Here is a 287,810-nt window from a genome sequence, read left to right as displayed (position 1 = left end):
GTCAACATCTCAATTTTTGAATGTCAAAACGAAAACCAATCCCTTCAGCCGAAGTTGTCATGAAAATAAAGGAATCTATTAAAAATATAAGAAAAACTGTTATTTAACCATTAATTCACAAGATGCCAGTTATATTGTGTTTTTGGTTAAAGGGTGTTATTATAGGCGCAACATGCATCAAAAATAGCAATCAGAAGCCAGGACCGGGATTATCCATTTTATGAATTTTGATTTAAAATTTGGATGCCTGTAATGAACAATGATGCCAGGCATGGAAAGAGTGTGAGTGGGGTTAGTTGGCATATAGATATAAAATTAGAATAATTAACAATTAATTCATGTTGGGTTTGGTTGGCAAAGAAGTGCAACATAAATTTAGTTACATTTAAAAAATACATTCTATAAAGAATGTTTTTACCTGAGCACTTGAAGCAAATTAAAGGAGATATTCATCAAATTATGAAAAGTGTGGTAACCAACAGTTTTCACTTTGCTACTGGAAAAACAATAACAGATTCTTCATAAAATTATGTAATCAATTGTGCATAACATTTTAAATATAGCAAAGGTGTTGAAATGTTGCTTTAAATGGAATGATATATATTTAGATGGGTCCGCCAGTATATGCGTCCACGTTTCAGCAGAATTCATGACGCAGTTTACACTCATTATTCATTTTCACTTGAGGAAACTGTTATTTAACTTCCATCAGACATGAGACAGAACTTTCCCCATACAGGTTCTACACCACTCACTCCTCAAAACCGGTTGTTCTGCGCAATGATTCACATGTCAGACAGTTCAGATCCTCCCTTATACTTCAGGTGCTCCACACCGACATGAGGGCTGCTGTATGTAACTCCTATTGTCATGATCAGACGATGGAGTTCCTGTTGACAGCTGTATCGGTGGTTCATGAAAACTGCAGCAAAGACAGGAAGAGTTCAGTTTAGAATAAACCAATGATCTACTCAAGAGAATCTAAACTGAGAAACTGGTGTTTCAAAAAACAAAAAGTATCATTTTATGACTGACCTTCGAATTTCTTCCTGTAAGGTTCAAAGGAATGGTTGGTTCCAGTGCAGTGAACAAGCAGAGGACGAACACCATTAAAATGAGGGATTCATTCACTGAAGGAACAGGAAGAGGAGTTTGATGCCCCAGATTGCAAAAACATTACGACAGAAAATGACACTTCCTGCTCTCCTCGTCCTACCTGCATGTTTGGGTGTGACAAACTGGACGTGTAAACTGTGTTTACTCATTTGTGCCATAAACATCTTTCTGGTTCTGCATTTTGAGGCATGATTTGATTGGAATTGCAGACGTACCTGCTGCTTTGTTGAGTTTATCTGTGTTGAAGCAAACACCTACTGAAACGTTTTAGCTATAAGGAGAAATGCTTTATTTTTGTCACATGACCAAACATTTATAAAGGGCCCATGATGCACACCTGCCTGATTGGGATGCACAAGTCTATTTTATATCAAAGCAAACTTACACTGTAAAAAATCCAACTCGAAAAAGGTTCAAATTACTGTTTTTGTTTTGTTGGCTCAGCAAATTTCTATGGAAAAGTCAGTAAAACGATGTTTAATACATTTATTCAACCTAAACCAAGTTTCTTTCCATAAACTTAAAAAGTTTAGTTTTGTGAACAAGGTTTTGCAAGTTCATCCAAAAACATTTGGCCAACTTATTAAGTTAAGTTAGGAACTGCCCTCCCACTAGCAAATACTAATGCCATTTGTTTATGGGACATTGAAGAAAAATGGTTGTTTGGTTATTTTTTTTAATAACTTCATTGTGCCAAATGTAATAGTGTTAATAATAGCAATATATATATATATATATATATATATATATATATATATATATATATATATATATATATATAATATATTTTTTTTATTGAGTCTGGCAATAAAGTATTAGTGAATAATATTATTACTAAATTAAATCATGCCCACTGTATAAATTATAATATATTGTATAGTATATTGTGCACAGCAGTATATTGTGAACTCAGGAAATTATGCTGCCTTCACGTGCTATTGTAATTTAAGTGAGGCAGCATTAAATTGGCGGAGGAAGACTTTTACTGTGAAGTTCGTTAGAGGGCGCCGCATAATACCCTCAAAGACAGAACAGAACACAATTAGCCTAATTAGGAGTTTTTTTTTTATTGAAATGTTACATTTGAATAATACATACATTTAAAAATAATTAGCAGCATGTTTTACGATAAAAATGATCTTTTCCAATCGGGCCAAACCACGCCCCTCAGTACGTGACCTTTGCACAACCTTGATGTGAGTCAACGTCAACGTTCACTTTTTAATGCGGGAGAAATAACTTGAGAAGACAAGGCGTGTTCATCAAGCGGGCGGAGAAAAATCTTTATTAAAGACAAGGCAGCACGTGGCGATAATAATCCAGAGGAATATATATGGTGAGTGATTTTATTTTGTTTTTGTTGTACTTTACTTCTGAATTAGTTGATATTAGTTCGTTAGAAAAATAGAAACACCACTAGCAGCTAACTTTACTTTGTAAGTTATAAACATTACTGAATTAAGTTCTATTTTTGTAATATTTTGTAATATTAAGTTCTATTTTTGTAATATTTTTGAAGTCGTGCACATTCTGTTGACTTCAGCTATATTAGGCTAGTTACATGGTTCTCCATCTGCTAATAATGTTACAGTACTGAAGGGCAGCTAAGAATTCTGATTAATTGCTACAACAGTAGTAAGTTAGATTAATTAATAACGTTCTGAAGAGATAATGATTTTAAAAAATCTCTGTGCAGCAGTTGTCACACTAAAAAATTAAAAGCATAAGTATAAATTCATTGTCTATTTCATTGTTCATTCATTTATTTGCGTTTTATGAAACTGATCATTCACTTTGTGTTCTTTTTTTCTCAGATCTACCCTTGAGAGCAAACTTCATGCAGTGTAGATATTGTAAATACAATAGTGCCAGTCAAAATCTGCTGCTGAGACACTACAGGCTAAAGCACTGGCGACAAGGCCGATGTGAACCATTGTTGTGCCTGTACCCTGAGTGTGTCTGCTCTTTCAAAACACCAGGTGGGTTGAAAACTCATTTATATAGGGTCCACACAAATTCTGATAAAACAACAGTACAAGCTACATTTAAATGTGACCTATGCGATCATCACAATGTTTGTACTGAAAAAAACTTGCATCTGGGTACACATCTGAATAGGAATGAGACAGTGCAATGCCCATTTTTGCACTGTAATTTTAAAACTAATGTCTATGTAACGTTTCATAGCCACAAGTGCAAACATCACCAAAAATGCAAAATAAGTGATTATAGTTCATCAGTTGTAACTGTCGATCGCACAGACTCTGATAATTGGTTAGATTCTGCTTCAGAATGCTTTGAGGATACATTGCATGATATACATGTAGAAGCTGCTGATGTTGAAGATATTGACAAAATTCTTGAAGTTAGCTTCTTTGTTCCTTTGTATGCAGACAGAACTATGTGTATCTAGAAGTGCTACACAGCACATTTTTTCAAAGTCTGAATGAAATACTATACCTGTCTAAACCATCCACAGAAATGTTGTTTCAAACCTGTATGAATTTCTTTCTTCTGCTGAACAGAAAGGGAGATATTTAGAAGAATGTCAGTAACCAGACAGTTTTTGGTACCATTGACTTCCATAGTATATATTTTTTTCCTACTATGGAAGTCAATGGTATCAAAAACTGTCTAGTTACTGACATTCTTTTAAATATCTTCCTTTCTGTTCAGCAGAAGAAAGAAATTCATACAGGTTTGAAACATGAGGGTGAGTATAATGACAGAATTTTCATTTTAAAGTGGAGTATCCCAAGTCTAAGTTAAAGTCTCTTTAAACGATCTTTAAGGATTCATGCAGAAGTAAATCATAATTAAAATTATTTATCTCCCTCTAGACAACAGACATCCTATCACACAGACACGCTACAGCTTTACGGGGTCTCCCCTTGTACCTCAGGGAGCACGATGCAATATCAAAGACTTGTCTGGTAAGTTTTTAGCTTTTGTTCATGTCATATTTTCATTGATCACTGTTATTTTATGAAATGTGTGGTTATATTTAATAAAGGTGCTGACAGTTTCCATGTGGCTTGTTTTCACCAAGTATTTACATCAGGTTAACACGTACTGTGCCTGTGGCAAGCAGTACGAGGCTGAGAGCCGTGAGAATGGTGCAAGGCCGGTGGCGTGATTGATAAGGCAATTCACCTGCGTGCAGCACCGGTTTCGATTGTCTCACAGAAGAGCTTTGGATTGATAAAAGGAGGAGCGACGACAGTGAAGGATAAAGGCTTGGACTATTTACATTATGTTTTGATTATGTTTGAGCGACAGTCCTCTGTGGGGAGCTGCCGCTTTTACTTTAGTTTTGTGTTTATTTATTATTAAAGTTGTGAACATTTGCCGGGTTCCTGCCTCCTCCTTCCTGGGGTTCAGCTCCAACACAGTTAAAGGATCAGGGAAGGAGAAGTCAGAAACCAGCGATCGTTCAAACGGAACTTTGATCATATAAAATAAATACAAAATAAAATTGAAACAGCAGCCCCTCACGGACGACAGCAACACACATAAATAAAACATACCAAAAATAGTCCAGGCCTGGTCTTCACTCGTCTTGCATTGTTGTCGCTGATCCTTTTAGTCATCCGGGCCTCTTTTGTGAGTCACGAGGCAGGGTGCGTTTTTTCCCATGGTTCTTATCCTTGTCCTGCTTGTCACAGTGCCATGTTTTTTTTTTGCTAGAGTTTGAGCTTTGATTTATTTTTTTATTTATACATATGCACAACAATTTTTCATGAAATTTATATAATTCTTAGGACAGTGATTTGGAGGAGACCTACACAAGAGGAGTGAAACTGTGCATCTTTGAAGTCATGGAGGACGATATCTCACAGACAACAAAGACATGTCTAAACTTCGGCATCATTCTGGAGGAAACTGTGGTCATGCAGGACCTACCTGACTTTCCTTCTGCTTTCATGGTACTCTTTGGACTTCTCTATGCACTGAACATTGAGTATTCAAAAGGACTAAAATACACATTTGAGGCAGTGCAGAACATCTTTGTGGGATTGGGTGAAAAGTGCACCAACAGAGTTCAGTCCCTGAAGAATAAGCTACTTACTGTATAATTTGAAAAGTATTTGTAAAGTTTGTTTCTCATGTGCATTGGCAGTGTTTTGTAAAACAGTTTTACTGTATTGCAGTATTTCAATTTGCAGTGTTGCAAATTACACTTACCAACCAACTTTTGCCTCCAACAAAAATAAATGTTTTGTTAACATTGACTCACTGTTTTCAGTTTTTGACTTGGGCAATGTTATTGTAGTTTCCAGTCGTAACGTATTATTACTTAGTACCAATTTCCAATAGTATTTTTTTGTTCACTCAACTTCAGACATTGAGTTCTACAGACCAAAAATTTTAAATAGGCGCAACTTAAAAAGGTTTGTTAAAAAATAGTTGCACCTCTCCACAAAACTAACAATCTTAAGTTGACCCAATTAAATATTTTTTGTATGACTGACAAATTAATTTTAGTCAGTATAACTGTTATTTACAAAAGTTGAGTGAACAAAAAAAAGCAGAAGGAAATTGGTACTAAGATTTTTTTTGTTGTACTGGCTTAAAATTTTTTACAGTGTATGCATAAATATATGTATGTATTTTTTTAATGTTTTTGAAAGAGCAATATTGTGATATATTACAATTTAAAATAACTTTTCTATTTGAATATATTTTAAAATGTAATTTATTCTTGTGATGGTAAAGCTTAATTTTCGGCATCATTCTTTTTTAATTATGTTAATATACTATGATTCTTTTTTTTTTTTAGCAATGAATCATTAAATGAAGCATTCTCTTAAAATGGAAGTCATGTGGTAAAGTGTGTCAGATACTTCAGGGTAAGAACTATTTCCTGATAAATTTATAAACGATGCACAAAAAAAGTGAATTTTTAGCTTAATAAGGGTTAATATTTTCTGCTGTCAGTTTAAGGTAAATACTTCAGTGGATTCAATTAATTGAAATATTCTCAGCTATGGCTGTTACCTATAAATTTAAATTGAGATCAAATAGAATATTATCTGTAAATAACAAGGACAAGATCACACATATCATAACATAAATGCAGCAAACATTTGAAAATAAATGAGCCATGCATTTTAACAGTCTATTCTGATGTATTTACCATTTCAAGATTTGGAGTTGATATTCTTCACATTTTTGTCCCATCTAAAATACAAGATACATTCGAAAACACTATTAATTCATACAAAACTCCTAAATTAGTTAATAGAATAAAATATTATGAAATATAATAAATGTCAGATGAATTCATAAATCGGCAGGTCTGACCTCTGTTGAAATATCAGGGGTATTTCTGACCGTGCCTATTATGTGGGGCAAGTTATGTTACTGGACCACTTTGTTTTAATGTAAGGCTATTTTAATATATTTTAAATCTCATTTTTTTCATCCCTAGAGGACAACATAAGCAAAATGTGACACATCTTCCCCCGCTCCCCACCGATTTAAGGCTCTGACAAAATAATCTGCCCTTTAATTTTTTCTTCTCTAAGAAACGATTAAAACCATCTCCATCTTCTCATCCCACCCCTTTTGACAAGCACCTCAAAAGGGATTCTGGACATGGACCGTGGGAATAGGTAGGATGTAGCTCCATTATTTAATCATCAAAAACGGGTTTACCGATGCTTTTAGATTTACCTCAGAAGCAGATGCCATTTATAGCGGCAGTCATGACATATAAACAAACTAAGCCGTTGCTGTGTGGCAGATTCAACAATTATTGTTCTGAGTAACATAAGCTGTCCGTTTCCTTTTCCCTCTTTTTGCTCCATACGCCCACTTAGACTCCAAACAAGACGATCTTGTTGGGGTTTCTGCTCTCCTCTCAAAATGTCGTATTCTTGAAAATGTTCCTCTCTTTAATAAACTCACGACAAAGTTGAACAAAGTGCACGAGAACGTCAGTTCCATTGGATTTGATTAATCTAGTTAAACAGGACATCCTTTGGTATTGCAGATTTCAAGAGGATCAATATTGACCGTGTGACAAGGTCATTAGGATTTTAAACAAGCATCGTATTTGCTGCCAGTTACTCTGCACCAGCTCGAGACTTCAGTCATATATACTTAACATACATTGGATATCATTATGAAAAGACCTCAAAGCCACACATTAGCATGACAAAGAAAAGCATGGGTCATGCCGAGCAGTGTTCTATTAATCAAGCGCTTAAAAAAAGCAAAAATGTGTTTGTTTAGCGTCATAATTAAGGATAATTAAATTGAAGTCCCATGATCCATGTCCCAAAACCGTCTATTTGTATAAATCATACTGACAGTAAACACTGCTGACATGTTGGGCTGGTCAATTTATTTCTGAGAAGACAAAGACAAATCTGGCCAAAGGGCAGTTACTGAAATAGGCTACTGAACACAAAATAGTTTTTATCCTATAAACTAATTATGCAAATGAATATTTCATCACTTAAGTCACTCTTCAGTCATCATTTGTTGTATATTTTAAAGGGAACAATATGAGTGACCGGGCAGACACCTTTACACAATTTGTAGCCTGCAATATTCACAGAGCTGGTTTGTCAACATTGCAAGTAAAGATTGTGATAAATGATGTTTTAGTGCAATGAAGAATGAAGTGACTGTCACAAATTTCACAATACACGTCGGACACAATAACAGAGTTATTTTAAACGCAGTACCATGACTGGAAAAGTTTTACAAGGATGTGGCAAAATAATGAGACGAGACCTTTGTTTTGAATATTAGTCATTTCCAATCATTTCAGTCAACAAGGGTTTGAAAGAGTGCATGTGAGCACAGTTTAATAATCAATGCCATACTCCGTACTGTAAAAATAATCAAACCAAAAAAGAAAATTAGCTATTTGCTGTAGATGAGTTTATTTCTTCATCAGACCAGATTTGGAGAAATGTAGCATTACATCACTTGCTCACCAATGGATCCTCTGCAGTGACTGGGTGCCGTCAGATTAAGAGTCCAAACAGCTGATAAAAACATCAAGATATTCCACAACAGAACTCCGGCCCATCAATTACTATTTTGTGAAGTGAAAAGCTCGGTTTATAATAAATCCATCATTAAGATGTTTTAACTTCAAACCATTATTTCTGCCTAAAATACATAGGCCCGGTTTCACAGACAGGGTTTAGACTAAACCAGGATTAGGCCATTGTTCAATTAGGACATTTAATTTTTATAAATGTGCCTTAGAAAAAAACATTACTGTACTGGTGTGCATCTAAAGACAAAACAATGGCACTGATATGTTTTAAGAGGAGTCAGTGCAAGTTTATTTCAGTTGAAACAGCTCAGACTTACATTTTAGACTAGGACTAGGCTTAAGCCTTGTTTGTGAAACCGGGGCATTAACACAGATTTAACCAAGCATTCTTCCACCTTGGACTATATAAAAACACTTTAAATATAATATTAAATATTATTATATTATATTAAATATTAAAAATAAATATATATTAAATAACTTCTATAGCATTTGGAACATTAACAAATCTGCTTCTGATTTATGGTATTTCATTGCTCATTATGAAAAATTAAAATTATATCCTTTTCGCAACACTCAGGACAACACTATTTTCTCTCTATATTTTAGATATATTGTATAAATTCTGTATACACGCATGCTAACAGACATAACTATGGCATTTTACTTCCTGGAAACCTGACAACAAAGAACACCACATCAACCACACATACAATTTAGATGTTTTTAATGTCTTTTTCATAGTTTAAATATGGAGATACAAACCAATTCTAAATGTAAATTCTCAATATTAAAATCACGATGGTATCAAAAAGACAAGAGTTGAGAGAAGTCAATTGTTAAAAAAAAAAAAATAATCACTTTTTCTGTTTTTTCGTGTTCTTTTTGGACACCACTTCCTCAGTCACTCCTTCCTCTTCATCATGTTCTCTCTTTTTCTTTTTCTTTTTCTTTTTATCTGAAACTTTACAGTCCATAATCTCAATTTCTATTGTTTTAGGTTCATCTGAACAAACCTCTAGAGATGTTTTTTTGTCCTTCTTCCTCTTTCCTGTGGTGGGAGCGTCTTCTTCAGTGATGCCATCCGTTACTGCAGGGGCACTGCACACTTCAGTCCCATCCTCATCCCGCTCCTCTCGTTTCCTCTTGTTCTTTTTCTTCTTTTTCTGTGAGTGATTTGGCTCTTCAACACTCTCTCCTGTTACTGAGGTCAGTGCATTTTCCTCTACGCCATCTCGATCACTCTCCCTGTCTTTTTTCTTCTTTTTCTTCTTTTTGGACTGTTCCATATCACTGGTGTTTGGGGAGTCCTCCATGGAGGCAGATGTAGCCAATGGAGAAGGTGCATTGCTGCTGACCTCAGATGAAGATGCGGCTGGGTCTCGTCCTGCCTGAGTCTTCTTCATCTGGGCCATCCGCTGGGCGAAGTACTCTTGCATGGTCAGTGTGCTGGTCACTGTGTTTGATTGTGTCTCTGGGTTGGGATTAGTAACTGTGTCTTTGTCCTCTTCGCTCTCTTCCTGAGAGTCAGGTCCACTGCTTCCCTAAATGAAAGATATAGATAAATTTAACAACAATATAAAAAGTCAAATGGCATGAAAGAAAAACTCAATACAAAATTTATTGGTTAGTTATTTGATGATGATGATGATGATGATGATGATGGAAAGCTTAATTATACAATTTATACATTTTATTTTTAATAAAACAAAAACAAATATTATTCTTGTTATTGTGATTACAGTATATTTTCTAGTAATTTACTAAAATATAAAATATGCAATCAAATAAAATATAAAAACTGTATACAGTATAACAATAACCATACCAAACGTACAATTAATAATAATAATAAAATGTATTATACAGTGCACTATAAAATTCAAAATCAATTAATTTATTGGTTTATTTGATGATAATTTTAATTATCATTCTATATCTATATTACTTTTTATAAAAACAAAAATTACACACGTGGTCAGAATTGTTGGTACCCTTGGTAAATATGATCAAGGCGGCTGTGAAAATAAATCTGCATCGTTAATTCTTTTGATCTTTTATTTAAAAATAAATAAAAATCACAAAAAAACTAAAGCTTTCATTGGAGAATAAGAATTTAAAATGGGGGGAAATCTCATTATGAAATGTTTTTTCTCAAATAAATGTTGGACAATTACTGGTGCCCCTAGAAATTCTTATGAGTAAAATATATCTGAAATATATTCCCATTCATCTTCACAATTTTGAGCACACCAGCGTGATTACAAATGTGAAATTATCCACCCATGGCTTCCTGTTTCACAGAAATATAAATAGGAGGGAAAACAAAAAGGCCAAATTCCAAATTAATCATCCATCACAATGAGAAAAACCAAAGAATATATTTCTGATGTGCAGCAAAAGATAACTTATCTACACAAATTAGGAAGTGGCTTTAAGAAAAGAGCTAGAGCAGTGAAAATTCTTATTTTCCTCCATCAGGGCAATAATTAAGAATTTCCAATCAACATAAAATGTTATGAATCTGCCTGGAAGAGGACGTGTGTCTATATCGTCCTAATGCATGGTGAGGAAGAGAGTTTGAGTGGCTAAAGACTCTCCAAGGACCACAGCTGGAGAATTGCAGAAAAAGGTTGAGTTTCGGGGTCAGAAAACATTGAATAAAATAAAAACAGCACCTACATCACATGTTGATTGGGAGGGCTTCAAGGAAGGAAAAAAAGATAAATAAATAGAAAATAAAATTAAAAAAAACAAACTCCAGCATATTCAGTTATCAGACACGACTGGAACTTCAAATGGGACTGGCTTCTATGGTCATATGTAACTAAAAATTTAGCTTTTTAGCAGCAAACACTCAAGATGGGTTTGGTGAACACAGGGATAAAAAGTACCCCATGTGTACAATGAAACATACTGCTGTACTTTTGATGTTGTGGGCCTATATTTCTGCTGGAGTTCCTGGACAAAAAATGAATAAGTGACTGATTCTGTTAGAAATCTTATAATGGCCATGTTTGGATCTTCCAACCGTACAATAATCCAAACACAAACCTCAAAAACAACACAAAAATGGGTCACTGAGCACAAAACTAAGCTTCTGCTGGCCATTCCAGTCCTCTGACCTGAACCCTGTAGAAAATGAGTGAGGTGAACTGAAGAGAAGCACCAACATGGAGCTGGGAATCTAAAGGGTCTGGAGTGATTCTGGATGAAGGAATGCTCTCTGATCTCTTGTCAGGTGTTCTCTAACCTCATCAGGCATTATAGGAGAAAATTTAGAGCTGTTAAACTGACAAATGGAGGTTTCAAAAAGTATTGAATAAAAGGGCGCCGTTAATTGTGTCCAATGTGTATTAGAGAAAAACATTTTTCATAATTATATTTCACCCCATTTTAAATTCTTATTATCCAATGAAAGGCTAGATTTTTGTGAATTTTTTAAATAAAAGATCAAAAGGATCAACAATGCTGATTTATTTCCACAGCCTTCTTTGATCACATTTACCAAGGATACCAACAATTCTGACCACGTGTGTATATTACTAAACAAATTATACACTATCTTTAATTTTTTAAAGGGATAGTTCACCCAAAAATTAAAATTCTGTCATTAATTACTCACCCTCATGTCGTTCAAAACCCGTAAGACCTTTGTTCATCTTCAGAACACAAATTAAGATATTTTCCATTAAATCCGAGAGCTCTCTGACCCTCCCATAGACAGCAAGAATCCTTGATGAACGGAGGTCTTACGAGTTTGGACGACATGAGGGTAAAATAATAATAATGACATAATAATGAGTAAATAATGACAATTTGCATTTTTGGGTGAACTAACCCTTTAATACAAAATTACTAAAGGGTTAAATATATAATAAAATCTAAAAACTTAAAATAATTATAATAATTAATTTACAATAATAATAATAGTTCATTATTATAAATATTAAAAAAATGTATAATAAAATAATATAATTTATACACACATTATCTTCATTATCAAGTGATAATACAGTATAATACTTTATAATACAAACCATTAACAAATTGTATAACACAACAATATTAGTATTACATCACATTATTATTATTATTATTATAATAATAATGTACTTTTGTTGCAGTTATATTATTGTTATTATAATAATTATCATCATCTTATCATCACAAAGACTACAGTAGACAAAGAACTCAACGTGCAAGTGGAACAAACTGATCAAATAATCACTTCCAGCAGTGAAACAGAGTCCTGTCTGTTAGGAATGACAGGACAACCCCTCAATTCATTTAAAGAAGCTTGATGCACACACCCCTACGTATGCGTGTCATTAAATGCTTAAACTGGTGTCAATCAACTTCCAGTCATGCTGAGACTTGTCCCAAGTATCTAGTGACATCACTGAACTTCATCTGAACTATCTGCTAAGAGACATATACAAAACACTCTTAGTTTAAATTTAAAAAAAATGTCTGAAGAGAAAACATTTATTGTTCTCTATCTGTCAAGAATCTGATTCTGTTCATGTCTTAATATATTTTTACGCTGTGTTGTATAATATTCCCTACCATGTATATATAAAGAGGAAACGGATTCAAAAGGGGGTGTTATCTACAAGTCACTGTGTAAATGACTGGATTAAACAACTGATTCCTGAAAAACTTGCCTGATGAGTGAGAGTCAGTGCCTGCATTGGCCAAACTAAGACAGTGATTATAAGCATTAAGAGAAAGAACAAACTTTCTTGTATAGCATACAGCTTAATCATAACAGGCCAAACTGTAGCACGACACAGTGACTATGTTGAAAGACCACAGAGGAACACTTTAGATTAAACTGTCGTCCTCCAACACTTTGTCACGGTGACTCTCTCTCCCATTCGTCTTCATTTTGCTAATGGCCTCCTCAATGCATAATGATTTGCAGTGAAGAATACCCGCTCTGAAGCCAGCGCTAAACCAAGCCGGTGCTCTACATTACGCCAGAGACGCCGGTGAAAACGGCATTTTTCAAAAGATGTATGGAGGGACTGGACAAAAAAAAAAAAAAACAGATTGCAAAGGTTTTGTACAGCCAAGAAACAACAAAATACATGTGACTACTTACAATGCTGAAGAGCATAAAGCATTCTGTATATAAACTGTGACAAACAGCTGAACTTAAACATTATGATAAAATATTTTGACAAAACATTTTTGTTAGTAGTATTAGCACTATTGTTATATTGTGATATATATTATTATAATAATAGTAAAGTAGCGATGTAACCGTAGTAGTGATCAGTCTTATTCTGTATTGTGATGTATCTGAGTAAAACAGAATATTGAAAAAAATAATAATAATAATACAGTGGTGTGAAAAAGTGTTGGCCCCCTTCCTGTTTTTTTATTTTTTTTCATGTTTGTCACACTTTAATGTTTCAGATCAAACAAATTTAAATATTAATCAAAGATAACACAAGTAAACACAACATGCAGTTTTTAAATGAAGGGTTTTTTATGAAGGGAAAACAAAATCCAAACCCACATGGCCCTGTGTGAAAAAGTGTTTGACTCCACCATAAGAAAGAGACGGGGCAAAAATGGCCTGCGTGGCAGAGTTCCACGACGAAAACCGCTGCTGAGCAAAAAGAACATAAAGGCTCGTCTCAGTTTTGCCAGAAAACATCTTTATGATCCCCAAGACTTTTTGGAAAATACTCTGTGGGCTGACGAGACAAAAGTTGAACTGGGGCTGTTTTGCTGCTTCAGGACCTGGAAGACTTGCTGTGATAAATGGAACCATGAATTCAGCTGTCTACCAAAAAATCCTGAAGGACAATGTCCGGCCATCTGTTCATGACCTCAAGCTGAAGCGAACTTGGGTTCTGCAGCAGGACAATGATCCAAAACACACCAGCAAATCCACCTCTGAATGGCTGAAGAAAAACAAAATGAAGACTTTGGAGTGGCCTAGTCAAAGTCCTGACCTGAATCCTATTGAGATGCTGTGGCATGACCTTAAAAAGGCGGCTTATGCTCGAAAGCCCTCCAATGTGGCTGAATTACAACAATTCTGCCAAGATGAGTGGGCCAAAATTCCTTCACAGCGCTGTAACAGACTCATTGCAAGTTATCGCAAACGCTTGATTGCAGTTGGTGCTGCTAAGGGTGGGCCAACCTGTTATTAGGTTTAGGGGGCAAGCACTTTTTCACACAGGGCCACGTGGGTTTGGATTTTGTTTTCCCTTCATAATAAAAACACTTCATTCAAAAACTGCATGTTGTGTTTACTTGTGTTATCTTTGATTAATATTTAAATTTGTTTGATGATCTGAAACATTAAAGTGTGACAAACATGCAAAAAAAATTAAAATCAGGAAGGGGGCCAACAATTTTTCACACCACTGTAGTAGGGTGGGGCTTGGATATATTCACCAGTTGTTGATTGGATAGAGGAAAATGCAAGATTGTGGTCAATTGTTAGAAATGGGCGGGTTTAAGTGAGCTAAATGATTGGAGAAGTTCTGCATACATCACCAAAGAGAAGCAATAAAAAAAAATTCAACATGCAAGGATGAACCATTCTATGATTTTTCATTTTTTCATGCAGACTTTAAAAATGATTTGTTATTTTCCTCCACATTTTTAAATGATTAGAGATAATAGAGGGAAGAAAGGAAATCAATGGGCGAGAGAGGGAACAACAACTAAATGATTGGCAACGAATGGGAAAGAAAATGCCAAAAGCAATTAAAAAAAACGAATTGTTCACATTTTAATTAAAAGTTTGTAATATTGTATTATTACTAGTGCTGTCAAATTATTAATCTTATCCAAAATAAAAGTTTTTGTTCATATAATACATGTGTGTACTGTGTAGATTTAATATGTATATATAAATACACACATATACATCTATTTATATTAAAATATTTACATGGATATATTTATATCCATATATCATTTATATTTTACACAAATAAATATAACAATTTTCTTAAATATGTACATGCATGTGTGTGTGTATCAGGGCTCTGAACCGGTTCAAGGAACGAAAACGAAAACAAATTCAATTTTGACTGGAACAGAACCGGAAACAGAAACAAAATCTAATTTTATAGTTCCGAACAGAATCGAAAATTTTAAATGGCCAATAACCGGTTAATAACGTTATTTTATCGTTCCATTTCATGTTTGAAATTTGCTGTCAACCAATCGGGAATTCAAGTAGTACAGACTATGCAAATGTGATGCTGACACATCCAGCGAGTGAAATGCCCGCCCGTGCTCAGCTGTGAACTCTAGTCGCAATGGCAATGAATTCTGCTACCATCTGTTTTAATGGGAGGTAGCAAAATCTGACAGGGTAGCACAAATCGTCAGAACACCGGCGTTAGAGTTTATCCAACGACAGTGTAAGATGGATTCAACAGATCTTATGCACCTGCGGCGCTTCTGTGAACGGAGAAAACACAAAACTATAGGCTTACATAAAGGAGTATATGCCTATACACTAACTATATTTCACGTAAATCATTGACAGATTAACAAAACGAAAGAAAAAAAAATATGCTGAGTTAGGCCTACGGTTCATTATGACGCATTCCAACGTTCTCGGAAAGGAAAACGAGACGCAGAAAGTGGTTCTCTTTATTTTGCAAAAGCTTTACAGTTTTATTTTACAGTTTTATTTGTTTTGCAATAGCTTGACAGTTTTGAATGATGTCTTGCATATGCAAACATGAGGCACATATGCAAACTGTTGTAATTCCTACACCGTTCACCTGATTTGGATGTAAATCAAATTAAAGCTGATAGTCTGCAGTTAAAGCACATCTTGTTTGTTTAATTTGAAATCCATTGTGGTGGTGTATAGAGCCAAAAATGTTAGAATTGTGTCGATGTCCCAATATTTATGGACCTGACTGTATATACACTAGGGATGCAACAATACAGTTAGCCTACGGTTCAATACATACCTCGGTTTTTTTAACACGGTTTTCGGTTCGGTTCGGTTCTGATGGCTTGACACATAAGTGTTTTTTTTGTTATTCTATGCTTAGGCAATAGGAACAGTAAGAGGTTAAGGAGAAAAAAATAAAAACGATTTATTGCAATACTCCTTTATTTTACTTAAAAGCCAAGAAAAGTACACTAGTTCCTAGTGTATTGTATAATAAAAAAAAAAATAACACTGAAATCTTAGAGCTGCTGGTAGCCCATGTACAAACTGGGGAACACATAAATTCCTACATTTTGAAAATAAACATACATGAAGTTAATAAACATAAATTGACCATTTCAAATAAACATTTGTACTTCAGTAAACATAAATAAACCATCTTAATTAAACTTAACAGTTGGAAGTATTTCCGTTTGAGTAGGCTATACGTGTAAAACAATGCTTGCACACAATCATTTTTTTGTTCACCGTTTTTTCTTCCTCCGCATTATACTCAACGGCAAAACCGACATGTCTCGACATCGCGGATTTGAAAGACGCCGGCGCTTCCTCGTACTGTTGCCTCACTTCACCGCTGCTCGCCATGTTAAAGTGTGGAATGATGGTTAAGCGCCCCCTAACTTTAGAGAATAGTGATTGAATATTTACTCGCGGGAAGGAGTTTCCTCATCTCAGCTCGTAGACTTACAGGCACACACAAACAGTCAATTCGGAGAGAAATAAAACGCACATAAATTATTTAAACGTAAAACCGAAAAAACCGCAATTCACAAGCGCGTATTGAACCGTGGATGTCGTACCGAACGGTTCAATATTATATTGAGAATTGTGGCATCCCTAATATACACGTAATAAATATATACAGCACACACACATATATTATGTAAACAAACTTTTATTTTGGATGTGATTAATCACGATTAATTGTTTGACCGCACTAATTGTTACTTTATTTTATTAGAAATCTTAATACCATGTTGAACTAAAAAAAACTGATTTTACCTTGAGGGGTACAGTAGCTTGTCACTGGGGCAATACCCTCAAAGGGACATCTTAACCCTAAAAGATTTGCAGTAGTGAAAAGGAAACCCTTAAAAGGAACCCTGGGTATTAATACTTGTATGGCTTAATATAATATAAATGATGTCTCGTTTTATACATATTTTGGACTATGGGTGGCACCATTATAGTGCATTCTGCATCTATGATGTCAAATGGTTGCAGTGAGTGAGCTACTGCTGCTACCTGTAGCTATTTTTACCGCAACACAACTCAGAATACACAATTCGGAAAATAAAATACTGACATAATGCTACATTGCATAGCTTTTGTTTGTAATTCAGTCGAAGGGCATCAAGAGAAGCGATGCAAGTCTTCACAGCTTTCGTAGCCAAAGGTTGCAGTTTCGAGTCTCAGTAGTGGCAGGAATTGCAGGTGTGGGGAGTGAATGTACAGTGCTCTCTTCCATCTTCCCCCAATTGCTCCCTGGGCACCACAGCAAAAATGGCTGCCCACTGCTCCGGGTGCATGCGTGTTCACTACTCACTGCTGTGTGTGAACTTGGATGGGTTAAATGCAGAGCATCAAGTCCAAATATGGGTTACCACGTCACCTTGAATATTTTTATTTCTGACTGTGGTCACCATGACTCGAAAGCTAAATTTGCTCACTCTCATGTTGTTCCAAAACTATACGACTGACTTTCTTTCATGTAACACAAATGAGAGTAATTTAAACAATGTTGGAAACTAAATGGGTTCAGGTCCTATTGATTTTGACAGTATGGACAAACAACACTATGGTAAGTCAATGGCACCCAAAACAGTTTGGTCAACATTTGGTCCAACATTCTTCAAAACACTTTTTGCGTCCAGCAGAAAAATTAAATGGAATGACATGAGCATGTGTAAATGATATGAACATGAGTAACTGATGACAGATTTTTCAGTTTTGGATCTCTTTGAGAACCACTGTTCTAGATCAGCGGTTCCCAACCCTGGTCCAGTGGACAGTTTTATCTGAAACTCCCATTTCAGGACAAGCCTATTGGTTCATTCTTTAATGAGTTGATGGTAGACCAGGACCAGAGTTGGTAACTACTGTTCTAGATGGTCATGGTGACTACAAGTTGCTGCCACAGGTCCCTCAAAAGTTGGACGTCGCCCAGAGGAAGAGTGAAGAACAGCAGATGTAGGCTCATTAAAACAGAAGTCTCACTTTTCCCTCCAAATACAAGGAAATCTATATTTCTGGTTTGGAGGGGGACCGAAAGAGGTCTTCAGAGGAGATGTGGCTGACAGCATGTAGCAGGGACTTAGAGAAACGACTGGGGGGCATTTTGGAGCACACTGTGAAATTACTCTCTGGAGAGAAATAACGAGGAGAAGAGGAAGAGAAAATGGAGCGAGTGGGGAAATCCTCTTCATTGGAGAGGTGGTGATAGTGTGTGTGTGTGTGGTGCGACGTCTCACTGCCTGGGGACCTCCATTAGGCTTATCTCTCTAATGTGCCGAGAGAAGTGCTGCTGGTAGCATTCCCTCAACAGTGCTGAGCACGGATTGGGTTATACCACACACGTACAAGCACATACGTGCACACACACACAAACAAACAAGCGAGCAGGAAGGCTGACACGGAGATAACGCAAGTCCAGGTTTCATGACTGTGCTTAGACATCCTAATGAGGGTGTAAACAACAAAAATGGCCCCCGAATGTTCTCAGACGCTCTCTGGCTTCTTCTGCCTCCACATTCCCCTCGTTCTTTCTCTGCTCCTGGTAGATGGGAGGCCCCAGGAAGAGGATGCGTTCCCTGAACTGTGTGCAGTGTTCAGATAAGGCCCTTGCAGCAGGAGCTATGGGCTCTTTCCTGCTCCGCTCTCCCCAGGCATGGGTGGCTGGAGGGTGGGGGCGGCTCAGCAGCGGGGCTGGACTTGGAGGGGGGTGTCAGGACATTCAAAAGGCAGTGATGAGGAAACCGAAGAACAAGACATCGCCGCTGACGCCAACACATTGCAGCACAGTCCGAAGCAGCCAGGGACGGTGGAAAAAATAAAACGTTGTTGAAATGTGTTCACGAACCAAAAAAAAAATAAAAATCGTGACAACACTCTTGAATTTGCTGCTGAAAACTGCAACTAATTTGTCCCACTCTGTGCTATGTCAGAGAGTCCCTAATTTATAATACAAAAGAAATATTCCTTCCTGCATAGAGACACGGCGCTCTGACTACGCTAGTTTAGCACTGCACATGCTGCGTCAGCAATGAGAACTTCTAGTGTCCAGGGATTAAAGACTGCAATATGGTACAATAACACTGTGCTATATATAAAGTTATGATTATTTCGAGTACCGATATTTCGCAATACTTTTACAATAATCCCAGCTGTGGATGTTAAACAGTCAAAAATAAATGTATAGATACATTAATACAGTGGGCATGCAGAACAAGCAAGGTAAAGGTAAGTTCAAAATTTGTTAGTAGTGTGCTACAATCTTAATAAATAAATAATATCGATTTGTTTTTTTTATATTTATTTAAAAAAAAAGTCATTTTGTATTAAAGTGTGCTTTGGTGTCTCTTGCTATGATTGTACCTTGCAAACCAGACTTTCTATTTACTATTTCTCCAATTATGATCCCTGTTTTGCTAATTTGTATATTTAATTTAAATTAAAAAGAAAAAAAATTACTTTTAAAAACTAAAAATTATGGCTGATTGAATGAATAACTTATTTAGCTCTCAGTGCATCATCAACTGTAGAACATTTCCAGAGATTAAAGAGTGCAATTTGGTGCAATTATACTGTGCCATATATAAAAGTTATGATTATTTCAAATTATATATATTTTATACTTAATACTACTAAACACTTTATACAGTGGCCACACAGTACAAAAAAATGTTAATCGTGTGTTATCATCATAAAAAATATATAAAATATTAAATACATATAAAAAATGAAAAAAATATTTAAGAAAAAGACGTTTGTATTGTCGTTTAATGTTTGTATTGCTTTGCTTTGATTGTATCTTGCAAACTAAACTCGACTTTATGAAAAAAAATGTTTAGCTAACCAATTTTTAAAAGGATTTAAAAAAAAAATAATAAAATGTACATAATGGTTCCTGACTAAATAAAATAGGAGATTTAAATCTTGGTGGGGCATCAATTACAGATAAGGGCATCGTAAGAGCTGATCAATCAATCTTCATTCGAGGAAAAAAAAAAAAATTCAAGACATCAACACTGTGTTTTTCTCTTCTTATCCAATTTTTGAGGATGGAAGCATTTGAAGATAATTTACTCCTTTGAGGGTTCCAAGTTAAACTATATTCTAAACAAAATAGATCCCAGCCCATTATGCTCACAGACCGATGGATAATATCGAGACAATATTGGGAAGAGGGCTGATTGTGCGAGTGTGTTCTCATTGTCCTGCCACTATTATAAATTTGGTGGTGGCCTGGGCTTATGGATCGGTACCCAGATTACCCAGCTGTCCCTCCCTGATGAGGAGAAAGGACCCGCCACGCCATCCTTCATACCGTTCATGTGGGCGGACAGCAAAACAGGTGGCACCCACGCAATACAGTGCTTTGCATGCTTTAATGAGCATTTTAACATGCATCATGATATAATACATTACACAAATGTAATGTAACAAAATAGAACAAAGCAAATAGTCTAATTACAAGCCATCCTTTGATTCATGTTTCTCAGGTACTTTAAATGTATGCTAAGCATAATGCTCTAAGCAATGAAGAAACAATGAAAATCATGTACTCAAAACTTGACAACTTCCTAGAACACATGCAAACAAACAAAAATAAAGGATGCATTCTAACATAGCAAAACATGGCTTTATTGCAATAGATCAAAAGTTATACAGATATGGAAACAAACAAGCACAGCTGCATATTATTTTTGTTGTTATTGTTATTAATAATAATTGACACCAAAATACATTTTTGTATGCACAGTGTATGTTAAAATGGTATAACTAAATAATTTACATTTTCTTCAATTATTATTATTATTATTATAATATATATATTTATTTATTTATTTTTTTTATTGTCTTGTATTAGTGATTTTTATTATTAATTATTATTACTATAAACCAATATTTAATAATAATAATAATAATAATAATAAACCGACAAAAAACAACAACATTCTTTTAGCTTGCATGGTTTGTTAAATTGGTAAAAAAAAAAAAAAATTAAGCTATTTTACTATTTTTATATAATTTATAACAATAATAATAGTAATTATTAACATTTTTATACCAATTTAACATACACCATGTAACCTTAAATAATGTCTTTAGTGTATATTTGTATTATTAGTAGTAGTAAATAAATAATTATCTATAATAATTACATGATCAATATTAATAATTAAACAATGAAACTAAATGAAAAAGAAAGAATAAAACAGGTCAAATGAAGGTGTAAGTGATGAAGAGGTATTTGAATAACAAGACCTAATGCAAACAGTAAGCCAGCGTGATGCAGACCTCTCCACCAACCCCAGACTTCATTACTTATCATAAGTAACAAATGGCGACAATGCGCTGCATAGGGCATCATCACTAAACTCGCTTGCTTTACATTGTAAAGTGCTTGCCTTTCAGTGCCCTCCAAGGAGCTGATGTGTCAGCCCCAAGATGGAGGACACACCATTTATTCTCTGCCCTGCGGTGATTTATTAGATTAAACTGACGGTGATTAAATGCAAGCCGAGGCCCACGAAAACAGCAGCGGTGGTGGCTCTCAGGAGCGTTAGGCTAAGCTTCCTCTGTTCGTACTGTAATCATCATGCCAGGGCAGCCCTGCCTGGGCCAACGACTGCAGAAGTTGGCCATTTCAGTTACCCTTTTTAGTTAAAGACGTTTTTATTTTCACACTAATTTGTACGTGTCAGTGCGTTGGCATAGGCGTAAAGCCAGTTGCCGGAGGGTATGTAGCAAGCAGTCATTTTGGTCCATTTCTTCATTATTCTGTAGCCCTGTCAACAGCGTAAGAGAGGCTGCGCTTTTGTTTGAGGCAATTACATGTTATCTGAGAATATATTAGAGCTCTCCCGCTCGAAAACAAACATGCCTTTGAACACTGGCGCACAGGCGTCGGTTACTGCATTAGTTGAGAAGTTAAACATGCTGGAGCGCATGGTTACAACGTGCCAGTGCGCACTGCTGTCTGCTCCTAAATGAGCACTTATCCTCTAATCATAATATGGCATTGGCTGATACAGGTTCTGTTTTTATACTAAAAGTAACTTCTCATTTTTATTATTAAGGTTTTGTAACCTTTTAATGAGAGGAGAAGAGAGTACAGGAAATTAAAGGGATAGAAAAATGAAATCTGGAGATTGAGAGCCAGATTTGAACTTGAAACAATGCTTATCACTAAGCCATGGCTCCAACATTCACTACCATTTCTGAAATACATTGATACTTTTATTTAGCAAGCATGCATTAAACTGATCAAAAGTGACAGCAAAGACACGAAAGACTTTATTTTCAAGTAAGTGCTGTTCATTTTTATATTCACGATAAGAAATGTTTCTTGAGCAGCAAATCAGCATATTAGAATGATTTCTGAAGGATCATGTGACACTGAAGACTGGAGTAATGATGCTGAAAATTCAGCTTTATAATTACATAATAAAATATATTACAATAGAAAATGTAAATAGAATTAAAAATATTTTTTTTATTACAATAATATTTTACAATAGTATTATATTTTTTCTCTATATTCTATTCAAATAGCCTTGGTGAGCATAAGAGACTTAAGAAAAAAAAAAAAAAGCTTACTAACCTCAAAATTGTAAATAGTTGTATAAGTTTAAAAAGCTTAATTTAATAAAATAAAATAAAAATGTTAAATGGAGAGTTTTATTTCTAAATTTGTGTAATATGTTAAATGTGGATTAAGCTCCACATCAGCCTGCTGGCATATTTGGAGCTCAACTTTTGCATCCTCAGCAGCATTTCAAGATTCAACTCCGCCCACCAGCCGACTCCCATGCGGCCAATGACATCACTGCCTCTCGCCACTTCAACGCTTCATCTGCCAAATGGCGCAGCCTCTTTTCCTCATTTGGTGAGGTGGCGGCATCAGGGGAACGGGTGAGTCAACTGGCCGCCGATCCTTCATGAGGACGGGCGTGGGCTGATTCAGAACAGCTACAGGTACCACCCTCCAGTCTGAGGGCTTTGTGTTGGAGCTGGCGTGGGAGTGGGAGAGGCCACAGGGGGTCACGCCAACCCCTGGAAACACAGCGAGAGGAGATGCCTGACTGCCTGACTGGAGCCATGGAGACAACCCCAGACACAAACTGTCTCAGCGCTTACTTTAATAAAAGAAAACCCAATTGATACAATTTGTAATATATATGCGACCCTGGACCACAAAACCAGTCATTAGTGTCAATTTTTCGAAATTGAGATTTCTACATCATCTGAAAGCTGAATAAATAAGCTTTCCATTGATGTATGGTTTGTTAAGATAGGGTAATATTTGGCTGAAATACAACTATTTGAAAATCTGTAATCTGAGGGTACAAAAAAAAAATTATCTAAATTCTGAGAAAATCGCCTTTAAAGTTGTCCAAATGAAGTTCTCAGCAATGCATACTACTGATCAAAAATTAAGTTTTGAAATATTTACGGTAGGAAATTCACTAAATATCTTCATGGAACATGATCTTTACTTAATATCCTAATGATTTGGCATGAAAGAAAAATGGATCATTTTGACCCATGCAAATGTATTTTTGGCTATTGCTACAAATATACCCCAGCGACCAGAGGTGGAAAGTAACGAATTACATTTACTCGCGTTACTGTAATTGAGTAGCTTTTTTGTGAACTCCTACTTTTTAAAGTAAATTTTAAAATCTGTAATTTTACTTTTACTTAAGTATATTTTGTTTGAAGTATTGTACTTAGCTACATTTTAAAACGCATTAATTACGGAGTAAAAAATAAATAAAATCGCACCCTGGAAACTGCTGCAGTAAATAATGGGCAGGAGAACAAACTGGTGCTAAAATCACTAAAAAGATGCAGACAGACAAGACAGGCGTTATGGTGCAGACCCAGCTGAAAACCAAACCCTGTCGTATTCTGCTGAAGTTGAACTCGAAGGAAATTAAGTGAACCCCTGGCCATGTTTATGCTCTATTATGCAATGTAAGTAGGGATGCAACGATACCATTTTTTCAGAACCGATCCGATCCTGAAAATTCTGAGTATCTGCCGATACCGATCCAATCCGATTCCAACGCAGTTTTTTTTAAATCGATGTAGAATTTCTATACTTCTGTGTGTCGGTGTGTGTTACTCTTTTTTGTGTTAAACACAATCTACTACATATAGATAACGTAATGTTAATGAAAAATATATATAATCATAATCTATGACAAAAATACTATTATAAACTTGGTTTAAAATACAGCAAAAGATACTCTAGAAAAGTCATGGGTGCACAATTTCATAAAACCTAGTGAAACATTTTTATTTACAAATAAAAGTGAATGAGTGTAGGACTAAATCTGGTGAAATTATACACATTGCTCTTTGAATTGTTGTAAAATACATTCATGAAAAAACAAGCAAATACATTTATATATAAATATATAGGCTACTATAAAATTCAAATATATTTCTTTTAAATCTATAGCACAGTAATGAAGGCAGTAGCATATGATAGATAGGACAGAACAAGAAAGACTGTTAATAATCATTCATTACGCAAAAGTATTATAGTATGTAATGCTCCAATATAGAGCAGCAGAAAGCGCTTATGCGCATCCCGTGCGCAGAATGATGCGCTTGAAGCGACACGGAGTCACAGCGCGCAGCCCTCTGAGTCCGCATAGAAACGTTCAAAGTACAAAGGGAAGAGATATTGATGCGTAGTGTATTAAATCTGTGCGTACGCTTATTAATCCTTTTCTTTTAACAGTTTTAAACCTCAGTAACTGTGCGCTCTTGAAGAGACTTTGACTGTAGTAACCGAACGCGACACTCAGTTTGATTGCTGAATGGAGGATGACAGACAGCCGCGGCGGAGAGAAGAGTTTACCTGAACTTGAATTTAAAGACTTAAATACTCATCTGTACCTCAGATTAAACTATGGAACCGCTTCAGAACACTTGAAATATAGTGCACGAAAACTTTATGGTGCTTTCTAATGTTTTTGTGCCTTTCGTGGGGCTTAACAATAACACAGAATAATATACGCACAATATCGGATTTGGATCGGTCTCGTCTGACCGATACCCGATCCGCAGAAAATGACCGTATCGGAGCCGATACCGATACTGAGTATCGGATCGGTGCATCCCTAAATGGAAGCTGTGTTTGCTTAGGAAGACCAAACTAGCAGCTTATAAAATCTCGACATCACCCCTTCGCAAGAATGTAGAAGGTAAATACTTGCATTGTTGCACTGGTGGTTAAAATGAAGCTTTGACAGTTTAGCAAAAGGTTCTGCACAAATTAGCCAAAAAGACAGTGGCGTAGGGCGTGCGATATATATCATCTGTGATAACACCGTAATTGTTGTTTTAACGATGTGCGCTTTGACATTATCAGTATGTAGCCAAAAACCAAACAAAACACTCCTACAGAGTGCAGTGAAGTCTAGTAGATTAGACGAGTGCGTCCGCATTTAGAGTGTGTTCTTTCACTGCGTGATTCAGTTTGTTAAAATGCATTTAGAATGATCACAAAATTGAAGATATAGGGGCAGAAAATGTATATAATTTCACATAGTAAATCAATATCACACGAAGAGTGCCGTTTTTCTCCAAATTACATATAGATTTTTATTTTATTTTTTTACAACATTTCAATAAACAAGAAGTTAATTAAGAGACTTGCGTTTTAGCCATATTGCCTGTTTTTGCTCTATTTTGACAACAGAAATAATCCCAAACACAGCCACAGCACTGTTTTGCGTCTCTGAGCAACATGACTGTTTCATTCCTGAATTAATCAACTGTTTAAATGATTCAGTTCAATCGCAATAACTCACTTATTAACAGTGACTTGGTGACACCTACTGGTGGTTTTAATTTTACATTTAAAGTATCTTTTAATTTATTTATTTTTTTAATTTCAAATGAGTATTCAACATTTTATGTCTTCTATATCAAACATTATTTCTGCATTTGTATCGGCAGGTTAAATGCATTCATGTCCTGTATTAAACGGTGTGTAAATGCATCTAAATGCCACTTCAGATGAAGCTTCTGTGTTTCCTCTGCATTGCAAAGATTAATTTTATTGATACTAATTTAAATTGCCTGGTAACAGCCCAAATGTCTTATTCTAAATAACTGATTCCTTTAATTAAAAACAACTAGTTTGAGATTTATAGGCCTATCCCAGGGGTGTCAAACTCAGTTCCTGGAGGGCCGCAGCCCTGCAGACATACCATGTAGTTTTCAAATAAGCCTAAATGATTAGACTAGCTGGATCAGATCTGTTTAATTGGGGTTATATCTATACGGTGTAGGGCTGGGGCACCCTTGGCCTATCCCATTTATGCGTCCCTTCCACTGTTAAAAAGTAACTAAGTAATTTTTAAATGAGCTACTTGGTACTTTTACTTGAGTAGATTTTTAGACTTGTACTTTTACTTGTACTTCAGTAAAATTTCATTAATGTAACGGTACTTTTACTTGAGTAAAATATTTTCGTACTCTTTCCACCTCTGCCAGCGACTTAAGACTGGTTTTGTGGTTCAGGGTCACATACATACATACATATATATATATAATAAAATATACAAGATAAAAGTTTGTTTACATAATATATGTGTGTGTGTGTATATTTATTATGTATATATAAATACACACACATGCATGTATATTTAAGAAAAATGTTGCGTTTATATATATTAAATATATTTATATATGATATAATTTATATGAATATAAATATATACACTTAAATAAGTAAATATTTTCAAAATATATGCTGTGTGCTGTGTGTGTGTCTTTATATATACATAATAGATATACACACATATGTTGTTAGACAGCACTAATATGTGTGTGTGTGTGTGTGTGTGTGTATGTATCTGCTTCATAAATTAAAATTTTCAGGTACAATAAAACAAATGCAATATTTTACAAACTAATTTATTCCTGTGATTGCAAAGCTGAATTTTCAGCATCATTACTCCTTCAGTGTCACATGATCCTTCAGAAATAACTAATATGCTGATTTGGTGCTTAAGAAACGTTAATTATTATTACTATTATTATTAATGTTGATAACAGTTGCTGATTGCTTTTGTTATATTACATTTGTATGTTATATAAACCTCATAAATGTCCTTACCGTTTCTTTAGATAAGACAGATTTTGTTTTTAATTTATCTTTATATTTATACATTTTTATCTTATTGACTCCATACTTGAACAGTAGTGTATATTGTAAAATTAGTTTTTAAGCAAGGGATTTCCAGCAACAGGTAGCAATGGATCTATTTTAGCCAAAATAAATGGCAAAGGCACAAATACGCATAAACATCAACAAATATCAATTTATCAATGCAATTTTCAAACTCTCCTCTATTGTTTGCAGCTTCAAACTGAAAATCTGGGACACAACAATATCGAAACAAAAACTTTGATGTGCAGATTATGCCGAATAGACTATATTTATTGAGCAATTTAAAGCACACCGACTCAATCAGACGATTGTCTGAAACGCATTCCACACACACAGATGGAGTTTCACGCGAAATATATAAGTGTAGGCCTTAGCAATCCACCATTGACGCAAAGAGCAGTGGTAAAAAATGACTAAGTTTCACTGATGTATGAAGCAGGAGGGAGTCCATTTATCAGCGGGCCCTCAGCGGTCGCCTGCTCGGGTTCCTCAAGTCACAGGCCGCGACGCTCCCCTTTTGACTGATTAATTAGCCAATCACAAGACATTTTTCACCAGCAGCAGGAGGGTTTATTTCAGCTAATGCTGGGGCCTCGCAAACCGAGCCACGTTCAAGCAAACTCGGCTCTTTCCTTTGGGCCTGCTGGAGTGGAGGGGGCTACGGAGGGGCCGAGGGAGATAAATCACACCCACTCCTCATGACTCTGTACACACTAGCCTACAGCCTAACTAAGGCCCCCGAGAAGAGAACGAGCCAACGAGACAGAAAGAGATGGGGAGGGAACGCAATAATGAGAAAGACATCAGGAATAAATACTGAAAGCTAAAAATACGAAAAAAGTGATCGAGTAAAGAAGACAGGTGTGAGAAAGGCACAAAAAAAAAACATAGAAATGCCAAAAGCGCTAGTCGTGAACCACTACCCATGCCTTTGAGATTTTCCCACATCGTTCAGAGCAGAAGGCAGTGATGGATAGCAGCACGGCCTCCAGACAGCGGTCAATGCCGTCTTTCCAACATGCTGGTTAGCAGTGGTTCTCAAACAGAGGGCCAGGGCCCACTAGGGGGCCTCAGCATCTTCCTGCTGCAGGATGGGCTAAAACAATTTAAAATAAGACAAAAGTTTGAAAATAAGCTAAAACAGCCAAAAATGAAGATGTAAGCTGGCACCGTATTTCTTATTTTAATTTGTTTCCTCAACTTTATGCATGAACTAGGATTCAAACTGTCTTTAAAAACCTAGACATATGAGGGAATTTTAAAGGTGTGAATAAGTCAAGGAAATTAATAAAATACTTAAATTATATAATTAATATAAAAAATTCTAGATATGTCAAGCTCTAAAATAATTTTACTAGGTAGAAATTGCTGTGAAATTGTTATGTGCGAGTTTAAAAAACTATAAAGTAGTGCTGTCAAATGATTAATTGCATCCAAAATAAAAGTTTTTGTTTATATTATATATGTGTGTGTGTGTACTGGTTATATTATGTATATATAAATACACACACATACAGTAACCTATATATTTTACACATTTATATTCATATATTATATATAAATAAATTTTATATATAAACATAATGTTTCTTAAATATATACATGCTTGTGTTTTTAATTATACATAATAAATATACACACATTATGTAAACAACTTTTATTTTGGATGCGATTAATCACGATTAATTGTTTGATAGCACTACTATAAAGTCATTCAAATCCATTAGTAATAGAGTAAGCATAAAGAATATTCAGTTATTGGAACTGGAATTTATATTGGACTTTATTTTAATTATCTTATTCATTATTTTAATATTATTCCTCCTTTCTGTAAAAAAAAAAAAAAAAAAAAAAGTATGAGTTGCTTTACAACAGAAGCACCAGAAATATCTTGTCTTTGAGAACAGAGGGCCTTAAATCAAATGGGTTGACAACCACCGTGTTTCACTATTGTTCATCCCAATATTTCAAACTCAGCGTGTGTTTTATGCAAGTAAAAAGGCAACAACTGGATTTTGACAAAGATGGAGAAGAAATTTAGTCACTTTCCATTTTTGTTGAACTTCCTCAGAAATGTGACTTTTACATCATCATGAGTTATGAAACAACTTAAGAATTCAAATCAGGACCATAGGGAACAAAAATCAATTTGTAACTTGAAAAAAAATAAAATACTACTACGACAACAAAATATAAACACCGCTCCATAACAGCTTCTTAAATCAAGGTAATGATACCAGCGGTGACTTGGAAAGGCCTCCCATGTGCATGCATGTGTGTGTCAGAAAACACTGTGACAAGAGATAAGGGACTGGCAGGAAGCTCTGAGGGAAAGGAGGAAAACCCCTGGTGCAAGAGGTGGGAGTGAGGGCAGCCAAGACACAGCAGCAGTGAGATCGGCACTTTGCATGAACACTAACTGAGCAATGAACTTAAAATCCAAAAGTGACACACTGATGACACAAAACTGGTCACAAAAACCTCTATGGAACAAATATATAATTGCCCTCCTTGCTCAGACTAAAGCATTTAAAGCATCAGCTCTTCTTGTTGCCCCGTCGTGAACCCAGGATGCATCTACAGTATGCACCTAGGTAAAAATCTTCCACTGGCCATATCGCCACACAAGCACACAATGCACACACAAACAACGCCCCCTCATTGGCTTCCTATGCAGGCTTAACTGCCCCTCGTTTACAGGGCTCGCCACCAGCCCTTCGCCACACGGCCTCCTGGGATACCATTGTGAGCCTGTTCAGATTGGTTTTCAATCCGGTCAATGAAGTCCCTCCAGAGCAAGACAATAACAAACTGCAACAAAACCATTAGCTGAAGAAAAAAAAAAAAAAAAAATATATATATATATATATATATAATACAGCACACTTCCAAATTCAGGCAAAGCATGAGCCGCTGCTATTGTGTTGCTTTCTCAGTAAGGAAGCAGTTTAGGGGGCTTCAGACCATATACATAAAATGTACTGCTACGTCACAAAGCACTGTCAACCAAGAGGAAAATGTAAAGAAAATTAAACTAGGATCTACGTGACAAACTTCATAATATGTAGACACGCATACAGCGACTGTCGAAATATAAATACAATGTTAATTAATAATAGGTTTTAAAGGCTGATGTGGATGTCTAGAAAAGAGGGTGGACAATAAGCAATACGTAAAAATAGCCAATATAACCAAAATGTAAAATCAGCGTATTTAATAACTTATGTATAAACAAAATATTTACATTTGAAAACAGAATTTTTTTTATGTTTTTGAAAGAAGTCTATTTTGCTCACCGAGGCTGCATGTAAAACAGTAATATTGTGAAACATTACAATTTAAAATATTTGTTTGAATATATTTTAAAATAATTTATTCCTGTGTTGCAAAGCTGAATTTTCAGCATCAATTCTCCAGTCTTCAGTGTCACATAATCCTTCAGAAATCATTCTAATATGCTGATTTGGTGCTCGAGAAACATTTGATTTATCATCATCATCAATGCTGAAAACAATTGTGTTAATATTTTTGTAGAAACATGTATTTTCAGGATTCTTTTTAATTAATAGAAAAGTTAATAAGATTAACAATTTATTTATGTTTTCCTATAAACAATAAATTACTGGGGAAACAAAAAAGCCTTTCATCTATTCAGTTTATTAAACATCCCATAAGCATGTTGCAAAAATGCTCAGCTCATTGTTGAGAAATTCCATATAGACTGGCACTTAGAAACTAGATCACTAAAAACCAAACAAACATTAATAATGAGGGCAATTTCCTGTTTTATGAGTTATACACCGAAGAATTAATTGATTTAAATTTCCTGTAAGGAATAACTATTTTTTTTACCAGCTTTTTTTTTATGTATTTTTAAATTAAAGACATTTTACATTCAATTCTGACTCATAATCCCCAATTGATATTGTTATAATATTTGACATTGAAAATGGACACATCAACTGGCCTTCTTTCATTTATTCACTCACTCGATTTAAGAAAATACCAAAATAACCAGCCATTTTTATGCTGCATGCGAATCAACATATAACACAACACCGTCTTTTCACAGCAGCCAAAAAACGAGGCACGCACCGAGTGTCATGACAACAGCAAAGCAGCTCTGATGCGGCATTTCATTTACGAGCCAAAGCTTAAAACCTAAGCTTACCTAAAACTATTCTTCTGCTGCCACGCAAGCACCGGTATTTCCTTATGGAAATACAAATCTCACTAAGAACAAAACCCCAAAACTGCAGTATAGTATTTACATCTCATCAAAAAAAAAAAAAGATGGGTCTGCTCACAAAATAATAGGTGTAGAAATAAATTACAATGCCAAATACAGACGCAACATGGGCTGGCAGAGCCGCCATCAAACTGAATCCAAACTAGCCATGTAAACCAAAAACTCCACTAAATAATCCCCTCAAACCAACTTCTCCAAACCAAGTTTCCAGGGTTTGAAGGGATCATCAGTAATTCTGTTTTTTACTTCCATCACAGCCTCCTGTAACTGGGAGATGATGGGGAAATGCGGTTTGATCGTGCCCACTAGCACATCATCAGAAATACACTACCTGATTTGACCACAGAGGTGGCTGACAGGACTAGGGGTGAAAGAGGAGAGAGAGGGTGCAAATCCGTTAAGGGGATTTAAGCAGGATCCCCGCCTACAGTGACTCGTGTGTGGATTCAGACGGCACGCTATGACACGGCTCATTATCAGCCTGAAACTTGCTGCGAGCGGGTCACTTGAAAGCAGAGGTCAGCAGTGCTTACAGGTGGGCTGGACCGTAAGGTGCCACGCAATCTGCTGCAATAGCTTTGCTACATCTCAATATCAGCTCAACATTGAGGAAAGGCTCAATTCAGATCTTAAAGTAACATAAGGGTTCAAGGGTTAGTTCACCCAAAAATGAAAATTCGGTCATTAATTACTCACCATGTCGTTCCAAAGCTGTAGGACCTTCGTTCATAAAACTGAAACGTTTAATGAATGAAGGTCCTACGGCTTTGGAATGTCTATGCAGGGTCCGAAAACTCGCAGGTTTCATCAAAAATATCTTAATTTGTGTTCAGAAGATGAACAAAAGTCTTACAGGTTTGGAACGACATGAGGGTGAGTAATTAATGACCGAATTTTCATTTTTGGGTGAACTAACCCTTTAATAGCATTTGTGTTATGTTACAGTAACTCATCCATAGTTTTCAAAATTTTGGCAAGAGATCACACAGAAGTCACTTTCAAACTAAGGTGGTTTAACAAGGTTGGTTAACGCGGAAAATCAGTGAAAACTGCAAAATCTACAAGGGGAAATATTTCACCTTCATGAAAAAAATTCAGTAGACTGTGTGGATTCCTATTAAAATTGCAGAATTTACAAAAGCAACAGTTAAAGGTCTTTGTACACAGAGTCCGAAATTCTCATGCGAAATCTTCGCACGGTAAAAAATAAATACGCGTTGTGTCAATCACGTTAACACACTGCCTCTGAAGCTTTTGTCCATCATAAAACATTTGGACCAGGATCGATTTTCTGCGAATTCGCATCCGTAGCAAGCATTTTGATAGGAAAGGATGACGAAAAAAAAAAATAAGAAAGTTTCCGACTCAGTGTGCAAGCACCATAAATGTGACCACATCTTAGCCAAGTATTTCACTTTGTTTAAACAAAAAAAAGGAGGGACAAATGGAAATGTTTTGGTAATTAACATTATTACACTATCAACCTGGAATATTATTGTAGCAAATAAAAAAAAAAAAAAAAAAAAAAAAAAAAAAAAATCGATGTGTTGTCAACTTGCAACGCTTACCTCATCTTGGTCTCTTGTCTCTCGTTTTGATCGTTTCCCAAAAATACAAGCTAGGTCTGTTTTGCTGCGACTGGACAGGTCCTTTCCTGTGAGAAAAGGTTAAAAACAAGGAGACTTTTTATAGATCTTTGACATTATTCCACACAATAGGACATTTGTGTAAACATTGAGTTCTGCTTCAATATGAGGGCAACAGGGTTCTATTCAACCTGCAGATGCTTCTGCCAAACCTGTCAAACTAACGTGCGCTACCAAATACATATTTAAAAGACGTTACTGACAGTGCCTTCTCGATTTAAAAAGAGAACCATGTTTATTATGCATTTCACAAACGTCTGAAGAGATGAAAAGGAAATGTTTCCGGTCGCAACCTGTTGACAAATGGATATTTTTCTAGTGGCGTTCAACTGTGTAAACTATTGATTTAAATGGATAAGGGTCACTGGACGGTTTTGAACTCCTGCCGAGAGGAAAGGTTTAGAGGTAAATGTGGGCACGTTGCGTGGTCGCAGGGGATGAAACGGCAGAGGAAAAACAAACGGTGCAGGGGTGGCCCCACCTCACACCTCCCGTTTTCCAGCAGCTCAAAGGCTCCAGGAGTGCCTGGGCGCCCGTCTCAGCCGCGAGTCCTGTTCGTACAGCTGCATCCTCTTCCTCCAAGCAGCTCCTGATAACACTCGCTTATTTATTGCTCTAGGGCCTTTTCAGCGTGGCTTTCAAAGGGGAGACCTTGCCTTCAAGTAACCAAGGTATCCTGTAAGCAGCCTAAACAAAAGGCCAGGCCGAACAAGCTTTCCACTGATCACAGTGGACAACAAGTGGAGCCCAAAAATGACCTTTTTACTTTTGTAAAAGAGATCTATCAAATAACAAAGGGTTAGATTTGGGTGTAACTACAAATGCCACTGGAAACCTTCAGAGGTGTAACGCAACTAAAATTGAACATTTTGAGTCATATACTGATCGCTTTTGGTTTTTCCATATAACTGCAAGGAATGGGGACTGGAGGTTTAAAGCTTCAAAAATGCAAAAGTACCATCATGAAAACCTGTCCGTAGCACTCATGTGTTCTAGATTCTAGATATTCAAAAGTGAAATGACAGCTTTGTGTGAAATCACACTGAAATTTAAAGGGGTCATGAGAAATCAAATTTGTCTTGATCTTTGGCATATAAGAGGTCTTTGTACCATTAAAACACCCTGCAAGTTTCATAGCTTTAAAAGTCCTCCTCATTATAAACAAAGCATTTATTTAATCAAGCTTCAATAACGGCTTATTTTGGATCTGAGGCGCACAGTGACGTCACCGTGCACAAACATTTGCACTCTAGAGCTGCCTCTACAGCCAGACATCGTTGAATAGTCTAACAGCTTGATCACGCTGAATGCGAGTGTCGCGTCAAAAGCAAATGAAGAGTTCATCACTCTGTTTTTAACAATTTTCAGAAATCATGTTTTTTCATTGTGCATTCCAATTAATCTCAATCAAACTGCAGCTAAGTTATTTTGATTACTTTAAAAACCTAAACAGTTAACTCACACAATAAAACTAAATAAAAACATGATAGCATAATAAAATATATGATTTTTGAAAATAAAAAATAAAAATAAAAAAAACGCGGTTATCTGTTTTTGCAAATAAACTCTTCAAATACACTAAAAACAAATTTTTTTCAGCCTGTTGGGTAATTGTATTGGGTTATTTTTAATATTTTTAGGTAGGGGCTGGGTTATTGTTTTTTAACCCAAACACTGGGTTCAGCTTGTCGGGTCATTTTATTGGGTTATTTTTTTCTACCTAACCGCTGGGATGAGCTCGTCTCCATGGAAACTTCTCAACAACCCAGCTGCTAAGAGCACAGGCTTTTTAAGTTCACAGGAGAGAGCGGTTCTCAGCGCCGCCGCCGATTTGGTGCACTCTTTCAGAAAAATAAAGGTTAGTATACATTTTATTTGTAAAGTCTTTCATGTGGCGTAAATTATATTATTTTACGCAACACAAGAACGAGATGTCAGTCAGCTGCAGTCGTTTTGCCCTGGAAAAGCCTTTGCCTTGCAAAACAAAATTATTTTATTCGTTATAATACTGAGTGTAATTTAATTTGATGTTAAAATATGTTCTCTAATTTCAGTACTGTTTGTTTTTGGGCAGGTTTTGGAGTCCGTCACACCATCTCTCAGCTACGAGTGAAACGCGAGGCCGCGGTCTGAACGCAGTTCCCAAGCAAACAGCAGCCCTTCACCAGCTCAGATTTCAGCGACACACCTGCACTAGAATTAGCACTATTAAAGCAATTACAGAGAACAGTTGAATACACCTAAATTAAAATGCTACTTCTATATGCCTTTTTTATTTCTAAAATGCTTGTTAAACGAGATTAAATGTATGTAATATCCTATGGAAGTCACTGAGGACCAGCAACTGTTTGGTTTTCCACCTTCTTCAAAATAGCATTTATGTTCAGCAGAAGAAAGAAACTCATTCAGGTTTAAAACAACTTTTGAGTAAATGATGGTATAAAAATAAAACATTGACAGAATTGACAGACAGATGACAGAATATTTCTTTTTGGGGGAACTATTCATTTAACGTTAACAAAAAACGCAAAGAGAAAAATCACTCACTATTCTTGACTGAAAAACTTTAATACAGTTGCTTTAGGAATCAGTCTATCTAGTGTTTTATTTTTATATTTGTTCATTCAATTTCATTGAATGCTCTTGCTAAATGCATCTATTGTACCTGAAAATAAAGCACTGTGTAAGAAAGATAAAATAATGACAAAGATTTTTTATCTTCGCCCACTTTGGCCTAAATATCTGCCATGTCTTTTTTTTTGTTACCTTGAAAGGCTTTGTCTTTCTATATTTGGATGTAATGCTCAGACAACTTGTAAAACCAAAATAGTAAAACCAACATGACAAAGAATCGTGATAAAATCGTGATAGTTCTAAAAAAAAAAAAAAAATATCCATATCGCCCACCCCTACTTCAAAGCAAAATAATTTTTGTGGTAAACTATTCCTTTCACCACAAACAACTCTTTAAAGTGTCTGAAAAGCACAGATGAGTGGCAGTTTAGTCTGCTGGTGCACACAAGGTTATGAAATCCTGCTGGAAGAAAGGTCACCGTTGAGATGGCAACGAATGTGACAGAACTCTGGCCAAACCAGATTAGCAATCACTGAGGCTTTTTCGGATCGACTTGCTAATCTGACAAGCAAAACGCTAATTGACTGCCTCATAAAACACCGTTCTAAACTGTTCAGTTGCAATTAAATGAACAAGGAAAAAGGATTTTCTGGAACAAGACATGAAGGTGACAAAAAAAAGATGAGGGGGTGTTCTTCTAACTGGCTGAGCAGGAAATAGTAATGATGAAAATATTATTAGCACTTGTTTGTTTCTGAAAAGAAATCAGGTCAATAATTAATGAAGGGGGTCCAAAATTGTTCCGTTCATCTGTGTAACAGCTTGACCCACTCAGCCACTCAGATGATGAAGTGCTTGGAGTTCAACTCGCATCAAGAAATACTGGATCAGTTGATAAATGGGCAGCCAATTAAATCTGGGTTACTGGTTTACACTGTTCATGTCTGAGATGGGCGCTGGAGACGCTGGTGCCTTTCTCCTGTTCTGAAAGCCATCAATCTTTGAAACAAGCAACCTTGCGGCTACCTCCAGTCCAAAACATCCTAATGACATTGAGAGAAATATATGAAGTTGCACCATCTTTATACCTTCCACTTGATTTTACTGACAAAAGATAATCAACAATGAGGATATTCAACACCAAGAGGGTCTTTATACACTACATTTAGAGTGGTTAACAGTCAAACGTTTTGACAACTACTAACTTTATTGCTGTTTTCAGAATAAAAATCATCCAAATCATGAAATAAAACTTTTTTGGTGTATAAAAAACAAACAAAAAACAAAAACAATACTTTTTATTTTAATTTTCTACAAAATAACAGATAAAGGGCAAATATAATTTTAATATAACAAATAATGTTAATATAATGCAAATTTTATAATTTTATAAATAATAATAATATATGAAAAACACAGTAAAATTAGAATTTAAATGATCGTTTTTTTGTTCTGAAAATATATTCTTACAAATGTGGGGACAGTATTTTTTTATTTGAAAAACAAAAACCCACCTATTTAGCAAGGATGCATTAATGTGTTCAAAAGTGACAAAATGCATAAATATTACAAAAATAAATGTTGTTCTTTTGAACTTAAAGCATCCTAAAAAAAAAAAAGTGTCACCATTTCGACAAAATCATTAAGCAGCACAACCATTTACAACATTAATAATTAGAATAATAAAAATAAGAAATGCTTCTTAAGCACCAAAACACCATATTAAAATGATTTCATGTGACACAGAAACCTGTAATGACTGTTGAAAACTCAGCTTTTTAAATCTCATGAATAAATTACACTTTAAATTATACTCAAAAATAAATATTGTTTTACATTATATTTGAAAAAATTATTGGTTTTTACTGTATTTTGAACTAATAAATGCAGCCTCGGTAAGCATAAGAGGCTTCTTTTAAAATCGTATAAATACCGAGCCCCAAATCTTTAAAACGTAGTATAGTCATAATTTAGTATTTCAAACATTTAAGCATCCAAACACTTTATGATGATGGTACACTGGTATATAAGAGAGTTTAATGGTCTCCATACTAATTGAAGTATTTACATTTCACTTTTACTTTAAAATGTGTAGCATGTTATTAAGCATTAGATATAACTAGTTTATCTGTTAAATCAATTAAAGGCCTTAACCTGGCAACAGCTTTTGTGACTCAGGAAATGTACAAAGGGTGAGGCCTTCTATGGGTTACAGAGCAACCAATATCAGCAAAAGGTGATCCAATCAACAAAGCCTCCACAGGGGAGATGGGTGGAACCCTGACGCTATGACACAACAGGCCAACTGCCATGACAACAAACTACAAATCCGTTAGCAATGGTAACAACAACCAGTGTCACGTTTTCAAAGACATCCTAGGTCCACTTTCAGACACAACAACATAAACCTTGAACAGACTGTTATAGATCAAATTATGAGAACACATTCTACTTCCAATAATTAATTTGTCATAACATAAACCATAATCAAAGAGGATTTTTTTCAGCAGAATTGCATGGCAAAAAGTATGAATACCTTTTATGTTAACCTCTAAATGGTTAAGGTTTTACAATGTGATGTCAATTATAACAAGAGTAGGAAAAAACCTTTTTCTAATGAGCTTGAGTGATGCTTTTTCACCCCAGGATGTCACAATATGTGACTTATGGAGGCAAAGGGCAGCCATAACCAATCGGACTTGAGCTGAGGTCATGGACATGAGGTTAGTGAGGTGGCCCAATTACTACAGGGGGTCGTGATGAGGTTGTGTGCTATCCAGTCCGTCTCATGAGACATCCACTAAGATTAAGGTCTTCTTTCTTATATTTAAACAAAGGCTATAAAAACAGAGACAACGACGAAAACAACAACATTAACATTGTTTTGGATGCTGTGTTATCTGTGGGACTCATCAGGTGCTGATTGAGGCCATTTTGAGAAGTAAGTGCGCTGGCCCTTGCTCCTCACAGGAAACAGGAAGTCAAGCTTTGGAGCGGTATGCTACGGTGTCCTCTCAGGTGATAAGAGATGACGAGTTTTTCCCCAACATTCCTGACATTTTCTATAAACATCCATCATGGAAAATGAGACAATGTCTAAAAATACCACCCTTAAAAATGTCAAAGCATCAAGAATGCAAAACCTGAGGGCAAATAAATTTCCCACTCATACAGACCACCAACAAACATCAGGCCGCTGTGCTTTCCATGCTGGGAAGGATGTAAGCCTCTCAGCAGAGGTCAACAGTACGTGACAAAACATGCAGGAAGATCATTTAACTGCCAGATCAAACTCAGGTTAACATCATAGTCAGAAAACTTGGAGCTTCATGAAGTGACATTCTGTACGAGGGGCAGCACGGCCTTCTGGTTATCCTGACCGCACAATTTGATCATGCTGATCTAGTGCAGCGATGACCCGTGAGCTTTTACTACATAAGCCAAAGCATATAAAGTTCAGCTACTGAACACAGGAAGTGATGGATAGGGGGGCTTAATTTATAAAGGAAATTGAAAAATAATAAAAAAAAAAAAACTGGCTTGGCTTCATGAATGTTTTTCAAATTAACACATCATGTAGGTTATTTAAAAAGAAAAGAAACAACCTTTTACCACCAGACTGAAATAGACAAATCTGACTAAACAGAGCAACTCAAGTGATTTCTTTGTGAAAAGGTCAATCACAGAATATAGGTGCACAAATAATAAATAAAATAAAATACATTCATTTTTGTTTATTTTCAATACACTTGTATGGAGAAAACTATTAACTTTACAGCAGTCGTTCTCAACCAGAGAGCCGGAGCCCACTAGCGAGCCTTGGCAAACTCCCAAGGTGCCTCAAGATGACAAATCAAGCATTAAAATAAGACAAAACAACTAAAATTCAAGATACTTTAACTTTTCACCCACTCAAAAACAGTTTTTTGTATTTCTTTGAAAAACCAGGATTCCCATTGCCATGAAAATCCTAAATATATTGGGAAGTCTAAATTTAAATGTATTATCAGTTACAAATTGTGAGAAAAAACAAAAAAAAATAAAAATAAAAAGTCATGGGGCCTATTGTATAAATATTGTTGTGGACAATGAGGCGCCTTGGAGTCAAAAAGAGAGCCACTGTTTTACAGCAAAGTTTCTTCAAAATAAAGTCATGCAGTATAATAGCTCATTTGCAAGATGTTCTGACATTGAATGACTCACCCTTAGTGAATTTCATGTAATGGACCCTTTTCTTGGATGTCTTTGACTTCTCCTCCAAACTAAAACCCTGTTCCTGTGTGGGGGCTAAAAGTATACAAAAACAAAAGAAATTAAAATAATACTAATTATTACCACAAAAAATGTCTAATCACACACAACTCTACACACACAAAATATAAGAGAAAGGAAAACCAGATTTTTCTTCTCAACATGACAATGACTATAGCACGTTTCATGTCATTTTAACATCACAATAGCACCACCTAGTGAACACTAGATAGAAATCAAACGTTTCAAAGCTCCAATGATAAACATCCCAAGGTTCAATTAGGCTGCTCTCACTTGTAATCAAAGTGACCCTTTTTTTGTGGTGGTGCTTTGCACTTCATGTTTAAAAATCAGCTTACTGTCAGTGTTGTTCTGTCCATGGCAACTGTTAAGCTCAGCAAGGAGCTGATTAAAATCATCCTGGTGGGCAATCCAGTTATCCTTATAACACAAAAAACACCATCAAGAATGACAGATTGTGACTGAAAAAGCAGAAAACAGAACAAAGAATCTCAAAGCCAAGAAAACAGGAGTGGTTCCTCACCTCGTTGTTTACTGCAGTGCCCAGACCCAGGCTGTTGTTCTTGACTTTAACCTTGATGTGTTCTGTAGCCCCCTGTTCACTCTTCCCAAGACCCTGCCACACAAACAAACCAGGAAAAACACATGGATATATTAGAACCATAACTTTTCCAGTTAAATATATCTGTATACATGATTTAACAAAGAGTATACATATTAAAATATTTCAGTTCTCAATAAACAAAGTTTTTATTTGCCAGACAACACTTTCACTGGCCCTATCACAAGGTTCTTATGTATGCATTTATTTATTTATTCATTCATTCTGATTTGCTTGGTACTTTCAAGAAGATTATCACAAATACTTTGCATTTTAAACAAATCCTCATCTATGCCAGCCAGTTATATAACGTTACGTTGGCGACATATTTATATGGGCAGAAGTTAAAATATCGGTGCTCAAGAATGTTATTTTAAAATCATAACCTATGCACGTGATGTGCCATGACAGCTGTCAAATGGGCCAAATGCTCCCCTTAATACGAACACCTTAAATTGAGATTTTTTGTGTTATAATGTATATTTGACATATTTTGTTGTTATGATGTGTTAAGCCTGCTACCTTTCCTTTGGACCAGCCCATGCGTTCCAGCATTTTCTGTCCAATTTTGGACTCATCGTTGCTCCATGCGCTGTTTCTAGGGTCCACAGACCACTTCTGCTTACGACGAGCTTATGAAATATCAAAACAATACGTTATGTTACAAACTCTCAATATTAAACCACTGCATTAACAAAACATCCACTTTCATGTTACTTTTGTTTCAGAAAACATTATCACAAAGTGCGTCTATGAGATACAGTATAAATCAGAATATATGTACAACTCATATGATTCGCCCTCATATTAATATTAATAATAACACAAATAATAATAATAATATTAAAGAGTCACGACGGCTAGCCTGCTAGCAAACATGTTAAACAACGTGGAGGAACGCAAGAATGACTTTAATATATCATATTCAACCAAATAAAATATACATTCCTTATACAATCTTACAAAAAAAATGGCAAATAATGTTTTCAAACTTATAAAACTAGCCTAAAATAAAACATTTCAAATTGTAAACTCACGTTCGGCAAGCATGGACATCTTGAGGGGTCCTTGAACACATGAAGGAGCGACTAGTCAGGCAGGTTGTCCAATTTGTGCCTGATTAAAATGAATGTATTGTATAAAAATAATCATGTCTGTCGTCTAAAACTTTACAGTATTATTATATAATATGCTATCATTTAAAACCCACAACAAACACGAATTTAGATTATTTACGCCATCAAATAACCTATATATGCACTGGTAGTCTATATTTTGTAACAGTAGATGGCGTAAGTGGGTTAACTATTTACAATTATGTGCCATTTAATTAAATAACTAATTATTGGCCGCTTAAGGATCTCATTTTAGCTTTTAGAGATTTGTTTTGATTTATTTAATGTAACTTAATTGAATTAGCTGTGTCTTAATTGAATCAGTAGTGGCTATCAAGCTTTAAAACAAACTGGTTTTCATGACACATCCTAATTTTGTAAGGCCTTGCTTAATTGACATATCGTTTTTAAAGCAATTAAAATGGCATTAATACCAAAGAGTAAGATTAAGTAAATACCTAAATTAAACTCCCCATACCTGCCCAGTGTTAATGTGGTCCATATGTACAGTTTCCAGATAAAATGGGTTTATTCTGAATCATGTGGAAAGTGTTTTTACTGAGCACTGTTACTCTCTCAGGTCTCTTAGCATTTTGCTGACTCTGAAGCGATTACCACAGCAACCCAGATATTGAGGACACTGTCTGAACAAATGGATCAGATGTCATCCCTTACTAAATTACACTGTGGACAGTCAGTCCCAAAGATCAGATTTGAAATCAGGTTTGTGTGCAAGATACCCTTATGAAAAATAAAACTGCAAATTAATAAAAGACCAAGAAATAAAAGGCCTAGAATACACTTTTAACAGTTCACCCAAAAATGACAATTCTGTCATCATTTCCTCACCCAATCCTGTATGAGTTTCTTTCTTCTGTTGAACACAAAAGAAGATATTTTAAAGACTGTTGGTAACCAAACAGTTGACAGTAGCCATTGAATTCTATAGTATGGGAAAAAATCCAATGGAAGTCAGTGGAGACCACATTCTTCAAAATGACTTATTTTGTGTTCTTTGTAATAATGCCAATTAAAAGCATTAAAGTACACTTTAAATCATTATGTTATAACTTATAATAATCTTTTACACATCAAAATATACTATTTTGATGTGTCTAACATACCAAAGCATGTAAAAACGCTAAATTTTTAACTTTGGTGTATCATTTCAATGCATGTAAAGTTCACATACTGTTTGATAAAATGTAATAAATTCTTCATCGAAACAAATGTGTAATTACAAATATATTTAAACACTTTATATAACTTTCAAAGAAGAAAATGCTTGTCACTACATTACACTTTAATTTAAATAGAAGTAATTATTAAATTACATATAAACATACTTAAAGGTACTTGTGTCCTAACTAAGTGTGTCAAAAAATAACTCTTTAAGTTCAAATAATTGCATTTGATATCAATTATAATACAATTTCATTTAATTGTAAATAACATGCAGTTAAGTATCTGAAAACATTACATTCAGTTCACTCTTATGTGTATTATTGTGATCATATCTTCATTTGTACACGTTTCTTGTTGTTGCATGAAAATCATAGTCAAAATACTGTTTCATAGGCAAGACTACAATTATTTGTGCTTTGCACAGCTGTATTTTCAATACATTTGTCTAAATTGCAGAGAAAAAATATATAATCAGCTATAAAAATCATCATGCGACTATAATTACTTCCAAATTTCTTGTCCTCTAATTATTGGGTGTATTTAAGTTTTAGAAACAAACTAACTACAATAATTACCTGAGAATCCTTTTACTGTGAACACAGTGAGGTGTGAGGAAAAGAAATAATAGTGGCAACTTATACAAGAATGACTGCAGACTCTGGGCTTCGTTTCTGACAATGAGCTGAATATATAAACTATGGATGATTTATTTCATAGTTGCTATCAGAGTTATTGCTACCGGTTAGCCGTACAAATATTTTGAATTAAATGGAAAATTTACATTTTTATCGACAGACAATATAGTTGGATTTAGTATGGAAATCTATCATATCCTGTCAAAACTCTTTACATGTGAATTTAGAAATCCATTCTCACAAGACTGAAATTTTATGATCCCAACTTGGACATAACGCATAATTTCTCTGCAATGGGAAGCATGTCATTACGGAGGTGAAGGCTGATCTTTAGCTCGAGGTTGAAGAGTTCATCTGCTGTCTGTGGTGATACACAGTGAAAGAAGAAGAGTCTGAGTGAGGAATGCTGCTGACGTCTTATTGAATTGCCATCTCACTGGTCATTGATACTACTGTACGTGGCACAACTGCCGAGGTGCAAATGTCACAGATTGCATTGCCTTTAGTAATCACTCAATTGACAAGAAAGGGATGTGCTGGAGCATGTATTTATCTGTTAATACCAGAGGCACTTAATACAGTACACTTCGGTGTCCCATGAATTTTTTAAAAAGCATTAGAGACACAAATCCCATGTGTGTTCATTTTGTTTGTTTGTTTTTTCTGTGACAACTACACAGTCATTTTTTCATGTAAAACAACTCTCTAGTAACTCTGAAAATAAAACTCCTGAAAAAATTTGCAGTTTATTAGATATGTTAAATAAAATATTATCTAGCATTCAACCAACCATGAAAAGTAACTTATTTTAAACACGTCAAATGGTTGTTTTTTAGCAAAAATGTATGATGAAATAATCAATAAGCTCTTCACTTTTTTACATTTGTACACAAATTGTAGTTATTGTACGTTTAAAAATAACAAATTTGAAATTACATTTAATTATTTTTTTATGTGAAATATTTTTCTTTAATCTACAGAAAATATATACCAATATTTTTTCCTAAACTATAGCCCCTTTATTTTATTTTATTTTTATTTAATGTGTATTGATGTAAAAATCACTCAAATCAGGTTTTTAAACTTTTGTATTAGACCAAGTTTAGCAACACTTTATTTCACCTTTTATTTTTTTATTTTTTTGTTTGTTTATTCATTCACTTGTTTGTTTGTTTTGTTCCCCAAGGAAGTTTTCAGTGAATAGTTCCAGTGAACAGAGGACCACTTTCTAAGTGTAAAGAAGATTTTAATAATATTAAATAACCTTTTGTGCAATAGAAAGGTTCCATGGATTTTAGAGGTTGTCCATGGAACCATAAATGCCAATATCTTCATTTTTAAGAGTGTATTCATGTGTTTGAGTTTTTAATTCAAAAAGACCATCAGTATGTAAGTCCTTATGGTTGTTGATGATGATTGCTATATGTAGCAACAGGCAACCATGAGACAGCTGCAACACAGCGTTTTTTGGCACTTCTCTCTTCAAGGAACTGACTGAACTTGTTTGTTTATATACCGACCTTCACTCAGACGGACAGACTGCCAGCTCTGATTTTCAATATTCACACAGCATGTTGACTCACTCCTGCTTCTGGTATTGGTGGAGAGGTGTGTTCACACAATGAATGCTTATACAACGTGACAAGCCTTAACAGGAAGTGCAGAAGAAAGAAGGCACTACATTAGAAATGTATTGCTCAGTTCTGGGAAACTCAACAGGAGTTTCGTGAATTGGGATAAGAGTATCACCTGAGAAGAACAAGTGGGAGGAGGTTATGCTGTCATATGAGTAGGCAAGCAAATGTGTTAGGTAATGTTTGCATTACATTTATATAGATTGTGCTAGGGGTAGATGTTTTTACAGTACAAAACCATCCCAACAAATTGTTTTCAGGTTTTTAAGAGCTAATTACTTGTTTTAATTGGTCATATTTCTCTATATTACTTGAATAAAACAGAAAAAAACGTATGTATATGTAATTGTACACAATTTAATAACTTTGTAAGCTTTTAACACAAATTAGTCAGTCTTAGCCATTAAAACTTGATGTAAGTTATTGTAAGAAATGAAGAAAATTTATTGAAGAAAAAAAGATCAAACTTTTTGAAACCCTGTTAAACCTTCTGCCATATATTTTGATATACAATATCAATATGATATTAGATATATATCTAAAAAAAATATTGTGAAAAAGTTAAGTTTTTGAGCTGCACCTATATGTGTGTGTTGCTGTCAAAACCACTCAAATGGTCATATTTTTTGTTTTACTTTTAATTATTTAATAATTATAATAATAAATAGATTTTATTTAATTCAGATTATCTGACTATAAGGTAACACCTAAACAGTAACTTTATCAGTTGTTAATGTCTAAACTAATGTTAAGTCTAATTTTGCTAACTGCATAGGCTATGTACAACTGCACATATTTCCATAGACTGGGCGTATCATTTCTTCACAGTTTGGTGTCATCTTTGGTGGTCAAGTAAAGGTCAATGTTTGTTTAAATGCATGCCTCATACCCAGGGGCATCATGCACTCATTATATATGAGGAGGCACGAGTGTGTGTGTGTGTGTTTTCCTTTTTATTCAAAACATTCCCAAATGCATTAACTATATTATGAAATATCTCAATTCTCACCTTTATAGATTATGTTAGTTGATCTATAGTGGGCGATGGTCAAAGTAGCATGATAATGTAGTCTATTAACTAGGCCTATGCATAAAAACCTGTCTGATAACTTAAGTAACAGATATGGGTGTCGTGCCATAACATTTTTAATACGACTGACTTTATATTTAATGTGAATATAACACTGAAATTTAATGTGAATAAAAACATTGTAAGTTAGGCTACTAATCATAACACTTACATCGTACAGAAAGAGAGCAAAGAACATTTACATAATCAAAGAACATTTTCACTGACAGTAGAGTTCGAGCACTCTCAAAGCACGCTCTTATTAAAATCACTGAAGCTGTTTACACTGTGAAATGAAATACTTACAGATTTGTACTGTTGGGGAATTACAGTTAAAACCCAAGGACCAGGTATGATGAACAAAGACCAGGAGTCAGAGATGCGATTAATTAAAGAAACATTTACTGAAGAAAATAGTTTGCAGTTTCATCAGCAGAAGTCAGCTTCAACAGTTCGTAGGCCGCTCTGCGTACATGTTCTAGACACCAATAGTTATACTCTAACCAAGGTCACTAATTACGTCAATACATAGGTAAGCAAGATTCTGGTTGGTAGATAAACTTAGAAAATCTCCACACATGGACGTAAAACTCAAAGCATATCTTCTAGTGATTATTTTGAAGACAATTGATCAGAGGTCAGATGCAAAGGTCTCTCCAGAGACGTATATCTGTTACCCTGGACATCAGGGTGATGGCAAATGATGATTTCCTCCTAGAGCTCTCTCTCTGCATCTAGCTGCAAAGATAGACATTCTCACACATACACAGACAACACTTATCTTTAATTGGTTGCCGAGCTCTGCCCTGAATGTTATCATGGTTAACTACACACACACACAATGAGATCAGCTTCTTAGAGAGTAACAAATCAGACTAAAGCCATATTCAACTTATTTTCTAGCATGAATAAATGTAACTGTGATAAATAATTATTAAATAAATATTATAATTAACATTATTATGAGGGTCATTGTAGATCTGCAATCCACTCCTTCAGTACACACATCTACACTTTGTTGTTTCTAACAAGAGAATTCGCCAGAAAGAGGTATTCAGTCAGTGAGCAAGTGAAGAAAACACCGGCGTTTCAGCTATAACTCATCTGAACACCTCTGATTGGGCATTGCATTCATAAACTCAACAGCATCGTGTGTGATTGGTTATAATGCGCAGTACTATAAAAACCGAACAGATTTGAATTTAGCAGCTGATGATATGACGCACGTTCTACTGTATCAAATATAGAAAATATAAATATATATAGTCTTTTGAAAGCTGCATTCAAAATCCACTTGGCTCAAAAAATCTGATGGGGCACGTGCCCCCCTCACTTTGAATGGGCATGACGCCTCTGCTCATACCAGTGAGGCTTCCAGACAATGTGATGTGCGACAGCCTCTACATTCTTCAAACACGTTATGCAATTAACTTATGAAATGATAGAGTGTTATGAAACGATGGAAATACAAACATCAGTGATTTTGCAACAGCGTTATTAAACAAGCTTCATGACAAGTATAACACAAAGACAGAAGAAGGAAAATAAACATGTTGCAACCACTTAAAATAATGCATTTAAATACTTTTATTAGGCTACGTGATTTATTTTTCTTTTTTTTAAGAAAATGAATCACTTCAACTGTAAACCTTGTCCTGGGACATTTTTGTGTCACACCACTAAACTACTTTAAGTCACACTTATCGCTCACATCGAGCAACAGTGCAGACGAACAACGCTATTTGTGTTCACAGATCACATCATCATACTTTACCTGGGCCTGGGGTACAATTTAATTTGGAAGAAGTGCTGACAGATAAAACTGTCCTCAACTGAAACTCGTCTGACTCTCATATTACAGGTGGCAAAAAGGCCAAGAGCCCCGCCACAAAACCCACTTTCTAATCTCTTTTTTCGGTTTTTGCAGTGTTCGAGCTAGAGACAAAAATAAAACGTCAAATAATCTTATGACAATGACCACAAAACTTTAAGAAGGCACATTATTCAAGGAAACCTGGTGAGTGTATCTCGTGGCGTAACACAACCTTTGCCAAGTCCTACTTACATAACCAATTTATCAGATAACTGCCGCCCATATTATTGCCCTACTTTATGAAAAAAATGACACATCTTTTGTTACTGGATATACTGTACAAACAGGTGTTATATAACCTGCTTTCAAAGTGTACATTTGTAATCTAAATAAAAGGGAAACTTGGTCGAATGCCACTGAAATGTCTGTGGCACGGCTCCAATAAAAACATGCCAAGACATTGCTGCGGATAAGGAAAACGACTCAGTCAGAAATGGTTCTGCGATAACTTAGGGAGATTATAGTCTTAAATCAATGCATTATGCACTAATCGCCTTGATCAAAAGTGACAAGACGGTGCAGTGTGAACGTGCATTAATGCACAGCTCTTGTACAGTCATTATGGCCGCGAGAGAGACTGCCTTCAAAACGATTATATTTCCCACAAGTTATAAATAAAAGTTTCAATGACTGGTACTGTAATCAAGTGGGTAACATTTAACAAGTGCATATAAACACCAATGAAAAAATGACAGCTCCATCCTACTTTACTTACAAATGTAAAGGTATTTTTTTAAATCTTGCTCTATTGCACTCAAATAACTAAATAATTATATTTCAAATGAAAGACCATGCAAAATTGTGAAGATAAAAAAAAAGCTTTATTGACAAGTTTTGTGATCAAAAGATGTGGAAGCAAAGCTTAACTAAAAATAATTTAATTTTGTTTCCCATTCTCCCCTTCATACCGGATAATATATTCCCAGAGGGAAAATGTTTATGGGCAAATGCAATATATGACAGAAGCTGCATTTAAAAAAGTGACCTTGTTAAAGTATACAGCAAACATGTGAAGCAAGACCAAATCTTGCATTTCATTTGTGAGCAGTCTGAATAAATAGATAGTGAACAAGAGAGGAAAAGCAACCAAAAGGGATATGATAACGTCATTCATCATGACCACCCTCACTCTCCCTGAGGACCTACATCTGAGTCCCACCCTGTTTAAACCAGAATCTTTGTCTCTTTATATTAGAATGGGTTGAAGCTGCTGTAACAATTCCTAGCTTTCATTTCTATTAAGTCTGAACTCGTTCATCAGTCTTTTCCTCATTTATTATGTTCTTCTGCAAAGGTACAGTAAAATTATTTCTCTTAAATAAAAAATAAAAAAACCTGAAGGATAGTATAATTTGGGAAGCTGCATTTTAGGATCTGCCATGTTAATTTTTGGACTTTCATGTTTGTTTGGTTTATTTTTCCTGGAGACAAAATGATCCTTTTTCACTAAATGCGAAGCACAAGAGGATCACGTCAGGTTTAAACCCATTCCTTTCATTTAGCTTCCAAAATACCTGTGCAACTCTGACTTGAAAAGAGACCTGACCTCTTTGTATAATTTGCAATTATACATATAGTATTTGATAGTCAAAAGGAATATACAGATGACACAAAAGAGAAAAGGAATATGACTATTTACAGACCACGGATCTCTCTTCTGCGTCACTATAAATCTTTATGAAATATACAAATTATTAGTGTTCATGAGCGGACTCAGTTGGCCTGGGCAATGCGGGAGTCATTGAAGTTGAGCATCGTCTGGACCAACTCTGGCAGATCATAGTCGTGCTTCCAGCCCCAGTCATTGCGTGCGTTGCTGTCATCAAAGTTCATGGGCCAACTGTCAGCTATACGGATGAAAAAACAAGCATTTTTGCACCATTTGCACTATTTATTTGTACCAAAATGTTTGATGAAAGTTTTTGGATCATACCTATAGCCTGTCGTACAGAGTCAATCTCATATGTGACCTGAACATCAGGCAGCTGTTTTTGAACCTCGTTTGCAAGTTCCTCTGGAGTGAAGCTCATGGCATTGATGTTGTAGGTGCGCATACTAAGCGATTCCGCCGGTGCCTCCATCACCTCCAGCGTGGCCCGCAAACAGTCATCAATGTACATCATGGGCAGCCGTGTGTCTGGTTTTAAGTTGCACTCAAACTTGCCGGTCTTGACGGCGTCATGGAAAATCTGCACGGCGTAGTCTGGATAAGTCAATAAAGACAGACTTCCATGAGTCATTGCTGTTTTTTTTGGTCAGCAGTCTCCTCTACCACATGCAACAGTATGACAGTAACAGGTTTTTACATGTGACTTCTGGCAGCTGGAGGTGTGGTTCATATGGCTGGTCGGCACTGGTGCTGGCTATCTCTTTATCTAAAAATACTCATAGCGAACAACACCCGCATTTCTGAGCAAGTGCCAGTTGCATAACCTCACTTACGTATTTGAGCAAGGTCATGTGCCAAAAAAACACAGATGTAGCAGAGTGCACCGTACCTGTCGTGCCACCGCCAGGCTGTGAGTCTGCAGAGATGATGCCAGGGTACCGTAGACAGCGGAAGTCAAGGCCATATCGGTGGTGGTAGTACTGCAGAAGAGGATCATGGGTAAAGAATAATATTCCATACGGCACAGAAAATATGTGCAATACTTCATATTTAATAAAATAAGGGTGACTGGTGTCCTACCTCCCCCATGAGCTCTGCGTGGACTTTAGAGACACCATATATAGTGCGTGGTCTCTGCACACAAAGGTCAGGAGTGGGGTTTCGAGGTGAAGTTGGTCCGAAGGCACCAATTGTACTGGGCACAAAAAGCCGAAGCCCGTGTTCTGCTGCAATGTCTAGGATGTTGTGTAGTCCTACAGAAAAAATTTCATAAAAATTGATTTAGAATTAATTTATATTTAGTGCCATATCAGAATCAAAAGCTAATTTTATCAAAGGCTATTTTTAAGGAAAGATATAACCAAATCAATGTTTTACAACATTACAGTTAGGGATGCAACGATACCATTTTTTCAGAACCGATCCGATCCTTAAAATTCTGAGTATCTGCCGATACCGATCCAATCCGATACCAGCGCAGTTTTTTTTTAATCGATGTAGAATTTCTATACTTCTGTGTGTCAGTGTGTTACTCTTTTGTGTGTTAAACACAATCTACTACATATAGATAACGTAATTTTAATGAAAAATAACAAATGAAAAAATATATAATCTATGACAAAAATACTATTATAAACTTGGTTTAAAATACAGCAAAAAATACTCTAGAAAAGTCATGGGTGCACAATAATTTTATAAAACCTAATGAAACATTTTTATTTACAATTAAAAGTGAATAAGTGTAGGACTAAATCTGGTGAAATTATACACATTGCTCTTTGAATTGTTGTAAAATACATTCATGAAAAAACGTTTGACCGATACCCGATCCGCAGAAAATGACCGTATCGGAGCCGATACCGATACTGAGTATCGGATCGGTGCATCCCTAATTACAGTAAACACTATATACAATCTTTCTACTTGATATTTAATCGAACTACTACATATTTTTCCTGGTAAAACTTTAGATGGAATTTATTTGAAAAAAATAAATTAACACAGAAGCAGATTATTATGATAAGTATAAAAATGTTACATTTAATGTACTGTCTAAATGCAATGCATTACATTAAAGTCTTACCTGTGATGTTGACTGCTCGTGCCAGTGACACATTAGCTTCCCCAACAGCACTTAGAAGAGCACTGTAATGCACTAACCAGGTGATCCTGTTATTTACTACAATCTCTCGCAAGTTCTTGTAGTCCAGAATGTCAGAGTAGATAAAGGGGCCTGTGTGAAAAAATGTAATCAAAACGTCAAGAATTTGTGGAATCAGTCTAGCTCTAAACATATTTCTCAATATTAAAAATGTTGAAATGAAGATAAAAATCCTTCATCTTTTAACATTAAGCTATATAAATAAATGCTATGATTGTGCATGTTCACCTGTTATAGACATGCAAACAAATGTTAAATCAATTATCCAAGCTAGTTATAATTTTACAAAACAGGTCATTAGCAACTATAATAAACATAATTAGCACTTCTTTACTCACCCAAGTTACCTCAACATGTATAAATTAACTTCCCAAACTACATCTGACAAACATCTGGTTTAAATGGATATATAATTATAATATAACAGATCCATTAATAGAGTGCTACTACCCCAATTATTTATCTCGTGAAATTATAGTAAGAATTTGTTTGAGATTAACAGAAGACATACCACTGTGAAAGACATTGCTTGGTGGTTTCCTGATATCTGAGAGGATCACATTGTTTTTTCCAAATCGCTTCCTATGAGACAGCAGGTATAATTTTATTATGTAACATGCGTTTTTATGTAAAACATTACATTTGCAAATGCATCTACTATGCAAAAATGGAACACATTTATATATGTACTATAATATGCATACCTTAACAGTTTAGCAAGCCCAACCCCTAGTTGCCCGAGGCCACCTGACAAGAGAGAGAAAGATGAAAAAACACCGTAGGGGAGTCAGGATCCACCCTTCTGAAAAATGTGCTAAAACCATTGTGATCAACTTGACAAATTACAGAAGTCCCAACTCTTAAATAAAAAAAAATGCCAAAGTACCAAGAACCTGACGTTTCCCATACCTGTGATGAGAACTTTGGGGTGGTCGGTTTCAGAAAAGGACACAGAATGAAAGCTGGCATCAGATCCAGAGGTGACCTGACGCGGGGAGAAGCTGATGTTGCGTATCGCCACCGTCAGAGGCTGGCATCCACATGCAGGGGCCAGCAGGGCCTGCTTTGCCACCTTACTGAGGGCTCTGACGACTGGCATATTCAATTACCTGCAAAAACAAGAGGCGTTGAGGTATCACACATTATCAGATCCTACAATTAAAGGAGTAGTTCACCTAATACGTGCACTGTCATATAAATCACCGTTTTGCCCTTCCAAACCTGTATGACTTTCTTCTGTGGAACAAAAGAAATGTCAGGCATAATGACAGCCTCAGTCACAATTCGCTTCCACAGCATATTTTTTTTCTATACATTGAAAGTGAAAGGTAGTTAACTAGCATTCTGTTTGTAATTCTGCCTAACATTTCTTGTTCCTCAGAAGCAAGTCATACAGTTTGGAAGATGCTGTACATCTAAATATAAAAGCTTGTGCTGTTTTCGGATTAACATTGAGTCAAACATTGAACATATGCTTCTTACATCAGTGCTATTTCAAACGTAGTCACATGAAGCTCAGTGCAGTAAATTACAATGGCAGGTTAACAAACTTTAATGAACTAAACCTGATGTAAGGCGCCTAAAAGTTCATCCTTCTGTTAAATTCGTACAGTAAACCGAAAAAAAAGTTATTTTCCAGGTTGTCATCGCCGAGCTTTCTTACCTTGCAAATGTAAAGGCACGAAAGGAACGAAGAATGTTAAGTAAGAGTATTTATACTGCCCTGCCTTCGCCGGCAGCCAATCAGCACGCGAGCACCGTGGCAAGATGCCGAACACATCCTTCAATACGACCTCCAAAGGCTTCATTGTGCCAAGTCTGTGCTGACTGTTCTGTTCGTGTCCCCTTTCTTTTTTTTTGCTTCACAATACCCTAACACACAATCCAATCCTGTTTGATCTCGAACGGAAAGGTCAGTCAGACTTCTGGGAATTTAGATCAGTTTAGACTAGTTTTCAAAGGCTTTTTTCGCAGTGCAAAGCCTGGGACGCAATGCTGGGTTGTCTTGTTCCACGTTCACACTTTTCATACGTTATCCCGGGTTAGTAAATAATTTTTGGTAGACGTGTTTCGAGATTTCACACTGCATATTTGTAAGCCCCGTATTAACCTTCTAACTTGTTGGATAATACGGTAACTTACATGCCCCGTTTTAAAAGTGGCCACGTAGACCCGCTCTGGTCTATTGAAATATTCACATAACATAAGGCAAATACAATATGGTCTCTTTATAACCCAGTTAACCCTTCTACATTTTTTATCCGTTTTCTACATGCTTGTAGACTTCGCGTCAAAGCTCATGAATATTTAATGAGATAACACCGAGGGAGCTCATGATTGGTTGTCTGTTGCTAAACAACTCGCTGTAACATTCTTGCACCTTTAGCATTGCAATTTCGGCTAAGTAGTTTCCAAGCCATTCAGAAGAAGTGATAACCGCGTTTTAAAATGACAAGTTGTCTAACCCAGGGTTAAAACTAGCGGTACGACTGAAGCGATGTGTAAGACTTCTGCTGGCTGACTAACATTAGCGGCTCTAGAAGGACGTGAGCAAACGTGCTCTCGACGACTACACCCTAAAAATACGAACACCTTAAAATAACGGTAACGTTATCAGGATTTTGACACGAACTACCGTCTTTTATGAAACACTAAAGGCAAGTAATGTTTTTTCTGGAAAGTGACAAAATGAGGAAGAGGTATATAAGATAACCACGTCTTGAGCTCCATTATAGGCCTAAAATCACATAACGTTAGATATTTAACGAAATGCTTTAGGACAAAGCAATTGGATTGAGAAGTAAAATGCGATAAGGTTGTGAAAGTGATAAATAAACTATCATGCATTTTTATCTTTCCAGTCAAGGCCATCAGAAGCCGGCGTTCAGATAAGGTTCTAATTGTAATCAATCTTAAAAGCAAAATGCAATCGATTTCAGTAAATGAATTCACTCACCTGTTGACTAGAATAAGATTCAGAGATTAGGCAGAAAACGTGTTTTTCTGGGCGACGTGAGCAGCTTTCTTTATCTGGTTTTCCGTCACTGAGGCTTTATTCAGTGTCTTCCAGTATTGCATCAGCCCGCCGCGGAGGTTATATATCCGCTGCCCAAGAGGCTTTCAAGAGAAGCCCGCTGCGCTCTGATTGGCCAACGCTGGAGGTGAGGCCCTGGCCACGCCTTCCTGAACTGAAACATGACGACTGAGGGGGTCTTTTCAGGCTTGCACATGTTCAACCCCCCTCTCACAACGAATGCAGTCAACGGGACGTTTGGGGTTAAAAGTGAGAGACAGAAAGTTCATAGTAAATGGTTTGAGAGAATATGTCTTGTTTCTATAAAATACCAAACCTACAAAAAAAAAAAAAAAAAAAAATACTTGAGGAAAATGTGCTTTTCGCCCCACTAAATTTAGTACCAAATTTATTTTTAAACATATAAATCCTATTTGAACTATTTTAAAAAGCACTGAATTACTTGTATCATTAAGAATACTGCTAATACTAATACTGCTTAGTAGTAGCATGATATTGAGATTTTTTTTTTCAATCATGTAGACATATTGAGAGAGAATACAAATTAAAACGTATTTTATTACGTTTAAATTATCCAGTGAAAGCACAAATGTGGTTAAAATGGTGAAACCCGAAGTTGTAGTTTCCCTTGTACAGTTGTAGTTACAATTTAACCTAAAATCTTCATTTTGATGGGAAAAATGTTAATGGACACATCACTTGTTGACTTTAATTTTTTCTTACTTTTAATTCTATATATTGTTTTAATGTATTAATTTCCTTTTTTTCTTGATGTTAAAAATATTTTTCATATTTTATATGGGTTTAAAAGCACATATATTTAAGAAACAGCTAAATCCACATCTCTTCCATCTTCATTTGACCCTCATTTGACTCTAGCACTCTCTTTCTAAATCTAATTCTATTTTATCTATTTTTTGACTTAATCCTCTAACACTTATTCGTTTTCTAACTGCTTGCTTTCTTAAAAAAGCCTTCTAACACTAGCCTTCTCTGTTCTTTATATATATATATATATATATAAACCTTGCTACGTGTACTGCGTTAGGCTAAATCGAGACATAGCACTTGTATTGCTCTTTTGTTGGTTTTGATTGCTCCTATTGTCATCATTTGAAAGTCGCTTTGGATAAAATCATATGTGGTTTTGCCTAATATGATTAAGCCTTCCTGTGATGCTCAATTGATCTTTACCCTGAAAATCTCTCAAAACCTCAGTCCCAACACTCCAGGTGTATTTATGAGGCTTTTCAATCTAATAGAACAATAGGACGGATACTGATGTGTGCAGGTCACAGAGGAAGGACAAATCTCCGACATATCAAAAGAGTTAATGAATAACTGAAAGTGACACACTTTTAAGGCTTGGGTGAAGTGTTTGCCCGGAGGTTACTTCAGGTCTGCTACCGTCTCTGTGAGCCTAACAAGTTGTTTTTGTGTCTATTAGACATTTTCCATGATTAAAAGCAGAAAACAGAGAATGTCAGCACACACATTATTTCCAGACATAGCAAAGAAATCAGTATCTGCACAGCACAAGAGGACCTGTATAGGGTGCATTTGAAACTTGAGCGCACATATACAGTGTACTGTATACGTGTGGCTGTATCAGGCCCATCCCCCAGGAAACACTGCATGTTCCTGATAATGAGCAGGGAACGCAACCATATGTTTATGCGACGAGAGATAAGGTGCTTTACACAGCCAGTGGTAGTATTTGCAAGCTTGTACAATATGAAACAGTGTTGCTGGTAACTAATTATTTGACAGTTCAGCAATAGGTTTTTAAAAAATAAATTATTCTGGCAATCCTTAATATATATATTATAATGAAAAATGGCATTCTATAATTTACATGAGCTTTACTGTATAATCAGTTAGAAGTTTACATACCATTGTTTCCTTTTTCTCAATGGTAATATCGGTCATTATTGTGATGCGCTGATAAGATTGACTACTGGTAATCCATATTTTATTACCATTTATTGCTTTGGAACTGAGATACTTACAGGTGGTCAAAAAAATAACAAATGCACACAGATGTACATTAAACAAATTTAATGCCCACAGAACATAACACACTTCAGTTATATATTTGATCAATATTTTGTAAAGCAAGTCATGACACTGTACAATTTTACAGTGAATCTTAATAATGCTTGTCAGTTGATGCTACTGAAGTGCCATAATGAAATAAAAAAAAATTGTGCATAAAAAAACAAAAACTGACTGTTTATCTATCCCCAGTATCAAAACCTACCTTAAACTAAAACACATTCATAAATGCAGCAGAGTCTAATTGATGGCAAGAACCCAGTGGAATATAAAAATTGCCTATATAGGCTACAGGAGTCACTGCACAATAGATTTAAATATTCAGATATTTATGAAACAAAATGGACCAAAAAAACATGTAACGGCACATTGAGCATATATATCTTGATTTATTTGCATAAATGATATGTGTAATGATTTGCATGAGATTTTGCTTCTGTCTACAGACCATGCTCATGTAGCTCGTGGAGAACTGGAGGGAATGAAATGCTTTTGTGCAGAACGGAAACCGTAATAATCCCAGTGGGCTTTATTTTTAGTTCCTAAACAACTGCTGTGCGTGTCCTAATAAAGATATTCATTAAAAAAAAAAACTTTTGTAACAAAGAATTTTAAGGGTTGTGGGTGGAAATTTATGACACATTATTCTCTATATCTCTAACAGAAATCTGGATTTTTAAACTATATACTAAACATCTTTATACAAATATGATTACCTGTCCACCAACAATCTTACATTTGTAAAGCAAAAAGTGCCGCTTTTGGCAATATCTTAAAGAAACAGTTCACCCAAAAATCCAAATCTGCTGAAAATGTACTCGCTTTCAGACCATCCAAAATGTAGTTTTTGTTCCTTCACACTTGCAAAACTTGCTCACAATACATCCTCTGTAGTGAATGGGTGCCATGAGATTGAGAGTTCAAAAAGCTGATAAAAAAAAAAAAATTGTGATGTTTTTATCGGCTGTTTGGACTCTCATTCTGTCAGCACCCATTCACTGAAGAGGATGTATTGGCGAGCAAGTGTTGTAATGTTAAATTTTTCCAAATCTGTTCTGATGAAGCAACCAATTCATCTACATCTTGGACAGCATTTTTGGGTGAACTATCTCTTTAATCATGTGGTCAGTGTCTCTTTGGAAGGAGTTAGGGAACACATTAGACTATGTAAACCAGCTGTGTTAGACTCAAATGATATTTCCAGCATCTAATAGTCAGTCCAATATTTTCCCTTTTATTTTATTTTAGAATTGTGTTTTCTATTGCACTTCATGGCACACGACTTAAAAAAAAAATTAAAATGGCACATCAGCAGTCCCTTTTCTTTGAGAACATGTAAACCAAAGCACCAATGTACAATCTCTAGTGAAATGACATCCATATCATAACCTGCTAATCAGTTTAAAATGTTTTACATGAACCACGTCCATAGTAAGGACAAGTGAGGCATAGTGTTTAAGTAAGAAAACTACAATGATATATTAATAGAGTAGCAGATCTAGTGGCCAGAGAGTAGAATCCATTGGAGTCCAATGGAGTCAGAAAGAAAGTATGATCAGAGGAGTGTAGATACATGTGCGTGAAGTTTAATTCAGTAAGACAGATATGGCAAATCAGAAGGATACCATTCTGTTGATGCCCTATGGTGTCTGCAGTGGGCTGTCCTCCGTCTCGAGCTGGGCCAGCTGTCTGCGCAGGCTGTTCACTTTGTTCTGCAGCTCCTTATTGTACTCTATAATATGGACCATCTCCTGATGGGCCTCGTCCAAACACTTTGTGGAGCGATTCCAGCGAAGGAATACCCCTACAGAGAAAAGAACAAGGTAGATAAGCAATATGTGATGATATCATTCTGTGTTGCTGATAAATGATCTTTTCTGGGATACACACACACACAAGAAAAAAAATGAGTTGTGAGATGGCCACATTGATCGCTCTGCTGTACCTTAAGGTTATACATAAGGAAAGCTTAAATATTCCCACACAAACACCAATCCCATGTTTCTTAACACACGCAAAGCTGACATTTTGTAATGGTGTTAAAGTGCACTACTCAATACTAACATTTGATTAGCTATTTCTCAAAGGACCTTGACACTTAAAGGAATAGTTAACCCAAAAATTAAAATGTACTCACCCCCAGGCCACCATAGATGTAGATGCGTTTGTTTCTGCAACACTGCATTGCATTGAATTTTATTTATTGCATTGCATCACTTGCTCCTCTGCAGTGAATGGGTGCCATCAGAATGAGAGTTAAAAAAAACATCACAATAATTACATAAGTAATCCACATGACTCCAGTACATTAGTTAATATCTTCTAAAGTGAAAAGCTGCGTGTTTGTAAGAAACAAATCCTTTTTTCTATAATAATACTGCTGTTTCCAGTGAAAGGTTTGTCTCATCTGAATCAGGAGAGAAATATGCACAGATAATCTAAGTGGAAAAAGTCCAAAATAGTTCTAAACAAATATATTAGTGAAATTTAATGTGAGAGGACAACAGGGGAAGGACATTTTCACTGGAGGAAGCCCTAAGAATTACAGACTCTTTTAGCCATGAGTGATGGTTTTAAAGTTCAAATGCTTTTTACAAATGCGCAGCTTTTCATGTCAAATCGTTAATTGATGGACTAGAGTTGTGAGGATTACTTGTTGATTATTGTGATGTTTTTATCAGATGTTTGGACTCTTATTCTGATAGCACCCATTCACTGCGGAGCAAGTAATGTAATGCTAATTTCCTCCAAATCTGTTCCGTTAAAGAAAAAAAGTCCTATATCTTGGACAGCCTGATACCATGTTAATATAGCCAACCAGTACTATAATAGCAATACATCTGCTTGCCAAAAATAAACTGGACACAGTTCTTTCACATATGGTTCTTTACAAAAGTGGAAGAAAGTGTGGGATTACGAATTTAAGAATCTGTTTAAAATATGCTGAACCTATGTTCTGACAAGGGATCACATGAAAAACAAAGGTGAAGTACATTGTATTTAGCATTTATAGTAAATATGACGACATCAGATGAACGATTCTGTTAAACAAATTTTGTAGCAAGAGGTTCCTGCTAGTTCCTGTTCTTATTGTAAATCAAATGAGCCAGATTACGGAGACTCTCACCTTTTGTTTGTAATGACTCTTGGTGCCCCTGCCCCAGTCTTTGAGTAGTTATGCTGATTGGATTAGGACTGGTTAAATGGGGCAGGTTGCTATACCTGAATACTTCATATGCATGATTTCTTTAAGGTCATCACCCAGGTGCTTTGTCTCCATTCCCAAGCACTGCCCCCTATATGTATATAAACTACAATGTATCACTGCCTTAGTTAGGCTTTTGATAGTCTCGCGTAGCTGAAGGTCTGGGAATTTTGGCCGCTTTCATTGGCCAAGGCCTGCCCAAGAGGCCATATGACTGACAGGTAAAGCAACCAATCATGTTTAGGGGCGTGGAAATCTAGCGTTTAGTTGATCCTGACAAGCGCTCATCATCAGTTGTAAAAACGACAGCTTTCTTCTTTCGTGAGGGAGTTTCGTGGCGTCACAGCATCTTTGTTTCCAGACGGAACGTTAAAGAACACGACACACACATCTCTTGGAAATCCTGTATAATCTAACCAATCTTCCATTCATCCCTGCATGCAGAATGCCTTTGTACACACAACCCTGACATTCACTGTGCAATGTACAAAAAATTGACACACTTAACTGATTTCTGTTACTTAACTGTGAAATGCTGAAACATTTAACGGTGTTTCTCATGATTTACCAATTAAATCCTTATTATTACACCCTTTAAATAACAAATTATTCTATAGTTAAATGAAATTTAGATTATTTCTAATTGCAATTATTATTATTATTGCATTTATCTTTACAGGGTTGGACAAGATAGTGAAGGAAAAGCAGCAAAAAATACCCAACAGACATGGGATTTTTTTATAAATATAGGTGAATGAACTATAATCTAGGCAAAGGCTTATATCTATACTATAAGACTGTTCAGTGTAGCTCTTTTGGTGAGTACACTAATATTCACACGTTTGACTGGTAATGTGTATGAAAGGTCTAAACATATCTGTGAGTTGTTTGAGAACTGCTCATGTGACTGAAAGTGAACCCCCATGGCATTAAACTCCATGTCTGCTTGGCTGCCTTTCCTGAAAGAGTCTCTTTCACTGCACCTCTAAAATAGAGGCATGACAGGCTCCAGAGATGAGGACTAAAAAATGAATGACACAGAGGTCATCAGGGTTAAATCATTGTCACACTTGTGAATTCCATGTGATGTTAATCTGTATCTGGTGCAAGGCTTAAAACAAATGAGCCTCAGAGTTGCTTCTTTAATGCTTAATAATATCTTAAACATGACAAGGAAGGTGAGTTTTCTTGATTAAAAATTCAACAGAGCTAAATGGATTATTATATTTTGAGTGATAGTAACTTTATTTTTTACATTTAGCCTGTTTCATCTTTGTTTAATATATGTCCAGAAAACCACACTCTGTCATATATACAAACTACAATAACTTTGCAGCGGACTATAGGAGTGTTCTTTATAAATGTAAATAATTCATTTACAGAATATTGTATTCTAATATTAAAATACGTCTTATATGTAATTAATATAAATATCATTTTAGATTTTAATATAAAGAAAATTGTAAAGAATATATGGTCCAGAAGGCTTTCATTTTCATTACACTAGGAGAATTGTAATTATTCAGATGGAAATCTGTCTCAGAATTTGTTAAACATGATGTTGACTGACGTGACTAATGCACAAGATACAGTATCTATAGGTGCATCTATAGTATGTCATGGAGGAATGGTGACATACCATTAATTTCAAAACACATACTGATTTATGATCCACACGTTCTTTAAGCATCTCACACATCCGAAGGTTCACTGCTAAAATATAGTTAAAGCACCAAACAACACATGACTGCCCCCTATAGTTTAACTGGGTAAACATGCTTTTCATGATCATCTTCATGATGATGTCACATTCACAGCCGGTGCTGGAAGAAATCAAAAAATGAGAGGAATGTGTGAGATTTGATGGTGCTCACCCTCCCACGGAAGCAGGCTCTGAGGAGCCACAGACGGCCAGATGACCAGGTTGTTGGGCTCATACAGTGGGTTGAGAAATCGCTCCAGCTCCTGAGGTCTGTTCACCCATGACCACAAAGAAACAGTTTTCTGAGACAGCTGCAGCTTCCCCCTGAAACATTACACAGTGCAAAGTACAAAGTTTACATTTAAACCTAACTTTACAGTAAAGTTTATGTTATGAAGAGTGAGACACATCCAGCCGTTGCCATCCATTATGTTACAATAGGCAACTATTCTGCACTTCAATCTGAACACTAACATTCATAAATATTCTAATCTTACAATTCTTCTGAGTTACAAGCTACACTCTTTAATATAAAGGTTGCAAAGAGGTTTTGCAGAAGAACCATTTTACATTCCCTAAAGAACCTTTCAGTGAACAGTTCTTAAAGTAACCAAATAAAGAATCTTTTACCACTATAAACCACCTTTTATACAAGGGAAAGTTTCTATAGATGTTAAAGGTTCTTCATGGAAACACGATGCCCATAAGGAACCTTTATTTTTTGAGTTCATTTAAAGAAAACGTATGTTACAATGTTAAACCAGAATGAAACCTCTCCTCCTGGGTCTAAAGATCAGATTTATGACGTCACAAACTACACACCATTCATTGTCGGTAAATGACTGTACCAAAACTGGACATTTTGAAATGTGGAAACTCATTTCACAACACATTTACCAAAACATCCTGTTCAGAATATGAAACAAACACAAAAGGGTCACGGCAAGTTGACCTTTACTGATGCAGGAGTGTTGACGGAATGGGTCGTGACTTGTGACCTTATGCTCTTGAACATATCTTTCCATATGGATAGAATTACAACATGCCATGTGTTTATGTACAAGTGTAAACTATGGCCCAATCTCAAATACCCTTGCGGTTTTCTTTCATACCCACCTTTGGTGACGTAACTGTCACACAGACACACAAGTTACCTTCAGAGTGAGAGAATAACTGTGGTGTTTGCGACAGGGCCTGTGTTGGCTACTTAGAGATTTATCTGATATGGTTAAAACAAACTGTTTTTACAAAGTTGTATGTGAGGAAATACAGGAAATGGCATGGCATGTGAGAATCTGTAAATGGACGTCATGACAGGAATGTGATGAAGGGGGACACTAACCTCTCAACCACGCAGTTTCCAAGGAAAGTGCCAAACTGTGAGGCATAGGCGTGCTCGAAGAGCATGATCAGGAAGCTCTCGTTGAACTGGAAGGAGCAAGGGAACTGCCGCAGGATCTGCCACACACAGTCCAGGAAAAGCAGGAACACGGGCGCTTCATTCCGGGGCTTCCAGTTTGAGTATGCAGACTGTGCACAGCGCTGCTGGAATGGGTGGCCGGCCTGGAGGTAAAGATTACAGGATAATAGGTTACCCCAGACTTCACAGAGAAACATCATTTTAAAACCAAGGCTGAGTCTCATTCCACTTCCTAGTTTCCTATGTTGTTAATCAGTGTATTATCAAATTGGACATTAGCAAGGGTCTTGATTTTCTACACATTACTTGTGACACATTTTATAGTCATTACAACTATGTAGTAGTATTTAATCAAAAATATGTCATTATATATACAGTAATGGCCAAAAATATCGGCACCCTTGGTAAATATGATCAAAGAAGGCTGTGAAAATTAATCTGCATTGTTAATTTTGATCTTTTATTTAAAAAATTGACAAAAATGTAACCTTTCATTGGAAAATAAGAATTTAAAATTGGGGGAAATATCATTATGAAATAAATGTTTTTCTCAAATACACGTTGGACACAATTATTGGCACCCCTAGAAATTCTTATGAGCAAAATATCTCTGAAGTATATTCCCATTCATATTCACAATTTTGAGCACTCCAGGGTGATTATGAACATGAAATTATCCAGCCATGGCTTCCTGTTTCACAGAAATATAAATAGGAGGAAAAAAACAAAGCCCAAATTCCCTTAATCATCCATCACAATGAGAAAAACCAAAGAATATATTTCTGATGTGCAGTAAAAGATAATTGACCTTTACAAATTAGTGAAGTGGCTTTAAGAAAAGAGCTAGAGCAGTGAAAATCCCCATTTCCACCATCAGGGCAATAATTAAGAATTTCCAATCAACAGAAAATGTTACGAAACTGCCTGGAAGAGGACGTGTGTCTATATCGTCCTAATGCACGGTGAGAAGGAGAGTTTGAGTGGCTAAAGACTCTTCAAGGATCACAGCTGGAGAATTGCAGAAAATAGTTGAGTCTCGGGGTCAGAAAACCTAAAAATAATGTCAAACAGCAACTACATCACAACATGTTGTTTGGGAGGGTTTCAAGAAAAATTCTCCTCACTCATCCAAAAACAAACTCCAGCATATTCAGTTATCAGACACGACTGGCACTTCAAATGGGACTGGCTTCAATGGTCAGATGAAACTAAAAAATTAGCTTTTAAGCAGCAAACACTCAAGATGGGTCTGGTGAACACAGGGATAAAAAGTACCCCATGTGTACAATGAAACATACTTTGATGTTGTGGGCCTATATTTCTGCTGGAGGTCCTGGACATCTTGTTTAGACACATGGCATCATGGATTCTATCACATACCAACAGATAAAAAATCAATAAGTGACTGCCTAAAAATCTTATAATGGGCCATGTTTGGATCTTCCAACCGTACAATAATCCAAACACAAACCTCAAAAACAACACAAAAATGGGTCACTGAGCACAAAACCAAGCTTCTGCTATGGCCATTCCAGTCCTCTGACCTGAACCCTGTAGAAAATGAGTGGGGTGAACTGAAGAGAAGCACCACCAACATGGAGCTGGGAATCTAAAGGGTCTGGACTCTGGAGTGATTCTGGATGAAGGAATGGTCTCTGATCTCTTGTCAGGTGTTCTCTAACCTCAACAGGCATTATAGGAGAAAATTTAGAGCTGTTAAACTGGCAAATGGAGGTTTCAAAAAGTATTGAATAAAAGGGTGCCGTTAATTGTGGCCAATGTGTATTAGAGAAAAACATTTATTTCATAATGATACCCCCCCCTCCCCCCCCCCATTTTAAATTCTTATTATCCAATGAAAGGTTAGATTTTTGTGAATTTTTTAAATAAAAGATCAAAAGGATTAACAATACAGATTAATTTTCACAGCCTTCTTTGGTCATATTTACCAAGGGTGCCGATATTTTTGGCCATGACTGTATATATTGATATGTTAAGTAGATACATAAAGGCATTTAGAAATAAAAAAAATATGATAAAAAGAAAAATACTGACCATACAACACTACTCCGACGTTTTACTGTTGAAAATATATTTTTTAATGTTTCTGAAGTGTCCTATGCTCACCACAGTGCTACATTTATTTGATAGAAAATACAGTAAAATCAGTAATATTATTACAATTTAAAATAATTTTCCAATTTAATACATCTATAACTCCAGTCCTCAATGTCACATTATTCTTCAGAAATCATTCTAATATGCTGATTTGGTACTCCAGAAACAATTATTATTTTTATCAATGTTGGAAATGTGTGTGTTGCTTAATATTTTTTTGTGGAAACGGGATTTTTTTTTTTTAGGAATATCTGACAAATAGAAAGCTCAAAAGAACAGCATTTGTTTGAAATAGAAAACTTTTGTAACATTATCAATGTCTTTACTGTCACTTTTGATTAATGTAATGCATCACTGCTAAATTAACCCAAACTTCTGCACACTGTACAAGTACATAAATAAATTAATAAAATAATAAAACAAGCTGTTTTTACATCTAACAACAACAATCACAATTAACTCCAGTAGAATATTGTCTATTTTTTGTGTGATGGAAAAAGTGTATTTTAAAATACTTTGTCTTTATACAGTAACACTTTTGCTCTTCTCTGATGCCCTATGATGATATTTCCGGTGTGCAAATATAGTGAGCAGCCAACTTTTTTACAGTACATTCAGAGAATTTCTAGGGAGGGTAACAGAATGATTTTGGCAATGGGACAGAAAGCAGAAATCAGACACAACCGTCAAGGTTTCTCACCTGTAACCACTCTCGCTCAATCAGCGTCTCAAAGCCACGGATGGTTCTGCATGCCGGATCGAGGATGATCTGGGCGAGAGACGTGACCTGCAGTGTTGAATCAGTGCCCTCTGTGCCATGAACCAGCACTGACGCCCCTTCCCTAGAGTACAACACAAATTAAAGTGGCCCCTCCAAGTTTGAAACTGCACTCTGTTTGAGATTATTTAGCACACACATAGTGCTACAAACCTGATAATGAACTGCATGCCAAAAGCAGCTTTTAATGCAGCAGTACCAGTGTGGTATGAACATAATGATGATTACCAAATAAACACACGCCACCCGATCTAAATATTCCCTCACATTTTAATAGTAATGACTTTATGAATTTCTTTACTGATAAAATAGATAACATCAGAAATACAATATCAAATGTATATTCTACGGCGTCTAGTATTTCAGCTTCATTCATCGCACCCAAAGAAAAACTGCAGTGCTTTACAACTATAGGACAGGAAGAGCTAAATAAACTTATCAGTGGATCTAAACCAACAATGTGTTTATTAGATCCTGTACCCACTAAACTACTGAAAGAGTTGTTACCTGTAGCAGAAGAACCGCTTCTCAATATTATTAACTCATCGTTATCTTTAGGTCACGTCCCAAAACCATTCAAGCTGGCGGTTATTAAGCCTCTTATTAAGAAACCACAACTAGATTCTAATGAACTGGCAAATTACAGACCCATTTCAAATCTTCCGTTTATGTCTAAAATTTTTGAAAATGTTGCGTCTGCTCAATTGTGTTCCTACTTGCAAAAAAATGATCTCTATGAAGAATTTCAGTCAGGTTTCAGGCCTCACCATAGCACAGAAACTGCACTTGTTAAAATTACAAATGACTTGCTTCTTGCTTCAGACCAAGGCTGCATCTCATTGCTAGTATTACTTGATCTTAGTGCTGCGTTCGACACTATAGACACACTCATAGATCGATTACAAAACTATACTGGTATTCAAGGGCAGGCTTTAAGATGGTTTAGATCCTACCTGTCCGATCGCTACCACTTTGTTCATTTAAATGGAGAGTCATCTCAATTATCACCAGTAAAGTATGGAGTACCACAAGGATCTGTCCTAGGCCCCTTGGTAATATTATTAGAAAATACGGGATTAGTTTTCATTGTTATGCTGATGATATTCAACTATATATCTCAGCAAGACCAGATTAAATTTATCAACTAAGCTAATAGATTGTGTAAAAAATGTAAAAGATTGGATGACCAATAATTTCCTCCTATTAAATTCAGATAAGACAAGAGATATTACTTACTGGACCAAAAAAAACAGTACACATAATCTCATGGATTATAATTTGCAACTAGACGGATGTACTGTTACGTCCTCTAAAGTCAAAAATCTGGGTGTTATATTAGACAGCAACTTGTCCTTTGAAAATCATATTTCCCATGTTACAAAAACAGCATTCTTCCATCTTAGAAACATTGCCAAGCTTCGAAACATGCTACCTGTTTCTGATGCAGAAAAGCTAGTTCATGCATTCATGACCTCTAGACTGGACTATTGTAATGCACTGCTAGGTGGTTGTCCTGCATCTTCAATAAACAAGCTACAGATAGTCCAAAATGCAGCAGCTAGAGTTCTTACCAGGTCAAGAAAATATGATCATATTACCCCAATTTTACAGTCTCTGCACTGGCTACCTATTAAGTTCCGTATCATTTACAAAATATTATTACTTGCCTATAAGGCCCTAAATGGTTTAGCTCCTGCGTACCTAGCTCGTTTTCTACCACGCTACAATCCAACCCGCTCCCTAAGGTCGCAGAACTCTGGACTTTTGGTAGTAGTAGCAAAGTCCACTAAAGGAGGTAGAGCTTTCTCACATTTGGCTCCCAAACTCTGGAATAGCCTTCCTGATAATGTTCGGGGTTCAGACACACTCTCTCTGTTTAAATCTAGATTAAAGACACATCTCTTTAGCCAAGCATTCACATAATGCATTTTATAATCTTGTACTGCAGTTATATCTGATCAAATGTACATTATTATTATTCTTTAGCTTGGGTTGAACAAATCATTTTTGCTTAGATGGAACAGCAGCTACGCTAATTATGTCTCTATTTGTTTCTCTGTTTCTGTCACTGGATTAACATCCCATGGTAACTAGGAATTACAGAAGCTTCAGTCTGGATCCAACCCTTAAATGATCTGAGATGACCGAACACCTGAGAAAAGATAATGCCAACCCCTCAGAGGACCTCAGAGGATGCCAATGCTCAGACAACATACAGAATTACCAATTTTTGCCATAAGTTAAATATATTAAGGTTCTGCAATATATAAATATACTGTGGAAACTTAATTTCCTGTAGAGCTTCTTTGCAACGATTTGTATCGTAAAAAGCACTATACAAATAAACTTGAATTTACAGCATGACAACAGCACTAATTATCACCACAACAAGCTTTGCAACAAATGTGGCGAGAAACAGGGCGACATCAGCTTTTGTAATTAACTTAGAATAGAGCTAAAACAGTAATTAACACAGCTGCACAATATGGCATGTACAGATCTGTCTGCAGTGTAATGGCTCTGTGTGTGTGTGTGGGACAGGAACAGATAGATATATCAACAGATGTACCTGTCAATGCACTGTGCAGCCAGGCAGGCCGTTGTGAGGATTTCCTTAACATTACTCTGCCAGTTGGAGGCTTCAAGTTTACTAAGCCAGCGGTCCATGCTGTGCGACTGATCGTTGCATGCCTCCACCAGCTTTATCAGACTCTCCTGCAGAACATTAGACCTGTGGGAGAACAGCTGTCAGATTATAGTCTCAGTTACAGGACTCATTTATGCAGCTGTGTTTGTTTGCTTGCATATGGTATGCTTCAGTTCCAAATGAGCATTTTAGCTGCAATTGACGTGCTTTCCAGTCTTGAACGAGTTTAAGCCCCCTAATAAAAGTACAGTGGGTACTAGTCTCAGTCTCAGATGGTACAAATCGCTCACAGTCCATTCACTGACCGACTGATGTATATTGATCACAAAATTGAAAAGAAAGTGATTTGATTCACTGACTTAAGCAACATTATCAGTTTGCCTGTAAACCAGGCTGAACACTTAAGAAATAGTCACTGGATTTGCCAAAGTTACAACTAAATGATATCACAGGAATAAATTACATTTTAAAATATTTAAATAGAAAACAGTTATTTTAAATTGTAATACTGTATTTTTACTATACTGTATACTGTACTGTGTTTTTACTGTATTCTTAATCAAATTAATGCAGCATTACAATGATGTAATGTTTAAATTGTAATTTTTATGTTTACTTAAAATTGTATCAAATTCTATGTTTGTTTGTTTTTTTTGTTATGTCTGGCCATAACATGAAAATGATTATCAGTCAGAATATTAATATTATCCATCTCTACTGTGTGAGAATAATTGGATACACACCTCTCAATGGCTTTATGGATCCTCCTCCACTGAGGGTAGTTGGCTTCCTGTTCAAATCCTCCTCCGCGAGCTTTAGCCTGCTGCGCCACAGCTATAGTCCGCGTGTCAATGATGTAACCTCGCTTCCCGGCGCAAAGCGTGGCATTGATCAGTTTCTCGTCCTCTTTGCAGCGGCGTCCATTGGTTCCTGTTAGTGGCTGTGCTGCTCGCATCATCACCTGTGGACAGTGTGATCAGAGTCTGTATTAAACAGGTCAACATTTGGAAACAAAATTTCCAAAGTGCACTTCTTCTAACCATGCCGTTTTTCTTGTGGTAGTAACTGAGCACAGGGAAACGGCCTCCGTGGCGGAAGCAAGCAGCTTTGCACAGACTTTCATCATCGATGTCTTTGGGCACAGTCAGTAGGGATGGGTACGAGGGGCACACGCTGAAGTCTTTATTTACCTCACTTAGTCTCCATTCATCTGTCTGAGAGAGGACAACAGAACTCAGTGTCACCTTTATTTAATTAGACACTTTATTTTTAATTGAAAATCAAAAGCAGAAAAAGCATTCATTAATGTTTAATTACTACAAAACTAATCCAAAAGAGGTTTAAAATAAACAGATATACACTACCACTCAAAAGCTGGAGTCAGTAATTTTTTTAAGAAATTAATTTTATTTAGCAAGGATGGATTCAATTGATCAACCGTGACAGTAAAGACATTTATAATGTTAGAAAAATAATCATTCATTCAAATAAATGCTGTTTAGAGCACTTAAGGTTTCCACAAAATATTACTATTATATTAACTGTTTTCAACATTGATAATGATAATAAACGCTCCTTGAGCTCCAAAACAGCATATTAGAATGATTTCTGAAAGATCACGTGATATTGAAGACTGGAGTAATGATGCTGAAATTTTAGCTTTGCCATCACAGGACTAAATGACATTTTTAAATAAATTATAATAGAGAACAGTTATTTTAAATTGTAATTGTATTTCAGAATATTATTAATGTGCTATTATATTTTAATCTAATAAACACAGCTTTGGTGTATAAATAACATTTTAAAAAACTTACTGACCCCAAGCTTTTGAACGGTGGTGTATGAAATGCTAACAGTATTTGGATTAAATTGAGTATCAGAGCATGCAGTCACGAATGTGTGCTCTTTGGCTTCCCATAGAGAATCATCTGAAAAAATGAGCAATGATACACTGAGAAACTGTATTGCAACTTTTTCTGATGACCTCAGTGTCAAGGCTTCCAGGGATAAAACAATACCATAGACTCCAGATCTTTGAAAGCCTCCTCTGGTACGAACAACTGCCATCCATCCTCAATGACCTCAAACAAAGGACGGTAGAAGAACGGATACTTCAGGGACACAGAGTCCAGCGTGGAGAGAGCCTGAGAAATGAACAATCAGAATCTGAATACTAACTACAAAAAACTGATTAGTAGAAATTAGGGTTATTATTTCATTATTATTGTGCTTTATGAGAGTGAGTACTAATGCAGTTTTACTTCAATTGAGCTGGCAATATTAAGACACTCCTCCATGCCAGGTATGTCCAGCTGAATCACCCGCAGGTCCTTACACTTTACAATAATAGCTCCCAGTGATCCGACAAACCTGTGCACATTAGGTCAGTACAATGTTTTTGATGCTGTTCTCACCAAGGCTGCATTTATTTGATCAAAAATGTATTAAAACCACTAATATTGTGAAATAGTATTACATTTTAAAATAACTGTTTTCTATACAGTTTTAAAATGTAATTTATTACATGTCAAAGCTGAATTTTCAGCAGACATTACTCCAGTCTTTAGTGCTATGATTCCTCAGAAATCCTTCTAATATGAGAATTCTTATTATTATCAGTGTTGAAAACAGTTGTGCTGCTTAATTTTTTAATTGTTTTGAAAACAGTGATACATTTTTCAGGATTCTTTGATGAATATGAAGTTCAAAAGAACATAATTTATTTGAATCATATCTTTTGTAACATTATAAATGTCTTTACTGTCGTGTTTGATCAATTACATGCATCCTTGATTAATAAAAATACATATGTGACCACAAAACCTTAAGTAGCACGGGGATATTTGTAGCAATAGTCAACAATACATACACAATATGGGTCAAAAAATTATTAGGATATTACGTATAGATCATGTTCTATGAACATTTTTTTATTTTATTTTTTTTGCACCCTCAGTTTACAGATTTTCAAATAGTTGTATCTTTCCCAAATATTGTCCTATCCTAACAAACCATACATCAATGGAAAGCTTATATATATATTCAGCTTTCAGATGATGTAGAAATCTAACTTTCAAAAAAATGACCCTTATGACTGGTTTTGTGGTTCAGGGTCACATATATTTTTATTTTATTGACCCTAAACTTATGAACAGTCGTAAAAATTACAAAAATTGTATTTAAAAATAATACGCCCTTTTTACTAGTTGTCTCAGACTTCCCTCTCTGTATATCAGCAGTACCTTTTCTCAATAGAGTCAATGTTAGCATGAAGCAGCCAGAGCTCCTCAGTGTTGTCCTGGCGAGAAGACAAGATGAGGTGATGTCCTGTCAGACACAGAGTTCCCTCCACAGTGGGCATGAAGGGTCGGTGGAGGACCACCCCATCCACACGAGGGGTTTTGATCAGCTCAGCAAACTCCATGATGTTTTGAGTGGTACAAGAAACCTGCGAGAGTCAATGGGAGAGGAAACACTGATGAATGCTGTAATACAAACCACGTCTTAGTCTCATTATATTAGGTTTCTTATTATTCTGTTATTTGCATTCATCTGACAACTAAACCGATATAATAGTATGATGATAACTGAGATACACTGTGGATTTCTCGTCTGGTGCAGGTTGCAAAAAACAAGAGACAACACTAAGAAAAATACCACATTCGTCTATTTTACTCGAAGGAGCATAACTAAACCAGACACGTGTATTTACAAACAGTTATTTTAGCGTATTCAAGGTATCTCGGCTCGCTGTGTCATCAGACTGAAATATGACAACAAACGGGATTTGCAGCTTTGTGTCTCATCAACGTGAAGACGCTCGGACTAAAACTAATCAAATTAATTCGACAAAGAACCGCAGGTGAAAATATGCATTTTAAACATGTAAGTTAGCCTACGTAGAGGAGACAACAACATTTCTCTCACCTGACAACTCCACTTCCCTGTTTCCACTCCTTTGTTGGATTTGCCAAGCTAATTTGAATCAATATCGCTACCTACTGGTTTGGGAGAGTGAGGAGTCCTGAGGACATAAAAGCAGAGTGTTGAATATTCTCACTCATCCTCTTCTCAATAAACATTCAAATAAAAAACATGGAAATATTAAAAATAAATATTATATATTCCAATATTCCAATTTATATATTCCATAAATTGGAATATTATTTAGTAATCAGGGTAATTAATTATTATTTAATGTAAGTAGTTTATTTTAAGGTGTCCTTGTTACAGTGTAATCATACATTTAAGATTCAAGATTTTTTCAAGATTTTTATTTGTCACATACACAATTATACAGGGTATAACCAGCAGTGAAACGTAGTACTGAGTAATATAAATTAACTACATGTATTTACTATACGGTTAGTTTTAAGGTTTGGCTTCAGGTTACTTGAATGTAATTATGCATATTTTATTGTTATTATAATAGTAACGTGTAAAGACACCTTAAAATAAAGTGTTAGCAAATATAATATAATCAGTGTTGGGGAGTAACTAGTTACATGTAACGGAATCACGTAATTTAATTACAAAATAAAATTCATTGTAATCAGTTACAGTTACGAAGAAAAAATGTGTAATTAAATTACAGTAACTTATGAAAATGTTAAGGATCACAAAGGGAGTTGCATCTGATTTTTTCACACACACAGATTTAATTGATTTATTTCATAAATTGCAGTGACTGCTCTTAAATATGAAACACCAATGTTTCAGAAGTTTATAACATGCTTGTCTGATAACTCTTATATTTCCTATATGGGTTTATGTATATGCTTGATTTTTTTAAGATTAACTATTTTTTTCTAAAGCATTGTTAGATTCCAATGTTTCCTGTTATAGTTATGCAAAGATTTGATTCCAAAAACAGTATCATAGCTATTAAACTATTTTTGGTTATGATTTTAAATCTGTATTTAACCTCAGAATGATTTTAAAGTAAGTCTGATTTTGTGGTGGCTGTGCTTCAAAGGGGACATCGGATGCTCATTTTCCATAAGTTGGTATGATTCTTTAGGGTATTTTTGAAATGGTCTGAGTGGTCGTGTAAAACAACACCCTTGTATACCTTGTCAAAAACAGCTCTATCACAGCGACTCGTTTCGGTGCATATCTCTTTACATGCTAATGAGCTCTGCTCACCCCGCTCCTCTCTAATGTGAAAGAGCAAATAATCATAAAAAATGCAAAGTGTGAGACTTACTTCTTCTGGAGGTGCAGCTGGATCATGAACACTGGGTACTGATCCATCCTTGAGTTTGAACTTTTTAACAAAACCTGCCTTGAATTGTCCCTCATTCAGAAAGCAGTCTGGAGTAAAATGATTTGCGCAGCCAGACATAAACAACAACAACAAATTAAAATTTAAACAAATTTAGTGAAAGTGAAGTGACGTGTGGTCAAGTATAGTGACCCATACTTGCAATTTGTGCTCTGCATTTAACCTATCCAATTGCACACACACAGCAGTGAATACACACACTGTGAACACACACTCGGAGCAGTGGGCAGCCCTATTGCTGCGGCGCCCGGGGAACAGTTGGGGGTTTGGTGCCTCGCTAAAGTGGTACTGAAGGTGGAAGAGAGCGCTGGTATTCACTCCAAAATCAAAATGGCTTGATAATTGAGACTGTTCAGGTTTTGGGGGGATTAAAAAAAAGGGAGTGAATTGGTGGTTGTGTCCACACACTGATAAGACACATCTATATGCAAATTAAGATATTTTGCATCCAATGTCTCCTTTAAAATTCAAATATTATAATTTTAATTCAAGTGATGAAGGATTTCGAAAGTCTGTAATCAGTAATCAGTGTTGAGTTCTACTGTAGGCTTAACCCTGCCTGGTTTATATGTTTGAAAATGATTAACAGTTGAAATTTAGAAAAGTAATCAAAAAGTAATCAAATGTAATCAGTTACATTACTTTAATAAAGTAATTGAAAAGTTACACTACTTATTACATTTTAAGTAGGGTAACTTGTAATCTGTAACTTATTACATTTCCAAAGGAACCTTCCCAACACTGAATATAATTACATAAACATAATTTAGTGTTCTCTACAGGTTTATAAAGTATATGATCATAAACCTTTCGTGAGGAACAGCATGGCTATATTAGCCAACTAGACCCACTTGCAATTGCTGTGGAAGTAGGATTGAGGGGTTAACAACACCAAATACAAAACAAAAAGATAAACAATGTTATACTCAAGAGATGTAGAACATGTTTGTAATGTCATGTAGTGTCAAAAATGGATTTACTGGATTGAATGGAACTCTTTTCTTGCAAATATATTAGTTGCACAACTGAAAAAAAAAACATCAATCTAAAAATATTTTTACTTCGCACATTTTTAGCTTGTTAGACCTATAGTAGGATTTATATCTGTGGAATATTTGGTCAATTTAAAATGATTGATAATGAAAAATGTATGTAATTTACACAATCAGGAATTATTTTCACTAGTTGAACTGTGGACTGTGCACTTGTGGAACTGAACAAACAGTTCTGGAACGTATTCCAGGGAATAGACAACGTTTGCTTCTTAATGTTATCCATTAAACCTGACTTAAGAACACTGCTGACATGACAATTTTTGCCAATTAGTATAAAAAAAGACTAATTTCATGGCAAAGCAATTTAATGGATCTGAGTCTTGCATCCTGAAATGATCTAATGGAGTAAAGCCAAAAAAAAATGTGGCTTAATGTTTTCAAGCTGTACTATTATGTCACAATAGTTTTATGTGGGAAATAAATTAAAAAAAGAATTCATTAATTTTTTTTTTTCTCATTATACTATTTATATTGTTTTTATTTCTGTGATAATCTTGGTTCCATTATTGTACTGCATTATAACATTTCAAGAACTTTATATTAAGATATTATATATAAGATGTTATATATTGAATATAATGCAAAGATTAAATTGTATGTGAAAGATTTTTGCAGTGTTTAATTTATATATCAGATATAGAATGCCGTATTTAGTGTAGACTTATATAAAGATCATTTTTCAGTGAAATGTGTGTGTGCGTACACGCGCATATGTGTACACCTGCATGAATTCACAAAACGGCTCCTGCTGTAGTCTTAGCAGAATCCTGCTGGGAGCAGAGTGGCCTCCTGTTGAGAAGGAAGATAAGTGTCTGGCGTCTCTTGAGCGCTGTGAGCGATTACAGTCACTGCATTATTTAGCTTGAGTTACATGTGTGCCATGAACCCCACACTCCCCAAAAAAATATGCGGCTCCATTTGCTCTTATTAAAAATGTATGCCATTTGTGGGAAAAAACACACTCCCCTGACTGAGAGCTGATTTTTTGCATATGTAACTTGAGCAGCGTGTATGAAGCCAGGCACTCATAAGCATACATTTTCATCTCATGTTATTGCATATCAGTCCTCAACATAGCTACATGGCAGAGCATTGGTTTAAAAAAAAATCTGTGAAGATCTGCTTTTGTCATATGGCATATGAACTATCTGTTTGTTAATATCACAGTGTAACACCAATTAAGATGACTAAGGACTTAAAGTAATATATCACCCAAAAATGAAAATGTGCTGAATCTGTATGGTCCCTCAGGCTATCCAAGATGTAGATGAGTTTGTTTCTTCATCTGAACAGATCTGGAGAAATTTACATCATTCACCCATGAATCATCTGCAGTGAAGGGTGCTGTTAGAATAAGAGTCCAAACAGCTGATAAAAACACATAATCCACAAGTAATCCACACCACTCTAGTCCAGTCCATCAATTAATGTCTTGTGAAGGGAAACACTGTAAGAAAGTAATTCATCATAAAGGCATATTAACACCGTTGCTTCAAGCCCTGAAGCCCTGTTTACAGTTCCAAAACAGTTCTAAACAAATGTGTATTTTGATGTGAGAGGGCAACAGGAGATGGACAAGGAAGCAGTATTATAGATTATGAAATGATTTGTTTCTTACCAACAAGCAGCTTTTCATTTCCCAAGACATGAACTGATGAACTGGAGTCATGAGGATTACTTGTGGATTAATGTGATGTTTTCCTCCGCTGTTTGAACTCTCATTCTGACGGCACCCATTCGCTGCAGAGGATTCATTGGTGAGCAAGTGATGTAATGCAAAATTTCTCCAAATCTGTTCTTTTGGCAGTTGTGGGGCAGTCGTGGCCTAATGGATAGAGAGGTGGACTTGTAATCTGAAGGTCGCAGGTTTGAGTCTCAGGTCCAACAGGGATTGTAGATGGGTGGAGTGAATAAACCTCTGTGTGTGTACACACACACACTTGAATGGGTTAAATGCAGAGTACAAATACTTGGCCACACTCACCTTCACTTCACTTTGACAGAACAAACTCATGTACATCTAGGATGACCTGAGGGTCAATTCAGCAAATTAAAAATGTTTTTTTGACGTGAAATAAAATAAAATGGCATTTTATTTAAAAAAACTTCTCATAATCCTGATGATATGGGATGTTTTTCTTTCTGTGATATCTTGGTTCCAATATTAATATACTGAATTGCAAGCATAGAATATCAATCCTTAACATGGATGCACAAAAGGTTTTAAAATGATCTGTGAAGACCTGTTTTTTTTTTGCATATGGCATTATATGCAATTACACACGCACGACACTGAATCTCAGACTGTCTCTCTTTGCTTCAGGCCACTTTGATAGTAGTTTTTTTTTTTTTACATTATTAGCTGAGAAGCGCTAGTTATTCCAGCTTATGTTGCTCATCAAACATTTCTGTGAAGTTTCCTCGGCTCTGAACCCCAGAAGAGACTCTGAGACTGTGTGGTAATTTGAAGAACTTCATAGCAGACCTGCAGCACTGTGCAAATTCAAAGTCACTGCATTTATGAATGATTTCCAAATATTTCCTTAGGTACGGGAACCATTTATGAATGCCAGATGAGGCACCAGTGCAAACATTCTCTGAACATCTTACTTTCATGTAATTCACATCAAATGAACGTTGCAATTGAAACCAAATGGGAAGGGTTGGCAGAGAAATGTCATTCTCTCATACATATTTTCATTAATTAACAAGGACTGCTGTAATAAAAATGATGATTATTGTAATGCCTGTGCCTTATGTTACGATCTAAGCCTGTTGGCAACCAGTGGGACTGTAGTGTGAGATCATCTTATTAATGTAACAGTGGCACTGTCTTAATGCTTCCCTGGCACTTCCACAGGTGTTGAGGATTTACGATGGCTTGTGGGAGGGTGAGACAGAGTCCTATAGAGGTGGCATTGGACGCCAGTACTGCATTGTGCACTGCTTTGCTGGCAGACAAAGCACACTTTGTTTTGTAATCAGAGCTCAAGTGTTATGTGGTAAGTTTTTTCTTAGGATAACAGCAATGATTTTCTTTCTCTATTGCTTGCAATTTTTTTTTTTTTTTAAGTTTTACTGATACCTGGAGGAAACCTGAGTCAAGAAACTGAGGAATAGATCAGAGTGCAGATTGAACACTAATGCCATGGATTTTCAAAGAATAAAAGCTGAATTTAGGAGTCCAACAAATATTATGTATCCCATGTGGATGTGGGCTATTGTGGAATACAGTTTGAGCCAGTAGGGAGATCAATGTACAGAAAAAAAAAGATGCAATTGAGAGAGAATTTATTGTAAATAATGAAATTCCATCCACAAAGAAAAAAAAATAAATAAATCTAATTCCTGCTGAAAAATAAGAAAAAAACATCTATAGCTTAAACTACTTTTCTGGTCTTATAGTTGGTCTTAACGTGGTCAGTAGTGTGGAGAGGTTTTGGGGACCAGTTTAAGATCAGCTTAAACTAGCAAACCATTGACTTTTTTTTTAAATAGCAGACTTGACCTAATTTAAATTAAATTATTTAAACAATTTAAAACACTGAAATGTTCTCAGCAGGTGCAAAATCAAAATAATAGTAAACTGCAGAGAATGAACATGAAAAAAATGTATGTCATTAATCAGAAATATTTCAATGCTGAAGATAGATTCAAGTATTTTTAACAGCAGAATAACCGACAAACAAAATCAATAAATCAATCCACCCACCCCTTTACAACACATGCACTCACAAAGGAATAAGGAAGAGTCAGTTGGGTACAAACAGTCCTGGGCTGCGCGCTTCATGGACAGCACACGCGCGTTCCCATAAGGGCAGTTTTCTTGTCACAACAATATTTTCCGCTCCTCATTTTACAGATGTACTCTACCTTTATTGCTACTTCAATCCAGGGTCCAGGGAGAGGCTGTTATGTTTACAAATGTGCGTAGCTTTCACAGTAGGGAGTTGTTTGTCACAAACAGGACAGCACAGATGCGCACCTGACCGCAAACACGTCGAGCTTGACGCTTCCATCTGTTACTTCGTGAGTGGATCTTGTTGAAATCTCATTTAAATGTGTTTATTGCATTATACTGGTCATCTTGATGACACAGTGGAGAGGAGGAGAACGTGAATGGCATCCTGCGTTTGTTGGCTATGTACGCGAAAGTGTTATTCCACCAGCAAATTTCCACGTGAGCAGCATATCTTCTGCTGTCCGAAAGGGTTAAAAGCGCGAGCGGCGTGCTCACTACAGCATTACATCACTCAGCGGTCCTGAGGTGCGAACCGAGCACTAGGTGGCATCCTAGATGAGTACGGATTCGCGTCTCTCTTCAGTCGAGACATCCAGTCAGCGGCGGCGGGTGTCTCAGGGAACAGTCCCAAACACAATGCGCAGGTGACAAGAACCGGCTTCCAGGAGTTCGTCTCTGATCCGTGCCGGCTCGAGGACTAAATCAGCACTGACTTCGCCGTCCGGAGCGCCGCAGGAGGATGCTCTGCCTCTCTGGCGTCACCGTCACCCCACAACTCCATGGCTACCTCATTAGGGGTACTCTGGAGAAACAGGTGTCGGGGAAGTGACGTCACGAGTCTCGGAAACCGGAGGTGTGCGCTTCGGAGAGCAAGATGGCAGCGAAATCCGACGGTCGGGGGGTCGTCACCGGTTTCGCCCAGCTGCACAACCTGGACGAGACGGTGGGGAGCTGCGAGGACGACCCGCGGGAGGGCAGCTCCTTCCACATCTGCCACTGCTGCAACACCTCGTCGTGCTACTGGGGCTGCCGGAGCGCCTGTCTGCGTTACCTCCTGGGCAAGGGGAGAGACGTCAGGCGGCCACCTCACGAGGAGCGCCTATGGTTGGACTGCCTGTGGATCGTCCTCGCGCTCCTCGTCTTCTTCTGGGACGTGGGCACCGACTTGTGGCTCGCGCTCGACTACTACGTCAAGCAGGACTACCTCTGGTTCGGACTCACACTGTTCTTCGTGCTGGTGCCGTCGGTGCTGGTCCAGATCCTGAGCTTCAGGTGGTTCGTGCAGGATTACACGGGGGGCGGCTTGGGCTCCGTGGAGGGTCTCCGCTGCAGCCGGGGCCCAGGGGTGCATGGCAGGGCCAGATGTTGTCGCGTGTCGGTGTGGATCTGGCAGACGCTCATACACATCCTGCAGATGGGTCAAGTGTGGAGGTAAGCGTAACCCGTGCAGACCAGGGCAGAGCGGATGCGAGTCTCGCTCTGTGGCATCGGTGTGCGCTGAAAGAACAGTGTGTTACTGAGGTGAGTCTCACAGTGCATCTGAGGATTCATTCTGCTCAACTCTCTGAAACCGCTGGCGAGACGGGCATCGGGTTTCTCGGGCTCCCCGTGCGTCCCTCAGGAACAACATCCCTCCTTCCTACGCTCGATATCATCGACACAATTTGCGTTCTTTGATCCTTCGCTCTTTATCATCATAGGTGCAGTGCGTTTTAACGCCAGTCAGTACAGTGTGTGCTCTCTCAAGTGAGGAATAGTTCTGACGCGTGCGGGGAATATCGTCCGTGACATATTGTACTTAATGTCTGATTCACTAGAAATGATGCGACAGTTGTTGTTTTTTTTGTTGTTTTTTTCCTGCAGCAGACAGACGCAGTGGCCGCATTCACGTTTGTGTGGAGGCGTTCTGTTTAGCCGGACGATTTAGCTTGATTTCGATGCCATGTATTATTCATGTCTGCTTGTTTTCGTGTTTTCTCCTCTTTACACGATGTGATTATTTCTTAAAGATGAGGCTCTCTGTCATCAGTGGCTCACAGTTGTCATGATGTCATCGCTTTAAAGGTGCTACAGCATCTCACGCGAGCGCGCGCTCTCTCTCTCTTTTACATGTGTGTACAAAATAAATTCCTTCTCATCTTTCATACAGCCTAGTCACTATACGACCGTCTGGATGTATTTTCCAAGATAAATGTAGTTAAGTCTTTCTTAAAAGCCAAATGAAACGCTCATTTATATTACGATAAGTTAAATAATGCTCTGCATCGACTGTAAGATTTTAAGTGGATTTATAGTTGAGATATATATTGTAATATTTATTGCACAGTAGGCTACCGAGGTCTAGAACTGAACCCGTAGAATTCTGACACTTATTTTCTGCCGTTGCTATGCAACCAGATACTAGTTAAAAGCTTTTCTCCTCACGGGTCCATTTAGAATATTCAGAATATTAAGGCGAACAAATTCCTGAGTGACTGACTTTGCTTGAAGTGTGCAAAGACAGAGATTTGAGCTGTGTAGTTCTTTCTATCTCTCTCTCTCTCTCTTTTTTGAGTGTTAACAGTACCAAGACATCGTTCATTGCGATTAATTGCGATTAACGTGTACTTTTTTGGTTTATCATAGGTCAAAGTAGGAAGTATGGAAGCTATTACACTCTTTCACATGTCAAGAATTAAGATCTTCATTAAATTCAGTACAAATATTTGTATACAGCCAGGTTTTTGCTGTAAAAAGGATTACAGTATTGCTGTATTTTGGCTTTTTAAATATCTTTAGGCTCTTTAAAGATGTGACTCAAGCACTCCTGGTAACACAAAACAGTTCGGCCTACTGCTTCACTGTGCAATGAATGCAAAACCCAAATATAATGAAAAGGCAGTATTGAGGTAGAATGCTCAGCGGTGTATCATCTTAAAAAAAGAGCAGCCTAACTTAAAAGTGCTGGTGGAAATGGGTTAGAAGTTAACATCAAAGAAGTCTCTTTTAGCTCCTTTTATGACTGTGAATAAGATAGTCGTATTTAGATTTATACTTAGACATAAATTGAAGTACATGTGTGCATTTTCATATTTTAATGGCTCATATTATTGCATCCGCCAGTTCTTATTGCTTTCTACCCAGGAACTTCTGAGGCCACACTGACTTCACCTCTCAAACTGAAAGTCACTCCAAACATTAGCAAACAACTTAAACTAATTTCTACATAAAAGCAAAAAATCGATAGTGGAATTACACAAATATGTCTTTGCAGCAGCTCCTGACTGCTGGACCGAACCTTTTGCTTAAGACTTTAGAAACTGTGCATTTTAAGAAAGTGCATGAGACATTTCTCAATTAGATGTTTATTTATTCATGCTTGGCACGAGAGCCCGATGGTGTCTTTGTTGGCTTCGGTAAATAGTCTGATGTGGCAGCTCCACTGCCAAGACCTCGAGCCTTTCCCAATCGTCTTGACTTGAGAGTCAGTCAGTGCAAGCGTCTTGAAAGATAAATGGGAAATAATGGTCAATTAAGCAGCCTAGGGCACTGGTTGTGTACTTTGTTTAGCTCTTGGCATAAAAATTGCTGTTTAGTTAGGGCAACTTTGTGAAAACGAGTACAGCTCAGAATTCTTACTCCCAGCCATGTATCTAATTTGTAAAATTAAAAATTACTATAATTTTTTTTGAAGGTTCTTGGAATAAATATATCACAGTGTCCATAAAAGCTGATAATAATTATTATATAGAAGTATATAGAAATATATAGACATTTTTCAGCTTTGCCATCACAGGAATACATTACATTTGAAAATATATTAAAATATAAAAGAGTTTTTTAAAATGTTATAATATTTCATAGTATTACTGCATTTTTTTTTTAATCAAACAAATGCAGCCTTGGTGAGCATTAGAGACTTGTTTTAAAAACATACAAAAATCTTACTGACCCAAAACATTTAAACCGTGGTATAGGGTTTTTTATTTGATTTTGCAGCATGTTTGTAGGGTTTAATGATAGATTAAATTAATAAAATAAATGCAGAATGATTTTGATCATGTGAGATAAAAAATAATTACGATTTAGTGTTGATGACGATCTACTTGAGCTTTACAAAAATGCCTGGGAAATACTGTAATCCAATCCTTCCCTTCTGTTTTAAGGCACTTCCTCTGTCCCATTTCTTTATTGTGATGTCTGTGTAAAATCATTGCTTTGCTGCTCTGTCCTCCCCATCCACTAGTTAAAGTCATAATATGCACTTTCCTTTTTCTCTCCCTCGCTGCCTGTTTTCCCTTTTACATAAATCTCCACTTGACCTCCATTTCTGTCAAGGAAACTGGAGCATCTGTTGGCCTTCCCATTATTGGAGACTTCTCCCCCCTATGTGTGAGGTTTAGAGCAGCCCTCCCTCCATACTCCATCACCTCTAGGACACTCACCATCCCCATTCTCTCCTGTTTGCCCTCTCAGTGTCACACCTCTTACCGGGGCTCAGGTAGGATATATAGTTAGATATATATAGATATATACAGCTGCTATATATAGTGGATGTTTGAGAGTGTTACGTAGCGTTTGTGTGAGACTGAGTGCTTGGAATGGCAGTTTAAAGTGCGCCGACAACTTGTCTCTTAAGGAAATATCACGCAGTAAATGACTAGTTTCACTGAACGGAAAGCTATTCATTAAAACACAAGGGTCAAAGACATGACACAAATTTTTGTGTCTGCTTTTTAAATGAATAAAAAATACATTTAAAATGCAATCCATGGATAGTCTGACTTGAATACACCTCTTCTATAATGAGCGAGGTTTTATTTTCTGAATTAAAATTCATTTGAATACTTTTTAAGGTCCATAAACTCAAAAATGCCAGGGTATTACCACTCTCCTGATATCATAGCCAAAAAAAAGCCTAATTAAAAAAAAAAAAAAATCACTGAAAAGTCATATGGTCTCTAATGAAAATAATATTTAATGATAATCATAGAAAATACTTTTTATCTTAAACTATATTAAACGTTGTTCAAATGTCAAATGGTTAAACCATGACAGTTTTTATTCATTTTATTATAACTATTTTTGAAAATGCTCTAAAAGTTTTTTTTTTATTTTATTTTAGTTTTTTTATGACCATATGAAAAGAACACAAATCCAAGGAGTAGATTTCTAATACTTGAATTAAACTGGATTTCAAAGGGTTTTTTCCTCCTCTTTATCGTGGACAAGCACTCTGTCATTGACCCACAAACACTCAAACAGATACAAATAACCTGGTTTCTAGTGCTGGGTAGTAATAAGAGGTGCCTAGTCTTTTTAAGCACCTCTTAAGATGCCACTTTATTGTCCAACTGCCTCCTCAAGAGCTTTGTACGAGTAAACAGCCTTACAGTTTAGCGAGTACTGAAGACCCAGCAGCGAGTGGGCTAATCAATGAGTTACACTGCTGACATGTCCTCAGATGTGCTTACAGTAAACACTACTCGGCTGTTATTCACATCGACCTTGCAAGCATTGTAGAATGCTCACAGTGAGAGTCTGGGCCTCCTCAAAGACCATCCACACTCCATGAATTCATTTACACACACAAACACAGGCTCGCCAGAATATACGATCGTATCATAGAGATCTGCTGTGAAGTTTGCATGCGTATGTGTGTATAATATAAGTAAGCCAGTGAGTGTGATAAATTGTCACAGCTTGTGCGTTAAGGACATTGGGGTGGAGAGACTGACATGATGCAGTCATGCTGGAATCAGTGCAACTGACAAAAGCCAAATGCACAATGTAATGTTATGACTAATTGGTGAGTGTTTTCGCTTGTAGCGTGTTGGTGTGAAGACCATACTGGGTAATATATGTGTATTTCTGTCGTCTTGGCAGTAAATTGTAATGACTAATTTGTGAGTGTGTTTACAGATTGGACCACAGAACGCTATGAATAATCTGAATGTGTTTGATCACACCAGCTGGCTTTACGATCATGATTATGACCTACAGTATGTAGAATGGAGTATTTATTTATTTGTGTGTTTTTAAATGTATACTACTGCTCCTCATGTTTATTAACCAGTGCTTTCTGTCGTCTAGTGTTCTAGTGTGTTTAGTTTCTATAGGGATGTGCTCGATATATATCGATACGACAATGTATCGTCATATACAACTTCGTGCTACTAGTACAGATTCTAGGGCTGTGTATTGGCAAGAATCTGGCGATACGATACGTATCACGATACAGGGGTTGCGATACGATATATTGCGATACATTGCAATACTGTAAGCAAGGCGATATATTGGGATATTTCTTATTTTAGGAATAGGATATATATTTTTTAGGAAAGCGGTCATTAAGAACACACCACCATATGCAAGCCTTAGCAAAAAATAAATAAATAAAAATAGTTTAACCAGAACACACTGCAGAACACTCTGGGATCTGCATTTGCAATAATCAGTCCCTGTAACATTCAACATTACTGAACCACTTTTTGTGCAGTACGAGTAAAGGGGGACCGTGCTTAATTTAAATACAAGAACAGTGTTTAAACAGAGTAGAAAAGTGCAAGGTTTCTAAAAATAATGAATAGAGTTTAATATAGGCAACAACAAGGTTTAATCTGACTCTCAGAAGAACATAACTGGGGTTGCCTGATCCCCGTAATCCCCGAATCAGAGCTTCACATTTGCGCAATACGGAAGTATCTGCACTTGGCAACAATATGTATGCGTTCTCTCTCACAGAGGATAAAAGTGCTGGCTTTCTGAAAACACCGGTAAGCTTAAAGTTTAGCAATATACACTTCGATATTCTATTTTCAGAAAAGTGTAATTCATCAAGCATGTGTTCATTTATGGGCCTGAGAAGAATCGAGAAAGAAAGAGAGCTTGTGTATGTATGAACTACCTCAGTTTTTGCCGTGTTTCTCTATTAACTTTAATTGCTTCAAAACAGTGATGTTACCAACTCCTTGCTGATGAAGATAATGTAGCACTTTAGCGGTGAAGCGTTTTTATTGATAAAATTGCAGGCAGCGCTGGGAAGTTTCTGTTGCTGAACCTCTGTGTGTGCGCAGTGCAGCCTGTGTGACTGTCTGAATATGTGCGCGAACTACAGTGAAGACAGCACACTAGTTTAGATTAATACTTTAACCTAGAGAGTGCGTTGCAATGATAACCTACCAGCAATGTTAATATGATTTTTATTAAAGGTCATCGGATGCAAAATTCATTTTACATGTTGTTTGAACATAAATGTGTGTTGGAAGTGTGTGTGTACACCCATCCTGTAATGATAAAAATCACAGGTTGTTAAGACTGCACCAGACAGCCAGCTCCTTAACCTCCTGTCTGTAAGCAGACTCGTCACCGTCCTGAATGAGACCAATCAGTGTGGTGTCGTCTGCAAACTTCAGGAGCTTGACAGAGGGGTCTTTAGATGTGCAGTCATTGGTGTAGAGGGAGAAGAGCAGTGGGGAAAGTACGCAGCCCTGAGGAGTTCCAGTGCTGATGGTGCGGGTGTTGGATGTGAATTTTCCCAGCCTCACTGTTGATCCACTGACAGACGGAGGTGGGCACGGAAAGCTGAGTTAGTTTGGGCAGGAGGTCTGGAATGATAGTGTTAAAGGCCGACCTGAAGTCCCAGGATGAACAGGATTCTCACAAAAGTCCCTGGTCTGTCTAGGTGTTGCAGTGTGTAATGCAGTCCCATGTTGACTGCATCATCCACAGAGGGAGAGAGGGGGGTTGCAGGAGGTGTGAATGGTGTTTTTTCAAACCTACAATAGAGCTCATTAAGATCGTCTGCCAGTTGTTGATTCTCCACAGTGCTGGGGGATGGTGTCTTGTAATTGGTGATGTCTTTCAGACCTTTCCACACTGAAGCCGTGTCACTGGAAGAGAATTGGATCCTTAACTTATCGGAATAATTCCTCTTTGCCACTGATCTCCTTTTCCAGTGTGTATTTGGCTTGTTTATACAAGACTCTGTCCCCATTCCTGTAAGCATCTTCTTTGGCCTGATGGAGCTGTCTGAGTTTAGCAGTGAACCACGGTTTGATGAGTCCTGATAGGAATGCATATATCCTCACAGAAACTGATATATGATGTTTCAGTCTCTGTGAGCTCGTCCAGATCATCAGCAGCTTCAAAAACACTCCAATCAGTAAGGTCGAGACAGGCTTGTAAAACCCGCTCTGTCTCATTAGTCCATCTCTTTACAGTCCTTAATACAGGTTTAACTGATTTAAGTTTCTGCCTGTAGGTCGGAATAAGATGAACCAAACAGTGATCAGAGAGTCCTAAAGCTGCCCGTGGGACAGAGTGATATGCGTCCTTTATAGCTGTGTAACAGTGATCCAGTATATTACTGTTTCTGGTGGGACATGTAACATGCTGTCTGTATTTTGGCAGTTCGTGGGAGAGATTTTCTTTTTTAAAGTCCCCGAGAATGATTAAAACAGAGTCCGGGTGTTGTTGTTCTGTGTCTGTGATCTGATCAGCGAGTTTCTGTAAAGCTGTGCTAAAGGGCGCTTGCGGTGGAATGTAGACACTCACGAGAATGAACGAACAAATCTCCCGCGGCGAACCGAAAGGTTTACAGTTGATGAAAAGCTGAACAGCACATCTTCTTTTACACTATTACATCTGTACACCACCTCTCATTGATGTAGAAGCATGTCCCACCGCCGTGCGATTTTCCCCGTTGATTCTGCGTCACGATCTGCTCTGATCAGCGTGAAATTAGGCAGATGTAAGGCGCTGTCTGGAATGGTGTCGTCCAGCAAGGTTTCCATGAAACACAGAGCAGCAGAGTTTGAAAAGTCCTTGTTAAACCGGGAAAGCAGAAGGAGTTCGTCCGTTTTGTTGGGTAGAGAGCGGAGATTAGCCAGATGGATGCTAGGCAACAGCATTCGAAATCCACGCTGTCTTGAGCTTCATGAGCGCGCCGGCTCGCTTTCCCCGTCTGCGCGTCCTAAAGCATCTAAACAGCACTGCAGCTCCGCCAACAACTATGTTCAGCAAAACATCCGAATAATCGAAAACCGGTTGGAGATTTTATGGAGTGTTCTGTCGAATGTTGAGCAGTTCTTCCCTGGTGAAACTGATCGTGTTAGACAAACAAAAAAACTAACAAAAACACTAAAACAACTGGAGAGCCAAGCACAATGGCTGCCATGCGCGGCACCATCTTGTTTTTGACGTTATCTATATTGTGATACTGTAGTATAGTGCAGATGTAAACTGTATGCAGTGTTTAATAAACAGCTGTTATACTAAATTCTACTGAGGTGAAATTTAGTGCAGTCCCATTTCACATCGTGGCCTCTGTATGTATCGTATCGCCAATTTGAGTTGGTAAAGAGCTTTTGAAGTACATGAGCAAAATTTTCACATATCAAGATGAAAAGTTTAGCTTGACTCTTGTTAATTAAGTTGCACGATTAAACACTAGCGGAATTTTAAATGGACTCTTCACAGATCATGTGCTTGAAAGTTAAAATTCTGTCTTCATCTTGCTACTCTCATATCGCCTGAAATTTGTATGACTTTTTGAAAACAAAAATAGCTGTTTAAACTTTTTTTTTTTTTTTTTTTAAATAAAATGTACTGTATTTTAAATCAATGCAATATATATATATATATATATATATATATATATATATTTTTTTTTTTTTTTTTTTTTTTTTTAATATATATATAGGCTATAATGTTTTATATAAATGAACTTTCTTTCAAATAGTTTGTTACAGAAAGCCTTAAATGTTTTTTTTATTCTCTTTGTAACCAGCAGTCAGTTGTAGCATCTATGTCTGATCTTATCACTCAATGTGTATGTGATGACAGACTGATGAGTCCCCTGAGGCCTGAGAAAGAGAGAGACAACCATCAGCTTGTGCGCCCACAAGTCAGCCATTAACCATTAGCCATCACACGCTGACCCACACACAAACACACACACAGGTGTACATATACAGGTATGTAGACACAGTTTTGTTCACTGTACCACATTTTTGGGAATCCATGATCCAGAAATAAACCTTGAGGTTCCAATAGCCGAAAGATCATCAGAAATTCTGTTTCTTCAACACAGCTTTCATCCGCTTACATAACTATTTGTACTATGCTTAGAAGAGTCAGTGGGACAGAGGATGGTTTAGGACTGGTCACAGTCCTCCATCTCTATCCTCAGCTTATAAACAAATCTGCTCATTCGCTATGAGATTGTTAAAATTAGAACATGCAAAGCAAGATTGAACTGTGAGCAGCTTACAGAGTATTAAATCGTATATAGATGGCTGAGAGTGAGCAGTTTTACATGTTCTACAAGCATCTGGCATTAAATCAGAAAGGAAATCATATTGAATATTTTCATGGCAATCCTTTTATTTAGAGAATCATATCTATGACTGCTGGTATTTCCTCATTATGCAAAAAAACAAAGAAAGACCTCACTCTCTTTGTGACCTGACTGAGACGAGTGACTGTAAAATGCACTTGATGTAGTGTTAAGTACTGATTTATTTAGCCATGATGAAAGTGTGCTATTTATACAGCCAGGAAGAAAAAATCTCTGATTATAATTCAGATGATAAGGAGTTTGCTGCAGGCTGTCAGGATAAAATGAACAGCTGCATTGCTGTTGTGTTATTGCAGGATTTGTAACCGTTTTCTGTCTACATCTGAGCTTGATACCTGCTGTGGAGAGTGTGGAGATGTCTCAGGGCTGTGTGGATATGGACTGGTTGTGGTTGCATGTATCATGCAAAAAGTACAAAAATATCCACAGGCTGATGTGCTTTTTCATGTTTATCAAATCACTGAGTGTTTATTACAGTAATGACTTATAAAAAAAAAACAGACCCATACCATTATGCTTTCGCCACCAAACTTTACAGTTGGTGCAATAGTCACGCAACAGAACAGGTTTCCACTGCTCCAGAGTCCAGTGGTGGCATGTTTTACACCACTCCATACGGCATTTGGCTTTGTAATTGGTGATATGCGGACTGCATGCATCTGCTCATCCATGAAAACCGTTCCATATATAAATATAATTTTCATATAATTAATTTAATAATATTTAGTGATACTCAATATATTTAGCAAAAATGCTGCTGATCAGCAGGTGATCTGTAGGCACAACCCATCAAGACAGCGTGATTGTTATATTGCTTTTATTTAAAAGTTCAAACAATAAACAGTTAATATTGAGTAACTCATATTTTAAGCTCAGTACTGATGGCTGTTTTGTCTTTTTTTGCTCTACCAATGAATAATTTGTTATGCCGATAGGTGGTGACAAGTAATTGAGTCATTGAATTGTTCACTTAAACAATTTGTTTGACCTTGCAGAAAGATAATAGAAAGATACCACCAATAATGCACAGGCAATAATGATCACTGTATTATTACACTGTGTTATTCTACTTACTTACATTTATGTGCATGCGAATGCGGGAGACTGGAAACCCAAGCTCATGTGAACTTTGCTGTGTTCAAGTTCAGTTTGAATTTGTGCCACGTGAAAACAATATTGTAGAAGAACGATACGTCATGAACTCGTAGCTAAATTTAAAAGAACACAAACTTTAAATCTAGAGAAGACTGCATAATTTAACATTTTGGATATATTATATGATTAACTGTTTCTAAAAAAGACACTGCAGAGTGTGACGTCATATTACGCCATTGCAGTGACTATTTCACTTACTCAAAGTCTACTGTGACTGTGGCTTAAACAGTTTCTACAGTAGACACTGTTGAGACTAACATTATGACTACAAAAAAGGTGCCATCTTCCACTGGATCTTCCAGTGAATGTATCATGGTTCAACAACTGATGGACAGAACTTAGTTCCACCCTACATTTTTATTTTTTGTTAATCTGATAATCTGTACACCACTATATGGAAAAAAAAAAAGATCTCTAGCTGCTTCACTGCTCCAACTTAAAATTTTAAGGCAACCAGCTTCAGCAGATTTTTGAGTTTTCTCAGCTTGTTGTTTTAAGTTTATACAACAAAAAATTGAGAATCTCCTACAAAAATAAGTTGAGAGAACTCAAAAATCTGCTGAAGCTGGTTGCCTTAAAATTTTAAGTTGGCTTAACTTTTTTTTTTTTTTTTTGTTACAGTGTTCCTTACATTGCTACTTTAAGAGCTTGGATTTCTGAGTGGCCTCATCTCACTGAAAGCTACTGAATCAAGAGATTTGTGTTTGAAACGCTCTCCTTCCCCCTGAAGTGGGGTGGACTTACCCTTTTTTGAGTGCATTAAATCTGGACAGTTCCGAAGCAATGCCCCCCTGCTAAAACTGACCTAGTTTAAATGGAGAGTATTGCAGTGACCATTCAAGCATTGCTTAAATGCAATGCCCTATTACAACCATACTCACTGCTCTCCACTCATGTGTATTAACTCATGCCAGAAGCGTCCACTTCCTTTATTTCTTTTCTTACCCAGATCTCACTGGATCACACTATTTTTTTTTTCTAGTGCATCTCTTTTTTTTCCCACACTGTGCATGCGTGGGGGAGACATTTTGTTGTTGAATATAATCCCACATATTCCCAGATGTTGACATAATGCAGCAGCCAAGGCTGTCAGAGGAAGTCCTCACGCACCAATGTGTCAAGGCTGTCGAGCTTTAAAAATGGATAAATAAATAAATAAATCAAATAAAAGCATATTCTTAGTCGCATGAAGCCTTATGATGTATTTGTAGGGGAAACAGACTTAAAAATTAAGGAGATATTAATTTTATTGACCGATGACAGTCACTATTCACATGCAGCTTTAAAGTATTTTCTTTTTGTTCCAGTGAAGAAATAAAATTATACAGGTTCAGTGTGGATATTGTTAATTAAAACTAAAACTTAAAAAAATCACCTCATTCATTTAAAGGTGAAATAAAAAAATAAAGAAAATTAGAAAAGTTTAAGTAAAGGTGAAATAAAATTAAATTGAAGCTAAATATAAAGAATTTTAAAATATACACTAATAAAGATGAAAAAGCTCATAAGAAAAACTTAAAACTTTGAATGAAACTGAAATAATACTAAAATAACTCTGTACAGGTTTTGGACACAATACCAAATGAAAATCACCCATGAGTGTGAAGAGTACCGTCAGGAGACTATACTTAACCTTAATACTTGCTGCTATGACACCTCCATTCCCTCCAACTCCTCTTTGTTTCTCCTTTTTTGCTTTCCTGTCAAACGAGCATGCAGACGCTTACACCTACAAACTCTCATCCCGTGTTTTATTCTTCACTGCCTTCACTCTCCCCCTCCCTGTGCTTGTTTCTAGCGGGTGCTGTGAGGCGATGACAGTTGTATTAGCAGTCGATTGCGAGGTCACTCTCGCTCAGCTCCACTGAGACACAGCAGTACAGCAGAGGAGCAAAGCAGAAACAAGTGCAACGAACAGAGAGAAAGAGATATCCAACAACAGACAAAGTTTTCTTATTGCTAGTATTGTTTTTCATTACTTCTTGTTGACCAATTTTAGCACGCAGATCATTTAATTTGATAATTAGGTCAGTGAAAGTATAATTTTTTTTCCTACTGATAAATTTATTTAAAAATTCTATGACAAGCAGATTTTAAACTTTTGAAATAAAATTAATTTTGATATATTTTGGGGTCAAAAATGTCAGGACCCTGTTATCTTTATTCATTACCTGATACCCCATTAAAAGCATGAAATTTGTAAAATTAAATGTTAAAATATAGCCTAATATTTTATATATATACATAAAATATTATATTTCATTTTAAAAATGTAATTTACCTGAAAACTGTTGTGTAACAAACACAATTGCGCTTGTTTAAAAAAAACAAAAACAAAAAAAAAACGTATATGCTGTTTTTAAAAAATTAAGTACAGTAAGTGTGTGTATAATACAGAATATACCTCAATTATATATTAGTATTATTCAGGTTGTATTGTGATTTTATTTAGCTGTAAAATATAATAATAAAATAAAACACAAAAAAATTATTCAGCATATTATCAGTATTTATATATATATATATATATATATATATATATATACATATACATACATACACACACACACACACACACACACGCATGTTGGGTTTCCATGTTTTATGGGGACATCCCATAGGCATAATGGTTTTTATACTGTACAATCTGTATGTGCTATTGCCCTACACCAACCCTACACCTAAACTTAGCCCTCACAGGGAACATGCTGCATTTTTAGATTTTCAAAAAACTTTATGCTGTATGATTTATAAGCTTGTTTCCTCATGGGGACCAAAAAATGTCCCCACAAGATTAAGATTTACTGGTATTACTATCCTTGTGGGGACATTTGGTCCCCAGGACGTGATGAATACCAGGTGCACACACACACACACACACACACACACATATATATATATATATATTGTTATCTAGTACTGCTTTAATCCTCCTGGGCATGGAATTCACCAGAGCTGCACAGGTTGTTGCTGGAATCCTCTTCCACTCAGAGCTGCTGCATGTTAGACACATGGTGCTTCTCCACCTTCCGCTTGAGGATGGCCCACATGTGCTCAATAGGGTTCAGGTCTGGAGACATACTTGGCCACTCCATCACCTTCAGCTTCATCAGCAAGGCAGTTGTCGTCTTGGCGGTGTGTTTGGGGTCATTATTATGTTGGAAAACTGACGTTCGGCCAAGTTTCTGAAGGGAGGGCATCATGTTCTGCTTCAGAATGTCACAGTACATGTTGGAATCCATGTTTACGTCAATGAACCACAGTTCCCCAGTACCAGCAGCACTCATGCAGCCCCAGACCAAAATGCTACCACCACTATGCTTGACTGTAGGCAAGACACAGTTTTCTTGGTACTCCTCACCAGGGTGTCACAACACATGCTGGACACCATCTGAGCCAAACAAGTTTATCTTAGTCTCATCAGACCACAGGACATGGTTCCAGTAATTCATGCTCTTGGACAGGTTGTCTTCGCCAAACTGTTTGCAGGCTTTTTTGTGAGCCAGCTTCAGAAGAGGCTTCCCTCTGAGACTTCGGCCATGCAAATCAACTTGTTGCAGTGTGCGGTTTTGAAGCTAGCTTCTGCACCTGACGCACAGCATGAGGACTCAACTTCTTTGATCAACGCTTGCGAGGCCTGTTCCGAGTGGACCCCGTCTTGGAAAACCTCTGTATGACACTGGCCACTGTACTGTAACTCAGTTTCACGGTGTATCGGACACCTCGCAGATACAAACGGGGAGCAGTTAGGGGTTCGGTGCCTTGCTCAAGGGCACCTCAGTCGTGGTATTGAGGGTGGAGACAGCGCTGGACATTCACTCCCCCCACCTACAATCCCTGCCAGCCGGGGACTCGAACCCGCAACCTTTCGATTACGAGTCCGACTCTCTAACCATTAGGCCACGACTTCCCTGCACTAAATGCCCCGAAGGCACATGAACGTGTCTGTGCGGCTCTGAATGAACTCTTGTGGACGCGTTCTTCACACAACAACGTGCAGAAACACAGCAACTAAACTCTAAAAATTCACAGTGTTTCATTATAATAGTGTTCTCATTATAATTATGTATATGACAGTCCCAGTCATAGTTATTAATATTCTGCATTTTTGTTTGTCCTGCTGGCGCTGTGGGCTGAGAGAGAGGCTAATCACCGTAGTACTAAAATGAAGCGTTTTACTGCAGCGTAACTCAACCAAATGCATCTTACGAGATAAATAATATGTAGGCTACACGATATATATATGAACTGGCTGAAATGTTTTGAAATCACTTGTACCCTACCTGATCGTAAAAATCCAGTCTTTCACTCTGCCTGTGTCAGTTTGAGTCGTGTTAAAGATTTAAATGACACCAAAATCCTCTATCGGAAAATTTTATGGAAAGTGAAACTTGCATAGGGGTGGTTGGATGTATTCAAGCATGTTGAAATATTTATTTGAAGCTTCTTTCTTTTCAGATTGTTATTTATAGCATTATTTTAATAGGCTGTATATGAACTTATTGGGAGAAAACTGGTAGTTTTATATGAAATCAAACATTTGAGCACCCACATTTATCCAAAAAGACATGATCATAACAACCCGCGAATATGCGATTTGAGACTTCGAGATTGGGAGTCGAATCCTCCTATCGAAGCATCGAATCGTTGACTATTTGGAGGCACCCCTATTTGTATGGTCCTGTCAAGCAGACAAAAACACGAACATGATGAACAGGACATGTGACTTTGCATGGTCAAACAATGTATTGCTGTTATCACTTAAGGTGTACTCACTTTTGTTGCCAGCTTTTTTTTCCATAATGGCTGTAAATCTTTACTGCTATACAAGTTGCACATTGACTACTCTACATATATCCAAGTTTCATTTCTAAAGGACTGTCCCTTAAGAAGATATACTAAAATAGTTGCAGAAATGTGAGGGGTGTACTCACTTTTGTGAGAGGTGTGTGTGTGTGTGTGTATGTATGTGTGTATATATATATATATATATATACATACACGCACTCACAGTTGTGCTCATAACTTTACATAACCCTTGCAGAATGTGCAAAATGTCAATAATTGAAACAAAATAAGAGGGATCATGAAAATTGCATGTTATTTTTTATGTAGTACTGTCCTGAATAAGCATTTTCACATAGTTTAGCATAGCCAGACCTTCAGACTGATGGCTGAATGTCTGGAATGTATGGTAGCTTTCATTGGCCAATGCCCGCCCATGAGGCCATTTGAGCGAAAATATCGCCACAACAACAACTCTCGGACGTATTTTAAAGATACTATGCCGCGAACTTTAAATATTTCACATACTTTTGAAAATCCAGCGTTGAGTTGATCTTGATAAGCGCTCGTCGTCACAGTTGTAAACACGACGGCTTCGGTAAACACGAAGATCGCGACACACAGAAATCTTGTATAATCTAACCAATCCGACGACGACTTAGAAACTCCTGAAGTGTTTCCAGGCAAGTTTTTTTTTTTTTTTTTTATGTTTCCAGATAAGTGTGCCATATGCATCAGACATTTAGCCAACGGTCCGTGAGTTTCATATTGAATCTAGGGGGTAATCCATTAGACTGTGGCTGTCAAATGCGGCTTTAGTTCAGTGGCTCTGGCCCAAGTGGATATAAACAAAACGCTATTGGCTATTTTAAAAGGGGGCGGGTTGCTCGATATGTCCCGCCCTGTCTTCCTGTTTCAGTTGAAATTACGTCACCACATAGAATAACGCTGCTTGTTTCAAAGCACTTCAGGGAAAAATAAAGGTGCTTAAAAGGTTCTTCACAGCGATGCCATAGAAGAACCATTTTTGGTTCCACAAAGAAACCATTCAGTCAAAGGTTCTTTAAAGAACCATCTCTTTCTTACCTTTTTCTAATCAGAAGAACCTTCTTTCGCCACAAAGAACCTTTTGTGAAACAGAAAGGTTCTTCAGATGTTAAAGGTTCTTTTTGGAACATTTAGACAAAAAGGTTCTTCTATGGCATCGTGAAGCTGAAACTCCTTTATTTTTAAAAGTGTCAGTGAATAAAATCGTGGAGAAATACTATATAATATTTGTCAGTCCAATGTTGAGATTTTTAATTCAAGTACGAAAGGGATCCAGCTTCCGTCTGACCTGACCTGTCTGTGCTGCCCCGAGGAAAGCTATGTTAGGGATTCCCCTCATCACTAATGCAGGCCTCTGCTCAATGTGACTCACATCGAGGTGCCAATCAAGGCATCAGAGACAGCGAGGCACCCAGAGCTGGCTGTGCGTCTCCCGACAGAGGAGGACACAGTCTGTTATTCCTACACTATGAATAGACTGATGAGAAGCCTCCTTTGGGAAAACTGGATCCTTTGGGGAAAAAATTTGAGCCTGAGTTTATGGGCTGTTGAATGTTTGCAATACATATTGGACAGATGGTGCAGTTGGGTTGACAGTAGGGCACCTCGTCCTAGTTGAGAATTTAAATTCCCACAAGATCAGTAAAAACTGCTGTTCCAATTCACAATGCCTCTTTTACGGGTGCATTCACATCCATATAACCTTTATATGTATAGCTAACGTGATGTTTTCCTCCTTGACAGGTAGGACATCATCTTGCACACACGTGTTATACCAGAGGCATCGTGCACCGTTTTACTGAGGCAATTTTGGATCACTCGGTGCTCTAGTTCAGATAAGACATAAAGAAAAAAATACTTTTTTCAACACTAAAATAATATATACATTTTTGTTTAAATATTCATTCAACATAATATTGTATAATTAATATAATATTACAATATTTTAAATCCGATTTTATTTTTATATCTTTTCACATTTACTGTTTGTTTTTTTAGTGTGTGTATGTATATATATATATATATATATATATATATATATATATATATATATATATATATATATATATATTATATATAATATACACACACACACACGTTGGTTTTTGTGGTTTATGGGGACTCTCCATAGGCGTAATGGTTTTTATACTGAACAAACTGTGTGCTATTGCCCTACACCAACCCTACACCTAAACTTAGCCCTCACAGGAGACTTTGTGCATTTTTAGATTTTCAAAAAAACACCATTTAGTATGTTTTTTAAGCCTTTTGAATTACGGGGACATAGGCAGTGTCCTCATAAACCACCTTAATATTGTAATACCTCTGTCATACCCATGTCATTATACAAATTTGTGTCCTCATAAACCACATAAACATGCACACACACACACATACATGCATACATACATGCATACATACATATATGCAGTAGTCAACATTTGAAGTGGAAGAAAGTTCATCAAAGTTGTCCCAAGAACACATTTCGTATTTAGGTTTTAGGACAACTTTGAAAGGTTTTGTTCCACTTCAAATGTTGACTTGTGTGTGTGTTTATATATATATATATATATATATATATATATGTATGTGTATATATGTATGTATATTAATCAAGTGATTAAGTCAAGTGATTAATCGTATTCCAAATAAGTTTTTTTACAGAATATATATGCGTGTACTGTGCATATTTAGTGTGTATATATAAATACACACAGATGCATGTATATATTTAAGAAAAATGTTATGTTTATATATTAAATATATTTATAAATTATATGAATATACATATATGCACAGTACGCACACATATATTATGTAAACAAAGTAAACTAACTAACAGTAAACTAATAAAATTAGTATTTTTTTTTTTCATGGTTTTAGTTTCACCTACTATGCAAAATTCACTTTTACATGTTGTTTGAACATAATTGTGTGTTGGCAGTGTGTGTACACAGTCACCCTACAATGATAAAAATCCACAAATTCCTGCTTTTTAATCCCCATGAGCAGTGTATCAGAACAAGCCGTTCGCATAATCGGCCCCACCCACAACTGTTGACGGACACTGCCGTATTAGCAGAGACCACACTCTGAGTAAGCCGCACACAATCAACCATGTCTATCTTCACGCTAGAGCATTTAAAAGCAGCATTCAAGCAATAAGTGTCTTCTTTGTTAGAGTTACAGAAATTATTCATTCAAGAGCAGTGAGTGATTTTTTTTTATTTTATTTTATTGTTTGGGTCATATTAACAGCGTAGACAGCAGTAAAGGTACTGTATATTACGCTGCTGTCCCTTAACACAAATATCTAATATATTATATGTATATTATAATATACAGTCAGGTCCATATATTTCCACCAGAACAGGATTAAAAATAAAATTATCAAGATGAAACTGAATTGCAGACTTTAAGCTTTAATTCAAGGGGTTGAATAAAAATATAAAAAGCTTAGGAATTACAACCATTTTTATACACAGTCCCCTCATTTTCTGGGGCTCAAATGTAATTTGACAAATAAATATAATCATAAATAAAATGTTCATTTTTAATATCTTGTTTAGAAACCTTTGAAGGCAATGACTGCCTTAAGTCTGGAACTCATGGACATCATCAGAGCCTGGATTTCCTCCTTTGTGATGCTTTGCCAGGACTTTACTGCAGCTGACTTCAGTTGTTGTTTGTTTGTGGGTCTTTCTGCCTTTAGTTTTGTCTTCAGCAAGTGAAATGAATGCTCAATCGGGTTGAGATTAGGAGATTGACTTGACCAGAATATTCCACTTTTTTACCTTCAAAAACTCCTGGGTTACTTTTGCTGTATGTTTTGGGTCATCGTCCATTTGTACTATGAAGCGCTCTCCATTCAACTTTGCTCCATTCGACTGGATCGGGGCAGAGAGTATATCCCTATACACTTCAGAATTCAACCGGCTGTTTCTGTCCTCTGTCACATCATCACTAAACACCAGTAACCCAGTGCCACTGGAAGCCATGCACGCTCATGCCATCACACTGCTCCACCATGTTTCACAGATGGTAAAGATGTGCATTGGATCATGAGCTGTTCCAAGCCTTCACCATACTTTTTTCTTACCGTCATTCTGGTACAGGTTGATCTTAATTTCAGTCGTCCAAGGAATGCTCTTCCAGAAGTGGTCTGGATTTTGTAGATGTTTTTTTGGCAAAGTCTAATCTGGCCTTGTTTGGTGAATCTTCTGTATTTGCTCTCGTGAAATCTTCTCTTGATTGTAGACTTTGACAGTGACAGGCCTATTTCCTGGAGAGTGTTCTTCTCTTTTTTTCATTTTTTTTTTTACCATAGAGAGGATCCTCTGATCATCCACCACTGTTGTCCTCCATGGATGTCCATGCCTTTTTATGTTTCTGAGCTCACCAGTGCATTCTTTTTTTTTTCTCAGAATGTACCAAACTGTTGATTTGGCCACTCCGGATATTCCTGCTATCTCTCTGATGGATTTGTTTTGTTTTTGAAGCCTCACTTGTTTCACTTGTATGGAGAGCTCCTTTGACTGCATGATGTGGGTTCACAGCAACAGCTTCCAAATGCAAATGGCACACTTAGAATCAACTCCAGACCTTTTACCTGCTTAATTGATGTACAAATAATGAAAGAATTGCACACGCCCGTCCATAAAACCGCTTTTGAGTCAGTTGTGCAATTACTTGTGGTCTCTTGAAAAAGGGATCTTGTAAAAAGGAGCATAATAGGTGCCCTTTAACACTATCAATAGTAACATATCACCTATCAGACACTTACACATACAGTACAAATATTCACATAAAGGTTGGACCTGATTGGACTGATAAAATTCAGACATGTAAATGGATGGATTCTATCATACTTTATAAAGCATTTTTAACCTCAAATAATTGTGATATGTAAATTACTTAAACTCTCAGGAGACGCGTGCCCCCTCGGTCTGAATGGGCATGAGGTGTACTGTACGTGCTCCACCTCTGCACTGAGAAGAGAGAGAGAAAAAGGCATGAAATCACCATCTCCCACTGGGAATACTCTGGAACTGTGCTCATCACGGTTACTATACTTTGACACGAGGCCCCTGTGAGGATGTGGCAGGCTGTTTGTATGGCCCCAGGCTGTGTGGGGAGCTACTATATCTCTGAAAACATCACACTCTGCACTCTAATGGAGACATTCAGCGAGATTGAGAAGGAGAGGGAGAGAAAAAATGGGGAGAGGAGAGAAACAGGGAGTTGACTGTAATGGAACTGAATTAAATTGAGGGCAATACAAAATTAAGCTGAGTTACAGTAAACTGAATCAAGACAAATATGCACAAGCAACAAAGAGAAAATGAAGAAACTGTTTATTTTACTCTCTTATTCATCTTTTGTTGGATCCTCTCTCCACTGTTCCTCTGTCATCAAATGTTTGTTCAAAAGTTACTCACTAGAGTGGATTACAAAGCAACATCACGAAATGGCATAACTAACTGGCTACTAAAGCCAGCGTTGGCATTTGTTTACGTCCTTGATAAAACTAAAATATTACGTCTGAAATTATACATGCAAATACATTTAAAATTATTAAATCTTACTTACAGGTTGTGGACCAGCAACTGCTGCCTCTGGTTTTAAAGTTGGAACTGCTCCATGTTTTAGTAATAGTTTCTGGTTGAATCCGGCATTGAACTCGTGTAGATTCTGGAAGCTGTCTTCCGTAAAATGCTCAACACAGAGAGCTAAGTTATGATTGTAATTGTCAGGAACATAATCAAACATAAATTTTAACCATTGTTGACGAACTACAGCGTCCGTAGGAAGCCCGAACACAGAAGACCTGACAGCTGGGTGAAAATAACACCCTTTCGACGGCATGGCTACAGCTCTCCACTATAACTCTTCCTCTTCGACAAAGCCGCAGAACATGGCCTTGCCCCCTTTTTTGCATGTTCCGGAGGGAGGGTTGATGTAAATTTATGGGTTTGTTACGTATGAAACCCGGGAAGTATCTCGTTGTAGTCCCATTTGAGTCGTTTTTGTAGGCATTAAACTTCCTGATTTTTAAAAGACGATATCTCCGCTTACATTGAACTTTCAGCGCAGCAACTTTGCAGATACTGTTCATGCACCAACAGCAACATTACACACTATTTAAAATGAAAAAAAGTGAAATCGCAATCAACCACCCCTTTAAAAAAATTCTAAGTTCAATTCAAAAACATCACAATGATCCACAAGTAATCCACATGATCCAGCCAGTCCATCAATTAACATCAATGTGAAGAGAGTTCTGCATGTGTTTTTAAGAAACAAATCCATCAAGGCGTTTTAACTTTAAACTGTCTCTTCTGACCAAAATACCACTCCATAATCCATAATAACACTTCCTCTAATGATCCCCTGCTGCCCTCTCACATCAAAATCCACCAACATATTTGTTTAAAACAGTTTACGTTTGTAAACGGTGCTTGATATGTTCATATTTCTCTCCTGAGTCAGACCAGACAACTTTTTTTCACTGAAGAAAGCAATAATATGGATAGAAGACTCTGGTTTGAAGTTGAAAATATCTTAATGATGGATCTTTTTCTTACAAACACACAGTTTTCACTTCACAAGACATTAATTGATTTACTTTAGTTGTGTGTATTACTTGTGGATTATTGTGATGTTTTTATCAGCTGTTTTTACAACGGCACCCATTCACTACATTTGGATCCATTGTTGAGTAAGTGATGTAATGCTAAATTTCTCCAAATCTGTGCTAATGAAGAAACCAACTCATCTACATCTTGGATGGCCTGAGGTCTGATTCATTTTTGGGTGAACTATTTCTTTAAATGTAATCTTTAGCAAATCTCAGAATGAATATCCATCCAATATCATTGTTTCCTTTTCTAATCTAGACATGCTTCTGTACTTACAACTTGAGCAAGCAAGCGCCTCACACAAATGCACATAATTTGGGAATGGGTGCCGACAGATGTGCATGCAAATTTACTGATATACACATCAAATACAGACCAGGGACCAAAAAACAGACTACTGAGACTATGGCTACATCTACATTAAAGAGATAGTTCACTAAGAAAAAAGATAATTCTGTTATTAATTACTCACCCTCATGTCGTTCCAAACCTGTAAGACCTTCCTTCATCTTTGGAACACAAATTTTCGATTAATCATCCAGCCCTACTTCTGGGGCAGTCTCTGCCGCCATTCACGAGAGACTTTACAAAACAAAATTATTAATGGCTGCGCCTTGTTTACATGCGTCATGGTACTCTTGTGAATGGCGGCGGAGACTGACCCGGATGAAATTGTTGAATAAAGCTGTTATTTTTGTTTTATTTGCATATAAAAAGTATTCTTGTATCTTCATAAAATTAAGGTTGAACCACTGATGTCACATGAACTGTTTGTTACAATGTCCTTTACTACCTTTCTGGGCCTTGAATGTGGTAGTTGTGTTGCTGTCTATGGAGGGTCAAAAAGCTCTTGGATTTCATCAAAAATATCGTAATTTGTATTCCAAAGATGAACGGGTCTTACGGGTTTGGAACGACATGAGGGTGAGTATTAAATGACAATTTTCATTTTTGGGTGAACTATCCCTTTAATCTGAATCTGAGAGGTATATGAAAATGATGATGCATGCTTTTGTACACTCTATTATTACATTCCTGAAAAGATGTAGAATATTTACTTGAAATTATAGATATAAATAATAATAATAATATAAAATATTATTATTATAAAAGCTTGAAATAGATTTTTTAATTCAAAGATGTTCTTTTTACTTGCAACATTTGAATTAGAATTTTTAAGTTGGTTCTTAAACCCCACTGAATATTTGTATTCTTACACATTTTTGAGGATTTCATGATTTGTGAATGTGACTTACTATGTCCTTGTGCGTTATAAACAGTGAAATGAAAGCAGCTATAATCTGTTTACAAATAGACCATGTTTTTGATCATTTACAATTAGCACACTTATTAAAGCAGCTGTTCTGTACTGTTTTGTTCTGCATTCAAGAATCTGCTTCCATCAACGTTCTGTGTTCTGTTTCATTCACCCACCCACCCACCCACAATACATCCATCACCCCGCCAGCTGCCTGTGGTGGAGGTGACACCAAAACTTTGATCAGGGAAAAAAAATATTTTCTGTTTCTCACATGCACTGCATGCTCTGGAGCTCTGAGTTTCCCCCCTCTCCCCTGCTCCAGAAAGGTCTGCATCCAGGTGTCCAGCAGAGATACCCCTCAGCAAGTGATTGAGGGTGACTGTCAGGGATAAGTGCTTTAGCCTGTGTGGAGGAGGAGTACGTGGACTGTGTTTTCTGCCCACTGTTGGCGTCAGCGACTTATTCCTGCTCAAAGCAGAGGCGCTGGTTTTCCAGGACTTGTCTTCTTCAATTTGTTCTCAATGTGTCACTCTGACGTTTTTGTTTTTTTTCTGAAGTAGAATGCTTCAGGAACTCGCCTGTTCGCCGGAATGTGCAATGCTTCAAGCAAGTTAGAAACGATAGCAGTCTAACGTTTCCATCGAGGATCTCTTTATTTGAAGAAAGTGAGGAAAACCTCCCAGTCAAGGCTGTGACTCACTCAGTGTCTCTGGAGTGATAACACATCCCGATTTAATAATAATAAAAAAGAAAAACTTGGATAATTGTATTTTCTGATCAATCCAGGCTCACTGAGGGTGTGTGTGTGTGTGTGTGTGTGTGTATGAGGGGCAGTGTGCCTGCATAGACGCCTGATTTGATTGACATTTGAGGTTTTAGTTAATAATGTTCTTTCCCACACACATCTGCCCTAGTTTCTCTCTTTGTTCATCCATTCCTTCATTCTCTTCTCCACTCCACTGTTGTCTCTATAAAAAAAATAGGGCTGTCAATCGATTGAAGATTGTAATCAAATTAATTGTGATATTTCAGTTAATTATTCAAATTAACCACTCATAGGAATATTTGCTGAGAAAAGACCTCACACAAAGATCAAAATGTTCCATTATTCCGGCAGATCAGTAAAGCATTTAATAGAAAAAAAGTTGCTTTGTTTTATTTCCATTTCATTGAAAATTTATCACTTGCCTACAGCATACAGTATATAAATCCATTCATTGTGTTTAAGGTTGACTGAGAGGCCATTCACATGCATTCTTGGACATTTTTTCAGTCTAATGTTTCTCAGTGTCTCATGGTATGAGCACTGTGTTTTTATGAATACTGCTTGCCAAGTGAGTCAGTCTACTTCGGTTGCACTCTGTCTAGCTGTTTCTGAACATAAGAACACAGCACAAGTCCTGTTTATTGGCCAGGCGCATTGCCTGCAATAGCAGCTAGGGCTGCAAAAATCATGAAGGTGGCACTTCAAGCTAGAATTTATCCAATGGTAGAAAAATTCCTTATAAACAGAGAGCATATTTAATTTGATATAATGTTTTAATCATGTTACTTTTTAAAGAACAAGTCACAGAAAATGAATGCAGATTTGAAACAACCAAAAATTATTGCCAAGAGACTGCAAGAGTTAACACTATTATTAAAACATCTGCAATAATGAATAAAATACACAAAAAAGACATAGGCATATTTGATTTGGAGCCAGGAAGGATAATTAATTTATTCTTTTTTCTTTTACTTTGGAAAAGTGGATTTCTTTTTGCTGTTGCATTAATCCTTTCAGTAACAATGCAGAAAGTTCTTTCAAAATGACTCAAAATTCATTTTCTCCATAAATTAGCCTTGTTTGTACACTTCAGGCAAATGCAATTCAGTGTATTTATTACTACTTCTATTTATATACAGTCAGTAAATATAACTATCTATTTTAAGTTCAAAGCTACAGTTTGGGTTTGCTTGTGGATTTATTACAATTTGTATGTAAATCAGAATCAGAATGAGCTTTATTGGCCAAGTATGTTTACACATACAAGGAATTTGTTGTAGTGAGAGAAGCTCCACAGTGCAACAGAAAGACAGCAACAGGACAGGACACAGATAATAAAAGAATAACAACAAATAACCAAATAGGCAATGTACAAAGCAGCAAAAACACAATATATAATATAGACAACTATGTATGTACAGGTCAAGTATGTGCAAATTAGAAATGAGAAAATAAAAATAAAATTAGTGAGTGTAGTGAATGGATAATTTATTATAGTTGTGTGTTCCACGTTTATTGTTGAGTGTTCATAAGATGGATTGCCTGAGGGAAGAAACTGTTCCTGTGTCTGGTCGTTCTGGTGCTCAGAGCTCTGTAACGTCGACCAGACGGTAACAGTTCAAAGAGGGAGTGTGCTGGATGTGAGGGGTCCAGGGGACCAGCCCTTTTGCTCACTCTGGATAAGTACAGTTCTTGGAGAGTGGGGAGGGTTGTACCAATGATTCACTCAGCAGTCCGGACTACCCTCCGTAGTCTTCTGAGGTCAGATTTTCCTGACAATGGAGTCTATGTAAATATCCCACTTCAGGTCCTGGGAGATGATGGTGCCCAGGAATCTGAATGACTCCACTGCAGTCGCAGTGCTGTTCATGATGGTGAGTGGGGGGAGAGCAGGTGGGGTTTCTCCTGAAGTCCACGATCATCTCCACAGTTTTGAGCGTGTTAAGCTCCAGGTTGTTAAGACTGCATCAGACTGCCAGCTCCTTAACCTCCTGTCTGTAAGCAGACTCGTCACCGTCCTGGATGAGGCCGATCAGTGTGGTGTCATCTGCAAACTTCAGGAGCTTGACAGAGGGGTCTTTAGAGGTGCAGTCGTTGGTGTAGTGGGAGAAGAGCAGAGGGGAGAGAACGCAGCCCTGAGGAGCTCAGTGCTGATGGTACGAGTGCTGGATGCGAATTTGCCAAGCTTTACTAGCTGCTGTCTGTCTGTCAGGAAGCTGTTGATCCACTGGCAGACGGAGGTGGGGACGGAGAGCTGGGTTAGTTTATTTTGAAGGGTTTCCGTGATGATGGTGTTAAAAGCGGAGCTGAAGTCCACAAACAGGATCCTCACATAAGTCCCTGGTCTGTCCAGATGCTGCAGGGTGAAGTGCAGTCCCATGTTGACTGCATCATCCACAGACCTGTTTGCTCTGCATGAGGTGAAATGTGATTCACCTCATGTAAATTAGATTTTATAATGAGCAAGTTTGCAATAATTCAGTCACATACTCTCCCAGTAATCACTTTTATAATATATGGCTATGATTAAAAGAAATACTCAATGTATTAACTTCAAAACACTTTTTCTATAGAGCCACAGCCGTTACGCAGCAGAAATGCTGTCAGTGTCAAAGCACAAAGGGAACCTGCTACACTGCTGTTTTGCTGCAATGTGGGCTTATTGTGCAGTTAGTGCATTGTGTAACAGAAGGAAAGAAATCAATTGTGTTTTTAGAATGGAACATGGGCCAATATATATATATATATATATATATATATATATATATATATATATATTAATAGCCACCCACTTGAGTCTGTTTGACCCCAGCATGACCCAACTTATTTCCAAGCCAGACACACAATGGCGTAAACACCAGGCTGGTAAACAGACAAACTGTGCTAAACGGACCCAGACAGATATGTATTTGTTTGTGTAGTGAGGTGAAATTGGCTGTCAATGCACATTCGGATAGGCACACGCACACACCGACGCAAAGCTGCCGATGTGACTCATGGTGAATCATAGGCCACCATGTAGGTGGACAAGTCAGCAGGAAATTATAATGTAATCCACCTCAAAATAGTGGGAGGCGGCCTACTACCTGCAGTATATATACGATGTGATGGCCTGTTAAAGACCTTTTCCTGCTGCCGCTGGGATCCTTTCCCCGGGGAGCATGAGAAAATCCTCTGCGTATCTTTGTATGAACACCTGACCCGTAACGTCTGTGTTCCAGTATTAGTAAGTGTTGCTGATATAATACATCTGTCTGTGTGACTCACACAGCGAACACTAAGATGGTCAGTCTGTGTGAGTGGAATCATAATGTTTTGACAGGGAGCATGTTTGGCGCACGCTCGATTCTTTTATGCTGGAAGAGAACACGGTTGACTAACGGAATTGGGCGTGGGTGATTGATGATCCAGAAGGCTTTGTCACCGCTGTTTACTTGACCTTTTCCTCCTTCTCTCTTTACTTCATTTTCTGTTTCTCTCTTTCCTCCTATCTGTATTGATGTTCATTAAACTGTGTTTTCTAGTCACTATAGCCCTTCAGCCTGTAACCCCTATTTCTTCTTATTTTATGTCTTTTTCCTCTCTCTCATTGTTTGTTCCTTTCTACCTGTCTCACTTGCTTTATCTTTGTAACTCCAGGCTTTTTTTTTTACACCGGTATTAAATACCCCATTAAATCAATTTTTATGCCTTTCAAGTGTTTTAGCTTTAAGCTGATCTGTGTGCTAATGTACCTAACTATATTTACCAACATACTAATTAAAAATGTTCAAAAAATTACAGACTAACATTATTAATGGCTTATCCTGCACTACACAAATGACCAGTACCTGCACAACTGAGTAGCAGCTAGCAGGTAACAAATCATGTTCATGAATGTGCTAAAGGCATCTGAACGTCCTGTTTCAGTTGGGGAAAAAGTCACCACAGGAAAGAAAATTGCACTGGTATTGTCTTATAGGTGATGAAATATCTTGTTTTTTTTCTATTTTGGGTGATGCAATCACAAGTGGTCAGCGCTAAATAGACCTACAGGAGTAAAAGGGATCCAAATAGTTTTGTGATCTGATCATTCAAACTACATTTTAGGTAGATGAAAACAATGATTACACCGCATTTCACGAGCAAAGACCACACCACAACCAAATATGTAAATGAATAGTTTATTGTTCAGAAAGTTAGGGATGAGCTGGAAGAGGATGAAAAGGTAATTGTGATAGTATGATGGTCAGGTTGATCTGGGCATCTGGAATTAATGGCCTGGAGAGACTCAGAATGGGGGTATCATCTCGTTTGTATATTTAGGCCAGACGATTAGGACCCCCCCCCCCCCCCCCCCCCCCCCCCCCGATGCAACCTGAAAAGAATAGGATAGCTGATTTGATTAAATGGGAGGGAAGTGTGGGTTCGAGAGAAAGAGACAAACAGTGCGGTATGAGGCGGCCTGATATATGAAGGATTCGGGAAGTGAAGTGATTGGTAGAGGTGTGGCCTCGCTCCCGAACCTCAGTTAACCAGTTAACTCCCTTTATAGTCTCCAATTCATCCTCATGCGTCAACAACCATGACAAGGGACTGCCTACTCCCTTATCAATCATCCATTCACTAAAACAAAGTTTTTAAGCAAGCCAGACTCGTTGGACTCATTGAAAAAAATACAGTTGGGAAACTAAATGTCCGGTGAGTGGTGCTAAAAGGTTAATGATCTATCACATTTGAAAATAATGTATCACTTGCACTAACCTAATGATAGTTGTCAAACATGAGATAAAAACATATTTGCTAAAGCGACCATTTTAGCTGGCTTCTACAAGTCTTTGAGCTCTTCTTTCATGACGTGTGTTTTACAGGACTCATACACGAGTGCTCCACATCGCAAGTGCAGTGCTGTACCGGGTGAGCTTCTGAGCAAGTTTACCTCGTCAGAAAAGCCATAGATATGGAGCTGGTTATGTGATGCAAATACCTAAATGTGTCAGTTTATAAAACATGCACTATGGTAAAAGTCTCTTGAGGTCATTACAGATAGTGTGCAAGGAACCATGTAAAAAGAAGTCCTAAGAACAACAAAGGATCCTGCTAGTGCTCATAGATGTAGAGTAAAAGGGAATCCACGGTGTTCATGTCTCTTTCTGTCGGTATCCATCTCTGTCTCTGTGAGTGTCTATAAATATCTATTATAAGTATCTGTCTGTATGAGTGTTGAACACTGAAGGATCTTTTTGGGAATGAAATGAAAACTCCACAGTCCTTGAATCTCAGTAATTCAGAGGTGTGTGTGTGTGTGTGAGAGAGAGAGAGAGAGAGAGAGAGAGTCCGAGCACTTGTATGTGTGAATGTGTCACATTAGCAGCGAGATATTGTCAGAATATTAGTGAACCACAGGATACAACATTGCAAATTGCTCCAAATGGCTCAAAACACTAGGTTGCCCCACTCACTGTGAAATGTTCAGTTTTTTTTTAAACTTTATGAGTTTAGCTAGAAAATTATTTTAGTTAGACGTTATAACCCTTACATGTAAACGCAAACATAAGCACAATACAGGTGGCTTTTACCATTAACATTTTGAAAATTTGTTAGCAAATTTTGGCTCTTTATTTAAAATCTACAGAGTAGTTTGCAAGAGCGTGATAATAAAAACACTCAGGCTGTAAAAAGCGTACTAGTGAGTTGATGAGTTTTCCTGTTTGGTGAGATGAGGTTTAATGTTCCTGACAACCTCTATAGTTCAATTTAGCAACCGCCTTTTTCAAGATATGTAAAAGCTAAAAAAAGAAAGAAAATCACAAGTGGGGTATTACTAATGTATTTCATATCATATAATTAAACATGAAAACATCTTGAGCTTGTGTTACAGACTTTATTTAAAGAACTTGACCAAAAAAAACTTTGCCTTCAAAATACAAAAGTACAAAAAGGCGTATTTCTTGGGATTAGGGCTCTCTTATTTTCACACACTCTTTTCAAAATACTACATGATTTGGGATCCTAGTCTTTGATATATAAATTGTGAAGCAACCTTTAAGCACAGCTCTGAAAATGGCGTGACACAAGGTCCCAGTATCCAGCAGCACTGCAAGCTGATGACTTGTCTGTCACCGTCTGTCGTCATGGTCAGACTGACTCATAGCACATACGCTCTGTGTCAGGAGACGCCCTGCGGTTGGCGTGCCTCTCCTCAGCCACCTCTGAGCTCATGGTGTGACAGTACAAGTCCAGCAAAGTTAGAGCATCTGCCCCAGGCCAAACAACAGGGTCAGGAAGGTGTATTTTGATGGATGATTTGAGACACGGCGATGGCGGGAAACCCCTCTCAAAGGCATAAGAAATCAAACATCCACATGAAGAACTGCAGCGTCTTCATTTGTAAGCAATATTTTCGAGAGGCGTACATAGCTGATTCATGCTTTCCCAGGCTCACTCCCCATGGGAAGCAGTTCAAAACTGCACGTTTGTTCCCCTTATTATCTCCCAGCTAAGCATGTCGGAAATGGGACACGAGGCATTTCCATACTGATTTGTGTGTTTTTGACAGAATAAACCTTTGAACGTTTGCATGAAAGCACCGTGTAGATGTTCTTGACGCAATCATCTATCATCATCATAAAGGCAGCGCTAAGCTGCGAGGTGTCGAGGGAGAAGGGAACACGATCAACGCGCCCTCAAACGCTACAGATGCACTATCAAACACTCTTTAAGACACTCCTAAGAGACCGGAGTAGAGCAAAGCAGCTGCCATTCTTTTGCACAGCGTCTTTTTTTGCTGCTTAAATACAGCCTACAATTATCCCCAGAGCGCACAAATCTCCTCGCGTTCCTCGCAGCATCCTGTTCCCTTTCTGATTTACCTCTCCCATTTCTCCACTCCCAAACTCCCCTACGTGGGCAGGCGGAGTGGATGTGTCCGGTAGGGTTTGTCTGGGGGAGGGGGTGCTTGTGAAATGGTATAGTCTGATAGATGGAGTGGGCATGAGACCATATGTGTGAGCGGAATAGTAAAGGAGCCCTGGAGACGGAGAGGATGGAGGCACAGAGCCAGAAAATTGCATTGCATATTTGGTGATTAATTTACCTCATGGGTCTCTTTCCTCCCATCTCTCTCTTTAGTCTTCCTCTTCTTCTTTATCCTCATCTTCATCCTGGTCATTCCTCTATGGCGCATATCATCCTTGTTTCTCACATTGCCTGTATAACAAGTTGTTTCTGTATAGCCCATATAACCTTTTTCTGTTTCCTTTACTGGACATTGAGATTCTATGACTTTTGCAATAATTTTTTGGGGGCTTTTTGTTTATTTGACATTTAAGAAATTATTCACGTTCAAAGTTTAAATGATCTGAAATTCAGGCTGATTTGATAATGATTCTTTGGACACATTTGTGAACTAGTTTAATCAATTCATTAAAACTGATTCGTCATTTGCTCTCTAGTCTGACATCAATATGGCTTGAAAGTTTTATTATACACAAAATCAAAATTGATCAGATTAACTTATAGAACATAACTAGAAAATGTATGTAATTTAATATTCACTATAGAAATTACCATCCCTGGAGCACAAATCCAGAGATTATTTAATACAAAATTAATATGATTACATATTTCAAATTGTTGCCATCAGTGGATACAAAATTTCTTAAAGGGATAGTTCATCCAAAAATGAACATTCTGTCATCATTTACTCACTCACCCTCATGTTGTTCCAAACCTGTATGAGTTTCTTTCTTCTGTTTAACACAAAATAAGTTATTTTGAAGAATAAAGTTTTGATTCCTTTTGAATCCATACAATGGAGTTTTTATTTGTTATTTTATCCATACAATGGAGCTCAACAGGAGATAGAACTGTTTAGTTACCAACATTCTTAAATATCTTCTTTTGTGTTCCATAGAAGAAAGTCATACAGGTTTGAAACAACATGACAAAAACAAGTTTCTTACGATTTTTGAAGGCATCAATAATTTAATCTGCAGGTCTGCAGGGGTCCTCTCTATGATATAATTTCCTGTTTTGTTTACAGATTAATTGCATCACATGACTTTGTTGGTCGCACCACATGACCACATGACGTTTTCGAATATTAACCAGTCGGTTTTGTTCAAAGGTTTTAGAAATAATAATAAAGTAATCTTTTTCAGTTATCTTAAACTTTTCAAGAGTGATCACCCTGACATTTTTTACTTTTCATTGTTTTGCACCTGTCATTTTTATTATTTTGTCTTGTGGATGACATATAAATGTCTGTTATGTGAAATAGCTTACTCAGGGCAGTACTAAATAAAAACATCATGCAATTTTTATGAAGTCTATGAAAACTTATAACCACAACTATATATATATATTTTTAGGAAACACCTTGTTCAGTGTTCTTTTCACAAACACATGATTCTCAAAGCTCTGCTCAAGGTATAGGCAAATTTCAGTATCCTCACTGCTGAGTACAATCTTCAGAACTGCTCCCAAGTCAGCGGTTCTGTGAGGAAAAAATTTCCTTTTTGAGACTTTTTCGCTCAGCCTTTGTGCAAAGCAACACATTGAAACCATACTGTTTAGAATGACAAATTGCCTGCTTATAAATGCAGACACTAGCAAATGCATGTAAGTTAGCCTGCTCAGCTAGTGTGTGCTGCCACAGACTGCAAACTAGCAGGCTGAAATCTAAGACCTCCGGGAGATAGTATTGATAATTGATTTCAATTGCCATGCTGTCACGACGGTTCTCTGAAACTGTAAGCCACCTGCCGTAATTACAGTCTCAAATAGGATAAACCTGCACAACGTGCTTTCAATGACTGAAAGGGAAAGACAGGCAACCGCAGCATTCTCCTGAAAAGCAAGTAGGTCAAGCGCTTTCTTTTAATCCTGGCTTAGTCTGCGCCCATGTCTAGTTGATGGGAGTCTCCAAACGCGGCAGAGAAAATCCCTCTCTCATCCATACTGCCAAAAATTGTCCATATTCTCTTTGTTTGGAATCAAAGGACACTCGGCTGTCATTACATCACTCAACTTATGCATTCTCTTTGGACTCGGGTCTCTTTGAAACTCAGGCATTGTTTTCGTTGTATTTGAAGAATGATGTTTGTTTAGTTATGAAACTCCACGGAAAGCATCAGAGATGAAATCGATGAAAGTCTCAGCATGAAATAATTTACTGTTTACATAAAGCCTAATGATCATCCAATAAGCCAGCCAACAAAAATTTACTAAAAACCGCTTTGATTAGCTCACTGTTATTGCTTTTTCTCAGCGATGGAGATGCATCACCGTGGGCACGAATATACATTTATATCCGAGTGAAGAATCAGAACATCCCAGGCAAAGTCACGGTGGCCTCTGATTGGCTGGTGCGCTGACTCAAAAGGCCACACTTTCTACACAATTAGCTGCTCTCTGGGTCCCCAGGGCAGAAACAAGAAATGCTCTCTGACCGAGATGATGGACTTGTATGTAAGGCACTTTTGTAACAGAGGATTTCGGCTGTGGAAGTGGGACACAGTGGCACAGTGTACAAGGACAACAGGTATGAGATGTGTCAAACAGTAGTAGTGGATAAACGTTTGGAGTTTGCTGCTGCAGTGAATGTTATCTTGCACATTATCTTTCTGGAATATAATCAAATGATTTAAAACTTTGTGCTCTCATACTGTCAGAACGCCTCTTTTGGAGGGAATCAGATCTCATTGCTGGAAGGATCTTCTTTGTGTGCATTCATATCTATGCTTGATTCTGCTTGTTGGTTTACCATTATTTTCTCATTTGTCTTGTTTTCCAGTAAAAAATCTAAACAAATAAATAGACAAATAAATTTACTTGAGAAGCGAATAAAAAATATACATTTACACAAAATATACACAGATAAAATACACATTTTTTAAAAGAAATTAATACTTTCATTTAGCAGTGAAGCAATATTTTTTTTAAAGTGACAGTGAAGACATTTATGTTACAAAAGATCTCAAATTTTTGACCATTCTTATACATAAAAGAATGCTGAAAAATGTTTTCACAAAACAGTTTCCACAAACATATTAAGCAGCACAACTTTTTTCAGCATTGATAATAATAAGAAATGTTTTTTGAGCACCAAATCAGCATATTAGAATGATTTCTGAAGGACCATGTGACACTGAAGACTGGAGCAATGGCTGCTGAAAATTCAGCATTGCATCACAATGCTTACATGTACAACGACATAACATTTCGTTGTACATGTAAGCACACTCATTGACTTCTGCCCTCTTCAGATTTCATCAGACTCCCAGACATTGCAAGTAAATCTGACAAATTGACTGTTTTTACCACAGACAGAAGATGATTATTTCATCAGCTCCTGGTTTTTACAGACTGAGGTTCGAAGCTCTTTTTGCATTGACCACATCCTCTTTTTTTCCCTCCCTCTCCTCAACATGAACTCATATGATTCAGACTCTAGCTGTGATATGAGCGGCGGTTGCTAATAGTGACAAAAGACCGTGAAGAGAATCAGAGCGTGAGGGACTCACAGCTCCATTGACTATGAGCCGTGAGGCAGTGGGAGACATACATACACATATACACACTAAAACAAATGGACGAATGCTCTTTTTTGCTCTCTCTAAAAGGTAGTTTCTATTCATGAATGCTACTTAAGTTTTAATTTAGTGCCTAATGATTAGCATTGACTGCCAAATCATCATATTAGAATGATTTCTGAAGAATCATGTGACACTGAAGTCTGAAGTAATAATGCTGAAAATTCAGCTATATGCCACCACAGGAATTAATTTAATTTCAATATATAGCAAAAGACAAAACAGTTATTTGAAATTGTATAAAAGTAATATTTCACAATATTTCTATTTTACGGTATTTTTGATCAAATAAATGGAGCATTGGTGAGTGTAAAAGACTTTCAAAAACAAAACAAAAATCTTACTGACCTGAAATTTTAGATGTGTATATATAAATGAGTGTAGTAGTGTAGTTGTGCATGTCTTTTTTACTATTAAAGGTACAATTAGACATTTTTTGTTTATGTTGCGGTGACTGGCTATAATACAGAGCTAATTTTTTAAAGGGGTCATGACAAATGGATTTTTAAAATTATTTTAATATGTTCCTTGAGGTTTACTTAAATGTTAATAAAGTTTTTTGCACACACAAAAAACAAATAAATATGTGGAAAAATTATTATTTTCAACTCTCATTCTGAACCTCTCTCTAAAATGACCTGTTTTAAGGGGCGTGTCCTTTAAGGCTTCTCAGTAATCGGCTACTGTTATGATTGGCTAACATCATTGTATAGGAAACAGTATCAATGCCCCCTCGCTACTGCATGCGAGTGTTTTTACAAAACCATAATCAAAAAATAAAACGGTAATTTCTAGACAAAGCATTATGAAATCATTTACATTTACAGTCAGATCTAGTACCGCTACATCTTTCAACAAATGTTTCTTTGTGAACTCTCCATGACACTGTGCCTCATTTACAAAACAAAATGCTCCGAACAATCCTCAGACACGATCCAGAATGCCATTAAAAATAAACTATCCACTTGTTTGTTATGCTGGGATCCTTCTGACATCTGTACGAAAACGCGAACATGCTGTTTAAACCAAACACGTCAAAGCGAACATTCTTTGACTCCATTTGTCCTGACGACAGACTCGAATGCATGGACTGTCTCAAAAAGCAATTACACATCTGCATACTGTATTCAGTGAAAGATAGCGGCAGTGATTGTAATTACTATTTGCTTTTGACGCGACACTCGCATTCAGCGTGATCAAGTGTCAGCCGTTAGCGGCTGAACGCCTGTGGGCGGGGCCTATGTCGATGTCTTGCTCTGGAGGCAGTGTTTATGCAAACGACTGGGGCTAGCTGACATCAACTTGTCCCTTGGATCCAAAACGAGCCGTTTTCTGAGGGTTATTACATAAATGTTTTTTTATTGATGATGAGGACATTTTAGGTGTCAAACTCAGTTCCTGGAGGGCCGCAGCCCTGCAGAGTTTAGTTTCAACCCTGCTCCAACTCACATACCATGTAGTTTTAAAATAAGCCTTAATGACTTGATTAGCTGGATCAGGTGTGCTTAATTAGGGTTGCATTTATGGGCCTGTTTACACCTGGTCACTTCATGCATTTTCTCTGATCGGATATCCATCTGATTTATTCAAACGTTTCCATTTACACTTGGCCACATAATGTGTTTTTGCAAAACGGATATAAATCCGTTCTTCAATTCCCGCACTATATGCAAATTTAATGGAGTTCACGTCAATGAAAACAATATATGCGTCCAGCTTTTTATTCATTATCGGCTAATTTCAATATCAGAGGCCGCAACAGAAGAGAGCGTGGCATCAGCACTGGAAAGATAGGTTAGTCTCACTACTTTTAATGAAGATGATTGTGTGTTGAGTGTCTGCGACTTACTTTCGTTTAATTCGCGGCAGTTTACGTGTCGGCTTGCTGAAGAGATACTCAGCTGCTCATCCGCGGTGATGCTTTTCGCATTAGCGCTGTTATATCTGACTATAACATGCCATATAGCAGTGGTCGGCAACAGGCAGTCCGCGCGTCCGTAGCCAGATTATTTTGATAGCGGCTGGTTCTGAAATAGATCTGTCATGACAGCAACAGTTACTCACAATCAGAGTATGTGAGCGGAGTGGAACAGTGTGACCTTCCAGTTAGGCTCATCTACCATAACTCCTTCAAAAACAGCCAGAAACCTTGGAGTTGTAATTGATGATAAGCTGAATTTCTCAGACCACATTGCTAAAATTGCCCGGTCCTGCAGATTTGCATTATACAATATTAAGAAGATCAGGCCCTTTCTCTCGGAACATGCAACACAACTCCTTGTTCAGGCTCTTGTTCTGTCCAGACTTGACTATTGAAATGCTCTCTTGGCAGGTCTTCCAGCCAATTCTATTAAACCTCTACAATTAATCCAAAATGCTGCTGCAAGATTAATCTTTAATGAGCCGAAAAGAACGCACGTCACGTCTCTGTTCATCAATTTGCACAGGCTACCAATAGCTGCTCGCATTAAATTCAAGGCATTAATGTTTGCCTACAGGACCACCACTGGCTCTGCACCCCTTTACCTAAATTCATTACTTCAGATTTATATGCCCTCTAGAAGCTTGCGTTCTTCAAGTGAATGACGCATTATTGTACCATCCCAAAGACACACAAAAACACTTTCATTGACTTTTTCATTAACTGTTCCCATCTGGTGGAATGACCTGCCCAACTCAATCCGAGTAGCCGAATCCTTACCCATCTTCAAGAAACGGCTAAAACCTCATCTGTTCCTAACTCTAGCACTCTCTATTCTAATTTTATTTTATCTATATGTCTTTTTATAAAATATATATTTTTTTATAATAATAATAATTATCTGTACTGCGTTAGGCTAACCAAGACTTGTAATAGCACTTGCACGTTGTTGCTATTTTGTTGGTTTGATTGCTTCTTATGTCCTCATTTGTAAGTCACTTTGGATAAAAGCGTCTGCTAAATGACTAAATAAATAAATAATAAATATATATATATATCACATTAGTAAAATTAGTAGCCAAACGAATAACGATAGCCAAAGACTTGGTTTGGTTACCAGCATTCTTCAAAATATCTTCTTTTGTGTTCAGTAGAAGAAAGAAACTCATACAGGTTTGATGACGTAGTTTTAATTTTTGAGTGAACTCCCTTTAAGTACACTTAAGTTAACTTGTATTTCATTAACATTGTTATCTGCAAGTACAGTTTTTTGAAAATATACTTTGAAGGTTTGATGTACACTACAAGCGCACACTCGGTCCAGTTAAGCACTCTTCTTTTTATATTAGTGTGGGGAGTTTTATATTAGTGTTGTTACGTTATCGGGACAGATCCAACATGCTAAGCTAACTTCTCTCTCCATTGTTGTTTCTTAGGTCTTAGACACATGTACACTTGCACATTGATTTTTTTTTTTTTATGATCTCTATCAATTTTTGCTCTCAGGCTAATTCTGTTTTAAGCCTTTTAAGCTTTGCTTAGCATCAGCTTTAACACTTTGTTACATTAGTTCACTGTGTGCAGCCAACACAACGCTCTATTTTGTATACTAGCAGTGATTAAGTGTGGCTGTCCGTCATAAAGGCTTTACTATTGGTCCAGACGCATACTTTATAATCATGTGTATATTTGATTGTGTAATGCTGTAAACATATCTGTAAGTACTAGCAATTTAAGGCCTTCTCAGGGTTTGTGATTCATTGTATCGTCCATCATAAAAGACTTGTAGGCTACTGCTCTGATACATGGAAACTTTCTGTACCCCACTGGGAAGCATTTACTGTTGCCATCATAGTGATGTAATGGGAGGCACTTTCTGGCTTTCTCCAGAGACGAACGGTCGGCTCTAAATCTGGCCCTGTCACACTTTCATAAAAGCTCAAATTTAATTTGCAGCCATTTGTGTGTTTCTCCCTCACAGTGAATATTACTGTGGCTATAAATACCTGAAATGCACAGGGACAGAGACGCTGCGCATAATCAAAGAGAACCTCAGCAGAGACAAATAATCTGAAGAGAGGGAAAGAGCCAACAGAGAGCGGTAAATAATGATTAGAACCAGGAATAGAAGGAAAATGGAATCATAAATCAATAGGGAACAGATAGTAAAGGAAAGAAAGGGATGCTGAGAAACTGGAGGAGCGTTCAGCAGGTGGTGTGGAGGACCTGAAGAAAGTGTCCCCCTCACCTCTGCTCAATGACTCATTTAGTGACTCATCGGTGTCCTGTCATACACACACACACACACACACACACACACACACACACAGCTCACACATCTCTCCAACCAATTAGCTGTATGTACTTCAAAAATATGCAAAACACCCAACATGGAGGCCATTTTAGCATACAGTAATATTCAAAAGTGCCAACAGTGCTTTTGTTAATACATGAAAGGCATGAAATGTGTCATTTCCAAGAGGCCTATAATACCTTTAGTGAGTGTTTTGTGATGTGAAAGAGAAAAATGTAAGCCTATTTTATGCTTTTATTAAGAGCCTTCTAAAAATTGGTCACTGGTAAAACTACTACAATGAAATATTTGCTACTATTATAAAATTTTGGGTACTTTAGGCCAGTGGTTTTTAGTCTTTTTGACCCCAAGACAATAATCGAAGGCCATACTTGTGCTGTAATAAAAATAAACAAAATATATGATGTCAGTTTAATGCTGTACATTTTTATTTTAGTGTTTTTAAGCATTTTTATTAGGATGAGTTATGTTAATAACTAAATTTAAATAATTTTAAGACTTCCTCCTAGACGTTTGGTTAAGCACTACTGTTCTAGAGATTAATTTTTATTGAAACTATTGAAACTTCTTTTCTTTTTGTTATATGGACACATTAAAATATGGTTATGTGTGGGAAACTTTTTGCCATGCCTTTTATACGTATATGAATTTAATAGTTTTTTACTCTTGCCCCAGACTCAGACATGTGTGATAAAAATCAATGTAAATAACACTTAAATATTAGAGAAATCAATATGAATATCACTTATGTAAATATCAGAGAAATAAATGAAAATATCACTTTTTTCATATCTGAATATTTTATTATGCATCATTTCCAGCTAATTTGTAATTTTTTTAGATTATAAAGTGTGTGTGTTTATATATATATATATATATATATATATATATATATATATATATATATATATATACGTGTGTGTGTGTGGGTGTGTGTGTGTGTGTGTATATATATATATATATATGTGCGTGTGTGTGTGTGTGTGTGTGTGTGTGTGTGTATATTTGTGTGTATATGAGTGTGTATGTACATACGTATATACACACACACACACAGATAATCGCATCCAAAATAGAAGTTTTTGTTTGCATAATACATGTGTGGGTTCTGTGTATAGTTATTATGTATATATAAATGCACACACATGCAGTACATATTTTGAAAATATTTACATGTATTTACATGTCTATATTTATATTCATACAATTTATATTATAAATAAATATTTAAATAAAAATAAAAAAAATTCTGAAATATATACATGCATGCATATATACACACACATGATATATACACACACATTCTAGCATGGAACTCTAGATGAAACTCCGATAGGTCTAACTCACTCTTATCTAATGACATCATCATCACATTGCACAGCTAATTGGTTCTCTCATATATCGGTAGCCAATGAGCTCGCTGCTCAACATTCAAATATATGACTAGCACTTACTGTAGCAGTTTGCAGTGTGCTTCAGAAACCCTCCACCTTCCCCAGCTCCACCTGTATAGATCTGCTACGAGGTGATTCATGTATGCTATATGGGGGTTATTTCATGTATGTTATATTTACAGCAGCAGTATTTCTTACATGCTCACAGCAGCATGTTGTGGATGCATTGGCAGTAGCAAGTCTCGGTACTTGCTCTGCCACCGCAGCAGCAGCAGCTTAGCAGATCTATTCCACCAAGACCAAATACATTAACATTGTCATGTACATTACCATGCCAATCCCTCCGAGAGTATATTTATATATATATTTATATATGTTTCTGGGTGACTGTGTATGAACAAGGCATTTGGAATGTGGTGGTGGAAATAACACTGGTGGAAACATTCATGGCAACAAAACAAAAAAAAATTATATGTCCACTTTTGGATATTGTTAGTAGACTAAGTGTAGTTGTCTCTGCACATCAAACTGGGACATTTGAACTAGATGGGTAGAGTATAGACTGTTTAGCTGAAGGGTAGCTCATCAAACTTGCTTGGTGGGAACAACCCTGCATCTCTTGAAAACGCTTTCTTTCTCAAAACAATGTGTGTTCTTCAAGCACTAGTTAATTAAGTGTGACCTGATGCACCACATGCCCCACTGAACCATTAGTCGTTAGCACCTGCGCGTGCGCATCAGGAAATGGTCTGTATCTGTGGTGCAGATGGGCAGACCCGCAGAGCACTCGGACGTGACCTGGAACGGTTCAGGCCAAGTACAGTCTAGCTAACGAGGCGTGAGCGAACGCTATGATCTCAGGCCTGATAATTCAAGGGGAGCCAGGTTTCAGACAAAAGGTCGAAAATATCTCAACGTGAGGGTCTTCAAGTGTAGCACATGCTGAGATTGTGGAAATTGTGAGGAAAAGACTGTAATCGAATTAGGTTTTCTGTGTGAGTGAAAGTTAAGGTTTAGGTGCTCAAATATACCACTTGACAAGTGCAGCTTTCTTTCCTGAGTTTAAGTATTTCTTATAGAAACAGAAAGTTGGGGTGGGACATATCAAAGGGCCCCTTTTATCATTTAAAAAAAAAAACAGACATTTTGTTCACATCACAGTTGTGAATGATGTTCTACTTGAATCAGAATCAGAATTAGCTTTATTGCCAGGTATGTTTGCACATACGAGGAATTTGTTTTAGTGACAGTAGCTCCACAGTGCGACAGAATGACAGTGACAGGACAGGACAGGACACAGATAATAAAAAAATAATGGACAAATATGCAAAAATGGACAATATGCAAAATAGCACAAACACAATATACAAAATAGACAATTTAGTATGTACAGGTATGTTAGGTGCAAATTTGAAATGTAATAAGTATGTGTGTTAAATAATAAATAAAAAGTACGATAGTATTGTGTGTTTCATGTTTATTGTTAAGAGTTCAAATGTTCATGATATGGATTGCCTGAGGGAAGAAACTGTTCCTATGTCTGGCTGTTCTGGTGCTCAGAGCTCTGTAGCGTCGACCAGACGGTAACAGTTCAAAGAGGGAGTGTGCTGGGTGTGAGGGGTCCAGAGTGATTTTGCCAGCCCTTTTGCTCACTCTGGATGAGTACAGTTCTTGGAGAGCGGGGAGGGTTGTACCAGTGATTCGCTCAGCAGTCCGGACTAACTTCTGTAGTTTTCTAAGGTCAGATTTGGTAGCTGAGCTGAACCAGACAGTTATAGAAGTGCAGAGGATGGATTCAATGATGGCAGAGTAGAACTGTTTCAGCAGCTCCTGTGGCAGGTTGAACTTCCTCAGCTGGCGAAAGAAGTACAACCTCTGCTGGGCCTTTTTGACAATAGAGTCGATGTGATTGTCCCACTTCAGGTCTTGAGAAATTGTGGTGCCCAGAAATCTGAATGACTCCACTCCAGTCACAGTGCTGTTCATGGTGGTGAGTGGGGGGAGTGCAGAGGGGTTTCTCCTGAAGTCCACGATCATCTCCACTGTTTCGAGCATGTTGAGCTCCAGGTTGTTAAGACTGCACCAGACAGCGAGCTCCTTAACCTCCTGTCTGTAAGCAGACTCGTCACCGTCCTGGATGAGGCCGATCAGTGTGGTGTCGTCTGCAAACTTCAGGAGCTTGACAGAGGGGTCTTTAGATGTGCAGTCGTTGGTGTAGAGGGAGAAGAGCAGTGGGGATAACACAGCCCTGAGGAGCTCCTGTGCTGATCATACGGGTGCTGGATGTGTATTTTCCCAGTCTCACTAGCTGCTGCCTGTCTGACAGGAAGCTGTTGATCCACTGACAGATGGAGGTGGGCACGGAAAGCTGAGTTAGTTTGGGCAGGAGGTCTGGAATGATAGTGTTAAAAGCCAAGCTGATGTCCACAAACAGGATCCTCACATAAGAACCTGGTCTGTCCAGGTGTTGCAGTATGTAATGCAGTTCCATGTTGACTGCATCATCCACAGACCTGTTTACTATGTAGGCAAATTGCAGGGGGTCCATTAAGGGTCCAGAGATGTTCTTCAGATAAGCCAAAACCAGTTTTTCAAATGACTTCATGACCACAGATGTTAGAGCCACAGGTCTGTAGTCGTTAAGTCCTGTTATCTTGAGTTTCTTTGGGATGGGGATGATGGCGGAGCGTTTGAAGCATGAGGGGACTTCACACAGCTCCTGTGATCTGTTTAAGATCTGTGTGAAGATGGGGGGAGCTGTCTGAGTTTAGCAGTGAACCATGGTTTGTTGTTGTTATAAGTTAGATGAGTCCTGGTAGGAATGCACATATCCTCACAGAAACTGATATAAGATGTTACAGTCTCTGTGTGCTCGTCCAGATCGTTTGCAGCAGCTTCAAAAACACTCCAATCAGTAAGGTCGAGACAGGCTTGTAAAACCTAATCTGTCTCATTAGTCCATCTCTTTACAGTCCTTAATACAGGCTTAACTGATTTCAGTTTCTGCCTGTAGGTCGGAATAAGATGAACCAAACAGTGATCAGAGAGTCCTAAAGCTGCCCGTGGGACAGAGTGATATGCGTCCTTTATAGTTGTGTAACAGTGATCCAGTATATTACTGTCTCTGGTGGGACATGTAACATGCTGTCTGTATTTTGGCAGTTCACGGGAGAGATTTGCTTTATTAAAGTCCCCTAGAATGATTAAAACAGAGTCTGGAATGTAGAAGCTCATGAGAATGAACGAGCAGAACTCCCGCGGCGAGTAGAAAGGTTTACAGTTGATAAAGTGTTTCTAGATCTGAACAGCACATCTTCTTTAACACTGTTACATCTGTACACCATCTCTCATTGATGTAGAAGCATGTCCCCCCGCCGCACGATTTCCCCGTTGATTCTGCACCGCGATCTGCTCTGATCAGCATGAAGTTAGGCAGATGAAGTGCGCTGTCCGGGATGGGTCCTTTCAGCCAGGTTTCCATGAAACATAGAGCAGCAGAGTTTGAAAAGTCCTTGTTAAACCGGGAAAGAGTTCGTCCGTTTTGTTGGGTAGAGAGCGGAGATTAGCCAGATGGATGCTAGGCAACGGCATTCGAAATCCACGCTGTCTGAGCTTCACGAGCACGCCGGCTCGCTTTCCCCGTCTGCGCTTCCTAAAGCGTCTAAACAGCGCCGCAGCTCTGCCGACTGCTATGTTCAGGAAACATCCGAATAATCGAAAACCGGTTGGAGATTTTGTGGTGTGTTCTGTCGAATATTCAGCAGTTCTTCCCTGGTGAAACTGATCATGTTTCACAAACAAAAAACAGGAAAAACTAACAAAAACACTAAAACAACTGGAGAGCCAAGCACAATGGCTGCCATGCGCAGCGCCATCTTGTCAGCATATCTTGTCTTGCTATTGCTTGTCAAAAGTAGATGATATTTGAATGAGGGGATATTCTCATTCCAGAGAGCATTTTATTGCACAAGAGTGCAAGAAATATTAAGACATATACCGGTAAATATTTGGTTTATTCCCCCAGAAGAGAAGGATTTTACTTTTTAAAGGTGCTGTATGTAATTTTTTGACTGTATACTGCTAAATCATTAAAATACTATAATATATTTGTAGATATTTAGGAAACATGCAAGCTCACCTATTTGTTTCTCTGAAAAACAATGCTACAGTCAGTTATTCAACTTTGAAATGTGTGTTCCATATCAGAATGTCTGTTTTTGTTTTGGTCTGTGTGATTCCGCCCACTGTCAATTTACCCAGTAATATTCAACACCCCTGGTTGCCAGTTGGTGGAAAAGACAGCATACTGCAGCCATGGAAGCGAGCAAGTGAACTGGGTCAGATGTCACTGATTCTACCTGACCTAAAGAGCTCCGGCATCCATCTAAAAAGCTCAGTGACCAGAGGCATATTAAAACATGGATAAATCAGTAAAATACAGTATAAGACTCATTGCCTTCCATTATCACTTGCGCTCGTTCCAGTTGTGTGTCCTCAATCTGGGATTGCGAGTGTTGAATCTGAGGAGGAGGCGGGAGAAACAATATTTTGAATTTGGACTGCAGTATCCATTTCAACCACTAACTGCTACGTTTCCATTGCAGATTTGTGTAAAACTTTTGCGATATTTTATAAATGTTGCTAAAAACTATTGCAAAATTAACCAAAGTTATGCGTCTAAAATGTATTTTTATCCTTTTGCGATAAGTCATGGTAGTGGATATTGGTAGGGTTGCGTATATCACAGCCACCACACTAGCCATTATTTTTAACTGAAGGAGACACTGCTTCGTTAGCGAAGCAGTGTGGAGAGACGCTTCTGGGACGCTTCTGAAATATGTCGCAGCCACTGAACTTCGTGTTGCAGCGCAGCTGGTATGAACACAAGCATTGCATTGATTAGAGTGGTTGTGATAATCTCCAGTGGGCGTTTTGTATGCCAAGTGACATGTAAATGCAAAACAAACGGTCTCCTTGGAGTTTTGCAAAATATTCTTTTTTTGAATTGCCTGAAAAACCACCTAATTTGAGCGTAAAAATGGTTTTGTGATATATGGGAGTTTTTGCAAAATTTATGCGTTTGCATTGGGCGAATTTTCAATTCGCAATTTCAATTTGCACAATTTGAAGGGTAATGGAAACTAAGCTATTATTACAGCACCTTTAAATGTGTGTATTTGCTAAAAGGTAAATTCGTCAAATTTGGGAATTCACTCAGTGTCAAAATTAATTATTATCCTTTAAAATTAAGATTAATTATCCTTAAAAAATAGTGCAGTTTTAATTTTGTGTTATCTCTGAACGTGTGTACTGTATCCACCTTATTTTAATGAATTGGTGCTACTATTTGTAACTTGAATGTGTGAGGCTTACAGTGTCAGATAATTTAGATGTACAAAAACAGTGTTTTGCTGCTTGGTATCACAAACTGTTACTTGTTATCATATTATTTTAATTCATTATCATAATCATAAACAGTGGATTGTATTTACTGCACTTTATTTTTATACTGTAGTTATTTATCTACAGTGGCTAATGAATTGGAAGTCTTGCACATTCATAGAACATAGCTTACTTGCAAAATATTAGCATATAAATGAGCTCAAAGCTAATACACATGAACTAAAAGCCCCAAAATTCTCATGCTGTCATTAGAAGTGCTAAATTGCAGAGAAGGATGCTTACATGGCTGCCAGTGAACTGAACTCTTTATTTGCTCTTCCCATTCAAGCCATTCAAGGAATCAGGATACAGAGAGCAGGCCAACAGCACACAAGTGGGCTTTCATGGGTTCACACTGCTGCAACATTTGAGGGGCATGTAAGTGTGGGGTGCAAGGAGCATACTGGTGGGTTTGTTTGTTAGCACCCCTGACATTTACCAGGCTAACAGAAAATGTCAGTGAATGCCAGATGTTAGCTCTGGTTATGATGCAGCTCTTGAAAAGCTTGAGCTATTGATCCATAGCCTCCCTCCCCTCACCCAATTCACGTCTCCTCTCACCCTGCCCCTTCACTTGCCTTTTCTCTCTCTCCTCCTCCTCTCCCTCTCTTCTCCTGCCCTGTGCGGAACAACCGACACCTGTCAAAGATCAGAAGTCATAGGTCTGAATAATGGATCTTAAGCACATTCAGGCTGAAACAGTCAACATTTGCTCTCATTCCTGGGTTCTGCTGGTATCGCTCAAGCTGTGTTCGGGCATGAGAAGAGCAGCCCTGTCTTACATGAGTGGGCTACATATCATACAGTAATGCAAGATAAATTATGTATGTTAAGGGCAAATGCTTTGAGCCCCACCTGAATCAGACAAGCCTCTGATGGAAAATCGGAGTTGACCTTCCCAGCTTTGACACACCATCTCACATTTTTTCTCCCCCAGAGAGTTGCTCTTTTATAAGTTTAGGGGGCTTAATGGAGTTATGGAGTTTTGTGTTTTTATTGAAATCTGACGTGATTGCAAGCTTTTGTGTGTCAATGATGTGACACTGCTTTTTTGTGTTAATTTAAAGGAATAAATCACCCAAAATGAAACCTCAGGCCATCCAAGATGTAGAAAAGTTTATTTCTTCATCGGAACAGATTCAGATCAATTTAGTATTACATCACTTACTCACTAATGGATCCTCTACAGTGAATGGGTGCCGTCAGAATGAGAGTTCAAACAGCTGATAAAAAATCACAATAATCCACAAGTAATCCACATGACTCCAGTCCATCAATTAATGTCCTGTCGATCACCTGTTGTCTTTTCACATCAAAATTCACCAACATTTTTGTTCAGAACAGTTTTGGACTGTTTTCACTTGTAAATGGTGCTTGACCTGTGCATATTTCTCTCCTGATTCAGACGAGACAAAATTTTCACTGGAGAAAGCAATTTTATGGATAGACTCGTATTTACAAAACATTAATTGGTGGACGATTTCTTGTGGATTGTGATATTTTTATCAGCTGTTTGGACGCTCATTCTGACGGCACCCATTCACTGCAGAGGATCCATTAATGAACAGTTGATGTAATGCTAAATTTATCCAAATCTGTTCCTAAGAAGAAACAAACTGAACAACATCTTGGATGGCCTGAGGTGGAGTACGTTTCAGCAAGTTTTGATTTTTCATTTAAACTGTTATTTTAAGTACATTAAAAATGATGTTCATACAGTGACTTGAATACGCCTCCTTACACCACATATTTATGAATTAATAATAATAATAATAATTTGTTAAGATTTTTTAAATAATGTTCATTAATATGTGAGGAAAATTATATATATATGTGTATATATATAGTTTTATTATTATATTTGATATAATATTTTATTATTATATTTGATATATATATATATATTTTATATATTATAAAAAAATTATCTAATACAAACACACACACACACAAAACCAACATATATATATTTTTTTTAAAAAGGACTGCCCAAGATTTATGATAGATGGTGTAACACTTTATGATAAGGTACTTTTTGTTGCATTAACTAAGAATGAACAATACATGTTACATTATATTAATCTAGTTAATAAAAAACTATTTATTTTAGTTAGTGTTAGCTCAGATCCATTAAATAATATTAAACTTGATTTTAATATATTAGTAAATGTTAAAATTAACACTAAGATTAATAAATGCTTTACAGGTATTTTTTATTGTTTGCTATTGACAATGTTAACTAATGTAACCTTATTGTAAAGTGTTACTTTTATTTACACTCCTTTATGTCATATATTATGGTTTCTAAAGGGGACACATGAGAAGTCTTTTTATCAGTAGATCTGAGAATCAGGAGAAAAGTCTCCATTTGCTCAAGATGTGATCTAATAAGTGTGGAAACAATGGAGATCTCATTTGTGATTTTCTTTCCTGCAGACAGGCTCCTTCCCTGGAACATTTTGCGTCACCTTCAGTCAGCTGATTGAATGATTGAGCGGTGAAATGGAGCTGAAACACTAGCTGTACAGTTTGAGATCCTCTCCTTGTTGAGGAAAATCTCGGCAAGTTACACCGTTCATCCTGTTGGCATTGTGACAGGTGAAACTCTGGTGAAACATCCTGTTCACTTTGCATTTTTCAGATGCATGTGCAGTTTTGCCACTTGTCCCCAGAAATCTGATTCATGCAGTGAAGTGGTAAATGGCCTCTGTGCATGATACATTCAGACATACAATGACAGCAGAATGAAGGTCTTTTCAATAAATTGACAGCCTTTCACACATGCACATCAAGCAATCTCTCTCATGTGCAGACAACCTTTATCTGTAGGTCATTTTGCAAGATTTAAGATTCATTTCTGAACATCAAGTTATGTACTTTATTTTTTTATTATTATTTTGCTGTTTTACTGTCTTGTAAGATCCTGTTTATTGAATGCTCATCTTTAGACACCCATAACTGGTTGCTCTTCGTTTGTTTTGTTTAGTTTTTGGATGTTTGGTCATTTAGATATTGTTGGTTAGTCTTGTTTAGTCACTGAATGTTGTTGACAAGTCTTCATTGGACATTGTTGGTTAGTCTTGTTTAGTCGTTGATCAGTCTTGTGTAGTCATTGGTAAATGGCTAGTCTTGTTTACTCATTGGTTGTTGATGATCAGTCTTGTTTAATCATAGATTTTTGTTGGTTAGTCTTGTTTACTCATTGGTGGTTGTTGGTCAGTTTTTTTTCAGTAATGAATTGATATTGGTTAGTCTTGAATCGGCATTGGTTGTTGCTGGTCAGTCTTGTGTAGTCGTTGGTCGTTGTTGGTTAGTCTTTTTTACTTATTTGTTGTTGTTGGTCAGCCTTGTTTAACCACAGATTATTGTTTTTAGTCTTATAAAGTCATTGGTTATTGTCAGTCAGTCTTGTTTAGGCTAATTATAGAATTTTGTTTTGCTATTGTTTACTCACTGGTTGTTGTTATCAGTCATTCTTTTTTATTTATGGGTTGTTGGTTTTATTGTTTAGTAATTGGTTGTTGTTGGTCAGTCGTAGTCACTGGTTTTTGTTGTTCAGTCTTTACTCATTAGTTGTTGTTGGTCAGTCTTTTTATTCATGGATTGTTGGTTATTTTTGTTTAGTCATAGATTGTTGTTGGTTATTCTTCTTTAGTCATTTGTTGCTGTTCATTTAGTCTTCTTATCTTATACCCCTAGAATATATTTATATGGCGAATGCGATTTCACACGTTGAAAAAAGTGCAACATGTTCCTGGATCAACATCCTTTGTTTTCCTGGATCAGCATCCAATAAACTTTGTTTATTAAGTGTACATTTTATTCTTTGCTGACTGAGTTTTGGGAGTCTTTTTCATTTATGTCTAGAGTCCTTGGTCAAGCCTCATCTATCTAGTCGAGTTCTGCTTTTTTATGGTTTTTGTTTACTACTTTCACATTCTCAATAACACTGTACGTGGGTCTTCAGTTTCATCATAGCGTCCGTTTGTTATACAAACACTGACTGCGTGGACATATCTTGAGGGGATTTACAGGCATAAAATCCTCAGATAATGTTAAATAAAACCGAGAGAATAAACTTGTTTCTGTAACATTTTGTGCTGAGATATGTTGCAGCACAGGCTGTTTTGAGGAATTAACTTTCACAAAGAAGCATAATGTGCTTTGCCTGTGTGCACAAGAATGTCTTTTTGTTGCTGTTGTTAGTGATGTTTGCCACCAAACGTTACTCCTACTTTTACGTAATTACCGGCTCCTGTTGAAGCCATTAAGCTTTGCAACCAATGCAAAGATGATTATAGTTGTAATTAGCTTCATGAGAGCAGCAAGCAGCAGAGAGAGATTACGCTCCATTCAAAACACATTCCGGTGAACGATTCTAAAGGCACGCTTGCTTCAAAAAAGCATGTGATTCCCAAGAGTCATTGAGACAAGCTGTCATTTTCTGAAGAACCTGCAAATGTGCAAGAAACAATAGTTACAGTATACAGTCCTCATAAGACAATTAGGCCATTAGAGAAAAATTGATGGACAGTCTCGACGGGACGTTAAAATCAACAACAACAAACACAACAAAAAAAATCTAAATAGTTCTTTGTAGTTTCTCAATATGTATTCCTGTTTTTCTTCAGAATGATTTTTGATTAGCTGTATACAATATAACTTGAAGAACATGTCACCAAAAATTTCTAAAAAAAAAGAACTAATGAACTAATAGCTATTTAGGCTACTACGTAATGTTTACCATTAGCTAAATAGTTATTTGTAGTAAAACCGTGGTTAATTTTTGTAAGGGATGAGCCGGCTATTGTAGCTAGTTTATAATGTTCACTAATAGCCAAATAGATATTCAGGATAGTTAATATTGCTCACTAGCTATTGGCTAAATAGCTGTTGTTGCTAGTTCATGCTGACTTTCAATATATAAAATACCTGAAACCATCACTTGTCATGGTGTAACTACAGTACTTGTAAGGGGGTGAACATGAAAATGAGTTTCACACCAATTTTGGTTTTCTGGAGCAGACAGCATCTGTGAAACTATTGTGTGTGTGACTGTAGAGCAGCTGTAGCCATGTTCTGTACTTAATGTGTACATTAAACATGAGAGCAGATGTAGCAGTGTTCAGTTGGTGTGTAAACAGAGCGGGAGAACTCACCCGCTCTCAGTGTATAGGTAGCTCCAAGCAGATGGCACAGTTATGGCAGCTAGTGAAGTGAAGTCACAGCAACTTCAAGCAGCAGCTGCCCCTTTCATGCTGATATAGGACCTGCTGCTGAGTTTTTACATTCAAAATCCATACCTGAAACAGTAAAAATGAGATTTTGTAGATTTCAGTGTAATGTACGCAGCTTTCAGAGCTCGGTGGTACAGAGAGAGGTGGAGAGGAGGGAGACGGGGTGCACTTACAGACGTGTGGATGAGTAAACCATGAAGAACATATTGGGTGAACAGAATGGCTAAAGCAGACATGAAAGAAACATAGAGCTGAGATGGCAGGAGATTATGCTCGTCAACATTGTTATGGACTGGAGCCAAGGAGGTGGGACGGCATCTGTGAATAACTTTGAAGTTTGTGCATAAATGTGTGTGTTTCCCATCAGTCCTTTCACTGTACTGTGTATTACACTGCTTTCTGTGTAACAAAGATTTGAAGTGCACAAAAATGCATGTCATTTGGACCCATGATTTATACCTAAATGCTTATAATATTTTCAAACAAGTTTGAATAGATGATGTGTTTTGTAAAGAAGTCGTTGCAACCTCAGAATGAAAAAATACAAAGGTTGGCTTTATTTTTTTAATTGCTACATCTCACAATTTTTGCTTTATTTATTTTTTTATTTTGGATTTACTTCTTGTAAATGCAGCTTTATTTGCAACTTAATCTTAAGGGGAAATGTAACTATATTAGTTGGTAATTTTGTACGACTTTGTTCGAATATCTAAAAACAAAACTTTTTTTGAGAAAATGCATGAAAGACCACCCATAAATCTAAACCTCACAGGGATGAAAGCAGATCATATTACACACAAATGATATTGTAAAAATTCATAACAAGTCGGCACCAAATTGCCATAATGTAAAATAGTTATGAATTGACATAAGTGTGTGTTATTTCTTATAACTGCAGTTTTATATCTCTCAATTGCAGCTTTATTTTGTAACTTTGACTTTGTATCTCACAATTTACTTTGTATCTCACAAAGTTGCGTGGCCTAGTTGTTTTTTGGAATACAAAATATATAAACATATAATTCAAAAACAAGGATAAAACTACTATAATCAGATCAACAAACAATAGTATGACATTATTATTTTACATTAATCTGAATAATTACCTAGGCCTACATATAAAATATATAGCATGTATTTATGTATTTATTTGGTATCTGTAGAGTCTATCACAGAGACAGATGTGCTTTCTCAAAACAGCTATTTAATGATATCTGTCAGGTAGTAGGGACATTTTATGTGTATTGGGAAAAATAGCTTGAAGCACCTTTAAGTAACTGAATGTCTACGATTTTACAGATTGTGTTTTACAGCCTATTTTACATAACAGTAAAGTGAACCCTCTAGTGGTGTAGTCATATCAATACACTTTTTTTTAGGAGGCAGTTTCATTTTCTCAGATACTGGGCCTATGAGTCCCATTAACTTCCTGTTGGCCTCAAAGTCTCAGTCCTGTTATTATGGCAGAATGTAATTTTCTCCTCTCAGCTCCTAAGTTCTTAAAGTATCTCAGCTTCTCTCATGAAAGCATCGTAATTGAGCTTTTGGTAAGAAATGAGAGAGAAATGTGTGCCTTACAATAAATAAAGTGTGACTCCATGGTGTTGAGCTCTAGAAGATCATCCAAGCTCAAGATCACAGATAATCAATCCTTGACAGTCGCGCGCTGTCTCCATCCCTGCCTAGACAGGCGCCTGTCGGCCACTGTCCCCAATGGTATAGTGGTGTCTTTAACACAGGATGAGAAGAGATAGGGCAAGATTAGCAGTCTGTATGTTTGCTGGAATAACCATCCACTTCCAGTTATCACGCACTACTGATTACACAACAAAACCACATAGAATCAATCCTAATGAACATGTTATTTAATGTTGGATGTTTGGGAGCAAAAAGTATTTTTTGATTTTTGCTCCACCAGTGGAAATAATTTCAAACGAAGTCACAGCAGAATCAACTGTCGTGTCTCTGAGCAACACAGTAGTGGGATTTTGTTCTGGAATGAAGCGGTGTTGTTAAATGAATCAGTTGAGTGACTGATTCAAATGACTCACTAACAAAGACAGTGACTGTGCCTGAAAGCTTAGGCAGCTGACTTGTTACCTCATTGCCCTATCAGGCAATGACTTTGCAGGCAGCATTTGCGCATGACTGATTTCAGACAGACTTCTGAGCATAATGGTTTAATAATAAATGTGAATAAGTGTATATGTAATCACTACAATACTAATTTCTCCCTTAAATTATGAAAAAGGAAAAAGTTGGCCAAAAACATACATTTACACACAAACTGACCACCAACCACACTTTTACAATGCATTTAACTTTTTCACACAGTTGTCATGGAATAGAAAATCTTAGTAGAAAGGATGTGAGGTGATCATTGGATTCAGATGTGCCTTGTTGCCTACCTACCTCTGTATGCTGCCTGCAGAGGTGGCATTTTTCAGCTTTTTTTAAGTCCTTTTTTTTTTTTTTTTTCTTAAGGAATCAGTGTTGTTGAATGAATCGGTGAAGTGAATGATACAGATGACGAATAATTCAGTTACAGTTACCTGAGTGAATCGATTGAGTTAATAATTCAAATGACTCCCTAATAATGACAAGCACTTGTTGCCACCTACTAGTAATGATGTAACCTGTAGAATGAATAATTGAAAAATGCCCACCGATAATACACATACTCTGGTCTGGCACAAGCATAGACAAGTGAAGTTATAGAAAAAAGAGTGAGACATTCTAGCAGAGTGTGTCAGATTGTGTTTGAAAGTAGTTGTAGTTTGCCTTAGCTATCTCAGTCACAAAACTGCGTGCAAAAATGTGACAAAAACAGCAAAGTGCATTTTCACACCACACCATTAGAATGGTAGATTGTTACAAGAAAAGCTACACTACTAGGAAAGCAGCTGAGCTGCTGTCACACTTTTAAAAAAATTAAAAGTAGCAGCATTGCTACTTTTAGTTCCTCCCCAACACAACACTGGTTTGAAGAATACAAATATGCCACAAGGTCATAATCTCATAGAGAATGTATATCCATGATGGATATGTGATATCAATCTGGTTAACTGATCCCTCCCCTTGTTTTCTTCTTCTCTGTTTCCCTTTTTTGTTTACTGTAATTTTATATCTATATCTGAAATGTAATCTGTGTAATTCCTTCTCTGTATATTCCAGCTTTATACTATATCTCCTTTCCTTCTCTTCTGCATCTGCATCTCTGCAGGTACATCAGAACAATGTATCTTGGAATCCAGAGCCGCAGACAAAAGGAGAACCAGCGACGCTTCTACTGGGCCATGATGTACGAGTATGCCGATGTCAACATGCTCCGTCTATTGGAGACATTTCTGGAAAGTGCTCCACAACTGGTTCTCCAGCTCTGCATCATGATCCAGAAGAACCGGGCAGAAACGCTGCAGTGTAAGAAGTGCTTCTAGGCTCTGTACTGAGACCAATGACATTTCGAACAGTACTGCTTATGTGTGTCAATGATGAATGTTTTTGGATGTGTAAATTTCACTGGGATAACTCTGAAACCTTGGCAAGAAGAATGTGACACAATTTATACCTTTCAGAAGATATATTTACTCATGATTTCATATTTTGTAATTGTGGTATAGCATAGCATTATAGGTTAATAATTTCAGTTGTGAGAGTTGTTTCAAATTGATTGTTGGTGATTTGTCACATGAATTGCATGCTCTAGCAACATTTCCTGATTAGAAATGCTACTGGAAATGTACCTTTAATTTTTTATGAGTGCAACTCAAGGCTCTGTAACAACAAGATGCATGGCCAAAATTTGCAGTTAGGTTAGCTTTCAAGTATATAACAGTATATAACAGTATATGCCCAACTGGATCTCAAAGCTTTGTGTTGTATTAATTTATCTTTCAAAAAACTGGACACATCATGGCAAATCTATACTGTGCATCTGGAAAAAAGCTGACTTGTGGATGAATCTGAGAATAAGGCCCTCCCTGGCTGAGACTTTTTGAATGATCAACTGTGTTTGTGGGGAGCATGTTTTTTTTCTGCTGTGCAGCAGATAATCTGAGCCGTAAGACCATTTCTTACATTTGAGGTGACAGCACTGCCAGCAGTGCAGATGCCTTTATGAACATGAAGTCTGAGCTCAGCAGGATGAATGTTAAACGTCTTTGAAAAAAGATATATATAGAACAAGAAAAAGGTGTGTTTTGGAAAATGGCTCAGAAAAATGGTAGGCAGGTGTTGTGGAAATGATAAGACAATGATTGATGCTGTTTGTATGTGTTAGCGTGCTTTTCATTAGCATTACTGGATACAGACAGTTTATGTTATTCATCACAGTACATAATGCATTGTGATTTTGTTCTTTTTTGACACACAGAAAATTTCCAAAGATTGCAGTGTGTTAGAATAACAGACAGATTAGGACCTGGAATTTGAAACACGCTTTAATGTGTTCATTGTGGTACTGACACTTGTCCATTTATCATCTTAAAGGGATAGTTCACCCAAAAATAAAAATTACCCTATGATTTACTCACATTACAATTACAATACAATTAAAAAAAAAAAAAGATATTCATATTAATTCCAACTATAAACAAGCTACGACACTTTGCAAATTGAATAAGAATAATTGTATGTCTCTCTGTTGTCCAGGTGTGTCGGCGGTCGCGTCTCTCCTCTCTCTTTCCTGGGTTCTGGCCTCGTATCACAAGCTTCTGCGTGATTCCCGCGACGACCAAAAGAGCATGAGCTACCGGGGAGCGTTGGTGCATCTTCTGTGGCGTTTCTTCACCATTTCTTCTCGGGCGTTATCTTTCGCCCTCTTTGCCTCAGTTTTCCATATCTACTTTGGCATTTTTGTGGTGCTGCACTGGTGTGCCATGGCCTTCTGGGTAATCCACGGAGGCACCGACTTCTGTATGTCCAAGTGGGAGGAGGTGCTATTCAACATGGTGGTAGGTGTGGTCTACGTCTTCTGCTGGTTTAACGTCAAGGAGGGAAGGACCCGATTCCGCATGGTGGTTTATTATTCGCTGGTGCTGGTTGAAAATACCATCCTTACTGCTCTGTGGTACACCTACAGAGACCCGGTCACTACTGACTCCTACGCTGCATCCGCCCTTTGCGGCGTCTTCCTGTGCTTTGCCTCTGGAGTGGCCTGCATGGTCCTCTACTACGGGGTTCTGCATCCCATGGGGCCCCGGCTGAGGGTGCTAGCCAGTTCCTGCTGTGCTGAGCTGCTCTGGGGCCTCCCCTTACCACCCGAGGCTGAGCCCATGGCTCCCACTCCGGGGCCTCGGGGCTCCCAAGCCACCCCGACTAGGGGGATGGCTTCAGGAGACTACAGCGAGCCAGAGGAGGCCGCCACAGACACTTGTCTGCCAGTGTTCCAGGTGAGATCCACAGAGCCCACTGATGCAGCGGGTCGGCCCATTCCCCCCGAGGGGCCCCTCATCAAGATCGACATGCCCAGGAAGCGCTACCCAGCCTGGGATGCTCACTTTGTTGACCGACGTTTGCGGCGGACCATAAACATCCTCCAGTACATCAGCCCCAATGCAGTGGGCATCAGGTACAGGGATGGACCCCTCCTCTACGAGCTGCTCCAGTACGAGTCCTCCCTGTGAAGGTGCGCGATGCCGCTCTTTCTCTACTCTCATGCCCTCTCTGGTTCTCCACTTCCCTTGGTGCTTTTTCTTCAGAGTTTTTATTTAGTTGTGCTCTCAACTAAATATAAGAGTGCTATAAGAGTGCATCTAAAAGAGTCTAAACAGAGAATATTCAACATATATTTTGACTAACACAGTGTAGAGTTGGAGAACAAAAAGTCCGAAATACAACATTCCCTAGATTGGGTTACTATGGTGTGAATGTTCGGCTAATGTGTATGTTTGATGGTGTTTGTGGCCCTGTCGCCTCTGACATGTGCATGATGGGAATGATGGAGGAACATAGTCTTTAGCATCCTCATTCTGATTTTGCGTTTACCATTTTGTGCCTACGTTTTTTCCCAGACAGTTGTTGTGACAACTGATCTTAAAGATGGCAAATGAGTCAATATTAGCTAGACACTAAAAAGCACATTTAATTGTCAAAAAAAGCACACAATGCCCCTCTCCTTTTCTCCTTTGATAAAGGGGGAAGAGGCTTGAAATTGTTAGGAAAGTGCACCAAAAAGGTACAATCGTTTTTTTCAAATAAAATGCAATGATGTCATGTAGAAATTGGTGTTAAATTTTGGTGACGGCCTACCATATTACACTGCCACTACTATTTTGATCATCAAGGGCCTTAATATTTATCTTAACATGTCTTTTCCTACTGAATCTCACTAGTGATGTGATATCTTCAGCTCTATAATCTGAGGGAGTTGAATATTTGAATTTTTTACATATGGCCCACTATTTTTTTTAACCCATCTATAGTATGTGAGAGTGCATTTTATGACTGCTATGTCTAAATAAATGGGACATATATTCTTATATACTCTACCGTTCAAAAGTTTGCGCTTAGTAAGCAAAAAGGATGCATTAAATTAACAAAATAAAATAAACAGTACAACTTTTCTGTTCTGTTTAAAGAATAATGTAATTACTTTACTTTCTCAAATTTTATTCATCAAAGAATCCTAAAAAATGTACCATGGTTTCCACAAAAATATTAAGCAGCATGAATGCTTTCCATATTATTAATAAGAAATGTTTCTTGAGCACTAAAGTCATCATATTAGAATGATTTCTGAAGGATTATTTGACATTGAAAACTAGAGTAATGACTGCTATACTAACGTCTAAAATATACCCAAAACTTTTAAACGATAGTGCATATGATTATTATATTGTTTTTAATACGGCCCACTGATATATTTTTAACCCATTTATATTACATGTGAGTGCAACTGAGGAAAGCTAGAAAGAATAAATAGGACATATTTCCTTAAATAAGTCCTTCCATAAACACACACTCACAAAAACTAAATAATAATACTCTGTTAAACATATTTTGTCATATAATTTACAAAATGTGCTTTATGTAATTTAACATGTAAATTAATTGGTTTTAGTCTAGGAAAATATTAATATGACTAAACAAATCTTAATGAAATGGGTTACATCAAAGTTATTTTTGAGGGTTAAATGGGTGAGAAAACTGATCTTTAAAGTAACAACTGCTTGTTACCATTTTTACAGTGTAATAATGAACAGAAATATTTGTGGTGTGTGGTGCTCAACTCTAACCTTTAGTACTCCTCCATCATTCCCTGTACTAAATTGCATTTTTCTGTCCACTTAAACCTTTTCTTTAGAAAAAGGCTAATGGTTTCTCAAAAGGTGAAGAACCTTGACAAATTTACACGTGTAAATGGTATACCATTCACATTCAAAATGTACTATACTCATATTTGATAAGAGAAAAAGGTTCTTTATTTGAATTGTGCAATATTTTTTTGAAAATGTACTTTGAAATGATTGGAGAAAAAGGTGTTGCTTTTGCCTGAAATTAGCTAAGTTTATACACCACCATCGAATGCATGCCAAGGTTGCACATATTGAGGATTAACTGGGTTGCCAGGTGCCAACCAACGAATGAGGATTTCTAATGTGCAAAATGATTGAATTAAATGTCCCATTTTATGTTTTGTTTTTTTATATATATCAGGGGTCGGCAAGTAAGTTTGGCATTGGGCCAAAACCCATTTTCGCCACTAGATGGCGGGCCAGAACATAGTCAAAGGATAATTTAAGATATTAATTGATGAAAAATGCAACCAGAATTGCCTGTGACTGACTGTTACAGTGTATTTTGAAACCGGTAGTGAACTGTTACTCTGTGTAAAATCCTACGACAGTCATTAACAAAAAGCCACATATGTGTGGCGGTGTCCGAACAGATGATGTGAGCGGAGCGGAGCATCAACAATTTCCCCTCCGCGCTCCGAGCATTTAAATAATCAATCCGCTCCCGCTCCACTCCGAGCTCACTAGCTGGGTTTCCATCACCCTGTTTTAATACGCATTTTGAAATATCGCATGAGAAACGCGTGATGTAAAATGCCAAATTTCGAATACAAATCCCTTAATTGGCAAAAAAAAAAAATTACGCTCGCTTGAGGTGGTTTTCTCACTTGTGTGAAAAAGGGTTAATGCGATTAAAGGGAGATGGAAACGCATTTTGCGAACAACTTCCTCCAAGCGCATCAAAAAAGTCATGTGACTTTGCGCTATAAGACGGGATAACTTGACTAGCAGCGGACTGATCTCGTTCCACAGCATCTGAAATGTTGTTATGGTCGTTCTGAAATGCAGCAAAGTCTGTCATCAAAGTATTTCTGTATAATTGTCCTACACGACCGTATTCCCTCACAGCAGCATTCACCTCCGAAAGCAATGACAGCATTTATTGTGTTTCGTCTGCTCGCTCTGAAGCGCAATTAATTTTTCATATATGAAAATGATTATATTCAGTAGCTTAATCTAGTTTTCTATTGGCTATTTAGAGCCAGTTTACCAGGAAATTACGATTTTGTTCTCTTTGACTCGTTGGATGGAAACGGTGCTCGTTCGCAAATATTTTATGCGATATTCCAATTTTGCGCATAAGTTAAATTCGCAACTTTGGATGGAAACCCGGCTACTGATATCAGAAACACCGCTCTGCGTCTAAAGTATTTCAGTATGTTTGAAATATCACAGTTCTATACCCGTTTCCACCACTGAATAAAAAAAAAGGTTATTGCGACTTTTTATCTCACAATTCTGACTTTTTTTCGCAGAATTGTGAGATAAACTCGCAATTGCCAGTTATAAAGTCAGAATTGCGAGTTAGGCCTAAAGTCCAGTTTTGAGGGGGGAAAAGACTGATATGTTCCCAGAATTGCGAGTTTATATCTCAGAATTATGACTTTTTAACTCGCAATTGTGAGTTTATATCACGCAATTCTGAGAGAAAAAAAAGTCAGCTGTCAGCTGAAAATATTCAGAAATAAATTCCTTGAGAACTATAACTCCCGCTCATGTCCACTGCAGTCATAGCCTTCACATTCTTTCTGATTTGAGTGATCCTTTTCCTATCCTTTTCACTTTTGGCCCGCGGGCTGCCTGTTGCCGACCACTGCTATATATGGTGCACTTAAAACAAACCTGAGGGTTGCCTCTACAAAAAGCCACTTGTTTACCTCCAATCCTGAGGTTATTTCCCCCTGATTTTATCAATTCAATTGAGAATGAATGAATTGCTCTGTGAGGGCTGAGGTAATTGTGTTGTTCTGACACTTTGTTTAGCATCCAGGTGAGATAAGTGCAGACATTAACATGGGATGCCAAGTTTCACCGCATAGGCTGCTACAAACCTCATTTGTGCCTGCTGAAATTTTCCAAGCAGACTTCAGATCGGTTGTAGTTGATGAGGTGGAGGGTTTTATTTGCCAGGGATGGAAAAGAACATGGGGATAGACAATAGCTATCAGTGAATGTGTGTATTCATGTGTGTGTATGCTTGTGACTTTGGTTTGTAGGTCTTACCTCTTCAGCTCCATCCTTGGTTGCTGCTCTGACCCCTCCACCCCTCTCATGCGAGTGGTATCTGGGATATTCGGATGCAAAGACTATGTTTCAAGATAACAACTTGGATTTATAACCTGGCCAAAGGGAACGGGGGACGGGCAGGCGATTTCATGCAATTCTTATTCCAAAACATCAATATTCCGTAACCCTTGCAATATCAGGTTTTCAGTTTAAGCTACAAAACGAAACAGTTCCGTTTCCTGTTCCCTGTTCCCTTCCAGTGCCTAAAAAGTCACCGATATTCCACTTCTGTAGGTGCTTGGCACATTGATGCACTGTTGTTTGCTGGGATATCACCAACCCTGTTACGCTAAGACGTGTACGGCGACTACTCGTTTTTACGGTTGCGTGACTCGGCTGCCTGGCATCCCATGATACGTTCATAGTCCAATTACAGAATCGGTAACTGTTAACGCACTTGAGGTAAGACAGTCCAGTTGATATTTTCAACTACACTGTGATATTTTCTTCTATTATTCCACTAGCATGTGTAGTGACCAACATCGCCACGTTTGATCAGATATAGGGTGGGATTTGCAACAAATCCAACCCTGTACAACATGCATATAATTCCGAATTGGTTCATTTTAGATTACTGCCTTACTAGTCAAACAAGTTACACATCAGATTAGCTGAAATTGAAGTCATACCGCCATTTGTAGATGTGGAGGGTGGGATGGGTAAGTGGGACCAGTCTCTAATATATGATTCTTTGTGGTGCCTTGTCTTTTTGGGTGCTTCTGTGTAGCCATGGCAGCCAGTGCAGCAAACAACAATGCCAGTGTCTATATTCATTCATTCATATTTCGCTCAGTACTGTAACAAGCCAGTCAATTTTGTCCCGTATACCCACACTGGAAGTGCTCTCTGGGTAAATCTTTGCAAAACGAAATGATCTGCTTATTACAACTTAAAGGCAATACTTAACATCTACTTGAATGTTGGGTTCCACGCTTTTCCTGAAAATGAAATACACAGACCGGTTCCATTCGACTATTCTCGAGGGTTTCGTTTATGTCTGGATGCGAAAAAGGAATGAGATTTGGTTTGTTTGGGTACTAAATGACAGTTATGATGAAGTTAGCAATTTATTTAATGATTGTTAATGTACTTCTGTCTATGCCTTCCTCTGTCTTGCAAAACGAATGAGCTGTAGTGCCAACAAGTTAATCTTTACTCTCTGTCGTTTGTCTTGTGAACAAAAATGTCTAGCCAAATGGATTTATGCCTGCAAAAAAAAAAGAAGAAAAAAAAAAAGAAAAATTGTGTGTTGACCAATAAGAATAGAAGAAGTGGGGTACGTAAACATGGTGCTCACTGGGTCGAATATTTTAACTAAAACCTGAGATGGCATTGGACACATTTTTAAAGGCCTCTAGTGCTGAACCATCTTCAGACTGCTTCTACATCCTTTGGATTCTTAGCATGCCCGCAAAATGCATCCTATGGTGACCCCTCCAACACACGTGCATGTTTTCTTCAATGCAACGTCCCACCCATCGCTCCAGGGTTCTCTACACGCTCATCAAATCCAGTTCTGTACAGTGGTTCAGCAACTGATATAGAGCCAAAAGTTCTGATGATGAAACAACCACAAAACGGTGCATTTTTGTTTCTTGACCTGGTGCTTATCAACATATTCTAAAGGTGCTACCACAAATGTGGACCGCAGGATCCCTGTTGTGGCTCACTAAGCACGGTCTAATAGACCTGCCTCTTTAAGCTCACGGACACTTTCCTCTCTGGAAGAACAAGCACCTCAACACAGTTTACAGCCAAACATCTCTCTTTGAAATATGGTGCCATTTATTATGTTTCAAGCTGTACAAAGAAGCATTGGTGCAGCAAATATGTTTATTTTTTACTTCTTCCCCGAATTTCTGTTTATTTTTATGTATATTTGTTTTTAAAAAATATGTTTAGGTGTTTAGAATCTGCACTAGGATTTCTCGTAAGAGAAAAAAAAAAAGATGAAAATGCATCATTTTGACATTCATCTATACAGGCCTAAAAGTACTACTGGTAAAAAGGGATCGCTAAACATAATAAGGTGATTGCTGTGTTGTATATTCCTGTCATCTCTATGTCCTAAACCTATGTGTATTTCTTCTGTTATTGTAGATCTGGCTGTATATTTTGTTGGAAAATGATCTTATTAATGATTATGGTTGTCAGATGAATTGCTGCTGATTTTAGAGTTGTTATCCATGCTGTTGGACACGGGTAAATTACCTGTAAAACAGATTGTGTTAGATCGTCATTGTATTTCTCACATGGGGTGTTAAAGAAAGAAGGCACAAAGTTAAGCAAATTATTTGCTACTATCTGTAACATTTCTTTTTTCATAACTGACTGTACTTATTACTTATGTTGAGAAAAAAAAAGATTTATTTGATGTTGTCAAATACAAATGAAAGTAAATTGTTTTGTTTGATTGCCATTATTTGAGAACAAAACTGATGTCTAGTAATGCATTAGACCTTATTTTTGGGAAGATATACTAATACCGACAACATATGGTGCTACGGTTGATTTTGTAAACTTTGGTTTTTAGGTGAAAAAGGGAATATATTGACAAAAAAGAATATGTTGAGCCTTACTGTAGATCTATATATGAGACTGTTCATCACTGAAGACTGGAAAAATAAGTATAGTATTTGAAAGTGAGTACATATATACAACACTGTATGCTTTATGTTTATGCAGAATTTGCCCAATGACAGATCAAAGTGGTTATATACTAATGTATATGTTCAGATGTGTATGTGAATGTATACTGATATGATAGAGATAGATTTCCCAGAGTAACACATTGTTGTTTAATAAAGATATTACATTATTATTATAATTCATTTTTATCATCAAATTGCTTCGATCGAATTACCGTGAAGAAAATTTGCTGAATGTATTCAGAATTCATAAGCATGTAACCACATTCAGGACTGAGGGGATCTGATTAACAATAGTAACTATGTAAATCCATACATAAAGACAGATGTTGTTGAAGGAACAGATTTAAATTAGAAGTAGGCAATGTTACATTATATGTTCAAAATAAGCATTTTGAGATGTTTAGAAGGTAAAGTGTTGTAATTATATTATTTAAGTCTTCTTGTAGCCTTTTTAGGAGTTTGCTGAGGCCCCCTAGTGGGCCCCTCTTTAAAGAGCCACTGTACTAGAACTTATTACGATTACTTACTATTAAGATAGAGTAAAAAGGCACAATCTAAAACATACTAAACTGACACATCTTTAATTTTCAGGGTTTATGAATAAGACAATATGCATTTAGTTTAATATGCGCTTATGAGGTTTTCTGTTTGTCTCGCAAAGCACTGTGGGTAGACGCCCTACGCCCAAAATGGCGGCATGATTGAAAAGTTTGTTGCTGTGTTTGTTTGATCGGCCTCTGTCCCCTTCTGAATAAATCCCCATTTGTTTTTCACGATTCAGAAGGTTAGTCGTTTATTTCCGATCCACGAACACGTGATTTGGATCGGTGTTTAGTTTAGTTTAGCTCGGTAAAGCGCCTCCGTGGACAGATGGCTCTGAACTCGTGGACATCACTGCAGCTAATACAATTAAAATGAAGAGCATTTGTACATAGAGATGGAGGATGACCTAAAGAAAGTCAAAAAGGTAAGTCAACACTGTAATATTATGAGAGTTTACGCTCATGATCCACAAACTGGTTAGTAGCTGAAAAGTGTTGGCCTAACCACAGATAAAGAGCTTTATTAGCTCTCTTCAGCCTCATAAAAACACCCACATTTTATTCTTATCACTGGTGATATTTAGAGGAGTCTCTATGCTTGACTGGATTAGTAACGTTGCTGGTGGTGTTAGTCGCTTTACCCAAAATAACCTGAGAATCTCAGCATGTGACTTTACTGTGATTGTTACTTATCTGTCTCTTGTCATTTTCTAACGAGTTTCTTTTAGTATCTCACTCATACCTCGGGCAGAGATTTACAGAGCCCCCTATGGTCACGTAGAAACAATATTTGAGATACGACCTGCATTTTCTAATCTGTACTGTCTGTTTATCATTTTTTGTACTGATCTATACGATCAGTATCTACTCCAAGATTCATAAACCGCATCCATAGTATCGCAGCATGGTCCTCCAATTAAGAAATATGTCTACACTGATTTTCTTCTAATAGATATGATCCTAAAATATTGGAATTTTAGACTGTATTAAATAAACAATAAAGAGCCAAAACTGCAAAATAACACACAGCCTAGCTCTTGGCTTTTCTTAAAAACTGTCCAGATACATTTATTAACTTTTGCTATATGTATGTATGTGTGTATAGAATATTGTAAATATTATAAATATAATATTAACAAGATAAATTCTGTTTATAATTTTTAAACTAAATTGGTTTGGATATATTTAATATAATATAGATATAAAAATGTAAATTAATATTATTTTTAATGATGATAACATCTACATTTTAGCTACTCTGTGAGCAGAGATTTCTCAATTGTGCGAATGGCTATTTGTGAGTGCAGTTTCAAAATTAAGGGTACAGTTTACACATTTTTGAGCATTTTTGTTAAAATAAAATGATCAGACCTTAAAAGTCTCCTGTCTGTCCCTATTGAGTCTATGTAGAGAATAACTCATCTGTTCGATGAAGAAGTTAATAAGCCTGCAGGAACAGCATTATCTGATGTGAGGAACGGCAGGATCACAGAAGGGTTTCTTGTGATGTGACGTTTCCTATCAGATCAGCGTTTTTGTAGGGGAGGTGTTTCCATGCCGAGCTCAGACTTTCCTCCTCATACACAGGGGAGAATGCAGGGTTGGGTTCTCCAAAGATTCAGACAGGAAGTGACTCCCCCTGTGTCTGCGTCTAAATCCAGTAGCCCCTCACTGCAGAACAAAGATCCAATGGGTGGGGTTGGATCCACATCTAGGGGGTGGAGATGGTAGGTTTAGGGGTGGAGATGGTAGGTTTAGGGGTGGAGATGGTAGGTTTAGGGGTGGAGATGGTAGGTTTAGGGATGGAGATGGGTAGGTTTAGGGGTGGAGATGGTAGGTTTAGGGGTGGAGATGGGTAGGTGTAGGGGTGTAGATTTAGGGATCAGGGGGTGGAGACGGGTAGGTTTAAGTGTTTATAATGTGGGAGGAGTTGGATCTGCATCCAACCTCGCCCCCTGGGTCTTGTGTTCTGCAGTGAGGACCATCTCTCTAAATCACCACTGTGCAACGGATGCTTTTTTTTCCTCAGTCAAAGCAAATCAATTTTCATAGTTTTGTAAGATGTTGTGTAATATCTCAAAGGTTGGGCTTTCAGTCGATATTAATGCGTTAATGTGTTAATGAATGTTTTGGATGTATGATTTAGCATTGGGAATCAGTTCCCCCAAATGGCCACAGGGTGGAGGCATTGAGTAATTTACTCTCAAAATCAGTGTGAAATTTGTTTTATCATAATAATATTTTTGTGATGGCTTGGTAATGTAAACAGCAGCTTTTGTAAAACCTGAAATAAATAAACCTTGAACTTAAAGCAATAATATCTTTTTATATAATCTACCATTCAAAAGTTTGGTGTCGGTGAGATTTTTTTTAAAATGGCTTTGAAAAAAGTCTCTTGTGCTCAAAAAAATATAGTAAAACTGTCCATTTCTTAATATTATTATAATTTAAACTAACAGTTTTTTTATGGTTTTTGACCACTAAAAATGTGTACAATTTAAGAATTTACTTCTAGAGCCAAATTGAAATTACAGTATCTATGGGACTGAACTGTATAGGGCCTTAAAAATGAAGATGCCAAAAGGAATGTTTGTTAAGACCCAATGTGTAAAAGGTCATTAAGATATCTTTAATACTTCTTGAGTTACAGGCATGTAAACTTTGGAGAAAAAACTTAAAAAATGCCTTTTCCCTATATTTGAATGATCACCATTGCCACATAATGCAACAAAGATGGCTAAAGTCAACAGATTTCACTAATAAACCAGCCAATCCCTGTGTAAAATGATGCAGCTGCCGTCTTTCTAAAGTCATTTTTACCCCCCTGAAATTTGACTTTGAATCTCAGGTGAAAAACCTCCTCTACAAAATAGTGGATTACCCAATAAATATTGTCAACATTTAATAATTTGACTTTCATCACTCTACATGTTTATCTTTCTTCAGAAAAATGAAATTTAGTTGATTTGATATGCCATAACTCAAATGCCTTTACTGTCACCTTTGATCAATTTAATGTCCTTGCTGAATAAAAGCAATTTTTCTTTTTAAAAATCTTACTGGCAACCTTTGAAGGGAATGCCTGTTAAATCCAGGTGAGGATCGCCTGTTAAATCCAGGTGAGGATCTCCTGTACACCTTGTTTTCTGAAATTTCAGAAGGACACGTTCCTTTAGTGTCTCCTTTCTTGACTGTTCAATAATTTAGTATGTGAAAGAATTAGGCTTGTCTGAGACGGAATATATCATAGATTCGATGCTCACACGTGAAAACATCTAATGTTGAATGTAATCTATATGTAATTCATCTAATGTTATGAATTAGCTTTGATATACTAGGCTCCATGGGATGTTTTTGAATACTTTATATCAGGGCTCCTCCACCATGCTGTGGACAAAGACTCCTTGGTGGATATAAAATGGAGCAGGGGCCCTCTGTTAAATATTGTATAAAATTAGCATTTTAAGCCAGCCCTATAATAAAATGCTTATAGTACAATATTAATGTATTAATTGTTAAATTATATTATTACCAAGAGCCATATAGTTGTGCATTATAATTGTACTAAATTCATTATAATGAGGGATTGGGCTGATCTTCAACACCTTAACTGGAATAGACTTCTAGACTGTTTGTGTTGTTTTACTCTAAATGGTATAATTATTTTTGGTAGTTCCTCTTTATTAATTACTTCCTACCTAGCCCAGTATTTTGCACCAGAATGGCATTATTGGAGATCATCTTATAGAAGGACAGCAGTTTCTATAACCTTTTTACACTTTGTTTGGGTGTTTCATCACAGGAAATTGTGTTTTCTGTTCTTCCTGATTGCATGAACTATAGCTTAAGGCAGAACATTAGTGTTTGTGTGTGAGGACACGTGTGTGTCGTGGGGTGTGGTTTCTCTTGCTGCTTTGAGGGAGTTAGCACTCATTTGTCAAACCACATGCAACCTGTTTTGAGAGCAGCGTGCAACAGTAGTCGACAGTTGCATAGGACAGCTGTCGTGTGCTGCCAGTTTCCATTGTGCTGTTGAAGTGACTGATCATGGAGACAGAGGTAGGGCTCGCAGAACTCTTGCTTCTTTTCTTAAATGTAATTTTAGCATGCTGTTCACCATTACAAATCCACAGATTGTGAAATACAACGTGGTTGCCTAAACATTCAGTCCGCCTCCAGGTTTCAGCTTTAACTACTTCCAAGAGCTTAGAGACTTTTCTTTTGAATAGCAAGCTGACATTAGTGGTTAGGTTTACCACAGAGTAAGTAGCCGCCTTTTTCCATGAATGTCGATCTCATTATGCTTCGCAAAGGTATAGGGTTTCATAAAAGCCTTCAAGCCAATGTAGTGCTGAGACTAGTTGATTGTGTTGTTGTTTTAAGCCAGTAGTACATTTGAAGGGTAAGGACAGCATGTCAATGCATCTATTTTGCTCATTTATGTTGAATGTTTTAAAAGAAACTGCATATTGCTAAACTTGATTCAGCCTTCCATGGAGGCTGATTTATTTACAGGCTTGGGACTGTTGTAGTAACAGTTGCGCCATCAGTCCAGAACACAGACTTCAAAGATAGACATCAGCAAGACATCAGACATCAGCAAGAATCATTTTGGCGCAGCTAGCCACTGACCAAACTCATAAAATTATGGTCACACTGAAAAAAGTGTTTTTGACTTCCTCTGGTTGTGATGTGATTTCCTCTCTCTCTCTCTTTCTTCAGCCAGGTATTGTGTCTCCATTCAAGCGGGTGTTTCTGAAAGGAGAGAAGGGGAGAGATAAGAAGGCTCTGGAGAAGTCCACTGAGCGCAGGGCCCTCCACACCTTCTCCCTCTCTCTCCCGGACCACCGTATCGACCCAGACATTCTGCTCAATGACTACATTGAGAAGGAAGTTAAGGTATTACTCGCTTTCAAATTTGTGCTATTGTATTATGTGCTCATTTTACCATTTTCTTGGGGGGAAAAAAGCAAAGGTAGAAAGGCCAAACTCTACTGGTTGGAATGCAGACTAGGCAGTGTGTCTAATTGACCGTTCGCAAAGAGCTCGATTGACAGGCGATCTGACCAATCAGAACGCGGATATTATGTGCTGCCGCTGCTATCCGCCATGTTGCCCGACAGCTATGACAGGTCTCCATAGAAACACATGTTAAAACGGGGTAAAAAAGATCGACTGAATTTAAACTTTTTCAATATAACTCAAAATGAAAATGTGCGGAGGGTTAAGCTGTGCCACGGTAACGGTTCCTTTAAAGTACTTGTTTTGCGTACCAGAAAATCTATCATCTCCGGCGCTGTATGCATGGCTTGCAGCGCTTAAGTTAAATACTGAGTGTTAAATAATAAAATGTGTGCTCTCACCATTCTGTGGACAAAATCCCGTGAACTTCGCCCCGAATGGGAGCTTTATATGCACCATGAAATGCATCTGTTGTCTCCTCACGTCCACATTAAACTATGACAGCTCCTTTACTGCAAAAAGACAGTCACTGCAACACTCTAAAGGATGAAACTATGGCGCCATTTGTGCTTTTTAAAACCATTTTCATAATCTGCACTTGCTATACTTTATACTTCATTGCGACAAAGTTCTAAATTTGTTAAAATATTTATTTTATAATAAATCAAAAGATGTGAAAAACTAAGTTGAAATGTCAGCTGCAGCCAATGATTGGTCCTATAGCCTACTGCCATCTCCTGGTTATAACGCCAATTATAATTTTCATCTTAAAAAGTCTATTTTTCAGCGAGACACATTTTTAGCATATTTCTTCATGTCGTCTTCATGAAAGAAAAGTGAACCTTTAATAATGGGAATTTTACCGCACAGAGTTAAGAAATAATAAATGCTTTAAAATTTTATAAGATTTAAAAAATGTGTTCATAGCTATGAAGGCAAGATATCGAGAATATCATTACATTGTCCTTTAAGAGATTTAGCCTAACTGCCTAAACAGTTACGATAGCGTTTATTTGTCAGCATTTAAATGTACAGTTATACTCACGTGGGTACTTTCCTGGGATTACCAGACTCCGCATATAAAATTATATGTTCTTTAATAACATGTAACTGTATGTTAATTCCGCGGTGTTGCAATTATTTTGTTTCTCAGTTTATGATAAGAATGAGGCAGGAGGTGTTTCTGTGAGAGTCTCTACCTATATATAGCACATATAAAATGAGCTTCACCGGAAGATTACGAGCTGGCTTATCTTTATCTGGAAGTTCTAAACAGCGCTCCGTGAATATGGTCAATTGAACTTCAGAGTGTGTAAAAGACTCAACCCTCATTTCCTGTAATATTCTTCTTTTGGATTCAAGCTCTGCATTTGTGTTTGCCACAAGCTCTTCACGGGATCCCATCTTGCAGCAAGTTATTTTTACCAAACCTTTCTTTACCTTATCGACCTATGGCATCCCCCAGGGTTCAATACTTGGTCCTCTTCTATTAGCAGTTTATGCCTCTATTTCGACAGATAATGTTTCCACTGTTATGCTGATGATACCAACATTTATATCAACTCCTGTGATTTCTCCCCTCCCTTCCTTAGTTTCCTAGCTAGCTAGTTAGGGAATTTCATGGGTGGCAGGTTATTTAACATTAACATTACTGCTTCTAGATTCTAGAACTCCTTAGACGAAAGAAAAAATAAAATAAAATAAAAACTCTGTAGTGCAGTCTCATGGTGTATCTCTTATTTTCTTTTGCCATTTTTTTAATATAAATAATTGTTTTTCATTATCTTCCTGTTTATCGTGCTCTGTAAAGCGATATTGTTTTCTAGAAAGGCTCTAAATCATTATTGTTGTTTTGTTATTACTATTGTAGTATCTGGGACAGCTGACCTCAGTTCCTGGATATCTGAATCCCTCCAGCCGCACAGAAGTTCTGCAGCTTATTGACAATGCCAGGGTAAGAGTAACAGTCAATGACATTGCCTTATTTTACAATATGAAGATAAATTCCCACATTGCTTCTCTAATGCGTTTTGCAGAAGTCTCATCGGTTGGCTGGGCAGCTGACATCAGAGCAGGATGCTGTTGTCAGTTTGTCGGCATACAATGTGAAGCTCGTGTGGCGTGACGGAGAAGACATCATTCTCCGCGTACCTATTCATGACATCGCAGCTGTGTCCTACATCAGAGACGACTCACTTCACCTCGTGGTGCTAAAAACAGGTATGCTGTAATGTGAAAGAGCATTACACAAAAAGCTAAACAGAACACAGTAATGGACATTTTTTTTCTAGGATAATGTGTGAAAATAATTTTGGGTTTTCTTACCATGGGGTGTGATTTGTGTTTGCAGCTCAGGAGCCCGGTGGTTCTCCATGTCATAGTACAGAGACGTCAAAATCTCCCACTCTGAGCTCTCTTTCGGAGAGTGGGGCTGTGCTTGTGGAGGTCTGCTGCCTGCTTGTTCTGGCCGTCGACAACAAGGTTGGCTTTGATCATTTAAAAGGACCATATTTTGTCTATGTTCAAATAAAGTGGCATATTCTGCGTTTTTTTTTTTTTTTTGTCTTGACAAACCATACAGGATTAAGTTTTTGTGTAAGTCATTTATTGCAAAAACTACTATTTTGTGCAGTGTACTGTTACTTTTGATGTTAATAAAAGCAGCACTGGTTTGATTATCGTGAGCTCAGGTTTTTTTTTATTATTGTGAGCTCTGTTTTTTTCAGGCTGCAGCAGAGGAGCTCTGTCTTCTACTCAGTCAAGTCTTCCAGATCGTCTACACAGAGTCCACCATTGACTTCCTGGACAGGGCCATCTTTGATGGAGCCACAACCCCCATCAGGCATCTCTCGATCTGTAGCGGTGAGTAGGCAACAGCTTCATCATTTCGGGATTTCCCAGTAAATTTGTGCTTGCCCAAAACCACTGACCACAGTCAGTTTCACATCACTTTTTCATCTGGGGTGGTTTATTGGAACCATATTTATGCTTCCTGAAGCTTAGTTTGTTCATATCACACTGACCTTGTAGCAAAATGAAAGATTTCGAAATACTTTCCTTATTTTTCCAATAACAGAGGACTCCTCGAGCAAAGATGCCAAAGAAGTGTTTGAGGCCGAGGCGAGCACATTGTGAGTATCGCTTCAACTGTCCTCTGCAGTAATGTGCTATTTTATTTCTTGAATTGAGCAATCATTGTGTTTTTGTCCAATCTCTTTTGTCTAATGCTTTCCAAAGTTCTCTAGAGGCAGGACATTCCTCTAGCCCCTCCTCCACCCCGGCCTCACCACAAACCATAACAACCAGTGAGAGTGAACTAAGCACAACAGCTGCTGAACTGCTACAAGACTACATGACCACAGTGAGTGTTTGTGTGTAGAGTGCAGTGTAAAAAAATACATTTGATTGTCTGTTGTTAGAGTCTGTAATTAGGTTTTGTATAATAAATGATACCATGATGCATTTCCGTTTTCCTGTCATCCTCTGCTATAGTTGAGGACAAAGCTGTCATCTCAGGAGATACAGCAGTTTGCCACACTGTTACGCGAGTACAGAAACGGAGCCTCCATCCATGAGTTCTGCATCAACCTGCGTCAGCTTTACGGAGACAGCAGGAAGTTCCTCCTCCTGGGTTAGTTACATATTAAGGTGTTAAATTTGTTTTAAACATAGTTTTCTATGGACTACTTGTTGCTCATTGACTTTATACGCAAATCTTTAACATTAATGCACGCAGAGTTGTTATTGTTAACTAAAACTATGAATTGCTTTCATTTAATTGAAAAAAAACCGCATATTAGATGGGGGAAAAAAATAAAAAACCAAAATGGAAATAAAAGTATCAAGCTAAATATCAAAAAACGAATTAAAAATAAAATTACTCAAATTAAAATAACTGAAAATAAACTTTTATTTTACTGATGTAGCTTTTTGTTTCTTTAAATGAAGTCATTCCATATACTGGAGTCCACTTAGTAGAATGTTTTTAAATAAATGATGAGATTTTTGATGAATTTCCACCGTCTCACTGACCCTTAGAATTAAATGTATAGATTTTTGCTACTGTATCTTTAAGACTTGTGATATGTGAATGTATAATTTGCATAGTAGAAGAGTAACTACCTGCAGTTTGAGAGTTTGCTGCCATGTCCAGTTTTGTTGTTGCTAATTCCATCCTTCAATAATAGACTCTGTTAAACCTGTGAGACATTTTGACAGGTTCAAATGATTTGTGCTGAAATGTGTCACAAATTGTGTTGGAGAATTTCTGCATTTATTGAATTCAGTTCCGCTTTCTCCTCTCCAGGACTGCGGCCTTTCATTCCTGAGAAGGACAGCCAGCACTTTGAGAACTTTTTGGAAACCATCGGTGTGAAGGACGGCCGCGGCATCATAACGGACAGTTTTGGGCGTTACAAACGTACGACAAGCTCTGCGTCAGACTCCACCACTAATGGAAACGGTGCTGCGGGCGCATCGGATGAAGGAATGGCCACCTCTGAGGGTGACGAATGGGACCGCATGATTTCAGACATAAGCAATGACATAGAAGCGTTAGGAAGCAGTATGGACCAGGACGGCGTGTCGTCTTGATGTCACACACTGGGTCAGTGACTCGCAGTGTGCTTTTAGCCAATCACCACTTTAGATAATCACATGGGCCATCGGTCCATATTGCTGTCCATCAAATCTGACAATGCTGGAGTTCGGATACTGTTTGGAGACCACTTCCTGACCATCATCCTTTTTTTAATATGTTGTGCCATATTAACACAACCGGATTTTTTTAGATTTGACAGTTGTGATTTTTAAGACCTATGATAGAAGGATCGTGTATTGCTGTGGACAGCAGTTGTGTTCTTTTGGGATGTTTATTGGCAGTATCTGCTACCACTAATGAGAAACCTTGTTGCTGGTAGATGTTGCTCTTTCACACTGATCTGTATGAAAGCTTATTTCCACCACAGAATAAAAAGGTATTTGCTACCTTTTATTTTATAATTCTGACTTTTTCTTCACAGTTCTGACAAAATCTCAGAATTGCGAGATATAAACTTAAGATGTTAATTTACAATTATGATTTTATTACTCAATTGAGAGAAAAGTCAGAAATGTGAGGTAAGAGATCGCAGTTAATTTATTAATAAAAAAAAAAGGTAAATATGACTTTTTATCTCACAGTTTAGACTTTTTAAGCAAATGCAATTTTAAGCTCTTGCTATTGACTTTGTCAGAATTGTGAAAACAAAAATATCTCAGTTCTGAGTTTCCTCAGAATTGCAAGAAAGTCAAATCTTAGAAAGAATTCAAGTGTGAGATGTTAACTAAAATTGCTTCAAAACTTGTTTGAACTCAGTTGTGAGAGCAGTCTAAATCATGAGAGAAAAGTCACAATTACCACTTTTATCAGTATATATATAAAAAAAGTTTTTTCAATTCAGACTTTTTTTTTAGAATTGCAAGTTTATGTCTTGCAATTGAGTTTATATCTTGAAATTAAGACTTCAGAATTTTGAGAAAATCTCAAAATTGGAGAAGGTCAGAATTTTGAGCAAAGAGTTGAATGATAACTCATTCTGAGAAAATTTTCGATTGAGAAAAATATTGTTATTAAGAGTATTTGGAATTTCCAATTAATGTAGGCCTGTTGCATTATGGCTATTATTATTAAGTTACTTTTATTATTAAATTAATATTACAATTAATTTGCGCCGCAATAATTTCATAGCGCATCACCGCATAACTGACGCACGCGTGAGGATAATAAAAGATTAGGCTATTAGCTTAGGCTACTCCTCATTGAAAATCAGGTCTATTAGCATATAGCCTACAATCAATTATAGGCCAATAGCCTAAATAAAATTAACACTTCAGTCATCAATGAAACTTAAGAGCAGCTTTATTTTAAGCACCGACTTTCAAAAACAACCTGTTCAACACAAAATACGTTTCTTCTCATTGTTTTCACTATGTTCGGGCCACAAGAGAAACATTAAGGAAATAAATTAAAACAGTTAACGTAATATACCGCATATTAAGTTGCATCTCCAGTTTACATTTTGCAATTCTGACTATTGTGAGTTTATAATGTTCAATTGTGAGATTTGTTTGTGAAATGATCATTTGAAGGTAACTTTTTCAACTTTAAGATTCTGTCACAGAAATAAGCTTCCGCAGATGATCAGTTTGCTTGTCTCATTTAATAGTAATGCGACTTTTGATCAGTGTGAAGGTGCAGTTTGGAGCATTGCCTAGTGGCCTTCCTAAAGCGTGATCTGCATTGCCTTATGTGTTTTGTAACCTGATGGAAGTGAGGTGCAGTATATTTCCTCCTGCACTGAAGTGCTAATCAAAACTTGACCCTTTTTACACCCTTATATTAACTGGTCATTGTTCTTGTTACACTTGTTTTTCCTCTAACATATATTTTTCACTTCTTTTATACTTGTTTCAGCCAGGATTGATTATAATTACCCAGTTATTATCATGTGGGTTTCTTCAGGTAGGAAATGTAGCATATATATTTTTTTGGTTTTGACTGAAAACCTGGAAAATTTGGATATTAGACAAAGTCAGTTTACTGGCTGATTGAGAATGCAATATTCAGTACACTGCATTACACTCATGTCCCGTCATTCATTGTATCTCCTCAAGAGTTTTCAGTTGTCTTAACATAGTGCCTTGCAGAATCACTGATTGTATCATCCAACATGGATGCAAGTAATATTCTGTAATCTGTACAGAACGTGACTGAAGTATGAGCTTATTAAAAAGTGCAGCTCTTACATCCTCATTTATTACTTTTGTAGCTTACTTTTTTTATTTTTATTTTTGGGCTTCTTTTGGATCCTTTGTATTCATATTTAGCCTTTTTTATACCAGAGATCATATACCATTGTTGCCAGCAGGGGGCACTTGACTAGCAATCCAGATTGACCATCATTAGCCCACATAAATCATTTGTATAGAAAGATAGATAAGAACAAGATGTTCTTGATCAGCAAATCAGCATATCAGAAGGATTGTGTGACACTGAAAACTGGAGTAATTATGCTGAAAATTCAGCTTTGCATCACAAGAATAATTTACATTTTAAAACGTTCACATTCGTATTTCACATATATTAAGTACATTTATTTTCCATTTACACAGCAGGGAATTTCTGTAACTGTGCTCCAAATTCCTCACACTTGTTTAAAAGACCTACACACAACTAATGACTAATAAAAACCTAGACAAAAATAGGCAAGTAAGAAGAGTCCCTAACATAGGCATAAGCCTGCTCAATTTATCCAAGCATGTAGCTATCATGCAACGATAAGTAGGATTAAACGTATCCCACAGTGCATTCCCTCTCTCATTAGCGGATGTTACCTCTGAAACAAGATGGCTTTGACCTGGCCTGACTTCTTTTTGAGGTTACCTAGAAGGTTAATTTTGGATAAGATAAACTTGTGCAATAAATCTGCCCTTTTAATTCTTTTGTTCTGGAGAGTCCTTGCCATCAAAGCAGGAGCTAGAGTCCTCAAAGACACCATCTGGCATTATCACATGGCTCCAGAACAAGCTTTGGCACCCGTACATATAAAACGACAGTGCCAAAAGTTTATTCGAGCAGAAGACATTAAGTCGTTCATTAATAATACGCCTCTTGAAGACGAACATGGCGCATAACTTCGCACACACAGCACATACCTTTAATTCCAGGGCGCATGCATGTGTAAAACCCTCATTCCACACTGGAGCCAAGAAGCATATCCTGACAAACTGAGCTGCTTTAGGGACACACAAAAGGTGTCAAAGGTTAGTACCCTGATCCTGAGCTAACAAGGAGCTGGGAGCTTATGTCACGTTAGATGTAATTTGACAAGACAGCTGCACTGGAGAAAATGATACAGAGAGACCTGGTCTCTCATTAGAGCTAAAGTTGACTGGGGAATGGTGGCAGACAATAGCTCCAAAACAGCATGTGTCTTGATGGTTTATAAAGACAGTAAAGAGTGCATTAGTGCCCACCCACTTTTTCAACACCATTGGTTCTGGAAGTGTTTATCCAATTAATTTTTTAAAAAGTCTTTGTTAAAAAGTTAAAAGCCGCCATGAGCCTTGTCAACCAGCTATGAGGTGAATCACAACTTTAAAAAGTATTTGGAAATCAGACAAAAGCACAAATGTTCAAGACTGTTCTGTAATGAGGGAAAGAACTACAATCCCACAAACCACTGTGAATTACAACATTAAATTAACAGAGAAATATTCAACTAATGACTTGGTATATATTGTGATAGTAAATCAAAATATGCATAACAGACATTAAAATATTTTCGTAGGGACACTGATTCTATTGCATCATTTGCAGTGCTTCATGGGGGTTGGTGAATGCTAAAGAGTTTATTTGGAACAACTGACTGGTGGAGATTTCTCTGCAGATTCATGGGTAATGTAGTTTTTCACCAGGAATTTTGCTGTTGAACACATATGTTTAAAACATAAATTGCAATAATGTGGACTGATGGCTTCAACAAAAGCATATGTCATTGATTAACAACCTTGTGGCTCACCAAAGGTCTCAAAAAACAGCTCACAACATCCTCCGCCATTATCAAGAGTACCACGATGCACGTGTATACATTCTTCTGCTTGTAAACAAGACTCAGCGCATGCTTGAGTGGTACTTTCGATAATGGCGGAGGACAGTGACGCGGGAAAGAAGAATTGCTGAATAAAGTCGTTATTTTGGTTTTCTTTGCCCCCAAAATTATTCTCGTAGCTTTGCAAAATTACAGTTGAACCACTGATTTCACATTTTTACAACATCTGGGAACATTTCAATTGCATTGCTGTCTATGGAGGGTCAGAAAGCTCTTGGATTTTATCAAAAATAACTTAATTTGTGTTCCGAAGATGAACGAATGTCTTATGGGTTTGGAACGACATGAGGGTGAGTATTAATGACATAATTTTCATTTTTGGGTGAACTAAGCCTTATATGCTATAATTAAAAATCAATTCCCCTACACTTTTAGAAAAAAAGGTACAAAGATGTCACTGGGGCGATAAGGTACGAAAGCTAAAAGGTAAATTTTTGTACTTACATATTTCTAAATATTGCATATTAGTACATACAAGTACTTCAAAAGTACATACTGTTATATTGGTATTTTTGAATGGGTACTGCCCCAGTGACAGTTTTGTACCTGAGAGCTTTTTCTGAGAGTGTGTGGAGAAAATAGAATGGGATTTTTACTTCCGGAGCCAGATTGTTGCATTCGGTGGCTTTACACAAAAGATTCAGTTTTGTAAAAAAAAACATTATTTGATTAAGCAATGTCACACGAGTAGATATTATGCCAACAACATGACTGTGAGTGTGATACTGCATTTTTAAGTTTAATAAACAAGAAATTAATATTGAGTAACTTTAATTTTGTAGACAATATCACTGAAAGTAGTTCCGATACAAAAAAACAGTGAAACGTCTCCACGCTATCAGCTGGTCGACCAATCAAATTCGATTGCTATAAGAAAGTGTTAAAACTGCTAATTGTGAGACAATATGTCAAGTCCCACATTGCTTTGGAAGTTTATCTTTGATCAAGGATGGTTTGGCTGTATACAAAAGCCAGTCATTGTGAAAGGATGTGAAACACTACCTTCCTGAAAAACACACCCGTTCAGTTTTTGTTCAGAGCTGGTTTCACTGCATCTTTTGAAGAAACGTGAATGAGAAAGCCAAGACATTTTCTCTGAGGTAGGCCTATTGTTCTGACTGAGTTATCAAGCACAATATTCACACTCATTAAAAAAGCACAGCAAATGTTTAAGATCAACATGAAAACCAAGTGAACCAAAATACTCCAGTGTTCAAACAAACAGGAAGTGCCTAAACATCCACAAATAAGGTAATTGAGTGTAGTAATAGCACTTATTATCGTAGCCTTTGCACACATGTTGGAGTTTTTGTTTACAAAAATGTCATTTGAATGATGGAGATCTGCTGAGATGCTCCTCCCAAATTGGGCAAAATGGAACCACTTAAGAGTAATTGGCTACATAGAGATTGACATCAGCTCAATGTACACAAAGCGGTAAAATGACGATTCTTGCTCCCTTTCATAGTAACATACTAACTCAGCAACAATGTACTGTAAAACATTTATTAGATGAATTATCAGAGGATTTTGTAAGCATGTTTCCACAGATGATCTGTAGACTGGGATGTTATTGTACTGTACATAGCAAACGCCATCTTTACTGTACATGCCAAGCATAATATTTTTTAATATATCTAACCACAACCGAGTTATGTTTATAAGATATTCTTCCATATAAAATACAAATGTGTGTAAAAAAAATCAAACATGCAAACTCATGTAACTACTTGAGACATTTTGTGTCATACATAAGCAAAACTGAATTAAGGCTGTGGCTCTGTTCCAAAACCTAGTGAGCTGCTTCACTACGGCCTACATAATCATAATCATAATCATGAACTTCACAAGAGACTGATTTGGAGTGCTCTACATAGGTAGCAAGTCTGTGTGGCACACAATTTGCATTACTCTTTGGAGATTTGATTCATTTTATCTCAACAGAGTGCAACATTCTGGTTCCAGAAGTGAAAAACCAATAATTTTCTCTTTTGGGGAATTGGTTTTTAATAATAACTTATAAACCATTAAAGAAAAGCCTTCTGTGAGCTTCAATGTTGTTAATCGATGCAATAGAAAGATTGATGCAATCAGAAATGTTTTTGCTTCAAATCAAAGTTTATGTTGTGATTTGTTTCATAGCTGGTTGGTTTGGTTTATGGCTTATAACTCTTTAATGAAAACGTTTTAAAATCCATAGGGGAAAAATGAATGGGGAAAAAAAAATTCTGGAGTGAAGGCAGCTGAAAAAATGGCTGTGTGCTGTTGGCATTAACATGTTGCTAAGCTAACGCACTAATAAGCATAAAAAAAACACATCTTCATCAATACTTTTCAATATTAATGGATATGTACCTTTATTAATAATCAACATTTCTAATGCCTTGTCTGCAATGCTCACAGAGCTTATCGCAATGTATTATGGGATTGCTTTCACCATGAATGCTGCCTTAGAATTTGGCAAGGTGTCTTGGAGGCACTATAATTAAGATGCCTATTTTGGAACACTCTTTACGCATTTGATAGTTTACAAGGTTTTGAAACAGAGTATGTGTGTGGTCAGCAACATCATTTGATATCTCATGACCACAACAAGGACTGTATCTAAGGCATAGAGCCATGGCTAGTGGATCAGACATTTTCTAGAAGTCATTGTCTATTGTTCATTTGATTAACTGTAAAGGTTTGACTGGCACAAGAACATAGAGCACACAGGATGTTCTGTGACAACAGTTCTCTTGGGTTCCAAAACATTTGTCCAAGATCATTCACTTCAAGATCATTCACTTTTTGAGTCACTAATTCTTGGGTCATGCGTTAAATGGCTAGCAAAGGGAAAAGCGTCTGGAGTTGATGTTCATCTTGGTGACACCAATGAGGCGCAATGGTGAAGAGAGTCCAAACCCTGGAGTGACGGGTCCATCACACAGAAGATCCGACAGCTCGTCACGCTCCTCCAGGCCAAAGGTGGCGTCGTTGAGCATCCGGCGATGCAGGTGACACGTCTGCTCCACTTTGAGTTTGTTGATGTCACCGCGTAGTCGCATAAGTTGGCGGGCCAACTGCTGGTCCTGGATGCGCATCTCCATCTATGAAAGAATAACAAGTGGGAGTAACTCAATAAACGGTGGGCTCACCCAAAAATGGAAATTCTATCATTAATTACACACCCTCATGTTGTTTCAAACTTGTAACACAAATTAAGATATTTCTGATGAAATCTGATAAAGCTTTCTGACCCAAGGCCCAGAAAGGACATCGTTAAAATAGTCCATGATGAAATAGTGTTCCGAAGATGAACGAAGGTCTTATGGGTTTGAAACGACATGAGGGTGAGTAATTAATGACAGAATTTTCATTTTTGGGTGAACTATTCCTTTAAGGCTTAATTATATCACTTTGTGCCTCCTCAAATTTCCTAGTGAAAATTATGAAGCGTTTACTTAGACATAATGAGACAATGTTTACTTATTTTACACAGATTAGATGAATAGATTCAGGGTTCTCAACTGGCCATCAAGATACACTTTCCTGCAGAGAAATACTCCCTTTAAAAGTTTAGAGAACATTTGAATACTTTTTACAATAAAACACCATTTCAGTTATTCAACCTCATAATTTCACATTTAATTCAATGTTACCTGACATTTCTTTGTAATTAAATGTAAAAAAATTACTAGCAATTTCTGAGTAAAATAGTTTCTACACTGTTTTCAGCATTATTACTCCAGTCTTCATGATCCTTCAGAAATCTTTCTAATATGCTGATTTGGTGCTCATAAAACATTTGTTATTATTATCAATGCTGAAAACTGTTGTGCTGCTTAATATTTTTGTGGAAACGGATGTATTAATATAAATCTTTTGTAACATTATAAATCTTTATTGTCACGTTTGATCAATTTAATGCATTCTTATTGAATAAATAGAAATCTTACTGACCCCGAAACTTGGAAAAGGTAGTGTAAGTCTCTCTACCTTTCAGGCTCATGGCAAAATGCCTGGCGTGAACCTACAGCTGCTTAATTGCTACTAACCATTTAAACAAACATGGGCATGTAGATCCATCTTTGTTAGAAAACATGCGTTTGCCAGTTTCACATAACAAGGGGCTCAAAATTAGGGAGGTGATATGGATCTTCAGAAGTCCTGCAACTTGCCCTATTTTTTGGTTATTGTGTCCAATTTTCTTTGTGTAAATGTTTATGGACACACACAGGGCAAAAGCGGTGGAAGAAAGGCTTCTGATGTGGCTAAAGGAGCCTCATTGCATGCCTTGGCTGTAATGGTCTGAATATAAAAGTATGCCTTGAACCACATGGCTGAGTGGAAGAGAAGTGATTACACTTAGAGGAACAGAGAGCGATCACCTCTCATGCTCATCTGCTCACCATCTTTTCCACTCACTTTAACATGAATGGCAATCTCTCACGCAGTGATGTGGTAATGTAGGCCTGCGCATTCACTCCATTGTTTCATTCAAATTAGCTAACTAATGGGGATGCTGTTTGTTTTCTTCCCTTACAGAAAGCTGATTGCAAAATAGCAGCAAGTATTTTGAAAAATGTAATTTTTGAGAACATGATAATGACAAATATGAGACAATCCATTTTAAAATGAATTGTGTTAAATAAAATCAAGAAAAACACCTTAAATGAGTGAATGTCCATAATCACTATTGAAATATATATCTATATATATATATATCTATATATATATATATATATATATATATATATATATATATATATATATTTTATTTTTTTATTTTTATTTTTTATCTATTTTTAAGGTATTTTTTATTTATACAAATAAATGATTAATTATATTTTTATATGATATTAATTATACCTTTTTTGGGAGTTGCACCACATGACATTTTACCTAAAACTTGTCACTTGTAATCTTGTCATAAAAAGTCAAGTTTTCTGATATTTTAAGAGACGCTGGCATGCATTATTCAGAAATAATGCCATTTAACTTCAGTCAACAAATGAAGATTTTGAACAGTTTTGACTTACCAGTTCTTTTCTAAGCCAAACCAGAGCTTCATCAATATTATCAAATCCTCCAAGGCTTCTAGAAATCTGGGCATTTCCTGCAGTCACTTGGGAATTCTGAGGTGTGACGTCAGGCTTCAGTCCAGCACCATTCTCCAGCTCTGATGAGCCCTCTGACACGGCTAAGCATCTGGAGCTCTGAGCTTCCACTCGTTCCTTCCACTCAAGATAAGACGGCCTTCTGGTCTCAAGCCTGAGCTTCTCTGTCAGTGCTTTCAGGTTTCTCAAATGATCATCTGGGGCAACCTCAAGGCCATCACAGTCCTCTATGTCAATTTGAGGTATTGGGCTGGCATCCATGGCCTTTTGAGGAAGTGGTTAGAGTTGCCAAAAATAAACAGTTAAAATCAATTTAAGTGGTCAGATGATCTCATTGCCTTGTTGGATCAATAAAGGTACAGTAGACCTTTGGATTTGCTTGCAGTAACCAGGATGGTGTGTCTTTGGGGTTATAAATTAAATCAACAATGCAGATATTGAGCTTCCATTTTTCCAACAGTATCGTCCCCGTAGCGTAGCAGTCCTAACATACCTTGCTTCTTGATCCTTTCCTTCAATTGAAACGAACGTGGTTACCTTTTCATCATTTAAATTGTATTTTAATAGCATATAAAATTTCCATACATTTCATGTTGACAGTTTTAACATAAACAAGTACACTTAATGTGATGCATATTTGTCACATAAATGAATCCATTTTTTGTTATTTATTAATATAAAATAAATTTATAAATAAAATGTATTTATTATTTTTAATAAAATGTATTTATTATTTTTTAATAATTATACGATTTATAATTACTATTTTAACTGTTTAATCAAACATTTTACCTAAATAAACTAATTGCTCATACTTTTTAAGGGATTCAGTATAATCGTTTTCACAATTAACATATTTAGGCTGATTCAAATAATATATTTTGAATATATGATTATTTAAATAAAATTAAATACAAAAGGATTTTTTCAAAGTTGTAAATAAAAGATTATTGGAATGAAAAATACTTTTTTTCAAACTTTCTTGCTTAATACAGTACATTACTTGCTGTTTCTTTGTAATTGTTTGTGAAATTTACTAGCAATTTTTGAGTGAAATGTTTCTGTTGTTTTTTTTAGTGTAGATGCCAATTAATAAACTATACAATGACTACATTATTTTAGTGTAAGTGAAAAACTATATAAAAGTATGAAGAAATTATGCATTTGATAGATTATTTGGTTTTAATTTGTAAAACCAGAAGCTATTCCTCTGAGCTAAATCATGGTTAAAATGGGAAGTTTACTGATCACATGGACACTTCCCATCCATGCCTTGTATCTCACTGTGGATCTTAGAAAGCTGGTGGTTGCCATAGCAACTAAACCCAGCCAATGAGTCAGCAGCACTGAAGACTGTCTGCTCTAAAAAAACTAAATGTCACTCCTCACTAGAGCAGCCAGACCTGTGACAATCACCAAAGAACATAATGGTGCTCAATTACAGCCTCTCATTACTCTAATACAGACAAGCAAAACTACTGCTGAGAACACAATCACATGAATTTCTGTTACACAGCAATGCATCAGCATTGTGCTTATAATCTAATTACTCTCAGGACCACCCACATTTTTAATGCTTTCCCGCAAAGCTGTCTGACCAATGTATTTGTGATATAGTGTTTGGCGCATTGCCTTGATGTCTTTCATCATCGCAGCTGCTTTAGGAATGCATTCTTCCCATAAGAGGAGTGTGCTGGTTGTTAATTGGCCTCACATTAACCTCCACACGGCTGCGGGACTAATCACACTCCTGAAGTCTTGGCTCATTTAGTGCTTTGCTCCACCTCCTGCACTGTGTGTGGCAGCACTATCGTGACTCATCTCACAGGGGGATCCGTTCATCCCAGACCACACTCACTTAAGTCTGAAAAAATGTGCTTTTTAAAATACTTACTGACTACAAACCAAGACTTTAACATATGAGGCAAACTAATGATAATTCATGTGAAATAAGGCTTGAGACTCTACAACGAGAATGAAAATACTGTATATTATATATAATATGTATATGTAATATAAATGCCTGTAGCATGAATATATCAAGACTAAAAAGACTTGAAGGTTTTACTTGATTTAATAAAACTTGGCACTTTATTTTACAGTCCTGTTCTGCATGCACATACTATTTAATTAGTAATTACAATAACTGGTTAATAACTGGGTATTGACCCTGAACCTACCCATAAACCTAACCTTAACCCATGTGGTTAGCTTATATTACCCAGTACTTTCTCAGGTAAGTACTCTATAAGTATATGTAAGGACACATACTGTAAAATAAAGTGCAACCTATAATATAATGACCTGGAAAATTTCAAACTTTTTTTATTCCCTTTTCATGAATAATATTGGTTTTGAGTGGTGTATCTTTCCACGCTCTCTAAAGTATTATGTTTAGAATGCAGATCTCAAGGGAAAATTGTTCCTTTTTCCAGACATATTAAATGTTCTTGAGGCCAAACACTAGGCATGACTGCGTTTATCCATGTCTAATTAGATGCGGTGAACCGTACTGTCGTATATCTGGAGTGCAAATCTTGGTTTCTCAGCATAACATGATTCTCCGATTTGGAGTGAAAATGAACTAGCCAAAGTCTCACTTCACAATCATGGTCATAAGTATTGCCTTAATGTCTAATAACTTTCCGTTGAAGCTGTTACTACATGTAACAACATTACTTTGATTATTACCAAATAGTTTATTTATTATACATGTCACATAGCAATGATTAACTGAGCCCTGGTAAATACAAACTAAATGAAAGCATGTCCAGGTGTTGAATAACTCATGTCTAGACAATTCATGAACATGAAATTTGTTTACTTTCCTTTTTTAAAGACAATAACTTAATGAAAGTTACTTTAAAATAGGCTACACCAGCTCACACAGTCAACCTATTAATTAATAAAACATCATAAAGCAGATACATCCTGCGTAGAAAATCATTTAGGCTGTTGAAATTCATCTAAAAAAAACTTACAGCACTCAGGGGGACCATTAGCCAGCTCAATAGTGACTCTTACAGAATATTTGAATATTTTATCTAGTTTATATGTGTTTGGACGCTCTCTTAATGCAGATAGTATTAAGGAAAAGATGATTCTTACCTTCATAGTAGTTTGTCAGGCACTTGTACTCCTCGCGTCCTGTTCTAGAGGAGAGCACTGCTCTTACTCCACACTTGTTTCTTGAATGAGATGAGAGGCTTGAATGGAGGAGGGGCGTAAGCTGCTCAGGATGTGGTTGTCCTGGAGACGGTCAAGAATCTGCACAAAGCCTGAGTACAGCAGCATCTCCCGGATCTCACAGAGAGAAGCCAACTCCTCTGAAACTCTTAGCTATACTCTTGCATCATATTAAAATATTATATAAGAAATATTCATTATCACTTCAAACTTTTAAAAGCCCCATTTTACATCTAATTCTGCATACATTTAATATTTGTAGGACTTAACAGAGACTTTCAGAGAATGCGTGTTAGTGTGTGTATTTACAGCAGAAAGACCAGAAAAGTAAGACCACATTTCGTCTACTTCCAAACACTTATTATTTAAGACTGAAATGCTTAATATTTAAACTGCTATTGTTGGCCATGTAAGGTTATGTTTGTGTGACCTCTGGTGGAGAATGTTGATAATAAAACATGCATTAGTCATATTCTTTTTACATAAGAAGGCAGTTATTAAAAGGCTAGTATGTTTCAGTAACGTTCAAAAAATAGATTAGCCAGAATTTCTGTTTTCACTTGACGCTCGCGGACAGAAATCACAAACCGCTCGCGTGAGGAGGCAAAGGTTGCTCGTGCGTTTTTGATCGTTTTCGGACAGACCATTGAAGTACAGAACATAAATACTTCATCATAAATCACAAACACAGCATATTTTAAGCAAAGAAAATCCTTCAGAAAAAACATTCTATAGGGCCTACCCACTGGTTAAAATATTGTAGGCTACACAAAAACAAAGTAATTATTTAGAGTAACAGTAGATGGATGACATTTACAACTATCATTTAGACTTCAGGAGCCGCAACAAATATTATTAGACACTAACATATTATTCAATAAAAATAATATTGATAGTGTTGTTAGCGTTTAGCGCTATTGATTTTTTCCAATGACGTTTCCTTCTCATAATGAGATTGTTTTTGGTGAGAGAGAAATAGGCGGGACTTCCTGTGTTCGACCCTCTGTTTATTTTTTTGCAGAGCCAAATATCGTTCACAGAGGTAAGCTGCACGTTTACTTGCATGCACACGGTTAGATTGGTTTAATTGCATGTGCACCGGTTAGATTCGTTTAATTGCATGTGCACCGGTTGTCACCGTGAGGGTGCTTGATATCATAATGCATCGCAACGACATAAAGCGTTGTCATAGATCAAGCATTGCGCTAACTTGAGCTATACGGGTTTCCGCTCGTTGACACCAGCTACTGTTAAACGGAGAAGCGCTCTGATTAGCTGGGGATAATGTTATAGAATATTATTTTAGACCCAACAGGGTAGATGTATTTAAAAAGCAGGACACCAGAAGCGAGCTTTTTATGTGTTGCAGAAATGCGCTGCGTTGTGTATGATGTCACCATCTTCCATTTTTACTGACGCACTGAACAATTATTTTGTTACATTTGACACCCGTTTCAACCTGTTAGAGCGTTTATAATTCGAAATGTATTCAGTTAGTTTGTTACATTATGTAAAAGAAAAATGCACCTGTTAACTGAGCTGGCGCGCTGAACGTAGGCTGCACTGCCATGACCGAATATGACATACATGACCGTACACGCATGCAATGATATTCATATATTAGCCTACAGAACAATGCGCGACCGACTGCATTTTGCAAGACAGATAGTAAGGGGATTTTTTAAAACGATGTATTAGTTGTTCGTTCTTATTTAATAAGGAGGTGAGTCATTGTTGTGTAATGTTTTTTTTTCTTCCCATATTTCTTTTCATTTTATTTTACTCTGAGAAAAAATCTTTTGCAGAGCTTCATTCCCCTGTTGATATCATTAACTGGTTTACAATATTATACTATATTATAATAAAATGAAAATAAAGTAACAATTAATATATATATATATATATATATATATATATATATATATATATATATAATATATATATTTATATTATATTAAAATATGACATTTTTACTTTTTAATTAATTTTAATTTATATTAAAAAATTCCATATTGATCTTTTACAGAGCTGCATTCCCCTGTGTGCAATTATTAACTGAATGTGTGTTTTAATATTAATTCATATGTTAAAGATAATTAAATATTAATCAGAAATTATTAACACATTAACTTAATCAGATTAATCCAACATTCTGGTTTCTAGTAATCTGAATATATACTGTATAAACACGTGCTCCCCGGGCACCTCAGCATTGGCTGCCCACTGCTCCAGGTGTGTGTTCACTACTTTGTGTGTGTGTGTGTGCACTTGGATGGGTTAAATGCAGAACACAAATTCCGAGTATGGGTTACCATACTTGGCCAAATGTCACGTCACTTCACATTCACTTTCTTTTTTTTATGGGATTGTGTTTTTATTAAATTTGAAATGAATGTGCATATCTTGCAATTTGCCTATTGTATGTATACAGGAATTCCAATAACTGATAAAGTTGTAACAACACTGATGATATTAATCACTAAAATATGTGCATGTAAATGTGGTCAGTCGTCAAAACTTTCTTTCGTTCCTCATTCATGCCTACAATGAATTTGCTCTTTTATAGGTCTCCCATTCACAGAACATCTTGCATCATGCCAGACCTCTTAGTGATTAAGAGCTGCTTCCTGAGTTGCTTATTAGTACTGCTTCAGACATCGAGCTCACAGCAGGACGAGCAAAGCCAGCTGCTACTGGTGTCCTTTGATGGCTTCCGCTGGGACTATGTGAATCGAGTACCCACACCCAATTTCCGTGCCCTGATGGATGAGGGAGTGCAGGTGGAACAAGTGGAGAGCACCTACATCACCAAGACCTACCCTAACCACTACACCTTAGTGACAGGATTACACGCCGAAACCCACGGCATTGTTGCTAACGAAATGTACGACCCCATTCACAACCGCTCCTTTTCCATGGAGGGACCTGAAGTGTACGATGCATGGTGGTGGGAGGAGGCCGTGCCGTTGTGGGTCACCAATCAAAAGGCTGGGCGGAAGAGCGGAGCTGCCATGTGGCCTGGATCAGATGTAGCAATTGGCGGAACGTATCCAACACATTATTTGAGTTATAATGCATCAATGCCATTTGAGACCCGAGTTGAGAAACTCATTGACTGGTTCTCAGGGCCAAAAGCCATCAATTTTGGTGTCTTGTATTGGGAGGAGCCAGACGAGAGCGGGCATAACTTGGGGCCGGAGAGCCCACTAATGGATGTAGTCATAGCAGACATCGATGAGAAGTTGGGATTCCTCAGGGGAAAGCTCAAAACCGCTGGCCTTTATGACAAAGTCAATCTCATTGTTACGAGTGATCATGGAATGACACAGTTGTCATATGATAAGATTATTGAGCTGGACACCTACGTCAGCCGCGATCTTTACACATGGATAGACAAGAGCCCTGTAGTTGGCATTCTGCCGAAAGAAGGTAAGAATGAATATAAAGCATTTGTTATCGCTTATTACACTAGTCATGTAATTAGGTGTTTCTTCCACTTCTTTATTTTATTTTGATTTAAGATCACATGGATCACAACGATCACCCATGGGGTGAGCGAAATGACCAAAATCACGATATGAGTCGTTTTATTTAGAGTATTTCAGTTATTTTTGCATGAGGTCATTATGATATCAAAATTTTTAAAACCATAGAAATTTAATTATTCAATATCATCATTATTCAGTGTCAATATCACAAAAACTAATACTAGCTTAATAAAAATGCAAGCTCACTGAAGACAAGTAAACTATCAGCAATTAAATAATAAGAAACTAATTACAAGCAAAGGGGCAAAACAAACTACAGCAGAACAAATAAATAAGAAATGCTATATACATTGTATAAAGTAATCAAATGTATGAAAACATTACATATTATTCACTGTGTAAATTAAATATGTATTTCTTCTTATTAAAGTTACAAAGTGATTTATTCTGGAGCAGCAAAATATTTTTTCTCTTTTGCTTTTTTGATTAACATGAATGACAGAAAGCAGGAATACTAACTAGACTGCTTTCTCTTTAAGAGCTGCCCAGGTCCAATACATGTGTTTTGCACTGTGCCTACGAGGATACTTGCAAAGACAGGCATTGGACACATACAAGTGTGTGTATTTAACCATTCAAGGCCTATGAAGCAGCAAAAATAACTGTTCAATACTCCCATGCCCTGAGCACCGTCTTCACGTGCCTCTCTGACAGTGCTCAGAAACACCGTCTCTCAGACAGTGTGCGCAAAATGCATTCTCTTATGCTGCTGACTGCGTTTCAACGGCTTAAAATCACTTGTTTTTAAATCACAATGCTTAAAAACGTGTGCAAACGTGTACGATATGTTTTTATTACCACATAGTCTAGCACAGCAATGTCACGATAGTCCAAAATATCTACCGATTGATAAATTTCTACCGGATAATCGTGTTTACCGGTATATCGCCCACCCCTAAATGAAGTATTGGAAAGTTTTACCATGCCTTAATCTTATATTTTTGGTATTATTTGGTATAGAGTTGATCATTTTACAAATTTCCAAATGTGTGAAAATCCATAATAAATTATGAATTAATAAAATTGTGATATTGTATTGTAGAAAGTAATTTAGATTACTGTTATCATCACTGAATACAACACAACAAAATATGCCTTTTTAAATGGGTGTTTCTTTAACTATAGGCATATTTTGCCATTTAAATGTTATCTCATCAATGTTATATGTTTGATGACACGTGCTTTATAGTTTTTGAGTGTTATTCTCTTCTTAACCCAGGCAAACTTGAAGAGGTCTACAATTCGTTGAAGAACGCCAACCCTAACATGTTTGTGTATAAAAAGGAAGAGATCCCAGATCATTACCACTACAGACACAATGTCAGGATCATGCCTCTGATCATAGAGGTCAAAGAGGGCTGGACGGTCATGCAGAACAGAAACGGATCTTTTATGTGTACGTATTAATATTTACACGTATTTTAAGCAGAACATAGTACGATAACCTATTAAAGGAATAGTTCACCCATAAATTTTAGCATTACATCATTAGCTCACTAAATGATCCTCTGTAGTGAATGGGTGCCGTCAGAATGTGAGTCCAAACAGCTGATAAAAACATCACAATAATCACCTCAAGTAATCCACAACACAACCCCAGTTCGTCAGTTAATGTTTTGTGAAGTGAAAAGCTTAATGATGGATTTGTTTATTACAAAAACGCAGCTTTTTGCTTCACAATTGATGGGCTGGAGTTGTGTTGTGGATTATTGTGATGTTTTTAAGACTAAATTTCTCCAAATCTGTTCCAATGTTATTTCTCCGCAAATTTTCATTTTTGGGTGAACTATTCCTTTAATGTCATTGATGTGCATACTAATCAGTATCAGAAATATCTTTGCAGTTGTCTAATGATTACATGCTTGATTTGCAGTCGGAAACCATGGTTATAACAACAGCCTTCCCAGCATGCACCCTGTGTTTGTCGCCCGTGGACCCGCTTTCCGCCGCGACTACACCAAGGCCTCCATGCGCTCCGTCGATCTCTATCCTCTCATGTGCAGCATTCTTGTTCTCAAGCCCTTACCTAACAATGGCTCTTTGTCAAGCGTGCAGGATCTCTTAGTGGAGACGTCAACCCCAAAGCCAGTGGTCCCACCCGAGCCCAGAGAGCCTTCCTGTGCATGGGCCGTGGGATCCGTCCTTGGCGCTGCCCTTGTGATCGGGTTCCTCTTCATCTTTGTGCAACAGGTGACACAGCGGCAGCATCTGCCACTGCATCTGTCCAACAGTGAGATAACACAGCCCTTACTGTAGGGTCAAACATAAGGGTTGTCGGCACTTTTCTCATTTGAGGTTCTCAAAGTATGTAGCACTGATTATTTCTCCAGTGCCACATCTCGATTCATTCTAAAATAATTCTGATAACACTTTTTAAGCAGCCAGCATGGTCACTTGAATTCAAAAGCGATCAATATTCAAGGTAACGTGCCAAAGCCGAATATACCAAAAGCAATATGGGGAAAGATGCTACAGTGGAAAAAGGTTGTGCAATCAAAATCATAGCTGACTAAGCCAATAGTGCCCTCTTCTGGTGAAGCTGGCAGTGATACCTTTATTCTAGTCATCTAAAATCTAGTATTTAAAAAAAAAAAAATAATAAAATGTTAGCATCCCCATGCTTTTCCTTTCAATTTGAATCTGATATTTATTTAATGAAAGAGATTTGCCCTATTCTCTTGAATTTGCATTAAATCAATGTTCCAGGTTCAAAATGATAGCATTTGTGGCATAATGTTAATTATCACAAAAAATAATTTCCTTGTCCCACCTTTTATTTAAAAAAAAAATTAAATCAAATCAAATATCATTTCTGGGATACAGTCAGTAAGGCACTTAAAATAGAAAACTGGGCCAATTCATAAACATTAAAATACTCAGTGTTTCAAGAGTATAGACACGGGTGGTAAATAGTATGAATGTTAACATGATTTTAGTGTGAAAAATTACTTTCTAACCTGTTCTGTGTATATTTATTTACAATTTTACAGTTTTTCCCATGACAATGCAAATGCTGTAAACCCTAAACCCCTAAAAAGACTGTAAAAATGATTTAAACAGCTTTATAGCCCAAATAATATGCAAACTGTGATAGTAAAAAACTAAATAAATAAAAGCATTTTAAATGATTTTATAAAATGGTAAGCTTCACATTTCTGCTTTTAAATCCTTAAATTGCATTTATTTGACATAGAAATCTTTTGTAACATAAATGTCTTTAATGTCATTTTAAGCTCAAATAATTTTAACATTATTTATAAAATGGTAAGCTTGGCCTCATTTACTTCAGTTATAAGTGCCTCATTGTAACCTCCATATTTCTTTTTTTAATAAGCAAATCAAAATATTTTTATGTTGATTAACACTATGCCACAAATGCTGTTGATTGTTTTACTTGTATTGAACCCAGAATATTCCTTTAACTGAATGTTATGGATATTTAAGATTCTGAACAAAAAATTTAAGGGACGTTAGTAGCAGTCGCTTTTTGAATTTGTTGTTATTCTCATACCCATAGTAGATTTGTTTGTTTGTTAGATGCAGTTGTTTAAGTTGGCAGATTAATGTTAATAAGCGTTAATGAAAAGAAGCTGGTAGTTGTCAAACTACCTCCGTGTTGCACTAAGATAAATGTAAGCTAATCAGGATAGCAAGTATTAGACTAGTGGGGTGTTTTACCTTATCTGCATTTTGCACAATGTAATACCATTCAAAATTTATATTTAAAAAAGTATGCGCCAAAATCCTCATAGATTGACATAGTAGTAGTAGTATAAATCCTGCATAAATGTATTTTGTACTTTTTGAAAATAGCATTTAACAAAAAGCCCTGTGTAGGGCAAAACACTGTGATCTGTCTTCTACTGGAGCAAAGACTAAATGGAAAATAATATTTATGATCTTTGATATAAATGTTGCTGAAGTAGTAGTAGTTAGCTGCTTGCAGAATGTTAGGATTGTAAAGAAAGAAAAATTGATGGTTGTATTTTTTATTTTTATTTTAAGCATTTCAATGATTTACTGGATTTGTCTTACATGTCTTGGATTTTATGGCCTCATGTCTGATTTTGATCTGTCAAAAGTCCCATAACTAAAACATTACTTTAAATGTGCTACATTAAAAGGTAAATAAATGCCTGATTTGGAAACATCTGAGTGCTTGATATCTACCTAGTGTAATTAGTAGTCACAACCTGTTTTCCCTACAGTGACTATCATTACGGAAAAGTTCAGGGTCGGTAAGATTTTTTTAGCAATGTTTTTGAAAGAATATTTTGCTCACCAATCTGCACTTGATTAAAAAATATGGTAAAAACAGTAATAGTAAAATATTGCAATTTAAAATGACTTGTATTTGAATATATTATAAGAGAACTTATTTCTGTGATGCAACGCTGAATTTTCAGCCTCATTACTCCAGTCTTCGGTGTCACACGATCCTTCAGAAAACTAATATGCTGATTTGGTGCTCAAGAAACATTTCTTAACAGCTGCGCTGCTTAATACTGTTGTGGAGGTACTGACTCCAGACTTTTGAACAGCCTTTAAAATTAAATATTAAGTGTTTAAACCAACTAGGCAGACACATGGTGGAACTCACAGGCAAATCTTTAATAGTTGCAAAAATACAAGGGGAACTCGTGGGCATTTATGCTCTATAATCTAAGAAACTCATGCATACAAACAGAAACAATTCATCAATAGAGCTGGTGAGAAAATACTAAAATAAGAGGCTTTGAGCAGAGCGCTAACCCAGGCCTAGAGCTGAAGAAAAAGGCCAAAGGAGGTGAAAGGCATGCATCTGACAAAAAGAAGCGGAGCAATATGTGAAGAGGCAACTGAAGCTTTTTGGTTTCATCTTTAAATGGCATCAATATCAATGTCCTCCTCCTCATGGTCTGACTTCTCAGGTTTTGTGGTCTCCATTTTCAACTCACGGGCAGAGGAGGAATATACCACCTAGAGAAGAGGAAGATAAGAGTAAATCCTAGGGGTGTGCTCAAAATATCGATTCTTAGATACATACCGATATAATAAAAAAAGAGACAGTATCGATATTCTAGCCCTAAGTATCGATACTCCGCCCAGCCATTAGGGGGCGCAGCGGCGCCCGCGAGTTTCAAAAAACTCATGGAAAATGTTAAAGCAAGATGTAGCATTTAAGTGATTTCATAGTGAAATATGTTATGGCAGTACATGGTGTCACAAAAAAGAATTATAAGAAGATTTAATAAGAAGTTAAGAATAATAATAAGAAGATTTTGTGCTTGTGTGAGCTCAGACTGTACCCTTGGAAAGTTAAATGTTGACTTGTGGTAATTTCCAGATTAATACAATTTGTGTACAATTAATCAGAGCACTTAAAGTTGCACATATTTAAGCAAAATGCACTATGTTATAATGCACTTCAGGGCTCGACAGAGCATTTCACTCGCATTTGCGACTAAAAATAGATGTGTGCGAAATGGAAAATGTATTTAGAAGCGCAAGTGCGAATACAAAACAAAATACAAAACAGCCTAACTTATACAGTAGCCTATAACAAACGTATTAATTTATTCTGTGTATTTATGGAAAAATTGCGATGCAGCCTCATATGATTACTTAAGAACTTTAAAAAGGCAACGGTTTAATTTAAATGAGCACAGATGAGAAGAAAAGCGGAGCGAGTTAAAGTGAAGACGCGCTGAATGACGCACATTCGCCACTAGAGGGCGCTGCCGTTACCCCGGTAACCCAGTAAACAAATCAGCTGCACTATTTTCCTAAAACTGTGTAAATAATGTTTCACACTCACAGTCATTTAGATATTTATATTCGCTTTAATCTTCACAATAGCCTCAAATAATTCTTACTTAAAGACTTAATGAGCTATTTATTTTCAAACATTGTTTCTAAGCTAAAGCATGGCCCATCCACTGATCTATAATAGAGAACAGTGGGCCTATCTATATATCAACGACTGATTGGTTATTATTGTTCAGTAACACAAGTTACATTAGTTAACATGAAAAAAACAATGACTGCATTTATTAATAATGCTATCTTAATTTCAACTTTTAATAATACATTATAAAATCAAAAGTTGTCTTAATATAATTCAATGGAGCTAACATTAACTAACATAGTTGTATTTTTTATTAATCAACATTAACAAAGAATATTAACTACTGCAACAATTAGCTATTGCACATTTTTAGTTAATGTTAACCTGCTTTAACTAATGTTAACAAATGGGACCTTACTTTGTTCTTTCGTTCATTTGAACAATCTTTTGGACTCTAATCTTGAAACACTTGTTTACTTTATATTTTTATGTATTTTTTATAAAAGTCTTTTAGTAAATTATCTTTAATAAAGTTATTTAACCTGTTAGGACGACAACACTTTTTTTCACTTAGAAATTATATATTGTGATTTAAAAACAAAAACATATACCGTGACAAAAGCTTCAATGATTATTGTGAAAATTTTATACCGACACAGTTTAATAGGATTATAACTAATTACATAATTAGCCTATTAAATAGTGTCTGAAGTAAAATTATTTAAAAACCTTGTGTACTTTCTGTATTCTGATAAATTAAATAATGGTGCTTGTAAATGTCTCTTTGTATCCCCTTATTAAGCTAAAACACCTAATTAGAAAAATTTGCATTGCGCCCCTAAATGTTTTTAATGCGCTCCTAAATTTTTTGACTTAGGAGCACATGTGCTCCTTGGGGAATAGGTAAGCGTCAAGCCCTGCACTTTTGTCTTCAATAAATTGAAGAAAAATGCAGAGTTGTGTTTGTTGAGTAAATGTGTTCAGCATTAACTAATTGGCTCTGGCCCATGTATTTTTATTGAATCGTATCGAATCGTGTCACATTGTATCAAATCGTATCGAGACAGCTCTGTATCGAGGTACGTATCGAATCGTGACCTGTGTATCGAGGTATGTATCGTATCGCCAGGTTCTCCAAGGTATACAGCCCTAGTAAATCCTGTGCCATCTAAAGGTTTATCAAATAACTAACTATGATCTTACAAATCTAAAAGTCCTGGTTATGAAAAGTGATGTAATGTGGCTTTTTTTTACCTCAACATTGTCATCGTCACCATCTTCCTCGCTGCCCTCACTCTCCTCCTCTGCCTCCTTGAGCCATTTAACAAAGGGCTCTGCCTTGGCATGAATCTCTTTAGCCAACTCTTTGGAGACATACTTCTTAGACACCTATAGCAGAAACATCACAAACAGGCTTAAACTCCAAAACACTAGACTACTCCAATGTGCTTGCTGCCATCAGACCCTTGGCTCTCCAGCAGCATGCAGGTCACAGACGTTACCATATTATAACCACCTCAGACACTCAGGCTAAAATGACAAGGGTTGCCTAGCAACAGGTAACTGACCGCATCATCCTTTCATCTGTTATTTCAGAGAGCTGCCAGAGATCAGAACTGGATTCATGCATCTAAACTACTTTTATCTGAGCCACGTTCAACTCAGAGCTACATCGTTTCATCTGAGATTCTAGAAGGTCAAGTCTAGAGGCTGTGTGCTGGCAGGTTACCTTTTCAGCCCATGCGAGTATGACATCCTCCTCCAGCAGATCCGCATCATACAGGGCTTTGAGTATAATGGGGACTCTGGGTAAGAGCCGAGTCTGATGCAGCTTCACCAGGCACTCAAAGCCACCCAGAAGATATTTCTGAGCTTTCTTATTGTTGTGGCAGAACTGTGGACAAAAATGTAAACTTCTTACACTTACTATAGTGCAATAAGCCAGTATGACACTGTCATTTGTAAAAGCAGCAACAAAAGGAATAAGGTTTGTATGCATGGGAAGTCTTTGCTGTTGTGCAGGTTTCCCAATCAGGGGTTTCTCAATTACAGTTGAACCACTGATGTCATATGGACTATTTTAACGATGTCCTTACTAACTTTCTGGCCCTTTGAATGTGTCAGCTGCGTTGCCATCTATGGCGGGTCAGAAAGTGCTCGAATTTCATCAAAGATATCTTAATATGTGTTCCAAAGATAAACAAAGGTCTAACGGGTTTGGAACGACACAAAGGGGAGTAATTAATTACAGAATTTTCATTTTTGGGAGTGTTCACCTTTTAAATTGTGAGTGCCGAATGACTAAAAAAAGTAATGTGGGCTCACTGGTCAAAGAGTGGGAACCTTGAAAAAAAAAAAAAAAAAATCCAGCCCTTAAAACTTTGCTTCAAATATTGTTGTAAACAGTTGGGATCTTTGGAATCAAAAAGGTTGAGAATCACCATTTTAAATGTTAAAAATGTTAACATATGAGGACGTACCCTGAGGAAGTGACGCTTGTACTTCATGATCTGTTCACGGATGTTCTCATCAAAAAGCAGCTCGCTCAGGATAAGAGGACCCATGGCCTTCACGTCCAGCCTTTCAGCCTCAGCCAAGATCTCTTTATCTGCCGAGTCAATCGCTCCACTGTCTCTCTTTTCCTGAAGGGCAGAAACAAAGAATGGAGCTGAATGAGGAAATTGTCTATAGAGAGAGAGCAATTTTCAGTACAATTTTAAGACAAACACCTTCACAAAGTTGTAAAATATGTTGACCCTCTCCTCTAGGGATTTCTCCAAGTCATCAGTGAGCGTGAGACCCTTGGCGTGCTCGCTGATCTCCTCCATCCTGCGACGCTGGGCCTCTTCTGTGGTCTCCTCAGCCCAGTCTTCATCGTCATCCCCATCCTGTCATAAGATCACATTAGTATTTCTCATCTCTTACACTGGTAAGTCTTTTTTCAGGAGATGATCTCAAAGCAGCACTTACCACAGCATCAGGGGCATCTATGTCATTATGGTTTCCAGCCTCTCCACCACTTGAGCCATTCTCTTTGTCCTTCTTTCGGTTCTTCTTTTCCTTTTCCTTTTTCACAGATCCACTCTCATTCTCTGCAGCAACAGGACAGGAGAGAAGTTAACAAAAGAGCAATAGAGTTTAGCTCATGAACATCAAATCTGCATGGCATAGGTCAGAAGATCAGTCTTTGACTACCATTACTGCAGATACATACTGCTTACAAGCACATACTAAATCCAAAATAGATTAGGGTTACCCAAATACCTGGGTCGTCCTTCAGTTTTATTTGAAATTAAAGGTTTGTGGAATATTAAAGTGAAGATAATCAAGTGTTTACCACTGGGGATTCAAAATATCAATTCACTGTCTCCTTAAAGCCTGTATTTACCAGGTGGATTCTTGAGAATGAAGGTGCAGAGTTTGTGTCTGGTGTCCAACATGCCTCGGTAACCACAAGCCTTGCAGGAGTTTCCAATGGTCTGCTTCTTGGGATTAATGTGCTACAATGAGGAGAACATTTGACTTTATTAAACTATATTGATAAACAGGCTGTGACAATAAATCCAGCTAGAAATCTGTGAAGCAAATTTCTCACAATTGCGTCATGTACCTAACTTGCAGAAATTATTTTATGAAAAAAGCGTATGCTTTGCTCTGTGTATAGGTATAGACCTATGTGTTATGTCTTATTTATAACCTTACAGAGAGGATATAAGGTTGACTGCAGCATGAAACAGAAACCAGGCCAGCTGAGACCATGCAAGAATCTCAGCAAGTCCTCAGTACCGCACTGCAGAGGAAAATCAGCAGGCGCAAACGAACATTACTCTCAAGTATAAAAAACTGTGCGCTCTTTGAAAGAATGTCTTATGGGTTTTGAATTGTAATTGAATGAGTAAATAATGACACAACTTTAATTTTTGGGTGACCAATCCCATTATGATGTAACCACTCCTTGCCATGGGCTGATTGATTTAGGCAATTGAAAACAAGAGACCGAATGTAACAATGAGAAACCGAAGATGGCTTGTATACAGTTAATGACACAGCTAATTTCCTCTGTACATCTGTAAAACAATCTTAACACATGGAAGCTACATGCGTGACACCATAGAGACCTGCATACTCAGCAACATGCATTCAAACATCAAGGGCACCCAGTTCAACATCCACCAGAATGCACCTGTTCATCAATAGTCTCACTTCAACCATGACCCTTCTATGCAAGTCGAAACGTACATGACAAAATGGAAATATTTACCAAATCAGTTTCAGGATTGTCACACTCAGGACACAGCACAAACTTGCGAATGAATCCATCTAGCATGTCTTGCAGTTTGTTTGCCTCGTGAGATCCATTGACGATGTAGCGGTCATTCTTGGAATCAAACTGGGTTTGGGCTCCCAACTCACAACCAAAGAATTTGGTGGGATCTTAACAGAGGTTACAGTATAATGTCAAATGGAAAAAATCCATATTTAAGGAAATTAAAGTGAAATAGCTTTTTAAAACAATGCTCACATGTCGGAGGCCTATTCAGAGCCTTAGCAACATCAACCATGTTGACTATGACGGTCTTAATTCCATTCCCCTTGCCTTCCACCTGTGAAAAACAAACATGGTTTATTTTGCATCTAATTATTACATATATAGTTGGACAATGGTCAAATTTCATCACAAACTTTGCAAAGGTAATAAAGATAAAGAAAACTACACATATATATATCTTCATTTTAATAATAATAATGATGATAGAGAGAGTGTATATCTTATTAATTTGTATTTAAGAAACTTCAACCATTTATTTACATATAACTTATTTCATCTATATTAATATTCATTATCAAGAAATAAATATTAACCCCGGCCATATACGTTTAAAACCCACCTTAGCAATGAGACGGGGCATTTTATAGCGGTAGAACTGGTCTGACACGCTGCGATTGACATTGATGGACATTTTGGCTTCCCGTATGGTTTATCAACAAGACGAGAAGATCTTGAATTGGCAATTATTAGTATCTTCTGTTTGAAGAGGAGGGGATGACATAAACGATTGCAAGAGTACTTTGTCTCTGACATGAAAAGGGTACGGCCACTGAGGCTCCAGGCTTCGGGCTCGTTGACTAAGTTCCCCCCAAACAGGTTCCGGCAGCTGCACTATAGCACTGCAAAAAGGACATGAAAATGAGGATTAAGAGCAGAAAACAACAAGGATCACCCAGTTTAGCATTATGACCACTGTGGTATCAACCACAGCAGACATCTAAATCGAGGTGTGTCCACTCTCTATAAGCCTGGCTAGTTATCTACTAGGACCACCTGTCATGGTGATATTGGGGTCTGCATGTCATGTCTGTTTGCATACAACTCAATACTGAAATAAATTGCCGTTATAGAAAACAATGGTATAGTCAGACCCAGACATTCTGTTGCAGCATTTATTTGCATGCAGATGGGATGAAACCCCAAACAGGCCTGTGTTGAGCAACCCCATGCTGCAGAGTGCGTCACACCATAGGAGGACGCCATTTTATTCGGTGCAGAATGCAACACATTTAAGATTGATGCGAACTCCTAGATCTGGTTTAACAAACCAACTATCGCGAGAGTACACGCGCAGTCACGAGAGAGAAAATACACTAGAAATATCAGAAATCAACGTACCTTTCCCATCCGTAGCTCCTGTCGTCCAGGTACTCACCGTTTTCGCAAAACAAAGACATAAACACACCGCTGGTCGCTCTGAGAAGAGGTGAACTACTGGTTAGAGTTGGTTTGGTTTGGTTTATCTAGTTAGGGGTCGGCACGGCGGTGCCTGCCTGACTGGGTTACACCTTGCGGAGCAGAGTGATAAACCCTGGAGAGAAAACTCACGACGCCCTCAATACAGGGGACCTGGAATAAAACAGCATTCATGAGCAAAACTTTACAAACAGCAACATAATGATGCTGTTGATTTGAAACAACAAGACTGACGCATAACGTTAGTCAGCTAACATATGTCAGCATTAGCAGAAACCTAACACGCAGTCTCTCCTCAAACCAGAGTGCGAATATATTTATCAAATTGTACTAAGACAGAATAATTAATTTTCCAAAATAATTCCCTAATGGACAGACCAACATGTTTCCCCTAAGTTTTACTCACCTCTCGCACGCTTCTATCTGCTCGTATGCTAAACCACAATGAGCACACAAGACCTCGTGACTTCCGATCTTAACTCGGCTACACACTAGCCCCGCCCACATGCCCTAAACGGATCTTTTGATTGGCTTGCGACTCAATGGATTCTATTTTATTTGTCAAATTTTGCCATCAATCATATTGGACACGCCGTTTTACTTGCTGATGGGGAAATATCTCTTTTGTGGTAAATAACTTATTACTTTTGATACATTTTTTATTTGTAAATTTGACATAGGCTTAATTTTTTTAGTGTGTATATGGAAGCGTTGAATATGATGGACAATATCCAAGCAAAAAATATGCCTTCTGTCAGACCATCCCCTACATTTTTCGTGAATATAGTTATTTCCTTTTTTATGTGATGTCAGTCTGTTTTTACCGATATTTCATAAGTGAACTGCCTATTTTGTTCTTTTGCAATAATGGTGCAAATATGGGGACAATTTCCTGATGGGGTCATTCCTGTTAGGGTATGCATTACATTATGATATCCCCATCATATATGTCTTTATATATTGGACAAATCACAATTTTATAAAAATGGAAGTCATTAGTTTGTTTTCTTTTATCAAGATATCACAAGTATGTGATATTTCTACTTAGAAATATCACATACTTGTGAATTGCCCCTTGTGGGATTAATAAAGTTGTTAACTTAATTTAGGGGTTGTAAAATGACTGTGCTTTGGCTTGAATATGTTGCCATCTTTTTACCATTTTTGCCAACTTTTCTTTTATCTAATACAAAATATTTCAGATCATATTTGTTTCCATTATTCATGTTTTTGTTATCTTTTTTCAGAATTTTAGCATGAAACAGATATAACTAGGCTATACAAACAAACAGATGCTATGAAAATTGTCCACCTTATGATGTTTGATTTTAAAATTTGCCTCTCCTTTTACATATTCTGGGTTAGGGTTAGGTTAGGTTAGCATCACAAATTCCACATATAGCCTGGGACAGTGGATGACACACAGAGTGAATTCTCTGGATGTGTTTACAAACCACTGGAACAAAAGATTCCTGGCTGAGCACATCATGATGTAGGCCAGTGGAGAGGAATGCAGAGGACAAACAGCCTGTATGGGTTCACTGGATTACCTGTGGCATTTTCAGGGTTCAGAGGGTTTACTGATGTAAGCTACAGTGACAAAATCCTTTATCTTTACTATACAAAGGAAAATATCCTGTAACATTACAGGAAACAAACAGATAAACAGATTTTCAGCAAGTAAATAAAGGTTTATAATATTGTGTGTTTTACAGCAACAAAACAGGCTAATATAGCTTAAGAGAACATTGCAACTCAGTCCACTTGTTCTGAAGTGAAAACATAAATGTGATTCCTCTGTTTGGTGAATTAAGGTGTCTGGGCCTCTTGTTGGCAGTAATTTATGCATTATCATTATAGATGCGATTATCCAGCATATACATATAAACATTTACACACTTACCAGCACAAGCATTTACTATCAATTAAACCATTGCCTTATTATAGTTGGAACTTGAAATACAGGAATAGAACAGTCCACCCCAAAATGAAAATCCTGACATCATTTACTCACCCTCATGTTGAAAGTACAAACATGTAAGACTTTCTCTCTTGTGAGGAAGACAAAATAAGAAATTTTGAAGAATGTTGAAAACAAAACCGTTTTGGTTCCTATTGACTTCCACGACTTCCAAGTGTCTGTACAATGGTGTCCAAAGGAAGAACAAACTGTTTAATTATCAACATTCTTCCAAATATGTTCTTTTGTCTTTCACAGAAGAAAGTCATTTGGAATGACATGAGGGTGAGTAAATGATGACAGAAGTTTCATTACTTAATGGACTATCCCTTTAATCTCATGTCAGTGTCAAAAGTGCCCCAGTTTACCAATAAGGGGACATTAAAAATGTATGGCTGTATAATTAATGTTAAAATAAAGTCAGTTATATATATATATATATATATATATAAAAGTTATATAAGAGTTATATATAAAATATATATATATATTTGTTTTAAAAAACTAAATGGTAAACATAAGGCAGATGGACTTTATCATATAAATTTGACCATTAATGTTTCACCACATTGATTTTTTCTTTCTTTAATAGCATTAAAAATTAAAATGTGAAAATAAGAGACACCTTCTTTTCCTTTACTCGATTCTGTTTATGATTTATCTGCACATTCTCCAGTGAATATTTGCTTCACCTCTGCAAAAACAGGTGGAGAGCACCTGTGGATATTCTTTAGCTCTTATTACAGATTTCCCAACTGGATTGAAGTCAGGGCTCTGGTGGAGGTGTTCCAGAATAACAACCATTTTCTTGCTATTCATAGTTTTTCCCTCGTGTGCTTATCCTTGCTGATGAAATGAATGTTGCCCCTGATTACAGATCTCTGGCTGGCTGAAATAGCGGGGATTTGCATGCATTTTGTTCTCATGTTGCTCTCCTGCTAAAAAGCAACCCCAGCTTCATGCATGACAATAGTGATTGTGTCACCTTTTGCCGTGTTTTGTTCACATTGCCCTTGTTTCTCATTCCTCAGTGTAGTAGGTCAGCCTGATATTAACAGTGCCTGGGATGTGCCGTATGTTTTTCCCTGCATTTCCGACACTAATCTGAGCTGTTGCTTTTTAGGTGTGAAACACCAGAAGGTTACATTATAATATGTAAGTAAGCAAATGAAAGAAGGAATGATTTTAAAGGTGTTTTATGAGATAAAATCAGTGGGGATTAATACTTTCTGTATAATGTGTACAACATAGTCAAGGTCAAAGGTGCATACAGTAGTTTGGTTCTAATTTAAAGCTGCAGTCCTTTAAAGCTTTTGCCTCTTTGTCGCCATCTCTGTTTGAAAACCTGGAATTGCAGCTGTTAGCGGAATTATTGTTATTGCATGGGTTGTACTCTGACACGGCTTCAGCGCGGATAAATCTAATGTTTTGAGGTGAATGTGTGGCAGTCAGTCACGGCACTGGTGTGGATATTTACTGTATTTTACAATCACAGATTCTTGCCTACGTCTTGGGATATATGACCCAAATAAGAATTTTCACGTATATTGTTATCTGAACAAGTAAGTAACAAGTCTGCCATGTTTGTTCTGACCAACTGAGGAAAAAAGCATTACAATACATTGCGTTGCCAATGGTGATTTAAAGGGGTCATTGGATGGCCATTTTACACAAGTTGATATGATTCTTTAGGGTCTTAATGAAAAGTCTATGTAAAGACCATAGATATGTGTAGATTCCCTATTCGACCGTTCCAGATACGTTGAGGAGTCAGCCATCTCGTATTCATCATAATAATCAATGCATATTCAAAGATATACAAGCGTATAACTTGCTGTTGTAGACGTACACAGTCAATGCGGTCAAAGATTCGCAGACCGTTCCAAAAATGGCGGATGGTTTACTTATCGTGGCCCATAGAAACAGGAGATAATGAGGCATCTATGTATATATATCTATGGAGCATACTAAACTTCAGTCGCAAAACTAGCTAACTAGCGCATTATTAGGAAAGGCGATTTGCAAAGATTCATAAAAACCCTTATACTCACTTCTTCTGTAGATAAAGTTGGATCACCAGTGATTCGCGTGAACATAGATGCATTTATGTAGATCGATGATCGGCGCATTCCCTTCAAAATTAAAGTAACGTTAATCCTCTGCCTCTTCAGCGGCTCAGATGTCAAGAGTAAATGACGACTGCTATATTCATTATTACATCCAACAACTAAACACTTCAATCACTTAATCGGAGACATCTTGTCTTCCCCTGCACAATGATGGACTGATGACAGCTCAATCAGGGTGGGTCTAAGGTAAGACGGTCTTGTCAATCAATTATCGTTGGAGCGGCCTGTACAGAACTATGTCATTCTCACAGGAACCTCAGAACAGCCTGATTTGAAAAAGGGGATTAAAAAATAGGGATTAAAAAAAAACACTGGGTGGATTTTTATCATCATAGGATGGATGTGTACACACTTCCAACACACATTTATGTTCAAACAACTTGTAAAGTGAATTTTGCATCCGATGACCCCTTTAAGATAAAGATTGGTTAGCTCATATCACATCAAACCGTGCAAATTATTATTATTGTTATACTTTATTCTCAAATTATTATCTATAAATTAATATAATGTTAACAACATCAGCATTGCGTGACTATGAGTAGGCTATAGTGTGTATTAGCATGTAGATTTCAACTTCTGTACTAATCTCTCTGTCTAATCTCTAATTGTCATACCATTCGAATTTCATATTAAAAAATTATTTTAACCCAAAAAGCAAATTATGCTTCCTTCAAACTAGTTGTCTTTAAAATGCAAATCCTGTGTAATCCCAGGCTATCTGTAATCAGAAGCACATTTAAAACTGGAATATAATTTAATTTCATTCACATGTGTTTCATAAACACATAATCCTTTCTGGATTACAATCCGCCATCAAAATGATACATTTAATTATTCTAGCTGCTGTGAGAAAATCCTCGCATGCGATAGCTATAGTAGTAGTTTACAGACGTGACGTAACGACGCAGCAGCATGGTCGAATTTCCCACGAAAACCTATCACAGTTGCCAAGTCCGCGTATTATACGCGACTTTGGGCTTCTTTTTTCGTAAAGTTGTGGAAAAAATCCCTGGTCGAGGGTTGCGGTTTTTGGGGGGGGTTATTTAAAAAAATATCATTGCTTGTTGGGGAAATCTGACAAGCAACTTTGTTTCTTTATTTATGTTCGCCGTATTCTCCAGTGCATTGATTTACACTCTGTCTGCTCGCAGTTAATAGCCAACCAGTGCAATAATATAAGTGCCTTAGCGTAATTACTGATCTGCTATTTAAGCTTCGTATTATTATTCTTATGAGACTAAAGTTTCTAAACGAACCACCAAACTCAGCCCAGCTCTTCAGACTGATCTGACTCCAGTTGCTATATCTCTTCAGACTGATCTGACTTATAGCTTTCATAAAAATGAAGATTAAAAATCATAAAACTCCCATAGATTTACATTGACTGAATGTTCAGATGAGCCAAGACTATTCAAACTCCAACTGTCAAAATTCAAATGTTAACATCCTGAAGCCCATTAAGCTTCCCTTCTATGTACTATTTCTAATCTATCTATCTATCTATCTATCTATCTATCTATCTATCTATCTATCTATCTATCTATCTATCTATCTATCTATCTATCTATCTATCTATCTATCTATCCTAGCGACATGCTAATCATGCTAGAAACAGACTAACAACATGGTAGTAACTTGCAAATCATGCTAGCAACATGCTAGTCACATGCTAATCATGCTAGTAACATGCTAGTCACATGCTAATCATGCTAGAAACATGCTAGCGGCATGCTAGTCACTTGCTAATAATGTTAACAACATGCTAATAACATGCAAATCATGCTAGAAACATGTTAGGCAAATGCTAATCACTTGCTAATCATGCTAGCAACATGCTAGTCATGCTAGCAAAAAATGCTAGTAACATTCTAATCATGCTAGCGACATGCTAGTCACTTGCTAGTCATGCTAGCAACATTCTAGTAACATGCTAATCATGCTATAAGCATGCTAGCAACATGCTTGTAACATGCTAATCATGCTAGAAACATGCTAGTAACATTCTAATCATGCTAGCGACATGCTAGTCACTTGATAGTCAGGCTAGCAACATTCTAGTAACATGCTAATCATGCTATAAACATGCTTGTAACATGCTAATCGTGCTAGAAACATGCTAGCGAAATGCTAGTCACTTGCTAATCGTGCTAGCAACATGCTAGTAACATGCTAATTATGCTAGAAACATGTTAGGGACATTCTAGTCACTTGCTAGTCATGCTAGCAACATGCTAGTAACATGATAATCATGTTAGAAACATGCTAGTAACAGGTTAATCATGCTAAAAACATGTTATCAACATCTATCTAAATGCTCAAACTTCAGGCTTTTACATCTGCTTTAAACTTCCAGGCTAGGCTTTCTCAAGCCAACCTAAAGTTTGTCTTGACAAACTTTTTTATCTAGTTTGCCAAATGCCCCCCCCCCCCCCCCCCTCATTGGAGAAAAATCACATTCAAAAAGAAGGCGCGTGACGATGTAATCCAAGCGATGATAGAAGTAGACGAGCGGGATGGCTTTCTTTTAGCCTAATTTTCTAAATGTATTTGTAATGTATTAATTCTGATGGGCTGTAATAAAAAAACAAGTAGTCATATCCTAATACTAAGAGTAAATACATTTGGTTCGAATAGCCTGGTATGGCAAGATGTCTTAAAATGTATTTCTTTTTTTTTTACATTTAAACTTTGACCACATTATTAGATTACCTTTTGACTTCATGAATACACATAAATGACAGCTTAATGATTTTAATGATTTTTTATAATATTTTTTAAATAATAGTATATAATATTTTCTTTTTTAATATAATATATTATTATTTTATATAATATGTTTATATTTTTCTATCATATTTATTTGGCATTTTGTTTGATGTTTAAATGTCATTTATTTGATAGTTATGTGTACATTATTTTATTTTAATTGGTAGAAAAACCTGTTTTTGACCTCAATATAAAGCACTTTCCCTCTGTACATGGCTGTGAGGACAAGCAGTTTTGTATTGCTTGGAATTCTTTATAATTAATTAAAAACAAATATTGCCACATTGATGGCTCAAGAAAGTGTAATTGTCCAAATAACACATTGTTTCATTTCAATATATATATATATATATAGTGTTTTTCAAGTGTAATATTTCTGTAAAGGCTAGGGATAGAAAAAATTCATAGAATGACCCCTATATATTTTAGGCCTACATATGTTACAGCTCCCCTTTTTCTCCTTTTCCATCTCTCCAATCCTCTTTTCAGATAAAAGAGTGGTTTCAGTTTAATATGTTGCAGGCTCATTTATTGGTAATAAATAATACTGATGATAATATATTTTCAAAAAAACATTGGGCTTGTTTTTGAAGCTGCGGTTGCTTATTTGTCTCGCGAGAGTTGGCAACAGTGAAACCTACTTACCACTCAAATTAGAAAACATTATTATAAGCTAACCGTTGTGGATGTAAGGCGATAGTTTTGAACACTGGCTGGTTATGTACTTGCTCAAATATTGATTTCGGGTTATTTTGAACTTTTTCAGCTTATTTCAGCTTGTCAAATGGACTGCAGGTGGCAGTATAACATCTGCTAAATTGAGATGATCTGGCCACTACACTAAGTGAACACTTCACCCCCTCACTGTGACGGAAATCCCCCAAAAGACCAGAATACGGTTAGAGCCCACTCTGAATGAAGGCTTTTATATCCAGCTGGTATCGAACTAAGAAAAAAGTGAAAGTGAAACTGAAACCGAATTTCCCCTTTTGTTCTGGGTGTTTCCACAAGCCTTTCCAGGAAATCATTTATATGCAAATCAGTGAAGCACGATGTCAAGGGAAAAAAGGCACTAACTAGCCTATACTAAAAAGTGAAAGGATTTTTATTTATTCTCCTCAGGCATTTCCATGTAGCATATAAATTGGATTACTGCCCATGCTTTACATTGTTTTAACATGATTTATTTTTTGTATAAATATAAATGCTTGTCATGCAACAGCACAAAATACACTGCAGTCAAAAGTCTGGGTGAGTTGAGGCTTCTCATGATCTTAAAAACAAACAATTTTAAATGAGCTAAACAGACAAATAAATAGAAGTCGTGCCTAGCAATAATCAGACCTAGGAAAAGCAGCAAACAAGTGCCCAGCATATATCAGAAATTCTTCAATACTATAAAGGCAGCCACTTTAAATATAAAATAAGTTTAAGGTACAATATAAAATAATATTGCATAATAATATTGTTTAAAATATATATTTTTTATCTCTGTATTTCCCTATTGCAATTGCATTGCAATTAACCACTCTTCCATTTGTGTTATTTCACATTTTTAATGAATTCATTATTATTATAAAATATGTGGTAATAGTAAGTAATGAGTATGCGTGTCTAGACTTTTGACTGTACTGTATATTTTATAATTTCAAAAAGTCTACTGTTGTATCTGTCTCAACGTCACAAAATATGAACTGGTGGCACTAAAGCCAGTCAACAGCACAGACTCCACGCTCACACTTCCCCATTATAATTAAACAAAGATTCCTTTCAGTGATACAGCCAGTGTTGAGGAAGGCTCTGTTGAGTCACAGTAAACAGGCGAGACAATGTTGTTTAGAACAACAGGAGTGGAATAACGTCATCAAGGCTGATGACACTAGTAATGAAGGGCTGATAGGGACAGTGAGGGTGAGACGACACTGACTCATTACATATCACAGCTTATCGAGTACAACCACCAAGATGATGTATTGCCATAATACATGACTGATACATCAGAGAAAGGAGGTTTTGTTTAGGTATTTTATTTAGATCTATTTGATCATACAATAGCTCTCAGTTTGACACCCTGTTGTGTGAATGAAAGAGTCATTAGTTTCACATTATGTATTTGTACATTATGTATATGCATTCATTTCCTGTAGCCTGCAGATAACCAGACAAATCTCTAGGATTTTTGATTAATACCAATTTAAAGGGATAATTCGCCCAAAAATGACAATTACCCTATGATTTACTCACCCTTAAGCAATTCTATGTACTGTAGGTGTATACGACGTTCTTTTTTCAGATGAATACAATCAAAGTTATATTTAAAAATGTCATGGCTCTTGTCATGTCATTAAAGTATAATGGCAGTGAATGGGGTTTAAGATTTTCATGTCCAATAAAAATGCCTCCATCCATCATAAAAAGTTCTCCACATGGCTCCGGTGGTTAATAATGGCCTTCTGAAGCGAATCGATATCCATATGTAAAACTTTATAAACCATAATCGGTCGTGTGTCTGGCAGCTCTTTCCGTGGAGGACATTGAAGACATCTACCTATTCGGAACCACGATAACGGGTTTTCTGCTGATTGGATTAGGCTTTGCTCTGTTATTTTTAGAATTCAGGAGACGGAACAGCTGTCCAAAGCCTCAAGGCTGCCCGTCATGAAGTAGTGGGCAGAGCGGTCAGCACTGTCTGAGACTATTAACCGCAATATGGATGCCATCACGGAGAAGCTCACGGTTAAAGGAAAATTGATGATTTGGAGACCAGAAATGGACTAAGAGAGTAGCTGTGAAATTGGAATGCGGCTACTCGCCCCAAGACCAAACAATCTTATCTTCTTTGGCTCTCCTAACCAGCGCAACCTCGGACAAGGTCGAAGCTGGAAAATTTCTCCGGGAAGAGCACTGCAGTTAGACTCTCTTGCGTTCCTCCCCACTTCCAGACACCTGCTGTTGTTGACTCAGTTGGGGTCCTGATCAAGGCTGTCTCCATGGCAACCTGCTGTGTCGCTTTCACAATCTGCGGACTGAGGCAACTTGATTCGAATGCCAGCGTGCCAACTTCCCAGGCCACACATACATACACACACACACATACAGATACGCACTCACCTCCCAAACCCCCATCCAACGCCTTCGCCACTTTGTACCGCCATTCTGATAGGCGGGTCTGACCGGCGCCGAGAATGGCTGCAGGACCGGATGGCTGCTTGTCGGAACTGGAACTGCATTCACGTACGACCTAAATCATCCGCTGGAATGCACTCTCTTGTGTACGCACATATGACAGTTAGTGGAAGCTAGAGACTAAAATATGGATATTTTTCTTACAAAATGCATAGATTCACTTCAGAAGGCCTGTATTAACCCTTCAGAGCCATGTGGAGCATTTTTTGTCATGGAATTATGCATTTTATTGGACTTCAGCCTTTAAACCCCATTCACTGCAATTATAAATCTTGGAAGAGCTAGGATATTTTTAAATATAACTCCAATTGTATTTGTCTGAAAGAAGAGCATCATATACACCTAGGATGGTTGAGGGTGAGTAAATAATAGGGTCATTTTCATTTTTGGGTGAACTATCCCTTTAAGAACAACATCAGTTATTTGAAAAAGAACATTGTGAATGCAAATGTCACTTTTGATTAATTAATGTCATATTGCTGAATAAAAGTATTATATCCTTCAAAAAAAAAAAAAAAAAGAAAAGATTGTAAGACTAATGCTTATGTTTAGGAAAAAATGTGTTCCGTTAAATGCTGTTAATATTTATATGCTACAGTTTGTTAAGTACAATAAAATCTATATAAAGTATATCAAATCACACAGGTGGTACTGTCCAATGAGTACTGTAGAGAAGAATGAAGTAGGGGACTCTGTGTCCAGTGTGCCACTGTTTTCACTCAAACACCCTTCGATCCTACACACATCTGAGCTGGAAAGGTTGGTCTTCAGGTTTAGGAGAGCAGCGTGCCGTTCACTAGTGCAGAATAACAACAAAGATGAATGACAACAAAGAACACTGATGATCAAATTCTAATCATTATTCATACTGCTAATGCTATCCATACCTGAATGTTTAAAATGGTATTTGTATACTATTATAATTTGTAGTACTTATGTGGAAAAGAAAACAAGACAATTGAGGTAATTCAAATAAAAATGTCCACTCTGGTCTATCAGGTCAAAGAGTAGTTTTGATTGTGGCCTGTATATGTCTCTTGGGTCAAACTACTGCATCTTGCCAGCTGCTATCTAATAGACTCGCCTAATGTCAGAATCGTCTCTACTAACACTCTAGCTGTACACTCTCAAGATCCTGTCTCAGAATCTCTGATAATTTGGGCAGCATTTGACCGAGCCATTCCTCTCTGGATCCCTAAGAGAAAAGAATGGTACTTGATTTAGAAAACTTGATTTTTTGTCTTTTTGAGAGTTGAATCTGTATATTTGCAGTGGTTCTTTGCAACTCTTGCATTCTGCATTCCCACAATTCATTATGCTATTATAAAAAGAATACATTGATAAAGTCCATATTTAGTCTGTGACTCAATATCACATTGTGTCTACAACAATAATTACAGACTACTGTATGTTATTGGCAGCATGTCAAGCAATGTTTTTGGCTTTCTAAACCACTGTAACCAATAAACCTTAAAATAAGCCTATAAAATAACTTTTAATTGTTATTTAAGTAAGGAGCTTCACCAATAGGGAAATTTGGGAACTGTGATTAAACGCATACACAAACATGATTCCGTTCTTTTTTTGTTTTTCTACATTAGATACTTTAAAAGTATGATTCAGAGAAACAGAAATGTAGAAGAGAGTAACTGGAGGTTTCTGAGATTCCAAAACATAATGATAACCATGTGTTACTATACGAGTCAGGAATTCCTGCGGTTTCCCAGAACGTTCCAGGAAGAAAGCTGGGAGAAAATATGATTTGTATTTGTACTCTATTCAAATCTGAATGAAAATCTGCATGTGGAGTATTTTGCATGTTTTGTTCACATGGGAGTGTTCAGTATGTTCATATGCATTAATGTGTGGGTCTGTATGTGATCTCACCACTTTGGCAAACACAGAACAGATTTTATTGCTGTCGTGGCAGATGAACTCAGCAGCTGCTTCTTGCCTTTCAGTTTCAGTTTTATCTTCATCATTCGCCTCACATACTCAACTATTATTTATACATGCAGCTCAGCCAGTAGCTCCTATAAACACACAGATACACGCTCTTCATAATCTATAATTGTATCTTAAAACAATAAAAAACACCATGTTAGAGACCAAAGTAAGATTAGACGTCTATAACATCACATAATAATTTGCTGCAAAATTGGTTCTGACCTCTCTGCAGACAGGCTTTAGCTCTTTGAAATTGTCTATGTTATTCTCAAGCGCCTTCACCAGCTCCTCCACAACCTCACAATGTCCAGCAAACCAAACTTGAGTCCACAGTTTATGGTACAGAGGCAGTGCAGATAAACAAGTCTGGTTATTTCTGTTTTTTTAATTTATGAAATTAATAGTAAAAGAAGCATCAAACATGAAAGTAAATTACATTATGTTATTTATCCAAGTACAATAGGACAGATGTGTTGGCCCTGGAACAATATTCCTATAATACAATCAAAAGCCAAGCACTTTTATTAACCCTAACACTAACGACTGAATGGTGATTCAGTAAATACTTGGATGAATCAAAGTTAAATTGCTGAAATTTTTCCAGAGGCAAATACCTGCAGCATTGTCTTGAGGCTACCAATCCATCACAGCTATGAACTCTTCAGAGAATGCATGGAAAGTGGCATTTTGCAATCCCCCACTTTTGGAGTGATGTAGAATTACTGATGAAATAGTTTTAAATGTCTTCATGTTTTTTTTTTTTTTGTTGTTAACAACATTTGATTGAATTTTCTTCATGAAACAGCAGTAACAAACAAAAAACAACTGTGCAAATTCAGAACCCAACCCACTATATAACTTTAAAACATGAAGAGCAAAGTTGGCACACCACAGCTCCAAAAGTAGTTGTATATTTATGTTCTCACCACAGGTGGCGTTTTGAGCCTACAAGCTCTTCATCAGACAATGATCCCATACAAAGTTCAGCCCTTAAATACAGCACAAACCTGAACCACATGATCCCAAAAACTACTTTTACTAATTTTGGAGCTGTGTTTTAAATATTTTTGTGGTTGAGCACCCACTTTTAGCCTTTCGGCCTGTTGGATGTGCGCACTTTGATTGTTATATAAAGTTATATTATGGACATTTTATTACATATTTTTACTACTGCTTTTTGATGTTTGCAGGTGTTGCTGAGTTTTGTCCTTTTCTCCAGTTCTGATCTGTCTTGTGTTATCTGATTAAAATGCACATCTGAAGGTATTCAGATTACACTACAAATGAATTAAATTTACATCATAATTAAAATAAACAGTTGTTTATTGATGTGATTTACAGTGTGATTTTTTTTTTTATTTCTTTTGTATACATGTTTTTGTACTGAGAAAAGCTCAGGAAGATGACTAGCCCAGGAATGAGACAGGAAAGCAGAGGGGGAGAAACCGATCAGAACATGACACATGCTAAGAGAAACATTATTAAATGTCAATTTACATTCTTAGGTTTTCCACAAAAGAAAGAACATCTTTAAGGACATGTATTCCTAGATTTTCCCAGGGACCTCCAAGTGGATCAATTTGTTCTGCGAGTTGCTGCAACTCATCATCACAGTCACAGTGAACTGGTTTGGTACCTCGTTCAAGCCAATGCACATGAGATACCGCTCCTGATACAGAATGACTGCCACCACCAATTAGCTCTGCTGGATTAATCTCTCCTCCAATGGAGTCTGAGGGTCTTGATGCAAATATCTCCTGCATTGCAGTACTTGACAGCCTCTGTTGTGCCAGGCAACCCTGGACAGATTTGTAGAAGTGACTGGTATCTCTCGGTTCGCAAACCATGATTGTTCCACTGATGTGTTAAATTTGTCAAGTCTTTGTTAATTCTTGGGATGTAGACATATAGCCCACATGTGCATGTCATTATCTACATCCACAATGCCCTCTCTCTCAAGAAAGTGGAAAAGGTCATAGTACACATTTGACACCCCACGCCACAGATCGACCCAAAGTCTTTCAATCCTCTGATTGTGTGTACTTCTTCCTCTAAGAGCACTCCCTCATTCGGTGCCTCTGAACAGGTTCATGAACAAGCACACTGCATTGTTCTCTCCACCATGGTCAGCCCGTACTCTGGAAGGGACTCCATATTCAGAAATAGCATCCAAGAAGCAGTTCATGACAGTGCTGCTGCGATTATTGTTAGATGCACGGAAAAAGGTGACGAGCTGACTGTATGAATGCCATCAATTCTCCATCTAAATCAACACAAATAAATAATTACTTAGTTGAGCATAACACTTGCATTAGACAACAACAACAAAATATCCGACGAAGGATGTGCTTTGATGTTCTACAACAGCACTGTGTTACATCCATCTTAACCTCTTTTTGCAGCCATATTGATTTATGTTAATGAACTGCTCAATTCTAAAATTTAGACTTTTAAAATCTTATTTACTTCAAATTTTAAATAAAAATTTAGTGACTTAGTGGCATTTTTTAAGTAACAGAAGAATAGAGTGGTTTAAGCATAATGTAATGTTTAAGATTTAAAAATAAAATTACCTTATTAGTTTGTGATTTCCATCAAGATGCCATAAAGAATTAGGTCCTGCGACACGGTAGGACCTTCTATGTTGTCGCTGAGACATTGCTCTGAGAGCTGCAGCCCTTGAGTTGACACGATGTTTACGGCTCCTCACTCTGCACCTCTGAACCCGAATTCCCTCTGACCTCAGTTGTGCTCGAACTGCCTCTGGTCCAAGTTGGTCATTTCCAGCCACTAGATCCCTAATCTTTTAATCTAAGTCTGCATTAGATATGTCGGAGTATGAGGCAGACTGCAACAGATTGATGCACCTGGGAAAAATAGATCCAAGTATTTTACCATTTAATAGGAGCGCTAAAATAAATCAATAGTTGCAATCAGCATTTTTCCCAACCCATTATGATCAAATGAGATGAGGACTCCAGTCATATTAGTGACCTTAAACAGGTGACATTTTATTCTAGGTAGTATTTTTTATCTTTTCTTTTTCTTAATATTTGTATTCTATATAATTGCACTGTCCTTGGAGCGGACCTGACCTACATTTCACTGCTGGTTATACTCTGTATAATTATATATGTGACAAATAAAATCTTGAATCTTGAATCTTGAATCTTGGTTTATGGTCAGTTTCATGTAATTATGTAACATGTAGCATATGTAACTTGTATACAATAAAATTAAATGTTACCATCATTCTATTAGTTTTCCATGACAAATACACCTGTGAACAGGGTATCGTGTGCAGTCAATGGATATATTTATTATATTATATAACTTACCTTAAACGTCAATTGACTGTAGATATGGAGGTGTGTAGAATATGTGCAATCTGTGTTACAGTGAAGCCACAAGACAACAGAAACGACAATTGATCCTGAGTAATAACATAAGATGGTGCGCCTCTGGATACACTACGAATCAGTGGAGGTCGATATCCAGTGCTGTCTGTAGAAAAATTACAATATACTGCTTTTATAAACACTTGGGAAACAAGCATTAACTATAACACGTTTCATAAAATACAACTACTGGTCAGATTTCCGAGAGGTAAACTAATGCGTTAAAATGGCAAAAAATGCTGTAATTTCCTTAACTTTCTGGCGACTGTGCTTGAGAAGCACTGAAATGAATGGGCTTCAATGCTGAAACTATCGGTTGTTTGGAACTATTGGCTGCTCCATGACACGCTTTACTTCCGCATTCTTAAGTTCCTATGGAAGCCTATGGAAGTGTCGCAACTCTGTTTCTCAACGGCTCTGGTCCTGACCAAGCTTCAATATGTGACGAGTTGGGAGTGAGAACGTGTTGTGACAAGCAGTGTTGTGCAAGTTACTTCCAAACTGTAATACATTACAGATTACTTGTTACTGTTATTTAAAAGTAATTCCTTACCTTACAATATTACTGTCTCAGAACTGTAATGCGTTACATGACTCCTGTATTACTTTTGAGTTACTTTCACCAAAATGTCTACAGAAGTAGAACTTAACATTCTAAAATGACTAAATGTACTAGAGCCCTGCCCTAATGGCAAAGTGTTTATATTTCGTTTTGGCTTTTTATTAAGTTCATTTAGAAAAAAAACGTTTGGAGCATTTTTTGTTCATTAAATACGTTTTTTATTTCTTAAAGTAATGACCAAGCGGCCAGCGGCAGACCTGTAGGCTGATCATAGCTTATGCTTGATCAATTTAGCCTTCTCAAATCATCATGACTTGCCTAAAATAAGATCTATAGATATACTAAAACAGTTCAAGCATATAACAATGTTTAAACGTTAAACCTAGATAAATGTTCGCTGCATCCAGTAGTTTGTGTGGAGAGTGGAAGCTAAAGCGCAGGACATGGAGGCACTAGCGCAATCAATTACAATTTTTTTTCAATGGAAACAACTTACGCCGTAATTTTTGCTCTTAAAAGTAAGAGTAATACATCATTCGTAACTGTAAAGGGTCTACTTTTATTTGTGTGCACTCACAATATCAACAAAACGTTGTGCTTTTATCTTGAACAGGAGCGCTTCACAAAAATGAATCTAAAGTCAGCGAATACATGCCTCGCAGACATGATAAATATATCTATAGAAAGCTTTAAATTACTACTTAACGAGATAAATAAAAACGAAAACAAAAACTATTTAATACAATCGTTATCTGTGAAGATGCACTTCTCTCTAAAGGTGCGTCTAACGAGGAGATGGCGAATCCTTACTATTTCCCCCGGACACATTCATGATACTTTTGCTGGGGCTTTTGCTTTATTGCATGTATTTTGCTCTTGACAGTCGCGGCAGCACAGACTCATGTTGTTTCCACCAGCGCGGCAATTTTTTTTCAACAATAATTGATGGATGTCTAAAATATAAAGATAAGGAGAAGCCTAAAACAGGCCCGAGGACCGGCCCGCGTCTGAACTATGACGTGAATATTGGCCCGAAGCCCAGGCCGTGGGACATAAAAAAGTCGGAGCCCGACTTTAAATTAAATTTTAAAAATAAATAAAAATTGGGGGCTAAAAGTGTGTTGTAACGCAAGCGTTACTGAACATGTACCGAGTAAAATATTACTGAAAATTGATTAGTAATGCCTTTCACTACTGCGTTACAGCAAAAAGTAATACGTTACTGTAATGCATTACTTTTGTAACGCGTTACTCCTAACACTGGTGACAAGATACGCGATACAGTACGAGACCAAACGCGATTTCAGCAAGTCTATATATATATATAGGGTGTGTCTCCACTTGCAAATAATGATCTGTTAAATAATCACACTGGAAAATGATTGGATGAGAAAGGGTTAACAGTTTCCTATTGGCTGGCTGGTTCTTTATGCTGTGTATGCCCCTGTTGCGTCAGTCAGTTCATGTGTGAAAGGCCAGCAGTAAGTTGTGTGTTTGGTAGCTCCGTAATTCCAGCTGTTATTATCTATGAAATGTGTGATATATCATGACAAACAGCATATATTCGATATCAAGAAAAGTGCTAGACATTGGCGAAAAGAGTGAAAGATGTGTGTTTTATTTTAGCGCTGCAGCACGAGGAGTGTCGAATATGCTGGAAGTTATCAACTCACTCTGTGTTATCCTGTTTTCTCAGTGAATGAAAAGGGCTGAGAGAAGAATGCTTGAATCACAAGCTTTATTGATCCACAACATAACCCAGAGAAGATAAAAGATCAGTTACACCTCCTTCTATTTTAAACTATAGGAAAAATTGTAACACCTTTCAACAGGGGCATCATGCACTCATTATTTCTGAGGGGGCACGAGGGGGGGGGGGGGGGCATGGGGGTTGTCATATGACACACAGCAGCCACAATAGCTTATGTTTTATTTATTTTTTCCTTTTTATTCAAAACACTCCCGAACACATTAACTATATCATGAAATATCTCGATTATCACCTAGATTATGATGGTCAAAGTAGCCTAATATAACTATTTATGCATAGTTAAGAGATATGTAGTCTAACTATGCATAAAACTTGTCTGTTTAGTAACAGATATGGGTGTCATGCCATACCATATTTTTAATACAGCTGACTTTATATTTAATGTGAATATTAAAAACATTGTAAGTTAGGCTACTTATCATAACACTTTCATTGTACAGAAAGAGAGCAAAGAACATACGTTATCAAAGAATATTTTCACTGACAGTCTAGAGTTCAAGCATTAAAATCACTGAAGCTGTTACACTGTGAAATTAATATCTTACTTACAGATTCATACACACATCTGCACCTTGTTGTTTCTGACGAGAGAATTCGCCAGAAAGAGGTATTCAGTGAGCAGTGTTGGGGAGTAACTAGTTACATGAAACAGAATTACATAAGTTAATTACAAAATAAATGTAATTGTAATTAGTTACAGTTACTGAGAAAAAATGTGTAATTACATTACAGTTACTTTTGAAAATGTTAATGATTACAAAGGGGGTTACATCTGAATATTTTCACACCCCCATACAGATTTAATTGACTTCTTTCATAAATTGCATTGACTGCTCTAAAATGAGACACCAATGTTTCAGGAGTTTAGGACAGAAAAGGACACACGCTTATGCGATAACTGTTTTATTTCCTATTTGGGTTTATGCATATGCTTTATTTTTTTAAGATTAATTGTTTTTTCCAAGGCATTGTTTGATGCCAGTGTTTCTTGTCAAAACTATGCAAACATTTGATTTCAAAACCAGTATCATAGCTATTCAACTATTTCTTGTTATGATCTTATATCTGTATTTAAGTAAATAAGAGGTGTTAAGTCTGATTTTGTGGTGGCTGTGCTTTAGATTAAATTATTACACGGCTTTGTGGAATGCTTGATTCTGATTGGTCTGTCGTGACTTTCCAAGGTATGTTATTCTCCGATAACAACTGGTAAAAGCTAATAACAGACTCATCCGGGTAACTTAAGTCGGTGCTATACACTTGCTAGGAACTGTTTTTTTTTTTTTTTTGGTGGAAGCTTTGCATTTGGTTAGCTAATAAAATATTAAAACTCAATTCAATATTATGTGTACAATTTCTTAATTCTGTCATCCTAGTATCGTGGACTCGCTCTCTTGTTTCATACAAACGCTGCTGCCATTTTGTTTTGTACACTGTAATGGATTACAAGATAACTAACAAACTAGTTCTGTAAGTACTAGTACTTAATTATTTATGTGTAATAAAAGTAGTATGACTGCACCGTATCCCTTAAATGTCCATCTAGTTTGGACTTGCCACTTGCTAGCAACTGTTTTCTTCATGAAAGCTTTGCGTTCAAATATTTCAACTCAGGTCAGTGTTTTGTTTCTAATTATTTAAGCAGGATAATGTACATCAAGCCAGTTGTTATCAAAATAAAGAAGTACATTATCTCTTAATTGAATGAAATCTTAATTCAAGTGATTTTGGCAGTAATCAGTGTTGAGCACTACTGTAAGATCAACCATGCCTGCTTTAAATGTTTCAAAATGATTAATTGAAAATGTTGAAAATGTTAGACATTTAGAAAAGTAATCAAATGTAATAAGTTACATTACCTTAATAAAGTAATTGAAAAGTTACACTACTTATTACATTTTAAACAGAGTAACTTGTAATCTGTAACCTATTACATTTCCAGAGTAACCTTCCCAACACTGTCAGTCAGCAAGAGAGTGAAGAAAATGCATTTCATGCATTTCAACTATAACTCATCTTAACGCCTCATTGGTCATTGCATTCATAAACTCAACAGCATCATGTGTGACTGGTTATAATGCAGCGCTGTACAAACGTGGCTGTATGCTGATGATATTACGCTAATCACGCCGGTGTGATTGTATCAAATAGAAAAAAATATTATTCAGCAATTTTTTTTTTTTGTCTTTTGGTAGCTGCATTCAAAATCCACTTGCCTCAAAAATCTGAGGGGTCACGTGCCCCCTCACTTTGATTGGGCATGACGCCTCTGCCTTTCAAAACATAAGCGAGGCATAAGCATATATGTCTAAACCACAATATAACACCTCGAGCAGGTGTGAATAACACTTTTCACAACGGTTAAGAAGTTCCATTTTGCACCCATGTTGCAAAATGCATCCCCTTGTTTTTACCCGTTCTTTTACAAAATAATCAAGGCAACTATAAAGCAGTTAAAACCATAAAGCAATCAACATCTGTGATCTCAAAATAAGGTACACTCCTATACAGCTTTTGACATTCATACTTTTATGACAGGAGTCTGGAGTTCCATTTTTCCTAAATCATTTGTCAACATTAGTAATTCAGCCGAAAAATCATGCAATTCAATAATTTCTTTCATTAATTTCATTATTCTCTTATTTGTTGATTCTTGCTTCCTCAGCAATCTCAGAATTGCCCTCATTTTGAAGATAATCCTTTGATCCTCCAGCTCTCTCCTGAACCCGTCTGCGACGTTCCTTCTTCTCCTGCTTCTTGACCTTCCTACTCCAATTTCCCTGTAGCCTATTCCTTGAACTAAAAAATCGTCAAAATCAATTTCTATCTTATCTGATCGTTTCTTATCGTTCCTATTAGAGGATTGATCAGGAAATTGCATATCAGTTAGGTTGGGGTCTAATTCGTCAAGTGCCATGCTCGAATCTCCCGCGAAAACCTACTCGTATCACTCAAATTAGAAAACATTATTATAAGCTAACCGTTGTGAATCGGGCTAAAGTAAGGCGATAGTTTTGAACACTGCCTGGTTATGTACTTGCTCAAATATTGATTTTGGATCATTTTTAACCAAAAAAAGTTACAGACTGCAGCAATGTTCATATCTGCAGCCAGACCCTTAGGGGGCGTCGAAAGGTGGGACTAAGGTATAGGATACACAACTGACTGACAGCATAGCATCATAAACAAATCCTTCCTAACATAAAATATTAAAGTAAATACCAGAAACAAAGAATTAGTTAAACTCTCCATCTCACTATACTCGCTTCATTACATTTTACTGGAACTTGAATTTATACTGCAGTCTGATGCAAAGAACATTTTTCCATTAACACTGAAAAACACAATAGCAAACTTTCGTTCGCCAAAATGTCAGGATGAGAATAATTTATAAAGAGAACTAAATGAGATTAAAATGTTGAGCCTTTTTTGTGTTAAAATGTAGTTTTGACTGCATAAATAAACCAGTTTTATGGTTTTGGTTAAAGTGATACAATTCAGTTTCTAGTTGCAAAAATGGATCTTTGTTTTTGACAAGTGTAAACATTTTATTCAGATACTATAGGTAAATGAAAGACACCTACATTGACAGCAAAGAAAAAAAAAGGCTATTTTCTGAGCAGCTCTCATTCTCTTCAATGTAAAATGACATTTACTATACTGTTTTGTGTATTGTGAAGCAAGGCATGCAGCATAATCATTAAGTGAAACATTAAGTGCATTATATCAGAATGTTTAAATATTTTTTTCACATTATTTTCAGAGCTGCGAACATGCATTCAAATAAAGCTAAAACACTTTATATTAGAACACATATATATATATATACACATACACCTTTTTACATTTGGTTTGACCATTTAGACTGTTCTGGCATTTCACAGGTTTTCTCAACTGGTTTTACACAAATTCAGTGCTCTAAAAAAACTTGTAATGTTCCATATTCAAAAATGTCATTGATTAAATACAACTTTCAAAATACATTGTTCTCAACCTTAATTTTGAAAAACTGTAACAATCATATGACTGAGTTTTTGTAATAATAAATATTACGTAAAATAATACTGATACTTGGCGTCCCCCACTGGGATAGATTCCAACCCCGACCATGCAGAGGATATGGAAAATGGATGGATAATACTGATTTTGTATCACAGTAAGCTTCATAGTTGTTTAACATTAGCAATTGATAGTAATGGAATTCAGATGACTTTCCATGTGGCGAGTACTTCTAGAGAAGAGTTAAGTAGAGGACTAAGTGTCCAGTAGACCTTAATTTTGGAGAACTGTAACAGAATAATATCACAAGTTTCCTTAATAATAAACATGATATTACATAACAATACTGATTATCGATTACAGTGTGAATCACAGGTGTTTCACATTAACTATAGATGTAACAGGGCATTCATATGATTTTCCGTTTGACGAGTACTTTAGAAAAGAAGGAAGTAGGGGACTCTGTGTCCAGTGTGCCTCTGTTTTCTCTCAAACACTCTATGATCCTGCGCAGATCTGACCTTGAAAGGTTGGTCTTCAGGTTTAGGAGAGCAAGAACCTGCTGTTCACTAGTGCAGAATGACAACAAAGAACACGCATGAAACAAGGCACACACACTGTAAGATTGATTATCAAATTCTAAACTCATTTTTCTAATGGCAAAACTGTTGATATTTTTTATAAAGAATGAGACTGAAAATAAGATATCTTACTATAGTTGCTTTCTCTACGGTAAAATAACTGCATCTTGCCAGCTGCTGTCTAACAGACTCACCTAATATCAGGATATTGTTTTGCCAGAGTAACTATCTCAAGTTGCAAACTCCCAGGATTCTGTAGTATCAGAATCTCTGATAATTCTGGCAGTATTTGACTGAGCCCTTCCTCTCTGGATCCCTATAGGGAAGAGAATGACACTCAGTTTTAATGTTATATAACAATCTCCCTCTGCTTTCCCAGAATTCATTATGCTGTTTCAAGCAAAGAATACACTCATTAGAACCATATTTTGTCTGTGACTCTAAGTAGACTGAAGTTCTAAGCGGCCATGCATTATTATAATTTTTCTGTCTTGTTTTCTCGTGATCATGACTTAATTTTCTCGTGATCTCGACATAACGAAAGTTGTTTTGTCGTTATCACGATTTAATTTTCTCTGTGTATTCGGCATGAGAAAATGCTATAGAAGCAGCATCATAGCAGCATCATGGATGATCGTATTCGCTTTTACTTTGATCAGGGACTCACTCAAACTGAAATAGCTCTGTGTCTGTCAGTGATTGATGACTTACACATAAGTGTTCGACACTTGAGAAGGAGGCTGTCAGGTCTGCAACTTTATCGTCGAAGACAATATAGCAACCCTGATTTTCTCACGATAGCTACAATTACGTCGTGAGAAAAAGTTTTTTACGTTCAGATCAACAACTTTCGTTATGTCGAGATAACGTCAAAACAACTTTCGTTATGTCGAGAAAATTAAGTCGTGATAACGACAAAACAACTTTCATTATGTTGAGATCACGAGAAAATTAAGTCGTGATAACGACAAAACAACTCGTTATGTCGAGATCACGAGAAAATTAAGTTGTGATAACGACAAAACAACTTTCGTTATGTCGAGATCACGAGAAAACAAGACAGAAAAATTATAACAATGCATGGCCGCTTAGAATTTCCGTAATATTGTGTTTAAAATAAGGAAAGGAAAAAACAGGAAAGGGAAGTGATGTGTGGCCAAGTATGGTGACCCATACTTGGAATTTGTGCTCTGCATTTAACCCATCCAAGTGTACACACAGTAGCGAACATACACCCAGAGCAGTGATGCATAATAGTACCACACTACTGTATTTTACTGTAAGTATATCAAACACACAAATGTTTTCAATTTTCCAAACCATTTTAACTCTTAATTAACCCTACAACACTTTAAGCCTCTGGGGCTTTAATTATTGTTTTAAGTTTCCCAATGTGAACAACTAGGATAAAAATACATGCAACATAAACATATTTACATTAAAACTTTGTTAAAATAAATAAATATATATAAAACAATGATCATGGGAATAGTTCACCCAAAGATGAAAATGGAATGAAAATTTGCTCACCAATGAATCCTCTGCAGTCAATGTAGGCCTAGTTTTAAATCATTGCTTCTGATCAAAATATGAGTCCATAATTCATCATAACACTTCCTCTAGTGAAAAGGTCGATCCCTTGTCATCCTCTCACATCAAAGTCCTCTGACATATTTGTTTAGAACTGCTTAGGACTGTTTTCACTTGTAAATGGTGCTTGATCCGTGCATACTTCTCTCCTGATTCAGACGAGACAGCTTTTTTACTGCAGTATTATGGATAGAGGACTCATATTTGAGTTTGAAGTTAAAACATCTTAATGAATTTGTTTATAACAAAAATGCTGCTTTTTGCTTTGCAAGACATTAATTGATACTACTGGAGTGGTGTGGATTACTTATGAATTACTGTGATTTTTTTATCAGCTGTTTGGACTCTCATTCTGACGGCACCCATCCACTGCAGAGGATCCATTGATGAATAATATATATATATATATATATGTAATGCTACATTTCTCAAATCTATATGAATGTATGTTTATATGCATGTGTGGATCTGGATGTGATCTCACCACTTTGGCAAATAGAGAGCAGATTGTATAGCTATTGTGGCACATGAACTCAGCAGCTGCTTCTTGCTGCTCTTTGTCTTTCAGTTTCAGTTTTCTCTTCATCATTCGCCTCACATACTCAACCATTACTTCTACATGCAGCTCAGCCAGTAGCTCCTATAAACACACAGATACACAATCTTCATAGATCTATAATTTTATTAAAAAAAACACATTAGTAATCAATGTAAGATTATGTCTGTTTACAACAGTGGTTCTCAACCTTTTCCAAGGGCCCCCATTGCCTACAACAATATTTTGTAGGCCCAGCAAGTTTTTTTTTTTCCCAGTTAAGACATTTTCCAGCATGTTTTAATGTTTTTCTTTTATCTTGAGGCTCACTTGGAAGTTTGCTTAGGCCCTCCAGTGAGCCCTTGGCCCCTTGGTTGAGAACCACAGATTTACAATATGTTAGTTCTGTCAGAAACAATATTTGCTGCAAAATTGGTTCTGACCTCTCTGCAGACAGGCTTTAGCTCTTTGAAATTGTCTATGTTATGCTCAAGCGCCTTCACCAGCTCCTCCACAACCTCACAATGTCCAGCAAACCAAACTTGAGTCCACAGTTTACAGTACTGCAGCTGTGTAAATAAACATTATGGTTATTTCCAAAATGTAAGATTTAATTTAAGAAGTTAATATTAAAAGAAGCATTGCAAACATGGAAGTAAAGCACATTATGAGATTTCTCTATAGTGAGAACTTCTGTGTTGGCCCTGGAACAACATTCCTATAATAAAATCAAAAGCCAAGCCATTCCTTAACCCTCTCCACAGCCTACCTCTAAAAATCTGAGATGTGAAATTTTAAGTTAAAGATTTAAAAAAAAAAAAAAAAAAAAAGGAACATGCCAAAACATGTCAGACCTTTCAGGCTAACATTCATCATAACCATTGATTGATATGCGGTCCAACAAGATATTGATACAGTAACTACTTGCCTAAATCCAAGTGTCACGGTGCACACAGCAGGGGGGGAACAAGGAACACGCAGACGTGGATGTAAACTCAAATATATGTCTTTAATGAAGACATGGCAGGACAAGGCAGACACAGACAGGAACACCGGGGAGTAACGAGTAGAACAGACGACATCCAACGGAACAGACAGGACTAATATACAAGGGATAATCATAGACAATTAGACAAACATGGATGGACAAGAATAAACTAATAATCACATCAGACAAGGACAGGAAACAAACCAAATATGGACACAAGAGGCAGGAACACATGACACACACGACAGAGGACTGACATAACTCCCCCCTCCCGAAAGGCTCGTCCTGAGCCTTAACAGTTCCATCGGGGAGGGGGGACCTCCAGAGCGGAACAGACAGATGGAGGCCAAGGCGGAGCTGAGAGCTCAGGAGGCCATGGCAGATGGTCTTCGGGGCCTTGGCCTCTGACCCCTCGGCCCGGCCCCTACAGCCAGATCCCTTTTACCCCCCAAAAAAAAAAATTCCCTGGGGAAGTTAGGAGGTATCAGGAGCCCTCCGGGGCTAGACACACAGAACAGTACACGACGGGACAGGAACAGGACAACCCACAGGAACAGGAAGCCCTCCTAGGCAAACTAGGAAGCTGAGGCTTCTTCTGGGCATGACATGACATCAGGGTCCCTCAGCAACCGCCTCCACTTCCACAACAAGAGGAGCCGCCTGCCCCAGACGAGTCTCCGTGGACAAGACAAGACTAGGTTAGATTAAAACTGCTCCTGTGGATACAACAAAACCGGCACTCCTGGCCGGAACTAGGAATCAGCGGCGGCCGGCGGGCATGACTCAGCGGCGATCCGGCGGGCTTGGGTGAACCGCGGACGGCGCCGTGACTTGAGGGAGCCGCCGACGTTGGGTTGGCTTTCCCCACGGACGGCGGAGTCGATCTCCCGCGAACGGCGGGCTGGAGTGAGCGGCTGGCTTGGGATAGCCGCGGGCAGCGGCTGATAACTCCCGCGATCGGCGGGCTCGCGGCACTCGCGAAGACCAGACCTTCATACATTTATTGTAATAAAGTCTTTGTTTTGGTATCTGTTCCTGTCTGTCCCGCGGCAAGGAAGTCGTCACTCGTGATCCCGCAGTCGGCGTGGGAGTTCGGCGGGATCACGAGTGACGACTTCCTTGCCGCGGGACAGACAGGAACAGATACCAAAACAAAGACTTTCTAAAAAACGGAAAAACAAAACGGGGTGAAGGGGCGCCGCTTACTGTATGAAGGTCTGGTCTTCTGTCACAGTGCACACAGCAGGGGGGGAACAAGGAACACGCAGACGTGGATGTAAACTCAAATATATGTCTTTAATGAAGACATGGCAGGACAAGGCAGACACAGACAGGAACACCGGGGAGTAACGAGTAGACCAGATGACATCCAACTGAACAGACAGGACTATACAAGGGATAATCATAGACAAATAGACAAACATGGCTGGACAAGAATAAACTAATTATCACATCAGAAAAGGACAGGAAACAAACCAAATATGGACACAAGAGGCAGGAACACATGACAGACAAGACAGAGGACTGACACCAAGTTTGTTAAATTGCTGTAGTATCTATCAAATGCTGACTTCTACATTCTGATTTCCATTGGTCATCTAACATAAAAAATTAGATGGAAAATGTTGATTGGGGCAGTACCTTTTGGTAAATAAATATAGTAACTGCACATTTTTTTGTTCTTTACCTTTAGTTCAGTGTGAATTCGACTGAGGAAGTATTTGTGACAAATGTTTTTGAGATTTGCTAATGTGGACAGGCAAGCTGCTCTGGTGTCCTCTGAGAAAGGATGTTCTGGTTTTTGTACATAATCCCTGAAGATATAGAGAAAGAATGGTTGGTACAATTTTATTGTAATAATGGCAGTAGATTTGTTAACAAGATAAGAAAGAGCTGTATTTTTTAAATATAAAATTATATTTGAATGATTTTAATTCAAGTATGATCAATATAATACACTATTGTAATAATATTTTTAAATAATTACATTATATTGTAACAGCATATTTAAACAATTAAAAAATGTATACTTAGAACTGCTGCAACAAGGTAGAAAACAGATTTCTCAGTCAATCATTCAAACTCTGTTTACCTAAACTGGTGAATATTAACCAAATTAGCACTGAGTGTTTTAGGGATGTTTTCTTGTTTTCCTTTGATAAGTTCCTCCAGACTTGTCTTATAGCTGCCATTGAAAAAAAAGAGAAAGCATGTCAATCTTATGATTTTACATATGTGAGAATGTGACAATGATAGTGACTAGTTAGCTACCTCAGAAGAAAGCTGTCCAGCTGGTTTAGAAGACTCCAGGCTTTACGTTCACCGCTCAAAAGTGTGTTGACATCTTTTACAGCCCCATCAACAAGCTATAAAAAAATGACTCGGTTTAAGGATCCCAAAATCACGTATAATTAAAGTAAGATGATGTTACAGAGTCAGTAGAGCTCACTGGTAAAACATCTACAGCAAAGTTACTGAAGTAGTATCCATCCATCAGCTCTGGTTCGATGCCATCACTCCATTTTTTCACTTCTTTCTCAAAAGCATTGGATAACCACTTTCTGACCTCATTCTGATGAGAGAAAATAAGCAACAGGAATTCTAAACTAAAACATGCAGTATTAACTGATATGAGAGAGAGGAACATTAATTAACACAACACTGTATCTATGGCAGATATGAGCAGCATGTCCAGTCAAATGCAAACTATCAAATTCTGCAAATGGGAGCCTCGTTTTAATCCCAACATACAACAGATGCTATAACGTCAGTCATGTTCTGAATCACCTCTTTGAAAGAGAGGTACTGTTCCTCTAATCTCTTAAGATCTTCTTCAGGTAACAGAGGTCCAAGTGATGAACTGTTGATGTGCTCCTCTAGTTCTTTATGTTTCAGTACATCTCTAAGAAAAATCATTAAAGAACATTAACATTTCTGAAACTGAAAATGTATGTAAAACAGCATGCGTTTGAAAGAGGAATGTTGTTTACTAGCCCTTACTTTGGGTAGTAATCCACAATCCAACTCAATATATAGAGGCATTCCTCATAACTGATATTGGATCTGGCAAGCTCTTGGAGTCTGGTGGAAAAGGCTCGATGGTAGAGCTGAGCATACGTTCTGCAGATGTCAAATTCTGGTGGGTAACACTCTCTCAGATTTCGGACCACTCTAAGCAGGTCTTTCTGCACTTGTTTGCCCATTCGACACACCTCTCTCTTCAAGGAGGTAGACAGGTTGTCTGCTTTATTCTCCTGTTCATCTGCATTCTTCATGCGTTGCTCCACGATAATCTGGAGTAAGGTGTCATGGATCTTTCTGCACCTTGTGGGCCTCCATATTGGTCGCTGATCCACAGCCACTTCCGCCCAGCGTCTGTCCTGTGCCTCCTCTTTAAGTATTGAAGTCAAAGCACTCTTGAGTGTCTCCTGGTTGTCCTCACTGAAAGAGTCATGGATGACAAATCTCAGTCGCAAAATAAAGATCTCATAGTCCGTATGCAGCTTGTCTTTCTCATCTTCTGCACTGGCCACTTCTTTTGACCTGAAGAGACATTCCTCAGCTTCCACCAGCTGCTGCTGTGCTTCAGTCAAATGGTTCTGCTCAAGATTCCCATTGAAATCTAGCTCCACTGCATTATGTGAGGGAACAATTACATTACATTAACTTCTGAAAATTAACCCTTAGCTTTTGCTAATTCTCATGTGTATGGTATAGAAGGAGTTTTAACTTTTGATGCCAACAATCCTCTAATATAGTGATCATATTGCGAGAGACCCATAAAATAGAATAAAATAATAAAATATATATAGCAGCTGCATTATACATTTGTATTACTGTGTAGATTGTCATGTAAACTTTGAATATCATGCCTGAAATAAAGACTAAATGAATGAATTGCATTTATATCGTCATTGTTCTAATGGTAAAACAAATGATTAAAATAATATCTAGGAAATATTTACTCTTTGTATTGTGTTTACAGTGCATTTTTTTCTAACTATACTATACCTGTTGGAGTTTCAGGGGATTTTGATTTCTTCTGCCGTTTCTTGAAGTCAAGAATTTTAAATTTTTCTGATATTTTCATTCTGATATTTTGTTTCTTACATTCCACTTGAGGATCACCAGGAGAATCTGCTATGCCTTCAGTGCTGTCAAGGTCCACTTCTAAAGAATAAATCAGAAATTAGAAGATGATAAGAAACTTGTTTTCTTTCATTTTGAAGCATTATAATTTACAACACATTGTGCTATATTACCGGGGGTGAGAGCAGTTTCAGGTTTTGATTTCTTTCTGTGTTTTATAATGCTTCTCAATTTCAGATTTTTTGGTATTTTCATTTTGTGTTTTTGTTTCTGACATTGTTCTTTGGGCTCTTCATCAGCTGTGCCTTCAATGGCAATGATTTCTTCACCGATTTCTTCTGATTTATTATTTTCTTTAAGGTCTTCTGAAAGCAGAATGTAATCAGAAACATATCAAATAAAATATGAATCTTATAAAATAAATAAATCCTCATATCTGAATATTGGGATGGGGGGGGGGGGGGGGCTGTGACAATTTAGCTAATTGTCACAGCTAAACAATTAGCTGTGACTGACATCACATGAATCGCCTGCAGGGTGTATGTTTTTTTAAGCCATTTGGTTTATGAGGACCAGTGTTGGGTGTAATGCATTACTAAGTAATGTTTTACTCTGATTTATTTACTTTTCCCTTGAAAAAGTTGGATGTGCTGTCTGTAGTTTTTTGTTGGGCTGCCTTTAGCTTCTATAACATTGTGAATTCGCTTTGGACTTGTTTCAACAATGTTATGCAACATCACATTTGTTTCACATTTATTTCCATCAAGAGTTGCACTGATTCTTTTTGCTGGGTATCTCCAGCACATCCAAAAAGCCTTTCATTAGGGTTGAGATCGGGATTTTATTGCAACCAATGCATGTGTGAAAATGATTCCTCATGCTCACTGAATCACTCTTTCACAATTTGAGCCCAATGAATCTTGGCTTTTTCGTCCTGGAATTTGGACATGGGTATGTCAATCACTGCAATTACGTATTTTGTATTTATTTAAATCCAAATAGTCTAGTTCCTTTTTTTGGCCAGTAACATTCTCCCTCCTATACTTTGCACAGTTCAAGAAGAATTTTACAATGTTATTTATTTGAAAGAATTAACAGAGCAGTTTCATGTCTATCCTTGTGCTACTTACCTGTTCAAGGTTTATACAGGATTTTAAAAGTAATTAGGTGGTAATAGCCTATAATGCCTTGGCCTACTTTTTAGAGAAAGTAATTAGTACAGTAATCTAATTATGCTGTTTAAAATGTAATTATTAGCTATCATTAATAGGACGAACAATACTTTTTAAGAGTAACATCCCTAACACTAATGAGGACACAGGAAGTGCCCCAGTAAATTATGTTTAGGTTGTAACTTGTTTATATAGGCCTACATTTGTTTCCTCATAAACCATGTAGGCTATTCAAGCACGTATACACACACACACACACACACACACACACACTAGTTGATTTTGCTCGACGGAATGGCCACACTGTTCCCTGCTCTTTAACCGAATCTTACATATGTCCTTTTATTTTTTCCGATCTGCCACCCATTACTGGTTTACTTTAAATAACTTGTAGTCGCATTGCACTGCACAGGCTGGTGCTTTTCGGGTAAAATTCCAACTGGATAACGTTATAGATATACAGAAATAGACAGAATAACAACGAAAGGTCAAAGTGGAATAAAAGAACGCAAGGTTGGGCAATCCACTGCAAAAACTATCAGTGTGAAAGTAAAAATCTTGCCTTTTATTGTTTTCCCAAAGACCCTGACAGGTAATTATTCACAAAAGTGTATAATTTGTGTTCTGAAGTGGGACGTCCTGTACAACAGAATCACAAGAATTTACCATTAGATGTCGTATGTGCTTTTTCTGTTGTTTTTGTGTGGCATTACCGAAGTATTTGAACAGAGCTAAATATGACAGGATAGCACTTTCTATATAGCATGAACTTACTACAGAAAATACAATGTGTGGTATTTGTATGGTATTTGTATTGTTTTTGTGTGATATTTCCAAAACAATGACATCTAGCTGGCAGAAATATAATGCAGGTGAGTGCAGTATGCCAAATAAAGTATTGTCTATAATAAGATACTATAAGATCTGAATATATGATAAAAATGCCAAGCTGTAATCGACTGCTAAAGTATTTTACAATATAAACAATTGTCTGACCTCAATTTTCATAATTGAAAATTTTATTAAACTACAAATGAATTCACTAGCACATAGTATCCTCACAAAAATGTTAGTTTTATGATTTAAATTGAATTAATGACAAATGTTATATTGTAACTATAACAGCTATAATGTAATGACAACATCAATAGTTCTAAAATATATGAAATATAATCCAGTATGTATTGTGTGTTTTATATATACAGTACACAAAATAATCAATTATTATAATTATACTCATTAACATAATAGCATTAATAATTATATTATCAGTGTTGGGGGTAACGCATTACAAGTAACGCGAGTTACATAATAATATTACATTTTTCAAGTAACTAGTAAAGTAACTGTTACGTGTAGTGCAGGACAAGGAGCACGACGAGGAGCAGGAACAGGTAAACAGTCTTTTAATATATACAATCCAGGAACAAATACAAGGAGTCTCAGGAAACCAACAGCACCAACACAAGAACATGAAATAATAACCGACAAACTAAAACTCACACATAGGAACTTATAAAGGGGCAGATAACGAGGACCGACAGGTGAACACAATGACACGGGGAAAACTAGGTCACAAGGGAAGACAGACATGTTACAGTAACGCATTACTTTTTAATTTACAAGAAAATATCTGAGTTACAACGCCAGTTACTTTTTCCCCATTTATTGACTGACAGTGCGCTGTGAACATGCTGTTACTGTAGTTCTTGACTAAATATGAATGTGCATTAATTCATCTCACTCGCAAAAAACAGATTTAGTATTCATCAAAATGAATTAAAACAGTAAAAAATGCAAACTCAGACTATGACGCAAACCTGCAATAATTAAATATGTTAAACAACACAAATGTATCTAATCCCATTTTATAAACCAATGTCTTTGCTGCTGACCTTTGATGATCCAGTTCAACCATACTAAGCAAAAATGACTTTAGATAAACTAACAATTGTCCTTCATTGTTTTTTTATTGCTGAAGAGTGTTGAACCTTCTTCTCCTGCATTCTACTTTACAGACGCGAATTTCCTTTTCCTTCAGTCTGAGGTTTATTCATTACACTTTTTGCTGTGAAAGGGCTTTTACATTTGCTATAATTAGAACTTCTTGTATTAAAAACAATCAAGCCTTGCTCATATTTAAAAAGTAACGCAAAAGTAACGTAACATTACTTTCCATAAAAAGTAACTAAGTAAATTAGTTACTTTTTTAGGGAGTAACGCAATATCGTAAGGCATTACTTTAAAAAGTAACTTTCCCCAACACTGTATATTATGCGCACAGGCATTTACACTTGCGTTGCTTGTTGCCCGTTTCCATTGCAATGGCGACTCAGACTTTGGCGCACTTTTGGATTTTGAACCTTGACGTCAAGCCTTTCTCAACCGCCAACCGCCAACCAGTTTGAAAAATGTTGCATTTCTGATTATTTTATTTTTCCGAAGAAAACACAGTCGAAACAGGTCTGAGTTACACTGAAGACACGCACATTCACGACAAACATTAAGGAAGAATGGTATTTCTCCGAAGTAATCGTCAGGTGGCCCGCTGAGAGAAACCAGATGTCTCAGTTCATCGCCAGAATCGTGTATTTTGCTGGAGAGTAAATGAAGTGCTTCTGCTGTACTTTTATGTGCATATGTTAAGCTAATTGTGTTGTATTTGTCCGTTTAATTTACCACACGAGCACATATCACACTATTTAGATGAGATAACAAGTATACACAAAACTTGATTTAGACTGACAGGAAATAGCAGCTCTTCATTAAAAGAACAGGTTCATAAGAGTTATTGGTTCATAAAGTGGACACTGAAATTGTCCAAAAAGACCCAGCTCAATAGTGTCATGTTCGTAAACTGAACTACATTGGTGGATCAGTACATAGTATAGCCAGTTTTCATGATTTAATAGATTAATAAGATTCATACTGAGTTCGGTATAATACATCAATCATGTGTTTTCTGTGTGAGTTAAACAAGTAAAGAGTGCTGCTGCAGAAACCTACATTTGTTCCGTATTGTACTATACACGTATTTAGGTAAAAATTGTCATTCACATAGATTGTCTATCCTATCTTTTAATTGACATATTGGTTTTACATTTAAAAAGATATTAATGAGTAAAACAAAAGTCTCAGCTACTAAGTTCAATCAGCGGACAGCCCTATTGTTGACATGTGTTTTTATATTACAGTCAGGCCTGGATGAAAACCTGCTTAAAGAGAGAGAGAGAGATTAAGATAAAGCCTGGTGCTGATGTACCCTTTATAAGCTAAATGAAGAACTGTAAAACCAAAAAAACTCAATGACGCTGAAAAGACTGTCAGCTCAGCCTCAGTAAGTATGCTCTTTTTGCCAATCTTTTATATAGACCATTTCAACGGCTATTCGGATGTTTTCGGTTAGTGTTTGAGGGCATTCAAAACAATGGCGGCAGGCGCTTGATGCACAGTGGGATTGCAATTAATTTATTTAATCCTGCTGTTTAAAATGTCAAAATTAAAATGAGATCCTTGTTGCTCGGTGGTTGGGTGCTCCCTCTTGCCTGGAACTAACATTAATTTAAAAATAATCGGAAATTAAAGGGTTTACAGGATATACAGCGTAAGGAAAAGTTCTTGTTTTTTTTCCATTTGATTCTTTGTATTTCTTTACGTTAACTCTTCAAGTATGATGCAGCATTGTGTTTTCTTCATTGCTGACATATGCGCCTAGCGTTTTGATTCTTGTTTCGTGAAAAAGGCCAAGCTTTTATTTCCGTTTTATTGCAAGCGTTATGTGGGCTATAATTAAATATGAGTTCACATTAGTTATCTAGCTATCTTGACAGCAGATAAATGTAGTGAGTAACACATTATAGAAATGCATTCTGTAAACTTGAATGTTGTATAGTGAAACAGTGAACTGCAGTATAGTTTACAAAAGCTGACGGTGAACATTTTTCATCACTTATTAAGCTTCTCTAATGTTAATTCCAACATGTACTGATGTATTAAAACAATAATACTATTATTTGTAAATATTGTGCATTAAATTACTACTTTTGTCTTTAGGAAAGCCATCATCTGTAATGAAAGACACCTAAGTGAGTGCTACAGGGAGACAGGACAGTGCCAAACCACATGTGACCATATGAACACCCAGATGTGTTTGAGAACTTGATGAAATGCAATGTAGTGCTTAAAGCTGCTCATGGTCAGCCTGCTGCTTTTGATATTGATCACATATGAATAAACTTGCTGGAAACAGTCTCTGTTTTTTGTTTATGCAGTACTGGTCAAATGTCTGGACACATTACTACTTTTTATGTTTTTGAAAGAAGTATCTTATAATGTTCGTCAAGCCTCCATTTATTTGATAAATAATACAGACAAAATCTGTAATATTGTGAAATATTATGGTTTTCTGTTTTAATATTCTTTATATCTGTGATGCAAAGCTGGACTTTGATCAGCCTTTACTCCAGTCTTAAGTGTCACATGACCCTTCAGAGATCATTCTAATTTGCTGATTTGATATTTGGTTATTGTCAGTGTTGGAAACAATTGTGCTGCTTAATATTTTTTTCTGGAACTTGTGGTAATTTATACAGGATTGGCAGGGATTTTCAAAATATAGAAATATGTCTTAACAGTATGTCTTTACTATCACTTAAAAAAAAAAAAATCAATTTAACATCCTTGCTGAATAAATGTATTCATATTCTTAAAAAATAAAATAAAATAAAACATATTTACCCCAAACTTTTTAACAGTAGTGCATGTTGTTACAAAACATTTATATTATAAATAAATGCTATTCTTTTATTCAAAGAATACTAAAATGATCTCAGTATATAAAGAAATATTAAGCAGTACAACTTTTTCCAACACTGATAATAAATCAGCATATTAAAATGATTTCTGAAGGATCGTGTGACACTGAAGACTAGAGTAATTATGCTGAAAATTCAGCTTTGATCACAGAAATAAATTATATTTTAAAGCATATTAAAATAGAAAACCATTATTTTAAATTGTAATATTTCAAAATATTACTGTTTTTGTCTAAATTTTTGATCAATTAAATGCAGGCTTGATGAGCATTGGAGACTAAAAATAGTAATAGTGCCCACACTTTTAACCTGTATGTGTGTTTACAGTAAATGTGCATAAAAAACATACATACACACATATATACTGTATGTAGTATGGGTGCATTTATTAATGTAGGCTGTAATTTTATCTAAAAAAAAACAACTAATAAAGGTTTATGCAAAACACGGTAGCCAGCAGTGAATTGCATTCATCTTGTTTATTTGTGACCACATGATGGCTCAGATAGAGCATTCAAATGCTTTCTAGCACTGTTCCACAGCAACAAACCTGACCAAACTAAGCACACATTATAAAACGAATGAAATCAGTAATAATGACATGAAGTGCAAGTGAAATGTCCACCTCCCCGGACATCTTAGCACAAACCATCGTAAGTAACACTGTTTGTCTTGCTTCAGTTTAAACGAGCATACAACTGATGTCAAGCATTGTACAAACAAATGATCCCAAACCTCTCCGCGAAGGAGTTAATTGTAAGCATCCATACTGCGATACGTCTTGTGTACACGCACGCAGCATCAATCAGAGCCGCTTTGAGCCGTCCGGAAGACTACTTTAATGGTATAAGTTTGTAAGTTTAAAGGGTAATTCTATTTTTTTTTTTTTTAATACCTAACTTGCGCTTCCTCTAGACTTAAAAAGTATGTGCTGTAGGTTTTGATAGATCTGAGATTTAAAAATGGTGCTACCGGAAATGCTTCAGGACCAGACATGTGCAGTAGCGTTCCAACGCCTTTGTTATTGTTTACGTCCTTGAAATGGTCTATATATAAAAAAAGAAAAACAGAAATAAAGACTGGACAGCATTTAATGCAGCAACTAATTAAACATAAGTCCACAAGATAGTAGGCTCAATACTATAAAACCGTCAATTCCAGTTTTTCAAAACACAATACCACAAAAGGCAGTAATGTTTATGCTGCTTCTCAAGGCCCCTGTAAATGAATCAGTTCAAGAAATGTGTGTGTCGCGTTCTTTTACGTTCTGCCTGGAAACAAAGATGCCAAACCCCCTCACAAAAGAAGAAAGCCGTCATGTTTACAACAAATTATCAAGCGAGCGAAAGCTTAATTGTGATATGTTAATGTTTGAATTCTGTGAATTTGCATTTTCATGCTTTGTTTAATTGTGCCTTATATTGTTTTATTGTGTCATATACCCTAGTTTGTAGGGTACACAGATGATGTTGTTACACATGGTGAATAAATGTTGAAATGTAATATGGCAGATGTAGTATGGTGTGTCACATTTTTCTATTTGTAACATTTTTAAGATTATGACAAGTATGCCAGTAATACCACAGGTTTATGACAGAAAAACTATGGTTTTCTTGCAAATTAAGCAATTTAAGTGTTACCATAAAAAACCCTGCAAAATTCTTACAGGAATACCACAAGAATATAACAAAAGGACCACAGGACTATTAATTATCACAGATTAATTTGCACAGCCTTCTTTGATCATATTTACCAAGGGTGCCGATATCTTTCCCTTACGAAACAAAAATATATTGCAATATACTAGAATTTATATTGCAATACATTAGAAAATATATTTCAATGTATCAGAAACTTCCTCATATATTTGAAAATATATAGCAATATATGGATGGACAACCTATTGCTATATATTGATTCATATATTAAAATACATTGATATACAGACAAAACTGTATTACATTATTGCATGTATGTTTATTGAAACAAAGTATTTTTTTTATGAGTTAATCAAGCTCATGCATAGGTTTACAGAGAGGTATTCTGAACCAGGGGCGGTGTATTTTCTTCTCCTTCCGTCCATGCCTCTCTTCTTCTGGAACGGAACACTCGTCAATGTCGGTACCATAGACATAAAGAGATAGACGCCCCATTGGCTGCTGGAAACGAGAAATGCGGCCGCCATCTTGGACCGGGCATACTCTGGAATTGATTACATCGCGTAGCAGCAGCAGAAGTGAGAGAACATGTCTGAACACTGTGTAATATATTCCTGCTCCAATCGGCGGACCATCGAAAGCAGGGCTCGGGGGATTACTTTTCACAAGTATGATTTAACATTACTATACTATTGGTTGTATTTTGTGAATAGAATATTACCAGAGTTGAGAAGTACCAAGGATCTTTGATGTTACCGTAACGTTAATGAAACGATACTAAGCTAAGTTAACAATGCTATGTTTACTGTTCACCCGGCTATGAAGTGAGACAAGATAGCACTGTGTCCCTGTCTGCTGTGGAGATGTCCTCTGCTGAAATTGCTGAAGAGCACCCATCTCCATTCACCAACATTTCAGCCCTTGTGTATGACCACAGTTATCTCCCCACTCGGTTTGGTGGTCTGGTGGAAAATGCTCTGGTCTACATAGCAGGGTTTGTAGTCCGGCAGGTTCTACGAAAGCTGTCCTGTGATGTGTGTCGTGTAAGCTTGGTCAGTGATGCTGTACCATCTTCATTTGACAAGAGCTACCACCTTCTAACCCTGAAAAATAACGGCGGCCTAGTGATTCCATCACAAGGCACAGTGAAGGTTTGATTTTATCATCTTGTTTTTTTTCATCTTTGTTAAGGTTGATTTGTTATTATTTCCTCTATTATGTTTATGGTCGGTACCACTTTGCTGCTTGCACGATCCGTTATGCGCATGCGCAGATGATAATCCTGTTTACGACACTGCACGATCCCACGCTTGCGCACCTTTGCGCCGCGCGAACATATTGCGCATGCGCATAACCGATCGTGCCGCCGGCAGCACGGGATACAAGCCACCGCTACTCTGAGTCTGTGCGTACGTGCCTCAGCGGTGAGAGGAGAAAAAAAAAGAAAGATGAAGTTTGCGCTAATGAGCTGGTCAAAGGGGAAGGATAAAGATGCTCTCAGTATAGAATCCTAACTGTCATATTTTGATTTACAAATATTTGAATGCTCATAGAACTACAAATGCACTACTATGTCCCCTATTCACTCACATATGATGCTATGAAAACAAAACACATCAGCATCTGTATAATCTGGTAAAATTGACCCACTACATTGAGAGGGAGGGAAGTATCCTCCATTTTCACAAAAAAATGAATAGATAAGCAACCACTTTCAAACCATCGTTTATTTAACAACACTTATTCCCAATCGAAATGTATGGAATTGATAGAGCTATCACAGAAGACAAGGCAATCACGTTATTAGTCCAACACAAACAATTTGAAATCTGCCAGTTATCCCTCCACAACAATTTACAGCATTTTCATAAAGCTGGCACCTCAAGGAAAAAATAAAAAATAAAATGCAGTATAACTATTTGATCATAAACATTTTGATCCTAAGCTCATTTAACTTGTTTTAAAATAGAACAACAACATGTTATAGCACAATTAACCAGTTAAACATTTTAGTGCTACATAAATACACTACACCATGCTAAATACACAAAACAATTTCTCTGAAGAAGACAAGATAAAATAAATGCTATATAATCTGGCAAAACACACAACTTTAGTCCTAAATAATGAGGAAGTGCATGTTTGAATTTGAAATGCCTTCATTTGGCAAACACATCTTACAATGGAAAGTCGTGGCCTAATGGTTAGAGAGTCGGACTTGTAATCCAAAGGTTGTGGGTTCGATTCTCGGGCCGGCAGGGATTGTAGGTGGGGGGGAGTGAATGTCCAGCGCTCTCTCCACCCTCAATACCACGACTGAGGTGCCCTTGAGCAAGGCACCGAACCCCCAACTGCTCCCCGGGCGCTGCAGCATAAATGGCTGCCCACTGCTCCGGGTGTGTGTTCACGGTGTGTGTGTGTTCACTGCTGTGTGTGTGTGCACGTTGGATGGGTTAAATGCAGAGCACGAATTCCGAGTATGGGTCACCATACTTGGCTGAATGTCACTTCACTTCACTTCACTTCACAATGGCTTTTTTCTGGACTTTGACTGTGCAAACTGGTGTATAACATCTTCAAAATCAAGGCCACTAACAAGTTCATGTTCAATGGCTAAGAGAGAAAGTGCAGAGAGCCGGTGTAGGCAGGCGGTGTAGAAAAGTCCTGGCTAGCTGAGTTATCCTCGTCGTTGACGGAAGCTGACTTAACAGAACTGTCGGCAACATTAACAGGAGTGAAGAAATTACCTATTTTAGGTATATACTTTAAATTTTCAGCGTTTCTGATGTCCTTTTCCTTTTTTAATTTTCACTTCGCGCTCCCACTTAGCTTCTCCATTGTGTCTGATTTTTTTTTTTCTGTTGTAGCAACGCCTGACGTCACGTAACGCGCTCGGCGTAACCTTTGACCCACCTCATGCGGACTGACCAATGGGGAGAGGGTCTTTCACTTGAGGCCCTCTCTTCATTGGTCAGTCCGCATGAGACTGACTCTCAACCGCTCTCACCTCAAGTTCAAAGTCATAGGCAGCGCAGCATATCTCTGTGCAGCGCAAAAGCCCGGGTGGACAGTTTGTTAAATATAAAGCGGGAGATTACAGATACAGTATTTTGCTCGTGCCCTTGCTGTCCTGGGCCCTTTAGATGTCGTGGGCCCCTGGGCAATTGCCCAGTTGCCCGTATGGTTAATCCGGGCTTGCCACTAGGGAATGATGACTCCTCCAGAGTGTCTGCCCATTGTTGGGAGACTGCAAAAGCACAACCTACAGCGAAAGGAATGGCCCGCACCCTCCTGCTGGGCCTGTACAGTATTGATGTCCTACTGAAGTCCAACCTGACGGGAGGGGTCAACAAGGTCGATCCATCTGCAGAGAGACGCCAGCCTCTGGACCCCAAGAATCTTACAGCTTTACTCAGTAAGACAATAAGAATTTATTTTTAATGGATTAATATATTTTGCAAAGTTATTGTAAATGGTAAAGGGTAACAAACACTTTAGGACTGAAATGTACACAACTAATAGCGAAACAGATGGACAAATAAAAAGCTTTAACAGCTTTGATATTCTTTTAGATATAAAGCGATTTCTCTATCTAGTCAGAATACATAAAACATTTTTTAGCATTAAAATAGATCCCCTGTAGCAGCTTTAAAATCCCAGCACCAGCACCAATTCACCTCCCACAGGCATGCTTGGCTACGGCAAAGTACAGTTGCTTTCACTGACCACAATACTTCCTGGAAAACAAAGTGGATACAGTAGTATAACCTCCTTGCTCTAAAAGCCCCTTGGAGAACCTTCCTAACTCCTTCCTTGGTTCCTTGAGAAGCCAATTCTGATTTCAGACTGAACTATTTACAGGTAACTCACTGAAGAGCGAGGACTAGGCATATAAGAAAAATATTACCAGTATTAGGATCCACCTCATCTTTTGCAACAATCAGAGGCTAACATTATGGATGTCTTTCTTATTTTCTTTTCTTTTACAGATGCAGTTGTTCAGCAACACCCAGGGGCGAAGATTCCACACATACGAACGGCCATAAACAAAAGGATCTGTGAGTTAAGACACCAGGAGAAGAAAAAGTCCATAGACAACTGAAGGGCTGGCCAAGGCTGGCCAATCAGAGTGGGTCTTGATAAGTTAGCATGCGGGATCCATAACACTGCACTAAAGGATTGTTATGTTTTTTTTTTCCACTGAGGGATTGTTCTGTTTTTGTTGCACTGAAGACTGTTTTATTTTATTACAATGAAGAACAGTTGTCCTTTAGGAAATGTTTTATTAATTATTTTAAGTATTTTTGTTCATTTATAGTTGTTGTTGCCATCTATTGGATCACATAAAAATATAACATGTTTAAAAGAAGAAGAAAAAAAGATTTTATAGCCTGGAACTAATTATGATATGGCATATATGGCACATCCCTACCAGCAAACCAGCTTGCCGTTTGCCGAGCACATTATGTACATTATGTGTACATAAGCTTCAGATGGAACCATGGTGACATGCCTTTCATTCCGTTTGTTCTCAGGTCACTGTCTCTTCAGCTGCTGCTTTTGAAATAAACCTCATTCAGTTAATGTCAACTATATTGATGTCTTATTCAATCTATTATATTTTAAAATATATGACAGACATTGTACATTAGATTATTTTATATTTACCATGTATACAATATATAATATATTATGTAATATAAATCAATATATTTTTCAACATATTTAAGACATATGTTCCCATATAAATCTGATTATATTATCTTGTACATTGAGGTATATTATCTCATATAATTTTATATATATATTTACATATATATATATATATACAATGCCTCTTCCAATATATAATTTCATATAATGTGGGCTATATTTCAATATACATAACAATATATTAAATAGTATAATGATATGTATTTATTCAATATATGATGAAAACGGCAATAATTGCAGTATTTTTCCCATATATTGCAATATATAACTTACATATATATAATATATCATATGATATATTACTATGTAAATTTCACAATATATGGAGACACATGAAATATATTGTCACGTAATATATTGAGAAATATATTTTTGTTGCGTAAGGGTTGGCCATGACAGTAGGCCTACATATTGTACGTTTTAATCCCCTGGAACACACTACAAACATGATGATCTCTAGAACATGATGCATTGCTGTGTCTGTTATAATTAAATAATAATAATAATAAAAAAAAAATTTACATAAGCCTCTATACCAGTGGTTCCCAGCGGGAGCAGATATACTTTGAGGTAGGGCTGGGCGATAAAACGATAACTATAATTATATTCCTCGAAAAACCAAGTTCGATAAATATTCAATTTAATGTTTATGCGGCAAAAGCGGAACAAAACAGCGCTACTCATTTGAACCGCGCCAAAGCGTAGCATTCAAGCTTTATTAATATTCATATCGAGTTCTTGATGACATGAGTCCAAACCTGTGAAATATGATTTTCAAACCCATGCTGAAGATCGTGCTGACTGACATTTGCCTAGCATTAGTGCATAAGTGCATCGATCTCCCTTATAAAGTACATTATTACGAAATATGTATTGGCGAGATTCACATCATAATCTGTTATGACTGACATGAACGTTTAGTTAATAGTTGGGGAAAATCTGATGTGTAACATTATATTTGATCCATGCATTACAGTAGGTCTTAATATCTGTCTCAATGTTACGTTAAAAGAAAAGATGGAATCACTCGCTGCTCTTGATTAAATACTGTTTATTTGCATCTTTGTTCTTGTTTTTAATGAAAGAGATAAAATAAAAATTGCTATATTGTGATTAACAATATAGTAATTATTATTAAGAAAAGAATTGGAGGAAAAATGAAAAAATTGTTGGGAACCACTGTTCTGTACTCTTTGGTACCAAATTTTTCTGGTTGCTATGGTAATGAAAATGACTTGGCACTTTGGAGAGCAAGGTGCTGGCTGCTCTTTAATAGGCTTTGTGAAAGATTTCAGACCACTACAAATAAATTCGTAAATACATGGAATTTAAGCCTTTGTAGTTTATGTTGTCTCGTGTGCCACATTTCATATCTGGGCAAAATGACATGTTAACTATCTGTTGTTCATATTTGCAGCTTTAGAAAACTTGTAGACATTGTGCTGACGCCTATGTGTATAGCAATAGGTGAATTCTTTAATACAGGGCTGTGGCATATAGGCTACATTAAGCTATGTTTAGCTAACATTAATAGGGCAGACAACAACACCTCAAGAACACCACAAATGTTTTAATTCATGTCTACTTACATTTAAAATCAAAAGCTTTTCATCTCAGTCTTTAAACAGCAGGTTATAAAAGTGTGGTCAACAATTGCAGAACAAGACAATGTATGTCATGCTATAGATTGTCTTACCTTTTCTCACTTTGCTAAAGGGCATCATCCAGAATTGAAGGCAGCCCTGGTATGTCCCAAGTACTCTCATTTAGCTTTGAGCTGTGTGAGAGTCTACTCCCTCACAGCTTCTTTTATAGGCTGATGATGTGGTCCAGAGGCACGCTGCTGCATCATGTGATCTAGTGGAGTGGTTTGCAAACATCGCAGCATTATTTTTTGATCTTGATTGCTAGATCTAACCTACTTCCTGAGTGTTAACTAGGCTATAATGAACACTGATAATGATGATGACTCTTCTGACATGACTCATGTCTGATTTGTGGAGAACAGCGGTCCAGTATGAGTCTAACGATGCCATTTCCATATTCTTGTTTAAGCATCATTTTAAAGAAAGCATAAGCATTGATAACAAGCCTCCCTTTTTGAATCAACACTGGGTTGGCTAAATTGCGCAAACTGCGTTGTTTTTAACTCAGGCGTTTAGTGTGTGTGCAATGGATTTTAGTCAGACTTTGGAGCCTGTGGGTTGTTCCATTGTAAGTAGCATTACAATTATACTGCAAATGTAGGCTGTTGTGAGTTTGTGTTGCAATCTAATGTAGAAATCATTTTGTTGACAATGGAAAACATAATAGCAAACTTTCAATAGAGGAGAAGGACAATTGAATGAGATCACATTTTTTGCATATAATTTTAGCTTTATGACTGAATCTATATAGTAAGTTTACTTGTATGGATACAATGCAATCTTTAGTTGCAATAAGTTTCTCTTTGATAAATTGGACATTGTCAGCAAAGGCTAGATTCTCAGCCCTTATTTTCTTTGGTTTAAAATGACATTTACAAGGCAAACAGATATGCTCTTACTATGGGATTTCTTTATAAATGTTTAGTATTTATGGCTTACAGTGACAGTTTGTTATTGTGAAGCAAGGCCTGCCGCATAGTGAAGCATAAGTGGTTTATGTCAGAACATTTGAACAATCGTCTTGACTTATGCAGCTATCTTCGGCCACTGTGTTTTCTTTTAAACCATGTGGTTTCTCTCTTGCTCGCTGAGTGTCTTCTTACAGACGCTTCCAAATAGATCAGCTGCTCCCCCAGCGTCAGACCAAATAATAAAATGAAGCGTGTCCTGGTTTCCCCCATTTCTGTGACATTGCCTATGCCTGCAGCATCACAGTTTCTCGGAAACCTCATGGTTTCTCCAGAAATCCTCTCAATGCTGCCTCCAGACGTTCTCCAAGTGGATGTACATTCAAATGTGGGTAAAACTTTATGTTCTGTAGTATAATTGGGGATTATGATTATGAAATTAATGTATACATCCAAGAGGGGAGAATATAAAGAGCAGCTAAAAACTGTTATTTTTGTACTTTTAAAAAACAAACATTTTGGCATTGCATTAATTGACCATCCAAATCGTCATTTATCCTGAATATGTCAGGTTCAGTTATTTCTTGGCAGCTCTGGACTGTATTTAGAAAAGTAAATAAATGTGATGAGAAATAATGGCCAGTTGGTAATGAATGCACTCTACTACAGATACATCAAAAAAAATTAGAATATCGTGAAAAAGTTCATTTTTTCTTGTAACATTTCAAAAAGTGAAACTTTCATATATTTTAGATTCATTACATGTAAAGTAAAACATTTCAAATGTTTTTTGGTTTTAATTTTGATGATTAGAGCTTACAGCTCATGAAAGTTAAAAATCAGTATCTCAAAATATTAGGATATTTACATTTGAGTTTCAATTAATGACCATCCATACAGTATAAATTCCGGGTATCTCTTGTTCTTTGAAACCACAATAATGGGGAAGACTGCTGACTTGGCAATGATCCAGAAGGCGAACATTGACGTCCTCCACAAAGAGGGTAAGTCACAGAGGGTCATTACTGAAAGGTGTGGCTGTTCACAGAGTGCTGTATCAAAGCATATTAAATGCAAAGTTGACTGGAAGGAAGAATTTAGGTAGGAAAAGGTGCACAAGCAACAGGGATGACCGTAAGCTTGAGAATACTGTCAAGCAAAGCTGATTCAAACACTTGGGAGAGCTTCACAAGAAGTGGACTGAAGCTGGAGTCAGTGCATCAAGAGTCACCACGCTCAGACGTCTTCAGGAAAAGGGCTACCAAACCACTTCTGAACCAGAGACAACGTCAGAAGCATCTTACCTGGGCTGTGGAGAAAAAGAACTGGACTGTTGCTCAGTGGTCCAAAGTCCTCTTTTCAGATGAAAGTAAATTTTACATTTCATTTGGAAATCAAGGTCCCAGAGTCTGGAGGAAGAGTGGAGAGGCACAGAATCCATGTTGTTTGAAGTCTAGTGTGAAGTTTCCACAGTCAGTGATGATTTGGGCTGCCATGTCATCTGCTGGTGTTGGTCCACTGTGTTTTCTGAAGTCCACAGTCAACGCCAGCATCTACCAGGAAATTTTAGAGCACTTCATGCTTCCTTCTGCTGACAAGCTTTAAGGAGATGCTGATTTCATTTTCCAGCAGGACTTGGCACCTGCCCACACTGCCAAAGGTACCAAAAGCTGGTTCAATGACCATGGTGTTACTGTGCTTGATTGGCCAGCAAACTCGCCTGACCTGAACCCCATAGAGAATCAAGAGGAAGATGAGACACACCAGACCCAACAATGCAGATGAGCTGAAGGCCACTGTCAGAGAAACCTGGGCTTCCATACCACCTCAGCAGTGCCACAGGCTGATCACCTCCATGCCACGCCGCATTGATGCAGTAATTCATGCAAAAGGAGGCCCAACCAAGTATTGAGTGCATAGAGATGAACATACTTTTCAGAAGCCTGACATTTCTGTTTAAAATATCCTTTTTTTATTGATCTTATGTAATATTAAAATTTTCTGAGACACTGAATTTTGGGTTTTCTTTATCTGTAAGCCATAATCATCAAAATTTCAAGAAATATTTCACTCTATGTGTAATGAATCTATATAATATAAGGGTTTCACTTTCTGAAATGAATGACAAAAAATATTGACCTTTTTCATGATAATCTATTTTTTTAGATATTGCATCAGTTGGACAGTGACATCTAGTGGAATTATCGTGTTGTGTTTTTTTACGATTTATTTTTTATTTATGGTATTTGTAGTAAAACTGTGGTTATAGAAATGTTAAACAATATGCCAAAAAAAAAACATCGTTACTACACTTTAACTACAATAAAACCATTGTTGATTTTCATAATGTTACAGTATTTTCTGACTCCTCCATGTCACAACATGACAAATATATCCTGTAAAATAGAATAATGATGAAAGACAATGGTTTCCTGACCCATTTTTTTAACAGCTAAACTGTAAATATAAAGCATGCTTGTGTAGTGGGAAACGATGCAATGTTACACTTCATGAATGATGTCATTGAAATTTAGCTCAAGATGAATGACAAAAATTAGTCTTTGAAATCTTTTCTTTTAGTGACCATTTTCTTTTGATCTGTCACTTTAGAAGAGGGAATGCAGAATACAAGTTTATTAGGATCTCAGCAGTCCCGTCTGACCATTACCATAATGTTTTTTTGGCCCTCTAAGACTTATAGACGACTCAAACAAAAATCACAAAGTCTCTTGAAATAAATCTGACCTGAAAAATGCACGTTGAGTGATTGTAAAACTGTGTTTAGTTCAATTTTTTTTAAATAATACTTTTACTCAGGCTGCAAGACTGCATCAAATAAATCAAAAGTGACAGTAAAGACATGTATGATTTTATAAAATATTTCTTTTGATTTTTTTGAATGTTGTTCTTTCTATTCCTTAAACGAGTATTAACATCACGGTTTCCACAAAAATATAAATAGCGATAGTTTTCAACACTGATAATAAATCATATTATCAGTGATAATTTCTTAAGCACCAAATCAGTATATTAAAATGATTTCTGCAGAATTGTGTGACACTGACTGGGGTAATGGCTGCTGAAAATTCAGCTTGGCCATTACAGAAATAGCTTATCAAATTTAATTAACTTTATAAGATAGCTTTATAAAATACATTACAGTACAAAACAATTATTTTAAACTGTAATAATTTTTTACAACAATATCAATGTCTTTAATGTATTTTTTGTGAAAAAGAAGAAATATCTTACACACCCCAAACTTTGGAATAGTAGTGTACAAGCCGATTTAATAATATCCCGTTGTTGCCGAATCTCCACAGTGTCAATTAAACAGTGACATCTAGTGGATAGGAAGTGTATTTTTATTTTATTTTGTCATACCACATGAGGTCACTAGTTCACTTCAAAATAACATTGAATGTAATTCTGATCAAAACAAGTTTGCATGAACTGATGAAGTGCTTTAGTAAAACAAGTCATGTGTTTGTAATTTTCGTATTTGTCACTTGCATAGTTATAGTTATACACTATCCATAATGTATAACATAGTGTAAATATTCCATAATGTAAGATTTGAAAGACTGCTTTCAGGCGGTTACCACATGACAAAAAGACACTGTACACTGTTAATCAGTCACAATAAATGTGCAGTAAATTCTTTTGCTCTTTCATATGCCATGAATTGAGGTGTCTATGGAGTCTGTCGTGAGCAAACATGACACGTGCATGTCACCTTCATGTGGATCACCCTGCTCACAGTCATCCAAAGACCTCGTTCACAAGCAGTGACGAATCGTTTTGGCCGCTTGAAGGCTGCTGCGCATGTTAGCTAGCGGGGGCTAAACTGCATTTGTTCTCATCATCTGCTCATTCACGTTCACCAGCAAACACGCCAACAACAGTAGCAGCTTACAGAATAAAACAGTGATATTCAATGGCACCTGCCACAATACAGTGGGTGCTTGATGAATAAAATGAATGTACAGTGACTTCACATTGTTTGGAGGATGATGATGATCTAGTCATATTCAACACATTAATTGTTTTGCAAATCTTTGTAAAAACAGAAATAATATATTTTAAAAGAATATTGTTGAAAGGTGCTTTACACATGCTTTAGTGTGTAAAGTACATATGTATTTAAGCCTTTTATTTTATTAAAATTGTATTATCTGCAAGTACAGCTTTTAAAAAATAGAATATTTGAAGCGCACTACAAGTGCACATTCAATAAAACTAAGCACAGGGCAGTTCAAACTTTACAGCAGTGAACTGTAGTTAATCAGCACATAATAAACAATGATCTGTAATACCCGCATGATAAAAACCCCTCATGAGAGGTCACGATGTTTACGATGCATCATGCTCTTTGATAATGGCTGGGCACAATGCCTCTCTTTCTCTCAGAGTGGAGGATGGTGGTTTCACTGTCAGCTCAGAGCTGCTGACACAGAGAAAGTTAGAGAGAGAGATGTGTTGGATCTGGTTACTTGCTTTACACAAGGCTCATCCCAGTCTTTCTTTATGCTGCAGTGGAAAATTAGGGCAGTTTTAATGCAGTATTAGCAGTTAGAACTATTACATATGGAACCCCAAAAATGAGTAAGAAAAAAAATATAAGATAGAAATTCTGAATTCTGAAGTAAAACGTTTACATTATTAGATACCAAGTCATATGAGATTAAAAAGTCAAAAGTTTGACAAAAAGTCAAAATTATTAGATGCTAACTCGTGAATATGAACTAAAATGCAAAATTATGGCATACGTTGTCATAATTATGACGTAAAAAGTCAAAATTGACTAAGTTCAAAATTATGACATAATTCATAATTTATCCATAATGATGGTTAATCATAGTTAGGGTTAATGTTTAATTATGAATATGAGATCAAATAAAATCTAAATTATGAAATTCTAAGTCATAATTACTGTATGAGGTAAAACAAAAACTAAATTATGACATTTCTATTATGACAACTCTCTAAAGATTTTAGCATGGTAATGGATATGACAATGTTAATGTATGTGTTCTTGGCAGAATAGACCTATTATGCTGCTGAATTGATGCTGTTGGTTATTGCTGTTGTTGTAGATTATTGCTGCTGCTGCGAAGCAAGTACAGGAACTTGCTACTGCTAATACATACAGTATACACAAATTTAGTGCTGTGAGTATTAAGACATACTGCTGCTGCACAAGGAGCATATATAATAACCCATAGCAGATCTATACAGGTGGAGCAGGGGAAGGTGGAGGGTTTTAGAGGAACTCTGAAAGTGTGCTGCGAAATGCTCTAGTGAATGCTAACCAGCCATTTAAATGTAAAGTAGCAAACTCATTATCTGTGTATGCAACATGAACCAATCAGCTTGTGCCAAGTAGTTTAACGCTGTGAAGATCATGAGTTTGCATTAAGGACACATCAGCCTGTGCCATCTAGAGTTTCTTGACAGAACTTGCCATTTTTATGTCATTTGACTTTTATGTCATAATTACGATTTTCCATATCATGATTTTTTTCTTCTGTGACAATAATGGGCTTCCATAATTATAGGCTATTCAGGCTATTATTGCTTTCTTGCCAAACTAGATACTAAGGTGATTGAAGTAACTAACAATAAAATGCAGGCACTTAGCAAGACAGGTAAGAGTGAAAACACAATGATTACTTTTAGGCTAGTAGATTGAGATTTCAAGAAAAGTCCCTAACAATTATATTGATTATCTAATGTTGTCATTAAATGCAAGTCTATTCTGTGAAGTAATTTGTCCAATTGATCCAAAGTCCAGAAAGCTTAATCACTAAGAAAAGACTATTTTATTCTACACTTATCTCTTGGAGACCACCATGCTGCCATCACACAAATGATACTGAGACAGAACTCCACATCAGAACTCCAAATCAAAGATTTGCTTTCTTTTAAAAAAATATTTTAAAATATAATTTATTCCTGTGATCGCAAAGCTACATTTTTAGCATTGGCATTATAGTCCAGTCTGAGCACGGTCTCATGAAAATGCGTATCGATAGCACAATTTGTTTTTGTATTTCACGTGCTATTTATACGCAGAAAAAGACTTTGGCATTCATACGATATACACGTGTTTGACATGCATATAATACGCAGTTTTTGCGTGCATATAATAATATAATATAATATAATCTGTATTTTGGTGTACATATGATACACAGCTACCTCACACCGCTAAACCTACCAATTGCATATGCATGCCAATGTCAATTTTTGCGTGTTAATAGTACGCCAAAAAGTAGCAGAAAATTGAACATATTTTGGTTCAAAAATTTTAATGTTTGTGTAAAACAGCACCCTTTTTACCCTGTCAAAATCAGCTGTTTTCAGCAAGCTGTTTCAGTCCATGTTCATGTTCTCGAATGCTAATGAGCTCTGCTCACCCCGCCCCTCTCTTCCATGGGGCGATGAGCCATTCTCATGATACTGTTTTACTTCAGCCACGGAACTTGCTAACTAGCAGGTTATTAGGAAAAGCGATTTGCAAAGATTCATAAAAGAACCTTATACTCACTTCTTCTGTAGGTGAAGCGGGATCACGAATGATTCACGCGAACATAAACGCATTTAGGTAGATCGGAGGATGCATTCCCTTCAAAAACAAAGGTAATCCACTGCGTCTTCAGCGGCTCAGATGTCAGGAGTAAATGACGACTGCTATGTTCATTATTACATCCAACAACAAAACCGCCTCAGTCACTTAAGGCAAAAGAAGGTACCTTCGATTTTGGTCAAAAATTAGTTATTGATATTTTCTGGACATTCAAGACATCCTTTATCATATGCATAAATATCTTGAGTCAATTTAGTTGTCTTTCCAAGAAAATAATGGGTCATCTTAACTGTAACTTCGGAAAGCCCTGAAGCCAAGGCAGAACACCGTATAACACCAGTAACAGCTCTTTCACTTTGTTTGGAATGCTCAAAAGGAGTTATGGCATTCTGCCTTTGTTTAGCCGTGCATCAATATGAAGTTACGGTGCCGGCTTGGAGTTATACAGTGGTCTGCCTTTGTTTTACTGACCATTAAAGTCTGCAGCGTTTTAATTACGGTGTAACTTGAAAACTTTCATACATCTGATCTGTCACTGAAGCACTTAATTAGACAAACAAATTAGATAGATTGCGATACCAAACAGCTCCATATGACAAAGCAATGTAGATACCTTGGCAGCAATACATAATTGTGAATAACCTTTAAAAAAAAATTTTTTTTATTATTCTTTTTTTCCTTTTTGTAATGCAGACTATTCACCAGGCGGTCACTTCTATTTGGACACGTGTGGACTCGAATTGCGTGACAGCGTGCTTGTGTAGCATTATCAGTCATAAAATCAGTAGGCCTACTAACAGTTCGCAATTAAATCCATATCCTACCTTTTCTTGTAACCCGATAAAATCAATCCATGGCGATGAACATCATAGGAGATGTTTAATCGACAAGCATTCTGAGCATTCCTGCTTGCTGGCGTTCACATAAATCCACAAGTCATACTTTTAGGTTAGGCTATATTCATTCAAGTCAATATAAAAGCATTACGCTATGTCTAGCATTCTTTTACGTTACTGAGCATAGCAAATAAATTGGTTGCAAAACTGTATCCACTCACTTTTAACTTTTAGTCCGCTTGTTACGGTCACAAAAACAATACAGTCACATTTCTGTAGCAATAGCCTATTTGAGCCCATGATCACTCAATTTTATACAGGTTTTACTGTAATGATTTTGTAAATGGTGATCAGCAACCAAATATTGATAATGTGGAAGTTACTGTCTTTTGCCTTGGTGTGACTTCCAAAAATAGGGGTAAAAATTTCTGAGTTTCCAAGTTTCAGCTCACAATTTTTTTAACATAGATAATTTTCATTACTAAAACATCATAGGCTAAGTGCCAAATTTTCAGTGCCTTACCTATAATTATTTTGGCTGGACAAATAAAAAACTTTAATGTCATTTTTCTCAGTTTCACACTCTAGCGAGTTAAGGTCGTTTGACTTTGTAGGGCAGATCTGCTCCAGCGTCGAAACAATGGAGGACTGATTATTGCTCACTCAGGGCGGGTCTAAGGTAAGACGGCAGTGTCAATCAACAAGCGTGGGAGGGGCCTGTCAGTGTGACGTCATACAGACAGGAGAGAGAGATGGTAGGGCACCATGTCTCTAAAAAATTATTTATTGCCAATAAAAATACCACCCCCCACCCATAAGTGGACACCTGTTTGGACACCTGTTTTGTACACCCCCACCCGTCTAAGTGGCCATATGTTTCAACCACCCATAAAGACATAAAGGGAAGTTTTTATTAAAGTGTTTTCACATACGTATCAAGAAAAAAGATCAAACATATACGTAAAACGGACAACGACTGTTTTTCCCTACAAGTCAAGACGTGCTAGTGTTGTTAAAACAGTTTTAGGAAAAACAAGAAAAAAAAAGCATTGACATGTTAGTTAAACAATACGTCAGTTTTTTTTCTATCATTAGAATTTAAAACTAGTTAGTTTGACAAAGTTAAAAAGAAGAATAGGCGATCACGTTCCTTCATCTATAACAAAAAAGTTTGTTTTAAAAATATCAGACCGTTAAAACAATAGTATAAGATACTTGTAAAAAATCTTGTAACATTACAATTTAAAACTAGTTGTCACAACGGTAGAAAAGTTAAACATATGTGTATCTTACGGTGATCGTTAAAACACCAGCATAAGATTCTTGTCGTAATCTATCTTGTAGTCTATCATTAGCTACACTGACAGAAAGTTAAACAAAAAGAAAAAGCCCTGACCATCCGTCAGATAACATCTCACTTCTGTGTCAAACTGAGAATGAGGTTACGAGCGCTGCGGTCAGGCCCAACACGGTCTCACCCCTATTCGTCACCTACATCACCGCCCCTAACGCTGTAAGGAGAGACCGGCGTGAAGATTTAAAAGAATTAAACAAAGTAACATTTTTAAGTTATTTTTAATACATCTTTAGCGTTTCTTAATGAAACCATGCAGTATTCAACCTAAATCTTTTCACTTTAAAGGTTACACAAGTTTTCTTCTAAACAAACGCCCGCAGGAAAAATGTTGTTTGTTTTGTCTTATTTTAAGTGCATAAGTCCTTTATATACCCTTTGATTTTTGTCAAGCTTAAGACTTCTGCCGTGCTATATACCCCAGACTTTTTTCACTTTAAAAATTAGCTTACACAAGTTTTCTTTTAAACATTCACCTCTAACCTAACTTTGTCTTCTTATTACTATTTAAGTCAACAACATACTGACCTGTACTGACCTGCACATTTATATTTATATTTTTTTATCTTTTACTTTATTTTATTCTCTTATTTTTTCTACTTTTCTTTTTCTTAATCTTTGTATACATTATAATTGCACTGTCCTTGGAGCGGACCTGACCTACATTTCACTGCTGGTTATACCCTGTATAATTGTGTATGTGACAAATAAAAAATCTTGAATCTTGAATCTTAACCCACAGGAAAATGTTGTTTTATTTTATTTTAGTTATTCACACTTATGACCTTTTATTTACTCTTTGATTTTGTCAATCTTAAACTTCTAGTGTGCTATGTCAGTTAAAATACACATATGTGAGAACAAACTGAAATGAAAGCAAATGTTTTGGCGGGTTCTCACAAATCCACAAATCAAAATGGCTTTATTAATGCCAAAAAATTTAATAAACAACAAAAACTACCCCGTAGGGGAAACCAGACTGGCAAGGCAGGACAAGGCAAGGCAGGACTTCAAACAGGGTAACATTGACGACGAACTGGCCCAGGACTGTAAACACAAGGAGATTATAAAGGGAGCAAATGAGGAGGGTAACGAGATAACAGGTGGGGCAAATTAACCAATAATCAGGAAACAAGGTGGGTGGGGTCAAGACAATTGACATGAGAGCACATGGCACATAGAACCAAACAAGACAAGCCATGTGCTCACACAAAACAAAAACACAAGCACATGGCCAGCAAAACAAAATCACTAGCCATGTGCAAAACAGGACACGAACACGCAGCTAATGAGGAGACTCATAAGCTGCATTTTCACAAAACATGACAAACATGAAAGCACGCAGCCAGTGAAAAAAACAAGCTGCGTGCAACACAGAACAAGACAAAACAAGAGAAAGCACGCGGCCGAAACTGAACCGCGTGCTGAACAAAACACACACACTCACAGAGGAGAGCACAGCCCGAGCGAGACCGCACACTCCTACAGCAAGAACAAACCTGGAGCGTGAGTGTCCGAACCCCGACACAAAACCAGAACTGAGTCTGAACAAGACAGGAGTGCCGGGATCCGAACACCACACCCCACACACCCCAACATGAAACAGAGCACCAGACGAGAGAGCGCGCAGCTCGAACACACTCGAAGCCGCACGCTCACCAGAAAACAAGACAGAAGGGAGTGTCAGGGCTCCGTCACAGAACCATGAATAAACTAGACCAACGTGACAGAACCCTGACAGTATGTCTTTTTGTTTTAGGAGGGCTCTTAAAAGTACTGAACTGGGAATGCTAACGGTTATCTAACGGCTAGTTTTTCCCCAAGTATTATAGAGCTCCTTGTTTGAATAAGCACTGGCCCTTACTAATGGCTGGGTCTCTTGGGACTTTTAGATGCATTCAGGACGCTCTGTGCCTCGTTAGCTGTTATTGCCCCGTGGACTCTATCTCTCCACAGACTGCACGACTCTTCCAAGAGAACCCAGGAGTCTGTATTTGGAAATCCTTCAACTCAATAAGAATAATAATCACCTCGGTAACCAGCGGGCAATTCCTAATCAGGCTCCCCTAGGCTCATCTGCAAGCCTGTAATGTAAATGTGCTCATTATCCCTCCTCTGTCACCTCAAGTCACTCCCTCTCGCCAAATGACACAATAATATTAGGCAAGCAAAGTTTTTTCCCTCAGGATCCTTTTAAACTAGTTTACTTAGTATGTTTGTATAGCATGTGCTACTTGCAGTCACATGATAGTAAATTGGTTGAAGTATGATTTTTCTTAACAAAAAATAATCAGTTGGAAAAACTGAAAAGAAAGAGAAAGCGAGACAAGTCCACTGCAATTAAACCAGGGTTCCATATGTAGTCATTGTGATGATAGTAAAAGGAATGTCCAGTACAGGTTATTTGGAAGAAGAAATTGAGGTCAGCATGACTTCTTAGTAATTTCATCAAAAGGAAATTAAAGTTAACAGAAAGCGACCCCTATGGAAATTAGCTACTCGCAATTTGGATTATTTGAATGAACATCAAGATCTATTATCATTTAGAGAAAATTATTCAGGGACTCTTGGCCTCTGACATGTTGTAATTGCAAATGACATGAAATGCTTTTGATAAAAGAAGAAAGAGTCATCTTTCTGACAGAAAAACTCTTGTGCTTCATATAACTTTTAAGGCAATAAGAGGTAACTTTTGAGAGGAGCGAAAGAGGCAGAAAATGAGAGTTCAACTTTACCATATAATTAGTTTCCATATAATAATGTTTCAAGCCAATTAGATGTTTAGCAGTGTGCATGTTTTTAAAATGTATTGTTTGTATTTTGTTGTCAGAATATTTTATGTAAAGAAACAAATAATACTAAACCCCTCTTCTCCCCATCCCTGTTTTGGCATTTGAACAAATGTTTACATGTTAATTACATAATTACATGTTATATATTCTATGTTACTCTCCACAAATCATATACAAAGCCACCTGAGATTTTTTACTGAAATCAATGGCCACTTTCAAGATATGTAAATAATTTACAGCTAAACAAATGTTACATGCGAACAAAAGTTCAATACACAACAAAATTAAGCTACAACCCTACATAAATGCCACTGATCATTAGTAATACAGTGTAGCGGCTTACGAGTTTTAGAATTCTTCCACGTTGACCCTGCCCTCTTGTGGTTTGGAGTATTTCTGTAGCGTGGTAGGTAAATTTTTTGTTGTTTTAAAGGGGTCATGAACAGCCTTTTTTATTATTTACCAAAAATAAAATAAAAATCTTAATTTAGAAGTAATAGGCTATTTTCTGTCCTGTTTTAACCCCCCTCATCAGAACACTCTGTTTAATAGGCCTGGCGGATTGTAGACTTGAAAGCAAACGCCCACTGCTATAATTGGCTAACAGTTGTGTATGTTTGACAGGCTAAATCCTTCATAGGTCCCATTCCCAAAAGGCACACTTCATGTGCATTTGCGGTCTTGTGGGCTTACAATGGCCTCCGCATGTGTGTCTGTTATGTCCTCGAGAACATAGGGTGTCCCATTCATCATTTTAGCTTTCAGAAGGTTGCTTGTGAGCACCCCCTTTGCAGGCTGCTATGCACCCTCAATGCGCACTTCTGCCGAGCCTAAGGCGAGCTCTGCGGCAGACTTCTACCTGACAGTCAAAGCATTCTTCCACACTTTCGTGAAGTAATGCCGCTTTGACTGCAAGTGCACATAAAGTGTGCCATTTGGGACAGGGCCATAGATGTTGTGATTTAGGTTAAAATGCATAAATACATAAGTACAATTTTCAATTTTTACAATTTTTGTAATAGCATACAAAGCAATAGTGACCATGTAATAAAAACACTTACTCACACTTGTGTGGTGCCACATTACTGTTGGATGCAATATAGTCGGCACAGCATCATCTTTCAGCTTCAATCTTTCTGAAAATCCTGTGTCAAATTGTAGGGCTAAACAGGCAGTGATGTAGAATCAGGTGTTGATCTTCTTCTGGGGAGGCTGTGTTTAGCCACGCTATTACAACATAATGGCATAGTCGTTTTGGCAGATTGGCTTCAATGTAAGCAGCTTTTAGACTAATGAGAAAGTGTTGAGTCCTGAAACTTACAGGATGTTTCATAAGGCACAATGAACTCTTATATTATATTCTCAGTTCTCACCCCTTTAAACTTTTATTTTCATTTGTAAATGTTGTTGCCTTGTGCTACCGCAATGGACAGCTTTGTTTTGAAGAAAATATTTATTTTACAGTACGGTTTAACTCATTCATACCAACCACATATTCATACACTCTTAAAATAATGATTCCAAAAGTTCTTTTTGCAGTAATGCAAAAGAAAAAAAATTTTTGGTTCTCCAAAGAACCCTTTAGTGAACAGTCCAAACAGTCAATTTTTTCTTAGTCTGAATGACATTTTAATGATCTAAAGAACATTGTTTTTCCACTATAAAGAACCTTTTGCGTAATGAAAAGCTTCCATGGATGTTAAAGGTTCTTTATGGAACCATAGATGCCAATAAATAACCTTTATTTTCAAGAGTGTATTTCTATCAAATGCTTTCAGTTTCGTCAATTCTATATTACGTCTCAGGTAAAAAAAAAAAAATCTGTGTGAGGTGGAGGAATAAAGGAACAGCATATAGTAGTCTGCAGTGCACATGTGATATGAATTTAATCAGCCGTGGTCAAGACATACGAATACCTAATATTATTTCTGTGAGGTCTCGCTCATAGGTGGGGCACTGCTGAATTCACTCTTTGCTGTGAACGATAGCAGAGCAAGGTGGTAGAGTGTGTGTGTGTGTGAGGGAACAGAATAGGGGTCTGGCTGACAAGGTTAAATTTAGCGGCTGATTAGACTGTATGAATTTTAATCTGCCTCTGACAAAGGCTCAACAGCACCCCTCTGCTCACCAAATCTCATTCTTCCTGGTCCTGTCTTTTTCCCCCTCTCGGTCCCTCTCTCTACCACTCTCCATCTATCTCTCTCACTCCCCTCCACTTACCAGGCTGCTCTTTCTCCTGGTCTCTCTCTATCTGTCTGTACATATGTGCCTGGGGTTATAATGATAAGAGGGGATAGAGCTGATTTGAATGTGACTCAGGTGGGGGCCTCATCTCTCTCCATCTCTCTCTTCCTTGATGAGATTGTAATGGATGAGGATGATTGTGAATGCATATTCATCGAGCATATATGGTGGCTCAGAAGCATGACCCAGAGGTTGCGATGAGTTTATTTTCCTCCTCGGTTAACAGGTGGGCTTCTCTGGAAACTCATATTGAATCACTGCTCACCTCCACAAGATTTAAGTTGTCACCTAAAAGATTTAAACTGTCACAAATTGTTTCACTGGCAGCGAGAAGGACATCCGTGGGTTTTGGGTATCCTCATCTGCACCATGTTACATCATGGAGGATAAATACTAATTAATTAAATCAGAGAATACCGTGGAAATCAAAGGTGAAGTGTTTAATTTGAGTGCTACTAGCGGCAGTGATGTAGTGCTGACTTAAATTGTGGGTATGTGGGATCCACCTGCATGAAATGTACAGAATGTTATTATAATTTAAAGGGGACCTGTTATGCTCCTTTTTACAAGATGTAAAATACGTTTCTGATATCCCCAGAGTGGGTCATGCTTCTGATAAAATAACCGACAGATCATTTTTTATAGCTTGTTAAAATTGCCACTTTTAGGGTATGAGCCAAAACGAGCTGTATTTGAGTATGTTGCTTTAATTCAAATGAGCTGGTGGTCCCGGAGAAGAGGGCAGAGCTTCAAGAGCTCGAGCTCCCGCATTAGCAATGCTAACCTTTGCAAATAAACATTTCACTATTAGTACAATCCTGTTATCTTTACAGAAAACATACTCTGCTTAAAAGCCAGTCATCTGATTGTACTGTGCATAATAAATTCACGTTTATGAATAACACAGACAGGGAGCACAGCACAATAAAAATAACAACATAGCTGGTCTCATGGTGCATGGCATGCTATCACAAACTTTATAAGTCCCACTCGTGATTATGAGCTCAATAAACTCAAGCGATCGACTCACGTTGCTTTCATATGCAACTATTAACTACCACATTCCTATTCACGATCATTCATGGGCAGCACCAGTGAAAACAAACAGAGACAATGGTAAAATGCATCATTAGCCTTACAGAGTGGCAAGAAGCTCTTTCAGAAGGGCAATTTGGAAAACAAACGCATGGTACGTACTTTGTCTGGAGCTGACGCTCGCACACGAAGTGTTGGTACTGATCCCTGCACGTATTGGGGACTTTACCGATTTTTTCCGGGACATTTCCTTAGACAATAAAACTTAACCACAGTGTCCTCAGCGGCTCTAGTCTATGGAGACTCCTATGTTCGTTAGTGCATCCCAAAACACAACACTTGAAATGCCTCTTTGGCGCTGACATTGTATATCTCCAGCAGCTACAGCAAGTAATCAGTAATGGCGGAGTCGGACTGCTGCTTCTCACTCAGGCCTGGGTCTATGCTTATAGGGCAGCGTCACAAATGGGCGGGACTTTTTCCCCTCTGTGACGTGAACAGAGGGATAATCTGAAACTGCTCGTTCTGAGAGACTGTTTATGATTTTTTAAGATTATAAAAAAATGAGTGGGTGGATTTTTGCCATTATAGGCTGGTTGTTTTCACACACTGCGGCCACACAATCGTGTTCAAACACCTTATAAAAGGGATTTTTGCATAATAGGTCCCCTTTAATATAATAAAAATATTTGTTATTATATTATATTATATTATATTATATTATATTATATTATATTATACCATAATTTGGTAATGTGAATAATTCAGTATTTATATATTCAGTATTATTCACAGGTATTTCTTATAACTTTATAAAGTTCAAGTACACTCGTACAATAAAATAAATATCCGTAATATACATTTTTTTTTGTTAAAATTTTACATTAAATTACATTAAAATGTGATCACACATCATATTTTCTTTTATTTGTATCTTATGTATTTTTTATTTTCAGTCAATATTTTCAAGTATGTAAAATATGCATGAATTATGTATTGAAGAATATTTTTATATATTAATATTGGATATATGTTCATAATTTAATTTAATTGTATGCTTACATTTTCATTAATTTAATGTACCACACAGTTATAATATATTATTATTCAGGGTTCAATGCATATTAAAACTGTGTTATACTAAACAGGTTTTTATAACCCTGAAAATATAATATAATATAATGTCTATACAGTACTACTTCTTCTTCTTCTTTTTATCCACAATTCATAGTCAAAATCCTTAGGGAAAATAGATGGACATACGTCATTTACATGTAAATGCAAGACCTCCACTAAACTTCTGATTAGCGGCACCAAGCGGAATTGCAAAAATAATGAGTATTTCCAAGCAGCTTTCTAATGCGCTCGCTCCAGCAGTAGATGTGTGATTTTTGGATAAATGTGTCTGTCTGCTCACACCGGCTGACTGGTCGCTGAATATGTCCATCAGAGATGATGCCTGCAGACAGCCACTAATTGAGGCCAGACTATCTATTCACTCCATTTCATGGGTCAGACACCCAGGATGAAATTGTGTGAGGAGACAGACATCCTGAGAGAAGGGAGTGAATATTTAACCATGTCCAACCATTCATCCATATGAGGGTCCTCTCACTGAACTAATGATATAAAGAATATATTTGACAATGCTGAAAACTGTCTTGTATGGTTCATATGATATACCCATGATTTGAGAATCCAAAGAGCATCTCAAGCTTCAACAGAAGCAGGAACATCTGAAAAATAGGACAGTTTAGCAAAAAAACAGCTTACAAAAATAAAGAATATACTTAAGTGACAACTAAATGTACAAATCCGATTCCAAAAAAGTTGGGACACTGTACAAATTGGGAATAAAAACAGAATGCAATGATGTGGAAGTTTCAAATTTCAATATTTTATTCAGAATACAACATAGATGACATATCAAATGTTTAAACTGAGAAAATGTATAATTTTAAGGGAAAAATAAGTTTATTTTAGATTTCATGGCATCAACACATCTCAAAAAAGTTGGGACAAGGCCATGTTTACCACTGTGTGGCATCCCCTCTTCTTTTTATAACAGTCTGCAAACGTCTGGGGACTGAGGAGACAAGTTGCTCAAGTTTAGGAATAGGAATGTTGTCCCATTCTTGACTAATACAGGCTTCTAGTTGTTCAACTGTCTTAGGTCTTCTTTGTCGCATCTTCCTCTTTATGATGCACCAAATGTTTTCTATGTTTATTGTCTTCAGAAACATTTTTTGTTTGATTAGGAAAGCCACACACCTGTCTATATAAGACCTTGCAGCTCACAGTGCATGTCAGAGCAAATGAGAATCATGAGGTCAAAGGAACTGCCTGAAGAGCTCAGAGACAGAATTGTGGCAAGGCACAGATCTGGCCAAGGTTACAAAAACATTTCTGCTGTACTTAAGGTTCCTAAGAGCACAGTGGCCTCCATAATCCTTAAATGGATGACGTTTGGGACGACCAGAACCCTTCTTAGAGTGGTGGCAGCATCATGCTGTGGGGGTGTTTTTCAGCTGCAGGGACACAACTGGTTGCAATCGAGGGAAAGATGAATGCGGCCAAGTACAGGGATATCCTGGACGAAAACCTTCTCCAGAGTGCTCAGGCCGAAGGTTTACCTTCCAACAAGACAATGACCCTAAGCACACAGCTAAAATAACGAAGGAGTGGCTTCACAACAACTCCGTGACTGTTCTTGAATGGCCCAGCCAGAGCCCTGACTTAAACCCAATTGAGCATCTCTGGAGAGACCTAAAAATGGCTGTCCACCAACGTTTACCATCCAACCTGACAGAACTGGAGAGGATCTGCAAGGAGGAATGGCAGAGGATCCCCAAATCCAGGTGTGAAAAACTTGTTGCAACTTTCCCAAAAAGACTCATGGCTGTATTAGATCAAAAGGGTGCTTCTACTAAATACTGAGCAAAGGGTCTGAATACTTAGGACCATGTGATATTTCAGTTTTTCTTTTTTAATAAATCTGCAAAAATGTCAACAATTCTGTGTTTTTCTGTCAATATGGGGTGCTGTGTGTACATTAATGAGGGAAAAAAATTAACTTAAATGATTTTAGCAAATGGCTGCAATATAACAAAGAGTGAAAAATTTAAGGGGGTCTGAATACTTTCCGTACCCACTGTATATCCATACACAATGAGGGGGAAAAAAATATTTGATCCCCTGCTGATTTTGTACGTTTGCCCACTGACAAAGAAATGATCAGTCTATAATTTTAATGGTAGGTTTTTATTTTAACAGTGAGAGACAGAATAACAACAAAAAATCCAGAAAAACTCATTTCAAAAAAGTTCTAAATTGATTTGCATTTTAATGAGTGAAATAAGTATTTGATCCCCTATCAATCAGCAAGATTTCTGGCTCCCAGGTGTCTTTTATACAGGTAAGGAGCTGAGATTAGGAGCACTCTCTTAAAGGGAGTGCTCCTAATCTCAGTTTGTTTCCTGTATAAAAGACACCTGTCCACAGAAGCAATCAATCAATCAGATTCCAAACTCTCCGCCATGGCCAAGACCAAAGAGCTGTCTGAGGATGTCAGGGACAAGATTGTAGACCTACAGCCAAGTAGCTTGGTGAGAAGGTGACAACAGTTGGTGCGATTATTCACAAATGGAAGAAACACAAAATACAACCCGAAATCCAGAAAAGTTTTTCAAATTTGAATAAAAACAAAACTAAAAGACTTTCAAATCACATGAGCCATTATTTTATTCACAATAGAACACAGAGAACATCACGAAGGTTTAAACTGAGAAATTTTACACTTTTATCCACTAAATGAGCTCATTTCAAATTTGATGCCTGCTACAGGTCTCAAAAAAGTATTTCAGCATGACAATGACCCAAAACACACGGCCAAGGCAGCAAAGGAGTGGCTCAAGAAGAAGAACATTAAGGTCCTGGAGTGGCCTAGCCAGTCTCCAGACCTTAATCCCATAGAAAATCTGTGGAGGGAGCTGAAGGTTCGAGTAGCCAAACATCAGCCTCGAAACCTTAATGACTTGGAGAGGATCTGCAAAGAGGAGTGGGACAAAATCCCACAAGATGTGTGCAAACCTAGTGGCCAACTACAAAAAACGTCCGATCTCTGTGATTGCCAACAAGGGTTTTGCCACCAAGTACTAATGGTGCGTTCACACCAGACGCGAAAGAAGCGTTAAGCGCGAGTGATTTACATGTAAAGTCAATGCAAAGACGCGAATAGACCCCCTGCGGCGCGAATTGAGTGTTTCGGGCGTTTGACGCGCGTATTGAGTGTTTCGGGCGTTTGACGCGCGTATTGAGTGTTTCGGGCGTTTGACGCGCGTAACGCGTGATTCGCGCGAATCGCGCAAATTGAAACATCTGAATTTTGGCAGATATTCGCGCCGTGTTAACCAATCAGGAGCTTGCGCTAGTAGTGACGTGATTACGACGTAGCAAGCGGAGGGAGAAATCCGAAACAACAATGGAGGACAAAATAATCGTCGCTGTATGTGGACACCCGGAGATATTATATCCTATTGCAAATACAGCCACAATAGTAAAAGTAGTTATTTATATGTCAGCCATTTCGCAACGAGACTGGAGCCGCCTGGTAGAAGCCCCTCCCTGACGCGAATTCATGATCTGAGGCAAGATACTTTTGCTTTTCAGATTTTATTGCTGATTTGTAATATATGTTGTAAATTGTAGTCCCACATTAGTATGCTTAGTGCTTCACAGAAAGTTAATATCTTCCCAATATGGCACCCAAGTGAACAGGCTTGGCTTGAGTGGACTTTCAATATGCTGCACAGTGGAAACAATGGCACTTCATAAATAAACACACACAAACATGTCAGTGCAAGTGACTATAAGCATGTTCTGGCCTTTACTTGAATCCACTCTGAACCGCCTCTTTATTTTCATCTCCTAAAAATGGCAGGCAGTTTTATCGTGAGAGGCAGGAAGCACAGGCTATAACCACTATTGGCACGAGGAGGTCTAGTCCAGGAGAGAGCTGCTGAGCAGAGAATAAATGAAAGACAGAGCGAGACAGACAGGAAGTGAGAGCAGAATGATTGTGACTAAAGGAGTGCTGCTGTTCAGTGGTAATTGGATTTGTAATACTCAGAGGAAAAATTGCTCAGCACTGGACATCAATGTTTATTCATGGAAAGAGGTTTCATATCCTGCTGAGACGCAGTTGACCACTCAGGTGTGAAGGATTGGGAAGTGATGAGAGTTTGTGTGTGTGTCCTCTTGTTTCTGAAATCTCCTTTGAGCATTCATCCAGATTTGACTCCAGCCACGCGTATCGCCAGTTTGATGTAATGATAATTGAACCCATTAAGTTCTGGTGAATGTAATCATCCAGATGACAATGCAGTGATTTAATCCACATGTTGCTCTGTAACAAAAGATATTATAATGATTTTTATTTATTTTTTTTGGATGGAGTGGACCATAGTAGTATAATGAATTTATTCAGCCACATGCACCATATAATGTTGCCTGAAATGACCTCTTTATGACCAATACTGATGTAGATTATTTAATTTTTCCTTTTTAATACAATATCTTAATTTATCAGTAGATTATACTTTAATAATAACAATAATAATAGCCTAATAATAATGAAATATGATATTCAGTATCTTTTATTGTAGTAATCCCAATAATAATAATTATAATCATATTTATTATGTTTCATTGTAGTAGTCCAATGATTATTTGCTTATAATATCAAATAGCAGAAAGAAAACAATCATTAAAAATAGGTTCTGCATTTTTCTATTGAACTCTAAACATTAAGATAATCTGAATCAGTTTATAATCACAATCTTCATCATCATCAATATTTTATTTTATTGTAGTAGTTCAATAACAGCAACAAGGTCATCATGAATATTATGTTTGTACAGAGATTATTTACTTAATGGATCAAAAAGCAGAAATAAAACAATAATTAAAATTTGATTCTGCCAAATAGTTTGTAAAATAAATTTAAAAAATAATGTTTATGATGATTATTATTATTATTATTACCATTATTATTATAATTATTATTTTCCTTTTTATTATTATTATGCAACAATTTTGTAACTCAATGTTTGCAGATTTATTTTCCTCCTTGTTTTGGGTTCTGCTTAATTGTTAACCTACACATTTGTCACTTGACAATAAATAATAATCATCATCATCAATATTATATTTTATTTATAATAGTCCAATAACAGCAACAAGGTGTTCAATCATGAATACTATGTTTTATTTTTGTCCAGTGATTATTTACTTATTGTAACAAAAAGCAGAGATAAAACAATAATACAAATTTTGATTCTGCCAAAAAATAGAGTCGGGAACAACTGTTGAATGAAACAACAGGATTATTTATTGACAGATTGGTAGCAATTGCTATCGTGAGGAGTGAATGGCAGGTGAGAGTCTTGGAGATTGGAACAGTTCAATAGGTCTTGGCTGTCAACTGATAACTGAGAGTTATCTTGTTATAGGATCGAAGGAGAGCGGGAACCAGGAACAACGGGATTCTTCGAAGAAGTATCGCAGGAGGATTGTAGGAGGTCTGCAAGGTAAGTATACACAGGTAAGTGCGCACTGGTTTCAGTTCGGGGTAGTGAACGGTAGACCGGACGATGAGTGTTTGAGTGGAGCGTGTATTTAAAGGAGTGATGATTAATGGCTGCAGGTGCGGGTGATCAGTATTCAGGTGATTGTGATCTGGTGATTGTTGTGGCAGCTGACTGAAGACACAAACTGGCTTTTGTAATAAAATAAAAAATGAAATACTACTACTAGTACTACTATTAATAATATTGTTATTATTATATAATCAATATAATAATAATTAATATGATATTTTATTGTAGTAGTACAACAATACATTATTATTATTTTGTTACTCATAATGTTGGCAAATTTATTTTCCTCTTTGATTTGGGCTCTGCTTAATTGTTAACCTACACATTTGTCACTTGACAATAAACGACTATTATTTAAAAAGTAAAAACAAAATGTATCTAAACAATAATTTACCTGTGCTAATTGTGTTTTGTCATTTCTTTGCATTTTCTTGTACACACTTGATGTCCTCTGAGCTGCTGAACTGCTCAATAGATGTTCCTTTGACTTTTAAAGAAATCAGTCGAATCACTGCGGCAAAGAAACACTTAGATGCTCATGTTTCAAGAATATATCACACTGTGTGTACTTTCATCTTATTTATATATACCCTATAATTTAACAAATGGGACGGTGCCATAATGTACTTCAATAAGCATAAAATCAAGTTACATAATTCTAATTGTGCGCATGTTTGTAAGGAAGCCAGCCAGTGCTCAGCTCAGCTGGAAGAAACAACTGGGTTTGACATTTCCACCGTAAATATCAGCTGTTATTTTAGTGTGGCATCTGGGTGGCTGGCAGGTAGCAGGGTGAACTTTGACTCAGTGTGAGTGCTCTGATCCCAGCTGGGCTGCTCACCACGGAGGAGAGGAACTGCCTGAGAACCTCCGCCCCGAACCAGGCTCACAAATACCTGATGTCAAGATGCTTCTCACGGCTCTATCCACTTTGTGTGCGTGGGTGTGAATATGGAACTCATTTCAGATTCATTGGCACCTGAATTGCTCTGACATCTTCTCTCATTTTCTAATTGTTCATCCACCGCCTGACCTCAGCAACCAGTCAAGGAGCACAGCACAATAGCAGCTCACTGCATTTACAATAGAAGACAGAACCACATGCATAAGGAGCAAAAATTGTAAAGTAATTTCACATGCTGACATTTCACCTCCGGCTATTTATTTCTGCAGCTCAGGAGACAGAACAAAGAACATCATCAGTTCTCTTTTGATGTTTTTGAACTTTCTCTCATCCAATCTCACCTCTCTCTTTCTCTCTCTCTCTAATGAAGCTGGTTGACCAAGAGAGGTTTGGTTTAGCATCCAAAAACCAACATATGATGGTCTTAACAAGGTAGAAAGAGGAGTATGAGCAGAGATGGGCGCAAATAGTATTCTAAGTATTCTAAGTATACATGCGGTTGTGTCATCTGTCACTTTACATGCTCAAGCTCTTTGAAGCAGACATGATTATCATTCATCATTTTTTGTGCTGTTATGGTTTTAGTTGTGGTGTGCTTTCTGCTATTCATTTAGATTTAGGCAGTGGTGGAAAGAGTACTGAAAAAATACACTCAAGTAAAAGTACCATTACCTTCCAAAAAATGTAGTGCGAGTAGAGTAAAAGTACTTGTCCAAAAAACTACTCGAGTAAGAGTAAAAGAGTAGCCTATTTAAAACTACTCATGAGTATTGAGTAGTGCGTGAGTACTGAGCTGTGGATATACCCCGTCATAAACGCTTTACACTGCAATTTATACATTTAAAAAACGTTGTACATTCTGCAATTCACATTATCTTGTTTGTCATAAAGAATGAAGAATCATCCAGCAGTTTTAATTCTGACTGCCAACTCTTTAAAACACATCAAAATAGCACGGAAACAGTATTCAGTTGAAGAAAAGATGAAAGTTATTTTCAGTACAATCATCCCCATTTAAATCATAAAGTTTGAAAAATAGATTTAAAATCATGTGTAAGGCCACTGAGAGCATGCTGCTGTTGCACATAAAATATTAATGTTTAGAACAGTGCAAATACAAACCCCGTTAGAAATTCATAGTTCAGCATCACACACCATGATATGGGTTCAAATGAGAGCCCATTTCTCTCCAAAATGGTGCCAGTTTTAGCCTTTTTTAATAAAGAAATAAGAATAACTAAACTTGATCATTTATGTTACAATTTTAACATAAATGCACATTGTTCTAGAAGGATGGCATCATGCCATACCTTTTACGCATTTACTCGAATTATGTTGAAAAAACAATTTGTAAGGAAAAATGTATTTCTGGGGAAACTTTTTCAAAAGAAAACACAAAAACACGTCTCTCTGCTGAATCAGCAGCATCCACAACTGAATGGAACAAAAAGTGTTGAACTTGAAAATTGTTTATGCGCGAGTGCACTTGCTAAATGATGGCGGATTGTATAAAATGGATAAAAACCCCCCGAAAAACAGTTTATTAATGAGCTGCAGTTTTATTACATCACGCGCTGACACAGATGCAGTGTATTAACGCCACAGGTCATCAATAAGGTGCAGATTGGTCCTCAATTTAAGTAGATTATTTCAAATCGTTTTACAGTGTTTCCAACACACTTTTTCACAAACTCATCAAAAGTCAAGTTCAACAATCAACAATGCACATCTTATTTTTAGTTATTATCTTTCTCCTTTTTTGCATGATCTGAGGCAAGATACTTTTGCTTTTATAGTCCCACAGTTAGGGTTAGTATGCTTAGTGCTTCACAGAAAGTTAATATCTTCCCAATATGGCACCCAAGTGAACAGGCTTGGCTTGAGTGGAGGTCGTGTAGAGAGGCAAGCATATATACGAATCATTTAGTAAGCAGAAATATGAAATTTATCTTAACATATTAGAGGAAGATGTGACTGAATTGATGCTTGAAGAATGCACTTCCAGCAGCCATGATAAACAGCAGTTGGCTGTTAAAGTTTTCTATGCACAATTTGATTTGACGAAAGTCACGAGACCGATTACTATCTCTCTATCCAATCACATTAATGGATAAAAATACAATTCATAAATAAATAAGCATGTAACGACCACAAATGGAGGAAAATAGTGGTGTAAAAGTGCCGATACATCACTTAAAATGTACTCAAGTAAAAGTATGCTTGAAGTGAGTGAAGTGAAGTGAAGTGACATTCAGCCAAGTATGGTGACCCATACTCGGAATTCGTGCTCTGCATTTAACCCATCCAACGTGCACACACACAGCAGTGAACACACACACACCGTGAACACACACCCGGAGCAGTGGGCAGCCATTTATGCTGCGGCGCCCGGGGAGCAGTTGGGGGTTCGGTGCCTTGCTCAAGGGCACCTCAGTCGTGGTATTGAGGGTGGAGAGAGCGCTGGACATTCACTCCCCCCACCTACAATCCCTGCCGGCCAGAGACTCGAACCCACAACCTTCGGATTACAAGTCCGACTCTCTAACCATTAGGCCACGACTTCCCCACGTGATTGAGCGTGATTGACCCCCAAAGTCCAGTTCATTTCACAAGTGTGACTGCTCTGTACCGTGTCCAGTGTGGTTCATGGGGAAGTCGTGGCCTAATGGTTAGAGAGTTGGACTTGTGATCCAAAGGTTGCGGGTTCGAGTCTCGGGCCGGCAGGGATTGTAGGTGGGGGGAGTGAAGGTCCAGCGCTCTCTCCACCCTCAATACCACGACTGAGGTGCCCTTGAGCAAGGCACCGAACCCCCAACTGCTCCCCGGGCGCCGCAGCATAAAATGGCTGCCCACTGCTCCGGGTGTATGTTCACTGCTGTGTGTGTGCACGTTGGATGGGTTAAATGCAGAGCACGAATTCCGAGTATGGGTCACCATACTTGGCTGAATGTCACTTCACTTCACTTCACTTTAACCATGCCCTGGGCCGCTTGAAGAGGTGGCTCCGGTGCGGTATGCATTTAGTGTGATCGCTAACCACACCGGAGCATGCTCTATTGTTATTATGACAGCAAAAATCTTTATTACTTGAATATCACACTTTTCAATTAATTTAATTTCGAGTACATTTAAACTTATAATGGGTCTGGTTCTCATCTTATTTATGAACAGGTTTGTGAGTAAAGCTGCAAATTCCACCATTATCCTCAGCTGCCTCTGTGATATCTGTCTGTTAGGGAAAGGACAATCGCGCTTGGGCTTTAGTACAAGGCAACTGTGCCTAGTGTGAGTATACGCTTAGAACAATTTCTTGGGGTACACACACACAGAAAGCTGCTTATTACTCATTTATCCATGTTTCTTTATCGCTTTGATGTGTCAATAGCTCCTGCCCACTAAAAGCTCCACAGATATATTTGCCACGATGATATAGAAAAAGTTCAATCGATTTACACTTTATAACATTGCCGAAAAATATATTGTCATATCACCATAGCAAGCAGTAATGATTAGAGTCTAATGAACATATTTGACTTGCTAGTTGAAAAAAACAAAATTTAACCAAAAAACCAAACAAGACTGACTAGTGCTTATGCTATGTTCCCCTTGCTAGTGCTGGGACAGGTATGCTTTTTTCCCACAAAGGCTAGATCACCTTTTTTTAATGTTAAAGTCACGCACATAGTAGTGCAATAACCATTTCAAGAATTTTGTATGGTTTATACACAGCAAAACAGCATGTATTTGACTGAAAATCCAGAATCATCTACAAGCTAACTATAAAGATAGCACTGTGAATGATGATATAGTTGTCAACAAATGGGATGCTACATTTTATTCCAAATGAAATATCTTAAATATCTACGATTTTGGCTTTAATAAGATTTTCCCAGGAAACCTGGCGTCCTCCACGATTCCTGTTCTTTCCAACTGCAAAGCACTTGAATGTGACATGCTTGTAATCACGACTTCTGAAATAGGAAATTTTGATAGCACACGAAGGCAGTATTATTCCTTATTTCCTTACAGGAATCCAGAAAATGTCATTACCCAATTAGATGGAGTCATAGAGCTGCAGCTCACATGCATGAAAGTGGCATGTCTGAACTAGTTGATACAGGAAATCAGAAGTCTAATAAAGAGGTTGATTGGCAAAAAGTATTTTATGTATTTTGAAAATACAAAAATACTAAGATTAAATGTATTTCAATACAAAATATATTTGATTTTTTCAAAGGTATTTAAATACAAAATAGTATTTTGTATTTCAAATACATATTTGAAATACATGTATTTGAAATACTGCCCATCCCTGAGTATGAGTGACATGAAGTGGCCAGGAATATGTATGAATGCACGCGCACTCATATGAAAGGTGTTTCTGCATAACTTGATGCATCTGTCTGTCTGTGTGCGCCCAGGAGGCATGTTTAAGTAAACACATTTCAGTGCGCGCCACAAAAGTCTTCCCACACTGAACCAAACAAAAAAGCCATCACAGAAACATGCTATTTTTCGCCTTACCTTTGATTATTATCAGTACTAATATAGCACAATGTGTTATGATAAAGTCAAACGATGTGAGTGGGTCAGTGGGGAGGAGCGCACAGCGGCGCGCTGCCGCTGGAGAAAGACATGACTCTGATGCCTGCTTGACAAGGTGGTTGCTATAGTAACACCACAGCTCAAAGTCCCAAAGGATAAGCACATCAGAAGAGCTCTCCAGCAGACGAGAGACAGAGAACGAGAGAGGAAGAGAGGGAGGGATGAAATGATAAATAAAAGAAGGTTGGAAATGGAGGTGGGCGGTGTGGGAGTGAGTAATGGGGCAGGTGTGCAGCACTCACTTTATAATGGGTAGATGTCGTGCGTCTCGCTGCCGCCGATACGTGCTTCACGTCCCGCTGTCGGCGTCGATTGACATATTATGAAGCGGAGCCACGGACCGCAGCGGCGTGTGCTTGAAACTCCTTTTTTAACACCGAGTCAAAGGGGCTCTATCAATCTGAAAGCCCGAGACTGTGAAATACTAGGCTAATTTAAGAACTTAATTTAAGAGGCTAGAGGTAGCTACACATATTTTAAACACTGCAAGAACTCTCTGAGAAGTGCGCCAGAAAGCTTTAGTCTTCAAAATAACACAACGTGCTTGGTCCACCTACGGTTCCAACCTTCATTATTCACAGAGAGGACTGGGGGGGAAATCTTTAAGATTGTTCAAGTGTGTTGGCTGCACTGTAGTTGTGTATTTCTGCGTGTGTGGGTGCATGAGCACGCGTAGGAACACTTATAAATCAGAGCCGACTCATACCAGCAGCTTCCGTGACGGGGAACTGTAATATCTCTGCACTCGAGCAAGCTTTGGTATCTTCGAGATCCTTTGAGTGAGAGTGACATGTTTATTTTCGGAAACCTGTGGCTCCAAACAAGGTCACTCTGCCAGCAGCATTCAGTGGAAGAAAATGAGTGAAAATCATCTCCGGCCTGTCAGGACGCAGCTCTCTCCGGGGGTGACTGAACTTGACAGTGGGTTCATTTCCCAGGAGTCACCTGACGATGTGCTTTTAGTGCTCCGTCCGGGGAGAGTCTCCACTGGAGAGCACAAATGCGACGTGACAGCTCTCTCTACCTGAACATACGTGGTCCTAGGCTTCATTTAGAAAGGAGGTAGCAAACTTGAGGTTCGGAAAGGGCAAGATTGTGCATATTTTTTATACCAGTAGTGTCCACACATTTTCTCAGCGGCCTTGGTTCCAGAAGGATTTTTTTTTTTTCAATTAATTTTTCCAAAAGGGGTTTTCAAAAAGATTTTTAAGCCATGAAACAACCAACAATCTACAAGGTGAATCACAATATTGCATACTTCAATTCAAAGCAAAAAAAGTGTTTGATCAAACAGAAGAACAAAACGTACAGTTCTGTGAACTTAAAGGGACAGTTCACCCAATAGTGAAAATTCTGTCATCATTTTACACTGGCATTTTAGGGGATTTTCAAAGGGCCAGCACTCAGAAATGTCCCAACCTGTATGTTAAACACAGAAGAAGATATTTTGAAGAATGTTTGCAACCAAACTATAGTATGGATTCAGTGGTGTGTAAATAATGGCAGAATTTTCACTTTTGGGTAACTTAAGGCCCGTTAACACCAAGGACAATAACTATAAACATAACAATAAAGATATAGTTCTAAAAATTGTTCTCAACAGCAAAGTCCACACCACAGCTTTAACGATAAATGCATAGAGAAACGATATCACTGGAATCACTTCCAGAATGATTTTTTCCCAGCTGATTACAATACAATAATACAAACATTGACACCCAATCAGAATCAATCCTGCTATAACGAGCACGAGAATTTAAAGCGGCTTAGAATGAATTGATGATATCGTCTGGTGTGAACGCTAATATCCTTATCTTTATAGTTATCGTTCTTGGTGTGAACGGGGCTTTATCCCTTTAAAAGTTTAGTTCACCCAAAAATGAAAATTCTGTTATTAATTACTCACCCTCATGTTGTTCATGTTCGTTCATCTGATTACGTTGATTATATTCTGGGGTACTTTCTAAAATGGCTGAAGACGGTAACTCGGGTAGAAGAATTGTTGAATAAATTATGATATTATTGTTTTCTTTGCGCACAAAAAGTATTCTCATAGCTTCATAAAATTACGGTTGAACCACTGATGTCACATGGACTATTTTACCGATGTCCTTGCTACGTTTCTGAACCTGGGAACATTGCAGTTGCATTGCTGTCTATGGAGGGTCAGAGAGCTCTCAGATTTGATCAAAAGTATCTTAATTTGTGTTCTGAAGATGAATGAAGGTGTTATGGGTTTGGAATGACATGAGGGTGAGTAATTAATGACACAATTTTCATTTTTCGGTGAACTAACCCTTTAACAGTTTTAATGGGGGAAAGAACAACAATCATCGCAAATGACAATGGTAATTGATAAATATAAAACTATTGATTTAATGAGGTTGATAAATAGCCTATAAAAACATATTTTCAGCAAACCATATACCATCCATTAGCAACCTCACAGCTCAGGTACATCTTAGAGGTTTATCAATTCCCCCTATAAAAATGAATGGGATTTTTTACTTTCGCAACTGTTGCACTCTATGGGGCGCAATATTAGTTTGGACCCCATTTACATTCATGTATGGAACTAATAGTTTTGTATTCCACAGAAGTAAGACCTATAGAATTGATTGTAATGAACTGAAACTCAAATTCAAATACCCCCAATAAATGTCATTTTTAACAATAAAAAGGAAAGTTTATATAGACAAACACTGAATATGAATTTGACATCGTTGTGTGGAAGTTAAAAAAAAAAGTTTTTAAGGCCTTACTTAACCTCAGATTGCTTACTGCAGTCGCTGTTCAGCAAACATGCTAAAGATTCTAACAGCATTTTAAAGAGATCCGACATTTGAGTTAATCTGAAAAGTTTTAGGAGGGTTGAGATGAAAGACAAGGGGGCTGAAGCCCCCCTAAAACTGCTCTAGTAATGCCTGTGGCTGGAAAACATCAACCGCCCAGAGCTGCTGGGCTAGAATAACTACTGCTCGTGTCAACGCAGTATTCAACTAGAAGCGCCTTTGGCTAGTACTTGACATCTACCCACAAGAAATCAGTGATGTGTCACGGCTGGATCCTACATACAACAGTGCACGGATGTAGAAATAACTGCCTTTAATTCTAAGTGATACTGTGCTGCATTCATTCCCATTCCCAGACAGATTATTCATATTTTAAGACTAATACTCAAACATCAAAAGAGCATTAGATTTTTAACAGAATACAGTGATATTCAACAAACTCTGAAGCACCAAAGAGTTTTGCCTTGGAAAGGTGACAGATACATGTGATGGGTAAAATAACGACCGTCTGAACATATATACAGACAGTAATTTCATTAAAATTATGACGTACATATAACTACAAATAAATGTCTAAGGCAAAGAAAGCTACATTTACAGCAGCTCTGACGAACATTAGTAAATAAGCAGCATCAATGTGAATAACAGAGAATTAATGCAAGCGGCAAAGAATATGTGCATTTCTGGAAAGCGTGTTAAAAAGAAACCCCTATTAGTAGTGTGCGAGCATGAAAACAAACTGAGATCTACTGTACATAGCGTAGAGTTTGAAATCTACACTGGCGAAGAGCCATTATGCACTGTAGTTCATATACATATTATCTGAAATCCATTTTCACTTAATGTGTGTTTATATAATACATCAAATTAACATTCTGAAGCTATGTTCTTTTGATAGAATGACTTTGGTCCAAAGCAAATAAATACATAAATGAATGCCAATTTATAATTTAGCAGGCATAGGTGACTTCTAATGGGTATCATGGTGTTATTGGAGATCATTTACAATTCAATCACAGCAGCTGACTACCACTAGAGTTTGGCACATGAGCTAGTTCAGTTAAGACAGTCTCTCAGGCCTCGGCTCCACCTAGGGGAGTGGAGGTCAGCAGGTGGGCGGCTCTAGTGTGGATGATAGGCAGACCTAACTGGTGGAGTCTCCCGTTCACTCCTGTCCATAATGAAGACATTCACAGTGATTGGCTGGATTGGTGCCAACCATCGCCCATTAGTTTTCTGTCCCTGTTGCGGCCTCTTGGCTGTCTTCTGTGGGCTTGTCAACTAAAATACAAACACAATATAATCAAACATCTCAGAAATTAAGAGATGTTTGATTATAACATCTGATGCTACAAGACTGAAATCGACTAAGGGGTAAAAGAACCACCATATAAGCAATCTGAATTTCAAAATGGGTTAAACTGCATTTGAAATGCAATAATAAAATATACAACATTTTTTATGGACGCTACCATTCAAAAGTTTCAGGTCAATAAGATTTTTTTAAATATTTTTTTTCTTTGAAAGAAATTAATACATTTAGTCAGCACGAATACATTACACTGATCAAAATGACAGTAAAGACAGTAAAAATCCTGTTTCAAATAAATGCTGTTCTTTAGAGCTTTCTATTTATCAAAGACTCCTGAAAAATTTAACACTGTTTCCACAAAAATAATAAGCAGCACAACTGTCTTTAACACTGATAAAGAAGTGTTTCTTGAGCATCAAATCAGTATATTAGAATGATTTCTGAAGGATCATGTGACACTGAAGACTGGAGTAATGATGCTGAAATTTCAGCTTTGCCATCACAGGGATAAATTATATTTTAAGATATATTATAACAGCAAGGAGTTATATTATATTGTAATAATATTCATTTTTGTTATTGTATTTTTTATCAAAAAATGCAATCTTGAGCATAAGAGACTTCTTTTAAAAACCTGAACTGTAAAGTAACTTGCATCTGTTACCATAAAGAACTATTTCTACCTGATTTATCCCCCTCAAAAATAGTTTTGTTTTTAAGTATTAAGGTGGATTTAGTGATGTTAAACAATACTTTTGACTTAAATAAAACCAGTTAATTTAGATGTTAACATTTTTAGGTTACCATTTTTTCAGTTTTGTGCATAAATTAATTTAAATGTTTTAAGTATTTCATATAGTATGACAAAGTTGTGTCATTTAAAATGAAATAAATCTAAATCTAATTTAAATTTAAAAGATCAGCACTGCAAACATAAAGTCATGATGTTTCAAGACAGTAAGCCAGTGTTTTGAGAATAATATCACAAAGTAGTAGCTATAGTAAAATGTATAAATGTTGAGAAAAAATAAATGATCAGATTAAAGAGAATAACAGTAAACTTAAATGGGATATTCTTATACTGGTTAACATGAACTTACTTGCAGCCTGGGCCTGTTTGTCTCTGGGGTCATCTGTAGGGCTCAGATCATCAGGAGGCCAGCGCAGTTCCCCGCTCTCCACCTCCCCGCTCTCAGTGGGTTCAACCACGATGGATGGCAAGCGTTTGGAAAGCTTTGGGAACCGTTCATGGGAGTCTGGGAAGATCTGTAACACAGGGGTCACAAGAAGCCACAGTACGTGACAGTTCAGTGAGCTAAAATGCATCGAAGTCTGAAAGTTCTCAAAATGCCCTGACAGCTTTCAAGAAACAGCATGGTTTGACCTTTACTTCCTCCATTAAAGATCTAAGGACCTCATTAAACCATACATTTGGAAGCAGTAGTTTTAATTGTAGCATTTTACCTCAGAATGTTGTTTGATTTGTGCTTAACACAAAAAAAGGAAAGAAAAATTTAAAATATTTCATGATACATTCATGATATGTTTTATCTATGCTTAGAAATATTTACTGGAAAACAAAACAAAAATGTAAATGAAAAATAATTTTTTGAAGGCAGGCTGTTATTAGGTCAATCTGTTTTAACATTGGAAGCATTCAGCACTAAATCCTACTTGAAAAGTGTTGTGCATACACCTTATAAGCAATCAGAGAGAAGAATTATTATTAATTATTTATTTTTTTATTTTGTGGGCAATCACTTATGAGTAAATATATGTTTACAAAAGCTCCCCTCCAGCGGTTCCATCAAAAACTCCTTGATGGATTTTTATTAATGATGTGTTTGGCATTCACCTCATGTCTTGTGTGAGTCCTAATGCCTTGTTTAGAGTTCATGAGAGCAGGATGTGACTAACGTGTATGATTATTTCTCCACAATTGCATTGAAGTGTGAACAAGAGTGTCTTGAGTGTGTGTCCGTGTGTTTGCAACATGTGGGCTATCAAGTGAGACATGAATTTTCTAAAAGCATCTGTTCCACCAACAGTAGAAAAGGGTGTGCATTGCATGTTGGTTTACAAAGCACAGAAAGAGCTTACATGACAGAGTGAATGACAGATTCAGACAGGGTTCATTCAGCCAGCATATAATGGCACTGCTCATCCTGTGGTAAAGAAAGGGTAATGATGATCGTTCCTTGAAAAGATTGTGACCTTTCGAGTCTCTCTCGAGTGTCTGAGAGGAATCTGAATTCATCCAGCAGGCTGTATGAACGAGCAAGCAACTGATTGGCTTTTCGTAGCGATGCGAGCAAAATGAAAGGGACTCCAATCAGACTGAAATGACGGAGGAAAAGCTCCAAATAGATCCACGGAGATCCATCGCAGTCATCCATCAGGTAAGCAGAAAAACACTCAGCATATGTGTGTGTGTGATTTTCACTTAAAATGTCATCTATTCCTACCCTGCTCTCTGGAATAATCGATTTTGACTGTTCAGTCGTGGCACTGAGTGCTCAAATATTTTTGTAAAATGCCTCTTATGGACAGTCCACAAGAAGGATGATAAAATAGCCTTCATACTACAACTATAATGGACACAAAGGAAAGATACTGTTAGGGTGTCCATTGCATTGCTTTTCTACATAAAACATGAGCTGGAAGGACGTGATTGACTGTTGCATACATGTCATGTGTCTTTTGCATCATGGTGCATGACGCAGCGTTCTAATAACACTGCAAGCAAGTTAAAAGTTTTACAAAACGCATTTCTCGACCTTGCATTTTTTCATTCCACTTCCCTGCATCTCACGTTATTAAACACAAAAATACATTCTGTGTGAATGGCCCTTAAGAGTCACTTTCAGAAGCTTTAAAGCAGGGATCCTCAAATCTGGCCCACATGATCCACTTTCCTGCAGAGCTTAACTCTAACCCTAATCAAACACACCTGAGCATGCCTATCAATGTGTTCAGGATCATTAGAAAATCACAGGTAGGGGAGTTTGATCAGGGTTGGAGTTAAACTCTGCAGCGCATTGGCCCTCCAGGGCAAAATTTGAGGAACCCTATATATGCGTCTAAAATTGCATACTTCCCTACTATACAGTAGGTGAAAGATACATGAAAAGTCAGAGCAAACAAAAATATGTTCTAATAATATTTTGCTAAAGTTCCCATTAAGTTGAATGTTCAAAACATCAGTTTTTAAATGTTTTAAAGACTTTTTTTTGGTTACGTGAACGTTAAGGGAGCATTCTTTATCATTTTGCAAATATCGTGGGCATGTTAGTTTTGAATATTCTCTGAATGTTTTGAAACAAGTATTGGTTGGATGTTCAAGTAAGATGAACATCCAACCAATAAAATGTTTCAAAAATTTTCTATTAGTAATGTATAAATGAGTAATGTATAAATACAGTTTTTGTGGTACATTTTTGAGAACATTATAACTCTGAACTAACGCTCTATTAACGTTTTTAGTAGATGTTTGTTTGAAACTTGTAAGAGAACTTTACCAGAACATTTGCCAAAGTTCTGATTCACAGTATTCCAGATGACCTACTACTTCTTTATGCTTTACTATCCCATGAGGCCAAGGGAGAGGATTTGTGAATGGCAGTGAAGTGATGCAACTGACACTGGTAGATCACATGACAATGCCAATGCGATGAATGTGCCAATGCGACCCCTAATTCAGTGTTAGGGGTATTGCAGTACAAGTAACGCAAGATACGTAATCAGATTACTTTTTTGCAAGTAACTAGTAAAGTAATGCATTGCTTTTAAATTTACAAGAAAATATCTGAGTTACTTTTTCAAATATGTAACGAAAGTTACTTTGTTTTCCCATTTATTCACTGACAGCTCTTCTGTCCCTGTGTTGAGAGATATCAGGAGTGAGGTGCAGAGGCACTTCCTTCAGGCTGAGGCTTAAAAATGTCACTTTTGGTGTGAAAAAGCCTTTCCAGTTGCCATAAATATAACTTTTTGTTTTTTGTTATTAAAAATAAATAAGCAAGCCTGGCCCAGGTGACAAAATGTAAAATAAAAGTAACGTAATCCATTACTTTCCATAAAAAGTAACACAAGTAGTTACTTTTTTATGGAGTAACGCAATATTGTAACATTACTTTTAAAAGTAATTTTCCCCAACACTGTCTTTATTTTTAGTGCATAAACCTTCTGGTAGAAGACTAGAATCCCCTAGAAAATGAAAACATTGCCAAGAACACTGAACCGGAAATGTATAGACATGAATGAGCGAGAAGTTAAAATAGAGGAAGGCATGCTACTTTGTAGCTTTAAATATGTTAGCTAACAATTCGACAAAAAAGTAACATGGATTTCAGATTAAATTGCTACAATTAATTTAAAATTTACATTGTAGATTGTTTGTTCTGCTGTTGTTTCTATAATATTTTAAATAAATTATTAAATTAGATAGCATACATGTAAATAATAAAAAAAATCATTTAAAATAAGTCAAACCAATATTTTATGTCCATGCATTCCCTTTGTCTTTCTATTTATTTTTTTAGCAAATAGCAATTTCATGTATTCAGAGGATCATTATCTGTCTTTGTAGTCAAAATGACCAGCAACTGTATATATTATCTTTTACTTGTTTTTGTGTTTCATTAGCCTTGTTCCTCTTGAATAAATCACTAATATGAATTTCAAGAGAGCATCCAGCCAGCTGACCGAGAGAAGCACAACCAACCTGAAAAGAGATGTTCTCCTCCTCAGACGCGCCGCTCACACTGTAGTCTCCCACCGCAGAGTCACAGCTGTTCATCACCTCTGTCATGCTGCCCAGTGACACACTTAAACCTACAACAAGTCAGGAGGAAGTGCATTTACACTCTGATAGTCACAGCGTCGCTCGGTCCACTCATTTGCCTATGAATGTGGGAGAGACTGATTCAGATAAGCCACCTGCATTAACCACAGCTGGGTTATTTTCTCATCTATGAAAGGATCCTGCCAAAACCATCCAGCTAATCCATGCGCATCCACCATGATTTTATGCAGAGCAAGTCTATACATAGTTTGTTGTTTGTTGTCTCTTCCACCATTTTCGAAGGAAATTACTTTCACACTCATCAGCTAAAATCAAGAGCGAGGATACATTCAGTGGGTCGCAATAATACCAAGGCTGCTCTCCAATTCATTCTAAATGCAAAACTCATCTAGGAGATGAAAATTGAATGGTGCTGAGCATCCGGTTGTGTGAAGTATATGAAATTATTCAAATTTGTTCCCATATTAAAAACTCAGATAAACAGCTTTGCTTAAGTTTAAAGAACCAATAAATATGGTAAACCAAACCAATGTCACTTTTCAAAACTTACACTGTAACAACATAATATCTCATGCATAATATCAATCTTTTTTGTTTGGTGTAACCTAAAGTAGTTAAAGTTGGTTCAGACATATTAAATAATATCTCTGACTTCAGTAAAATCAGTTAATGATTTGGTTGGTCGAGCAGCATTCCAGACAGTGTTATTTACTATTACTAGTATTTATTCATTTTATGAATTAGCTTTTTTTCATATTTTTTTATGCTTTAATTCTAAATTTAATTGACATTTTAGTAATTTTGTTGTGTCCTTATGCCATTTTTATTAGTTTGTGTTTATTTAATGTTATTTATTAAAATGTTTAAAAATGTATAATATATTTATTATTTTAGCTTTAATTAAGTTTTTTTTCAGTTTCAATTTTAAACATTTTATTTATTTATTTAAGCTTTATTTAATAGTTTTGTTTTGTTTTTTAACTGACACTTTATGGACAGACTAGTGGGGATTTTTCATTGACTCTTTCTGCAGGTTACATCAATATGCCAGTAGATGGCGACAAGTCACTGTATATTTACGAGTAATTTATCATTCAGTCAAATGATTTGTTCAGAAACACTTTCATTCAGGAGCAAAAAATCACTGTCTTGCTCAAAGAAGCTTTGTTTGAAAAGAATTAACTGGCGAAGCGAAAATAGCTAAAGTAACTGTCAATATTGCGTCTAAGGGGATGTTTACATGGCAGCTTTTGAAAATGGGTTTTAAAGTGCAACTGTGCCAGTGATTGAAAACGACACAGTTATTATCGGTTTAAACTACAAAAAGGCAAATTTATGAAAACGGTGATGTCATGCACAAGCGTATTCGTGTTCAGTCGAACAGGTGCATAGTATTTCTTCACCAACTACTAGCCTGGCATGCATAATACAGCACTTTAAGTAGTTTTCGCAGATCCGTGTGAACGGGGATCATTTTGACAACATTGTTAACTGTCCACTAACCTTTTCAAAAACTGTAAAAACGATTTTAGTACATCGTTGTCAGGTAAATGTACCCTAAAATGTAAGATACTGAGTATTAACTTTATTGAGAAGTATTATGCCAACACTCTCACTCGTGTGATACTGCTTAAATAATACAAAGGACAGACTGGATACATTTACATGAAGCTCACATGAGTACGGTTGGCTTGCATAATCTATCTGCAGCATGATCTTTCTAATGCGACGTGGAGCAGCTGGTGGTCCTGAAGGCTGATTCCTCAGCCCTCCGTGTGCCACAAATGCACACCGTCCTGTGTGAATGACAAAGGCTGGGTGACTAGCACGGCCCTTTACCATGAAAACGTGCATTAGCACACATGGTGTTTATTTCATAAAGAACCAGATTTTGTTATTTAGTTGTAGCATTATTATTAAATACTGTAAAAAAGATGCATACAATGCTGCTCGTTCACTACATTGCACATTCACACAACAAACCTGCTTTTTTAATCTGATGACACGCATACTATCACCTGATCATTTGCATGGATAAAAGCAGTATCCAGGCTTAGCTGATCTGAGATAAGGCTGTGAAGAGACCACAATGATGCTTCTTATGCTTTGATGTAATGAGAAACAGCAAAGCTCTAAAGGTGACAGATGAAATGAGAGAGTCCTTCACTACAGATAAGCCACTTTAAAGATATTTTTGTTTTATCTGAGAAACCAAAGGTCTCGGTAGAGAGGATATTATACTGTCATTATCATTGTAGTTGTTTACCCTTGATTCCATTTGGGAACTGGGTAGCTCAACTAAATCAAAGGACGAGGGATACAGCGGAAAAACTGGGGGGTGAGCAGATGAAAGAAAGTAGAAATAAGAAGTACTATAAAAGGATTAAAGGACAGTGACAATGAAACAATGAAGAAATAAACCATTAGGACCAAAGAACGACACCTATACGCCTAATAAAACAGACTCACAAGCTACAGTCTTACACACTGCCATCAAAGAGCAGTTCAAAGACAGACCATGAAAAATCATCCTCAAATAAATAAATAAATGAATTTTTTTTTTTTTTACTAAAAGCGCCATTCTGATTAATTAGCAGCACACAGATGCTGGATGGCAGACAGATAAAGAAACTAAGCCGTTTATGTTCTCTGCCTTTAATGTTGGTTGAAAATGGACTGATTATTCATGCTTGCTATTATGTTGATGGTGACCAGCACAAACGCAGCTCACTCCCCAGACCCTTTTTAGCATACAGGCTTTTTCATTGCTGAAAGTGAGCAGCAAAGACAAAAGGGACTTGAGTGAGGGATCAAAGGGCTGTGCGTGTGCTTGGTGCCATTTATAGTGAGACAAAGCGCTGTGGAAGACTGGCTTTGTAGGCGGCCACACAAAGACTTCATTTGCTCATCAAAATATTTTCAGACGGGCAACCCTGAAAAACAGTGCAGGTGTTATTGTTGGCCATTGCACTGAGTATCTGTTGTTTTAAAGAAAACCCATGCTCAGTAAACTCCTGGGGGAGTGCATGGTGGTTAATTACAAATGCTATTTTCTACTTTTCTACCATTTAAAGGTGTCTAGCTGTGCATGGCTCTGTGTTTCTGTGAAAAATAGAGATGGTATCTGAATAATTTAATATGACTGGGTGCAACGACAGACCTCACCCCCTTCCTGGTGACATGGAAAATCTTACTCAAATCTAAGCAAATGACTGATCCTGAACTGACTGGAGCTATAGTCAGCTTGGAGCAATAGCAAAACTATCTTAACTAAATGGTACCATCACAAACCACGTGCAAAACACACTTTAAAACATGCTATCTTTATAATAATTGACTGTTGAGAACAATACAACAGCAAAAGCCGGAGCTTGATTGCAAAACAAGTCATTTTATGGAACAAAAACACACCATCACATGCGAAATTGGAAAAATAGATCAATGAATGAAATTATGGACATTTTTACCTTTATAAAGTCTTTTTTCTAGAAATGTGCATTATATTTTGCTCAAATTCTTTTAATCAATAAAGTCAAATACAATAATAAGGTATTTGGGGCTGTTAAATAAAATCATTATCAACAAAATTCATCTTTGTAATGCAGAGGAAACACAGAAGCTGCATTTGAAGAGGCATTTAGATGCATTTACAAACTGTTTAATGCAGGACATGAATGCATTTAACCTGCAGTTACAAATGCAGAAATAATGTTTTGATATTTTAATCCTCAAACGTTGAGTACTGATATTTGAAATTATTAAAAAAAAAATTAAAAGGTACTTTAAATGTGAAATTAAAGCCGCCAGTATAGGTGTCATTGCGATGAATCATTTAAACGGTTGATTCATTCAGGAACAAAACACCATCATATGTTGCTCAGAGACGCAAAACAGTGCTGTGGCTTTGTTTGGAACCATTTTTTGTCTGCGAAATAGAGCAAAAATATTCAATGTAATGCCTAAAACGTAAGTCTATTAATATCAACTTCTTGTTTATTGAACTGTTGAATAAAATCAATATCACATTTGTGATTTTTGTGGAACAAATGGCACTCTTCGTGTGATATTGATATGAAATTATATAAATATACACATTTTCTGCCCCCATGTCTTGATTTCTGGGAGCATTCTAAATGCATTTTTTCAGAGTGAATCATAGTGAAAGAACTATAAATGAGCACAGTCAGTCTAGCTAGTGTTTAAGCACTCATAACTCCTCCATCTGTATGATAAATGAATCTCTTACTTTTATCGTAGGTACATCTGCAATTTTGTTGCTTATGATGAGGGAATTCGCAAGTTCAAAATTCAGCGATGACTAATCTGACCGCCTCTGATTGGCCACTGCATTCCTAAACTCAACAGAATCATGTGTAATTGGTTATGACGAGCAACCCTGTACATACGCATAAAAATAAAATACAGTGTAACATGAGCGGGTCTAAATTTAATACAGCAATCAAATCTTTTTTTATTTTCATTTTCACTAGTTTCATGTTTCAAGTATTATAGTTTTATTTATGGGGGGGTCCCTTAATGCTTATAGGAGGTCCGGGATGTTATGCATAAATTAGGCTATAGCAAGGTCAGAGTGTATTTTAATATTATTAATATATTAATAACACCATTAAAATGTATTTTATTATTTTTATTTGTATTACCTTTTCTATGAGTCCAATTTCTCCGCCAGAATATAGTCCCTCCTGTAACAGAAGGTTATGCAACAAAATAACGATCCACTATCTGTGCTGCGCAGTGATATCCTGCAAAGGTATTGACCAATCAGCATCCAGACCGGAACTATTCGTTGTTGTTATTATCACTTTTTCCAACAAATAATTCGATAAGATTGGCCTACCTAAAAAAGTGTAAACTAAAAAAAAAAAAAAAAAGTGTCAGGTAAAAAGATTATGTTACTAATTTCAGTGATACTCCTGTAACTTGTAGCCTAATCACTGCCAGTTACATTTCTGAAATAATTTACATAGATCGGGAGAAAGAATGAGTTTAGAAAGGCGTGAGTAAATAACAGAACTAAGTTATTCCTTTAATAGCCTATCCAAATGATGGTAATATCTACTAAAATAAGAATTCAAATCTGAATGCATACAAATGGTAATGGTAAGTTATTTTAATTAGCGCACATCATTTGTCACAGCATAGGGTTGAAATGAGTTACATGCATCAAAAAGCTGACCAATCCTGCATTTCCGTTTCGTTCTCTAAAATCTTGCCAGAAACTTCAGGCTAATTTACATGCGAAAACCGATTCGAACTTACTTAATCAGTCGCACAATGCAATGCATCTTTCTCAAAAGCATGAAAATATCTGACACATTGTGCACTAAATGCTGGTGAATCCTTTGAGTGTGCCTCAGGCAGTTTGAGTTCAAGCTCAAGCGCGCATTGTGCACGGCATTTGTACGGCTGGTGTGTAAAGTGCCCATACCTGTAGCCTTCCGAAGTGTTGGCTCTCCGCGTAAAGCCCGTGACTGCTGCTCTTTCCAGAAGATGTGCGTGCTAGACTCAAGTCAGATTCTCCCCGACTGAAGCGGTGCTACTGTTACCTCAGATAGCGACTGTAATTTCATGCGCACTCACCCGAGTCACAAGAGCACGACTGAGTGTGTGCGAGTGCGTGAGAGAGAGAGAGAGACACACACACCTCTGGCTCTTCACGATGGTTTTAAGATGCAGATAGTTTTGTGTATCTTACTATTTTTGTACATTTGCAATAATTCCGGTAGTAGATACGTAGATACCCCAGTTTAAATATAAATAGATGCAGGGATCATAATATGAGATTGTGAAATGTTGAATGTCCTCTGCAACAACAAGTCATGTCCAACAATCTCTTTGAAAGTAAATGGTCACCTTTTCACATATAATCTCTCCAATTCAAGAATTCTCAACCATGCATTTTTTATTAAAAAGAATGAAACTCGTTAATATATTGTGTTGTGTTACCAGGGGTGTAAACTATACTTAGGGCAACATTAAAATATAGCCTATAAATGTGCTTACATTAAATTAACTGTTTCTATGAACAAAATTATTAACAAAAATGTTAAGGGCCATAGATCTAGTAAAAGATATTCTTATATAATACACTTTAGTATTTTTTTATTGATTCAGAAATCTAACATCTAATTATCTGTTGATTAATTTAATGTTTAACAGTTTCAGTGTAAAATTCAAAATACATGTAAAACATTAATATAGTACCTTCTTATTCATATAGTACCTTATTACTAAATTGTGCCATTTTTTTACAGTGTTGTATTATGTTGTCTGCATAATTGTTCCCTGTTATTATTTATCATGTGAAACTGTATTTACAAGTTATGGAGAATGACATATTGTATAGAAATACTTAAAAAGGATAAGAATTGATTTAACTGACCTTAATAACAGCTGTCAAGCCATTAAACAACCCAAATCCAATGCATACACATGCTGTTTTATCATAAATGAGATTATGTGAGAATTGACTGAGAGAGATGCATTGTCTGGGGTATTTAAAGTAATTTGCAAGTGATTGTGTTTGTGATGTAAAAAGTCATGACCTGTGGAGTTCACACACTCTCTTAACTATTAGGCTGGTATCTTATGCTGACATTTCTGTGTCAAATTACACAGTGTGATGGAATGCACAGCATGATGGAAAACAGGGCGAGAAGTCGAATGTCAGAGGTTACAGGATCTCACCTTCCTATTGGCTCAACCTTGATTCTGATGATGATGTCGTCACTGCAAGTAACGAGTGAAAGGAGACACTGCCGTTCATATAGAGATCATCTCACAACCGGATCCAGAAAAACCTAGACCTCAGTGTCTTGGCAGGCAGATTTTTCCAGTGGCTCTGTAACTTGACAAGGAAAGGTATCCATTTTGACACATATACCTCTGTGCATGTTAATTTTTAAACACAGAGTCAGTGTCAGTTCAGTGCAATGATCGTGTATTATTGCAAAGATAAGAAAATATTTGTATTTTTTTTTTTTTTGTGATGATCACCAAAAATGTTGTGTTTTAAAAATATATCCACACATTTTCAACTGAAAACAAAATGATGCATTTTCTCAGAAGTAATTTCACTTTTCACTTTAATTTTTGCAATAAGTTTTAAGTGACTGGAGTTACTATGATTTTTAGTCACTGTATAAAGTCAGTTGACCCTATAGGAATAGTTCATCCAAAAATGGAAATTTTGTGAAATTTCACACACCTTCATTCCATCCAAGGCGTAGATGAGTGCTTCATCCAAACAGATTTGGAGAAATGTAGCATTACATCACTTGCTCACAAATGGATCCTCTGCAGTGAATGGGTGCCATCAGAATGAGAGTCCAAACATTAAACATTACAATAATCCACAAGTAATCCATACTGATAAAAACATTACAATAATCCACACATTAGTCAATTAAACATATAGTGAAAAACTGTATATTTGTAAGAAACAAATCCATCATTAAGGCATTTTGACTTTAAACCGTGACCTCTAAGAAAGCAATATTTGTTCTGTAGTTTAAACTTAAAATACCTTGAAGGATTTGTTTCTTACAATCATACAGCTTTTCACTTTATAACATGTTCATTGATGGACTGGAGTCATGTGGATTACTTGTGGATTATTGTGTGCAGTTGCTTGAACTCTAATTCTGACGGCACCCATTCACTGCAGAGGATCCATTGGTTAGCAAGTGATGTAATGCTAAAATTCTCCTAATCTGTTCTTCAGATGAAGAAACAAACCCATCTTGGCCTGAGGGTGAGTATATTTTCAGCAAATCTTAATTTTTGGGTGAACTATTTCTTTAATACTGCGATTAACAATGAACAAATGTTGACCTGAACCAGAAAACTTTTGCTTTTTGCTTTAAAATCGTGCTTTATCTCTCTAAAATAAATGACACTTGTTTGAAATTTTGTTATACAAGAATCAAGACATTCCTACAGTTTGAAGTATTCAGATACTTGGGCCACTGTATGTGCTGACATTTATTTCTCATTAAAAAGACCAGACCAGTTTCTTTAGTCTCACATCAAATGCAAACTGAAATGCAATTTCCACAGAGAGTTCAAGAGGTTCAGGCTCAGGACCGAGAAACTGACTTGCAGACTTTGCCGACTAGCAGAGTAATTGAAATGTAGAGCTCCTCCTCTCCTCTTCTTACCTCTTCACTCTTCACTTTATACGACTGCTGTGTCTCTTTGAATGAAGAGCTCTGAACTCTGCGTGTGTGGAGGAGTGTAATAGACTGACCTTTCAGTAATTTTGCCATCTCGTATAAATTCACTTCAGGCCTGTTTTCTGACATTCTCTATTCATTCAGTCTCAGATTGAAAGCTTCTCTGAGGAAAATAAGTAATTAACTGAAATTTCTTTCAATATCCTGATGTCCTCTGGCTGAAGAGGAATCTCTAACATCAGGCCTCAAATGTTAAGTTTGATTGAAGTATGAATACAAATCTCACTGATAGTGTGCTGAGTGGCTTTTCAACATTTTATAAAATTGGAATAATTATTCACTCTATATCATCTTCATATAGCACTACATACATTATACCAGTCAAATGTCTGAAAGCACTTTACTGAATTTACTGTATTTTGTGTGGTGATCTAAAGACTAGAAACTAATTTCAAGCATTTAAGCTTAAATTTATATAGATCAATTGTGCCATATGAATTTAAAAAAAATTTGAATGCTAGTGTATGTTGAATGCGTGGCATGTCAAGCAAGGAAGATTGTAACAATAATCATGCACTTATGTTTACAAATGCAGTGTTTGCAATACACTGTTAAATGGAAAAAGTGATGGTAAACATCTTCACTAAAGCATTAAATCAGCTCATGATCTTACAAGCAGTTAAGCTTTTATGTGCATTAATGTTTCCCAGATAGACTGGGAATCCCACAACATGAATGAATAAGTCAGTCACACTGTTTTTGCAGCAGCAGATTTCGAAGGCCTAGTGCTCCCTCTGCTGCACAATACATGTAATAAAGATAAAAAAGAATGTATGCATGTCTTATGTCAAATGCAATAGGACAGGGTTTAATGTGATATTCTAAACATGAACAGGCCTTTTTTACATAACCCTCAGACATACAGAGTTCCAGTGTGACACAAAAACAACTGGAACTTACTTTGGCTGTCTGATGCTTTTATATATTAGAAGGGCTTTCCTCTGTGAATCTTTATCGCTTGGCGACAGAAGCTGTTAGGCTTGAGGGTGATTGGAGGAGAGGAATGCAAGGTAAAGCATGACATTCAAGAAGCAGTGAATGAGTCCGTTCCCCCCACCTTCCATCAGTCAGAAAGTGTTCGAATAAACTCTACAGGGTATCCTTTTCTTCTAGCTCATGTGTCCCCAAAAACACCCTAGGGCACCAAAATGTAGGTAAAAGGCAGAAATTACTGTTGAGGCGGTAAAAATAATCCGTCCTGACACTTACAAGCTCCCACAGAGATTTGAAGCTCTCTGCTTATAAAATATTGAACAGCTACTAACACAGTTCTGTCTTCCAGAGCTGTCTGCAATTCATCTCAGAGAAAAAAGCTCAATAGGAGGTGCAAAGAAAGCCTGCAGGGAATGATAAAATGTCTACTTGTTGTTCTCACCAGCAGAGGTCAATATTTTCAAAGCATTCACATGTGATGGATCTGCAGCAGCTGGGTTTGAATGGAAATATGAATGTTATTTGCATAAACCAATCAAACACTTTTTGTATCATTTGAGGCCAGTTGACTTTTACAGTGCTTTGACTTGGGAATGATGAATTTTGGCATATATTTCTATGAGAGGACACCATAAAACTGATGTTAAAGTGATTCTATTTGGATAAGATATTTGAATAAATGAGTGTGTAAGTGCATTAGGTATTTTCATTAAGTATGTTTTTAAAAAGGTATTTTCACGCTTCAGATTATCATTTTTAGATTTTCATTATATCAGATTATCATTAAAATACAAAACATATAGCAAAGTATCACATAGCACATAAAACTTTCAATTTTCTCAAGGATTGTAACCTGTACATCGGAAACCTGTACTGTGGGTGAAAAAAAAACACACTTGATCTTAAGAAGTTAGGCATCTAGAATCTAGCATCTCTCAGACCTAATTGTGAATTTATTTATAAATCCAGATGAGACATTGAGTTATTTGCATTCTCTATAGTATATCCAGATACAAGCACATGTGTGAAAATATAAAGTTGTTTGCACATGAGATCATGAGCCGCACTCACAAAAATAATCTTCTTTTTAACATTTATTTATCATTTATCACCAATGTAAAAATTATAATTTGACATTGGCGATGCATGTAAAATAAATGTTAATAAGAAGATTAAGTAAGTTATTTAAGTATTATAAGTAATTTAATAGATTGTTTAATAGATTGATGCACCAAAACATAATATTAGTGAAGGAAGAGCATGATGCAAATGACTTTGTGGAAATAATAAAGTTGTGAAATTATTTAGATTTTTTTAAATTATTAATATTATTTAATATACAACTGCATATTAAAATATTATATATATATAATATAAATTAATAACATTGATCATATTACACATTATTAATAAATATAATATTATTATCATTTGAAAACACATAGTGTTCCATTAAAAAAAAAAAAAAAAACCTGAAAAAATCGCAACAAAGAGCTGCAATTACAATACAAAAGAAAACTACATGAGAACAGCATTACATTTGTGGAACAATCAAATATAACAAAATATTAAATATTTCAATTTGTAACAATGTTAAAATATTATCAAATATAAACCATGTTATATTAAATATTATTCAATATATGTATATATATATATTTAAAAAAAAACAAATATATATATATATATATATATATATATATATATATATATATATGATAAACAGGTGTCAGTATATCCATACCATGACATTTAATATTATCATCTGAAAACAATTATTGCCCTGAAAAAAAACTAAATTGTAATTATTATTATTATTGCTAAAGTTTGTAATCTCTCATTTTTGTTGCTTAACTGAGTTTGAGTCTGGTGAGTGAGAGGCTCCTGATGAGGTCAGTGCTAGCTGCCTCCCGGTGTCAATCAAACAATGGCGTCATATATCCCCAGCGCTTCCGGTCTGGGTAGGTGGGCGGGGCTCCGCTATCCCGGTCTGGATTCTTCACTCGGGAGCGCGAGACGAGCTGAACGCGAATGCAGCCATATTCGGCTTCACCGAGAAGCACACCGGTAGCTCAGGCTTACATGCAAGGATTCGCCTACTTAGAAAAAGCACCCAGTCCCGGTTTTCGCAGGGCGTATTTATGTAGGTTAAAAGCGTGTGTGGTTGTTTATTATTGAAGATTTCCAGTTGAGCGGAATGAGCGTCCAGTCATCCTGAGATTCGACGGGAGAAAAAGCCCGACACATCCCGCAAAGTGGAAAGTACAGATTTGTCCGGATTAAGGCAAATGGAGCCGACAGGGCCTCGGGAGTGAGGAGGGGGTGGAGACGCTGGAAACCAGCGGACAACAACGGGGTTAGGCGCATTAGGTCTTCGTTTATCTGAGCACAATGTTGGGCACATTTTGCTAGCTGGCTAGCTGGATGGCTGGCTAGCAGTTGGAGTCTGGGACTTCCGAGCTCCACACATATCAGCCAAATAAATACTATTTGTATATATTTATAACGCTAATCCCCGTTATATTAATTTCGACAAGAGTTGTTTTATCCTTTCTGGCTCTGGGAGTGGTAGCCAGGCCGCTAAATTGGTAGAAAATGTCTGCGAAGGTGCGCCTGAAGAAGTTGGAGCAGTTGCTGCTGGATGGCCATCAGAAAAACGACAAGTCATTGAGTGTGGAGACACTGCTGGATATTCTCATATGTTTATACAACGAGTGCAGCAACTCGCCCTTAAAACGGGAGAAACACGTGACGGACTTTTTGGAATGGGGTAAGTTGATGTATTTGAGTGTACTGACTGCATTAGGGAATATAAATCAGTGCGTGTCCCTTTAAGACCGGTTTATCTGTTATTACATTTGCCTTAATCACCCAGCTGACTTCAGGCTATTGTCAAAATTGCTGCCGTGACATTTGCTCTTGGGATTCCTGGCCTCGTTGTTTGGACAATACTTCTTGACATGTAGTTGTTCCAGCTTTAATATTTATTTATACGTGTTTATGGCTAGTATAGGCGAAATGGTGCAAAGTAGATACTGCTATTGAAGTTGCTGCTATTCAGCTCTAACTTTATAGATATACCCCCGGTTTCACAGACAAGGTTTAAGCCTAGCTTAATGTAGCCCAGACTAAAATGTAATTCTGAGCCGTTTCAATTTAGAGAAACTTACTCTGACTGATTTTTTTAAATATCAGTGCCTTTGTTTTGTCTCAAGATGCACACCAGTAATGCTTTTTGGTACATATTTAATCATGGCTGACATAGTATGATATAGCTTAGTGAGAGAGCACAGAGGTCATCCTTGAAGTGGAAAAAGGTGCATAAGTTTTATTAAATTTTAGGACCAAACTGAGCATAAATATGGAGGTTTGTGCAGATATAATTTTTTTTGTAGCCAAAAAGTAAGATGAAATTCTGATAGCTTGTAATGTAGGCTACTTGTAGTGACTACTTACATAAAATGCACATTTCAGTTGTTACTCTATATCTTTAAAAAAATGTATTAATAAGATGATATGTAAATGCTCAGTTTCATTATCAAAAGTCCGAGGCATAATCTTGATGCAGAACATATAACGCAATGCAATACAATGGTGATTGAGAGATGTAAAAGTCAATGTTCCTCAAATTATCATCAAATTATCACATTTGATAGATACATACATTTTACCATGACTTTTCTGGGGACAAAACATGACGTACGGATAATCCTAGTAAACCTAAATTGATTCAGTCCAGTAAATGTTCATCTTAAAATGTGTTTGTGTCAATATAGGCTATTCTTATGTTTACTTCATAAAAAATCTTAAAGGATTCACAGTAGAAAGACGTGAAGCACAACCTGAAGGTGGATGTTTTTACAATTATACTAAAAGACCTTTTACTTGATGGAAAAAAAAAGCATGTAGTAGATTATGTACAAGAAGTTTTGGTCATGTTGATAATGTAGAGACCTTAGAAATTCATCAAGTATGACACAGTAGGCTTTATAGGGTTAATCAGATATTGCTGATAAATGCCAAACAAGTTGGACTTTGTTTTCAAGGGTAGTGTAAATGTTTCCCTTTATAAAGTCTGGGGATGTTGATTCCTGTTGATGTTCTTGCATTTATGCTACATCAGCTGTTGCTATTGCCATTACCATTTGCATGAGGGTGATGCTCATTAATCAGTCTGACAGGATTGTCTTTCAGTCATTGTGATCTTTAAGAGTCTGTTGCTTTCTAGTAGAGTTCAGATTAAAATGTAAACAGGACTGCAGTAGGTGGGAGGCCCCTTTTTGGGCTCTTCCTGGTCCTGTTGATTAAGGTTGGCCTTCACAGTGAGTGGATTCTCTGTTCTGGGTGTTGGGTTGACGTCAGTAATGAGATTACTCCCCAGCGTGCCTGCTCCTCTAAAGACCGCCACTGTCCTCGTGCAACCCGTCACTAGCAGGTGCCACCTCACATCCCATCACTGTGAGTGAGCCATAGTATGACCCAATTTCCAGGAGTCATAAACTCCTCTGTTCTTGTTTTTCTATAACACTGGTAGGCCACTCACTTTCTTATGGCGCCCTTGATTGTGGAGGTTAATGATTTACGTGACGGATGTTATGCTGGCGCCGGTTAAACACCAGCAGTGCACTAACGTCATTGTAAAGTGCAGTATTGGCAGAGTGGTAGCTCTCAAAACGTGCTTTCCATTTAATAAAGTGCTGCTCAAGTGAAGATCTTAGCATAGCCACTTTTAAATGTGGAATTGCTGTAAAATTTACAGTATACCTTTTCCGATAAATGCACCATATCTGCTATTCGCACATGGTTTTCTGTCCTTTAACTTTAATAGGATTGTATTTCTGCTGCAGACGTGTCAACTCCAAACTGGTGTTAAATCTCTGTGATGTTGTTTGCTGGGAGTGAATGATAAACCGCTTTGGTGGAAATATAGTAAGATAAGAGAAGCTTTAGCTGTAGTCTGTTGACTGAATTCTTCATCCGCTGATAGAGAGAAGCTTCGTTTCAGCATCTGAAACATTTCTTTCGGTGTTATTAGCGCAAAGACAATATTTGATCAATTTGAGAATATTGGCCATTGACCATGTAATCAGAACATTGCAGTGTTTATTATAAACGATTCATCCATGCACATCACTATTTTTCTCTTGCACCCAATTAGCAAACCACAACATGCAATCAATTCCCGCTGGAATAAATAAAGTCCTGCGCTACATTTTTTTTTTCTCATCTAAGAAGTTGTTTCACTCAGAAATAGTTACACATGGAAAGAAAAGATGATGACAGTTTGCGCTTTATGCCAGCTTGAAGTCATGGCACACCTAACCAACAACAAAAAATTAGAGGCATCGGAATCTGATTATGAATATGAATATTATTCATCACTTCATTCCAGAGAGCCATGTTGTTATGAAAGTATACGTTTATTGGAATGCTCAAGATGTGCACTTGATTGCTAAGCTGAACACCCAGTCTGAGTGATCTGTCTCACTGAATGACCAACACCAAATGCTTCAATTGGCCAAAAAGCTAAAAACTAGTGCCAACAATACACCACAAAAACTGAACTGACATCAGTGCCGATAGCTTTCTTGGGTAGTGCGCCAACATAAAGCGCCATTGCACTTTGGGCGTCCCAAGTTTGAATCCTGGCTTGTGGACCTTTCCTGATCCTTCCCCCCTCTCTCTCCCCCATTTTGCTTCCTATCTATCAACTGTCCTATTAAAATACAGGCAAAAAACACCAAAAATAAATCTTATAAAATAAAAAAACTGAACTGACAGACTCAACGACATCCTGACATTCGACAATGGCTGACCATTCGCTTGGTATGTCACAGCCTTAAAAAGTCCAATTGATGGATATTTAAACAATTTATTGGTCACACTTTATTTTAAGGTGATGTTATTACAGTGCTATTACACTAATAAGGACTGAGTTATATTAATCAACAACACTGGCCACACTCCTTTATAGTTACTGGTATCTGCCACTGAAAAACTCATATCGGTGGACTACTAGTCTCAACTTAAGTGAGCTGATTGATCGTCATTTTAACAATGAATGCTGTTAATACACGACCTTTAAATTAAAAAAGGTATTAAATGTACAGAAAAGTATTCCAAAGGTTTCAGATGTGTAAAACACACTTTTTATTAAAATTTTTTCCAGAATAAGTAACATGCTTAAAACTTTTGCCGTTCACAAAAATTTTTGTGTCTGCGATCCCTATGGGATCCGCACCTCATTATCGCTGACAGACATATTGACCGCGCCTCACATTCTGCTATTGACCGGGTCTGTTAGTTCACAGTCCATCTTGTCTCACAGGGGCACTTTTCCAAGAGAGGACGAGCTCTGACTGGAGAAATTCCTCCTCAGTGTTGCACAAGAAATGTTAATGAAGCTGAATAGTGCACATGAATCCATTTTGTTATGTGTAAGAGCCTGACAGGATGTCAAGCTTGGCTAGTTCTTGAATTTATCGCATGCTCCTAATAACTGAGTTTATAATAGTGCTCTCTTGCAGAAGTATGAGCAAAGCACTTATTAATCTTTGCGATGTCTTTCTCCATTGCTCGATTCCTGTGCATGTGAGCTCTCAAGCGCAACGTAGCGCTATGAGCTGGCTTGCCAAGGTCAGTGGTGACAGAGAGGGTGGTATGTATGCAGGTGTTTATGCCTAACTTCCTCCTTGACAGCAGACTAAACACTAATTAAAGGAGAGGATTAAACAGAATAAACACATTGGCTAGTATTAACCCTCCTTGGCAGGTTTTGGCGTGAACTGTCAATGTTGTTGCAGTTGCTAGATGCACAGACTTGCACTGCTCCAACTCTCACAGTATTGCTAGCATGCAATTTGATATTGTGTATTGTATCTGCCTGCTTTGTTACAAATGAATGGTGTATATGCTTGAGGCACAAAAAACATTGGCCAAATTTGCAATAGCACAATTTTGAAGTTTAATTTTCTCACCTAAAAAACACCTAAGACATGTTTTGTTTTTGCATTTGGCAGATGCTTTTATCTAAAGTAGGGATGCACTGAATGGTTTTTAAAATGAAATACTAATTTGTCTAATTAAATGAAAAATAAAAACTTAAAACATTTGTTTAAATGTAGTGAATTTATACATTTTATATATACATATATAATACATAATTTACAGAATGAAAAGTGGATATTAATTTTAAGTTTGCCTAAAATATATTGGATATATTTTTATAGATATTGTAATAATACATATATTGTTTTTTTAATATATATATCTTAATTGACATATTTTGCATATTTAATTCTGAAATCGTTTCTATATTAGAATTACAATTGCTGCCAATAAATTATTTGATATATATAATAAGTATTATAACACAATCTAGAACATAGTATTTAGCTAATCTCACAATTAATCTTGATTTCCATGCTGTACATCATAATGTTGTGATGCTGAAATTCACTTGTAGAATTTAAAAGATTGGATTTAATTTAATATTTTATTTTTCATTAATTTAGACAAAATTACTGAAAAAATGTATCTGTGTGCTCTCTGGGAATTGAACTTATGGCCTTGGCAATGCCAGTCATGCTTTAGTAGTTGAGCTACAGGAAACACCCAGAACCTCAGCCGACTCCCAGTGTTTGTACAAAAACAGCCCTGCGCCGACGTGTTCGCCCTACTGTCCTAATGAAGCTGCAAAGCAGGTTATGCCTCTCTATTGTATTTCACCCCATTAAAATAGGGAGTGGGGCTTGTAAACAGTACCTGGCTTCCTGGCTGGCGTCTGCTTGTGGGATCAGGGCCGTTCCTCTCGCCTCAAACATCATAGACTCTTAAAGTCAAGCATACTATGTCCCAACAGGGGCTTTAAACAGACGATACTGCCTCAGGAGCCTGTGTTTCAAAAAGAGGGGTCTTCAAAGTGTCTTCAACATGGCACCAGGGCAAACCGTGCCCTCTTGATGAAGGAATCATCTTGTTTGTTGCTGTGTACAGCAGACGTGCACTTGTCCTTATTTACAGCAGCTGCTGCCTCTTACTCCCGCAGGTTTTTGACTAGCCTACTTTCACAACAAGCAGCAAATAACCTAATAAGTAACTGCAGTGACTGGAGAGACTGTTTGAAACTTCTAGCCAGAGAGAAGGTGGAACGTTGTGGGCCCTGCCATGTAAGTTCGGATCGAGCCGTGTAAGCTTGGGTTTTGGCCCTGTGCTCGGTTTACAGGCGCTCTTTGCAGCTTTGCAACTCTTTAAGTTTTGCACCTGCTGAGATTTTCTCTGCCTCATTTTCAAGACATTCCTGGTTGCCATCCTGACACGCACACAGTTTTAAAGGCCTTGCCAAGCATTTTTCTTTGCTTTTATGATATGTTGAATATCATTATCATCTTCATTAATGGGAATATCCTTGAGTGGAGCTGAACTGTAAAGTTTGTTGAGGTTTTTTGGTACTTTCTATAGCGTTGCCTAATTTAGACCCTCATAATGTCGTACATTAAACTGCTACTCTTCACAGCAAGATCAGCAATTATATGCTAATTAGGCAGACTAGTAAACTATTCATAGTTTGAGATGGTTAATTTTATTGTTCATGCTCACAGATGTTCACAGATGGTTGTTGATATGAAGTGCACATTTAAATCTTTTTTTTTTTTTTTTTTTATATAAATACACATTTTGTGTGTTCAATGCTATTGAAAAGTTTGGTAAGATTTTATATTTGTATTAATTTTTTTTTTAAATAAAATGCAGTTATAACCTGAAATGCAGTGAACTAGTATTACAATTAAAAATAAATGTTAATTATTAATTATTTTATTAACATATTGTAAAATGTGATTTATTCCAGTGATGGTAAAGCTGAAACATTTTATATTATCAATGTTGAAAACAGTTGTGCTGCTTAATATATTTATGGAAAATGGGATGCACATTTTTTTCAGGATTCTTTGATTAGGAAGTTCAAAAGAGGTAACATTTAAACAGCATTTGAAACAGCATATGAAATAGAAATGTTTTGTAACATCATAAATGACTTTACTGCCACTTTTTGGTCAAATTAATCTGTCTGGTTTTCTTTAAAAAGGCAAAACGCACTGAAACGGCAAAGCAAAAGTAGTTTAATGGTCCACTTTCTTACTCTGTCTGTGAGACATCTTAGACAGTTTCACCCCCTCGAGTCCTGAGAAAACACAACCTTATTAATTGGGCCAAACAGACCAATTCGTCCAGCCCTGGGTTATGCTTCACTCTTAACAGGAGGAAATGAGCAAACTGCAACTCCCATTGCAGTGGAAATGTCTGGTATGTCCTTTGTCCAAAACGAGTCCTTTTGCCACCTGTGAACTGGCCAAATGGTCTCTACTGTGTGAGGCATCTCTCTTTTCACAGCACAGGCCACCCTGAATCGTTGCATACCACCCTGACATGTACTCAGCGTGCTTTAGGTGCAGAGTCAGGACAGGGCTTGTGTCGGGAATGCCTTTCAAAACAAACGCTGTTCACTCCCGATCTTTACAGATGTGCAGACCACGACACCAGGGATTTGAACGCATCACAATCCCCCACATGGTTTGCAGGATGAACATTTTCAAGGGTCGTACGTCGTCGCAAAGTCGCTGTCCCTTAGGACTTGAAGTCACCTGACCCAAAGCGGTGGCTGGACTGAAGAGAATTCCAGTCATTCCTGCTAATATCCTCCCCCAACACAAGGCATGTGTGGGCGATCTCCCCTCCCCCTCCTCTGCTTTCGGCCGACAGGCGCAAGCATGACACAGATTAGCCTGTAAAGCCTGGCCTATAGGCATGAGGCCTCTACTTCACGTTGTGACGTACCTTACAATTGCTCTTATAGCACAAGCTGTACTGGCAAATCAACCAACTTATTATTTTTTATGATCTAATTGAGGGTGAAGGTGAATGCAGGGCATTCCAGAATCCAGATTTAGAACGGTCATGCCCGAACAACTCCAATAAATGTTTTCTCCTTGTCTCCTCCAAGCTTTTTTGACTCGCCCAGAGAGACGATCTGCTGTTTTTGTCGTAAACGCGTAAAGCGCGTTCTCGCACTCCCTCTCCGAGTTTCGCAATAATATGACATGGACAGGATCCTCATTAGTTGAAGTGCCAACCCCCTGAGGACATTTGAACTCCAGATGAATGTTTGTCTTTTATTCCTGCTCTTTCTGACGTGTTGCAGATGCACTGTTCCTGTCAGCTTATTTCTAAGCACGCTTTGCGCTTCAGGAGAATAAAAGCCACTCCATTGAAAAATTGACCTCAAAATGATTCAATACAGTCATCGTTCCCTCATTCTCAGGTTTCACCTCTCTATATCATTTTTCGGCAAAGACTGTGGGATCAGTTTTTACGGTTTTTGAGGTTTCCTAAGACTGAAGAACATATTTGATTGATTTATCCATTGGAGGTTTGCATGCATGCACCATTTTGTCTAAGCAAGAATTTTAAGCGACACACCTAGTCTTGTTTGATGGATGTGACTTGCGTAAATGTCTGCCTCAACAGCTGAAGATGCAAGTAAAGAACTACACAGAGGCTCCGTCCCTGAGACACGCTGCATTGTCGGTTTGGAAAGTCACTGACCCGTTCATGCTAATGGTGGTGACTGTTACCATCAGTCCAATTGTGGTGGGAGGCCACTTTTTTTTTTTTTTTTTCCCTTCTACATCTTTATTATTGTGTAACGCCGGCTGAATTCTGGTTCAATGTCCATATAAGGATTTCAGCGGCTTTTGCTGGATCAGTTACGACAATACATGTTGTAATCTTGATGTCAGTGTTGTTTTAACTTTCAGTAGTGCTAAAATAAATAACTTTGCATCATATGATCTTCGTATCAGCAGCTATGCTTGTTTTCTGCTGTTGGATGATAATGTTTGTGGGTGGTTATTTGCCCTCAGTTCACACTGATTAAATCAAGAGCTGTATTGTGTTATCCTGACTCTGGTAGGTGTGAATGATAAAGCTGTACCTTTGTATTAAAAGTAGTACTAGGCCTGTTGTAATCATTACGTAATCACCTCATTATGACTGTTGAAGAAAATGACAATTTTTTTTTTTAGAATTCCCTATGCATTTGTAATCCTTCATATTTTTCCATCCAAAAGGTAAAATTTTAAATGATTTTATCTTATTTGTGCATACTAAAGTCTACATAATGTTACACTTTTTAAAAAATATATTATAATAATTTATTAGATAATTAAAAAATATATATATATAAATACAATGTAAAATGTGCTTGCATTAATTGATGATAAAATGCACTATACAATTTTCTTTGTTGATTTGATTAGTTATCGCAACATTAGTTGAATTCTTTTTTTTTTCCCTATGCAGTGTAAACTTTAGGATCAAAAGGCTTTGTTTTATTGCTGATTCACACATAAATCTCTGTCTTTAATGTATATTCAATACACCCTACAGTGACATCAATACATCTGGTTAAAGTTACTATTTTAGGTTTATGACTATGTACTGTACACACATCTGGCAGCTCCTCTGAGGAAGGATGATAGTAATCGTTTTTATATAGCGCTTACTCCGTGTCATATTAGCTTATTTTAACCCACAAAAGGAGAAGTTGTGGACAGGGTCATGATGATAAGGGGAAGTTGTTTTTTGATTTGTTCTGCAGAAATCTGAGCTGAGCTGAAGACAGAAGATGGTAAATGTATAAGATCAAGTGTGGATTTTGAATGGATTATTATTATAAGCATAAAAAAAGCATCAACCTGTTACCACGAGTAAGATTTCACCCTGATTTACTGAAGGAAGCATATGATGGATAAAAAACACTAATCAGTGTATGAACCGTAAAAATCATAAATACTCATACAGTTAGAAATGTATAGCCGTTTAAAATATAAGTATTTACTAAACATTCATGTCTTTCTGCCTGTTTGGGTTTAATTTAGGAAATGATTGCATATATTTGACTATATCTTAAGATTGTGATGAAAAGAGCTGTTTTAAAGCAATTTCTCATCACTTATGTCTTTGATTTTTATTTTATTTTATGATAAAAATCAAAGACATAAGTTCCTTTCCCCCCTTGTTTTATCTAAAACTACAGGACAATGTGGGGTAATAGACAGTCAGTCTTAGTGAAAGGCTTCTACAGGAAACGTCTGTACGTCTGTTTTTGTGTCATTTTTAGAGTAAATCTGAACCTGAAAGACGAGCCTAATGTTAAGTGGTTTTTTTTTTTTTCAGAAATGGTATATGAGGAAGTATAAGATTCCCCTGAAGGCAGTCTTGAAGGAGATGTCGGTTGTAAACCCATGTTAACCTCTCTGCCATCTAACTTGTCTCTATATCTAAATGAGAAACATCACCCCAGCCCATCTTTAAACTAGGTGAGCTGGTGTGATGATCCAGCCATGCGTCCAGCACCGGTCTGCGCGGCGGTGAGTCTCTCAGCAGGTAGCTGCCAGTAAATGGCTGTTTTGGTGGGGGCTGGGAGTGTGTGGCAGCTGGTGCAGGATAATGGATTAACCCGGGGCGAGGCCCTGATGCTTTTACCTCCTGCAACCAGCCAAACTGTCCAGCAGCCATCAGTCCCTCCGCGGCTGTCTCAGGATGACTTCCTCATCAATGTTTAATAGGCCATTTAGTGGCGGTTAGGCTTGCTCACTGATTGAGCCCATCAATAGGGCACTCTTCATGATATTGACAACACCACAGTAAGTCCTCAAAGATTGTCTGAGATCATATGAAGAGTTCATTCGCAAAAACCAATAACTCCATTTTTTTTTATTCCAGAAATCACTTTTTTTTTTTTTATTGCGCATTCTAAATAATATCAATCAAACTGCAGTTGGGTTGTTTTGATTAAGTAATAATAACTAAACAAATACAGGCAATTTACAAAATTAAAGTTAATTGAAAGTGTTGTTTTTACATATTTAAAAGTTTGTTTTATAGCAAAAGCAGATAACTCCACATTTCATGTTTTAGAGTAAAAAACAAACAAACACTCGTTTAATCTTTGTAATCTCCTCAGATTACAATGTAGATCCCTGACAAATGTTGTTGTTGTTGTGATCATAGATTTATGGATGTGATTACACGCAATACACAGAGCTTTTCCCTCACTATTGTAACGCGCTGCTTCTTCAAGTTTCCATGAAAACGTTTCGGCTTTTATTTTCCTTTTACGCCCTGAAGAAGATATCACATGTTCATCAAGTTCGTCGAAATTATCCATCCTTGATCACTTTTAGTCAGTTTTGACAGAACTCCTCTCACGTCTTTTCAAAGTGAAAGTAGCCTTGTCACCTGACCTGAATACAGAGCGCTGATTCGCTAAAATGGATTTATCGGCTTCTGTTCAAAAGCAACAAGGGTGCTTGTCAGCTTCTGTAGTAAAACGTGAACTCGCGATGCCTTGAAAGTGGACAATACAGGCTTTTTTGACAAAATGTGTTTAGGGTTCAGATCGCGCTATATGTGGAGAATAATGCGCAGCAGTTTTTTTGAAAGTGGTGTTTATGAATGAACTGAAATGAAATTAACTCTTCATATGTTGGTCTTCATGTGGTTCGTAATGTCTTCAGTCTTTGCGCTTTTAATGAATAGTTAGGTGTTTTTGATCAAGCTCTTGGACGTCATTCTTTTTTCTTTTTTTTTTAACGTATCATCAAGCTATGTAAACGTAAAGCTCCAGTAAACATATACATAATGTTGCAAAAGATTTCAAAGAATTCTTATAAAAATGTATCACAATTCCCACAAATTTAAAGCAGCACAACTGTTTTCAACATTAGCTATGTTTCCATCCAAAGTTACGAATTAAACTTATGGACAAAATTGGAGTATTGCATAAAACATTTGCGAATAAAGCGCTGTTTCCATCCAGTGAGTTGGAAGAGAAAAAAATTTGCATGAAAGGACTTTTTTCCCGATTGTTTTGCGCTCATCTTTTGTTATGTTCACGTATTAAACTTACATAAGACGATGCGCATCAAAGTTTTACTGGAAAAGAGTTTCAAACAGTCCTCGTCTCTGCCGCACACAGTCTGCTGAACGCAGTGAGAGAGACCTGAAAGGTGGTAATATAAACACCAGTACGCCGCGTCCACATGGTCCGTGTATGCGTCCGGATCGCGCGAGCAATCTCTTTAGCACCTCAGTTAAAGCAGCAAGTGAACCCATTATATATTTCGATTTACTACTATAGTATGAAATGAACATGATCAAAAGGTAGGCAATAAGAAAGCCTATAGTACAACTTACTGAAATGTTTTATGTAAAAGCTCATTGTTTCAAACTGAGGAAATGTATAAAGCTTGTAAACATTGCATTGTAATACATTTACCTCAGAATAACCACTCAGTGTCCATAAACTCATCAGTCAGCTAGAAAAATAACTATAAAGAGGAGCGTTTTGCTATATTTATGTGCTGTTGCATATTAATATTTTTACTTATTGCGTTGTACATGATTCAACTCCTCCTATAAAATTGCATTTTACTAATGAAGAAAAACAGACTGAATGTGTGAAAGACGTGACAACATTTATAGGATGCACTGCACTCAGTTGCCAAGTGATGCTTATGGTCCATGATATTGGTACAGATTCTGTGTAACGAACAATTCTTTGTGACTGTATATTTCAAGTTGTAAAAGACATTTAATTCACACTTTAAGTGAACCTTAGTCCCCCGGTCGACCTGATCATCTACAAGATGGATTAAAATGCTGATAAAGCCTAGAAAAGATAAGACATAAACACATGACGAAATGATTGAAATGTTAAAATAGGGGGGAAAAATAAAATGATAATAATAAAATAAACCACTTTTATTCTGTGGCACCTAAAAAAATAATTTGGCGCCTAAGTTTTTCTTTTATAGGAGCCAATGGCTCCTTACTCGATTTTTTTGTCTGGAGCCCTGCTTTTGCTAAATATCATGAAGAAAAATCTAATTTGCTGTAGTAGGAGAAAGTTCTGCATATAATAATTTTTGTATAAAATAAATTGAGCTTCTGAGCGCGCAGATGAAATGTGGTCATGTTATCTTATTTTTGGAGCCTGCTGTTTGTGAACGCAGTTCTGGGAGTTAATTATAACGAAGCACTTTGACAGATGGCTCAAGCAATTTAGAACGACAAAACTAGCATTTCAGATGCTGCGCCATGAGATGGGTCCATTGGCTGGTCCTGTTTTATATTGTCCCACTGCAAAGGCTCATCTTTTTTGATGCGCATTAAGGAATTTATTCGGTAAAAGTGTTTCCATTGTAGCGCATAAGTTTTTTATTTTTTTTTTTTATTTTTTTATTTATGCACATCTTAGCGTTTCCATGCAGGATTATTTTTATGCAATATCCCAAAATGTGCATAAAAATAGGTGGATTGAAACGGATAAAAAGACATGTTTCTTGAGCAGAAAATCAGCATATTAGAATGATTTCTGAAGTATCATGTGACACTAAAGACTGGAGTAATGATGCTGAAAATCACAGGAATAAATGACATTTATTAAATATATTAAAATAGAAAATAGCTATAATACTTTAAATTGTATTACTGCTATGGTGACTTTGTGAGCATGAGACTTATTTGAAAAATATTACAGTGATAGTTATTACTTAATCATATGTCTAATAGCGACTCACTTGTCACAAAATTCCCTTTATTTTAGCTTTTAGTATTTTTTTATTTGTTGAAAACTACAGCATTATAATATCAGCCATTAATCAGCTATAATATAAAAATAATTATGGTCTTATCTATAATATTGGTGCATTCCTAGTGTCCCACTAATTTCCCTGATTTTTCAGTGCCTTTTTAACTGATGGCTTCTTTATTACCTATTTTTAATTTTAATTTAAATGATCCAGTCATAGTACAAAGGGGTCATAATTTGTCAATGGAAACTTTCAGACTTGCCCAGTGAAAGTTTATACTGGTACTACGGTTGCTGTCATGCCAGAGCATGATCCAGGAAAGGTCTTTGAAGTTCAGTCTTGTCCTTGACCAAGTGGCTTGAGCAGAGGATTACTGTAAACGTCTCTCATTCAGTCCAATTGATCAGGGTTAAAGTCATGAACCCACTTGAAAAATCACTGTTGTGCCAGTGGTTTTTCTCGCTTCCAGACTGTAATTGTGTTCCATTAAAGTCTAGTTTGGATTTTTAATGTGTCCCCCGGTGATCATTCCTTAAATGCTTGTTCAAAGCTATGGCACAGACTTGCTCTTGCATTTTAAGTATTCGACCTAGTTTTTCTTTGAATGAAAGATGAGTTAGCAGTGATCATCTGTAGCTATGGATGTAGCTCAGAAGGGTTGTGTTTTTGGGAACCTGTGCCTCGTGATGATAGCAGCCTCCATTTTCTGCTCCCTGGCTCCTGTCTGCGATCTCGGAGTGAATAGGCTTGTTACTCCCTGTAGAAAGATTCATCTTCAGCAGCCACTGGATGCCCAGCAGTGCAGTGGCGCATAGGCTTAGGATTCCGTGGAATGCATTATGTATGCTCACAGACTGGTGCACTGCTTTTAAATGTTATCCACCTGCTTAGAAATACCTGATCTAACATTTAGATGAGATGCTGGATTATTTTATTATAATTCACACCAACATATATTAGTTATACTTTGCATTAATCATGTGAATCTTAGGTTTAACCTTGTTTCATGTATGCTAATCTATGGCACACTTGTTAAGATGCTCACCAGGCTAATTAATAAATAAAAGATGTGTTACTAGGGAGAATCAGCATCTAGAGCAGCACTTTGAGCTCCAGAGCCGATCAGGATCTCAGAGTCTGTCATTTTCAAGTGCCTGGTTCAGTGAAGAGTGTGTGGATGTTCAAAACCAGGTAAATAAAACGCAAATATATAGTGAAAGCATCTTCATTTCGCAAAGCAGTTACTATTTTATATCTCTGAACACTTTTGCTGTTCAAAAGTTTCGATCTGTAAGATTTTGTAATTTTTTTTTTTTTTAAAGGAGTCTTGCATGCTCACCAAGGCTAAAGTAAAAACATTAATTACACTTTGTGTAATATTACTCTGGCATCAAACTATTTTAAAACTGCTGTAAGGAGGTTACTGGTATTTTAACAACAAAAAATGACACACTTCATCTTTAATTATATATTTATATAATATATATTTATTTGATATAATTCCGTTAAATTATAGCACATGGCATTATTTTTAATAATATTGGCCTACTTATTTTATACCTACTAGATTTAGTCTACTTTGTAAATACTAGCATTATTGAATTATAGGTTATTAGAAATATTTATTTCTAAGAGAATAAAAAGCATATCTAGTCAAAGGAAGAGGAAATAAAGACCTCTCCAGATCCACAGATGGCAATTTGTTTTCATACAGATGTACAAATATCTCTTTCATTGCATCCAAGAACTCAATTTATTTCAGGCAACACATTCTTGATTCTTCCGTTCTCTCTCTCTCT

At 36.9% G+C, this 287,810-nt stretch overlaps 11 protein-coding genes and 1 long non-coding RNA gene across 18 annotated transcripts in view; 5 read left to right on the top strand and 7 right to left on the bottom strand.

The window, feature by feature from the left end:
• The first annotated feature begins 2,043 nt into the window (after positions 1–2,043).
• LOC306880640 lies at positions 2,044–5,925 on the top strand. The gene is made up of 4 exons (XR_013785093.1): positions 2,044–2,452; positions 2,931–3,095; positions 3,957–4,049; positions 4,878–5,925. It is a non-coding gene; the product is annotated as an uncharacterized lncRNA (long non-coding RNA).
• Positions 5,926–8,712: 2,787 nt separating this feature from the next.
• LOC306880137 (PIN2/TERF1-interacting telomerase inhibitor 1-like) lies at positions 8,713–41,921 on the bottom strand. The gene is made up of 7 exons (XM_079433465.1): positions 41,879–41,921; positions 41,364–41,473; positions 40,764–40,856; positions 40,579–40,660; positions 40,172–40,255; positions 33,316–33,401; positions 8,713–9,678 (listed from the first exon to the last, which is right to left on the bottom strand). The coding sequence occupies exons 1-7, from the start codon at positions 41,895–41,897 to the stop codon at positions 8,992–8,994; spliced, it is 1,161 nt and encodes a 386-aa protein (XP_079289591.1). The 5' UTR covers positions 41,898–41,921; the 3' UTR covers positions 8,713–8,991.
• A 7,232-nt stretch (positions 41,922–49,153) lies between these two features.
• Positions 49,154–55,254, bottom strand: LOC306879869 (L-threonine 3-dehydrogenase, mitochondrial-like). 2 transcript variants are annotated; one of them, XM_079433091.1, is made up of 9 exons: positions 55,079–55,254; positions 53,032–53,231; positions 52,827–52,869; positions 52,634–52,704; positions 52,045–52,194; positions 51,042–51,214; positions 50,851–50,941; positions 50,286–50,555; positions 49,154–50,199 (listed from the first exon to the last, which is right to left on the bottom strand). In XM_079433091.1, the coding sequence occupies exons 2-9, from the start codon at positions 53,219–53,221 to the stop codon at positions 50,066–50,068; spliced, it is 1,122 nt and encodes a 373-aa protein (XP_079289217.1). In that variant the 5' UTR covers positions 53,222–53,231; positions 55,079–55,254; the 3' UTR covers positions 49,154–50,065. The 2 variants fall into 2 exon arrangements, with proteins under 2 accessions (XP_079289217.1, XP_079289218.1); XM_079433092.1 differs by lacking the exon at positions 55,079–55,254 and adding an exon at positions 53,786–53,810.
• A 1,861-nt stretch (positions 55,255–57,115) lies between these two features.
• On the bottom strand, positions 57,116–73,055 carry LOC306879873 (myotubularin-related protein 9-like). Of its 2 annotated transcripts, XM_079433096.1 has the most exons (11): positions 73,012–73,052; positions 72,327–72,532; positions 71,346–71,454; positions 71,103–71,228; positions 70,122–70,295; positions 69,825–70,042; positions 69,004–69,165; positions 66,357–66,498; positions 63,461–63,681; positions 62,291–62,442; positions 57,116–59,015 (listed from the first exon to the last, which is right to left on the bottom strand). In XM_079433096.1, exons 2-11 carry the CDS (start codon positions 72,506–72,508, stop codon positions 58,852–58,854), a joined length of 1,650 nt encoding a protein of 549 aa, XP_079289222.1. In that variant the 5' UTR covers positions 72,509–72,532; positions 73,012–73,052; the 3' UTR covers positions 57,116–58,851. The 2 variants fall into 2 exon arrangements, with proteins under 2 accessions (XP_079289222.1, XP_079289223.1); XM_079433097.1 differs by lacking the exon at positions 62,291–62,442 and having other exon boundaries at positions 57,201–58,014; positions 63,457–63,681; positions 73,012–73,055.
• A 6,984-nt stretch (positions 73,056–80,039) lies between these two features.
• LOC306880580 (XK-related protein 6) lies at positions 80,040–136,663 on the top strand (the record flags this gene model as incomplete). Its single annotated transcript, XM_079434194.1, has 3 exons — positions 80,040–80,596; positions 134,263–134,459; positions 135,690–136,663. The coding sequence occupies 3 exons, from the start codon at positions 80,040–80,042 to the stop codon at positions 136,661–136,663; spliced, it is 1,728 nt and encodes a 575-aa protein (XP_079290320.1).
• Positions 136,664–143,933: 7,270 nt separating this feature from the next.
• Positions 143,934–155,571, top strand: LOC306879808 (cerebral cavernous malformations protein 2 homolog). Of its 2 annotated transcripts, none has more exons than XM_079433005.1 (10): positions 143,934–144,238; positions 148,536–148,712; positions 150,646–150,729; positions 150,812–150,995; positions 151,126–151,256; positions 151,502–151,637; positions 151,852–151,906; positions 152,013–152,136; positions 152,268–152,406; positions 153,082–155,571. In XM_079433005.1, the coding sequence occupies exons 1-10, from the start codon at positions 144,209–144,211 to the stop codon at positions 153,366–153,368; spliced, it is 1,347 nt and encodes a 448-aa protein (XP_079289131.1). In that variant the 5' UTR covers positions 143,934–144,208; the 3' UTR covers positions 153,369–155,571. The 2 variants fall into 2 exon arrangements, with proteins under 2 accessions (XP_079289131.1, XP_079289132.1); XM_079433006.1 differs by lacking the exon at positions 143,934–144,238 and adding an exon at positions 147,758–147,872.
• Positions 155,572–158,919: 3,348 nt separating this feature from the next.
• Positions 158,920–165,720, bottom strand: LOC306879879 (protein FAM167A-like). The gene is made up of 3 exons (XM_079433106.1): positions 165,634–165,720; positions 162,448–163,037; positions 158,920–160,515 (listed from the first exon to the last, which is right to left on the bottom strand). Exons 2-3 carry the CDS (start codon positions 162,784–162,786, stop codon positions 160,252–160,254), a joined length of 603 nt encoding a protein of 200 aa, XP_079289232.1. The 5' UTR covers positions 162,787–163,037; positions 165,634–165,720; the 3' UTR covers positions 158,920–160,251.
• Positions 165,721–166,685: 965 nt separating this feature from the next.
• LOC306880327 (ectonucleotide pyrophosphatase/phosphodiesterase family member 5-like) lies at positions 166,686–173,599 on the top strand. 2 transcript variants are annotated; one of them, XM_079433804.1, is made up of 4 exons: positions 166,686–166,753; positions 168,278–169,140; positions 170,479–170,655; positions 171,133–173,599. In XM_079433804.1, exons 2-4 carry the CDS (start codon positions 168,306–168,308, stop codon positions 171,513–171,515), a joined length of 1,395 nt encoding a protein of 464 aa, XP_079289930.1. In that variant the 5' UTR covers positions 166,686–166,753; positions 168,278–168,305; the 3' UTR covers positions 171,516–173,599. The 2 variants fall into 2 exon arrangements, with proteins under 2 accessions (XP_079289930.1, XP_079289931.1); XM_079433805.1 differs by having other exon boundaries at positions 166,747–167,434.
• A 250-nt stretch (positions 173,600–173,849) lies between these two features.
• On the bottom strand, positions 173,850–181,318 carry LOC306880328 (eukaryotic translation initiation factor 5-like). Its single transcript, XM_079433806.1, has 12 exons — positions 181,239–181,318; positions 180,755–180,985; positions 179,976–180,255; positions 179,609–179,690; positions 179,348–179,520; positions 178,475–178,586; positions 178,057–178,178; positions 177,816–177,974; positions 177,567–177,728; positions 176,816–176,980; positions 176,341–176,475; positions 173,850–174,218 (listed from the first exon to the last, which is right to left on the bottom strand). Exons 3-12 carry the CDS (start codon positions 180,045–180,047, stop codon positions 174,120–174,122), a joined length of 1,281 nt encoding a protein of 426 aa, XP_079289932.1. The 5' UTR covers positions 180,048–180,255; positions 180,755–180,985; positions 181,239–181,318; the 3' UTR covers positions 173,850–174,119.
• A 20,742-nt stretch (positions 181,319–202,060) lies between these two features.
• On the bottom strand, positions 202,061–224,476 carry LOC306879980 (tumor necrosis factor alpha-induced protein 2-like). Its single transcript, XM_079433213.1, has 13 exons — positions 224,390–224,476; positions 210,510–210,701; positions 210,259–210,417; positions 209,248–209,878; positions 209,035–209,149; positions 208,697–208,819; positions 208,519–208,613; positions 208,340–208,432; positions 207,935–208,061; positions 205,703–205,828; positions 205,209–205,364; positions 203,329–203,450; positions 202,061–203,122 (listed from the first exon to the last, which is right to left on the bottom strand). The coding sequence occupies exons 1-13, from the start codon at positions 224,457–224,459 to the stop codon at positions 202,963–202,965; spliced, it is 2,169 nt and encodes a 722-aa protein (XP_079289339.1). The 5' UTR covers positions 224,460–224,476; the 3' UTR covers positions 202,061–202,962.
• Positions 224,477–254,546: 30,070 nt separating this feature from the next.
• Positions 254,547–266,792, bottom strand: LOC306880150 (protein LBH-like). Of its 2 annotated transcripts, XM_079433480.1 has the most exons (5): positions 266,620–266,792; positions 265,832–265,873; positions 261,090–261,199; positions 257,467–257,632; positions 254,547–256,335 (listed from the first exon to the last, which is right to left on the bottom strand). In XM_079433480.1, the coding sequence occupies exons 3-5, from the start codon at positions 261,174–261,176 to the stop codon at positions 256,283–256,285; spliced, it is 306 nt and encodes a 101-aa protein (XP_079289606.1). In that variant the 5' UTR covers positions 261,177–261,199; positions 265,832–265,873; positions 266,620–266,792; the 3' UTR covers positions 254,547–256,282. The 2 variants fall into 2 exon arrangements, with proteins under 2 accessions (XP_079289606.1, XP_079289605.1); XM_079433479.1 differs by lacking the exon at positions 265,832–265,873 and having other exon boundaries at positions 266,620–266,747.
• A 5,562-nt stretch (positions 266,793–272,354) lies between these two features.
• Positions 272,355–287,810, top strand: part of LOC306879854 (serine/threonine-protein kinase MRCK beta-like) — a 73,565-nt gene continuing 58,109 nt past the window's right edge. For both annotated transcript variants that reach the window (XM_079433071.1, XM_079433070.1), the window contains exon 1: positions 272,355–273,128. In XM_079433071.1, coding sequence (XP_079289197.1) covers positions 272,954–273,128 — 175 coding nt within the window. In that variant the 5' untranslated portion in view covers positions 272,355–272,953. The remainder of the gene's footprint in view (positions 273,129–287,810) is intronic.

The sequence above is a fragment of the Barbus barbus genome, assembly GCF_936440315.1.
Source record: "Barbus barbus genome assembly, chromosome: 14".
In the NCBI taxonomy this organism is placed as follows: Eukaryota; Metazoa; Chordata; class Actinopteri; order Cypriniformes; family Cyprinidae; genus Barbus; species Barbus barbus.
The sequence above is the reverse complement of the archived record's forward strand: the minus strand, read 5'-3'. Positions and strand labels throughout refer to the sequence as shown.

Bases quoted from the DNA above. Each gene is read 5' to 3' on its own strand.
- LOC306880137 (XM_079433465.1), bottom strand. The intron at 40,857-41,363 runs GTAGCAGGCTTA...TTTGTGTGGCAG, and splicing joins TGGGCTGGTCCAAAGGAAAG to GGTCTTGGGAAGAGTGAACA. The intron at 9,679-33,315 runs GTAAGCGTTGCA...TCTTTCATTTAG, and splicing joins AGACAAGAGACCAAGATGAG to GGAAGCAGTGGACCTGACTC.
- LOC306879869 (XM_079433091.1), bottom strand. From the start codon at position 53,221: ATGCCAGTCGTCAGAGCCCTCAGTAAGGTGGCAAAGCAGGCCCTGCTG. The intron at 52,705-52,826 runs GTATGCATATTA...GCTGTCTCATAG, and splicing joins GGGCTTGCTAAACTGTTAAG to GAAGCGATTTGGAAAAAACA. The intron at 51,215-52,044 runs GTAAGACTTTAA...TTTTTTCTGTAG, and splicing joins ACGAGCAGTCAACATCACAG to GACTACACAACATCCTAGAC.
- LOC306879873 (XM_079433096.1), bottom strand. From the start codon at position 72,508: ATGGAGTTTGCTGAGCTGATCAAAACCCCTCGTGTGGATGGGGTGGTC. The intron at 71,455-72,326 runs GTACTGCTGATA...TAATGTGCACAG, and splicing joins ATTGACTCTATTGAGAAAAG to GTTTGTCGGATCACTGGGAG. The intron at 62,443-63,460 runs GTTAGTGTCCCC...GTAATGTTTCAG, and splicing joins GGAAACTGCGTGGTTGAGAG to GGGGAAGCTGCAGCTGTCTC.
- LOC306879808 (XM_079433005.1), top strand. From the start codon at position 144,209: ATGGAGGATGACCTAAAGAAAGTCAAAAAG. The intron at 148,713-150,645 runs GTATTACTCGCT...TTACTATTGTAG, and splicing joins ACATTGAGAAGGAAGTTAAG to TATCTGGGACAGCTGACCTC. The intron at 151,907-152,012 runs GTGAGTATCGCT...TGCTTTCCAAAG, and splicing joins GAGGCCGAGGCGAGCACATT to TTCTCTAGAGGCAGGACATT.
- LOC306879879 (XM_079433106.1), bottom strand. From the start codon at position 162,786: ATGGATGCCAGCCCAATACCTCAAATTGACATAGAGGACTGTGATGGC. The intron at 160,516-162,447 runs GTAAGTCAAAAC...ATTCTTTCATAG, and splicing joins TTTGGCTTAGAAAAGAACTG to ATGGAGATGCGCATCCAGGA.
- LOC306880327 (XM_079433804.1), top strand. From the start codon at position 168,306: ATGCCAGACCTCTTAGTGATTAAGAGCTGCTTCCTGAGTTGCTTATTA. The intron at 169,141-170,478 runs GTAAGAATGAAT...TTCTTAACCCAG, and splicing joins TGGCATTCTGCCGAAAGAAG to GCAAACTTGAAGAGGTCTAC. The intron at 170,656-171,132 runs GTACGTATTAAT...CTTGATTTGCAG, and splicing joins CAGAAACGGATCTTTTATGT to TCGGAAACCATGGTTATAAC.
- LOC306880328 (XM_079433806.1), bottom strand. From the start codon at position 180,047: ATGTCCATCAATGTCAATCGCAGCGTGTCAGACCAGTTCTACCGCTAT. The intron at 177,729-177,815 runs GTGTTTGTCTTA...TCTGCCCTTCAG, and splicing joins TATTTTACAACTTTGTGAAG to GAAAAGAGAGACAGTGGAGC. The intron at 174,219-176,340 runs GTAAAAAAAAGC...CCTCTTCTCTAG, and splicing joins GTGACGATGACAATGTTGAG to GTGGTATATTCCTCCTCTGC.
- LOC306879980 (XM_079433213.1), bottom strand. From the start codon at position 224,459: ATGAGAGTACTTGGGACATACCAGGGCTGCCTTCAATTCTGGATGATG. The intron at 209,879-210,258 runs GTATAGTATAGT...CACATAATGCAG, and splicing joins ATCCCCTGAAACTCCAACAG to TGGAGCTAGATTTCAATGGG. The intron at 203,451-205,208 runs GTGAGATCACAT...TCTTCCCTATAG, and splicing joins GCTCTCTATTTGCCAAAGTG to GGATCCAGAGAGGAAGGGCT.
- LOC306880150 (XM_079433480.1), bottom strand. From the start codon at position 261,176: ATGACAGAGGTGATGAACAGCTGTGACTCTGCGGTGGGAGACTACAGT. The intron at 257,633-261,089 runs GTTGGTTGTGCT...CCTGTGTTACAG, and splicing joins AGGAGAACATCTCTTTTCAG to ATCTTCCCAGACTCCCATGA. The intron at 256,336-257,466 runs GTAAGTTCATGT...TTTGTATTTTAG, and splicing joins CAAACAGGCCCAGGCTGCAA to TTGACAAGCCCACAGAAGAC.